Source organism: Heloderma suspectum, chromosome 3, assembly GCF_057233095.1.
Source record: "Heloderma suspectum isolate Gila_16-S chromosome 3, 16-S_ref, whole genome shotgun sequence".
NCBI classification, from domain to species: Eukaryota; Metazoa; Chordata; class Lepidosauria; order Squamata; family Helodermatidae; genus Heloderma; species Heloderma suspectum.
Window position 1 is genome coordinate 108176938 of NC_139460.1, and position 221558 is coordinate 108398495.

At 42.5% G+C, this 221558-nt stretch overlaps 2 protein-coding genes and 1 non-coding gene across 5 annotated transcripts; 2 read left to right on the top strand and 1 right to left on the bottom strand.

Moving 5' to 3' along the window:
- The first annotated feature begins 9218 nt into the window (after nucleotides 1–9218).
- On the top strand, nucleotides 9219–9291 carry TRNAV-UAC (transfer RNA valine (anticodon UAC)). The gene has a single exon. It is a non-coding gene; the product is annotated as a tRNA-Val (tRNA).
- A 1573-nt stretch (nucleotides 9292–10864) lies between these two features.
- RS1 (retinoschisin 1) lies at nucleotides 10865–45581 on the top strand. Its single transcript, XM_084844079.1, has 9 exons — nucleotides 10865–10996; nucleotides 18723–18783; nucleotides 19968–20072; nucleotides 34920–34945; nucleotides 36419–36524; nucleotides 38765–38906; nucleotides 40010–40205; nucleotides 42393–44479; nucleotides 44597–45581. Exons 3-8 carry the CDS (start codon nucleotides 20021–20023, stop codon nucleotides 42543–42545), a joined length of 675 nt encoding a protein of 224 aa, XP_084700205.1. The 5' UTR covers nucleotides 10865–10996; nucleotides 18723–18783; nucleotides 19968–20020; the 3' UTR covers nucleotides 42546–44479; nucleotides 44597–45581.
- Nucleotides 45582–60927: 15346 nt separating this feature from the next.
- Nucleotides 60928–166821, bottom strand: CDKL5 (cyclin dependent kinase like 5). 3 transcript variants are annotated; one of them, XM_084844080.1, is made up of 18 exons: nucleotides 166586–166821; nucleotides 140768–140983; nucleotides 138851–138885; nucleotides 123140–123185; nucleotides 117650–117786; nucleotides 106804–106924; nucleotides 105344–105403; nucleotides 101491–101581; nucleotides 97791–97980; nucleotides 95151–95231; nucleotides 93693–93844; nucleotides 91625–92651; nucleotides 88506–88611; nucleotides 86376–86499; nucleotides 82495–82591; nucleotides 77668–77790; nucleotides 76403–76522; nucleotides 60928–65078 (listed from the first exon to the last, which is right to left on the bottom strand). In XM_084844080.1, the coding sequence occupies exons 2-18, from the start codon at nucleotides 140829–140831 to the stop codon at nucleotides 64692–64694; spliced, it is 2961 nt and encodes a 986-aa protein (XP_084700206.1). In that variant the 5' UTR covers nucleotides 140832–140983; nucleotides 166586–166821; the 3' UTR covers nucleotides 60928–64691. The 3 variants fall into 3 exon arrangements, with proteins under 3 accessions (XP_084700206.1, XP_084700208.1, XP_084700207.1); XM_084844081.1 differs by lacking the exon at nucleotides 60928–65078 and adding an exon at nucleotides 66750–67534; XM_084844082.1 differs by lacking the exon at nucleotides 77668–77790.
- Between the last annotated feature and the right edge of the window lie 54737 nt (nucleotides 166822–221558).

Below are 221558 nucleotides of genomic sequence, written 5' to 3' on the forward strand. Positions count from 1 at the left end.
CTATCCCCCAAAACACACATACAAATTACCTGCTTTCTTCCAATGCATCAGCAAAAAGGTTTATGGTAAGTGTTGTAAACAAGCCTTCTTCCTGGACAGAGTGTATAGAATTCAAGAAATCAATAGACACTCAAGCTGTCTTCACAGTAGGTCATATTTATACCCTTTGTGTATTTATATAGTTAGATTTCCCAAACACCTCTCTTTAGCAATGAACGGATTCAACAAACAGCTCCTTTCCCTCATTCAGCCTGAAAGAAAAGCTCTGTACTACAGATATGAACAGCAGCGCAGGCAGCCAGTCGCAGTGATGTATTGGACCTCTGTTATTACCACTCTCTCTGAATCTCAGGCAGAGAAGCAGATAATAGAAGTTACCTGTTTCATATCAAGAACCGCATGGTCTCTTTTTCCTCCGCAACAGCCATTGTTGTAATGACGAAGCACAAAGTGGCACGAGGACAGCCAAAACTGGCATTATAATCAGCTAAATCTGATGTGAGGCTTAGGTATGGGAAGAGACATTAATGTCAGTAAAGGAGAGAAATAGAGAGGCTGCAATTTCCAGAGGGGTAGCTGTGTTAAGTCTGTTGCAGCAAAAACAATAAAGTTTATGGCACAAACTTTCATGGATTACAATCCACTTCAGCAAATGCATGAAGTGTTATCCTGACCTGACTTTCAGGTATATGTACACACGGATGCGGTGGGCTGGGTGAGTGGTAAAAGTGAAGTCAGAGGGAAATGAAATGCAGGAGGTACAGACGGTGATTTAGATTGTAACTTAGTTTGTAACTTATTAATATTTTCAGAAGCACTTTAACTCAGAGTACGAGGAACTGGGGACAAATAACAGACAATAGGGTATACCCTGGCCATCTCCATTATGTCCTCCTCATGAGCTTCAAAGGAACATTTAGCTTGCCAATGGTTGGAAACACAATAGTGGAACAGGTGAGCCAAAATTAAGTTTGTTTTAATTAGGCAGGACAATACCACTATATCACAAAGACTTTAATTTTCAAAAGCACCAAAATTTTGGAAAATGTATCTATAAACACAGTAATGCTTATAGATAAAATACGGTTAAAATGGTGGTTATATTTGAACAAACCTCAGGACATAACTTAGCAGGTTTTCCTCAGTCAAGTATTTATCTGACTGTCTCTGGACTAATCTATACTTATTACTCTGTCTTTGTGGAGGGCTACTGGCAATAATAGGAACAAGAAAAAGGTGAAGACTTGAGCTACATCTCAAGTTGCTTACAAAGGAGATCATGATAACGTGCAACCTGATGAAACAGAAGTGAGTTTAGTTTCCAAGTTAGCTCTCTCTTTGTTGACATCAAACGTTACCTTCTACCCTATGAGACAGAGCATGTGGTCGATGTCAGAGTTCACAAGAAATTACACAGGTAACTTATTGCTGACCGCGTAGTAGTAACATATCCTTTTAAGCCAATGAATGCAAAAATATTACATACTGTTAATAGCTTTCACCTACTGAAAACAAAACGTACATTAAAACAGAATATGCTGGTGGTTTTATTTGTAACAAGAAAAGTTTGTTATACATGTTGAGCATCTCTTTTCAGTGTATTTGCTGATTTTGTCCAAATGAATGCACATTATAAATTCCAAAAAGTTATGGATTATTATACCGTTAAGCCAAGTACTGTCTGCATACATCATACCAAGTTCAGCCTTGTGGTCTGAAACACTCTTAACCTGTCAAAGCAATTTACACTGTGCGTTAAGATGAAGACACTTGTTTATTGAGCAAAAATCCTGTTATCAACAGGTGAAGTTTTTCCCCACCATGAGTGAAATGTATTGATGTAGATATAGTGATGGGAAACCTGTTGTATTGATGGATGTTCCTCCTGGCTCTATTAAAGGCACAGAATCTCTATTTATTAAAAGGTAGCAACCAATTTTACATAAGAAATATTGCTCCAGATCATAGACATGGTACTTTGAAATGGTTCCCACTCGACCATAATATTTCAAAAGCATTCATATTTTATTATTATTTACATTTCTATACCGCCCCATAGCCAAAGCTCTCTGGGTGGTTTACAAAAGTTAATACATTAAAATACAATATACAAAGTTTAAAAACATTTACATACAAACATATGGACAATATACACAAACAACATGTAACTAAGATCAACTTTGGACTAAAAACATTTTTTTAAAAAAAATCCAACAATAAAACACAGCTTAAAACAACACTGCTTAAAAATAGTATACAAAAGTCAGCAAAAGGAACAAAAAAGGGAAGGCCTGCTGGAAGAATAGTTTTTAATGCCTGTTTAAAAACCTTCAACGAGGTCAGCAGGCGCATTTCAACTGGCAGGTCATTCCACAATTGAGGGGTGTCAAAGGAAAAGGTTCTCATGCATGTGGCTGCCACATTAGACAGCCGCAGCAGATAGCCTGCAGAGGACCTTAAATGGCGGACTGGGATGTAGGTGAGAAGGCACTCCCTAACGTACCTTGGACCTAGACCATGTAAGGCTTTAAAGGTAAAAACCAGCACTTTATATTTCACTTGGAAACAAATTGGCAGCAAGTGTACAGATTTTAAAACCTGTGTGATATGGTCTCCACAGGATTTCCCAGAGACCAACCTGGCTGCCATATTTTGTACCAGCTGAAGTTTCCGAACTAAATATAAATGCCGCCCCAAGTAAAGCGCATTACAGAAATCAAGCCTAGAGGTTACCAGCGTGTGCACCACCGTTACCAGGTCCACATATTCCAGGAATGGGCATAGCTGGTGTATCAGCCAAAGTTGATAACAGGCACTTCTCACCATTGCCTCCACCTGGGATGCCAGGAGCAGGGCTGGGTCAAGAAGCACCTCCAATCTATGAACTTGCTCCTTCAGGGGGAGTGCAACCCCATCCAGAACTGGTTGACATACCTCAATACCTGAATTAGGACTCTTCATGATGAGCACATCTGTCTTGCCTGATTCAGCTTCAGCTTGGGGCTTCATCACACAAGGCTAAAAATCCTGCAATTTACCGGGGCTTCTACTTCCAGAATCTTTGTGCAGGTCCTTTACACGTGGCTTAAAAAAAAACCCTAAAGTTCTGTGTGTTTCATTACAAAGCCACTAGGTGTTGTTGTTTTACTTGCAATAAAAGCAACTTTAAACAGTATACCCTCATTTATATCGACTCCATGGTGGGAAGAGGGAAAATGCCGGACTTTCATTGTCATGGAAAGCAACGCAGTAGAGCTTGCGAAGTGCGGGAGGTTCCCTGGAGGAGGGCTGCGTCATGTACAGGAACCGCAAACTTCTGTGAATAAACAATCTCCATAGCAGGATAAAAGCCCTGTCTGAAGGAGCCCTTGTTCTCCCTCATCCAGCCCATTACTGACTTCAGGCAGTCATTCAGAGGAGTCATACCTTCCTTGGATAAAGATGTTACGGAGAAATAGATTTGGGTGTCATCAACATACTGATAACACTCAGCCCCAAACCTCCTGATCGTATCTCCCAGTGGTTTCATGTGGATATTAAATAACATTGGGGTTAGAATGGAGCCGTGAGGGACTCCACATAATAGTTACTTTTTCGAGAAACAACTATCCCCAAGCGACACCATCTGGAACCGTCCTGAGAAAAAGGAGCGGAACCACTGCAGAGCAGTGCTCCCAATTCCCAACTCCCTCAGGCGATCTAGAAGGATACCATGGTCGATGGTATCGAGAGATCCAAAAGAATCAACAGGGATGCACTCCCCCTATCGATTCCCAGGTGAAGATCATCCATGAAGGTGACCATGGCAGTCTCAGCTCCATATCCCGCTCTGAAGCTGGTTTGAAATGGGTCCAGATAATCAGTTTCATCCAAGACTGCTTGGAGTTGGACACTGCCTTCTTGATTACCTTGCCCCCAAATGGTAAATTACTTACTGGCCTAAAACTATTGAAGTCTAGGGGGTCAAGGGAAGGCTTCTTCAGAAGTGGTCTAACAATTGATTCTTTTAGACATGATCGAAAATTACCTTCCCTTAGGAAGGCATTAATAATATTCAGCAAAAGTTGCTTTACTATCCCCTCCCTGGACTACAAGCTAGGATGGGCAGGGATCGAGAGGGCAAGTTGTCTTTTTGACCAAACCAAGTTGTCCACATCATCAGGAGTCACAAGCTGAAAATGATCCAGTTTAATCATGCAAGCAGAGTTGCTGGACACCCCACTGTTGATTTCTGTCCCCACAACAATGTCCAAGTCAGCTCGTATCCGGGAGATTTTATCCATGAAAATCTCATTATGGGCGTTACAGCGAGCTACCGAAGCCTCTAAGATCAGATTCAGTGTGTGTGTGTGTGTGGGGGGGGGCTGACTCTGCTCCCTAACCACCCTGAACAGCTTAGCTGGGCGCGAGTTTGTGGATGCGATACGTATAGAGTAGAAAGCTCTCTTCGCTGCACGTATCACCACCTCATAGGTCTTCAAATGATCTGACGTGTCTTGTGGGATTCAAGCTGGGTTTTCTGCCATCAGCGCTCTAGTCATCGTCCTTGCCGCTTCAGCTCCCTCAGTTCTTCTGTAAACCATGGAGCTTGTTTGGAAGTGGGTAGGAGACAACATTTAGGAGCGACCATGTCAATAACCCTGATCAGATCTTCATTCCATACAAAGACCAGGGATTCAACAGGGTCGGTGGCGGCACCAGCCAAGAAACCCCCGAAAGCACTTTGGAATCGCAGTGGATCCATCACCCTTTGGGGGCATACCATATGAATTGGTCCTCCACCCCTGCGGAGGCGAGTAGTAGCTGTGATACTAGCCCTGACCAGAGAATGATCTGTGCATGACAATGTGGAGTCAGATAGAACCTCCACCCACAGATCATTCTCCTGATTGGAGCAGAAGATCAAATCAAGCATGTGACCAGCTTCATGTGTTAGCCCCTTGACCACCTGGGGCAGGCCCATGGTTGTCATGCTCGCCATGAACTCCTGGGCTGCGCCTGGCAAGCTGGACCCAAGGGGGATGTTGAATTTATTTAACATTATTTGCTAAACCTTCTGAACTTCCTTATTCTCATTGCAGATAAATTTATTGAGGTCTCTGTTTCCAGGATCATTTCTGTAAGCTGCAGACATATTTATTTTTTAACGCAGTAATGAGCCAAGAGAGAGAAAACAAATATAGCAATGCTATGTTTGCATGACTATTATTTTCTTGTCTTGTGCAGAATTTCAGTTTTTGAATTAATTCACTCCCTGTGGGTTGGGCAGTAGCAGTCGGGTTGTGTGTTTTTAAGTTTTAAATGTCAAAAACATTGTACTTTTGATGAGCAGCAATTTGGAAGCTTCTGGTTGTCACGTCAGCATGAAAAATGAACCAAAAGTAGGCAAATGTGAACTGGCAGATCAGGGAAGTTGTCAGATGAAGGCCATACAGGGTTGGCCTTAGAACTAGGCAAATGTAGACAATTGCCTAGAGTGGCATGTAGCAAAGTGTGTGCGGTGTTGTGGCAGGGTTGGCATCCAGGGTAGGCATGATTGGGCGTGTGCCAAGGGCCCACACTCCAGCAGGGGCCCACTGATAAGAGCCCCCTGGACTTGCTCCTCATCTTCACCGTTCCAGCAGTTTCTTCACCTGCTTTTCATTCTGGCCTAGACAACATTGGTAGCGAGGAGGATGAGGAGCGGTGACAAGTTGACTCAGTGAGGGAGGGGGCCCATCGAGGGTGCTTTGCCCAATGGTCTCCAAAAACCTGGAGCCGGCCCTGCGATGTGGGATGGTGTACATGGCCACTACCATTACTGCCATTGCTAGTGGTCATCATAATTTCCACTGCTTCTGGAGCCCTTCCCATGCATGAGGGAACATAAGCATTGGCTACCACAGCATACCATCCTTCTTGTGGACACACAGCAGTTTTATATATATGCGCATATTTGATTTTTACACATAAGCAACACCTATGTAGAAGTGTGGTAGTGGTGGTTCAGGGTTTATTTTAAGAATGCAAAACTTTGGCATGCTGGTGTGCACAGGTGGTGTGGCCAGGCAGAATCTCATATATCAAGTTTTTAGAGTAAGGTGAGCACATACAGTAATGAATGGTTACTCCACTCTCAGTGAGCACTGACAGCCCTCTGCTGACAAAACAACATACGCTGCTTCGAAGGTGCAGTGGAGCAAAATAACAGAGCCTTGTGGCACCTTAAAGATGACCAAATTTATTCTGGTATATGTTGTACTCCATGAAAATGTATGCCAGAATAAATTTGTTCATCTTTAAGGTGTCACAAGACGCTTTGTTACTTTTGCTGCTACAGACTAACATGGCTACTGTAATGAAACCTCTAGAAATTGGAGCAAAATAGTATTTCAACAGATCTTGCCCTACTATGTATTTTTTTAAACCTTCAAACAAATTACTTGCAGTAAGGTACAAATATTCATCTGGGCTAAGGTAAAAAACTTACATGACTTGCATGTACAGATTTTACAGCACTTTTACCACACAGGTGGATACCACAGATATTATTTCAGAATAATTGCCATTAAATTTAATTTTATCTTTTTTTATTCAGCAGTTTGCGTAAAGTCATTATTTGATGCTTATGGTTATGAAGAAGAATTAGAAGTCTACTCTGTAAACTGCTGGGATACATCTTCCCACTGTATTAATGTATTGTGAACTAAGAAAAAGCTTTAGGGCACAATCTTATGCATGTTTAGACAGAAAAAGTCCTACAGCACCCAGCATGGCTGGCTGGGGAATGCTGAGAGTTGCAGGTCTTTTTTCTGTCTAAACATGCATAGAATTGCGGCCTTAGATTGTTTTTAAAGAATTAATAGATACAATTCACCACTGTTATTGTGCAGTTCCTAATAACTGCCAGAGGGAAAATACTCTGATGAAACATGTCCATCCAGGCCTCATCACCACAGGCTTTTAAGAAAGCCCTGAAAACTTCCTATTTCCCCTGGCTTTCCCCTGATTATGCATTATCAGACTGGGTTGTAGCTGCAGTCGTACTGCAGCTGTAAGTTTTATTTTATGCTGGTGTTTTATTTTTTTAAAGAATGTTTGCTGCTGTTGCTGTTTTATTGTGTTTCGACTATTTTTGTGTTTGTACGGTTTTATTATGTTTTATTGCTTTACACCACCTTGCAAGGGCTCCTGCCCTGAAAGGTGGCCAAGAATTGTTTTAAATAATAATAAAATACAGGTTCTGCTAAAAGTCAGTTTTGAAGCTTATTTTATCAAGCAAAGGAAAGTCATTAATATTTTACTGCAGGTCAGATTTTTTTTTCTTTGCAAATTTATTATGTTCATATAATGCATGTAGGTTACATTGTAGCCACACTGGGCCCAATATTTATAAACTATCTAAGGTGCTTAACATGGACAGGCCCCAAATTCAAATTCTGTTTCTTATATTCAAAAGTAGTTTTTAACAGAAGCAGGGTCCAAAAAGTCTTCAATGGTAGGGAGAAGAATGCAGTATATCTATATGTACTTTTGTGCTGCTTACTGCAGACTAAAATATTTCTTCACTTAGACCCCGTTAATGGGCCTTTACATGAATTTAAAATTAAAAGTCTACCATTGCAGTGTGGACAACCTATTCTGCATCTCCACTCCAGGCTTTCTGTGTGATCCAAGCACTTGGCTGTGTACCAACACTTATTTCTGCAGTGTAGAGCAACTGCACTGATTCCCTCCTTACCACTAGGTGGCGCAAGTGTCCATTCTGCTTCAATGGGGTGATAAACTTGCAAATGGGCTTTGCATCAGATGGGATAGCCCTGCTGCTGGAATGGTGAAAATAATGGTCACCCGTTCCCATTACTTCACAGACTAACATAAAAAATAATAATCTTCCAGACAGTTTCATATTTCATCGATCCACAAACAAGTAGTTCCTTGTGACCATCAGATCAAAGTTTGTCGCACTTTTGAGAACTCCTTTTGGCTTTTTGTAATGCTGTAGGAATTGGAAAAGTGCTATGAAAGCTTGCAAAACTCTGCAGATGAGACTGAATAACTTAAGCAATAATGGCTCTTCCAAGGCTCTGAAAAGCTTTCAACACACACTCCCATCAGAATTCTGAAAATCTGCGCTTCGTTGTCAGATAAGTAGGTTTCTAGTCCTCACTGTTGAGTAAATATGGCTGAAAATATAATCGCAAAAATGTCAGCTGTACTCTCAAACACAGTGTTGTCCCCGTTTGCTTATACTGATTTCGCCCTTTGCCCACATCCAGAGATAAGTGCAGGATGGTTTCTTCCCGTTCACTGCGTGCAGAATGTCCCACCATCGAGAGGGCTGGCACCTTTTGGCCTCCTCTTGCTATAATAAATAGAATGATTCCTCAACCCACCGCGGTGCGCTTACGGAAAGGAGCAGGAGCCTCCGTCGGTTTCATTAGGGCTGGTGCTGCACTGGACCTTTATTTTCTAATTGGTGGTGCAATTAGTGGAATTGGTGGAAGCTAATTTCCTAGATCTCTCCGAAACTATCCTTGCCTTAAAAATGCCAGCATGCGGACTTTCTGGCTGGGAAAGGGGTTGGGTAACTTATTCACTGTTTTGCTTTTGCTCGTAACACGATGCAAACAGAAATAACAAGATGATATTAAGATGATGGTTAGCAGCTCTTCTTTCTCTGGTAATTATATGAATATCCATGGAATCATGGGCAATAGTTGCATTTCATATTCCGGTTGGGATAACTGGAATTTTCTGTCCAATTCGAAATGCAAGCAGATGTCTTTGCAGACACACAGAGAGACAAGATCTTGGGGGGAGGGGGGCAGTTGTGTAAGGAAAGGAAGTAACGTGTCATTGTTGTTGTTCAGTGGTTCAGTCGTGTCCCGACTCTTCGTGACCCCATGGACCACAGCACGCCAGGCCTTCCTGTCCTGCGCTCTCTCCCGGAGCGTGCTCAAGTCCATATTCATTGCATCAGTGATGCTATCTAGCCATCTCATCCTCTGCCGTCCCCTTCTCCTTCTGCCTTCAGTCTTTCGAGAAATTACAGCGTGAAACTGAACATTTTTTTTTATTGTCGTGGAAATGTTTCCTTGTCCCCATCCTTGCGTTTCATCTAGCCGGCGTCTCTGTACCGAAAATGGCCGGAGCGCGTGACACGCCCGGAAGCATCAAACCAGGAAGCGCTTGGCTGGCAAGAGAAGAAGGCTGGTCGAAGCGAAAACTGTCGCGGCGGTTCCATAGTGTAGTGGTTATCACGTCTGCTTTACACGCAGAAGGTCCTGGGTTCGAGCCCCAGTGGAACCACTTGCTTATTTTCCCGTCACTCCGCTCTAGCCTAATTCTGACGATAAGGGTTGCGGCCAGGGAGTGGTGGAAATTTTACCTCGTTTCCCCGTCTCCGTTTGAGTGAATCAATCGCAAAGCCGATGGGAATAAGAAAAAGGCGTAATAAATACAGCCGCCGTTTTAATGTAGCAGATCACCGAACATTCAAAACTCCATCCATCGGGATAAAAGTTGTTGGTGCTTTTAAATCGCCCCACGTGTGTTAATGAGCTTACCCCGATGTTCGTGCTATATCAGCAACTGTTTCGCGAATGGCCACTTTAACGGTACGACTCTTCTGCTCTTTTAGCTGCGACAGACTAACACGGCTGGAAATGCTCCCGAGACAGCGTCGCGTTTGCGTTCCTTGATCATTTGCATCAAAGCAGCGGATGACTGCTAAGCTAAATAAGGCTCAAGAAAACGCCTAGCCGGAAGCCCACCTCGCCAGAAAGCTGTGTATCCCGGGTTCCGGAATGCAGCGAAGCCTGGCCGGGTCTGCTGGAAATGGCACCGGCAAGGCACTCTGCACACGCTCGGGGGCACGCCTGGCTGCCGCTGGTGCGCATGTTTCAGGCGCGACCCCGTGGAAATCCAGGCTCGGGGGCCGAGTCCTGACCCAAACGACAGCTGCCCAGCCTCTTACTCTCAGGGAGGCCCTCCTTGCACTCCCAGCAGCGAAGAGGAGAGACCTCTTCACCAGAAGCCCTGAGCTACCGCTGCTTCCCCAAATTCCACCTCGCGCCATGGCGCAGAAATTCAGCCGCCATCGAAGCGGCGAACAGGGGAATAATGCCTGCTCTGGATTTCACAGTAACGCCGGAGGAATTAAGTCGGTGGGCGGGGAGCCACTTCTGCCCTGAAGAGCACGCGCCCCTCTCCGCTTCCCGGCGGGACTTACGCGTCCGACGGCGCGACACGCAAATGGCGTGGCAGCCGTAACGTGTGAAACTGTAACGCGGCCGGCTTTTAGGCGGCTCCTGCTGTCTGTGCGCGGCGGTGTAATAATAGCGCAGACTGTAACTTTCGGGTTGGAAGGGATCGCTCATGCAATGTCTGTTGCGTAGGATCTCTCTTGCCAAGAGAATTGCAGAAACGGTCTCCTGAGAGACCGACGGCGCGTTGGGTGCAGACGAGAGCAGGCAACGCGGGGAGACTCTCGGGGCTCGTCTTCCGCGCGGGTTGCCAAGGCGATCATTCTCACAGGAGACACCGAGTCAGGAAATGGGGGGTGGGGGGGTCCGTAGTGGCGGGTGCCTCCTATTTCAGTGGGGCTGCGGCTCCGCTCTGGGTTTCAGCCCGAACTCTGAAGGAGCTATCCGAGGTGCTGCACCCACTTTGGGGGTAGGGTTCGGGGCTTTGGGTGGCTCCTGTAGAGTTCTGGCTGGTTCGGGCTGAAACCCGGAATGGATGCACAGCCCCATCGAAATCGGAGCCACCAGCGCCCGCTGGAGGTGTCGGCGCGGCCGAGGCTCGCACGCCGGCTGCGAGAATAATCGCCTCGCGGCGCCTCCCGCCGCCGCCGCCGCCGCCGCCGCCGCCCACGCGCCCCGGCGCTGTGCGGCAGGAGACGCGGAGCGGTGGGCCGGCGGGATGTCGCCGCCTCTCAAGCGCAGCAGGCCTACGCGTGTGCGGCGCCAGGGCGGGGCTTCTCCGCGTGTGCCCCCTTTCATAAGATTCCTGGGTAAGGGGGACGATGTTCCACAGATGGCCCGCCGACGGCCTTGCCCGTGGGGAGGGACTATGTATTTTGGAAGAGAGGAGGCGACGATCCTCAACGCCCACTTCCAAAGAGTAACCCCTGTTGTACACAGTGCGAGTTATTTCCGAATAAACATGCATAGGATTGCTCGGCAAACATGCTTTGGATCAGTGTGTCTTTTAATGCCACCAGACTTCTCTCTTTGAAATGTTTACAGCACAGTCTTATCCGTGTCTACTCAGAAGCAAGGTCCACTGAGATCAGTGGGGCTTACTCCTAGTTAACTGTGTCTAGAATTGCAGCCTTAAGCTTACCTGGAAGTCCTGAAGTACCTGGAAGTCAATTGGGTAGTAGACATGCATAGGGTTGCACTGTTTTGTGTAATATTCTTACACAGTTTGTGTAATATTCCACTTGGCCTCCACCACACCAACAAACACCTTGGGTGCTTCCAGACAGAGAGGTATTTGGGCCTTCTGCAACTCTTCTGTCTTTTTCTCAATGGATTTTCTGCAGTAAGGAAAAAGATGGAAGAAGTGGCAGGAAAGCATGGGCGGGTTACCCATGGAAGATGACATCTGGACGTACCCTTCCCCTCCCGCCCTAAAAATTCAGTGAATGAGACAAGACAATGGCACAATAAAAGCCTCAGCTGGAAGCACCCCATGTTGGAGAAGGTGGTGTGGCTGTGTTTTCTAATGAAAATTCTTACGATTTTTTTGTAAATGAATGTATAATACATAGGGTCTGAAGTTTTCCTAAATCAGATTAGCTAGTAACCTGTGCCTGTTTGTATCTGCAAAATGCATAAATGTGTGAAATGCAGTTATGAACCGTGGTCATACTTACAGAGAGTTTAAAGAAAGACACAAGAAAGAAGGCAGTGAGGGGCAAGCTGTGTGTTAGAGATGCAGGTTGTTTTCAGCTGGACTGTCAGTGACAAAATGGCGCATCGGGCACTATCACAGCGTTAGTGTTATATAATGCCAATGCTATTTAAGGGTGCAATCCTATGCGTGTTTAGACAGAGAAAAGGCCTACAACTCCCAGCATTCCCAGACAGCATTGCTTCTAGGCCTTTTCTGTGTCTAAACATACATAGGATTGCGCCCTTAATATAGTTTGTGCTGAACATTTACTCTTTTCTGACATAAGCACAGTAGTCTAGAGACGTAAGAACAGAGGGTAGTATCCAGTGCTAGTGCCACCAGTGCTAATGACATCGCACTAGCATAAACCGATGTTAGCACAGTATCATTAGGTGGTGATTTGCCCCTGGATTGCAGCAGCAAGTCTCCACTTTTTCACTTTGCCAGCAAAGGGATAATGACTTTGCACTGGCGCTTTGACAGCATTGGGTAATGCCCATTGTGGCTATATTTGATCATAATTAATATATGCTTTTAAAAAAGAAGAAGATACAAGGTACTCTGTTACTTCAGAATCAGGAACTATATGTAATTAAGCCAGGGCTCTGTGCCTTTGGAATAAAGACCAAGTAAGCAAAGGTCTTGCAAAATTTCGGCTGAAATTGAAGAACGTCGGGAAAACCACTAAACCGTTCAGGTATGACCTAAATCATATCCCTGATGAATATACAGTGGAGGTGAGGAATAGATTTCAGGGATTAGACCTGATAGACAGAGTGCCTGAGGAACTATGGACGGAGGTCCGTAACATTGTTCAGGAGGCAGCAACGAAATCCGTCCCAAAGAAAAAGAAATGCAAGAAAGCCAAGTGGCTGTCTGATGAGGCTTTACAAGTAGCTCACGAAAGAAGGGAAGCGAAAAGCAAGGGAGAAAGGGGAAGATATACCCAACTGAATGCAGAGTTCCAGAGAATAGCCAGGAGAGACAAGAAGGCCTTCTTCAATGAACAATGCAAAGAAATCGAGGAAAACAATAGAATGGGAAAGAGTAGAGATCTCTTCAAGAAAATTGGAGATCTCAAGGGAACGTTTTGTGCAAAGACGGGCATGATAAAGGACTAAGAAGGCAGGGACCTAACAGAAGCAGATGAGATTAAGAAGAGGTGGCAAGAATACACAGAAGAACTATACAGGAAAGATTTGAATGTCCCTGATAGCCATGATAGTGCGGTCACTGAACTTGAGCCGGACATCCTCGAGAGTGAAGTCAAGTGGGCCTTAGGAAGCATTAGTAACAACAAAGCTAGCGGAGATGACAGTATTCCAGCCGAGCTATTTAAAATCCTAAAATATGATGCTGTTAAAGTGCTGCATTCAATATGCCAACAAATCTGGAACACTCAACAGTGGCCACAAGACTGGAAAAGGTCAGTTTACATTCCAATTCCAAAGAAGGGCAACGCCAAAGAGTGTTCAAACTATCGCACAATTGTGCTCATTTCACATGCCAGCAAGGTGATGCTCAAAATCCTACAAGCTAGGTTTCAGCAGTATGCAAACCGAGAACTACCGGAAGTACAAGCTGGGTTTAGAAGAGGCAGAGGAACTAGAGATCAAATCTCCAACATTCGCTGGATCATGGAGAAAGCAAGAGAATTCCAGAAAAACGTCTATTTCTGCTTCATTGACTATGCTAAAGCCTTTGATTGTGTGGATCACAACAAACTGTGGCAAATTCTTAAAGTGATGGGAGTACCAGACCACCTTACCTGTCTCCTGAGAAACCTGTACGAGGGTCAAGAAGCAACAGTAAGAACCAGAGATGGAACAACCGATTGGTTCAAAATTGGGAAAGGAGTACGACAAGGCTGCATATTGTCACTCTGCTTATTTAACTTATATGCAGAGTACATCATGAGAAATGCCGGGTTGGATGAATCAGAGATCGGAATTAAGATTGCCGGGAGAATTATCAACAACCTCCGATATGCAGACGATACCACCCTAATGGCAGAAAGCGAAGAGGATCTCAAGAGCCTCTTGTTGAGGGTGAAAGAGGAGAGTGCAAAAGCTGGTTTGAAACTCAACATTAAAAAAACGAAGATCATGGCATCTGGCCCTATCACTTCCTGGCATATAGAAGGGGAAGAAATGTGACAGATTTTACTTTCTTGGGCTCCAAGATCACCGCAGACGGTGACTGTAGCCATGAAATTAAAAGACGCTTGCTCCTTGGGAGGAAAGCTATGGCCAACCTAGACAGCATAGTAAGAAGCAGAGACATCACCTTGCCGACAAAGGTCCGTCTAATCAAAACTATGGTTTTCCCAGTAGTAATGTATGGCTGTGAGAGCTGGACTATAAGGAAGGCTGAGCGCCGAAGAATTGATGCTTTCGAACTGTGGTGCTGGAGAAGACTCTCACGAGTCCCCTGGACTGCAAGGAGGTCAAATCAGTCCATCCTAAAGGAAATCAACCCAGACTGCTCATTGGAAGGACAGATAATGAAGCTGAAGCTCCAATATTTTGGCCACCTAATGCGAAGAGAAAACTCCCTGGAAAAGACCCTGATGCTGGGAAAGACTGAAGGCAAAAGGAGAAGGGGACGGCAGAGGATGAGATGGCTAGATAGCATCACGGATGCAATGAATGTGAACTTGAGCACGCTCCGGGAGAGAGCGCAGGACAGGAAGGCCTGGCGTGCTATGGTCCGTGGGGTCACGAAGAGTCGGACACGACTGAACGACTGAACAACAACAAGCAAAGGTCACAAATAACGAATCAGAAAACCCTTTCATAGATAGAGGTCTTGGCGTACTGTGCCGCCGTTAACCAGGGTGGACATATGTGTGGAAATTATCAAGGGGCTGGAGCAACTCCCCTATGAGGAAAGGTTACAATGTTTGGGGCTTTTGGCATAGAAGATTAGTGAGTAAGGGGGAACATACAGTCAGGGCCAGAAATATTGGAACAAGGGTAACTGTTTTGGCAGTTGGCCTATGTACACCACCACATTGAAATTGAAAGGAAACACACCCAGATGGGAGCGAAGTCAGGACTTTCAGCTGTCATTCAAGGGGTTTGACAAAAGTGGGGCACTAACCATTCAGGAAGGACAGCCAGTGGCATACACACACACCCATAGTTGGTTGGTTAATGGAACAAACCAACATCATTTCAAATGTAAGGATCGCCTTTAATACCTGGATGAAAATCCTTTGCAGTCAATGACTGCCTGACTGTCTGGAACCTATGGGATAGGGATGTACAAAAATCACTTACCTTTCGGGGATTATGCTGATGGTGCGGGGAGAGGCGTTCTGTCCCTCCCGCCGGAATCCTCGCCGGGGGGGGGAGGTGCTCCGTTCCTCCCCCCCCCTGGAATCCTGGCCGGCTGGCTGTGCTCCGCAACTATTCTGCGGAGCCGCCGGCCAGCTCTGCCAGCAGCCAGACATCCAGCCACTGGCTAGAATCATAGAATCATAGAATAGTAGGGTTGGAAGGGGCCTACAAGGCCATCGAGTCCAACCCCCTGCTCAATGCAGGAATCCAAGTCAGAGCATCAAGGCTAGCAGGGACGCAAATGGCGACGGCCGTAGCCGCTGCCGTTTGCGTCCCGGCAGTAAGCCGTGATAGGCTACGTAAATCTTTACGTAGCCTATCATGGCTGATTAAAAAAAAACAAAAAAACGCGCATACGCAAATGGCGGCGCCCATGGCCGCCACCACTTGCGTTCCTTATTTTGGCACGTCTTAGTCTATGTAAACATTTACGTAGACTAAGACGGCGAAAATAAGGGGAATGCAAATAGCGTAGCGTCCACGCAAATAGCGTAGCGAATAGCATAGCAGATAGCGTAGCATAGCGTTTTTTTTAAAAAAAACACCTGGAAATGGTGGCGTCGGCAGCCGGTCGGAAGACCGGCCGCCGCCGAACCGCCGCTGCCAGGAAGATCCGCCCCAGGTAAGTCCCGTCCCAGGGGGGTAGCGGGCTGTTCCACCACCGATTTCGGGGAGCCGAATGCGCTGGCATTTGGCCTCCCCGAGATCCATGGCGGAACTTTCATATATCCCTACCATGGGAATGACCAAATGCTGAGTTTCCTCCCTCAAGATGCTTTGCCAGGCCTTTACTGCAGCTGCCCTCAGCTGCTGCTTGTTTGTGGGTCTTTCTGCCTTCAGTCTTGTCTCCAGGAAGTGAAAAGCATGCTCTATTGGGTTGAGATCAGGTGATATCCATCTGCAATATGAAGTGGCATCCTATCAAGTTTGGCAGCATTCGGCTGAATCTGAGCAGAAAGTCTAGCCCTATACACTTCAGAATTCATTCTGCTGCTTTTATCAGCAGTCAGGTCATCAGTAAACACCACTGACCCGGTTCCATTGGCAGCCATGCATGCCCATGTCATAACACTGCCTTCACCATGTTTGACAGATGATGTGGTATGCTTTGGATCATGAGCTGTTCCTTTCCTTCTCCATACTTTTCTCTTCCCATCATTCTGGTACAGGGTAATCTTGGTTTCATCAGTCCAAAGAATCTTATTCCAGAACTGGGCAGGCTTTTTTAGGTGTTTGCTGGCAAAGGCTAATCTGGCCTGTCTGTACTTGAGCGTTACCAGTGGTTTGCACCTTGTTGTGAAGCCTCTGTATTTACATTCATAAAGCCGTCTCCCGACCGTAGATGTTGACCATGACATGCCTACCTCCACAAGAACATTCTTGACCTGGCTAGATGTTGTGAAAGTTCTCATGTTCTGCTCACCATGAGCAGAATTCTGCGGTCATCCACTTTAGTTGTCTTCTGTGGTCTTCCAGGCCTTTTTCTGTAGCTGAGCTCGCCAGTTAATTCTTTCTTTTTCAGGATGTTCCAAACTGTTGCATTGGCCACTCCCACTGTTTTTGCTATCTCTCTGATGGGTTTATTTTGTTTCCTCAGCCTAATGATGGCCTTTTTCACTCGCATGGACACCACTTTGGACCTCATGTTGGGAGTTCCAGTGAACAGCTACCAAATGCAAATGTAACACTCAGAGCCACCTCCAGGCCTTTTATCTGTGTGATTGGTCATGGGGTACCCAGGAAACAGGCCACACCTGGCCACACAGCTGCTTGTCAGCCATTCCTTCCATTACTTATGAGCCACCAACGATGCGTGTGTGTGTATGCCACTGGCTGTCCTTCCCGAATGGTTAGTGCCCCACTTTCGTCAAACCCCTTGAATGACAGCTGAAAGTCCTGACTTGGCTCCCATCTGGGTGTGTTTCCTTTCAACATCAATGTGGTAGTGTACATAGGCCAACTGCCAAAACAGTTATCCTTGTTCCAGTATTTCTGGCCCTGACCATATATCGGTGTATAAGATTTTCATGGTGTGGATCAAGTGGACAGAGACAAGTTTCTCTCCTTCAGTCATAACACTCAAACTTCAAAATCCTATGAAGCTGACTGGAGGGAGGACAGATTAAAGGAAGTACTTCTTCACACAGCACTTAAACTATGGACTTCACTACCATAAGATGTAGTGATGGTCCCCACTTGGAAGGTTTTAAAAGGGGAGTAGACAAATTAATGGAGGATAGGTCTATCAATGGCTAATAGTTATGATGACTATATATTAATTCCAGTATCAGATGCAGGGCTTGCCCTCCCATGATACAGGATGAATCCCCTGCTCAGGCAGTGGATTGGGAGGGACAGCAGATTGTGCCCCCCCCCCACCACAATGCCACAGTGGGTGAACGACAAGCATGGCTCCCTGGAGGAGCAGCCATTCCCCCCCCCCCATCTCTAACTTTGAGGCCTCTCTGAGAGACCAGGTGGGTGGGTTCTCCAGAGAGGTCACCTGCCCAGTCTCTCGCTATGAGAGAGTCCCCTGAACAAGAGATTGGGTGGGCGAGTGGCCTCTCCAGACAGCTGCATCAGCCATACAAAGAGGCAGATGTACCTTTCCGGAAGGGCTGCACACCTGATCTCTCCCAGAGGCATTGTGAGGTGGCCCTGGAGATTGCCTGTACAGTCCAGGGGTGGGGGGAGGTGGTGGCTGCTGCAGTAGTGTGGTGGCAGCATCTCTTGAGCTGCCGCTGATCAGAGGCAGCATGCCTCTGTAAGCCAGTTGCTGGGGAACATAACCAGGAGGATGCTATTCCGCTTATGATCTGCTTGTGGGCTTCCTATTGGCATTGTTTGGGCCACCGTGGGAACAAAATGCTGAACTAGTTCTTTATTTCTATAATAAGAACTTCTATAATAATTATTATTTCTGTGTACTACATTTGTATCTCTATGTATCCTTGACGAATATGGCCTGTGGGGCTACCACACCTGGCAGAGCCTTTTCAATGGTGGCACCCCAGCTTTGGAACTCCCATCTGGTAGAGATTCAGCTGTCGATTCTGTTGTCATTTAGGCAACTTATTTGTGCAGGCTTTGTGGTATAGGCAAGTACTCTGTTTTTGTTTTCCTTGCTTGCTTGTGTTGAGAGTTTATTGTATTTTAGTGTGTGTGTGTGTGTGTGTGTGTGTTTTGAGTCATTATTTTAATGTTGTTTGTGTGATGTACTGCATTTTATATAGGTTTTTAGTCACCCTGGGATCTTTGTGAGGATATAAATCTTTTCTGCCCACTTGTCCTTGTTCATTTTTTTATAAGATTATTTGGTGGATATGTGAAATTCCAATATACAAGCTGGGTGTTGGTACACTCATCAAGGAGAAATATTTTTAAGTTGCAGTTCGTAGCAAGGCTTCTTTTGCACATACCCCTCCTCTATCCTTTTAATGTGTGATCCTTTAAAGTTTTCTTTTTCAGTACTTTGAAGATTTCTCCTGTCCTTTTCAGAAGCACATATCCAGCTGGCCTAACCAGAAGCACGACTACTCTCCTTCTCCCAGCAGCACAGGTATTGACACATTTCCATTACATACGCTTTGGGTAATGTTGGGTAACATTATGCTGCTGGCATGGATGGGGATTTCTCAGAATTTCATGGAAACGATGAAATGTGTTTGTACGCTTTATCTTACAACATGGGAAGGAACTGTAATACATAATAGGAGAGTAAATCAGAATGGGCGTGGGTGGAGAGAATCCAATATGTTTTAAGGCACAGCCCTATGCATGTTTGTAGAACTTTTTTTTTCTGTCTAACTTTTTTTTTTCTGTCTAAACATGCATAGGATTGCGCCCCTAATCTGCAAATCATATTCTAATATTTGACTGTTGGATTAGTATCCAGATTTTAATTTACTCTCATGTGAATCAATTAGGTTTCTCACCTGAGTGCATGTTAATTTAAGTTCTTGGGTATATCATCAGCAGAGCAATATTTGCTTGTTAAGGAAAAGCCCTGAAGTGAAAGAAAGTTAAAAAATCTAGGCTTTTTGCAGTCTGTATATACAAATATATACATATATTTATATGTAGTAGTAAACTATGTAACTATGTACTACATATGTACTACATACGTACTATGTAGTAGTAACCCCGTAGTAACCTATGGCTGCGAGAGCTGGACCATAAGGAAGGCTGAGTGAAGGAAGATAGATGCTTTTGAACTGTGCTGCTGGAGGAACATTTTGAGAGTGCCTTGGACTGCAAGGAGATCAAACCAGTCCATACTCCAGGAAATAAAGCCGGACTGCTCACTTGAGGGAATGATATTAAAGGCAAAACTGAAGTACTTTGGCCACATCATGAGAAGACAGGATACCCTGGAGAAGATGCTGATGCTAGGGAAAGTGGAAGGCAAAAGGAAGAGGGGCCAACCAAGGGCAAGATGGATGGATGATATTCTGGAGGTGACGGACTCGACCTTGGGGGAGCTAGGGGTGGCGACGGCCGACAGGAAGCTCTGGCGTGAGCTGGTCCATGAAGGCAGGAAGAGTCGGAAGCGACTGAACAAATAAACAACAAATATACAAATATGTATGTTTCTTTTCAGTCAGGTTACCCTTGGTATTTCCTTCAAAACTGAACTTAGCTTACTATAGTAAATTAGTGGCTGTCTTAGGTAACCCCCCTAAGAGCTAAGGAGAGTAAGGTGCTTAATGAGACTATGCTTAAATTAATCTTATCCCTTTACAGAAAGCTGTACCACACACTAAGTAGCCATTGCTGAAAGGTAAAGGAAAGTAAAGATGCATTTCAAGCCAGGAAGTATGTTTCTATGTCTACTTTTCTGGTTTAAAGGTAAGCGCTTACCCTTCGTGCTGGTGGAAATTGTAATTTGTCTTTTCTGCTACCATACTTAGTTTCTGGTGACCAGGTGGATTTTCTTTAGATTAGATCCAGACACTCGCAGTTTATGTTGCCAGAGGAAGGCTTATTTGTAATTCTTGGGATGCCAATTATCTCATGTGTTTTACAAAATACCTGCATGTAAAGGCAAATAATGCTTTAACCCTTCAGTTATTAACATTTCAAAAATTCGGGTTTTGAAGGGAACACAAGAACGTTACCGGCAAGGGCAGTGATCCAAAGAGCTGCCGAGCCTCGAACAAGAAGCTTACAATTGTTGTTGTTGTTGTTCAGTCGTTCAGTCGTGTCCGACTCTTCGTGACCCCATGGACCATAGCACGTCAGGCCTTCCTGTCCTGCGCTCTCTCCTGGAGCGTGCTCAAGTTCATATTCATGGCATCGGTGATGCTATCTAGCCATCTCATCCTCTGCCGTCCCCTTCTCCTTTTGCCTTACAACAGCCCAGTGCAATTTTTGACATTTTTTCTTTGAAAAAACTTCTTTTACTTGCAAAGAAGTTGCTATATAACTCCTTTTAGTTTGCCATGATATGTAAGCCTGAAGATCCTTTGGCTCGTGGTACTAGTTCTACAGTTCTTTAGTCCTTAGCCAAGTTCTAAGAAAATAACTACTCATATTAAGGTGATCTGTATGCAGGATTATATGAATGATCAGACTTAATCATAAACCAAAGCTGGTTGTCATTCCTGGCAGCAAGCACACTCTGTTCTGTGTTATTTTCCAGAAGATGTTTTCAGACTTATCCAGGACATGAAAATCATAAATTGAATGATAAAAACACTCCTTCCCAAAGGACTAACTTTAATATCTGCTGACATTAAAAGAAATGGATTTGGGGTCCCTCCAGGCCTTAATTCACCCCTTTGTGCTGGAATGACCTCCACACTGGCTCTTAGTACAGACTTCTATAGATCTTGTCCCAAGTGTACATAAGTTGACACAGGCTGTCCACTTCACCTGGACTATGGCAGCAGGTGTGCTCCAGAGATCAAGCATTTAGCCTTCGTGTAGTTGGATTATCAGTCTCTGCTTTTCGTAGCATGTTTAACCCATAAACAGCAGTGTTATTTAGTGCACATAACTTCTGTATACAGAAAAATCTCTTGTATCCAGTCTCTATCTTTCATTACTCTGAACATTCTGTTCCTTAATTATCTGACATCTTAACGTTCTTTGCATCCTTTATTAGGAAAGCCTTTTTTCTGTGATCAGATGTCATGGTCTTTCAAAGAATTTGGATGTGGAATTTTCCTGTGCTTATTCTGATGTTTTCTCTATATCAATGTGACTTTGGCATTGCTGCATTTGGTTATCTGCATTTCTGACTGTTCTGGAGAATGCATGAATGACTATTCTGTGCACGTATCCCCAGTCATGCCTTCACCCATATTTCTTATTCCATCGTCCATGGCTAAAGTACCCTCTACCTTACACTTTCCCTAGCATGGTAGTTCTCTATTATAGTTATTTAACATTCTTTAGAATTCTCATCCGTACCGTTTTGTAAAGATAATCACTTTAATTTAGCATCCCAAGAGGTACTGCCAGGTCATTCACATAAGCTGGGGGCAATTATCTTGTTCTTTATAGTAACCTGCTTATAAGTTCTTTATAAGCTGGCGGCAGCTCAGAGAGGAACCCTTTCCCGGCTTTCCTCTTCTGTTTAATCTTTTTCTTTATGGTGCTTTATTAATACCTTACATGATATCAATAATAATATGTGCTGTATAAAGATTATTTGTGTTCTTACTGGTACATGAGGAAAATTTGGTATGAATAGATTATGTGCCAGGGCCAAATTAAAAGCCTGTGTGTGTGTGTGTGTGTGTGTGTAATACCACGTACTGTTGGGGACATGAAAGCCGCAGTCCTACACACCCATACATGGAACTACCCCCACTGAATACAGTGGGATTCAATCCCTTCCAAGGAAGTAGATGGAAGAATGAGATGGGCTGGCTTGGGGCAAGGATATGTGAGGAGGATGCAGCTAAAATATGTTGCTTATGCAGTTTGGGGTTTACCTAAAGTTAAATAGGTAAATGGAGTAGGAAGATGAGAAAATAGATGTGTTCTTTTCTGACACCAGGAACCTTAGTGCACTATGAACATTGGCCTGAATATTTACCCATATCAATTAATGGAATGAATGATAAAATCTCCAGCCCCAAGTCTTGAAAAGGCTGATTATTGCAAAATTCAAGGTGGAGGGGAATGAGGAAAACACAGTTCTGAATAGGAATCCACACTCCTTTGTGTAGGGCTTGGTGATGCAAATAAGCTTTTGACACAATTCACAGAAATGTAAATAGACTGGATATTGTAGTATTATATATATCCCCCACAGCTTCAACATTGCCAGGGTGGAAAGGCTGAAATAGTGGAGGAATGTGCAATGCAGTAGTGAGACACGATGCTTTACCTATTCTGTGTTTATAAAAGAATGAGCAAAATACATGGCCTAGTCCTTTATAAGATTTTCCTGTGCAATCAAGGCCTAGGTGCAATAACATTATGATCTGCCATTTCATCAACCTTTCATTAGGGATTGACAAAGTAAAATGCTACATGAATACATCCCAGTCAGATCCCTTTCACAGGTTCAGCACTGTTTGAGATGCAGGGATGGGGAGAACTAGGGTGTCTGGAAGGTAAGAGTTAAAGCAAGAGGAGAGATTGGCACCTCTTCCCTTCATCCCATTCTATATATTATCTAGTACGAAAATTGCATTCTGCATAAGGTGATGAAATGTAATTGTATAAGCAGCCCCATTGGGTCAGTTGAGACTTTTCATTTGCTGTGTATATGTGCCAAAGGCTTTCTTGGATCAAGGTGTATATTGAATACAGTACTGGATGAACTGCATTCTAAGGATTAATCACTGAGGAATCTGACACTGGTGCTGTGAGCACTTAAAAAAATGGATATTTTGCAGTGGAGCTTATTTTAGTTTGGATTTACCAGACATTTGAAGTATCCACTATATCATAGTCTCTTTATAGCATACAAGTATACTAGAGGCATTTGATTACTAGAGGCATCTGATTACATTAGACAGAAATTGGTTGCTGTATGTTCCACATCTCAAATACGGTGGCTACTGTCTCTATTGGTCATACTTTAGTGCTGGAACTTAGAGACAGGTAGGGCCAAAACATTTCGTTCTGGCTACTAGCTGCAAATCACCATCTGGAAGTTGCATAGGTATGGAAGTTTGCAAATTGCTCAGGAGACACTGTCTCACAAATGGTGTGTATGAGACATTTTCCAAAATAGAGCCAGGATTTGGGACAACCTTGTACGTGGCACCCCCTGTACGCCCTCCTAACCTGCAAGAGGTGGTACATGCAAACTGGCAATTCTCTTAGGCTGCACCTCTTGAATGCCCTGTGTAAACTGGAAGTGGTATTTTATTTTTATTTATTTATTTAATTTCTATACCGCCCAATAGCCGAAGCTCGAAGTGGTAGCGCTGTTAGCTGCCATTCGCAATGTTAGCAATGGTCCTGGAGGACCAGCAAATGCATAACTCTTCCACCCTGGTTAAGCAAAAGTGAGGTGGAAGCTTCTGAACTCCTCCCCTTGGTCACCTGGGAGGAGGAGAGGGGAGGGCCACGTGTGACCCTGAGGCTTGCTGTGACGTAGTCCTGCTTGTTCACATGTACAACTATTGATCTGGTTTGCACGATGAAACAACACACCATTTGTTAATCATGGGTTGTTTGGGAGCAAGGGAGGGTGCTGGCTCCCAACTGCTTGACTGGTTCCATTGCCTGTCAGCATACCTATTTTGTCCCTATTTTGGCTTTTGGAGGATGCCTTGATTTAGTTATTTCTTTATTTCAATACCGCCCAATAGCTGAAGCTCTGTGGGCGGTTCACAAAAATTAAAACCACAAAGTTCAGCATAAAGGAATATAAAATATGAAAGCTTAAAACCACAAAATAACAGTACAACCAGAATAAAACCTAGCAGCAATGCAGAGATTTAAAATACAGAATTAAAACACCACAGCTAAAAGACTAGGAAACTAAAATGCTAAAATAATGGGAGAATAAAAAAGGCCTTCACCTGGCACCGGAAGGAGTACAACATAGGCGCCAGGGAAACATCTCTAGGGAGCTTATTCCACAGCCGGGGTGCCACAGCAGAAAAGGCCCTCTTCCTGGTAGCCAACTGCCTCACTTCCTTTGGCAGGGGCTCATGGAGAAGGACCCCAGAAGATGATCTTAGATTCTAGGCAGGCACATATGGGGGGAGGCAATCCTTCAGATAACCTGGCCCCAAGCCATTAAGAGCTTTGAATGTTAATACCAGCATTTTGAATTGGGCCCAGAGATTGACTGGCAGCCAGCGCAGCTGGAAAAGTACTGGCATGATGTGATCGCATTGGCCAGTCCCTGTTAACAATCTTGCTGCCCTGTTTTGGACTAGCTGAAGTTTCCAAAGGCTGCCTCACATATAATGCATTGCAGTAATCCAGACTAAAGGTCATTAGAGCATGGATAACTGTAGCTAGGCTATCTCTGTCCAGTTAAGGGCGTAGTTGGTATACCAGCCTAAGCTGATGAAAAGTGCTCTGGATAAAACTTTGTTCATGTCAGCAGTGCCATTTCTCAGAGTTAAGTATCAGGTGCCTGGGTTGTTGGGGGAGAAGCAAACCAGTTATAATCCAAGAACAAACCATGGATTATAACTGCTCCATTGCACACAGGAGAAATCTCTTCTGTCTGACCCCTGTCCTTGGTAAATCAACATGCCTATTTTGGCTTTTAGGGGGTGCCTGGATAAAACTTTGTTCATGTGAGTTGTTAGCACTGACTTTCCTCAGGGTTGAGCTTGCTCCTCAACATCTCTAAAAGTAAAATTTCCGAATGGAGGGATGGCTGCATCTTGTAAGCAAACATCTGTGCCTAATCGCTAATACGGAGCTTGCCTTTTCACATGCTCAGGTATGTTTTGAACTGTTGATAATACATCAGAAAATTATGTGTTTCTAGTATACCTTACCACCACAGTCTGGACTATCAGTGTGCCACAAGCACAAAGCAAAAACTAAGAGTGCACACACAGCAGAGAACTCAAGCAGGTGAGCCAGATGGCCTTCCAGCCTCTGCTTAAATACAGTCAGGGCCAGAAATATTGGAACAAGGGTAACTGTTTTGGCAGTTGGCCTCTGTACACCACCACATTGAAGTTGAAAGGAAACACACCCAGATGGGAGCGAAGTCAGGACTTTCGGCTGTCATTCAAGGGGTTTGACAAAAGTGGGGCACTAACCATTCGGGAAGGACAGCCAGTGGCATACACACACCCCCATGGTTGGTGGCTCATAAGTAATGGAACAATGGATCTTAATTACGCATTCAAGACCAAGCTGCCACCACCCTGCCCCCGAAGTACTTTGTATTACAACAGGGATAGCTCACACCAATATATTGTTGCTGGGAAAATCCATTTCCCCCCAGCCACTGTGAGGATTGCAGCTAAGCTCTGGAAGGACAGGAGAGCCTGAAGGGGGTGGCAGATGACGCCAGCCATTGTCCCTTCCACCCTGTGAGCCCTGGCTTCACTCCTCCCTGCTCACACGCAGATAATGTTTGAGGAAGGGGAAAGGAACCAGCCTGGTCAGAGTTAAGACCAGCTCCTTCTAGAGCCCCACCTCCACTGCTTGGGTTGGCTTACTTGTTCAGCTTTTGGCCTGCCTCCAGCTTGAAGTTATTTGTATTGGTTTCCTCCTATTTAAGCGGTTAGTTGTGTGTATCTTCTGTTTTCTCTGTTTAAATTGTTTTTATTATTGATGTTAGTAGCTATGAATGCTCCATTTGAATTGGAAAGGTGGGATATTAGAAATTTCCAAATAAATAATGTAGTTTTATGATTATGTGCAGTCTAATTTGCACCCTTTCCAGTAAGCAACAATAATGACATTTCTCTTCTATTCTTCTGCTTTTTTCCTAGAATCTAAATCACTGTAGCAGACTATAAGTGGCATTTATCAAAAATAGTTGTTAACCAAAAAGTGTTGTGTGATATTTTGGTAGGCTATGATTACTTGCCAATATGCAGCATACTCCCTTTTGTCCATGAAAACACACAGAAAACCTTCATTTATTTTTATATTTTTCTCATACACACATAATTTAAAACAAACATATTCAAGGGTTTACATGCTTTAAAAAAAATCAGTTTCTTCCTTTCCCTGTAGTTGGACACCTCCCCCCCCCCATTTTAAATAGGAAAAACAGTTAATTATACTTGCAGTAGACCCACTGATTTCCATGGGGCTTACATTAGTCATGACTATCTTATGTTCCGTTGATTTCAATGGGTCTGCCTTAAGCATGACTAAATCTGGGTCCAACCCACTTTTTCTAAAGATACATATACAAAGTTAACAGTCTTTTAATTAATCTGGTATACTATCCTCAGTTCTCTCATCATGGTCTTAAGCAAAAGTTAGAAACTGCATTCCACAATTTCCCAGCTGTACAGAAGAGTGGATACAGTGCATGAAAGGGTAAGAATCTTGACCCATATCTAAAAATAAAGTAGACCCTCTTAAAAAGGAAAGCATTTTCGTGTGATGTGAGATTATTACAATTGAATCAAGGTTCAGGCTTCAGATTGCAAGCATAACTTTGTCATTGTATCTCTGTAGGGAAACGTCTGAACCAGCTGTCTTTCTCAGGAACAGTTGATATACTCAGAACTGTATATTCAGGGCACTGCTTCTCCGTTTTATTACTGGGAAGAGAGTACCCATAACCTCATTAATGAATATGAACTTCCTTGAAATTATTCTCATAACGCTTGACAGGAAGTGCTTTTGCTGTGATGCTGAATTTATTCTGCTCTGTTTAGAGCTGCTAAAATGTCCATAGCACCAAAATGGAAATGTAATATTGTTTTATTACATAGTACTTGTCGTTTATGAATTTTATAATTGCATAAATATTTGAAATACATCAATGAAGAATAATGTAGATAGTCATGAAACTTGATAGAAAACTGGCCATTGGTTATGCAGTACTGGAATAGCCGCCTTAATACAATGTTTACCCATCTGAAAAGTTTTCTTCAATTTAATTTGCTAGAATATTTATGGTTTGTGAGTATATTTAACCTTATGTTCTCATTATTTCACACTAGTGACATTGGGCTGGATCCAGACTTAGTTACACTTTGAGTAGACCCATTGAAGTCAATAGGATTTAAGTTAGATATGACTGACATTCCCATTGATTTCAGTGGGTCTACTTGAGTGTAACTAAATCTGGATTCTGGAGTTGGAGATTTGTTAGTAATTATGACAGTGGTGTTTTGTTTTGGTTTTTTTAAGGGTAAGGGAATGTGTGGGTTAGAATTGTTACCTGCGATTTAAGTAAAAATCAAATTTCTGTAGCATTGGGTTTCAATGCATGCATATTTGTTAGTTAATTGGTGTCAGGGCCTAGAGGTCAGAAGACAGGGGGCATTTAAGACCACTTCCCCATAGGGATGTACTGTGCGATGGAGGCAATTATAAACTACTCAGGCTCAAACATCTGACCTATATTTCATAATCTAATTTAGGCACATCCTCTAGATTTTAAACTGACAGGGCTGTCAATGCTAAGCACATAACCGTACAACACCAGATTGGCCACTCTTCAAGTCCTGACCCCCTTTTATCAGACTCTGGAATAACTTTAGCGTTTATTCTGGCTGGGCTTGTCTCTCTGTGCGCATTTTTGTTCTTTGCATGGAAAAGCAGCCAGCCAAAGGAAACAGAATTGACTGAGAAAGTGTCGATTTGCCTGCGGTCTGCTTCCCTTGCTAATTAGCATGACATGTGATTGGAACATGCATTTGGCTCTGCTGCTGGGTGTAACTAATTTATACCACCAAACTGGGATCAGTTTTGATCAGACAGACGGTACATGGTGTAACTTCCTTCACTGAAGCAAGTTTCATCACAAGATTGTTCCCCTCAAGAGGGGTGGGGGGTGGGGATCCATTCTGTAAGCCTTCATGTGAGCACTCTGCCCCCACTCAGGCTTCCCAGCTCTGGCTCTGAGGACAGCTGCCCTTGTTCAAACAGGAAAATATACACCCTGAGAGATTACCACAGTGCTTCTGCAACTGTGGTTTTCAGGAGCTGAAAGGGGACATGCATGAGATGTCTCTCCTTTTGATCCCACAGAGGCTTGTCTTGGGTTCAATAGATGAACAACTCAAATGTCATAGAAGACTCGGACACAGCAGTCATGAAGCTAGACAAGAACTTTATTGTCTCTCTTTATCAGGAACAGAGCAGCAGCAGGAAACTCCTAACTCCACCCAGATAACAACTAAGTCAGGTGCCACCTAGTGACTAAACTATATAATGACACTATCCACACACCATGAGCTGAAGATGCTCAACCCGAAGTCAGGGCATAGAGCTGAGGAGGATGGAAAGCATTTGCTCTGTTTCCCATTCTTCCCCTGCTGTCCTTTAAACTAAGAGGGAGACCTTCCCTTTGAAGTTCAAAATAGCCTTGGGCAGGGGTGGAGAAGTGTATTGCCCCAGCTGTAGGCTTTGAACTCTTAATTTAGAGGTGCCAAGATAGTGATAAATCAGATCCAGGTTTACTTAGAAGGAGTACTTTATTGAGTAACTTACAGCACACAGGCATACCCAATGGTTGGATCAGACAGCTTCTCTGAACCCCGAGCCATGGGGTACAATGGGTGTTATACCATACATGTTAACAGTAAGGCAGCATAACAGCAGCAAGCACCACCTAGCGTTCATTCCCAGCATAGACTAGAAGTGTTTGGTTCTCAGCACAGCCACCTGCAGCTTTAAGACAAACAAACTTCGCCTCCCAGGCACATCTTGATATCAGCCTTTGACTCATCTCAACATGCTCAGAGGCCTACTAGCAAGGGAATTGCAGCAGTAATGAACTTAAGCAAGCATTATGGATCTCAAGGCCCCTCTAACACTACAGGTGTTATGCTTCTGGGGCCAATACAGGGAGTCACATTGAGAGCAGTTCTCCCCATGTCTAACCCCAGGGCAACCTAAAGTCTGAATCAGCCCCCTGTCAGTAGACAGGGATGTAGACAGAACATACTTGAGTGGTGGATTAAGAACAGACTTTTACTGGGCACATAACAAACTTACATATCAGGGTAAGTTGGCTAAGGTTAGCCCCGTGGTCAGCATCCCTTGCAGGAGGGAGAAAGATGGAGATGGGAAAGTAGAGGGAGGAGACCAGGAAAAGGCAGAACGACCTCCCAGAGATCCCCTCCCATGTCTCTCAGGTACATATTAACCCTTCAAGTTCAGGTTAAGTGACTCATGGCCCTTGTCTCTCCAACACCCCTCCTCGAGGGCAATGGGTCACTGAACTAATCCCATGCCCATCAGGTGGCGCTGGTGCAGTTCCCCTGGCAAAGACTTTGTCAGCATATCTGCCACCATTTCTTAAGTCGGACAGTACTTCAGTTCAATCACCTCTTGCTCTACTAAGTCCCTTATCAGGTGATTCCTCACATCAGTGTGCTTTGTCTTTGGTCTCAGCTTCCCACTCAATGCCAGCTTTAGCCACTCCTGTTTGCCTTCATGTAGCACCGTGGCTTGAGTGTTCTCCAGTCCCCTGTCAGTGAATAATTGTCTAAGCCAAATCACTTCCTGACATGCACTGGCTGCTGCCACGTATTCTGCTTTTGTGGAAGACATGGCCACTACTGCCTGCTTCTTACTGGCCCAACTGATGGCCCCACCATTGTACATGAACAGGCTTCCTGATGTGGACTTGCGGTCTGACTCATCGCCTGCCCAGTCTGTATCCACGAGCCCGATCAGCCCCGTTGTGTGTGCTGCTGGGCGGTTTGAGCTTTGTATGGGTGGTACCTCTCAAGTAGCTCATCGCACCCTTCGCTCCGTTCCAGTCGTGTTGAGATGGCTGGGCCACTTTCCTGCTCAGGATGCCCTCGGCTGCAGCTATGTCTGGCCTGGTAACTGTCACGATGAACAGCAGCTCACCAGTGGCCCTTCGATACTGCTGATTATCCAGCAGTGGGACGTCATCATCTCGCCCCTTCAAGTGATCTGTGGTCATGGGAGTCTTGACCCCTTTTGCCTCCGCCGTTCCGAACTCCAGCAGCATCTCCTTGATCTTTTGTCTTTGACTAAGGAGGAAGCTTCCGTCGTCCCCCTTCTCAACCTGTATACTCAAATAGTGTGCTATTGGACCCAGGCCCTTGATTTCAAAGTTCTGCTTCAGTCTGAGCAAAATTTCCATACCATCGCTTTCCCACTCATAGCACAGGACCAGATTTTCCACATACACCAGTATGTATGCCCACCTGCCCACCCCCCTTCTGCCTGGTATAGAGGCAAGGGGCTGCTTTCCCCTTGGTGAAGCCCAGATTTACTAGGACTCCATAAATTTTCTCGTTCCAGGCCCTGGCAGTGTGCTTAAGTCCATAAATGCTTTTGTGCAGTTTGCACACTTTCCTTGCCCCTCCTGGATCTACAAACCTGGCGGTTGCATCATGTACAGGTCTTCCTCTATTTTGCCATACAGGAGTGCTGTTTTAATGTCTAGATGCCTAACTTGCATCTCCCTGCTGACTGCTACGCTCAGCATTGCTCTAATGGTGGTGTGCTTTACCACCAGGGCAAAAGTTTTGTCATAGACCTCCCTATACTTTTGAGAATATCCCTTTGCTACTTACCTGGACAGCCATCTGTCAGGGATGCTCTGACTTGGATTCCTGCATTGAGCAGGGGGTTGGTCTCGATGGCCTTGTAGGCCCCTTCCAACCCTGCTATTCTATGATTCTATACCTGGCTTTGTAGCGTTCTACTTCACTGTCTGTGTTGCACTTCACTTTGAAGGTCCACTTGCAGCCAATTGCCTTGCGATTGGGGGGAAGTTCAGTCAGGGTCCAGGTCCCATTTTGGTGTAATGAGTCCATCTCTTCCTGTGCTGCCTTCTTCCACCTGTCTGCCTCATCCTTGGGCAAGGAGGCAATGTCCTCCCAGCTTGCCGGCTATTGGATCCACTGCGCCCTGGCTGCAAAGTAATAGTCCCTGTACCTGGCTGGCAGCACGCCTTTGGTGGCCCTCTCTGACCTCCTGGGTTCCTGCTGCTGTGCTGTCCTCAGCTTGGGCTCCCCAGTGTTGCTGGCCTCACTGTCAGAATTAGGTGTGTTGGCTTCCCGCTCGTCTTCCTCAGGTGCTGTGGGCTCCCTCCTCCATTCTCAGGTGTGCTCAGGTCCACCTCTGTCAGCTCAATCATCATGGGCCTTGCAGTCTCACCGAATTGCACACTTTGGATAAGGATGCTGCTGCAGTCTTGGGGCTTGCAGTTGACTCCGCCTTGCCTTTCATTGCTCTTTGGCTCCCTCTTGTGACCATTTTCGGGACAGTGTCTCTTGAGATGTGTCCTGGCCCCACACTTGTAGCATTCTCTTGTCTTTGCCTTAAGGGCTTGTTCTGATTCCCTCATGGCCTTTGTCTCTGGCTTAGCCTTTGTCCTCTTACATGAGGCATCGGCCATGTTTTCCATCCTGTGATTCCGCTCGCTAGTCAGCCTGGCCTTTACATAGTCCAATTTTAGCACTGCTTCAGAACGCAGTGCTGTTATGTGGTCATAGGAGTCATCTAGGCTGCACAAAATGATGGCCACAGCATCCTCCTCTGGGGTCTCTGAGCTAGTTGCCCACAGCTCCTCAACAACTTGAAGGACTGCATTTATGTGGTCTGGCAAGCTGGCTCCTTTCTTGAGCCTCATTTTAAACAGCTTCCTCTTCAAGAAGAACTTCGTATTTATGCTGGTAGGCTGACTCACTTTCTGCAGAGCCTCCCACATTCCCTTAGCTGTTTTCTCATTTCTGATATGAAGCAAGTGGTCATTTTCAACGGTTGCCCTTGCTTTTCTGTCCCTTTTGTCCCAATTCTGGGGGTTTTCTGTGGGGCGAGCTGATTCCAAAACCTCCCACAAGTCCTCTTTCAATAGCACCATTTCCATCTTGAACTTCTATATCTGGTAGTTCCCAGTGCCTAGTTTTTCCATGGCTGCATGTATATTTCCTTCAGCCATAATTCCACCTTCCAAGATTTTTTTCTCCCTTTTCTATCCGATGGGCTGTGTGATTCCTTGCAAACGCCTTTTTCTTCTTTATTGGCTACTGGGCCAAATAACCTGAAGTCTGAATCAGCCCCCTGTCAGTAATCACAGATGTAGACAGAACACGCTCGAGTGGTGGGTTAAGAACAGACTTTTACTGGAGATATAACAGACTTAAGGGTAAGTTGGCTGAGATCAGCCCCATGGTCAGCATCCCTTGTAGGAGGAAGAAGGAAGGAGACAGGAAACTAGAGGGAGGAGACCAGGAAAAGGCAGAACAACCTCCCAGAGATCCCCTCCCACCTCTCTCAGGTAAGTATTAGCCCTTCAAGTTCAAGTTAAGTGATTCATGGCCCTTGTCCCTCCAACACAACCATGTGGGAGTTCTGTGTGTGCCACCATGAGTTCCATGCTGGAAGAATGGTGAAATATACATGTAAATAACCCTTCCCCTGCTCACCTTCTCTCCCTCCTCCCCTCCCTATCTTCCCTATTGACCTTTTTTTCTTCAGTCTCTCCAGGCTTCTTTCTTCTCACTTGCACATCTCCTCCTGTCAGAACTGTCTGACCACGAAATGTTGCTACCTTTTTAAAATCAGTTTTCTATTAGAAAGCATGGAAGATGTGGATTGAAAGCATTTCTTCCTCCTGACTTCCATTACTAAAAAGTTCAGTTCACTTCAGATTATTCAGATGGTGCCCTTAAAGTATATTTAAGATGTTCATTCATCTTAGTGAATGTTGAATCCCCAGTAAGATTGCCACTGATAACAGCTGGACGTGATACTTAAGATTCATTTGTACTTTGGAAACCTTTGCAGTGACTGACCCCCATGCATTACTACAATTGTAAATGTAAATTGTAAATTCTTCTGCCCAACTCCACCATCCACTTTTTGAATATCATGGAAAAAATAATGCCATATGACTCAAGGTTGGCGAAATTGAAGACACCAGAAACTCTAAATTCTTTCTGAGTTCATGTCCTCCAGTTCCTGTCCTCCAGCACAAAGATATAGGTGCGTGCGTGTGTGCTTAAAAAGCAATCCAGCTTGTATTATATAAATTCATTTATAGTTCATGAAAGGGAAAGAAAAAATCCATGATTTCAGCATTAAAACCACAGTTGCATAACATATATTTTGTCACTAACTTTAAAATGTATTCAGATTTGTAAGATACTAACAAAAATCAGGCTATAGAATAACATTGTCTTCCCCCAACCCGGTGCCCTCCAGATGTTTTGGACTACAACTTCCATCTACCCCAGCTAGCATGGCCAATGGTCAAGGATAATGGGAGTTGTGGTCTAAAACATCTGGTACCAGGTTGGGAAAGGGCAGGCCTATGTCTTTTCATTTAATTTGTAAAATATTGCATCAGTGGAAATTCTGGTTTCTTCTAGAGAGTGTGATTGATCTCAAAATAGGATCTTCCGGTCATAGTTGAAACTTCCATCAGTGGAACCCCCTACACACACACACACACACACACACACACACAGGGTTCATTGATATAAATGTGGAAGCCCTACTTTCCATCAAGGGAACCCTGTGTGCGCATTGGAGGAGCTCCGGTGTCCCCAAGGAATTGCTGGATCAGGGCCTCCAGTTTGGAAAGAGAGAGGTAAGAAAATTAAGCTAAGAAATGACAAAGACAGAAATGTTCACAATTCAGATTTGCTGAATACTGGGAAGTTTGGACTGCACCTACTGTAGCAACTTGTGGCCCTCCATGTGTTTTGGCCTACAACTTCCATCAGCCCTATGCAGTGGTATGGGATAATGGTAATTGTAGGCAAAGACATCTGCAGGGCCACAAGTTGCTCACTTCTGTTCTGTAGAGTACAGCTGCTTCTTATTCTCTTGCTGGAAACAGCTTATGAAAGCTCTGAGTGGCTTTCGATACCATCGACCATAATATGGATCGTTTATCTGGATTGGGCTGGGGAGGCACAGTTTTAAAGTGGTTCCAGTCCTTTCTGGAGGAGCAGTCTCAGAAGGTGGCAGCAGGGGATTTCTGTTCCACCCCATGGTTATGCAGTATCAGAAAGAGAGGCCCTTCTCATTTTCCCACCTCTGAGAGCAGTCAAGTGAGTGAACAGAGGGCCTTCTCTGCAGTGGCCCCACATCTTTGGAACAAGCTGCCATCATAGGTCCGCCATGCTCCGTCATTGCAGACTTTTAAGAAGGCCTTGCAAACATACTATTTTACCTTGGCCTTCTGTTGATATGACTGCTACTGTTGCTGCTGTTAACGTCATTGTTGGTTGTATTGTTGGTTTTAATTGTTGGCTTTTATTGTTTTTATGTTTTTATCACTTTTAATATTTTAACTGTTTTTATGTATTGTATTGTTGTAAGCTGCCTTGGGAGGGCTTCTGCCCTGAAAGGCGGCTAAGAAATATTTTAAATTAAATTAATTAATTAGATAGATAGATAGATAGATAGATAGATAGATAAATAAATTATGTGGAAAACCTCTTGTTCACTGTTTTGGTTTATGCCCAGAGTTGGACATCCAACACATTGCAGAAGTTGGTGCTGGGTGACCCTAGGATTCATTTTCACCCCTTTCAGCATTCATTTCAATACCTTGAAAGTCATTGCTTTACCTGTCATTTCTTTCTTATTTCTTCCCCATGCTGCATTCTCTCTCCTGAACAGCCACGCTGGCACTGTCTCCTACAGAGGTAGGCCCTTTACATTTCTTTTGTATGCTGTCCAAATACCTTTTGAGCTTTATCTTGTGCTGACTTTTCCAGTGCCCTCTGAAGAGTGTGTAGCATTGGTATTTATGCTTCCAGCTTGTTCCATCTGTGGGAGATTCCTGGTCAATATTTAACAACGCATCCTACCAATGTTAGCACAGTTTCAGGATAAACCCTATCACCAAAGAAACAATATTGTGAACTTGCTTTAAAGCAACCTTCCACCAACCTGGTGCCCTCCAGATGTGTTGGACTGCCCTTCCCAGCCAGCCATTGTTCTGCAGTGTCAACACAGCACCATTGTGTGAACTGATGGAGACACTGTACCAATTGGATCACGCATCTGTGGTTGTGTAATCCAGAGTGGCATGATCCATCCCCATCCCCATATCCAACCATGCACATTTTTCTCAGCTTGCCTTCAGGAGATTCCTCTGTTCTCGTCTTACATGTTCAAGAAACAGTTTGTGGACGGGTGAAACAGCTTTTTGAAATGCTACCAGTATGTGAGCTACTTCTCTCCAGTTTTCCCTCTAGATTTTGATCTTGGTTTGTATCCTTCATAACTGTAGTTCCACAAATTTGCATATTCATTGCTTGTAGCCATCAAGGGGTTACAATGTTCTGATTTATTTATCTTGTTCAGGCTTACGATAGCTTATCTAAAAATATTTGTCTTTCTGATGCCCAGGGGTAAGAAACCTGGTGCCCTCCAGATGTTTTGGACTACAGCTCCAACATCCTTGACCATTGGCCATGCTGGCTGGGGCGGATGGGAGTTATAATTCAAAACACTTGGTGGTCACTAGCTTGCCTGTATCTTTGCAGAGTGCATTTGACACCCCCCCCCCCCGGGTATTCTATGCTGTCTGCAAAATGTATGTCATCACTTAAATGATAGGTCCGGTGGTTACTTTGCAATGAGGGTGTCTCATGTGGCCTGTTGCCCCTTCTGTACTTCTCTTAAGCCCTATTCAGTTGTTCTCCTCTTGTGTAAGCTATATATGCACAGAGAGGGAGCAGGAAGGAGTGAACTATCTGTGGACACTTTCCTTGAGATCTAAGAATCCCAATTTTCCAGGGTTCAAAAATCTCAGGGAGAGCCTCCACCGAAACAGGAGGCTCTTCACTGCAGATAGTCACACACACACACACACACACACACACCCGCTCCATGTGTAGAGGGCAATGAGACTGGCAAGGGGGGTGGAGCCCACTCTCCCATGCCCACCTCCTCACGTTAGAGCTTACACACAAGAACAACTGAATAGATGCCATCAGAGTAGAATTGCTGACTCAGTAAGACTAATTTCTATAACGGGTTGTTTCATGCTCTACTTTCATGTTTTGGTCTTCACCTTGCTTTCAGAAGTTGCTGACACAGAAACAAAACTTACACCAGTTTACTGTATGCATGTATCAAGTTGATGATAACTTTCTTCTCTATTCTGTTAGGATGACAGGCTGGAGCATTGGCACAGTAAAGCCTGCAAATGTGATTGTCAGGGAAGTCCCAACTCAGTATGGTCCACTGGAACAAACAATCTTGAATGCATGCCAGGTAAGGATCTTTCTTTCTTTCTTTCTTTCTTTCTTTCTTTCTTTCTTTCTTTCTTTCTTTCTTTCTTTCTTTCTTTCTTTCTTTCCTTCCTTCCTTCCTTCCTTCCTTCCTTCCTTCCTTCCTTCCTTCCTTCCTTCTTTCTTTCTTTCTTTCTTTCTTTCTTTCTTTCTGCTTATAGCCCAGCCATTTTGTTGACTTAAAACTCTTAAAACAACCCAGAGTACCGGGTTTGCATTTCATGACAACAACCCAGGAACTGGGTGTTCCTGGGTTGCTTATAAAGCCAGATGTAAAGTGGAAGCAGCGAGAGCGAGGGAGGTAGCATGCTCGATTGCTCTGTCATGACCATGGCTAACTATGGATTGTTTAACCTACAGTAAGCTGTTATGTGCGAATCAGGACAATGACAGTTACTTGCCTCCAATATTTGCAGAGTTTTTCTTATATTAAATGTAGCAGGATTTTTTTTTAATACCGACTATGGAATTTTTGCCTGCTTGCAAAATAATTAAAACCAGCTAGTAACAGTAGCAAGAAACAATTTTCACCTTCAGATGCCAGGAGATCTATATTACGGAGAAAAGATATATGTTTGTAACAAGCTTATCTAGAGGGGAAAGCCATTCTAATGCCCAGTACACATGTATACTTTTAAGGTCAATGGTAACAGCATTAAATAATTTAACTGACTTGTCTAACAGTTCCCAGACATCTGTTTGGTAATTCCTTTCCAAATGACAGTTTTCTCGAACAGAAGGTTACCTCTTAAGTGCATTATGACTAAAGATTAGAGTTGCTAAAAATGAAACTCTCATTTCTAGTCATGTCACCGCCTGCCACGCTGGAGGTGACTGAGACCGTTCTTACTCTTCGCTGTTCTAACGCTTCTGCTCAGGCAATTGCTGCAATTTCCAGGATTTGGTGGTGTCAAAATATGCCTTCAGCAAAGAAACTGCAGCCCTAGTGTGAAGCATCCAGACAGAAGTGCTTCTTTGCACCAGAGGCAGCTCCATGTGGGCGCGGGCAGCCACAAGGGGCCTCCCTCATTCTGGAGGCAATTGTGCATACCTTTTTGTAGAATCCTTTAGGCCGGTTAAATGATACAAGGATTACACTTTAAACAGAAAAGCAAAGCAGAGTACTGCAGTGTGAAATCAGAGACAAAAGTGCTCTGGGAAGGGGAAGGAATGGGTAGTAGTTGCACTTGGGTTCTACCTTTATTATTTATTGAGTATTTACAAGGAGCAGTATTGATGGGCTTCCATTGTTTGTGTATGTTTGTGTAAGTACAGACATACCCAAGCAACGGAAGTGTATGTATAACCCGGAGACTTGTCTTGCATGGTGCTTGACCATTTGTGCTTGACAAACAAACCTAGGATATGCATAACTACAACAGTCTGCTATACTCTGTCCTTTTAAAAGGACCCCCCACAAGCGTACGAAACAAGAACCCTGAAACCCACAAAAAACCCTAAAGAAACAAATCTTCTGTCCTTCCCCAGAATGCTTTATCATATTAGTAAAATGAAGTCTGTGTAGCTCCCTCTATAAGGGAGGCTTTGGGTCAAACTACATATTACGTTAACTGTGTAGTGTATAGCAGAGCCTCTTTTTTAAACTCAGGAGTAAGTGCATGCTGCTCTGATTTGGATCGAGACCAGCAAGCACCAGGAGAAGAGGATTATACTTCCACCTCCCCCAATTTGCTCTCTGAAATTCTGCCTCCCACCCCCATCCCCACCCCACCCCGTGCGGGGATTAAAAAAAGAAAAAGTCTCCATTGATAGAGTCTCCATTGATGGATAGGGTTAGGGTTTTAAATCCCTGTGCTGGGTGGGAGTGGGGAGGGCAGAATTTCAGGAAGCAAACAGGGGAAGATTTAACCCTCTTCTCCCAGTGTGCACTGGTCCTGATCCAAATTGGGGCTGCACACATTTACTCTTGAATAAACAAAATAGACTCAGCTACATGCTACACAGTTACTGTGATATGTAATTTGACCCGTAAGAGTGTAGACCAGGGATGGGGAATGTATGGCCCCCCAGATGTTGGACTACAGCTCCCATAATCCCTCTCCTTTGGCTATGCTAGCTAAGGCTAATGGGAGTTGCAGTCCCCCAATCTCTGGAGGGCCACATGTTCCCCAACCTTGCTGCAAATGTATCCAAAAAGCTCAACCTCTATCTCATAAAATGTGTCCTTTTTAAAAAAAACATCTGGCTTGTTTTTTGTTATAGAATGTCCCTATCACAAGCCACTTGGTTTTGAGTCGGGAGCTGTTACTTCAGACCAGATAAGCTGCTCCAGTCCAGAGCAGTACACTGGGTGGTATACTTCATGGACTGCAAACAAGGCCCGGCTCAATGGGCAAGGCTTTGGGTAAGCTGCACACTGTCCTAGCATTGCTGCCAACAAAGGACCAGCCAAAAGTTATATAAAACAAACTCTTTCTTTTATTACTGCTCAACCACCTCTAGTCCTATCTCCTGTCTGCTGTTTTTCTCAGTTGGTTGCTGTTCCCCTCAATCTATGTCTTCCCCTCTCTCTGTCATGGTATTATTCCTTCTGTTTGCTGTCCTAATGTTCTTTCTTTACCTCCGTTAGGGATGGGGAAACGTTTTCAACTTGAGGGCCAAATTCAATTTCAGAGAAACTCTCAGTGGCCGCATTCCAAACCCACCAAAAATATCAGCATATTTTAGCATAAAGAGTTTACTGCAGTAACTAAGCCTTTGGAGAGGCATCGCAACCTTTTGGAATGGGGAAATAGCCACACAAAAGTCAAGGGCTTCTTCACAGGGAGCTGATACCCTGAGATCAAGATTGGTTACTCACGGAAGTTTTGCGGGTCTTTTAAACGACTCTGTCAACATTCAGGGCGCCTCCTGCAGTTTATGACATCCTGCAATTGAAAAGCATGGAGCAAGTCCGACTTTTCTCTAGGAAGCACTTATGACTTGCTGTGTACTTCCGTAATGGCGCTAAAATCAGCAGTGCCATCTAGTGACTGTAAAATTATACATATAACTCCCCGAGAATTTATCAAGAAAAACAAACGAAGATGAGCAGCCTGTGTCAGCCTGTGTGAGGAGTCAATCATGATCTCACAAAGAATCAGGAAGCAGAAGCCCCGAGGGTCTGGTGTGGTGAAGCTCCAGGAAACCACCAAACTGTGGTTGGGGGAAAGGGGGAAAGGGCATTGCCATTTGGGGAACCCCAGAAGGCCGCATTTGGACCACAGGCCTGAGTTTTCACACCCCTAACCTACATTGATCCACCTAGGGTTCTATATGTAAATCAGACATTGCCCCTTAGCTCCATATTTTGCAGTCATGATGTTAATCATGCCACTGCCAAGGTGCCCCAAATAGATTGAGTTATTGTAGCATCCTTGAGTTAGCCCCACCTGGGTAGCTCAACTCATCCACCTACGAATGTTTGCCTTATACAAGACATGCCCATGACTCTATATGCCTTTACAGGTGTGCCTGGCTGTCAAAGTACCAAGACATTAACCAGTGGCTACAAATTGACCTGAAGGAACTCAGAGTTATTTCAGGGATACTCACGCAGGGACGGTGTGATGCAGATGAATGGATGACAAAATACAGTGTACAGTACAGGACTGATGAGAACCTGAACTGGGTCTATTACAAAGACCAGACAGGAAACAACAGGGTCAGTATGAGATGCATTTTTGTGAAATTGCCACAACATGATATCTATTCTCAATGGAATGAAATTCAGCGTCAAGATGAATAGCACTATTCAGTTAATTACTGACTCCGTTGCAAAACTGGTAATCAAATTTGAGTCCACAATCATGATACCATTTTGTTAAATTGACCAAGCAAGGGCTGTACATACATGGGAGCAGCCTTCTGACCTTGTTTTTGTAAATCACCCTGGAAGTTCTACGGAAGGGTGGTATATAAACCTTTTAAATACAAAATGCATAAAGTCTGTAGGTGTGGTCAGGTCTTCCCCAACATGGCACCCTCCAGATGTTTTGAATTTCAACTCTCAGCATTCCTGACCTTTGGCCATGACCGCTGGGTCTGATGGGAGTTGAAGTCCAAAACATCTGGAGGTCACCAGGTTGGGGGAGGCTGGTGAAGCCAGTGGGGATGCAGATGTGTTTCTGCATGTGTACATCTCCAGCCACATCACAATCTAAGCCCCGATTGAACTGGCTTTGTGTGTCTTTTGATGGGGATGTGCATTCCCATCTAGAAGTATGAATTGCTACATGCAACTAACTTCCTAAACTAGAACTGATCAGAGCCATGGGTTTCTTGAGCACTGTAAGTACTTCAGTAGCAGGAAGAAAAACAATGGTTTGTTGTTGGGTTGTGAACTCTGGGTTGTTTGTGGTTAACAAACCAGAGTTAAACCATAGTGCTTGATTCACACATAACCACCACCCACAATTCAGCGACAACTTACACTCAACCCATACTCTGGGGTTGTCATTAGGTCAGAACCAGTGTCATGATGATTATCATAGAATAGTAGGGTTGGAAGGAGCCTACAAGGCCATTGAGTCCAATCCCCAGTTGGACTCCCCCTAGACATTATGAATATGTCTAGCCAGATGGATTTTCATACAATCCACTACAGATAATTACACAAGAAGGTGGCACAGTCTATATTAAATACCATGTTATGCTATTAATTTTTTCCACCAAAAGTTCTGATTTGGGGAGTTCAGCATATGAGTTTTCCTTGTTTGGGACTTCTGGGCTAATTACCAGGTGATCCAAACTGTCTGATTCTGGCAATTTATTTAGCCAATACTGCACTAAGCGGACCAATGGTCTCTTTCAGTAGATAGGTTAGCATGTCATATAACCTTCTTCCTAGACATATTGGTAGTTCAGAGGATAGTCGATAGGATAAAAGCATTTGAGTTTGCATTGATTTGATTATACTGGAGCAAAATTTGCATGCGATCATAATGGTGAAAACTGACAAGAATAACAAAGGAAATTTTTTCACTTGTAAATATTTTTTTACTATTGCAGGGCCAATACATGTATGACATTTAGGGAGCAATCCTATGGCCGCTAGTCAGCGGCTAGACAGCCACAGGATATCTGCTTTTCCGGGAACCAATCTCGGAGCCTGCGCTCCAAGGTTGGTTCCCGAAAAACTGACCTTCCCCCACTTCCACGCTGCCTCACAGGCAGCACGGAAAAGCCCCATGTTCCACGCTCGCAAGAGGAGTGTGGAGTGGCCAAAATGGGGCGTTCCCAGGGGTGTTCCAGGGCGAGGAGGGCAGAAATGCCTGTACGACACATCCAATGTGTCATACGGCAGCCTCCTCCCCCGCTCTGCCCTACCGCAGCTAGACAGCCTCAGTTGGCTGTCCAGCTGAAAATGCAGAGCAGGAGACGCGCACAGGGAATGATCCCCTCCATGCTTCTCCTGCCCTGCATTGGATAGGCGGTCACGTCCAAGTTCGGAGGCAGCCGCCTATCTGCATACTCCTTATTTATATTAGCAGGTGCATCATATGTTTGACTAGCCATACTACATGCAGGGATGAGATTATATGCCCCAGCAATACTGCTACTGTATAAACATAATTTAGCTATGGAGAGATAGGTTTATCTCCCTGAGCTGAATTTAGGAACATGCACCATGTAATTGGAAGTAATTTGCTTCCAGTGACAGAAACCATCAGTAGCATTGCTTGGCAAATTAGTACACAAAGTCATTTAAGTCAGTAAGTTTGTTTCCAACTTACTGACAGCAAAATGAAAGGAAGGTTAAGACCAAGTCCCAGGTCCTTTCACCTATGCTCTTGTATGATGAAGCCTCTCTTTTTTTTCTCCCTCTGCTCCCTCCTTTGGTTTTCTTCAGGTTTTCTATGGAAATTCAGACAGAACATCCTCTGTGCAGAACCTCTTGCGCCCACCCATTGTCTCCCGCTACATTCGATTAATACCACTTGGCTGGCACGTGCGCATTGCCATCAGGATGGAGCTGCTGGAGTGCATGAATAGGTGTGCTTGATACTAAACCGCAGCCCCACAATGCAAGGGAAGAAATGGGAGGCATTAGAAAGATGTAGAAGTTCAATGAATATAATGATTAGTTCTTCATGTACATAGGGTAGGATCTTACTGTACTATAAAAATTATGAGCCTTTTCTAACCACCCTCTGCTGTGACTTGGACCCTTTGCAACTCTGGTTTAATGCAATTCTGCATAAAAAAATAAAACAAACAAAACCCCAAACTGAGATGGAATGTAGGCCTAGATAACTTTTCTGACTCTACAGTCGATGCTGCATTAAATTTTCCCTTCCCTTTAACTCCTTTTGGACACGGGGGTAAAAGGTGTTCAACTGGCTTTTCCCCCCCACAAGCTTTCATGAAAGCAGATGATGTGTGCAAAAAGGGGAAATATGTATTTCTTACTACCTTGTGGGGGGAAAAGTTTCTCATTGTATCCTATCAGCGTTTGCTGACGCTAATAGAACTTCAAATAGCAAAAGAAAATACTTTTGCTATTTGAAGTCGTCTGATAGTTGTCTCCCAATAGATTGGGAATAGTTGAAATCTCCCAATAGATCAGGTAGTGTCCTGATGGTTGTAGGGTTCCTGGAACCCTACAATGCTTCCAAAAGGTATAGGACAACAAAAAGAACACAGGAAGCAAGCCATCATTCTACTCCTATTTCAGCACACTCTGCCCCATTACGAAGCACAGTAGTGTTACTGCTTTTTGCAGGAGAAAAGATACAGCACTGGGAAAGATATGTGTATCGGTAGAGGTTGCTGCCGTCCTATATTGCTGTCTTCCCCAACTTGGTGCCCTCCAGATGTGTTGAAGTACAACTCCTAACATGCTGGCTGGGGGATGCTGGGAGCTGTACTTCAGCACCAGGTTGGGGAAGATTGCTCTAGTGGTACTACAGGCTCAAGAGGCTTACTTGTCCAGTTGGATGGACCAATCCCAAGCCTTTAGATTGGGTCAAACTATATGTGACTGACTTGTGTTAATCTTGCGCCTGTTAATGTTTTGGATTTCATTTTGTTTTGTTGAGTTAGCCAAAGCAGTTGTAGGATGCACATCCTTCCCAGCTCTGGCCATTTTTCTTATCAAAATCGTCCACTGAAGCTGCTTTTCAACTTGTGAAGGAAAAGTTACAAGTAAAGAACTCAGAAGACACGTGGTATGGTTTGCTTTAACTTCCAGAGGAGCAGCTGAGTTAGTCTGCGGCAGCAAAAACTGGGGCCAGCCCTATCATTACGCACAGTGAGGCAGATGCCTCAGCCAGTGGATGCTGAGGGACAGAAAGCATCAGTGAGGTGTTAGAGGACAGTGTTTGGTGTGCCACATGGCCTTCCCTGTACTCCGTAAGCTAGTCTCCTGCCCTCAGGCAAGCTGTCTGTTTGCCAATGTTGAAGTAAGATTGAACTGCCAGTCTGATCGGCTGCTGTATATGGAATGGGGGGTGGGGCGGGGCATCATCTTGATCTTTGCCTCAGGCAGCAGAATGTCTTAGGCTGGCCCTGACAAAAACAATGTGTTAGTCTTTAAGGTGCTACAAGTCTCATGGCTATAGCAATATCCTGAGATTTCAAAAACAACTTTTATGTAGTTACGATTTATTTATTTGTGATAGTTCTATACCACAGTATAATGAAAACCCTAAGCAGCTGAGATATCGATATTAAAATCACATTTAAAATACAATATTAAAACAATTACAATAACAGCACAGAGCAATACAAGGAGCAGTGAGATGTGGCAGCATGATTAATTTTATTGATGATCTAGTCCATGGCATACAGCTCTGCATGCCAGAGTTTGGTGGGATAAAGAATTCTCTTACATGTGTAATGGGCACGAGAGAATACAGATTCAGAGAGTGACTGGGTCGTCTTCACAGTCTTAATCTTTCAAAACCAGTCTTATGTTTTCAAAGTCTTAACACAGGGGTGAGCACTTGTGGCCCTCCAGATGTTTTGGCCTACAACTCCCATCATGCCCTACCATTGGCTGTGGTGGCTAGGACTGATGGGAGGTGTAGGCAAAAACATTTGGAGGGCCACAAGTTGCCCACCTCTGTCCTAACATTTGCATTACCAAATGTACCAAAAGGTGTTAGATTTCTCAAATTTAGTTTAGATTTACAATATTTATTAAACATCATCATCAAGGGGTTGATCCAGATGTGTGATCACTGGAGTTCCATTCACACTGACTGAGGGGGGAAATGTAATTTTTGTCAATTGCTCCTCCCTACAGCATCCCTCTAAAATCTTCTCTGGAGCATCAGAGGTGGATAGGGGGGAAAGGGAATCATGTCCTCCATCCACCTTCCCCAGTGGGAAGCTTCTGCTGGATCTCAGTTCTTCCATGAATGGAAGGAACCTTCTGTTCACAGAAGGGCAAATCTGGATCAAACTCTTTAAAAAAATTCAAAAGATATACAAAAGATCAATCAAATTATAAGGAAAATGCATGTGGCTTAATATTGTCCAGGAACTGCTGAAAAACAGCAAACTTTTAACCATCTTCATGTAACTTTATTCTGCATCCTGCCTTTTCAGACTTGAATATATTATCTTAATTTCAACATGATCACAATGTCCCAGATTCTGTACCACCAGTCCGACACAGGTGGAGCCATGGGTTTCTTCCAACAGTAGGCAGTAAACATCTTGGCTGCTGTTCACGAATTATTACACTATTCTGATATCATCCAGTTCAGCCACTCCATATAGGTAATCTAAGAGGTGCTAGAATGTTCTGATCTCTCTTTTTTACAGTTTTAAAGATACTCCCATTTTATAAAATAAAAAAAATAGAAATCTTAATGTGTGTTTTCTTAGCTGATTCAGTGGGTATCCAAGTAATTATACAGAAAATAATTACTGTAGTTTGGGTGAAATTTAAATGTCATGTACACATATAGAAGTGTGTAAATAATGAAAATCCTTTATTATATACATGTTAATCATAGATTATTCATCTTTTAAATGTAAGGTCTTTTGATTTAAAACTACACTCAAAAATAAAGCCAAAACTATTTTGATGATTTACTGAGTTGCTTTCCTTTTTCATGCTGGATTAGCACCATAAACCGGGCCTTTTCTTATAACCCACTGTAGGCACAACCCAACATAGCACTTAATCCCAACTATTTCAATGTTGGGTCAGAACCTAGAGCTGTTATTTTACTTGAAAAAAAAGCCTCTATGTGGTCAGTCACCTGACTTCAGTTAACAACATTATTAGCTATGAACTTTGTTTAGAACTTGTGTATCGGCCAACCCACCCCAGCTGGAATCCTCATCTGCACTGGGCAGAATTGGTAAGCCATTCCGTTACCAATGTCTGCTCTAGGACATGGGAAGACGGGGAGGGGAAGGCTGGAAGCTTGGTTGTACTTAAAGGGACAGTGCATGGTTAATTCATTCAAAAGCAAAGATGCTGCATTAGCCAAAAGAAAAATTTCCAAAAGAAGAATGCTAACATCAATATTAGTGTGATACCTTTATTTTGTGACTCAAAGGTTGCAAAATACTGTGGAAGCTTTTGTGTTCTTCAGACTCTTCATCAGGCAAGATAGTGAACAAAGCAAAAAGTGAGTCAGACGAGGAAAAATAGCTGATGTTAAAGCTGTGGAGTCTGCATTTGGTCACAGTCTTAAGACTGAGAGTGGGAGGGGGCTGCAGACATTCAGATTAAGCTCTCCTGGGTACGGAGATGCCTTCAGTTACACCTGGGATTCCAGGCTTGCTGGGAAGAAGAAACAAATGGTAGATACCCCGTTTTTGACAATATAAAAGCCAGCTGTTTACTTTAAACTGTTCAATTATCCGTGAAGAAATCCTTATCCACCTTACTTGATGAGAACTGGATTTATGGCAACAGATGGCTTTATGGCCCAACATGATTTAGGCAAGCCTGAGCTAGGTGGGCCATGTGTTCTCTTTTACAGAGGACAGTCCTCTCTTTGAAGGGCTGCATTGTCCAATGCTAGCTCAAAAATAACCATCAGAAGTGTTGCCCATCAATAGTTGGCACCTGGAGAGGAGGCCCACAGGTCACTTGGTCATAGTCTTCCACGTTATGGTGAAATGTACTGTTATTTCTATTTAAATCATGCTTTCTAAATTTGCATATATACATATAAATTAGCATATGCAAATCACTGGTCTCTTTTGCTCCCTTTTTTTTGGTTGCATTTCCTCTCTTTTTTTGGCAATTCATAAGTGGCCACCCTAAGCCTGACTTCTGAGGATGATGAAGCTCACATTGGCCTTGTAATAAAGGCACCCTTCTTATGACACAGCTCTAGACGTTTGGGATAGGATTAGAAAACATAACCCAAAGTGTGTACACTGTATCTATTTGAAAGAGAACTTCTGCAAATTACTCTTTAGATGGTACTCACCACCACTCAGGATTAGTAAAATCTGTAGGCAAGTAGAGGATAAGTGTTGGAGATGTGGTTCCAGTGGAGCAAATCTACACCAGTTTGGGGGGGGGGGCTGCCCCCAAATAGTACATTTGTGGAGGATGGTAAAGGATGAAATTATGAACATTGTAGGTGTTGAACCCTTTGAACCCATTGATATATTTATTTAGATATGTTAAAGATATAGTCCCAACTGATGATGTGGAAATGACGATTCACTTACTGATAGCTACCCATATGGCAAAAAGCTCTAGTTGGAAGAGACTTAATCCTCCAACAACTGATGATTGGTGTATGAGGGTTTGGGAGATGGCCTCTTTGTCTGTCATTCACAGGTTGGTAAAGACATCTTTATTCTGGCAGGCTTTTACCTTCTAAATACCTGCTGTTTTATGTAAAGTTTATGTTATCTGTAAGCTTTGCTTTTGTTATATTTTTATTGCTGCATTTTTGATATTGTGATTTCAAACTGTGTAAATCACCCTGACTATGGCATAGGCACTCAAAGGGCGGATAAAAAATTCTCTATAAATAAATGATATAAATAAATTGTGCCAAGTGGTCTTATCCCCGAGAACAAGGCTACAAAAACAAACAAAAAAGACACAGCTCTAGGTGTCCTTCCAGTAATGTGCCAGCAGAAAGTCACCTCAAAAAGTTGCAGTGAAAGCAATTAGCGTAAGGAAGCAGTTGCCTCAATAGTGTGGCTTAGCTTTTGCCCTCCTGTCCCATACGTAGGTGACACAGTTTAGGGCAGGAGGAGCTGCACAGGCTCAGAAAGACTTTGGCCTGCATGGCAAACTACCTTTTGAAACTTAGAATTTGAAAAGCACTTTGCAATTCAGAGATGTTCAGATTTTTAAGGCAGCCAAAGTTGTGTTGCCATGCTTTGGATTTCCCCATGCAGCATTCTCTAAAGTGTTGCCATTTCTGTATTTGGGATTGTATCTTGCTTATGTAATGCAATTTGGGCTGTGCAATGTGGAGCTTAAAGCAGCAAAAAAACAAAACACCCCCCCCCCCCGCAACCATTTCACTTTTAATGGAGGTGGCTGAAGCAAATTACTTGAAGGGTACGCTCTCTCTGGCATTAAAGGTAATTAATAATGAATCTGATTCCTGGATTAGGCACTAATTTTTTAAGCTCCAGTTAGTGCAGTTTCCCTCAATATGCAATTTGAATGTTAGTGTGCCACTCGTTATACCTTCTTTTTAGTGCTTTGATGTACTTACTAGCAATGTTGGGAAAGTAATTATATATAAATTACCGAAAGACTATTCCTTTTGCTACGAAAATTCGACACTGAGCAATCCTCCATTTAAGCCAAGTGTCGCTGCTACTAATGACAGTGTTTGCTGTATTTTTGTCTAGACTTTGACATTGCCCTCTTATTTGCTAGCACATGGTAACCTTGACTGCGTAGTAGTGGAGGCTCTCCTGATATTTCACGTAGCTGGTCCTTGGCCTAATTGAACCATGGTGCCAGGCATGCAAGAAAATCTTACTCAGGCATCATTCAAATGGTTTCACACTTAAACTGGGTCCTCAGGCACTTTTCCTTAGCATGCCAGCACAGCCCCCTCCTGGGACACAGATCCCAAGTATGCCATCACTGGGGTGTTTTCAAAGGAATAGCCACACAGGCAAAGCTTTTTACATGGCTCCCATCATGTCCAAATTAGTCCTAAATGTCCATTAATCATTATTCAAATAGGCAGCATTGTTCTCCCCCCAGGAAATTTCGCTACTGAAGGACATGGGTTTCCTACAACACCAGCAACCTTTTTCAGATGTTCCTCAGGGCAAAACTACATGCTACATAAAATGTGTAGCATGTAGCTGATCCTAACTTGTTTTACTGTAGTGTAGGACCACTACAGGCAGCTGTGGGTGGTGGTTCATACTTCCCTCTCAGGTGTTCCCAAATCACCCCACTCAGGGGTAAAAGAAAGAGAAACCTCCAATTTGGCACCAATGGAGGTTCCCCCCCTCTTTAGACCCCTTGCAGGAGGGGGGGGGATTTAGGGGGATGTGCCTGGATGGGAAGGTTTATATCTCTTTTATCCGCACGTGGTGGTGCCACACTTATGCTAAAGTTAGGATCAGCTACATGCTATGCTTTTAATGTAGAGCGTAGTTCAGTTCTAAAGTTATCTTCAACTGATTGGGAAGAAAGTACAATGGATAGTAATAAAAGCAGGTGCTGCTGATTTCTAAAGAGAAGCGTACGTATTCATACCAGAAACATACACACACAGCCTTATTCCCAACAGAGTTGGAATTTGGGTATCCAAACATAGAATGTTGCTGTAGGTAACCAATCATGCTTTATTAATCTGGGCCAGAACAGAAGAGGTTGGTTTTGTCTCATTTGAAGTTAATACACTGTTTAAGAGAACTTCTCTTTTGGCAAGGCAGTGGGATTTTTGCTCATTATATAATAACAGGTTGACAGCAGCAGTTTTGCTAATGGTAACCATATATGGTGTTTTTTTGACACAATCTCCCTTGCTATCTTTTTAAATATATATACATTTAAAAAATCACCAGCATCCCCCACCCCTGCACCACCACCTCAACACCACTTCTTTAATATATTGAGAAGTCTTCTCCACACTAACATATCTCTGTGATATGACGTGCTCTGCATTATAAACTAGATATTCAGTCCTGTATGTGTCTTGGTTAATCATCTTATTTAGAGCTTTCAGCAACTTTCAGGGCTTATGTGCAGATATTTGCACCAAGGTAGGCTCTTCTTTTACAATCAATCTATTGTCCGTTCCTCTAGGAGGGTGGTTGGTGTGTATGGTGGATTGCCCAGGCAGGGCCTACACGTGTGCTAATGTATTTGCACAAACTGTGGTTCACATTCAAGTCATAGCTGGGGTGGTGCCCAGACCCAAAGTGTGACCCTGTGCCATACTGCACATAGCAAGGTTGAGGGAACTCTTCCAGCCTGAGGTCTACATTCAATTTCAGAGAAACTTTTGGGGGCATTCCAGCAGGGGGTGGGATCAAAAATACAAAATATACCAACATATTTTAGCTTAAAGCTCTTACTGTCAGTAACTATGCCTTAGCAGAGGTATTTCACCCTTTAGAATGGGGAAAAAACTGCACAAACCCAGGAAACTACCAAGCAACTGGGGGAAGTGGTGCTAGGGATGGAACCATCTGGGGAACTCCAAAGAGCTAGATTGGGACTTCTGTTGGGCTGGATTTGGCCCCCAAACCAAATGTATAGAATGTACACAGTGGGACGTTTGAGAAACAGTTCCTGTCAATTTGGCTTGTATTGGATATGATCTATTTGGGCTGGCATATCTCCAAGTATATAATAAAGTTTTTTTTTTTAAATTGAGTCCTATGTGTTTTCAACTGAGTTCTTTCCCAGGAGCAATTGATGCCTTCCCAGTTCTTTTCTTGCTCATGAACTAATGTTGCTCCCATAAGAAGTTTGTAGATTCATGTTGTGCTCTTCTATGTTTTTTGTCAAATGTATGCAGCTGCCTGTGGTAAGATGGCTGTTGTATAAGTGGCGTGCGCTGTCTGTACCAGAAACAGCAGAGAGCCTCATATGGCAATTATCTCAAAATGTCTACTCTTTCTCAAAATACCAACTGCTTCCCCACAAACCTATGCTTACTGATACCAAGTAATACATCCTCACCTTCTGAGCATCACCCTATAAGCACAAATGCCTTTCTTGATTCAAAAGAAAATGCTGCTTTATGGAGAATGAGAAAGGAGACTAAAATAGCTGGCAGACTGTAATGCTCCAAAACAGCATATGTGTGAGGAAATCTAGGAACAGAACACAGCTTGCAGAAAATGTCAAAAAGTGGTGCTGGAAAATTGATGACGAAGTGTATTTTCATGCTGGTATCAAGAGGCGCTTACTCCAGTGAGGTGCCATGCAAAACGTATTTATCATATACCATGGAAGCAGATTAAGAAGTGGTTACAGTCATCTTAGAAAAAGTGTAAGAAGGAGCTGGAAAGAAAAGGTAGTATAGAACAAGGTAAAAATCTTCTGTAGGTATGGCTATTAAAAAAGACTTCCAGGAAAACTTGTTTTCTTTGTTTGACAAAGAGCATTGTTTCCCCTAGAAGAAATAATGTCAAGATAAATGAGAACCAGCTATTTTACTTTAAAATGTAGGTTCTACTGTCAAAAACAAATAAAGGGTGTAATCCTATGCATGTTTAGACAGCAAAACATCCTACAAGGGCATGCTGGGAGTTGTAGGACGTTTTGCTGTCTAAACACGCATAGGATTGCACCCTAAGAAAATAAATATCTAGTGAAACAGAGTTTCACGCTAGGAGGAGAAACTGGCTAAAACATCTCAGTCATATAGCTATAGATTCCAATGTCCACAGTTGAACAATACCTGTATTAGGATCAACCAAAATGCCACAAAAGAGCAAGTAAGCTTTCAAGTTCTACAGAACTCTTGATCAGGCTGGATATTAAAGTTGGTTGGGGAGAGAAGAGAAAAACTGCCTTGATGGTCTAGCCACAAAGTCTGCATTTGGTGACAGCCCTAAAATGGAGTGTAGGAGGAGATAGCAGACTTAAGGTGCAATCCTATGCATGTTTAGACAGAAAAAGGGACACAACTCCCAGCTGGGAGTTGTAGGACTTTTTTCCGTCTAAACATGCATCGGATTGCACCCTTAATTGGTGCACATCAGCTAGATGCTATTCAGGTTTCAGGTTGGACCAGGACCATCAGTTACACAGTTAGGTAGAGCACAGAAGAAAAAATGGTAGTTTTCAAATTAGCAAAGGTGGAGATTCATTTTAGTTGGTGTACTAGGTTAAAAAAAAAGATCAATAGAAGTCAAATTGGATAACCTATAGCAGCCTTCCCTAGCCTGGTGCCTCCCAGATGTTTTGGATTACAACTCCCAACATTGCTGACCCTTGCCCTTGCTGGTTGAGGCTGTTGGGTATTGAAATCCAATGTCTGCAGGGCACCAGGCTGGGGAAGGCTGGTCTGGAGATAGACTGATAGTGGTAGCTGTAAGCAACATGGATCAGCTTGCATCAACACTCTGTTGCACCTTGTTGCAGTTTCATCTCCAATGACATCTGAAGCCACTTGTCCAAATATTAAGCACAGCATTAGCCGATCCTTAGGATAGTGTTGCTAGTCTACATCCCTATCACACACCCCTCTGCTGTTCAGTAGCTTTGCATGTCACCGCAGTTTAATTTTTGTGAACTGCCCAGAGAACTTCGGCTATGGGGCAATATAGAAATATAATGAATGAATGAATGAATGAATGAATGAATGAATGGACTGCTGCCTTTGGCAATGATAGCATAGTGGCACTCTGTGCGAATAGTGGGCTGGCTTGGACTATCCATTCAGCGGGATAGGTGACATTGCTCTGTATCCTGTATTACCTTCAGAATCTATAGTTGTTTCCTCCAGGCACTTCTCACTTCTTTGCTCCATGTCTTGCGGGGGTGGCGGCGAGGGGAGGCTTCTATAGCTGCAATAATTCCCTAGTGAATGATGCTGGTAGCTGGAGAAATAGCCAGTTTTATTTTATTATTTTTTTAAGCAGCTTGGGGTTGTTGTTGTTGTTTGGTCTGTAAGGCTCGTCTAAACTTGCTTGGTTGTTTCTCCTGAACTTTGGCCAGTATTAATTAACAGTTTTCATTAAGTTAAATGATTGCATGACTTAAGATTGTTTATACATTAATTATTGAGTCATTGCAGTCAGTATAAGAAACCCTTGCGTTGCTCACTTGGGATGCAATGACTTATATGGAGACATGCATGTCTCGTGCAAGAGACACTGAGGCACACTTGTAGATTTGGGATTCATAATTTAGCCAGAGTCCCTAGCAGTAAGGCAAAAACGGGCTGGGAAAAACATGTGAATGGCTGCTTTACTATGTAATATGCAACTGAATGAAAAATGGGCTGGGAGAACATATTGATACCCTAATCCAACAAGGGAAATCCCAGAAGCACATCAGGGTGCATATCTATCACAAAGCTATGCTTATCTAGGCCTGTTGAACTGGCTGGCTAAGTCTTTTGATATGCATTTGCATCAGCGATGCTCCTCCTGGCTCCATTAAAGTGGGTGGAAGAGTTTTTAGAGGCAGATGTCTATCTCCTTCTAGTGACACTAATTCTATGCATCTAGAGATGCCTCAAGGCATTTCTACATAGCTCTATTATGAAACATCTACTGCAGCCCTCCCTTCTCATAAGCTGGGGAAATTGCCCTCATCTCTCCCTAAATTTAGTTCAATATTGCCATTCTACGAGGCACATAATTGTAGGTCAGAACAATTAGCTAAAATACAATGGTAAAAATCTTTCCCCCAAACCTCACATTCCTGTTATTTATTTGCATATCATTGTCATTCTAATCCACCAGTACAAATCATTGGCTACTATAAATCAAAAAGAACCAAGTAGTGTCTTGATGAAAAAGGGATAATGAAAAAGAGAGTGCCATTGGATAGTGAATTACGGGATTATTCAGTATAAGCAACACATTTCAATTTGACTTTCAACAAGAGTGCAGAAATTTGAGTGCACCATTAATAATGGGATGAGTTTTTAGTTTGGACTAACATTAAGAGTTGAGCAGGAATTATACCCCCTTCATGGATCACTGCCTTGTTGTGGCGAAGGGGCTTGCGTAACTCAGTGAAGCCATAAGCTATGCCGTGCAGGGCCACCCAAGACGGACAGGTCATGGCAGAGAGTTCTGACAAAATGTGGTCCACTGGAGAAGGAAATGGCAACCCACTCCAGTATTCTTGCCAAGAAAACCCCATGGAACGTATCACAAGGCTAAAAGAGATGACGCCAGAAGATGAGCCCCTCAGGTCGGAAGGTGTCCAATATGCTACTGGGGAAGAGCAGAGGGTATTTCCAAGTAGCGCCAGAAAGAGTGAAGTGGCTGGGCCAAACCCGAAAGGACACTCAGCTGTGGATGTGTCTGGTGGTGAAAAGAAAATCCGATGCTGTAAAGAACAATATTGTTTAGGAACCTGGAATGTCAGATCAATGAATCAAGGTAAGCTGGAGGTGGTCAAACATGAGATGGCAAGATTGAACGTCGACATCTTGGGAATCAGCGAACTAAAATGGACAGGCATGGGCGAATTTAATTCAGGTGACCATCATATCTACTATTGTGGGCAAGAATCCCTTAGAAGAAATGGAGTAGCACTCATAGTCAACAAAAGGGTGGGAAAAGCAGTACTGGGGTACAATCTTAAAAATGATAGAATGATCTCAGTACGAATCCAAGGCAAACCATTCAACATCACAGTAATTCAAGTCTATGCCCCAACCACTGAGGCCGAAGAAGCTGAGGTTGATCGGTTCTATGAAGACCTACAACACCTTCTAGAATTAACACCAAAAAAAGATGTCCTCTTCATCATAGGGGATTGGAATGCTAAAGTAGGAAGTCAAGAAATCACCGGGATAACAGGCAGGCATGGCCTTGGTGTACAAAATGAAGCAGGACAAAAGCTAACAGAGTTTTGCCAAGAGAACATGCTGATCATAGCAAACACTCTTTTCCAACAGCACAAGAGGCGACTCTACACATGGAAATCACCAGATGGTCAATATCGAAATCAGATTGATTATGTCCTTTGCAGCCAAAGATGGAGAAGCTCCATACAGTCAGTCAAAACAAGACCTGGAGCTGACTGTGGCTCAGATCATGAGCTGCTTCTTGCAAAATTTCGGCTTAAATTGAAGAACGTAGGGAAAACCACTAAACCGTTCAGGTATGACCTAAATCATATCCCTGATGAATATACAGTGGAGGTGAGGAATAGATTTCAGGGATTAGATCTGATAGACAGAGTGCCTGAGGAACTATGGACGGAGGTCCGTAACATTGTTCAGGAGGCAGCAACTCGATCCATCCCAAAGAAAAAGAAATGCAAGAAAGCCAAGTGGCTGTCTGAGGAGGCTTTACAAGTAGCTGAGGAAAGAAGGGAAGAGAAAAGCAAGGGAGAAAGGGGAAGATATATCCAACTGAATGCAGAGTTCCAGAGAATAGCAAGGAGAGACAAGAAGGCCTTCTTAAATGAACAATGCAAAGAAATCGAGGAAAACAACAGAATGGGAAAGACTAGAGATCTCTTCAAGAAAATTGGAGATCTCAAGGGAACATTTTGTGCAAAGACGGGCATGATAAAGGACAAAGAAGGCAGGGACCTAACAGAAGCAGATGAGATTAAGAAGAGGTGGCAAGAATACACAGAAGAACTATACAGGAAAGATCTTAATGTCCCTGATAGCCATGATAGTGCGGTCACTGAACTTGAGCCGGACATCCTCGAGAGTGAAGTCAAGTGGGCCTTAGGAAGCATTAGTAACAACAAAGCTAGCGGAGATGACAGTATTCCAGCCGAGCTATTTAAAATCCTAAAATATGATGCTGTTAAAGTGCTGCATTCAATATGCCAACAAATCTGGAACACTCAACAGTGGCCACAAGACTGGAAAAGGTCAGTTTACATTCCAATTCCAAAGAAGGGCAACGCCAAAGAGTGTTCAAACTACCGCACAATTGCGCTCATTTCACATGCCAGCAAGGTGATGCTCAAAATCCTACAAGCTAGGCTTCAGCAGTATGCGAACCGAGAACTACCGGAAGTACAAGCTGGGTTTCGAAGAGGCAGAGGAACTAGAGGTCAAATCGCCAACATTCGCTGCATCATGGAGAAAGCAAGAGAATTCCAGAAAAACATCTATTTCTGCTTCATTGACTACGCTAAAGCCTTTGATTGTGTGGATCACAACAAACTGTGGCAAATTCTTAAAGGGATGGGAGTACCAGACCACCTTACCTGTCTCCTGAGAAACCTGTACGAGGGTCAAGAAGCAACAGTAAGAACCAGAGATGGAACAACCGATTGGTTCAAAATTGGGAAAGGAGTACGACAAGGCTGCATATTGTCACCCTGCTTATTTAACTTATATGCAGAGTACATCATGAGAAATGCCGGGTTGGATGAATCACAGGTTGGAATTAAGATTGCTGGGAGAATTATCAACAACCTCCGATATGCAGACGATACCACCCTAATGGCAGAAAGCGAAGAGGATCTCAAGAGCCTCTTGTTGAGGGTGAAAGAGGAGAGTGCAAAAGCTGGTTTGAAACTCAACATTAAAAAAACGAAGATCATGGCATCTGGCCCTATCACTTCCTGGCATATTGAAGGGGAAGAAATGGAAGCAGTGACAGATTTTACTTTCTTGGGCTCCAAGATCACCGCAGACGGGGACTGTAGCCATGAAATTAAAAGACGCTTGCTCCTTGGGAGGAAAGCTCTGGCAAACCTAGACAGCATAGTAAGAAGCAGAGACATCACCTTGCCGACAAAGGTCCGTCTAATCAAAGCTATGGTTTTCCCAGTAGTAATGTATGGCTGTGAGAGCTGGACTATCAGGAAGGCTGAGCGCCGAAGAATTGATGCTTTCGAACTGTGGTGCTGGAGAAGACTCTTACGAGTCCCCTGGACTGCAAGGAGGTCAAATCAGTCCATCCTAAAGGAAATCAACCCTGAGTGCTCATTGGAAGGACAGATAATGAAGCTGAAGCTCCAATATTTTGGCCACCTAATGCGAAGAGAAAACTCACTGGAAAAGACCCTGATGCTGGGAAAGACTGAAGGCAAAAGGAGAAGGAGACGGCAGAGGATGAGATGGCTAGATAGCATCACGGATGCAATGAATATGAACTTGAGCATGCTCCGGGAGAGAGCGCAGGACAGGAAGGCCTGGCGTGCTATGGTCCATGGGGTCACGAAGAGTCGGACACGACTGAACGACTGAACAACAACAACAAGGAATTATACATAGTAAACCTGCTGAGATGCCAAAGAGCTTGAGAGTTTCGTATACAACGCTGTATTGGCAACATATAGGCAAGTAACTTGCTCATCCACAAAGAGTTACAGCCCATAAAAGATTTATTTTCCAGGGAAATTGGTGAGTAGGCATGCATCAACAACTGTTTCCAACCCAATATTAGGGTAGCAGTATGACACCATTTCTCACATAGACAGAGGAAGGAGGAGGCAATGAAGGGAGAAAAAATTGAGGTATGAAGAGCACAGAGCTTTCACAGATACTAAACTGAAATTGTGAACACTATGATGAAGGCTGAGCTATTATTAAAAGACAAAACAAAACAAAACCCCACAACCCAGTCATGAGAAGCTCTTTATCAACACAGTACTTAACATTTCCTCTTTTTATTCACACAGCCACCTGTGAGGTACTTTGGGCTACAGGTTAAAGCTCTATTAACGTGTGCTTCACATGCACAGTGAACTTACGGAGGGGAACAGGACCATTTTGACTTGCTGAAGTGTTTCACGGGAAGGTCTAGCCCCGTCATGAAGGAAGATGAAGGAGTCCCTTCAAGCAGGAAGGACATGATTCTCTTGATGCTAAAATCCATCTGTGAACTACTTATGCTCCTGACGCTGCTTGGGAAAACGGTAAGACACCAATGAAAATAAATAATAAACATTCCATAATGAAGGTCACGTTGTAGATGCAAACCCTCTTGTCTGTTCTGGAATGAGGTGGAAAGAACATGGATATTTTTTTCAGGATGGACCCTCCTAGTGTTCTCTGTTGCTCAAGGTTCAGAATGATGAAAATGTAAACGCAACAGTGGCATACTGTGCCACCTATGCTGCTTAAGGACGTTCAGAGGCAAACTACTATCCATTTTGAAATAAAATTGCTATTATCTAAACTCAATGTATGTAATTTATGTAACTGCTATTATTCAGATGTTTCAGAGAAGTCACAGCCAGTGGAGGCTGGTGGCTCTGATGTCAGTGGGGTGGTGAATCTGCTTTGGGTTCCAGTCAGAACTCTAGCTAACAGAGTTCCTTTAGTGTTCTGACTGGTTCTGACTGAAACTCAGAGCAGATTCACTACCCCCACTGGCATTGGATCATCAGCCTGCACTGGTCACAGCATTTCTTAGCAAGCCCATTTATGTAGTTCAGTGGTTAGATTCAAAATGGCTCAGAGCAAAAAGGTACAGAAAACATAAAATCAGCAAGGTAGAAGAAAACATAATATGGATGCATGAAATGCTTTGAGGACAGCAGCGATGACAATCTCAGTTTTCTAGTGCAAAACCTGCATTTTTATTAAAGACATATTTTGTAAGGCCCATTCAAAAATACATTGTGCTCAGTAGAAATGAATAATTCCCATGCTGATAATTAAAGTTTAACACAGGATCAATTTATCCTCCCCCCCCCACCTCCCCTCTCTCATATTATTTACATAAATGCTAAACATTATACAGGAGTTAAGAATGGAATACATGCCTGAAAACAATCTGATACGGGTATAACCATAACATGTTAAGAAGAGTTTGTTAAAGACTTTACAGATGGTTTATTAACTTGGAATAAAACCTTCAAATACTCAATATATTTGCAAAGTCAGTCTTAATTCAAAGATTTATACAACATCTCTTCCAACAATAGAAAGCAGCGTCCATTTTGAATTTGTGCATCTGAGAATTCCAAAATGGGGATAGTGGAAATGGGTAATTTTACCCATAACATTTCAAAAGCCTGGAAAGCTGCCTTCATAATTGGATCATTTTGCATTACTTTGGATTACTTTGTCTCTCATAAAGCTATGAAGTTCTTTAAAAAAAAAATCTCCCTCATTTTTAATCAATAATTCTTATTCAATATTTTGACAATGGAGATCTAAGCAGTTCCAAATATATTAACACCCATTTTTCCCTGCAGATCTCTGCTTAGCATTCCCCCACCATCTAAATTTATAGAGCGAAATGCACTGCTACTAAATTAGTCATGTCCTCCACCATAATTCTTCTAAAAAAAACTGTGAGGTACAAAAAGAAGGGGAAAGTGAGAGATTTACAACCAGCCAAGAACCCTTATTACAAAGCCCTCTCTACTAAAGCTCATTAATGTAATGTATACTCTGTGATTAACACACATTTCAGGTGATCCTGTTGTTTAGGAATGCAGTTGTTATGTTCCATATTTTTAAAGCCATCTTGAATTCCATTGGCTCTTCTACCCCCCCCCCCATTACATCCTGTAAACTATGTGTGTTGCAAAACAACAATGCCTTTTCAGATAGTGATTCAGCTGGAATATGAAGTAAGATTTCTCTCTTGGATAAATAAGTGAACAAGTAAACTTACTGACCAAGTCTAACAATGGTTGTTTCGGTGTGGGACAGTAAATATATCTCCCTGATTATTTTCTCAGCAGAAATGAACAAGGCAGCCTAATAGCTGCAACTTCATGGAGATACATGTAAAGCAAATAAAGGAAGGCCTTAAAGCAGTGTAAGGATGCATTTGAGCTGAGCTGGGTTTAGAATTAATTGGAAGCACTATCAAAAACCTGGAACAAACACCTAATATTCATACATAGGTTTACTATTACTAGCTCTTAGATCAAAAAAAGAACAAAGTAATCATCAAGTGTAAATGTCTAGGATTGGTGGCCAACCAAGAGAGGTAACTGAAAGATCCTCTGCCCGGCAACTTCCTAGCGAGTAACAATTGTGTAGAACCATTTAGTTATATTTAGTAATCATCATCTAACACTCCTTCCACCCAATATTACTGTATCACAAACTGTTAGTTTAAACCATTATGTGGCTATATGAACTTGATTTACGTTTTTCAGGAGCAGCAATCCAGCGCATTAATTCAATGGTATAGTTCATAAAAGGTTATGCCAGTCTTTCACAAGACTACTTTGAAGGAAGGAGCTTCAATGTTTATTCATTGCCTTTTAAAAGAAATGAAAGTGCATATAGCTAAAGCTGAATCACCATACAGTATAAGTAACTATAACTAGGGTCAGACAAATTATACTCCCTTGTATCAGTTTTTAGTATAGAAGTTATGTGAAATGCTTACATTGATAAACAAAGTGAGCATTGGTTTTATGGGACTTTTATTCTACCATTTCACACTGATAGGTGCATCAGGCCCGGAAGAGACTCTTACACCAGTGTTACAATAGCTGAATGAAGAGAATACACTGGGAAATAACGAGCCATCATCATATTAACTTGCCCTGGAGGCGACTATGTTGTATTAAAAGTCCTTGAGTATCAGCTAGATTATATCAGAGACTAGAAAAAAATGGCTTTTGTCCTAATTTGCTACAAATTCTAGTGTATAGGCTGGTCAGCATTATGACAAAGAACAGAGGAGAATGAATTTGGATGAGGAAAGAACCTTTTTCTAGAATATCATGGTTTAAAAGAGTGTTAAAAGAGGTGATAAAAAATGTTGCCTGAAGACTATTGTGCACTTCTGTCACTACACATACCAAGCCTATCTCAACTGTACTATAGAAATTTGGCACAATGAACCAAAGTATACTTCTAGGGATGCATGCCATTTGTCCAGAGCCTGAAGAGACTTTCATTAACACACACACACAGAAAATTTTATCACAGCATTATGTTTATACAAAAAAACACTCAGACTACACATTCACATTCTCAGCTGAGAATGTTTTAGGCAAAAGTCTGAGTTTCATCATTCTGTCTCAGAGCATCACTAACGCGTACTAGTCGAGACTCAAATAAGAACTGTGACAGACACATACTTGTCCTCTGCCAATTCAACATTTGTTCACAATCTTAGATCAAATCAGTATTTAAACAAGAGGCTAAAACAAATTGATTCTGTTTTTTCCCCCTTCTCTGTTAGTTATTTAGAATATTCTGAAAAAAATCACAGTAGTGTCTTCAGTTTTAGCTGAATCACCATACAGTATAAAAATAAAGGTTGAATCCATTTAAGGCAACTGGAAATGTTGAGTTACCAATGTAGTTTACTCATACATTGGGGGGGGGGGATGGGAGAAAAGAAGAAGCAAGAACATTTAGAAAGAAAAGGATTTTCTATTTAGCCCCCCCCCCCCCGCCCAAATTCTTAAAACTCCATCAAGTTATATCTATACATCTCTTCTAGTACATAGCTTAGCTTTGGCTTTCAAAATGTCTACCTGATCCCAAAAGTATCTGAGAATTTAGAAGCATAGAATTGGGAAACCTTCTGATATATGACGTTAAAAACATGTTGAACACCTGAAAACCATACATCCAGAACTTGGGTTAAGTGTCTGTAATGGATGCATTACGCATGCCAAGTCCAAGGAACAAGGACTGTCAGTCAATATTTTTCTCCCAAACTCTACAATCTTGTCTGTTGTTAATAGCGTTAATGAGCTCAGGAAATGAAAAAGGGTCCTCTAAAAATAATTTTTGTTAATAGAAAATAGTTAAACAAGACTTCTCAGTAACACATATAAGATTCAGAAACCAATGTTCTTTCAAGAAGCTGTTTAGGCAGGTTTCAATCAATATCATTGGAATATTGGTAGTTTTGCAAAATTGTCCAGTTACGCAATAACATATTTTAAAGTATCAGACTTTTCTTTCATAGATAATTTCAAATATATCAAAGCTTTCTTTTTCCCATTAACAATACCCCTAAACCCAGTTTTAAATGGTCTGCTATTTTAGAGATATGCATGATCCAAACTAATTTTTTGATACTAGCAATAGCATTAGAAAGCAAAAAAATATATAACTAAGCTTAGCTACTCTATCTTGGCAAAGCTACAGAGAGTACAGCACATTACTCTTCTAATCTCAATAAAGAGAAAACTCATACCTGAATAAAAGTGAAATGTGTAATAGGCTTTGCTCTTATAATGCTAGCAAATCTCCATTAGCCTAATAAGATTTTTTTGGTCGTCTTAGCATATTTACAGGACTAACATATTACAAGTTGGATACATAAAGCAAATTGAGTGCAAGATCTTTGAAATAAGACTTCCTCTACTAATATATTGAATACATACAGTTTTCAAGCATACTAAAAAGGAATCATTTTCTTTCTGGACTTCCTCCCCAAAAGCCACATATTTGATGTATTGCTTAAAAATAGCAATACTCATTTTAAACATCTAAAAGTACATTTAATAATTCTCTAATATACTTCATTTGATGCCTGTGTTTTCAATCAGAGGCTTCTGTAAATCAAGAGAGGTATAAGCAGATTTATAAATAAATTGTGTGAATTACCACCAAGGTAAGAAATATTAATAGAATATAGAGCCAACTAAAAAACTACAACTTGTGACATTTAAACAGTACTGCTTAGAGGCCCAATTAAAACAAAATCAATTTTTTTCAGCCGGGGGGGGGGGGGGTTAGATATGCAGCCAGGAATATTGGGGTTGTACATAGGAGACTGTCATCTAGAAAAGCACAAAAGACACCCTAAGAATGAAATAGACATATTGCATCCAGGCAGTTGCTAAAGGAACTCCACTATGCCATCTCATATTCTCTAATTTGCTTCCCACATTATTTTATGTATTGATCTAATACCTATTTTCTAAATAGGAAAATAGATATATGCACAATTCTTGCAACTGATTTTTTAAATTTTTTATAATGGAAGAAATATTGCATTCCTGCTATGAAGTCTGCTAGTGTTTTTTAATGACATGTGTTATAACTTTACTGTACTGTGAATCGAGATTAGATCCCTTCTATTGATCTGTGCTACTAAATAGTTAAGTATCACCAGCAACACACTGTGCTTTCCACTTAATTTTTTGGAGGAGAAGACACTCACTGCTAGGGGAAAATAAGCTGACTAAATAATGCTGTCAAGTGTTGTGTAAGTTTGATGAGTTAAAATGTATTGTTTTGATGCTACTGTCCTCATCCTTTTTTCTTTTATATCACCTCCATGTGGAGTAACAATATTTTTCAAATATTTTTTCTCCTGAATAGTAATTGTGAGCAAATGCAATACTAGGCTCCACATATACTATATTCTAAGTCCAGTTTTAAAAGCTATTGTAATACTATTATATAGGAAATTAGAAAACATCCAGCTCTCTGAAGTGAGTGAAGCTGCAATGTCCACAGAAATATTCTTATAAGGGAAACCTTAAGCTTCAGCAGAAAACTGTTTCTTTCCATATTCAAATTATCAATGTTACTTTTTATTAAATCCTAGAAACAAAATGGAAGTGCCACAGCCTCTCTTACATTTAAATACAGTATTTTACTTTCTGGTTAGTACAATTTCAAACAAAGTGCAAAGAATATACATAGGTGTAAAACCTTATACCATGATTTACAGTGCCGTGTCATGCCAACTTTGGCTTGCCACTTGCAACTCATGCTGTGGCTCTTTGGTCTTCACCCCATATATTGAATGGAAGAGTATCTGCTTTAGCTTCTTGTTATGGGTCAGTTTTACCTGGATGAAAGATAGTAAGCAGTACTAGGATTCTGCCACCAGAATGCAGATACTCATCTCCCATTAACAGCAATGGGGAAAGCTAAGCACACACCAAGGGGAAAAGATACCACTTTTTATGAGACTGTGGTTTCATAGCTCAATACATTTAAGCTATTACTTCCAGGAAAAGGCCTATAACAAAGTATTAGAAACACTGTAGTATGTTGTTTGTTACCAGTGGATTGAATCCAGTGGGATTCTCAGCTGACAGAAGGCTATTTGATCCAGCAAAAGCTTTCGTCAGTGGAATGGGGAGGGAGGTGATTTTTACGGATCCCCACTCCCACCTGCAATCTCCTGTGCCAACCATCCATGCTGTTCCAAAGGGTCCCGCAACACTCTGGAGCAGATTTGGGGGAGAGGGGGCCAAAGGGCCAATTCTGCTGACAGAAGCCTCCACTGGATCAAAGAGCCATCCATCAGGGAGGGACACTATTGGAAAAAATCCAATGTTACTGTATCTAGTAGTGGAGCAAAATTCATATTGTTACAGTCATACTTTGATCCACATTCATTTCCCTTTTATTAGAAGTATAATACTGCACTTTATATCACAAATGTATAAAAATATGGCAGATAGTGTCATAACAATACTTTTCTTTTAAATGAGTGTATTTTTTAAAAAAGACAATTATTTACCATATATATATTCACATATATATATATATATATATATATATTCATATATATTCATTCATATATATATATATGTATATAATAAAATACTCCTGATGCAATATATGTTAGTTTTTATAGAAACTATTGTAGCTGTTGCACTGCATCACAATGTTTCAAACAGCTCAAAATAACTTTACGTTGCAACATAAGATATGATTATAACAATACGATATTAGATCATAAATAAATATTACAAATCCTATCAAATATGGAAGTTTAAAAAACAAATAAAGACATACAACTGAACTTTAAACCCTTATTAGGGATACAAATGTATCACATAAACCCCACTTAAATTTATTTTTTTAAATCTAGGCAGCAAAAATTTTCATAAGGGCATAGGTCTAAAGACATTACTTTTAAATCCCAAAAGTGCTCATACAGCTTTCAGACAGATGTACACTAAGCTGGAATGTAAAATGAGAGAAAGGGGTAAACGGTTCATTCTCCCTGAAGTGCACATTCTTTTGTCATGAGATTAGATGAATGGCAATTAATAAAGTTCATGTCACTATAAGATCCCTATCGATGTGGTACTGAACAGCAGATCCGCATATTCCATATTGCACACCTTTTATAAAGCTGAGAATTCCGTCACTATCATGACCACCAGTACCACCATACCCCTAGATAAATCCCTTCAAAAGCATTTCCCGGAGTATTATTACAAAGCTGTCTCTTTTAAATCATTTAGGTTTGGCATTCGAGATCGGTTTGTTCGGTTATAAGTATGCCCATTTTGCCCACTCTTAGAAGGCATCTGATCGGAATATGAAGTCCCATCACTGGCACTCCTGTTCGCTGGGGGAACATGCCAACTTGGCTCCATCTGGCCCGGGATCTGGAGTGTTCTGCCTTTTGCCTGGGACTCTTGCCTCATGTTGCTGCTGCTAGTGGTGGAAACTTGACTTATAGGGTGAATTCGAACATCAGAAAAAGAATTTTTAGCTGGCTGACTTGGTAAGGGTTGGAATCGGGGTTCAGAAGGAATTGAATGATTTGAGGAGGAGGAAAGGTGCAACAGCTTGCGGAGGGATTTTAAAGGCTGGCTCTAAAAGACAAAGAAGGAGAAAGGGACAGTGCATTAGTTCATGAGCCTTTTACATGTATTATTTATTTCTACTCCACTTTTCTGTTACACACACCCCAAAGTTGCAATTGTTCAATAATGCTTTGGGTTCTAATAAATTATTAACATTGCTATTTTTATATCCACCTTCTGGTTTTCAAGCAAGGAAGTGTAATCTTTGTTGTTCAGTCGTTAAGTCGTGTCCGACTCTTTGTGACCCCATGGACCATAGCACGCCAGGCCTTCCTGTCCTCCGCTCTCTCCCGGAGCGTGCTCAAGTTCATATTCATTGCATCAGTGATGCTATCTAGCCATCTCATGCCGCCCCCTTCTCCTTTGCCTTCAGTCTTTCTCAGCATCAGGGTCTTTTCCAGGGAGTTTTCTCTTCGCATTACGTGGCCAAAATATTTGAGCTTCAGCTTCAGGATCTGTCCTTCCAATGAGCACTCAGGGTTGATTTCCTTTAGGATTGACTGATTAGGATCCTTGCAGTCCAGGGGACTCGTAAGAGTCTTCTCCAGCACCACAGTTCGAAGGCATCGATTCTTCAGCACTCAGCCTTCCTTATAGTCCAGCTCTCACAGCCATACATTACTACTGGGAAAACCATAGCTTTGATTAGAAGGACCTTTGTCGGCAAGGTGATGTCTCTGCTTCTTACGATGCTGTCTAGGTTGGCCATAGCTTTCCTCCCAAGGAGCAAGCGTCTTTTAATTTCATGGCAACAGTCACCGTCTGCGGTGATCTTGGAGCCCAAGAAAATAAAATCTGTCACTGCTTCCATTTCTTCCCCTTCTATATGCCAGGAAGTGATAGGGCCAGATGCCATGATCTTCGTTTTTTTAATGTTGAGTTTCAAACCAGCTTTTGCACTCTCCTCTTTTACCCTCAACAAGAGGCTCTTGAGATCCTCTTCGCTTTCTGCCATTAGGGTGGTATCGTCTGCGTATCTGAGGTTGTTGATAATTCTCCCAGCAATCTTAATTCCGACCTGTGATTCATCCAACCCAGCGTTTCTCATGATGTACTCTGCATATAAGTTAAATAAGCAGGGTGACAATATGCAGCCTTGTCGTACTCCTTTCCCAATTTTGAACCACTCGGTTGTTCCATGTCTGGTTCTTACTGTTGCTTCTTGACCCTCGTACAGGTTTCCCAGGAGACAGGTAAGGTGGTCTGGTACTCCCATCTCTTAAAGAATTTGCCAGAGTTTGTTGTGATCCACACAATCAAAGGCTTTAGCGTAGTCAATGAAGTAGAAATAGACGTTTTTCTGGAATTCTCTTGCTTTCTCCATGATGCAGCGAATGTTGGCGATTTGATCTCTAGTTCCTCTGCCTCTTTGAAACCCAGCTTGTACTTCTGGTAGTTCTCGGTTCACATGCTGCTGAAGCCTAGCTTGTAGGATTTTGAGCATCACCTTGCTGGCATGTGAAATGAGCGCAATTGTACGGTAGTTTGAACACTCTTTGGCATTGCCCTTCTTTGGAATTGGAATGTAAACTGACTTTTTCCAGTCTTGTGGCCACTGTTGAGTGTTCCAAATTTGTTGGCATATTGACTGCAGCACTTTAACAGCATCATCTTTTAGAATTTTAAATAGCTCAGCTGGAATACTGTCATCTCCGCTAGCTTTGTTGTTACTAATGCTTCCTAAGGCCCACTTGACTTCACTCTCTAGGATGTTCAAATTCCGTGACCGCACTATCATGGCTATCAGGAACATTCAGATCTTTCCTGTATAGTTCTTCTGTGTATTCTTTCCACCTCTTCTTAATCGCATCTGCTTCTGTTAGGTCCCTGCCTTCTTTGTCCTTTATCATGCCCGTCTTTGCACAAAACGTTCCCTTGAGATCTCCGATTTTCTTGAAAAGATCTCTAGTCTTTCCCATTCTATTGTTTTCCTCGATTTCTTTGCATTGTTCATTTAAGAAGGCCTTCTTGTCTCTCCTTGCTATTCTCTGGAATTCTGCATTCAGTTGAGTATATCTTCCCCTTCCTCCCTTGCTTTTCGCTTCCCTTCTTTCCTCAGCTATTTGTAAAGCCTCATCAGACAGTCACTTGGCTTTCTTGCATTTCTTTTTCTTTGGGATGGACTGAGTTGCTGCCTCCTGAACAATGTTACGGACCTCCGTCCATAGTTCCTCAGGCACTCTGTCTATCAGGTCTAATCCCTTAAATCTATTCCTCACCTCCACTGTATATTCATAAGGGATATGATTTAGGTCATACCTGAATGGTTTAGTACTTTTCCCTACGTTCTTCAATTTAAGCTGAAATTTTGCAACAAGAAGCTCATGATCTGAGCCACAGTCAGCTCCAGGTCTTGTTTTTACTGACTGTATAAAGCTTCTCCATCTTTGGCTGCAAAGGACATAATCAATCTGATTTCGATACTGACCATCTGGTGATGTCCATGTGTAGAGTCGCCTCTTGTGCTGTTGGAAAAGAGTGTTTGCTATGATTAGCGTGTTCTCTTGGCAAAACTCTATTAGCCTTTGTCCTGCTTCATTTTGTGCACCAAGGCCATGCTTGCCTGTTATCCTGGTTCTTTCTTGACTTCCTACTTTGGCATTCCAATCCCCTATGATGAAGAGGACATCTTTTTTTGGTGTTAGTTCTAGAAGGTGTTGTAGGTCTTCATAGAACCGATCAACCTCAGCTTCTTCGGCCTCAGTGGTTGGGGCATAGACTTGAATTACTGTGATGTTGAATGGTTTGCCTTGGATTCATACTGAGATCATTGTATCGTTTTTGAGATTGTACCCCAGTACTGCTTTTCCCACCCTTTTGTTGACTATGAGTGCTACTCCATTTCTTCTAAGGGATTCTTGCCCACAGTACTAAAAATCTTAGAATCATAGAACAGTAGGGTTGGAAGGGGCCTACAAGGCCATCAAGTCCAACCCCCTGATCAATGTAGGAATCCAAGTCAGAGCATCCCTGACAAATGGCTGTCCAGCCTCGTCTTGAAGGCCTCCAGTGTGGGAGAGCCCACCACCTCCTCAGGTAATTGGTTCCATTGTCGTATTGCTCTTACAGTCAGGAAGTTTTTCCTGATGTTCAGTCGGAATCTGGCTTCCTGTCACTTGAGCCCATTATTCCGTGTCCTGCACTCTGGGATGATGGAGAAGAGATCCTGGCCTTCCTCTCTGTGACAACCTTTCAAGTACTTGAAGAGCGCTATCATATCTCCCCTCAGTCTTCTCTTCTCAAGGCTAAACATGCCCAGTTCTTTCAGTCTCTCTTCATAGGGCTTTGTTTCCAGTCCCCTGATCATCTTTGTTGCCCTCCTCTGAACCCTCTCCAGTTTGTCTGCATCCTTCTTAAAGTGTGGTGCCCAGAACTGGACACAGTACTCCAGATGAGGCCTAACCAGTGCTGAGTAGAGGGGAACTAGTACTTCCCGGGATTTGGAAGCTATGCTTCTATTAATGCAGCCCAAAATAGCATTTGCCTTTTTTGCAGCCACATCACATTGTTGGCTCCTATTCAGCTTGTGATCGACAACAATTCCAAGATCCTTCTCGCTTGTAGTGTGGTTGAGCCACGTATCCCCCATCTTGTAACTGTGCATTTGGTTTCTTTTTCCTAGGTGCAGAACTTGGCATTTATCCCTGTTAAATGTCATTCTGTTGTTTTCTGCCCAGTGCTCCAGTCTATCCAGATCACTTTGAATTTTGTTTCTGTCTTCCAAAGTATTAGCTATGCCGCCCAATTTGGTGTCATCTGCAATTTGATCAGCATTCCCTGCACCTCCTCCTCCAAGTCATTAATCAAAATGTTGAAGAGCACTGGGCCCAGGACTGAGCCCTGCAGTACCCCACTCGTTACCTCTCCCCAGTTTGAGAAGGTCCCATTGATAAGCACTCTTTGAGTCCGATTCTGTAGCCAACTGTGGATCCACCAGATCGTTGTTTCATCTAGCCCACTTTGAGCTAGTTTGCTCATCAGGATATCGTGGGGCACTTTGTCGAAAGCTTTACTAAGTCGAGGTATATGATGTCTACAGCATTCCCACGGTCTACAAGGGAGGTTACTTGATCAAAAAATGAGATCAGATTTGTCTGGCAGGACTTGTTTTTGACAAATCCATGTTGGCTTCGAGTAATCACGGCATTGTTGTCAAGGTGCTTCCAGATGGATTGCTTTATCATCTGCTCCAGAATTTTCCCAGGGATTGATGTCAGACTGACTGGTCTGTAGTTCCCAGGATCCTCCTTTTTACCCTTTTTGAACATAGGGACAACGTTAGCCCTCCTCCAGTCATCTGGCACTTCCCCCGTCCTCCATGATTTCTCAAAGAGAATAGACAGCAGTTCTGAGAGTTCTTCTGCCAGTTCCTTTATGACTCTAGGATGCTCTAGTTCATCTGGCCCTGGAGATTTGAACTCATTCAAAGTAATTAGGTGTTCCTTGACCATATGCCTATCGATCTCAAGCTGCAATCCTTTCCCTTCAGCCTGTACTTCGCCTTTGCCAGGGGGGTCATAGACCCTCTTTTAGGAGACGACTGAGCCAAAGTAGGAATTGAGCACCTCTGCCTTTTCTTTGTCATCTGTTATTGTTTTGCCATCCTTATTTAATAGCTGAACCACCATTTCTTTCCTCTGCCTTTTACTATGCACGTAGCTGATGAAAGCCTTTTTGTTGTTTTTAGCATCCCTTGCTAACCTCAGCTCATTCTCAGCTTTAGCCTTCCTGACGCCATCCCTGCAATTCTGTGCTATCTGCCTGTACTCTTCCTTTGTTACTTGGCCTTCTCTCCACTTCCTATATGTGCACTTTTTTGTTTTCAGGTCATCCCTAAGCTTTTTGTGAAGCCACATTGGCTTCTTCTGTTGTCTTCCACCTTTTCTTCTTGTTGGAATTGTTTGTGATTGTGCCTTGAGAATTTCCTTTTTTAAAAGCTCCCACCCATCTTGGACTCCTTTTCTTGTTAGCGTCGCTTGCCATGGGACCTTACTGATCACTGTTCTGAGTTTATTAAAATCAGCTTTCCTAAAATCCAGGGTACGTGTTTGACTACACTCAGCTTTTGCTTCCCTTAGAACCAAGAACTCGAGTACAACATGGTCGCTTTCCCCCAGAGTTCCTGTAACTGCTACTTTATCCACTAAGTCATCTCTGTTGGTTAGGATCAAGTCAAGGATAGCCGATCCTCTAGTTCCTTCCTCTACTTTCTGTAGGAGGAAGTTATCCGCCACACAAGTCAGGAATTTCCTGGAGGGGCCATGTTTTGCAGAATATAATGGTCACCTGAATTAAATTCACCCATGCTTGTCCATTTTAGTTCATTGATTCCCAAGATGTCAATGTTCAATCTTGCCATCTCATGTTTGACCACCTCCAGCTTACTTTGATTCATTGATCTGACATTCCAGGTTCCTAAACAATATTGTTCTTTACAGCATCGGATTTTCTTTTCACCATCAGACACATCCACAGCTGAGTGTCCTTTTGGCTTTGGCCCAGCCGCTTCACTCTTTCTGGCACTACTTGGAAATTCCCTCTGCTCTTCCCCAGTAGTATATCGGACACCTTCCAACCTGAGGGGCTCATCTTCCGGCATCATATCTTTTAGCCTTGTGATACGTTCCATGGGGTTTTCTTGGCAAGAATACTGGAGTGGGTTGCCATTTCCTTCTCCAGTGGACCACATTTTGTCAGAACTCTCTGCCATGACCGGTCCATCTTGGGTGGCCCTGCACGGCATAGCTTATGGCTTCACTGAGTTATGCAAGCCCCTTCGCCACAACAAGGCAGTGATCCACGAAGGGGAAAGTGTAATCTAGAAATTCATAAATACCCCAACGTCCTATCATATTATATAACAGAGAAAGATTTGATTTTTTTGTTTCTTTACTGAAGATGTTGTACTTTCAACAAAATAACACAAATTTACATATTGGCTTTTGATATAAATTATACAGGTTTTCCTTCACTCTTTCAGCTTGATTTTATAATTTCTTTAACTATGTTTCAGATTTCTTCTAATTCAACATTCAATTTTTTTAAAAAAATCCTTATTTCAATAGTCACTTGTGCAACTTCTACAAATAATTCAATTGATGCTTTTTTAAAAATATAAAACTACAAGAATCAGTACAGTGATATCAGACACAAGATCCCCAGACAACCATCTATCTTGAATAACCAATTTCTACAAGATACTTATAGATCATATACTTTGATCTAGTACAATATATGGGACAATACCATAGAGGCAATGCATTGTGCTTACTGGGAGCAATGACATACCAGTACCTCCTAGTCCTGGGGTAAAGGGGTATGCTTTTACCATTTGATCTCTCCTCCTCTCCTGGGGCCAATTTAGAATTGCTGGACAGAACAGGATACATATGACAGATGTATCTAACCAAGCAGAAGACAGGAAGTCCTGTGTGCCTGGCTCCTTCCTGTCAGCTCCACATTTCACATATGAAACTGGAGATTCATCTACTTTCCCATATAGTCTAGGGCAGTACTGACATTTCTGAGCAGAAGTATATAATTGCTCACTGCTCTATAATATGGCAAATAATTGAAGCATAGATGAATTATTTGCCATATCGTAGAGCTGTGAGCAAAGAGGAGGTGAAGCAGCCATTTAGTTCTATACTTATCTTCTAGTAGAATTGTAGTAGTAATGGGGGACTTCAATTTCCCCGATAATTGTTGGGAGACAAATTCTGGAAAACATGGCCCCTCCAGGAAATTCCTGACTTGTGTGGCAGATAACTTCCTCCTACAGAAAGTAGAGGAAGGAACTAGAGGATCGGCTATCCTTGACTTGATCCTAACCAACAGAGATGACTTAGTGGATAAAGTAGCAGTTACAGGAACTCTGGGGGAAAGCGACTATGTTGTACTTGAGTTCTTGGTTCTAAGGGAAGCAAAAGCCAAGTGCAGTCAAATGCATACCCTGGATTTTAGGAAAGCTGATTTTAATAAACTCAGAACAGTGATCAGTAAGGTCCCATGGCAAGCGACGCTAATGAGAAAAGGAGTCCAAGATGGGTGGGAGCTTTTAAAAAAGGAAATTCTCAAGGCACAATCACAAACAATTCCAACAAGAAGAAAAGGTGGAAGACAACGGAAGAAGCCAATGTGGCTTCACAAAAAGCTTAGGGATTACCTGAAAACAAAAAAGTGCACATATAGGAAGTGGAGAGAAGGCCAAGTAACAAAGGAAGAGTACAGGCAGGTAGCACAGAATTGCAGGGACGGCGTCAGGAAGGCTAAAGCTGAGAATGAGCTGAGGTTAGCGAGGGATGCTAAAAACAACAAAAAGGCTTTCTTCAGATACGTTCATAGTAAAAGGCAGAGGAAAGAAATGGTTGTTCAGCTATTAAATAAGGATGGCAAAACGGTAACAGATGACAAAGAAAAGGCAGAGGTGCTCAATTCCTACTTTGGCTCAGTCTTCTCCCAAAAGAGGGTCTATGACCCCCCTGGCAAAGGCGAAGTACAGGCTGAAGGGAAAGGATTGCAGCTTGAGATCGATAGGCATATGGTCAAGGAACACCTAATTACTTTGAATGAGTTCAGATCTCCAGGGCCAGATGAACTAGAGCATCCTAGAGTCATAAAGGAACTGGGAGAAGAACTCTCAGAACCGCTGTCTATTCTCTTTGAGAAATCATGGAGGACGGGGGAAGTGCCAGATGACTGGAGGAGGGGTAACGTTGTCCCTATCTTCAAAAAGGGTAAAAAGGAGGATCCTGGGAACTACAGACCAGTCAGTCTGACATCAATCCCTGGGAAAATTCTGGAGCAGATGATAAAGCAATCCATCTGGAAGCACCTTGACAACAATGCCGTGATTACTCGAAGCCAACATGGATTTGTCAAAAACAAGTCCTGCCAAACAAATCTGATCTCATTTTTTGATCAAGTAACCTCCCTTGTAGACCGTGGGAATGCTGTAGACATCATATACCTCGACTTAGTAAAGCTTTCGACAAAGTGCCCCATGATATCCTGATGAGCAAACTAGCTCAAAGTGGGCTAGATGAAACAACGATCTGGTGGATCCACAGTTGGCTACAGAATCGGACTCAAAGAGTGCTTATCAATAGGACCTTCTCAAACTGGGGAGAGGTAACGAGTGGGGTACTGCAGGGCTCAGTCCTGGGCCCAGTGCTCTTCAACATTTTGATTAATGACTTGGAGGAGGAGGTACAGGGAATGCTGATCAAATTTGCAGATGACACCAAATTGGGCGGCATAGCTAATACTTTGGAAGACAGAAACAAAATTCAATGTGATCTGGATAGACTGGAGCGCTGGGCAGAAAACAACAGAATGACATTTAACAGGGATAAATGCCAAGTTCTGCACCTAGGAAAAAGAAACCAAATGCACAGTTACAAGATGGGGGATACGTGGCTCAACAACACTACAAGCGAGACAGATCTTGGAATTGTTGTCGATCACAAGCTGAATAGGAGCCAACAATGTGATGTGGCTACAAAAAAGGCCAATGCTCTATTGGGCTGCATTAATAGAAGCACAGGTTCCAATCCCAGGAAGTACTAGTTCCCCTCTACTCAGCACTGGTTAGGCCTCATCTGGAGTACTGAGTCCAGTTCTGGGCACCACACTTTAAGAAGGATGCAGACAAACTGGAGAGGGTTCAGAGGAAGGCAACAAAGATGATCAGGGGACTGCAAACAAAGCCCTATGAAGAGAGACTGAAAGAACTGGGCATGTTTAGCCTTGAGAAGAGAAGACTGAGGGGAGATATGATAGCGCTCTTCAAGTACTTGAAAGGTTGTCACAGAGAGGAAGGCCAGGATCTCTTCTCCATCATCCCAGAGTGCAGGACACGGAATAATGGGCTCAGTGACAGGAAGCTAGATTCTGGCTGATCAGGAAAAACTTCCTGACTGTTAGAACAATACGACAATGGAACCAATTACCTAGGGAGGTGGTGGGCTCTCCCACACTGGAGGCGTTCAAGACGAGGCTAGACAGCCATCTGTCAGGGATGCTCTGACTTGGATTCCTGCATTGAACAGGGGATTGGACTCGATGGCCTTGTAGGCCCCTTCCAACCCTACTATTCTATGATTCTATGATTCTACATCCCGGGGGTAAAAGTACAACCAAGTCATGGGTCTGAGTTATGGAAGGGGCAATTATTAGGAAAGCCATCAGAAACCTGAAAACCATTTCCCCCTTGAAGCTGCCAATGTGCTCAGCAAGGCACAAGGGCCAGAGGCAGTACTTGGCTGCTGCCGCATAGCGGCCAAGAGGAAGTGTCTTACTTGAGAGAGCCATGATACGACAGTCCAAGCAGGGGTAGCTCTGTCAACACCAACACCAACAAGTATGTGATGGATGGATGACCAGCAGCACGCCAAGAAACTTGCTGATATCAGCAACCTGCACAAGGAACTGCTGACCATTCATCTAATCAAGCTTCTCTCCTCACTTCACCCTGCCTGAGCTGCTGCCTTACATCTTCTTTCAGTAGGAGACCTGCAAACCTCTTAAGTGCTGTTGAGCCAAGTACTACCTTCTGCCCCTCATCTTGCTTCTACTACCTTATCTGCCCCTTATCAGTGGCAATAAAGAGAAAATGGTTCTCTGGGTTGTCTGTTTGGCCACCCTAATTATTTTAGGTTGATTCTGAAGCCAAGAGACAACCACGGGGGGTCTCCACGAGCGACTTACTGTGAGGTGGCTGTGTTTGGACGTCGTTAGGGATACATTACGTCATGGCCATCTCACAGCCACTCCAGAGTTGCTTGCTGAAAACTCAGTTTTTCTGAGACTATTTTTAGTTCTATTGTTTTCCTTAATCTGGCTTGAATGTGCTTCTGTTGTGATGTGCACCACCCTCCGCGTTTATTCCAGGAGGACAGCCCTGCCCAGGGGTGTGTCTTTCACCTCACTGACCCCAGTCAAGGGGTGTTTCCCCAGTGTTTTCCCTGCCTGTGTTTCCCCGCTGTTTCCGCCATTTCAGGGCTGGCTGTTAGAGTTCTGCGCTACCTTATGGCATTTACTTCACCTTGCTTACCCCTAAACTCAGGTGGCAAAGTATAGGTGTGCTCTGGGCAGCCTCTAATTTCTTTTAAAATGTTAAAGTGTTAAACCAAAATAGCACTTTTGTCGGCAATACCTACACCTCCCCCCATCTCGCTATCTCACTATCTCTCATTTTTCCAGCAGCACCTATATCCCCTATCTTGCTACCTCACTATGCCACTATTCGGAGTCATAACTATTGCTGGACTAATGCATGATAGTGACCTAGTAACATTGAAAACCCTTTTGTAGGTGTGATTTTTTTTTAACTTCTTCCTTTCTGGATGGGTGATTTCTTTCATGTCTCTATCCCTTTACCATGCATTTGTTTTATCATGCAAGTGCTCTATTGCTCTATTGTGCAATTGAGCGATAGAGCACTTGTGTGATAGAGCAAAAGCATGATAGAGGCACCGAGACATAAAAGAAATCACCCATCCAGAAAGGAAGTTAAAAAAATCACACCTACAAAGGAGTTTTCAATGTCATTAAGTCACTATCACGCATTTGTCTAGCAATAGCTATGCTCCGTATCTCTCACTATGTCACTACTGCACATTAGCACTATCGCGTGATAGTGACAAAGTAAGATGGTTTTAGAGGGGAAGAAATAAAAAACAACTAGCAGGCATAGCTTGGGGAAGGGGTCTCCTTAGAAGTAACTCCCATTGTGGTCAAGCTTCCATCCATCACTTTACCGGAGTATCAGGGGAAGGAAAAAGGACAGCCTGGACAGGGGCGGGGAGGCTTTTTTATTGGGTAAGCAGCCCCTGCCAGTTTGATGACGTTTACTCCAATCCCCACACCCCACCCAGAAGTATGTTGTGTGAAGTGACTTTCACTAGAGCGGTGCACTCGCTCGTGGAGACCTGCATGGACCAAAGTGCACCAAAGCTGATTCTTTGAAAAAATCTGAGTAAGCCTCCCTTCACTTCTCCTTCCGTTGTCATGGAGACAAGGTCCACATCTTCTCCCATCTGCTTTTCTCTGGTCCTTTCATCTTTGCATCCCCTGCTGTTTGGTGTACCTACCATCTTACTTACTAGAGCAAGAGGAACAAGGAGTGGACTAAAGAACAGTGTGTGTGTGTGTGTGTGTGTGTGTGTTGGGGGGGCGGAATGGGCAAGAGCAGCTGTGTCTACCTCATCTCCCAATTCAGTAACTGATTTAAAGCTATATGGATACTCTGGGTTGTAACCTGGCAGCTCTATCTACCGATGAACCACCTGCCAAATGACCTCAAAACAGAATGAAACAATAACTGTACTTACATGACTTTGGATTTCTGTCATCTTGTCAGAATGCCAATCCTTCTGCCTGCTGGCTGGGTGATTAGATGAGTGAATAGCCTTCTGTAACGCCAAAAGATCTTGACTGTCACTTCCAGGCATCTGCAAAACAGAAAAATATTGTGTGCTGATAAATTCCAGGGAAACAGATATTTTAATCTGCCCCCCTTCTCCCTGCCACCCAGATCAAAGCAATGCAGGTGAAGCCCATTATTGCAATTCCTTTTAGTATCTCCATGGTAATAATTATATTTGTAGATGCCATGCATATTTGTTATAACCTCCACCCTTAAGGCATTCACATGCTGTTAGTCAAATCACTGTAAGAGAGAAAGAGCAGTTAAATAAGTGCATTGCTCTGCTTCATCCTCATTTCCATAGCATTCCATACTGTATTTAAGATCATGAGCCACCTCCACAAAAAACATGTGTTCTCTAGGGAAGAAAGATCAGTTTGTGAATTTAGTTCAGACCATTACTTTTGCATTACATGTATAAGGAAGCAAAGTATGCCCCACAAACCTAAAAGGAAGGAAGCTTTATTCTAAAAGCAATGCAACAAGCTAGTTGCTGGGGAATTTTTCAGTTGAACCTATCTCCTGGACAGTTCAAATATTAGACAACTTACTTGTGGAGGATGGGTATGGGGTGGGGGGAAGAGATGTCTCTTCTCAACAAATGAAGTTTAGGATTAAAAAAACTGTTAAGCCTTAAATGAAGGGGGCTTAGCCTTTATTCTCCCAATTGAAAGTAATAAGGCAGGTGGGCACCACAAAACATAGGGAAAATAAACGCTCTTAAGAACCAGTCACTAAAGAGTTCTATAGCAAACCAAATTAAAAATGCATTTTTAAGGGAGCCTACTCTTTTTACTTAAACAAAAGGATACAAATGGCAAACCATATAAACAAGATTCCACTGAACAATGTAAACTTGTCTCCAACACAAAGGATAATTCACCCTTCAGTTGCACGTGACTGATTTCAGAAGATGTTGTCTTTAATGGTTGATTACAAACATGTATTCCTATCTTCCAAAAATACAGTCATGCTACACTTCTGTGAAGTTCTGAAAAAATAAACATTTTAACCCTAAATCCTTCAAATTTGTGGAACTGGCTCAAGATTCTTTACTTGCATGAAGAGACCCCGTGACTCATGGGAAAAAAATACATGCTGCTGTGGTCAGTAAAACAGATTTACTGGAGTGTTTTTTTATTCAATGCTACCATTCTTAAAGGTTAATACCATAGGTAGAGTGACTACAGGAATCTTTTTCAAAGAAGAACTATGCTTTAAGTGATTCTTTGAATTAAAAAGAGGAAAGAGAGATTTCTTGATGCTTGGATTCTCCGCCTTGGTGGATTCTGTCTGCAATATAAGATACAAAAACTAATTGCATAAATAACTCTATAATTTCGGAGAGCTACCCATGTCCCTTATCTGTACATATATAAACACTTTAATAAGTTAGCTATTTCTCATGTTGAATCTGCCTTTTCATAATTGTGCCAAGATAAGATTAATTGCTCTGCTAAATAAGAACATGCCTATGGAAGAGACATTTAAAGATTCTCTGCCTACCCAGTGCATTTCAAGAATGAGCCTGACATTAAATACAGCAATGCATGTATTTAATAAGTTTAGAATAATTTACTTTTACTAGGCTTTTGAATCTAGCATGTGAACTATGGCCATGATTATTACTAGACTCATTACTAGCCAATTTTGCATGCAATCGAGGTAAACTAAATGCAAGTGTATCAGTTCACTTCCACAATGGAGAGTTTTATATTATTTTTAAGAGCATTCGGTCCATATGCAGCAAGTTGTTAAGAGAAGTTAGAGAAAGATTTGCTTGCATGCAAATCCAACTGATACTTAGCACATAATTAACTAAATCAAACTCCAACTTGAAAGTTAATTAAGCTATACAACTGTAAGAGAAAAATCATTCTTACATGGAAATGTATGCCTAAGGCTGTAATCCTAAACACACTTACTAGGAAGTAAGCTTCAATCAACACAGTAGAACATGCAATATGAGGCATATTCACAGTAGGATTGCCCTGTGAATATACCTCATAGCTGCTATAGGTATTTCAGTAGGAATTTATATGAGTCAGTAGAAATGCATATGGGTGAAACGGTAGACATTATCAAGGACCAACTAGAATATCTGCAGATGATGAAAAGCTTAGATGCACTACATGACTACATGGCTGAGATGCAATTCTTCATTGAAGCTCAGCAGTTTTAAATAAAATGGCTCAGAATTCTAAATAGCAGTACTATTCTTCTGAGTACTGCAGTACACCCACTGCCTGGATACCTTGGAGGAAATCTAATTGACATAGTAGTAGGATGTCTAAAACAAAGAAACATAAACATTTTCATGCATGTATATGTACAGTTCGATTATCTTGTGACAGCCAGCTAAGGGCAGCCTGGTAGTCTTGATTTTTGATATCTAGAAGATAGAAGTAAATGCCTTATTATTGTTACGACCATCAAATACATAAGGAACCGCAGTTCCTAGCTGGTAGGGTCTCTGTGGAAAAGAAAAAAATAAATAGCTGGCAAGCAGAGTTCAAAGATAGCATGTTGCTGCAATAAAGCAATTCTTCGTCATTAAGAAAGGTCCCTGCATTTGGAGTGGCTACCTGTTCTACAATTTTATTAGGTGAACAGGAATAAGCACTGGATGGATGATCCAACTTTTCTGCAATCTTCTTTTCATACCAATAAAAAGGAACCCAAGAGAAATTGTGGTGAAAATCTGGTTTTTGTTGCTGTTTTGTTGTTCTTTTATTTGGCCTGCAAATATATATCCCATACTTCAATGTCCCCTTTTCACAGTGTTAAAGATGGTTGACACTCTAGGTAGCTTCCAAAACTTGTGCAGCAAGATGCTGATAATTTGCAAGAAATACTGTATACCTGTGCTATCTCCCAAATTTTATCTTCACAATAACCATGTGAAGTAAGTTAGGTTGAGAGTGACTGACCCAACTTCATCAAGGGAGCTTGATGGCTGAGTGGAAGTTTGGACTTAGTTCTCCCTAATGCTAATCCAACACGCTAATCGCTACATAACTCTGCCTCTGTTTATTCACCTCTGTTTCAGAAAGAACCCAGTGAGAAATATGCTGAACGTAACAGCACCAAGTTAGCTTGTAAGAGGCTAGGACAGAATATCTACATTCATTAGAAATTGGTGAAAGTGCAGCACTCACTGCAAGCTAATCCTTGCACCAGTGTAGCTACAGCAGCACTCCAGATACAGCTATATTGTCTATTCGCTGCTAGTTACATTGAAATGATTTACTACAATGGTCACGTATACTGGTTTGTGCTAAGTATCTGTCTCCATGGTGGTGAAACGTCCTATAGATTAGGACAGAAAATGTTTCAGATCCTATGTCTGCCCCATTAACTCTTTTCTAATTTCTGTGCAATATGACAGCTATACATGCTGAATAAGCCAAGACAGATAGTACCACTGATCCACCCTTGTGTCTGTTACTACATCTTGGACTGAGTCATGATGATCCTGGCCCAAGGTAACTGCCACAGCAGACTATGTTGTAAGAGAGCTTTGGCTATTGGGCAATATAGCAATGTAATAAAATAAACTACATGTTCCTGCACTGCTACAATAAATTGCTTTGCCATTGGAGCAGCTCATGATGTCAGGACCATTATGTAACAAAATCTACAATTCCCTTTCAATTCATTTTCTGACCTCCCAAATCAGCAATTTCCGAGGAAAAGGCAATACCTTTCTTTCAGTACTTTCTATTATTTAAGTCACTTAAAAGCTCCCAATGCTTATCTGCAAACATTTTAGTCATGGCTGCACTGCACTATGGGTTTGTATTCTAATAACAGTACATGCCAATGAGAATGATTTGGCATAAAATAGCAAAAATTGTCATGAGAATGCAGATAGTTTAACAGAAAAAGGTTTAATAGTGTAAGAATGGAGACTTGGACTCGATATAAATATGACTTGTAAGTATGTTAATCAAAAGCATGGTGGATTTTAGAATGGCTAGCAAATTAGGATTTTAAAAATTATGAAGCCATAATATTCAACCTGTAATCTGTGCTACCTAAACTTCAGCAGCAGTATGCAATAACTAATATTCAATTAGAAAAAAAGAAATTCAACTGAATTTCAACATAATCATGTTCGGGGTGTGTTTCCTAAGTAGAATCCAGTCTGCGAAAGTTGGTAAAAAAAATAAAAACGTTTTTATAATCAGGAAAATAACCATCTGAGATCTACTAGATTATAAAACATATGGTTTTAAACTTTATCTTGTGCTTCAGCTATTAGGCAGTATAGAAATGTAATAAGTAAATAAAATATTTTCAGACTTGCAGGAAAAAAATAAAATCTGTTCTTATTGCTATAAGTTAAATATAGTTTTGTTTATCAGTGAATAAGAATTTCAGCTACATGCTTTCAACATTCTAATTCTCTGAGAATATTCTTTTGAAGTCTATAGTATAGTTTCATAGTTCTTTGGATCTTTGGCTCGTGTTGTTAGTTATATAATGATATTTGTGAACACAAAAAGTGTAAGAGTATTTCTGTGAAAATAAAAAAATAAAAACAGCATATATGCATGCCAACCAAACACAAGCTTTGTAACATCAGAATTAATTTGGCCCATCACTTATTACTGGGTTTTAGATGGGCCAGCCTTCAAACATGCTGCACTAGCATGCAATTATTTCTTACAGTGGGAAATAATTGCTACACTTTAACAGTATCCCAGATCTTGATAACATGCTGGAAAGATTTAAACACCTCATAGGCAGTTAGCACGAAGTTCTAGTTCATCCTGGAACACTGCAGTATTGGACAACGGTTACTTTAAGCAGATGTGATGATGATGGCCTATAAATGAGATTTTGCATACTTCTTAATTTTATATATAGGGTCTGTAATCTTCCCATTTTCACAAGGCTCTGCAGGTTTACACAAAAAAAATATTCAAACGATTGAGCAGTTAAATTGGAACGGAATGAGGCAGGTAGATATTTAAGAAATTTATTAGGTACGTTTTACTGGATAAGGCATTGAGAATTTAGTTTCACTGCGGAGCAACCCAATTAACAAAGCATATTAATGAGAATGGGTGTGTATGTCTGCATGCACGCATATATGCTGTTTTTATTTTCACAGAAGTACTCTTACACTTTTATTGTTCACAAATATCATTATATAACTAACAACACGAGCCAAAGATCCAAAGAACTGTGAAACTAGTTCCTTGAGCTTGAGGAGGTTTTAGTATGTTTTTCCTATAACAGCAGCACCCCTCTCCCTTGGCCTTATGGTAAATTGCTTAAAGCTACAAGGAGTTTCAAAAGCAGCTTGTAATGTTGATAAGGAAAAGTAAAAGAATCCACTAGCTACCACAAGCCCCTTACATGAGCCTAAGTAGCTCTTTAGATGCCAGTCTAAGGCCCAGTTCACACATAACAGTGAGTGCTTGATTGCTCCTGCTTGACTCCATCTGCCATTGGGAACAGTTAAATGAGCCAGGGATTCCGGGCTCCGTCCTTGGCTTGGTTAGCATTACATCCAAACCAAATCTCTGGCTTGTCTTTCACTCACCAAGCCAGAGATGTAACCCAACAACAAACCCTGGGTTACAACCTTAGTTATCAGGGGACAGACAACCCAGAGTTCTCAGTTCTGACATAACACTAACCAAGCCAGGGATAAATGTTACTAGCTTGTTTAGACACTCCCATTGGCATGAGGAGACAAGTGGGAGTGATTGAGCATGTGCACTAGCACACTGGCTCACTCATGGTAACCCAGGGTTTAAAAAAACACTGGGCAGCTGTTACATGCAAACTAGGCCAAAACGTTTTTCTGCAATTATGGGTAAATATCCAAACAGGAAAACTGATAAACATAATAGCTTTACTCGATTAAACTAAAAACAAACTAAAACAAATATAGTGGCACAACAAAAATACAACTAAAGTTGTAGACCAAAACAATATGAAAAAAAATAACACTATTATTTAGGAAACACAGAAGTTACTTACAGATTGAGATTTCTTTTTTTTCTTTTTTATTGCCCTGAAAAAGCCTTGCTTTTCTTTTTCCTTTAGCTGTTCAGAATGGGCATTTTCAGGACTTTTCCTTAACATGGAGGGAAAAAACACACAAACCACAAAACCAACTTAGCATTATGCATTACACAATCTTACAAAATCATCATTTTTACAGGAATACATATGAAGGATCTACTCCACCCTCAAGGTCCTAACACTAATAGGCCTGCATCTGAATTCTGATCCAGACCGAATTCATGCTAGATTTTGAAGTCCTGTGGTGAGCAGAAAAGGGTACATTTTCAGGGTGGGAGATTTATCAGAATCCATAGTGAGTTCTCACAGGTCACCCCAATGGATTTTCTAGGCTTTGGCAGTGAACTCTAGGCATCATTACCGATTGATTACTTCAGTGCAGACTAGCACACCAGGCTCGGCACCAGGGATTGGCAAAGGCAGGCAGCTGCCAAGGGCCCAGAGGCTCAAAAGGGCCCATCCCTGCACCCCTCCTCCTGCAGCTGTCAGACTGCTGCTGCTGTGGTGGCGGCAGCTCCTCCTCCTCTCTCCGTCTCTTCACCCAGGCAGCTTCGTTGGCAAAAGGAAGCACTGTAGCAGCGAGCCAGAGCTGCAAGCCCCATGGTGTGCCATTTTAAAACCAAACTTTTTTTTAACCTTACATTTTGAGTGGCAGTGATGTGAACCAATCAGACACTGCCTTGGGGGGGGGCAATGAAGGCACAGGAGCAGCAAAAAGATTGCTGCTCCTGTTGCCTCATTGCCCCCCAACCCAAAGGCAGCATGTGATTGAGTCAGATTGCTGCTACTCAAAAAGGAAGGTAAAAAAAGCTTTGTTTTAAAATGGTGCACCACAGGGCTCGCAGCTCGGTTGGCTGGCCGTCGCAGCATTCCTTTTGCCAGCGGGGCCAGCCAGGACAGGAGAAGGAGGACAGAGGAGAACGACGAGCTCTGCCACTGCCGCTGCCAAATTTTAAAAAAAGGAGGGATCGCCAGGACATTTTTGTGCTGACTGATGCTATTAGCTGTACTTTGTCTAGAGGCCTAGCATTCAGAAATATGACTTACAATGAGAGTCTACCCAGCCCATCAGTGGATTTAAGGAACAACTAGCTGAGGGCCAAGCAATTTCCCAGAAATCTGGCATGCACGCTCAGTCAACATGGAAGCATTATCCACAGAATTCCTCCTGCATCTTGGCTCTGTCCATAAACATACTGACCTGGCTTAGATGTTGTAGCCAAATTGTGTTTTGCCACTGTGGACAGCTTGCACGCTCCCTTATGACCTCCAATTACTTCCCTCACTTCCGGTTTCATGGTAACTATAGCCTGCTGTGATGTCTGAATTGGGCAAACTAGGAAAGCATTAGAAACAATAGCTTGCCTTAAAACAGAACTGGAGTGAATGATAGTTTGAACTGGGTTTCCAACTGTGTTTTGGAGGCAAACAGGGTAACCTTAGTTTGCTTGATTCAGATGTCACAGCAAACTATATTTACTGTGAGTCACCAAGCACAGAAGGGGTCCCCTGATAAGCAGGGACCTATACTTTTAGCAATGACTATCTTAAATTTAGATTTACATTCCCAGGGGCCAACATCCTCAGAGCCAAACGAAACATGTTATTTGTGTAATTTTGTGATTTAAAAAAGTAAACAGGTATAGAAATATAAAAAACAAACAAACAGTAGTTGGAACAGGGAATCCCAGTTGGCACTCTGATGGTGGCAAAGGATTAAAGATTCCCTTCCCAGTGGTTGCTATGTACTTTGTTTTTTTAAGTCATGCAATTACCAATTGCATGATTTATGGCCCACCTAGTTTGGCACTTAGATTTGGCCAAGTGATATATGAAAGAGGGCAGATAGGTTAAGAAGGACATTTGAGAACAAGTCCTTAGATTTTACTGTAGGTGGAAAACCTTATGAGACTGGTTTCAGCTCAATCAACCAGCTGACGAATCTGAGGACAAGAAACAAATGGCAGATAACAGCTAATAAATCTAGAGGTGACAGAAAGGGTGGAGATGGAATTAATAATGTTGGAATAAGAAGCGGGGGTCAAAGAGGGGCTTTGCCAGATATAGGTGATATAAACATAATTAAAAAGTGCAAAACCAGGAACGCCACTGGAGGAAGAGAAAAAGATCCAGTTCAGAAATAGGGAGAAAGATGATTCAAGATAGGGATGATGGAAGAGGGATAAGGGAAAACAGCCTCCTTTCTAGAGACTGTCCTCAACACATTTCTAAACCATCCTGCTCAGAGAAGCAAGAGCCAAGTTAAAACTTAATGCAGTTATTTTCATTGTTATGTTACTTACACATAGTCTACCTTCACTTCTTTTAGGTTTTTTTCTACTGTTTTAATTACTCATTTTTGCTGACTGCTGCTAAGAATATGAATTGCCCTCCTGGGCCAATTTGGAATGCCTGGAGATGAACATTCCTTAGGATCTAGAGCCTCCTTGTCATTTTGCTGTTGTGCCGCTCTACACCAGCCCCTATATATGTAATATATTGATGGACCCATTCTCTAAGAATTTGCCCCATAGTCTCTTTAAGCCAGGATGGGCAACATGTGGCCCAAATGTGGCTCTTGACACTTCCCATGCAGTTCCCTCTTCCCCCACTGCCACTGCTGCCATGCTGCTGAAATTCATGGCAGCAGCACACACACACACATACCAGTGAAATTTGTCCTTTTCAAACCTCCACAGCAGTCTGCAGCCAAAATTCAGCAGCAAACCACCATTTTTTTTTGCTGCCAACGAATTCAGAGGTGCGGTAACCACAGAAGTGTGGCCCATGGGGAGTTCCAAGGGGATCGAAAGTGGCCCCAGACCTCCCAAAGTTGCCTATCACTGTTTTAAGCCATCTAAACTAGCGGTCACTATCAACTTTTGTGGTAGTGAATTCCATTCATTAAATATGTACTGTGTGAAGTACTTTTGTCAGAACTAAACTTACTGCCAATCAACTATATTGCTGCTCCCTGAGTTGTAGTATTGTGAGGAAAAAAGGGAAAAACTTTTCTACCCAAGCTCTCACTATGTGCATGCCAATAAACATATTTATCACACAACAAAATGCTAATATATATGTAAACATGTATTTGATTTCTTTTTATTAGCCTGACACAGTTTTAGGAATCTACAAACAGAACTTCCATACAAGCTATTTTTCCAGCTTACCCACTCAAACAACACACATTTGTCAAACAGTAGCACTGCTAAAATACATATAGCGACAGAAGAAGTGGCCAAAATGAAGAGTTTTTTTAAAGTATTAACTGCACTTGTCTTGTCCCCAGATCATGTGCTTTCAACATTAATCCGCCAAGAGGATTAAAACTACCACATGTACCCTGCAATATAGGGTGCATAGTAGTATTTTCCTGTTTTATGAACCTAGTAGCTAAAAACCACTCTATTTTAGCAATCAGCAGTTGATAGAAGGGGGAATGTAGACCTATTGGTGTCAACAGACCCATTTACTTTTAGTATGAGAAAAACGGAAATTGTTTGGACCAAAACAAGATATGAGAAGTACAGATAGGAAGGATTATAAACAGGGGATCTGAATGTACTGAAAGAGGTCTAAGATTAATACCTGGAAAGGTCTATTGAAAATTTGGTAACACCCCACACTTGGACTTTGCCTTTGAAAGACTTAAAACTTTCAGTTCTGGAAACTATAAATGTTTCAACTTGAGTTCGAGACAGAGCTGTTAAGAATATAGGAATAACAAAGGCATGCGCAGAAGCCAATGTTTTAAGAATTTTGGAAGTCTTAAGTGAATACCTTTTCCATCATCTGCTCTATTTTTACAATACCTCATAAAGACACCAACTTACCAGGGATCAAAAGCAGTTTGTCTCTTTGAGTGGCTTGTTACACTACTGCTTTCTGCTGGTAGTGCAGGTATTCTATTTGAGGTGCTATTATCTAGGAATGTTCCTTCTGGACGTGGAGATGGGACTGCAAAAAGAAATATTAAGTTGCGATGTATCCATGGTCAGGTGAACATCTTCATTCACAACACAATAAAACAATAAATTCATATTCTTATTTATTTATGTTTGGCAGAACAAAATGCAGTTTCCCTAAGTGTGGCACTGATAGCTGCTTTTCACTCTTTCCTCCAATGTTACCTTTTGAAGCAAGACATACTAGCATGTGAGAAACTTAACTGACTTGGAAACGTTCTCAAAATTATATTCTTGGAAATATTCTAAAAAAAAAATAATCAAAATTTTTTCAGCATAGTTCTTAAGTAACTATTTAGGCAACTTCAGTTGCCAAATTCCATTTCAAGTTGTATCTCAATGAGATCCTAACATCGCAATCTTATATATATCTACTTTAAAGACTTCATTGAGATCTATCCCCTGGTAAGCATGTAGGATTGCAAATTAAATTTCTTCAGGCAATAGAGCCAGGTTTCACCAAAAACAGTTTCACCAAAAAACAGTCAAGACAAATTTACTTCTGAATGTAGCATTTCACCTATAAAATAAAACTAGTAGAAGTATTCATTAAGTACAGTGAATGTATAGGCATGTACAAGCAATTTGTATTTAATGATATAGATACAATGGGGGTTATGGGTGGGGATAATAAAAGCCATGTACAGATTCACACATTCCTACAATAATGAAGTTTTTTTGGAAGTTGGTAATGGTTATTGCTTTTAACTTTTACAATAATGACGTTTTTTTGAAAGTTGGTAATTACTGCTTTTAACTTTTACAAATGTACACAAAGCAAAAAAACAACCAAAAACTACTCAAGAGCCTTCAAGAAACTTTAAGCTAGATGATCCTCAGCACATTGAACCCCATTTTGTATAATAAATGTGTATATAATCCACTGGGCTGCAAATCACCGCTTTTCCCCTTTCCCCTAGTAATCCCTAGTTACATTGTGCAAGTATTGGTTTATACTAGCACAACATCGTTAAGGTTAGCATTGGGATATAGTTGGATCTTACCCAGACTTACATATTTAAAAATCCCACTGATTCCAATGGGAAATGCTGAACTTTCACACCGAAGTCAGTGGGAAACAGAAATACTAAACTGTGCCTGGATCATGCCTATGGTTTCTTGTTGCTGAAGTCTTGTGTGAAAGGACCAGGTAGTAGGGAGAACTTCACTGTCCAGAGCCTTGGTCAAGGGCAGTCCAGTCCATATAATGATGTTCTCTAAACTCCAAGACTAAGGCTCAGTTCAGATGATCCTTCAAACCACCATGAGTGAGCTATGGAGAGCCTCAAGTTCTTGCACTCTTTCCTACCTTTCCCCTTCCGCTTGTGAAGAGAATAGAAGATTCTGCTTCTAATCTGCTGCAAACCCTAGTTTGCCATTTTGTCCAAATGTGGAAAACTATGGTGCTTGTCAAGCCAATTAAAACCAGGATGTGTGAGATTGAGGCATGTTCTCATAATAATAAACAATGGTTTGTTGGGATGTCTGAATATAGCCAAAAACTTTAAAACTCTGCTGTATTATTTCTAGTCTACTCTGTTTTCAAAATGAGGCAACACAAAGCCACAGTAGAGGGAAAAAGCAACACCAAGGCCAGTCTTATGCTCACTTATAAGTAAGCCATGTTGAACACAGTGATACACACTTCTGAGTAAACATGCTTAGGATCAAGCTGTAAGGTGAGCTAAACATAGGCAAGCCTAACAGTGCTGCCAAACCCCACATATCAAGTTTGTTTTGCTTGCTTCTGCTTGAGAAACAAGTCTGCTCAAGCAGAAACAAAAACTGCAGAAGAGGGAGGAGGAACCTCTTCCAGAACAGAAGTATCACTAATCATCTTTAAGTCTTGCCTAATGTTCCAAGGACAGAAGACTCCTTCCATTTGTTCTAGATTTGTCTGCCTGGAGAAAGAGTGAGATCAGTTCTCCAGTTAAACCATAGTCATTTTTATTAGAACAATGGTAGAAATCTTGATCAAGTTCTATGAGAGAAAGATACCTCTATAAAAGCTACCAACTCTCCTAGGTACAGGATCATTATACAAAAGTCTATTTTCTTTTGTGGTTGCTCCATCATCTGGGTGCTGATCATGATACGTTCCGCCCTAAATTAAAAAAAAAAGCAATTAATTAAGCGAAAGAAATCGATCTGTTTTCCACTGTGCATAATATGTAACATGTGCATGTCCACTGTGCATGATATGTAACAGGACAGGGAAAAATCTGTTCACAGCCTGTGCATAACTTCACTCTAGTTTTATTAATATTTGTTAAAATGAAAGTTAACTCCACACAATAAATGAAAGGGCTGTGTGTTAACAGTATTTGTTCCAAAGTCATAATGTTAAGAATTGTGAAGTGATCCAGACCAAGTCATTTGTCTAAAGCTAAACATCTAAAAACTAAAAAGATTTAGTTTTGCATGAATTAAATAGAGCACTGTGACCTCCCGAGAGTTCTTGTATGATTCAGCTCTGGTCAAATCTGGGCAATTAGTGAGAACTGCTGGAAGAAAAACAATTATTTATACAAAATTTCTAATCTGTTCTATCCTGAAGGCTCAGTCACATATCAAAACAGACCAAACAGGAAATATATCCCACCTGAAAACCAAAAAGCAATAAACCAATTGGGATAAGCAGGGGAAGATAAATAAAAAAAAGTCTGATAATGTTGCTTTATCTATACAGGCTACAAATGTACGGTCATTAGGGAATAGAAGATAGTAAAATCAACCATTGGTCATTTCTGGTATTGCTTACTTCTGATAGTGAAGGATATTATCGCACAACTTGATTTTACTCTGTTCTGTTGCTTAACGACTGTACGTTTGTAGCCTGTATAGATAAAGTAACATTATCAGACGTTTTGGATATTATTTATTTTCACCAGTTTGCTTATCCCAATTGGTTTACTGCTTTTCATTCACATATCAATACATATCGAATACAATGAAATGCAGTAAAAACAGTGTTAAAATACCAACTCTCCATCATTGGCTTAATCCCCCAAACCCCAGCTCCAAATGCTAGCCCAAATAGAAAGGTCTTAGAACACCACTTGCAAATTATGCTCAAAGCTTTTGTTAGTAGCTTGAAGCAGAGAGTTCCAGACTAGCAGGGCAGGAAGGAGAATCTTATTAGGCAACCTGAGAAATCTTAGACTATAAGGCACTCCTTTGAATGACCTCATAAAGGTACATCGTTGAAACCCATGCCAGTTTGTGGAGAAATGTGTTCTGACACAGCAGATAAAATATGACACAATTTTAACAAGGCTTACCCAAATCAGACACCCCCAAGTGCCCTCACCTGAAATACCATCTGTTTATACCATGAGGTACATATTGTGTGGAAGCGTCCTAATATATAGAATACCATCAGATTTTATATTTGGGAAGTTTCCTCTAAAACAACACAAAAGAGCCATTGCTCACCTCATATGCAGATCCAAGCAATTTTCCTTCCTTCCCATTTCTATTCTTTCTGCATCCTCTCCTGTCATACTTCAATTTCCAGTGAACAGTGCTCACTGGAGCACTGTTTATTACAGGTGGTGCTATATCTAAGAATACCATGCATATGTAGTAAAGGTCTCTTTCTTTTTAACAGAGAACCAATTATTAGAACCACTACAAAATTTGGCAAAAAATGGCAGAAGGCTGGTAATGTAGTTGGTTCCCAGTGCCTACATAAGAGCAGCCTTTCTAGATCAGACCAAGGGTCCAGATAGTGAAGCATCCTGTTTCCAACAACTGCTAGACAAATTCTTCCATTGCCCTTTCCTGTTTATCTCCTAGCAACCGGTTATCAGAGGCACACTGGCTTGGGACATGGAGGTTCCATGAATTTATCCAATGCCCCTTTAAAGATATCTAAGCCAGTATCACCACATCTTGTGGCAGTGAATTCTGTAAGGGTATTTATTTGTTTGATCTTCCTTATTTTTCAAAAATACTTTTCATTTTCCAAGCACAAGTGTCTTTGGCCTAGTTCTCACAAACTGTTTTAGTCTATGCTACTTGTAGCCTAGTATTCTCTATGACATTCTAGTTTTCTACATGCAATGAAGGAGCACTGACGTAGGAACTTGAGACAGAACCGACATTTTCAATTCATTTTTGAATTTCATTTTCAATCAGCAAGTGAACAGCAGGTGATTTTCTGAAGGAATTTAAATAATCACTACACTTATCTCTTGACAATTATGACCAATGTGTGGGAACACATGGGGAGGAGGGAAAGTGCGATCTTGAAGTCCATGTGTGACAGCTAGTGGTTCGGCTGACTCTGAACAGGCCAAGAAATCAAATATTTTCTGTGCAAGTCCCAAAGAGTTCCCGTTTTCTGTGCAAGTCCCAAAGAGAAGGCCTGCATAACTTCTAGCCCACTAAGCTGAAAGGAGATCACAAGGTGCTTGATAAAGCTCTTATTTTTACTAATTCAATAAGCACTGCATAACAAAAACAAACACAAGACACAAAAGGTGAAGATCAAGCACCAGGCAAGCTACATTATATGGCTGATGGGCTCTGTTACACTTAGCGGGCCAGAAGTTGTGCATGCCTCCTGTGACAATAAATAGTTCTGTAGTGATTTTGAGTGCGATCAATGCTTCCTTTATGGAGTTTAACTCTAGTGGTAAAGTGTGCACCAGCTCTTGCTCTTCAAAATCATAAGAGCGGTGGAAGAAATAGCCAGAAAATAGCCTTGAATTTCTTCTACATAAAACTTGCCCTTCCTTACCCCAAGACCAAAATGAAACTGCGATTCAAAAACTATTCCAAAAAATGAAAGAAAGCTCTATCCCAAAATCTGGATAAGAATGTTATCAAGACAAAAATGATAGCTTTATGACACATAACATGCAGCATTATGAAGCTAATTTCAAACATACATACATGAACACACACTAGTTATCACTTATTTTATATAATAAAGTAGAGGTTCTCAGTGTATATCATAACTGGCTTCCCAGAAAAAAAAATCAGTTTGAGATCTTCAGGTTTCCTTAGACAAAAGGTAAAGGCTACATTTAACAACTTGGTTGTGCATTCACTCAGACAGACAAAAAAAGAGGAGAGGAGAGTCTTTCCAATAGTCAACAATTCAAACTAACCCTATTGGTATCTTCTGTACAGTCTTCACGTGAAGAGCCAACAGATCTTGTGAGCGACTTATGCTGCACCTGTGGAGATAACAGTTGCAGGCTGTTTGCTCTGGCTGCCATCCCTTGCCCTACGCTTAAGCCACCCTCTGAGCCCTTTGTCCTCACTCTGTCCCGGCTCACATACATAGAATGTCTATGAGGGCGCTGCTGTGAAGAAAAGGGACTTGTGTAACCTAGACCATAAGAAAAAGATTCATGAGGTGCAGATAATGAGTGTGAATGGCTTCCATCCAAATGATCTGGCAATTTCAACTCCTCCATGGTTTTGGAATGTCTTGTAGATGGTCTTCGTGATTCCAGAGTACCATCACTTCTGTTATTTCTTCCAGAAGGACTGAGCAAAGTTCTGTTGTCAGCATGGCGAGGAGGTGTTGGCGTGGTAGGAGAGTTCAAGTCCAAGCAGCTGGATGGAAAATACCTACTGTTGTTTGGGTCTGCAACTTGAACTCTGGCCTCAGATAGATTACTCACAGATTTGGAATCTGTCAGAGCCCCATGACTTTTTGACTTTGTTCGATATGAGGGGCTCTTCGAAGACTGAGGAATAGTATCAATATAGCTGTGACGGCTATGCCTTTCACCTGGTTGCAGCGTGCCAGTTTTGCTCTGAGAACTTTCCATAAATGAGTGACGGTTATGCTGAGATCTGGAATTTGACTTCAGGTATTTTGTACCTGGACCATCTGAAGCTTTGGGATCCGCATTAAAATCAAATTCAGTTTTTGCCTTTGCTTCTTTTGGACTGAGAAGATGTGGTATGTTATTATTAGCTAGATCCTTGCTTCCAGATCCAGGAGGATTGCTTGGCTTTTTTGAAAGCATTGGACTATGTGCAGTTACAGGAAGGTTTCCATTTAGAAAGCTTTCATTTGCTGGAAGAGCCTCTTCTCTTTGCAGTCCAACTCCCACATTCTGTATATCTTTGCTGTTTGATCTGTGGTGAGACTGTACAGCAGTACTTTTGCTAGCTTGAGATCTACATCATAAATACACAAAGAAAGCACAGGTTAATGTCTGCCTTTAAATACCAATTGCTTCTGTAAACTTGGTGCTTAGATCTGCTACACTGCAGCTAAGCACACACAGCACGAACTGGAACCTGTTGGCACTGAAACGTCTAAACTGTTTGTTCCAGGCACTTGGTAAGTTCACAATAAAAGGAGAATTCTCAAGTCAAGTTGTTTAAGGTAAAACATGCACAAAGCCAAAATGGGCAACAACAACAACAACAAAATGAAAAAGTAGAGTATTTTGCTCATTCCTGCTTTTAACACAGACACTGGGTGGTTCCAGACAAGGCTTTCATCATGCAGTTGCCCTGCCTCATTCATGGAATTTGAGAGGGTATGTTTGTGTGTGTGTTTTCTGTTCAGACAATGATGTCTTCCACCTGTAACCCACCTGTGTTTTCCCACTGCTTGTTCTGGCTTTCCACAAAAAAAAATATGTTAAGGAGGAAATGAAGCAACAACTGCACAATGTCTTTTGATGGATGGTGCTAGCAGTCCTCCATCTGGAAGCACCCACGGTAGGAACAGCAGATTCAAAACACAAATAGAGATCACCTGGCATAAAAAATTCTGCTTTGCTCCACAATATTATTCTAATAGTACAGACCTATGGACTACTACACTGAAGAAGGGGCTCTAATGTTAGCTACAGGAATGCCCAAAACAACCTAATCCCATTTCAACGATGCAGAACAGCAACTGCCATCAACCCAAGCCACCGTGCCCAAGGAGCAACCAATTCCACTGAGAACTGTGCCAAGTGGAGAAGTAGGTCCCTGGGACAAGATTGAGTCTTATCATTGGAAATGCAGACTAGTTTGAGTGCTAACTCCAGTTTACAGTGTTCTTTATTAGCTAGTCTATTGAACATATAGAAATAAAGATATGTTTAACAATGGCATCACTGCACTGGAACTACTATTCCTTTTCTTCTTCCTCTGCCTTCTTAACAGGCTGAAGTATATAAGATAACTAGAGCACTGATGTAATTACTTACAGTCATTTACCTGTTGGATAAGGTGTTGCTTTCTCCATGATAAGGTTTTCTTTTAGTTGACCGTGAAGGTGAACGATCTAAGAGCCTCTGAGTTTGAAATGAGGGGTGGTTCAGGCACTGCTCTGTTAGGTATCTGTCAGCTGGATCCAGTTTTAGCAAGTTCTTTTGAACAGAAATTCAAGTTTAAGAAACAAAGTTGAGTTGTATGCAATTAAAAAGCAGAAGTATTTGATCAATTAATATTTACAATATGATATTTACCAAATATTATGTGCAACTGAAAACAAGTTGAAACTATTTATTCAGTGTTTTTTCCCCAACATTTTATGTAAAATGTTGACTCTAAATACCTATTTTTAAAACCTGCCCACTACAAACAGATATAGTTGTAAGCTATATATTTATATTCAGACTGCAAAAACCCTGGGGCACAGTAGCCATTGGCTCAGCCTGATGATGGGCATCTAGTTGCAGCACAGGCCAGCAACCAGGTTTACCTTCCTACCTGACTCCAAGAAAATCTCACTGGATCCTAAGTTTCACAAACGCTTTTGCACCCCTGTTTATTCACTTGTTTTAAGAAGCTGGAAAATACACTTATTAAAATAAACAAGATTATTGCATATACATTACCACTAGTAAGAATGTGTTAACAAATGACTTCAATTAGTAAGGTTTAAAAATGAATTAAATTCCTTCTATACCCTGCAAATTGCTCTCCATTGTTGTAAATATGCAAAATTATGTTGCTTTCAGAGAAAATTGACAAAAATAAGATGATGAACTGGAATGTTTTCTAAAAACAAGGGTCCCAGGGCATAGTCTGAAAGCACATGAGGCAGCCACCTTGCTGAAGCTAAGCAGGTTTGGGTCTGGTCAGTACTTGGAAGGGAGACCACCAGGGAACCACATGTAGCCACCTTGAGTTCCATGATGGAAGAAAGGTGGGATATAAATAAAGAAACAAACAAACAAATAAACAAGTAGAAAATACCCAAAAGAAGACACACTTTCCCTGAACTATCCCTGGTACCATCTCAAATGTTTGAAGCATATATATTCTTTGATCTTAAGAAACAGGGACACACAGATTTAGTACTAACATCTGCACAGCGAAATTACAGGGGCAGTTAGAAATAGAGGGCAGGTTCACGTGACTGGGGAAGGAAAATAAGGCACCGTAGCTTATTTCCCACCCCACATGTGCTGGTTGTGCTCCGCCTGATTACCATAATTATCCTTGCTGGTAAGAACAAGCCATAGGTTCCAGGGTGGTTTGTAAACTCACCCGCCCTCACTGGGTTCGGACAACATGAAAAGCTGTGCCTGGCGAGGATAATTAAGGTAATTAGGCAGCACACGACCAGCACGCACGGGGAGGGAAAATAAACTATGCTGGCTTATTTTCCTTCCGCGATTGTGCAAACCTGGTCAGAAACTATAATACATAGAACAATAACATCCCTACCTTCATAAGGTCAAGTAAAACACCACTTAAGATTCCTAAGTATCTCCTTTCCAAAGACTGTGGATGGTTGACGGCAGGGAACTGTATAAAAATAATTTATATATAATATACACTCATAACTGCAATGTTTACAAAAATCATCAGAATATTGTCTGCCTGGAATACCCAGAACACTCGCTGATCTCATGAAATAATCTCTCACACGGTAACACGACAATTACTTTATTACAGCTTAACTAGATATGACATTGGCAATCCATGATCAGAATGTGTATTTCAAAAAACAGTTAATTAATAGTTGTTGCATGTTGGGGTGGGGAAAAGAGGAGGGAGGAAATCAGACCAGGTTTATGGTGCTAGGAGAAGAGGGGCTTACCCATACCACTTTCCCAATTAAAAGTCCCTAGGAACCTACTAATTTGTGGAAAACATACAGGTACTATAATGTTTTCTCTCATGGAACAATAGGGAGGGGGGATTTAGAGGAGATTACTATGGGCTGAATTTAATCCCCACCACCACCTTTTAACTTTTTTTTTTTTTTTAATGGAGTGACGCAGATCATTGAGCTCTCATGTCATACGTAGTCACTCCTCTAGAAATACAGAATTCCACACATATACATGAGAGAGAGAGAGAGAGAGAGAGAGAGAGAGACTAGTAATGCTTAAAGAGGGCATTAAACAAATAAAAGTAGCATTAGTTTCAAAATATAGTTTTTATATATATGGTTTCAATGAATTCAAATAAAATTGAAAGGAAACTTCCGCATATCCCAAGGGCCTGCTGATGGTATTCAGTTCAAGCGCTGCATAGCTGAACAATCCTGTCTACTTGCCATTAGTACTAAAAGCAAACTTGTTTGCTACATCATCTTCCTAGCACAAGATTGCATCAATCTAACAGCTCTTCACATGAAATGTAAAGGCTGATGCCATCCCCACTCCACTTCATGAACTGAAAAAGGCCCTTGTAAAACGTGCCTGCACTGCTCAGAGGCCCTGCAGCAGTTCCAAGGCACCATAATTTATTGTTAATTGTTTTTAACTGTTTCAATTGCTTTAATTTTTTTGTATGGTAAAGGTTTTCTATTATGTTTTATCCTGTCATCTGCCCAGAGAGCTTTGGCTATTGGGTAGTATAGAAATTATTATTTGTTATAATTTCTCATCACATTCTCCTACACTTTGCAACCTTTGCAATGTGGAGGACAGGATGGGCCCTTGGAAATCACAAAGGAACTAGGGAAAAGCCAACGCCCCCACCCAAGCTATAAAGTATGGGCATTATTACCATATTCCACTACTTAGAAAAGTTTGAGGATGCTATCTGCAGGTTTTGTTTTTTATTGACAAGAACAGAAGAAAAACAACTATGATATGTCAATAGCAACAACTCACACATTCTCACATGTTTCTGATCTCTCTAGAGTTTTATCAACCAAGAGTTTTTGAACTTCTAATTTGTTTGCTTGTAAAGGTGTCTTGTACATGTAATATCCTTTGGCAAACTGCCAGATTTAAAAGTAGGTTATATAAGTTGTATGTGAATTTAACAGTGAGAATCAGGTTCCCTAAATATAGGTTCTTTAATGGCATAACTTTCAGCAGCACGTAACAACCCAGACTGCTTGTCTCCATTTATTAAAAAATGTTGAAAGCTGGCGGAGAGTTGCTCTAACAAGGCATAATGGAAAGGGAGTGATCATATAACTGACATAGTAAGACTTCAGTAAACTTCAAAGGGTGAAGCACTTGTTCTCTTGTCCTACTGCACCCTTCCTTTAAATTATAGGAAACTGTTGCAACGCAGTATCTAACTGCAATTAATTTTACAAGTTGCCCAAGAGTGACTATGCTACTACAGACTACTTTAATATTTAAATATGTAGCATGTCTCAGAACATTTTAAAGATTTTATTAACAAATGGTCTCTTCTGGCTGTTCAATTAAAATATCTTGAGAATGGAGTCTTTTGAGATAAGGAAGATGGTTCCAATATATATCATACACACTATGGGCTATTTGCACAAGAATGGTTGTCCCAAACAACGTATGGTTAATTCTGCCATCCACCTAGTATCACAAGTCCTGGGGTTCAAATGGGTACAAATCCCTATGAGCAAGTTGACTTTTGCCACTGGCACCTGCACCAAAATCAAATACTTAGTATACTAGATAGCAGAGTCTAATAGGTTAAACATTGGTTTACACACAGTGTTGACACTTCTGAGAGCTAATCTCATCTATAAACACAGCAGAGCACAAGCAATATTTTCCAAATATTAATTTTATCCTTTTAATGTAAAATAATATACAGATTAGGTCTGCTGGAAAAATAATTACTATACAGTAACTATACCAAATGTTCCAATCTGAAACTTTCAAAGTTCTTATAGGAGGCTGGGGACAAGGGACTGAGAAAGCAATTTCCATCCAGTTCTAGAGCATGACATTATCCTCATGAATCATAATTTAACACCTGTAGTACTAGTAGAAAATAGAAATAGGAACACGCATTTATGCATATCTACCTCACTACAAAAGTATTGTCAAATAGGGATATTGTTTCGGTAGGCACATTTTGAACAATCACTGCACAACTTGAAAATATGCGTGGAACATTTAATCCAAGAATTACCCGCAGCCCATGGAAACGGGGATTGCTGTAGAAAAGTTTCATCTGCTCTGCAGGAAGTGGTCCTAGCACCTTCTGAATTGTAAAAAGTTGGTCAATTTCACTTTCTCCTGGAAACAATGGCTGTCCATCACTAAGTTCTCCAAGAATACAGCCTACCGACCACATATCTACAGACTTGCCATAAGGGGCTCTGAAAAGAAAACACATGGATGCTATTGCTACTTGCCAGATTAATAATACATTAAAAATAGCCAATCAGTATTTTACTATATTCTTTGTGTACTGATATAAAGGAGGAAAATCAGTATCCAAGATCTTTCATCCTTTAGAATGAAAGCTCTCATTTCCTCCCGCACCTCCAGATTGCATTTTAAGGCCATTAATTTAATAAATATGTGATACAGGGAGATGGTAATTATACATTCTTCCATTGAAAAATTTGCTGTTACAGTGCAGTTTATGGAGTTGGACCAACCCTGCCAGTCTTCACAGGGTTGTGAATAGAAATTCACAAAAGAAAGAATGTTTTCATTTGTTGTTCAGTAATTCATCCTAGAATTACTAGGTTTCTTGTTGATTTTCCCTTCTAAGGGACTTACTGCTGAACCAAACCAAATGTCTTTGGTACATCAGACATGTATGTCAGGATGTTAGTCACAGATATTCTATTACTTAAGCAATAAGAACCTACAGTTATATTTTATCAGCCATGAACTCCTTGATAATGTGTTAAAAACTAAAATGAACATTAAAAATGTCTAACATTTCTTTCAACAGAAAGGTATTGCATCAAGCCTTACACATCTGAAAAGTAAGTCAGTGGATGGGACCACAACAGATGCTGTTAAGTACATGGGGGAATTCTCGATCAAGAAAATTCTTTTTGATCTGTTCCTCATATTTCCTATAGATATTTTTCATAAGTGATGCTAAGAAAACCTCATAGGCTGGAATGTGTCCCTAGGAATATTGTTTATAAGGTACCGAAATCAGAAGAGATCTATTTTAAGTTAAATATACATTCTAGTATATTCAATTTTCTGAGGCCTTAAACATAAAAATATGCAGACCTCATTTGTGGGAAAGTCAATGATCTCAGATTCTGTCTTAGAAGTGGGCAGGACTGTAGCTCAGTGCTTGGCTTGCAGAAGGTTCCAGGTTCAACCCCTGGCATCTCCAGGTAGAGCTGCTTTTTTAAAGCTTATTTTCCTTTTTTTTTTAAATTGCATTTATATACTGCCTTTTTTCCTCTTGCAAGGAACCCAAGGTGGCTTACATTACCCCAAACAGCATTCTTCTATTTCCCAGACTATTTGGCATTGTTAACCAACTGCTAGGAACTGCTGCCTTCCAGTTCAACATAAGGTAATGTGCAAGTATGCTGGAGCAGCCATAGACTGATCTTTCAAAATCTAATGCCTTTTAGATTGATCAATAGATGATAGATAGATAGATGATAGACAGACAGACAATTGTTTTCAATGGAAAGAATCCACACTTTGAGTCAAAACAGGGGTCATGTGTATATTTCCTTCCCCTGATACTGTAGTACACTAGTTCCCTGTTGTTGACAGCTTATTCCCCCACCCTGCATTATGCAATTGTTTTCTTCACATTAATCACACATAGACAATGGTGTATTAAAGCTAAAGCAAAGAAAGTTCTTATGATTTGTTCTCACAGTTACAGACTGCAAAAGCACATCTAAATATGCACGAAAGCCCAGGAAGTGGCTCCTGCTGACATCAAAGTTAAAGTTGAAGCTAGATCAAGCAACTCCTTTGAAAGTACTCCCCTCTGAGAATATTATCTGTGGAGATGCCCTGTTTGACCAGCAATGGTAGAAATTAGCTTAAGAGTAAGCGTTTTCTCCCAAAGTATAAGAAAGAAGGCATTCTGCATAGTTCTTGTAGCAAAAATGTTACAATTCTTGCAAGTTAAAGACAATTATAGGTCTTTAGAGTGGGAAAAGAGATAAAATATTCTGGAGCGTGATTAGCTATTCTTCAGGTTTCCCTGTCCTCTATCAGGCTTGTTAAATAATGTTAAAAAACCCTTAAGCTAAATGGGACTGTTGCATACAAAATATTCCAAACACCAATGTCTTTTCACCTCAGAATTAAAAGAAAAAAGGTAAGCTAATGGGAAAAGCACAGAGATTTACCCATGTAACTATAGCCACACAAGAGGAATGCAATATGAAGACTATTCACGGTCTACAGATGAAAGGAGCAGCTATTTGTCCCTTTGCAACAGAAAATGTTCTACTATGGAGGCACAAAACCCAAATGAATTAAATTTAATCAAAAATATCTTAATGTGCACTGCGCCATACGTAAATCTGTGTCACTTTAACCTTCATTCAAATTAGTTTAAAAATTATACAGAAGTTTCATTACCTTGCCCATAGAATTTAATTCTGGGGGGATAAGATAATGGATTGTGACATTTTCTGAGAGCTTTTGCACAACTAAAGTGCTAGGGCAAAAAAGAGAGGACCTAGTATCAATAACATTGCATAACTGGAGAGGAGATTAATAATTAAAATCCTCTAATCCATTTTCGGCAAGAGAAGTCCAGAACAGAGATGGTCATCTGGGTTCTCAAATTTGTCTGCTGCCCCAAATAAAATGTTTTATGAATTTTCAAATGGATATTTTCCTTGAACTATACACACTCAAAGTGGAGTTAGTTCTATGATGCAGGAGACTCACTGTACTACCAATATATATCAAGGAAAGCAAATTTGCAGAAGAAGGATCTGGCATAACAGACTGGTATTTTCGAGACTTTGCTCATCTCTGTCGCATGAATTATTGTGCTGCCCATATTCTCCAAGATCAGAACTAGTTTGCTAATCCTGTTCAGTTGAGTATGCAGTAAACATGAACTTGGGGTCAAGCTACACACCTCTTTGCATTTAATGCAGATATTTAAAAATGCAAATAGCATCAGCTGAGGGAGGTGTTGATGGAGATTACAGCAGGTGTGAAGAGGGGATCTAACACTTCCCTCCCCTGCTGCAGTCCTCTGAAGATGGTACTTGGCTCCAATGGGGGATTTCTCAATATAAACAGCACTTTCAGAGGAAGGATTTTCCTCAGAACCCTAGCAGGGGAAGAAAGGGTTAAACACACAAGCATTTAAGTTGCATTTAACAGCAGGTCTAGTTTGAAATGTTTGGGGTATGTGTGTGTACATGTTCACACTTGTAAGACTAAGAGTGAGTCACAGATGAAAAAAAAATAACCAGGATTTTAACTAAAATGTTAGGAGACTGAGCTTAAACCTTCCAAGAAACCAGTGACTGGGGCTGCATGTGATTATTTGGTGGTAAGGAAAAGGCTCTTCACAGATACCATCCTGTTCATGACTGAATGAATGGGTCCCTGTGCTAATGGATGCTAAAGCATGCAATTGGGATGCCTATATATTTCTTCAGAAACTAAGCTTGTCAAGATTTAAACAAAATCTTGTAAATGATAAAATTGCTAAATTAAAGTTCAAAGGGAAAAAAGCCCCACATACACACACTCAACTTAGTGCTGACCATCAGATCTAGCCAATGGTCATAAACAGCCAAAATAATAATTAGATGTATTCATTATACTAAGTTAAAACCCACAATAGAATAAATATACATTAATTAATAAATTCTAAGAAATGGTAGCAGTTACGTATAGATTCTAAGTTTACTTACCCAAGCAAAAGTTCAGGTGAACGGTACCACCTGGTGGCCACATATTCTGTGTAGTTAGCATTGCTTCCTTCTGACAAATTCCGTGCAAAACCTGCATCGAGGTAATTTGAAAATGACCTTAATAAGAATTTACATTTTCTTTTACATTTAAAGTTAAAATGTGTTTTAAAAAGGAAATGCATGTGTCATTTACATTGGATGGTCAGTTCTTCTATATTTAACATACTGATTCCACATGAAAGCTGTGTTGCTGCTACTCCATTAAACTCTAAATCAGCAGTCCTCAAATTTTTGTGCTGTAGGTGCTTCTTTTTTAATTAAGTGAAGTGCTGATGTTTATTCCATGCCCAGTAATGGCACATTCAGTAACACAAAAGTACGTATACAGGGAACCACTTGCACACTACAAAGAAGTAATGTGAAAGGAAACAGGACTTGTACTTCACTCCCTGCTTCCACGTCTCGTGAGAAAGAGGAGAGGCAGCAAATAAGCTCACTTCCCCTTTTATAACAGACCTGGAAGCATTGGGAAAGGCAGCTCAAGTCATTCTGCTTCTTCTCCCACTGCTTCTGTAGAAAGTGTGAAGTGGCCCATTCAGTAGGACCAGAGCACCTTCTATTCGGGATTTTGCTCTCACCTTCTGGCAGCCGACTTATCAGCAAGCATCTCAAACTGTGTGGAAAGGAAGCTGCTTCTCTTAAAAACCATGTCTACAAAGTACTGAGTTCTAGTCCAAATATGTTTCTGCTGTAGGAGAGAGGCTGTTGTTGTTTGCAAGACAACATATTGTTTTTACTACCAAGATTCATCCATGTTCCATTTAGTCCGCAGAGTAGAAGAACAGCTTTCAGCAGGGAACAGCCTTTCAACTGACAGCAGATCATACTCTAACCAACTTATTAACTGTAGATAATATAAGGAGGTGGAATATCCCTAGAAATGGAAGAATTATAATAACCCCTTACGTGGATACTTTCATAAGTACATTAGTACAAAATTATCTGAATGAGAACCTTATCAACCTGGAGGCTCTGTTGGCACAAGCATAAAGTCAGGTTTTGGACATGCAACTGAATTATTTGTTCTGGGCTGTGCACTGACGTATTTCATACACATTCAATGCACTTGGATGTTTCAATGGACTAAGCGAAACATTACATATTTTTATATGAACATTCAAATGAATAGTTCTAAAGTAGTGGGAGGAAAACTGTCTCAAATACAGCAGATGTATTGGAGCATGAAACACCAAGGCAGAACAGCCAAGTGCATCTGTCACAATTAGTCTATGCTTAGTACTCTTCCTTCTACATTCTTACTAGCAAGAAACCACACCCACACAACGTGTGTTTAAGCAGCTACTGCACATTTTACATGTACAAAGCACAGCACAGCCAAAATACAGCAGATGTACAAGGCCTGCAACCTTTAAGGGCACTTACGTGTAGCCCATGGACTGAAAAAACACAATAAACTACTCATTTCCAGTGTGATCTTCCAGATATTTACTGAGCTCAGTGAGATGTATTCCCTAGTAAGTGTGTTTAAGGCTTTAGCCTTCATTTTAAAGAAGTTTCTATTGTGAAAATAGAATCACGTGTTCTGTATAGTGTTCTGCCTTCAAGGATCCTTTTCCATGATAACTCATCTGCCAAAGAACTTTCGCGCATGATTGCAGAAGATTCTGGAGTGCACATTAGGGTCTACGTAAGGCACTGGCCAGGCTTATTAACTGTCAAGGATGCCCCACTTACACTATAAGTGTTATCTAGAACATTCTGCAGTTGCGTACTGCAGTAAAAATAATTATTTGAATAACTAAACTCAGTAGGTGCTGCATAAAAACAGACTTAAATAATAAGACTTTCAGAGAAGTATACTGGCCATTATTGATTGTTTTACTAAAGAACTCTGACAAACTTCCAAGGAATACCAAGATATTCTGAATCAGATTGAAAACCACTATGGTAGAAGAAAGCCGGAAAAACACATAGGGGGCGTTGGGACGATCGCATAGAGAGAAGCCTTGGGCCTTCTAACCCTGCCCCCATGCGTGCACGCAACCACCATTTACATAATTACCCATGCTGCTGCATGGGTTGGCATGTCATCTGAACTCAGCGCATGGTGCGGCAGCTTCCTTGCTACCCTACAACCTCTACTGCACATCGTGGACGACAGGCCAACCTAAACTGCAGCATGGGTAATTATGTAAATAGAGGTTGCATGTGCAGTGTGTGCAGGATCAGGGGGAGAAGCCGTGATGGCTTCTTCCCCCTACGTGATCGTCCAAACCCAGTCATATACATGGGTTCCACCTAACACAAGGGTGGTTAATAAGCCACGGTGGCTTGTTAACCACCACACAAGTGCCTGCTGCATGCCTGATTTACCTAATTGTGCCTGATTTAACTCATTACCCTCGACAGGTACAGCTTGTCGTGACATCCAAACCTGGCAAGGGTGGCTGGCTGGGGCAGTTAAAAACCACCCAGAACCCATGGCCTGTTCTAGGATTGCTGGGTGGTTTGTTAACCACCTCAGCCACCCACCTTTGCTGGGTTTGGACGTCACAACAAGCCGTGCCTGGCGAGGGTAATTAGGTAAATCAGTCAGCATACAACTGGCATGTGCAGAGTTGGTTAACAAGCCACCGTGGATTATTAACTACCCTTGTGTCATGCAAACTGGGCCACTGTGTTCTAAATGGGCAACACCAGAAATAAAATATATTTTGTTTTCAAATTCAGTTATTCTTGTGTCTGATGGTGGACATGATATAAAATAGCATTTATTGGCAATGATATAATTATTTTTCATCCCAACTGTCTAGGATACTTAGGGTGCAATCCTATGCATGTTTAGACCAAAATAAATCCTACATTTCCCAGCATCCCCCAGACAGCATGGCTGCCTGGGGGATGCTGGGAGTCGTAGGATGTTTTTCTATCTAAACATGCATGGGATTGCACTCTCAGCTAGGGATTGCAACCCTTATTGGATTTTTTTCATGAGAAGTAAACTATATACAGAACACAGAATCAAAGATGCGAGTCAGTGCTGTACTTTCTGTAAGTCTAAATAATAATATCATTAAAAATGTTTGAAAGTAGGCAAATAAAATTAGGGCTACCTGCCAATTAAAGGCTCTTTAATTGATCATGAAAAGGCCATTGTTAATATTTATATCTTTATCCCCTACTATAGCAATAAACCAGAACTCAAAGAGTCTGAAAAATATTAACTCCTAATCTGAGCTGTGGCAACCAAGGCTTTCATTGATTAATTAAACTTTAGTTAGTAGTTTAATGAAAACTATTAAAATCAAGACAATATAAAGTCCAATACACATAACTTTTATTTGTTTTAAAAGCAGATTTCTTTTAATTCCTCTGCTGTACCACTACCTGCTTTGGACCTATTTGAAGAGCTATTGTTTGCCCAGTAACTGTACATGCAGATCTGGGGCATATGCTGTTATAGAGCACAGCTTTAATCTATATTTAGGCATTTTAGAAAAACTTACAGAATTCTGCCATAGTAGTACAACATAATTAGTAATTTCCTATTTAGTGTGCATGCATTTATTTTTCTATTAAACTGCTTGTTATAAGGCCATTTAAAGAATGTTAGCAAAATAGAAAAAATATATAGAAAAATAAATAGAAAAAATAGATATTTTTATCATAGAAGCTAATTAAGTTACAAAACAGGTTCAAAACAAAGATTAGGGATTTTTACAATTAAAAAGATGAAGTTACACTTGTAATTCAAATTATGAATTAAGAACTACAATATACAAAAAAGACACCCCCTGAAAATATGCAAGTTTAAAAAAAGACAACCACTTACCAAAGTCACACAATTTCAAAATATCATTGTGGCTTATTAAAAGATTCTCTGGCTTGATATCTGAAATATTAAATGCATAGGAAAAAGTTCAACAAAATCACAGTATTTACCTTATTCTGCATTATTAGTTGGTTTAACAGAATTGGAGATATTCTTGATACAAATTTATTTGAAATACAGGAAAATTATATCCAGTTATGCCCCCCCAGTGCTAGCACTAATGCCATTTTGCTAGTGTAAACTAACACTTGCACAATGTAACTTGCTTTTGTTAGGGCAATGGGGATTTGCTGCTGAATTTCAGTGGCAACTTGGCACTTTTCCCCATTCCCCTAGCGAGTGCTAGTTACACTGTGCAAGCATTGGTTTACACTAGTGAAACAATATTCGCGCTAGTGCTGGGGCACAATTAGATACTACCCTAAGGCATGATACAGCAAAAAATTAAGCAATCATGAAATACCAGTGATTTCAATGGGAGATACTTAAGCATGTCATGCCCCTAGTTTTCTATATTTTTTTCTAAATTTGGACACAGACAAAAAAGACAGATGTCATATAATTATAATTATAATTATAATTATAATTATAATTATAATTATACAGTATCGGCAATCTATAGAAAGTTTATTTCAATAGCTCAATTCCAATATCACACCAAGCTGTGGTTAAGGAAGCTTAAAAATGGTTTGGTGTGATGGGTGAATTGACAAACCATAGTTATATAACCAATCATTGCTCCACCTCCAGAGGCTGCTGAACTACGGCTATGAGAGAACCTATGAAACTGCATATTGATAAGATGCAAAACAAAAGTAGATAAATAACTATAGTTTCAGTTCTAAACTATAATTAGCACAAATTAATGTTTGGCATAATGACCAAATTGAACCACAGGGAACGAAAGCTGGTTTAATACTGTTGTCCTCCTAGGTTACTTTAGGGTTGAGAAAATAATGCTAATTTTATCTGTTGGGCCTCACACAGTTTTTCACACTGCAAGTAACAAATTACCTTAATTTCATGCTAATTAAATTTTAATTAGATGTCATTTGAATTCTACATGAATAATTTTTATTGAAGCAATCCATTAAATATTTCAAAGGAATCATATACCAGATCAAGTAAGCAACAAAGCTTACGTACATAAATATGATAATGCTAAAGATATATGAGCACAAGCAAAATGATTTCCTCCTTCCTAATATTATAATGATTAACAACTCCACACCAAAAATATTGTCTAGATCCATTAAAATCAGTGTAAGTATCTCAACTAATTCCTACAGGACATTAAATTGACTTTAGGGGTACAAATATAGAGTATAGTAAGACTAAGTGTGTAAATTCTCTGCACTTTTTCTAATATTCTTTCTTAAGTTAACCAATTTTAAATGAAATCCTCCGTGCAATCACCCTGCCTTCTGAAATCTTAAAGATTTCAATGGTCATTTACTTACCTCTATGAACAATATCATTTTTATGACACCAATGAATTGCTTTAATTAGCTGGTAAATATAGCTTTTTACTTTTTCAGGTGGGACTCCATTTGGCATTTCTTCTAGCAATTCAAGCATGTTCTAGGAATTAAACATAATTATATTAGAGAGTAAAAGAACGCTGCCCCCAAACAATTTGCAATAACACAATGATTCAGTTTGCTTTTTTGCTTGATCTTTTCTTTCTCCTTTTGCTTTTACTTGCTGTTGAATTATTTTAATGTATTATCTCTCTAATTAACCAGAAAATTGCACTTAAGTTAAAATTTCTGGTTCTCTTACAAGGCAGTAATCAGTTATTGTTTCACAAAACTTATAACATTGTTACAAACAACGTAAACATACATTAAATAGTATGAGTGGAGTAATTTACAGTATGACAGAACTAAGTGGTAATTTTATAAATAATAGCCGACATCACAATTAGTCAGCAGTACTTGACTCTGGTCATCTGTATGAACTACAAATGTGATCCTGTGCATACTTACTTGCAAGTAAGTTCTATTAAATTGAGCCGTATTATACCCATGGTGAGATCAAGAGTGAACCTCAGTTCACTGTTTTGAGAAGGTTCTCATCACCTTGAAGGGGCTCTACCCTTAAAGGGAGCCTAAAAATAATTTTAAATAAATGAAAAGTCCTTCCTGAAAGTAATGAGTACAGGATCTCTCCGAACCTGAAAGGCAGACACCAACGAAGTGTGTACTCTCTCTCTCAAGGTCAAAGCAACTCAAACAAACACTGAACTGTGGGTCTGGATGTATCATATATTTGCCTGAAATTCGTATTACATTTTACATTAAAGACCTATGATTGCCAGACTTCACTCAGAAGTTTCTGTTTTTGTTTGCTGAAAGGCTAAAGAGATGCTGGAAGCCTGTCACATAAGATTTGCTGTCCATCATAATATAGCTTGCTTTAAGTAAATAAGATCTCTCCTAAGCAGACAGTAAGAATATAATAGCTGTTCTGGCAAAACCTACTATCTTATTCACAGGTGATAAAACTCCTGGTTGAGAAACAGACCTCCACTGAACCTGGAATTTGCTACTGATAGGATTAATTAGGGCTGTATAAAAGGATGCTTCTAAACTTATGAACAGTAGCTTAGTTCAAGGATGGCTTGATCAACATGGAATGCTCACTCATGTATATGTATGCTGCTGACTAATCATTTGCTTATTCCCTGCAAGCATGCTGTGAAGGTTTGAGGCCTACAGAGGCAAGGAAAAGAAAAAGGTCAGGCTAAGTTTTTTGTTGGCAGGAGTAGCTTCATTTCCCTGGTTAAGTTTCAGTTTCTTTCCCCCAGGTATGTTTCATTTCTTCATGAATGTTTCAGGTTTGAAACAGCACTTTTGGTTTTAAGGAAGGAGGGTATATAAAAAGAGCGAGAGAGCCAGTAGAATCAGGGAGACCAGAGCCTGAAAAGGGAGCAGGAAGAAGCAGCCTGGAAAAATCTAAGTACAGCAAGGGTAAAGGAATTTGCATTTTGCAGCCTTTATTTTCTCTTAACGCTCTTAACTCTATTGTGTAAATACCTTTAGTTGTGATTTGCTTGCTTTAATTTACTAGTAAACTGTTGTGGTTAAACCCTGTCTCTACAGTGTTGATCATCCCACGTCTCCAGCCTAACCCCCACATTACTGGAAAAGGGAAGATAAAAGGAGGAAGGTGGGAATCTTAAGGAGGCAAGAGATCCTTAAGGAGTTTCACAGGAGGTCCAGGTCATAAGGGGAACCCTGACACATGCATATGTAATTCTAATATTACATACTACATTGATATTGCGTTAAAATCAGCAGACCCCCTCTCCGGGAGACCAAGGTTGCTGAGTGCATGTACTGGAGGTTGGCCCCGAAGGGCAGTCTGGGGATTCTGCATGTGTACCACCCACCCCGCTGCACAACTGACTCCCTGGCCGAGGTGCTTGAGGTGGTCTCTGATGTGTGTGTACAGTCATTGGTGTTGTGGGACTTCAATGTACATTCAGAGGCCATCCTCAGGGGGGCACCTCAGGACTTCATGGAGACCATGGCTTCCTGGGAGCTGCGCCCTATTCCAACTGGGCCCACCCATGTAGCTGGTCATGCGCTAGACCTTGTGTTTGTTTCTGGAGAAGCAGGGAGTGATCTGGAAGTCGGGGGTATATCCACCACCCCCTTGTCATGGTCAGATCACTATCTAGTGACGTTGGACTTCTCGGTTCCACAACCCCTCTGCAGGGGTGGAGGACCTATTAAAATGGTCCTCCCCAGGCGTCTTATGGATCTGAATGGATTCCTGAACGTGCTTGAGGATTCTCTGGAGCACGCAAATGGCCACTCGGTCAAGAGCATGGTGGGTAGGTGGAATGCCGCAATCACTGGGGCATTACATCGAAATGCCCTCTCCCCCTGAACAGAGCTTGGACTGCACCATGGTTCAATCCGCAGTTACGAGCTCTGAAACAGGAGGTGAGATGGCTACAGCGCCAGTGGCGGAAGTCTCGCTCCGAAGACGATCAGACACAGGCTAGAGCTGTATCTTCAGCCTATCACGTGGCGGTGAAGGCAGCAAAAAAGGAATATTATGCTGCCTCCATCGTGTCTGCAGAGTGCTGTCCCAGGAGGCTGTTCCAAGTGGTCTGGAGCCTGGTCGGTCCAGTTGCTCCGGAACCGCTGGAGCATTCTAAGGCCTCCTGTGAGGCCTTGGCAAGGCACTTTGTGGATACAATTTATCGGATTAGGAGTGTTATTCCGTGTGCCATAGATACAGTTAGCGAGCAAGAGGCAGTTTGTGGCAAACCGGTTTTGTGGGATTGGTTCCAGCTTCTTCCTTCTGATGGAGTGGACAAGGTGCTTTCATCTGTAAGGCCAACCACCTGCTTACTTGATCCTTGCCCATCTTGGCTCATTATGAGCTGCAGAGAGAGGCTGGGTGAGGGGATCAGGGTGGTGGTGAACGCCTCCCTTGAGGAGTGATGCTATCAGCTCTCAAGGAGGCAGTGATAAGACCGCTTTTAAAAAAGCCCTCCTTGGATCCCCAAGTTCTGAACAACTTTTGCCCAGTCTCGGATTTGCCATTTTTCGGCAAGGTGATCGAGCAGGTGGTGGTGATGCAGTTGAAGGGCACACCTGGAAGAAGCCGATTATCTAGATCCATTTCAATCAGGCTTCAGGTGTGGGCATGGGACAGAGATGGCCTTGGTCACCTTGGTGGATGATATGAGGAGGGCTTTGGATACGGGCGAATGTCCTTCCTTGTTCTTCTCGACCTCTCAGCGGCTTTTGATACTGTTGACCACGGTATCCTTCTGGACCACCTGGAAGGGTTGGGCATTGGAGACACCATATTGCGGTGGTTCTGTTCCTTCCTCTCCGGCAGGTACCAGAGAGTAGCACTGGAGAGGAGGTGTCGGACCCACTTGTGGGTGCCACAGGGTTCCATCCTCTCCCTGATGCTATTTAACATCTATGTGAAGCTGCTGGGGGCTATTATCAGGAGGTTTGGGGTGCAGTGTCATCAATATGCGGATGACATGCAGCTCTACCTCTCGTTCAAATCTTCACCAAGGTTGGCCGTAGAATCCCTGTCCAAATGTCTGGAGACGGTGAGTGGCTGGGTGGGGAGGAATAAACTGAACCCTGACAAGACCGAGGTACTTTTGGTGGGAGACAAGAGGAGGTTGGGGGATGTTGACCTGGTGTTGAATGGGGTATGGCTAACCTTGAAAGAGAGCCAGTGTGGTGTAGTGGCAAGAGTGTTGGACTAGGAGCTGGGAGATCCGGGTTCTAGTCCCCACTCGGCCATGGAATCACACTGGGTGACTTTGGGCCAGCCACAGACTCTCAGCCCAACCCACCTCACAGGGTTGTTGTTGTGAGGATAAAATGGAGAGGAGGATAATGTAAGCCTCCTTGGGTTCCTTGCAAGAGGAAAAAAGGTGAGGTATAAATGCAATAAATAAATAAATTGAAAGACCAGGTCCGCAGCCTGAGGGTCATTTTGGACTCCCAGCTGTCCATGGAGGCTCAGGTGTCAGCTGTGAGCCGGACAGCGTTGTACCAACTCCAACTGATACGGTGGCTGCGCCCCTACCTTCCCAACCATCTGCTCCCATCGGTAGTACATGCCTTGGTCTCCTCTCGTCTAGACTACTGCAATGCACTTTATGTAGGGTTACCCTTGAAGACGGTTCAAAAGCTGCAGCTGGTACAGAATGCGGCGGCTTGCCTGATTAAAGGCAGCCACCGGCGTGATCACATCACTCCAGTGCTGAAGGAGTTGCACTGGCTACCAGTTGTTTTCCGGGCCAAATTCAAGGTGTTGGTTTTGACCTTTAAAACCCTATAGGGTTCTGGCCCAGCCTATCTTAAGGAGCGCCTCCAGCAACACCAGACAGGCCACTCAACAAGATCAGCTTTGGATGGCCTTCTCTTTGTCCCATCAGCCAGGACAGCTAGGCTGGTGAGGACGAGGGAGAGGACCTTCTCTGTGGTGGCCCCCACTCTGTGGAACTCCCTCCCTAGGGAACTCCGCCATGTCCCCTCTTTAATGAGTTTCCACCACGCATTGAAAACTTGGATGTTCAGGCAGGCATTTGGGGTGGGCTAGGGTAATTTTAGAAAATGATGTTTTGATGTGTAATTTTATTGTTTTTAAACTATTTGTATTATTGTACATTGCCCAGAGTGGCTGGGTGACCGGCCAGAAGGGTGATTAAGAAATTTAATTAATAAATAACACCATCCAGGATTTAATCCTAGATGAGGGCACCAACTTGGTTTATGTTACAAACATCTGATTGCATGAGGGGAGGCAGTGACCTCTCGCAACTATGTCCAGTGAGTACAGCACCAGCTAGGAGTCAAGTTGTAGAATGGTGTCACTATAGCTTACTGGGATACCATATCCCTCCCAGTCCATCAGACTGCCAATTTCAAGTGCCTGTTTGTAGTGCTTGGCTCTTGAAATAGAGTGGGAATTCTGTTGGTGTACCGTTCCACCCTGCAGACAAGTCTCCCTACCTGAGATGATGGAGGTGGACTTGATGTTGAAGAGCCCTAGGTTTCGGTCTTGAGAAATATCAGCATCCATGAAGAGGTGTCTTTGACATGAGCACCTCAGGTCTTCATGGCTGCCATGACAACCATGGGTCTATTCCAGACCCTCTTGAGCTCCAGACATTGAAGGTCAAGCACGGAATCTTCTTTCCCAGACAAGATGACTTGTGGGGTGGGAGACTTCAATTCTGCCTTTGCTATTGGCAGATTGCCAGATATGCTTTAGGCTGTTGGTGGCTTCTAACCTCTGCAGGGGTAGAAATCGTCTTTAGTTGGTGCTTTACCGGTGCCTGATTAAATTCTCTTTCAGATGGCCCTGGAGGAATATCTTCTTGATATGTCTGGCAGTCCTATCAACAACCTAATCTCTGGAATTTATAACTAGTCAGACAATTGATAGTTACTTGTGTCTTCTCTCACCAAGGACAGATCAGCTTACCTAGGGAACTTTGAGAGCAAAAAGTGGTCAAGGAGATGGCTACAAAACGAATAGAGCGAATCCCCTCTGAAAATGTGGGTTTGCCTTTGAAACGTGTTGAGAAACTGCATTTGGTGCAGAATGCTGCAATCAGACTGCTGGAGGGCAAATTATATGACAAAGTTACTCCATTGTTCCTGCCTGTTGAGATCATCCAATGAGGTCTTGTTTCAGGCCCTGCCGCAATCAGAGGTACAGCTGGTGATGACCCATGAAAGAAACGTCACTGTAGCAGTGCCTGATAATGGAATTCTCTCCCCTCAAGGTTCACCCAGACTCCATGGTGCAGTAGTTTTAACAACCTTTTCCCGGTTGTTAAAACTGCTGTTTTGTCAGGCTTTTGAGTTGACTTGACTGTTGTTGCCCTGGATTTTTTTCCTTTATTGATCTGTTTTTTGCTGCTTCTGCATTCCTTTCTTTTTTTAAACTGTATTTTAATTGTTTAGATCAGCCTTCCCTAATGTGGTGCCTTCCAGATGTGTTGGACTGCAACTCCCATAGTGGGGTTATGGGAAATGTAGTCCAACACATCTGGAAGGTGGCACATTGGGAAAGGCTGGTTTAGATTGTAGTTTGATATGTTAGAATCTCGGATGCCTTTGGATAAAAAGGGAGCCTGCACATTTTAAAATGAATAGAACCCATTTGAATGCCTCTTTGGTGGTGGTGCTAACAGTGAAGGTTTACTTTTCTGTTGCTTCTGTGCAGCACCATCCAGCAGATCTTTTCCAAATAGTGAAAGGTCTTCTTGGAAGCTTGCTGGGATTGTTTTGCTAATCACTTTGCAGACAAATTCACTCACATTTGCTCCACCTTAGACTCCAGTTTTGATACAGTAAAGATACAAGACATTACAAGAGCTAGAGGATGACTAGAGATGCATGGATGAATTTCCATTGTTACAGCCTGAGGATTCGGACAGGGTGCTTGGGCAGGTTCAGCCTGCCACCTGTCTCTTTGACCCTTGCTCATCAAGGCTGATAACGTCTATCCAAGAATGAGCAGCCAGGTAGGCCTCGGCTATGATTAATGTTTCGCTGAAAGAGTGCATTGTCCTAGCCAACTTGAAATAGGCTGTTATGAGGGCTTTCCTAAAGAAACCCTCCCATCTAGATGCATTTTAATCTGGCTTTCCACCTTGCTTTGGGACAGAAACTGATTTAGCACCCTTTGGATGGTTTGTGTTGGAAAAGCATGATCCTGCTAATTCTTCTGGATCTCTTAGGGAGCAATCCTATGGCCGCTAGACAGCGGCTAGACGGCCATAGGATATGCTGTTTTCTGGGAACCGACCTCGGAGCACCCGCTCTGAGGTCAGTTCCCAGAAAACTGACCTCTCCACACTTCCGTGCTGCCTTTGAGGCAGCGTGGAGAAGCCCTGTCCTCCCCACTCAGAAGAGGAGCATGGAGCAGCTGAAAAGGGGCGTGGCTGGGGGTGTTCCAGGGTGGGGAGAGCGGAACTGTGCGTATGACAAATCCTATGTGTTGTACAGCAGCCTTCTGTCCCGCTCAGCACCCCTGAGACTATACACCCACAATCGGCTGTCTAGGAGAAAAAGCAGGGGAGGAGAGGTGCGGAGGGAACGATCCCCCTGTGCTTCTCCTGCCTTGCTTTGGATAGGCGGTCGCTTCCAAGTTCGGAGGCGGATGCCTATCTAGATAGGATTGAACCCTTAGTAGCTTTTGATACATTGATCATGGTATCCTTCTGGACTGCCTATCTGGAATGGCAATCAGGGTGACTGAGCTTAAGTGGTTCTGCACGTACCTAGGTGGTGTGTTCCAGAAGGTATGCTGGGGGAGGAGTCTGTAGTTTGGTACCATGGTACTTGTGCTACTGCAGTTGGTGAGAAACTTATGGTCTGGTAGCTGCATGCACCCATCCCACACCTTTACTACATCCCCACAAGGATGGCCTGATCCACACACAGAGCCCCCAATTTCCCTACTGCCTATACTCTCCACTCTTTCCCCCAGAGATCCTCATACAGATTGATCTTTTCCCAGTGCTGTTCACAGTGAGGAAAGAGCCATCTGTATCAGGAATGCGCGCGCGCGCGTGTGTGTGTGTCCACGACTCCCAAGTCAGCATCACACATGTCCCTTGGGGCTAAAAAAGGTTGCTCATGCCTGTGCCACAGTGTTCCAGAAGCTTCTGTCCTACCCCGTACATATTCAATATCTATGCAAGATTGCTGGGAGAAATTGTCTGGAATTTTGAAATTCAGTCCTATCAATATGTAGAGGACACCCAGCTCTCTTTCCTTTTCACCAGATCCAGGATTAGCTGTGGACAACCTGGGCAGTTGCTGGAGTCAGTATGAGAACTAATAAACTGAAGCTTGAACAAGAAAAAGAGATGCTGCTGGTTTATTCACCCAGGTTAAGAGGTATTGGATCTGTTCTTGATGGGGTTGCATTTCCCCTTAAAGATCATGACTGCAGCTTAGAGATACTCTTACATGCCCAGGTGGCATGTGTAGTACATACTGCTTTTCACTAGCTTTGGCTGGTGTGCTAGCTACATCCCTTCTTGAAGAGGGATAATCTGGCCATAGTTATCCACATTCTAATAACAACCAGGCTAGATTACTACAATGTGTTATACATGAAGAGAACAACAAGCTAAGGAACACTCAAGCCTGCTCCCAACATGTCCATGGGTAAATGCTGATGCCAATGAACAAGTGAACAATGCTAGTAAGTGTTTGAGAACACATTTAACTTACATGATTATCACAGGAGATCAGATTATCATTGCGGCTGAGGCCTACAACTGTTCATAGCAGCCCAGTATTCACTCCCCCCAAAAGTCAGGCACATCAACTGCTCCTGTTGAGCACCTCAAACTCGGGGGGGGGGGGATTATCTTCAAGCATCCAAAATAAATATTTAAAAGGACCCAATTACCTCTTCCACTTGCAATACCATTTCCCACTCTGGGGGTGGGGGGAGATAATCACCCTTAGGAAAGGAGGTCAAAGTAACAGGTGGGAGAGGCCTGTGGGAGAGACCTGTGGAGCCTTAATTCTTTCCCAGCCAGTATAAAAACCCTGTGCTAGAAACACAAGTGTCAGGGGTGGATCTGAGCCCATACAGTCCCAAAGCAGCTCTGATTCTGAGGAGGAGATACAATCCGTGGGAGAGGAACTCTCTCAGGTTTCAGAGGCGCAGCTGGAGGGGGAGCCCCCCCTGCTCATATTCCTGGGAGTGACAGTGACCCTGGCATGGAAAGGGAGGGACAACTTGAGCTTTTAGACACAAGGCACAGGCACAAGCGAGAGGTTGCGGGAGCCGAGCTTAGGCACTCAGCCCGATTGGCTCAACATCAACAGCTGCGCCCCGAGGCCCCACGGGAGAGGGGGAGACCTTCCCCTCCTACTCCTCAAGTTCAGAGAGTTGCCGTGCTTTTCCCCAAACGACCAACTGATGTCCTAACTCTTAGAAACCCCTAGTGGGCTGTTCCTTTATATTTCCCCTGAGTCTCAGGCAATTAGCCTCTGTAACGTTCATTAGGCTGAATGAAATTAAAGCCTTGGAAAGCAGCCCTTTTGTCTGAGTGTCGATTCTGGCTATTGGAGGATTCAGAAGGCAACAGGGGCATTCCTGACAACAAGGATGTGGCAATGTTGTTTTCCTCCATGGGATCATGGTGGCTTTAGGTTCAACCCACAAAAGAAGAAGGATGCTAGCATTGTCCCTAGGCTGCCAGCATGGTTTTTTTTTTGTTTTTGTTTTTAATGCAGGCCCCTCCACTGCCTGCTACTTCAACCATCTTTTCCAAGGGGAATTTCTTCCCATTTGGAGGAAGGAAGACTGATTAGGAAATAGTGGAAGGAATCAGTGTTTCAGCAGAATCACATGGGAGGGTCTCCTTATAGCAAGCTGTGCCCACCCACAAGAATTCAAGGATTTTCACATGGTTGAATTATCATCCTAACTACTGGCTTCATAAAACTACTACAATCACAGCTGTGTGGCCAGCAGTTCCTGGAGAATCAGGTACTGGTATGACAATGTAGATCTGCAAATTATAGAAGTATTTGTAGATGCTAATAAAGGACTTTATATAGATATTTACCACATCAGGTTTCTATATGAAAGAATACTAGGGCTATTTTTACACAATTTATGAACATAAGCAAATAATAATCCTGCTCTTATACTAAAAGAACCCAGAACGGCATACAACGTAATTATAGAACCATGTCATATAATCAGTGCAAAAGGCAAATAAAAACAAGTTCTACAAGCAACAAAATACAACCAATGCTTTGACCAAAGACCAACACAAATCTAGTGGCAGCAAGAGTCAAAGAAAAAGAAAAGCTAACAATAAAACTAGTTACACGTTATTAGCCTGTCAGTCAACTATAAGGCAATTTGATAAACTATAAGGCAATATCTATATTCTTTCCAAACATAAAAGTAAGAATGGTATGATGATATAAGAAATAAAGCCTCTGGATTATATTCTATTCTCATTTCTTGTATTTCACTGTCCAAGTGTTTGTTGATCATGAGGAACATAGTAAAACTAAAATTACTATGAATCTGTAGTAATAGTTCTGTAAGGGTTGACTTCAGATTCAGGCACATGCAACTTGGCTGGCAGAAGTGGATGTCCCCAGCCTCTCCCCCCTACAGCAGCTCATCCAGACCCCTGAAAATACTACACAGAGACTGGGTTTGCCAAATCACAGAGGGGGAAATAGGCCACGGTGGCTTATTTCCTCCATCGTGCGGGCCGGGGGGGATAATTACTGTTGCATAATTATTCTCGCCAGCATGACCTGCAGTGTCATGACAACCCTGGTAAGGGTAGCTTGTTGCCCTGGTTAACTAGCTACTACAAATCCATGGACTGTTTCATGGTTGTTGGGTGGCTTGTTAACCATGCCAACAAGCTACCCTTGCCAGAATCACATGACATGGCAAGCCATACTGGTGAGGGTAATTATGCAAATCCCCTCGGCACGTGACTGGCATACTCAGGGAAGGGAAATAAGCTACTGTGGCTTATTTCTCCCTCTGTGATTGTGTGAACAGGCCAAGATGGTCAGAAGTCCCTGCTGAACAGGGTGAGCTGTGGTATGTGTATGTATGGGGGGCGAGGGAGAACCCTGAAAATCAGGCAGTGGCACTTTCTGTGAGCAGAGCCTTGCATGCACATAGGACAGATCATGGATCCAACCCAGTAACTCATGTTTTGTTTTGCTGTATATCTTCATTTTTAAAGTTTAGTCATCTGTGTTTAGTATCTGAACTTTCTTCTAAATAACTTACTTTTTCTACATACTCAAATACCAAGTATAGTTTTCCTCTTCTTCTGAAAGCTTCTTTTAATTCCACTATATTTTCTTGTTTCAAAGTACGAAGCATTTTAAGTTCTCGTAAAGTGGTTTCTTTGACCTCTTCATTTTCTAAAAATTAAAGAAAGGTTGGTAAAGTATATTGATTTTTTAAAAACTTTTTTTTAAACATTTAACTTGAACTTCCTTTGCCACTTGGCTGGCTTTGGACAGAAGTGTAAAAATGCTCCAGTAACTATAACAGTGTTCACTGTTTATTTATTTTCATTTCACTGCTGGCATGTGACTATTAGCTAGACTCTTGATAGAAAAGTAACTTTAAAAATCTTTAAGAATATTGCAGCACTTTATCCAATACCATTCTCGTACTGCACATGATTAACAAATCTTGTAGATAGTGTATAACAATGATGGGGCTGTTCTCATGTAATGACAGCCCACTGGTTTAAAAACCGATAGGCTGTTGTGCACAAGTGGGCATGCTGCCTGTAGTGTGTCTGCCTCTTCCACTTTACAGCACAACCCATGCTCAACTGCTTTGGAGGCTGTGCAGCGTGATGTGTGGATCCAGACTGCTGGGTTGCTTAGGGGCTAAACTCTCTTTAACAACAACATTTGGAAGAGTGTTTTTGAACCAGGGTAGGGGTGTTTAGCCATTCTTGAATCTACTGCCCCCACCCCAATTCTCTTTGCCATCTCCTTTTATCTTGCCAGTGATCTAGACCCATGCTTGATAGATAAAAGTCCAGAAAACCGACAGGGATAAAGGCAGCTTGGGAAGAAGAGGGGGCGTTGTTTTGTTTTGTATTTTGGGAAAGCAGATTAGAGAAAGGGTTAAGTACCCATGATCTGCTGCAAAAAAAAACAAAACACCTCTCCCAGGGATGCTCTGTAATGGAGAAAAGACTATTGGGCTATTGCTTTGCCCTAAGCTACAATACTGAACATACTTATTATAGCAAGTGGTAGCAGCAACTCAAGTCTGTGGGAATTACTTCTGAGTAAAACATGCCTTGTATCAGGCCGAAAGACTATGAGGATAAACTCAGTTATCAGTGTTAATATACGATGCTTCTATGGACAGAAAAAAGAACTAAGCCACATAGAAGTAAAGGAAAATTAAGAATAAGGGTTAAACTAGACGTGATGTTAGTTGTGTAGATGCAGTTCATGTGTATGATTTTTGTAATGTAAATGGCAGGTGGGGGAGGAGGGGAAACAACTTGCTTCAGAACCATGAGAAAGGGGAGAGGGAGTTAACTAACCAACCTACCTCCAAAGCTGCTATTTATATTGGGGAAAAGCATCCCCTGGCACCAAATGTGTAAACTGTAAATATCTGGTTTACAACAGAATGGCATCTATGACACATGGCAAGGATAGGGTTTGGGAAAGAGAAGGAGTATCCTTGCTGCTGTTGGCTGCCTTAGAAAAACATATATTGATAAACATGCCACAGTTAGAGTTGTTCAGTAGAGGAACACGTCACCTAAAAATTAATAAGAAGATGCAAACAATAAAGGTTCACTAAAGTGGTGTAGGCATATTAAAGAAGCGTTCCATCACTCATCACTTAAATGACCTGGTTCGCACAACACAACAACCCACCATGGGTGTCAGTTTTTTTCTTTTTTAACCATTCCACCCCTGGCAGGGGGATTTCGACATGAAAACAGGAGCAGGGAAAGCTTAAATCCCCCGCTCCCAAATCGCCATGGTTCTGAACTGGAGGCACATGAGCTTACCCAGAGGTAAGTCGATCATACATAGCTGAGCTAGGAGGAGGACAGGCTGTGAGGAGCAGCTAAGGAGGCTTTTTTTCAGTGTTAAAGAAAATAAACTGTCAGCCACCTAATCCTAAAAAGTAAGCTAAGTCCTCCCCACCCAATCCACACTGAAAATACGGTATATGTAGGTCAACGCAGGTGTTTTGCAATGCAAGAAAGGGGAGTGGGAGAGAATTTCATCACAACACGAGTACAGAGGAGTTGCACAGGAAGCAGGTAATGGAATAAGTTGGAAACAAGCTGCGACAAGCCTTAGAGAGGCTGATTGTCATTGGCAAAATCATGGTTTAGAGATCGAATAACCAACCCATGATGGCTTGTTTTCAGGATGGCTTATCGTGACGTGCAAACCATCTCATTAAGTCACAAAACCAGATGACACTTGCATACATAGCTATATTTCAGGCACAGTAGCAATTAATGCACTACCTGGGGAAGTACTGCATTCCCCTTCTCCCACTACAAAAATATTGCCCTATGCATGCTTGGAAAATGCAATGTCCCTGCAATGAAGCACAACCTTGAAGACAAGTTTGCAATATGTGGAACAAGTGTGCATTATAGTGCACTATCACAGGCCTTTATCATCTTGACACATTAGGTGTTGCCTTGACTAGATAAGGAGTTTTCCTAGTCTGAACCAGGTCAAAAGGCAATTGTTTCCCTTATATTTGTGGGCTAGGGTGGGGTTTATGTAGTCTGGAGATTAAAAAGCCTCCTACGTCACCGCCCCAAGTCTCTTACTTCATGTAGGAGGCAAGAGAAAAAGAGCACTTGGCACCAAAAGGGGTAGACCCTTGTTCAGAACATCTAATTATGAAACCAGGAATAGGGCATGCCTATTTTGCTAGATGATATTGCTTCTGTGAATGCAGGAGTATCCATAGTTCAGCTACATGCTGGGCTAGCCTGCTTTTCTCTGAATTATATTTGAGCTGGAAAGTGTGGGACAGAGAGTGAGTCATATGGCCAAGGTCAGCCCGTGACATTGTGCTGCCTGAAACAGACCAGCAAATGGCACCCCCCATCCACTAGGTCAAGATGCATGATACCCAAAGCCAGCCAAGTTATTTTGGCATAGGAGGCAGAAAATCGCACAAACATTTCTCCCTGTCCCTGGCAATAAAAATACGGTAATAACATGACTAAACAACTGAACAACAACAACAAATAACAAAGTAACAATTTGCTGCCCTTTCATGGTGCCCAAAATCTGCTGCCTGAGGCAGTTGCTCTCTCTGACCTGGTTCACACAACATGACAACCCACCATGGTGATCACCTATGGTGGGTTGTGGTGACATTTGGATCCAGTGCAGTTTCTGCAGGGTGGCTTATTTTTCATGAAAAAGCAACCCTGAAAACCCATGGCTTGTTGTTGGGTTGTTCAGGGTAGCTTGTTGTGACGTCCGAACCTGGCAGGGCATCTTCATCATGGGTTGTTGGGAAAGGCTAGAAAGCTGCCAGACAAGAGCAGCAACCCCCACTGACACTACTAGCAATCTTGCTAGTGCCACTGCCATCCTCCCTCATCCCTTGTCAGTGCTTTCTCCTCCTAAAAAACATCAAGAAGAACATGTCTGAAACCTTTAAAAGAATTATTTTAAAATTTTTGGTCTTGTGCAAGTGCGCAGATGCACAAGTCTACCACTATGAAATTTGTGCAATTTCCCCCTCAGCTTTACTGCTCCGCCATGCAATTTGCATATATTTACCAATGTATATCAGACAGCTAACAGTGGAGACCAGTGGAGGGAAGCGACAAGCACCAAGGCAGGGTCAGGGAGCCAAAAGCAGGTGGTAGGTGCAGAAGAAGGATCTTTTGGGGTGGGTGTGCTTACTTCGGTAATAGGTGAAGCAGCCTTTTAAAAAAAGGTGTTTGCAAGCAAGGGAAGTGTGGAAGAGGAAAAATGAAATTGACAAGGACATTGACAAGAGGGGCATATACCTATACTTGGCTAAATAACAGACAGGCAGTCTTGTAAAAAATGGCAAAAATGTTATTCTGTTTGTAAGGGCTCAGAAAATTAATTCCATTTGGCAAACTGCTGTGGAGGGGGGGGTAGTTTCCCTTGTGAGTTGGCAACCCCAGTGGACCAAGTGCAGAAAGGGTGCTGATGTAGGGACCAAGAAAACAGGAAGTTATGCTGCAAAGGCTCCTGGGATACATGCCAGGAGCAGGCAGGAGGACTGAAGGGGGCTGAAGAGGCAAACAAGCTATGGCAAGCTGCAGAGCACCCGATCATCTGTCAGGTTAGCAAGTGAACAACCAACCCATGGTAGTTTATTCTCAGGATGATTTAGCATGATGTGCAAACTCACCCAATGACCTGTTTTGCATGTAACAGGAAAGCCACCATGAGGGAATTTCTCCGTCAGGCTTGTCACTGTGGTGGCAGCCGCCATTTTGAATATTCAAGCCATGGTGGGGGCATGTACCCAATGAGGGTGGGTTGCTGGGGTGCTTGACAAGCCAGCCAGAACCCATGGGCTCTTTTAGGGTTTCCAGTGGCTTGTCAAGCACCCCAACAACCCACCCTCACTGGGTTTGAATGCAACAACAAGCTACAGCGTCCCCCTGCCGTTGCTCAAATATTCAAAATGGCAGCTGCCACTGCAAAGAGAAATTCATCCACAGTGGCTTCTCATTATGTGCAATTCCGCCCTCTGTCTAATGGTAGGGACAGCCCTGCATGTAGCAGACCCAGCTTCCATGACAGAATCTGAATGGCCCTTTGACGCTATTTATAAGTGTTCTATAGTTTATATCCAGCATACAAAAACAGTGTACTCTGGCTAGAACAAGCTAGTACCACAGAAAATGCCATTTCAAAATGGATACCTCTGTATTCTTTAATAAAAAGTTCAAACATTGAAGCGTGAGACAGAAGTATCACTAATAACTTCAGAGTTTATTTCTGTATTAGACACAGAACCAAGTTTCTCAAGATTACAGAATCAAATGCATATGCATGTCTACATTAAGTTCTGCTGAATAAAACAGAATGGAGCATAACATTTTAAGCTATCTCTCTGAAAAGTTTAACTTCTTAGTCTAAAGATAGCTCTAAGTGGCAAAAAATAATAATAAATGAAAGAATCAGTCCATTATCTAGTAAGCTTACAGATTCACTACTACATAGTTAAGATTGTCCAGCGTCATTTCAGGAAGGTTTGAAATAGCACAGTGGTCTCTTCATGTCCCCTTTTTGACACAAAAGAGTATGGGGCAGTATCCAGTGATGGTGCAGCGCTAGCACTAATGATGTTGCACCAGCATATACCAATGCCACTGCAACATCATTAGCACTTGCTAGTACAAAGGGAAAAAGTGGCGAAATTTGGCGACTTGTTAGAGCAAAAGGAAAAGTGGCAAAATTTGGAGGCAAATCACCACCTTTTCTCTTTCCACTAGCAAGCACTAATGATACTGCGCTAACATCGGTTTATGGTAATGCAATGTCATTAGCACTGATGGTGGCACTAGCACTGGATACTACCCTCTGTTCTTCCGTCTCTAGACTATTGTGCTTAATTTCAGAAAAGAGTAAATGTTCAGCACACACTTCAATGAAATAGTATTAGCATTATACAACAATGGAAGGATTTTACCTTGGACACAAAAAGCTACTAAATTTCATTACAAATGTATTCACATATGCAAACAGAAAAAGTTACCTTCACTGTCTTTGAATTTCTTAATGGCCACAATTTCATGCGTCTCCTACAAAATATGACAGCAAAATGAGTAGTTTGTCAGGACAAGCAAAGATTCATAGACACATACTTTCAGCAAATATTTTGCCCTGTTTTGTGTTGCAGCTCTTGGCGAGGCTAAAAATGTTGCACATTTTTAAAAGCAGGGCTTTTAAAGAAGTTCCCAAGACTAGGAAATTATTGTTCCCCAGACGTTTGTGGGTCCTCCTCTTTATCTGGCTTTTAATAGAGAATGTAAGACCTATGTTTTTTGCTTGGTCTTTGATCTGTCTGGCTAGAGTTTTCTGATCAACTGAATGGACATTATCTTATTTTTGCTGTGGTTTTATATTGGCTTGAATGCAATGGAGCTGCTTGAGAAGAAGGCACTTCAGCCATTGCAAGGGAAGGGGTCCTCACTAACTTTTTAAACAATTCCTCCTTCTTGCTATAGCCACTGCACTTCATCCTATTCTGTCATGGAGGATTCCTCAACTCTCAGAAGTGGCTTTTTGGTGATGCAGGGGGTTGCAGTAGGAAAGGGACAGTGGGGAAACCCCCTTATGTGACTAGAACTCTGCTCACAGGAATTCGGATCTGTGTCTGTTTTATTTTATTTTGGGGGGAAGTCACCCTGAGCCCTAGAAAAATTGCACACAAATTATTTTAAATTAAAATTATGTATTTACAAAGGAATGCAGAGTAAAATAAACATGAAACAGGGAAAAAAATCTAATCACCACACCAAAGTATAATGCAAAACAGAGATACATGTAATATATTCACTATCTTTAAAATATTAAAATTACTACTTTATTTTATATAAGTAGTCATAAAATTAAAATGACTACTTACATAAAATAAATAATGCCTCTACAGCTTTGAGTCAGTTAAATAATTTATTTAAAATATTTCTAGGCCACTTTTCAGGGTGATTCCAAAAGATCCTGAAATCCTTCAACTGCGAAAATTAAAAGAATAATCCAAAAAGAGCTATCAAATGGAATTTTTAAAACTCCTACTGCAAACATATTCTACAACCTGTCATTCAGGGAAGAGTGTGTATAGAGTTTTCTAAAATTTCAGTAAAGTTTGTTTCAAATTGGAAAAGTCAATATACATATATGTATGTACCACATATCCAAAGCACCTTCAACATATCCTCCTACCATGTCTCCCAATAGTCAATTTCCCCTTTCATTCCAGATTCCTTGGGTATAGTTCATACCACTTTGGGAGGTTATTTTGTCTGTACATGGTTGTCTTACTTAGGGATGGGGGAGAAACTGGTTTGGTTTGAATTTTAATACAAGCCAACCTAATTTACACCACCCTAACTAATACACGAACCAGAACACAATTAGCCTCCGGTTTCACATTTCTCAGAATTAGTTCTCCAATTAAAAAATGCATACAGAAATCCATAGAGAAAATAGCATTCAAAAGGGCATATATTAGGGGCAAATTACTAGCAAAATTTCTGCATATTAGGGACAAATGCACACAAAATTGTGTATAAGTTTTTTTTGTGCACAATTTTGTGTGGACTTAAACAAATATTCATAAACTGATGTAGAAATGAGAGTGAACAACTTTGTTTTAAAAAATGTAAATGTTAGAGAACGCAAAACAGCCAGATTCAGCCATCCCTACTCCTACGGCATCATCCAAAGGATGATCCAGCTCATATTATCAGTAAAGCAGCTACTCATCTTTGCCACTTTTTACCATGGTGGATAATTAGGTTCTGAAAAGTGGGCCTTCTCTATCACACAGCTTGGAAGTAGAAAATAAGTTTGTCGGTTAAAAGCTGTGGACCTGTACTCATCCCATGTTGGCTGTGCAGTGCCAACATTGATTGAGAATCAAAATGCTCCCTCAAAGAATCAAAGTGTAACTGGTAAAAACATGGGAATTAAGAAGTATCTTGATGTCATTCCAATTACTACTCCTGCAAAAACTGAAATACAAAAACTGTACAGGAAATTAGTTTGTGTCTTGATTCTGATAAAGTAACAGCAATCTGCAGATGGCACTGCTTGTGAATTACTCTTTACATAAACATGGCACTGTTCCATATCTGCCATAAATGTTAATTGGTTTCAAGAAGAGAGCTTGGCACTTGGTTAAGATGCAAGTTATGAAAGCTGGTGGACTGGCAAGCAAACTACTGACTTTTTGATATTATCATCATCATATGATGATGATGCTTTCACAGATAAGGATTCATACAATCTAGGACTAGAAGAAACCAAATGCCAATCTTATCATCTATCCTTTAGGCATATGATAGGTGCCCTGGAATCTTTCAGGCTGAAGATTATGGGGGATATAAATAAAATAAATAAATGATAGGTCCAATCCTATACTGAAGATAGGTCATTATGTCAGCAGAACATAAGATATGCCGCCACCATGACAGATACACCAGCAGAACACCTCAGATATACCAACAGAACTGTTCTATCAGCAAAAATATGCCAGAAGAATGGCTAAACTAGGGCAGAGTCATGGGCGGCTGTAGGCAACACAGGGGGGAAGCACACTTATACTGTATCTTATACCCCTTCAATCCACAGCCACTGCCCTGTCAAAGGTGCAACTTTAGACCAGCTGCAGACTGGTGCAAAGGATTTTCCTCCCACTGATGTCAAGGAGAGGGGGGGAAAACAATAGCTGCACCCACATTAACTGCCCCATCCATGGCACCACAACAGAGCATAATATATGGTGCAACTCAGCACCAAATCATACACTACCATCACCAAAACAAAAGCCCATACAGGGACACCATAACTCAGATGATAAGGCTTGCTGCACGGGGCTATATCTCTCCACCTGGATGAAGCACATTTAGAGCTCAAAGGTGAACTTCAGTGACAAGAAACTATGGAAAAAGGGCACCTTGCACAGCCCATCCCCAGAAAGCACACACAAATTTGACCAAAATGTGAACAACGTCTCTGCCTAGACCCCAGCAGGTACCTCACCTCTTGAGACACAGATGTCCAGCATCAACTCTGTTCCAACAAGTGGGGTGCCAAGACAGAGCAATTCACACAGGTAAGCAAGGGAAGGGGGAATACTTGCTGCAAAGTATAACTGCTGAGACCATCTCCCATGTCTGCTCACACCCCTTTTGCCATATGTGAAAAGGTATGTGTTGCCATATTTCCAGCACATAAAACATAAGTTGATCTACCAGACCAGAGTTTCTGCTTTAGCCCTTGCACTCCTGGAGTTTATGACTAGGTGTTGGGGCAAGTAAGAGACAAATGGCTCAGAATATGTCGTATGCCTGTCTGCTGCTGTGGCTGAGTGATTAGGGAGCTGATCTGTGGAACTTCATGTGTGGGTTTAAGTCCCAGGAGCTCCCTCTCTGTTGCTTCTGACATTTTTATCATGCATGCAAAAGGTGTATAGGGCCAAATCCCCCCCTTCCCCCTAATGGAGCTTGAACCCACATCTCTTGCTTCCCAACCTCATTCCCTATGCCGCTAGCCACTGGAGGATGCTGCTGTCAATGTGTGTTTATGGCTCCCCTTGTTTCATTTCATGACCCCTCCCTTGGTAGCTTGGCAAAAAGATTTCACAGGGAGGGTTCAGTGTGCTCTCTGCAGGTCTTCTGCCCAGGAAGCTATCTGGGTGCTGTGATGTGTGGGCTCTGCTCCCCCTTCTTTGTGTACTGTACTCAAAAACACTCATTTGTGAGGAGCACAATGGGATTTGAACTCCTACCTATAAAGATGCCTTTTGTTGAGGGATGTTGTTGACTGTACCACTGAGCCTGATAGGGTGGGAGTGCTGTGGCATTGACCTAGTTTCAATATAACAATGAAGCATGGTTTAATTAACCATGGTTTGTTGAAATGTGGGTTGTTCTTACATGTGAACTTGGCATTATGGGTTAACTATGGGATATTAACTACAAATAACCCACAAAGAGAAACCATGTACCCAGCTCGCATGTAAATGGCAACAAATCTTGGCTTAATTAACTCATGATTTGCTGTGGCATGTGGCAGACATTCTGCAGCCATTTTGCATAATCAACCTCTGATCAGAAGTTTCTACGTGAAGGGCGAATCTGGTTAATCATGGGTTAAACAATCCACAGTGAACCTATAATTAGTAGTTAGGTTAACTGTGGGTTGTTTAACCCATGATTAACCTATAGTGTCTGAATTTAGGCATCATGTAGCAATCTCCAATCGGCTCGATCAGAGGTTGGATATGCAAAATGGCTGCAGAACTCTCCTGGAACATGCTTGTGGGGTTGTGAACTGTGACTGTTTAAATCATGGGCTTTTCAAACTATGGGCTGTTGTTACGTGAGAACCCAGAATGCGGGTTATTCATGAGTTGTTTCTCTGGGCTACAGTTCAGCAGGCAAGAACACTAAAAAACAAAACAAAAACCAGCCTCTTTACATGACAGTACTGCAGAAGTATTTGGGACAAAGGGAGGGAGCAGGCGAAGGAGGAGGGAAACAAACAACCCAGGGACTAAGAAAACAAACCAAAGTTTGCTCGATCACTTGCCAAACCATGGGTTAAATAAACTATGGATTAGTGTTATGTGCAAACCAGGCCATGATCTTGCATGCGTGTGGTGATGGAGGGATGTGTGTTGTAGGGGATGCTCCCATCATTGTAAGTTCATTGGGTCCCTTCATGTGTGAGTGGCCCTGATTGGTGGGAACTGGCAGATTAAATCTGGGGGGAGGAGCGGGTCTGTTTTCTTGCCATTTTTGTATTTTCTGGTTGTACATTTCTCTCTCTTCATCTGGCGTGACCACATATTTGATATAGTGGCTGTTTAAATAAAGTGACCATTCCAAAGCATATCTCCAGTCCTGGGGTAATGTGAGTATAGGGTTGTTCTGTTAAGACTGCAACCCAATTAACTTTTTAAACAAATCATACGAGTTTTGTTTTTATTGACTGACTAATAAATTTGCATATAGTGTTGCCCATATTTCTGAAGCAGGAAGCATACTTGCTTTGTTTTTAAATAATGCACAGGTGACATATCAGGCATCATCTTAGAAAAGGGATTCTCACCTATGAAGTATGAAAAGGGGGATGCCTCATTAAATTTGGTGCTTGCGATACGCAGTTTTTATAAGCACTTGTATTTTGAAAGAATGTAAGTCTGCTGCCTGATTAATGTCTCCAATTAATCAGGCAGCAGATTTACATTCTTTCAAAATACAAGTGCTTATAAAAACTGCGTATCGCAAGCACCAAATTTAATGAGGCATCCCCCTTTTCATACTTCATAGGTGAGAATCCCTTTTCTAAGATGATGCCTGATATGTCACCTGTGCATTATTTAAAAACAAAGCAAGTATGCTTCCTGCTTCAGAAATATGGGCAACACTATATGCAAATTTATTAGTCAGTCAATAAAAACAAAACTCGTATGATTTGTTTAAAAAGTTAATTGGGTTGCAGTCTTAACAGAACAACCCTATACTCACATTACCCCAGGACTGGAGATATGCTTTGGAATGGTCACTTTATTTAAACAGCCACTATATCAAATATGTGGTCACGCCAGATGAAGAGAGAGAAATGTACAACCAGAAAATACAAAAATGGCAAGAAAACAGACCCGCTCCTCCCCCCAGATTTAATCTGCCAGTTCCCACCAATCAGGGCCACTCACACATGAAGGGACCCAATGAACTTACAATGATGGGAGCATCCCCTACAACACACATCCCTCCATCACCACACGCATGCAAGATCATGGCCTGGTTTGCACATAACACTAATCCATAGTTTATTTAACCCATGGTTTGGCAAGTGATCGAGCAAACTTTGGTTTGTTTTCATGGATCACTGCCTTGTTGTGGCGAAGGGGCTTGCGTAACTCAGTAAAGCCATAAGCTATGCCGTGCAGGGCCACCCAAGACGGACAGGTCATGGCAGAGAGTTCTGACAAAATGTGGTCCACTGGAGAAGGAAATGGCAACCCACTCCAGTATTCTTGCCAAGAAAACCCCATGGAACGTATCACAAGGCTAAAAGAGATGACGCCGGAAGATGAGCCCCTCAGGTCGGAAGGTGTCCAATATGCTACTGGGGAAGAGCAGAGGGTATTTCCAAGTAGCGCCAGAAAGAGTGAAGCGGCTGGGCCAAACCCGAAAGGACACTCAGCTGTGGATGTGTCTGGTGGTGAAAAGAAAATCCGATGCTGTAAAGAACAATATTGTTTAGGAACCTGGAATGTCAGATCAATGAATCAAGGTAAGCTGGAGGTGGTCAAACATGAGATGGCAGGATTGAACATCGACATCTTGGGAATCAGCGAACTAAAATGGACAGGCATGGGCGAATTTAATTCAGGTGACCATCATATCTACTATTGTGGGCAAGAATCCCTTAGAAGAAATGGAGTAGCACTCATAGTCAACAAAAGGGTGGGAAAAGCAGTACTGGGGTACAATCTTAAAAATGATAGAATGATCTCAGTACGAATCCAAGGCAAACCATTTAACATCACAGTAATTCAAGTCTATGCCCCAACCACTGAGGCCGAAGAAGCTGAGGTTGATCGGTTCTATGAAGACCTACAACACCTTCTAGAACTAACACCAAAAAAAGATGTCCTCTTCATCATAGGGGATTGGAATGCTAAAGTAGGAAGTCAAGAAATCACCGGGATAACAGGCAGGCATGGCCTTGGTGTACAAAATGAAGCAGGACAAAAGCTAATAGAGTTTTGCCAAGAGAACATGCTGATCATAGCAAACACTCTTTTCCAACAGCACAAGAGGCGACTCTACACATGGACGTCACCAGATGGTCAATATCGAAATCAGATTGATTATGTCCTTTGCAGCCAAAGATGGAGAAGCTCCATACAGTCAGTCAAAACAAGACCTGGAGCTGACTGTGGCTCAGATCATGAGCTGCTTCTCGCAAAATTTCGGCTTAAATTGAAGAACGTCGGGAAAACCACTAAACCGTTCAGGTATGACCTAAATCATATCCCTTATGAATATACAGTGGAGGTGAGGAATAGATTTCAGGGATTAGACCTGATAGACAGAGTGCCTGAGGAACTATGGACGGAGGTCCGTAACATTGTTCAGGAGGCAGCAACTCAATCCATCCCAAAGAAAAAGAAATGCAAGAAAGCCAAGTGGCTGTCTGATGAGGCTTTACAAGTAGCTGAGGAAAGAAGGGAAGCGAAAAGCAAGGGAGAAAGGGGAAGATATACCCAACTGAATGCAGAGTTCCAGAGAATAGCAAGGAGAGACAAGAAGGCCTTCTTAAATGAACAATGCCAAGAAATCGAGGAAAACAACAGAATGGGAAAGACTAGAGATCTCTTCAAGAAAATTGGAGATCTCAAGGGAACGTTTTGTGCAAAGACGGGCATGATAAAGGACAAAGAAGGCAGGGACCTAACAGAAGCAGATGCGATTAAGAAGAGGTGGCAAGAATACACAGAAGAACTATACAGGAAAGATCTGAATGTCCCTGATAGCCATGATAGTGCGGTCACGGAACTTGAGCCGGACATCCTAGAGAGTGAAGTCAAGTGGGCCTTAGGAAGCATTAGTAACAACAAAGCTAGAGATGACAGTATTCCAGCCGAGCTATTTAAAATCCTAAAAGATGATGCTGTTAAAGTGCTGCATTCAATATGCCAACAAATCTGGAACACTCAACAGTGGCCACAAGACTGGAAAAGGTCAGTTTACATTCCAATTCCAAAGAAGGGCAACGCCAAAGAGTGTTCAAACTACCGCACAATTGCGCTCATTTCACATGCCAGCAAGGTGATGCTCAAAATCCTACAAGCTAGGCTTCAGCAGTATGCGAACCGAGAACTACCGGAAGTACAAGCTGGGTTCCGAAGAGGCAGAGGAACTAGAGATGAAATCACCGACATTCGCTGGATCGTGGAGAAAGCAAGAGAATTCCAGAAAAACGTCTATTTCTGCTTCATTGACTACGCTAAAGCCTTTGATTGTGTGGATCACAACAAACTCTGGCAAATTCTTAAAGGGATGGGAGTACCAGACCACCTTACCTGTCTCCTGAGAAACCTGTACGAGGGTCAAGAAGCAACAGTAAGAACCAGACATGGAACAACCGATTGGTTCAAAATTGGGAAAGGAGTACGACAAGGCTGCATATTGTCACCCTACTTATTTAACTTATATGCAGAGTACATCATGAGAAATGCCGGGTTGGATGAATCAGAGGTCGGAATTAAGATTGCTGGGAGAATTATCAACAACCTCCGATATGCAGACGATACCACCCTAATGGCAGAAAACAAGAGGATCTAAAGAGCCTCTTGTTGAGGGTGAAAGAGGAGAGTGCAAAAGCTGGTCTGAAACTCAACATTAAAAAAACGAAGATCATGGCATCTGGCCCCATCACTTCCTGGCATATAGAAGGGGAAGAAATGGAAGCAGTGACAGATTTTACTTTCTTGGGCTCCAAGATCACCGCAGACGGTGACTGTAGCCATGAAATTAAAAGACGCTTGCTCCTTGGGAGGAAAGCTATGGCAAACCTAGACAGCATCGTAAGAAGCAGAGACATCACCTTGCCGACAAAGGTCCGTCTAATCAAAGCTATGGTTTTCCCAGTAGTAATGTATGGCTGTGAGAGCTGGACTATAAGGAAGGCTGAGCGCCGAAGAATTGATGCTTTCGAACTGTGGTGCTGGAGAAGACTCTTACGAGTGCCCTGGACTGCAAGGAGGTCAAATCAGTCCATCCTAAAGGAAATCAACCCTGAGTGCTCATTGGAAGGACAGATAATGAAGCTGAAGCTCCAATATTTTGGCCACCTAATGCGAAGAGAAAACTCCCTGGAAAAGACCCTGATGCTGGGAAAGACTGAAGGCCAAAGGAGAAGGGGACGGCAGAGGATGAGATGGCTAGATAGCATCACCGATGCAATGAATATGAACTTGAGCATGCTCCGGGAAAGAGCGCAGGACAGGAAGGCCTGGCGTGCTATGGTCCATGGGGTCACGAAGAGTCGGACACGACTGAACGACTGAACAGCAACAACAACAACTGGTTAAACACTGTAGCCCTAACATGCATAACTAAGCCTCCCTCCACAAACCACAATGACTCAAGATCCAATTACTGCAACCTCAGAGTTTACCACAACGATTGTCCTTGAGGGTATCTCTAGAAGCATGCAGAATAGAAACCCTATTATCTTCCAAAGAGTTGTCATTGTTTCTTCTTTCACTCCTTTTAAGTTGAAGACCTATGGCTTGCTGATGGATCTTAGTCCGAAGTTCCCCACCGACCCACCCACTGTCAAAAATGAGGGTTTATCTAGAGTCTTGAGAGACAGGGAACAAGCCTGGAAACAGCATAATCTGGGTGATGATTAGAGTTCTCCATGCCTTCTGAAAAGTAGAAGGTAGAAAACCATTTTTGCTTCTGGCAGATTGAACAAATTCCATCACTGAGATCAACAGGATTTCCTCAATTCTCTTATATTGGTTAACCAAAGCAAATATTCTGCCTTTAACTCTCATGGAGGGGAGGCCGGAGGAGACTTCTCTTCCCCATTTTTCTATGCATATCAAAGAGCCTTTCCTGGAACCATCTGATATTCTCCTATCTTGCTTCTATCTGTGCAGAGTGCTTGGAATGGAACCCATGCCTGCCTTCTTCAGACAATAGAGCAGAGAAGCTCAACATTAAAATTGCTAATTAGCTAAGCCACTGAAATTTCATCTTAAAATAGAAGGCTATTTTAAACATTTTCCCTGTGATCACTTATAAATCAGGAAAGGTCACTAAACCTGATTTTATTGTCTTGGTTTCCACTGCATTTTTCAAACTTTCTGGACAATATGTTTGTCTGGAATATTTCATGTAGAGTCTTGTGTGTATTTAATTTTTTTCTTTAAATATACAAAAGGTTAGGGTTAGGAGTGACAATGCTACATCTGATTGATAATTAAAAGCAAACAAAACCAGCTGATAAACTTAGGCTTCTCATCAAATGCTTAAGAGACTCCCACATCAAGGCCAGCCCTCTCACGAGGCAGAGTGAAGTCCCACCTCAGATGGTGAAGCAGCGAATTGCATCACTCCCCCCTCCCACCAGGAGGGTCCAACACTGCTGCCTCCAGTGCATGTTCTAGATGGCCCTGCCACCTGCTCTCCTGCCGTGGCATTTGCTGCAGCGAGAGACTGGCTGACAGGGCTCTCCAGCCGCCTCTGGAGAGCTGTGCCATCTGAGGAAGCATCTGGTGTGGCTCTTCAGAAAACTGGCCAGGACAAAATGCCTGGCTGTGAGGGGGTCCTTCCTCAGAGTCAGGCATGGGAGGGGTACCATAGGAGTTCGCCAGGCAAATGGAATGGCGGCAATCTTCTGCAGCAGCACATGCTGGGAGTGTTCCGCAGCCATTTTGCATATTCGACCTTAGGCTGATTGGAGGTTGCTATGTGATGTCCAAACTAGAGGCTAATAATGGGTTAATTGTAGGGTAACTAATTGTAGGTTAACTGTGGATTGTTTAACCCATGATTAACCGATAGTGCCCTCTGGCTCTGCTGCTTGGTGGTAAGTGGTAAGGGGCAGTGTGACACAGTAACAGGAAGGGGTAGGGAGGTACGATGCAACAGCAATAAGGGGAAGGGGAGTAGTGGCAATAAAGGGAAGGGGAGACATGCTGCAGGAAGGTGTAGAGGATGCAATGCAGTGAAGGGAAGGTGTGGGGGGCACGATGTGGCGGCAGTAATCAGAGGGGAGGATGCAATGCAGGAAGGGAAGGGGTGCAAAGCAGTAAACAGAAGGGGAAGGAGGTGGGGGCACAATGCAGTGGTGGCAAGGAGGTGGGGGATGTGATGCAGTAAAGGGAAGGGGAGGGGGTAGCTGTGATGCTGTGGTGGGGAGGGGGTACTATTTGTTTGTATATTTCATTGCTATACCACCCAATAGCTGAAGCTATCTGGGCAGTTCACAAAAATGCGGTAAAGGGAAGGGGATGAGGGAGCAACATGGTAAAGGGAAGCGGTGGGAGTGTGTGACACAGCAGTGCAGGTGCTCTCTTGCCTCAGGCAGCAGCAGCGCTTTTTCTGGGGCTGTCCATTATTATTAGCAAAATGCATTAATTCAGAAAGGAGAAATAAGCATAGAACCTGCTGAAAGGATTCAGTCAATTATTGTTAACTTTCAAGGAATTGTATGGTCCAATACCCTCCATATTTGGAATAAGACAAGGACACAGTGAAAAATCTTCAAAATCTATACAGAAGCTTAAAAAAATATTCATCCAACTAAATGGTTCTTGGGAGTGGGGGAGTTGGATTAGAGTGCCTATCAATGTGGTGATTGCCAATTTAGATGATTGGCAGAGCAGCCATCTTTTAAAAACAACAACAACAACAACAACCATTTGCTCTCATTTAAATTAGGTTTTAGGATCTAATATCTCACTCAACCTCTTCTTTTTCATTTAAAAAGATAAAAAGATTCCAGAAGTGCCTTTACATGCAAAAAACCATTCAAATGTGTCTTTATACAAGAATTTCAAATAATTAAAACGAGAATCCTAATATATCCCAAGACTAAACATGTTGTACACAGCTTTCTATGAACAGGCTAAACAAGTTCTCTCTCTTCTGCTTGCCTTCTTGGGCAAGGTACTCGAGCAGGTGGTGGCTGAGCAACTCCAGGTGCTCTTGGATGAAACTGGTTATCTGAACTCATTTCCATGTGGTTTCAGGTCTTGTTTGGTACAGATACTACCTTGGTCACCCTGACTTATGCCAAGAAAAAAAGAGTGCAACCTTACTAATTCTCCTGACCGATCTGCAGCTTTTGATACCATCAGCTATGCTATGCTTCTGGACAAGCTCTCTGGGTTGGGTGCTAGAGGCATGGTTATACAGTGCTTTCACTCCTACCTGAGGGCCAAATTTAGGAGGTAGTGCTTGAGGGTCGATATTGTTCCTCACGCTTTTTAACACTTACATGAAACTGCTGGGAGAGGTCATTTAGGGATTTGGAGGAAGGTGCCATCAGTATGTTGATAACACCAACTTCTCTCACTTTCTCATCAGAATCAGACGAAGCAGTGGAAGTGCTGAACCAGTGCACGAAATCAGTAATAGGCTGGATGAGGGCCAATAACCTCTAGCTCAATCCTGACAATATGGTGGTACTGTAAGAAGGTGTTTTGTTTGTTCAGGGAGATGGTGTTCAACCTGTTCTAGATGGGGTTGCACTTCCCCTAAAAGATCAAGTTTGGAGTCTGGGAAACTCCTGCATACAGAATTGTCACTGGACGCCCAGGTAGCCTCTGTGGCAAAGAGTGCTTTTCAATATCTTAGGCTAGTGCATCAGCCGCACCATTTCCTGAATAGAAATAGCATGGTCTCAGTTATCCATGCTTCAGTAATATCTAGGACCAACTAGTAGAATACGTTGTTTGTGTGGCTGCCCTTGAAGACTATTCAGAAACTTCAGTTAGTTCAAAATACAGCCACCAACCAGACTGTTGACGGGGACTGGTCAGTCGTAACACATCTGGCCTCTAGTCCGTTTCTGAGCACAATTTGAAGTGCTGGTGCTTACTTTTAAAGCTCTACGCAGCTAAGGATAGACATACCTGAAGCAATACCTGCACCCATACAAATATGCCTGTGCATTGAAGTCTCTTCAGAGATTCTCTTCAAGGTGCCCCACCATCTGAGGTAACGCGGGTGGCAACCAGAAATAAAATATTTTCATTGGAGGCCCCGTGTGTGTGGAATTCCCTTCTCAGAGAGGCTCTTCTGGCACCAGCATTATTATCCTTTTGGTGCCAACCGCAGACATTTGTATTGTCCCAGACGTTTTAATATATCTTGTTAAAAATATAATGTTTATTATATTTTATTAATTTATTATTTTTATGTAAACTCCACTGAAGGGCATTATATAACTCTGTAAAATGAAGCACACTTTATAAGCAGCTTATAGTGATCTCTGAAACTAATGTTTACACCTGAAATTTTGTCTTTTCCAAACAGTGAATTGTCAAAGAGCTTCTTGTGCTGTTTTAAATCCTAACCACCTCCACTGCCCTTTCCTGTGCCTTCTCTGGTTCTTCTATATTTTTAGAACATGGTAACTAGCACTGTACACAATAAATGAGGTTGTATCATAAGCAGTATAACATATTTGTTTTTTAACTACTTCCTAATAACACCTTACATAAAATATTCGCTTTTTGCCTCTTAACTGGAATAGAACTTGGGATGATAGGCTTTTGGATTCATGGATCCTTTAAAAAAGTGTTATATTGCTACATTGTCAGATAAGGAGGCCGATTTTAGTTATTTCTGTTAATTCTACAATTTTACATTCAGTTCCTTAGAACACTGGGACGAATGTCAGTGGGCTTCTATTTAGCTTGCTAATTCGTTCTAAATATTAATCTTTTGCCATCTCTATTATACAATTCTTCAAACTGAAACATCCCTCAAAAGGTTGGAAATGGAGTACCTCTCACACACTGAAAAGCATTTATTTAAATTACAAATAAACTCATCTGCATTTCTGTACAATTCTTCCAATTCTGTGAGTGCTACATTTATATTTCTGTATTCCACCATCCTTTGTGCCTCTCTGGTCAATTTTCTGCTCTTCATGTTCTTAAAATAAATTTTTATTCCTACTCCTCATATTGCTCTTCAAATTCCTTATTGGCCTATTTTACTGTAACCGTAACATTTAATTTGCTAGTGTTTGCACTCTTTTCTATTTACTTCATTCAGAAAGAGAAGACTGACCAGCATCATATTAGAGAACAAAATGCTGGAGTATATAGAAATACTGATTAAATGTTTAAAGGTGCAGATAAGTGCTAATCACAGCATTTCATTTCCTTGTCGAAATACTATTCTCAACATTTTAGAACAGAGATTAAAGCCTCATTCAGATCTATTACAGTCTACAATTAGTAACACTTCAGATATTACATGCAGTACCAGTCACGCTTATGAAAATGTTTTCACACATCTGTTCACAGCAATCCTGTTCACATTTATTTAGAAAGACTTACTTTGGAGAATTTTAAATCAGTGAGATCTCCTTTTAAAATAAATACATTGAGGATCCAGATATAAACTACGAGAAGTGGTGTTTCTCAATTTTTCTGGTCACATTCCCAGATAACATCACAGGATACAATTCAGAAGCCTCTGAACTAGATTTCGGAGGGCGGCAACAAGTATTCTTTGCAAGAAAATATTTGTTTCAGCAGGGAATGGGCATTAGATACGTAGTGGGTTCGGTGTCTGACTGGTTTGAGCAGTTTTTGTATCAGATGCCATTTTTCATAGCACTGCAGTTACTCTTTTAAGTAATTTAAATGCTAGGCAATAAGAAGACTTGAAAAATATTGTATGTGGCAACTCAGACTACATACATCAAAAAGACTATAAATGAACATCAAAAGACTTATGCTTATATTCCCTTTTCCATAATGAGAAAAGAATATATATAGAGAGAGATATGAGTATAAATGAAAACAAGGTTTACTTCACTGTCTACAAAACCTATGATGCAGAGTGCCCCTTTTCACTATGACTCTATTTGGGCACTGAACGTACTGGGTAAGTGAACACATGAGCTGGGCCAGCCTGTATAGCCCCACACCTGATGTCACATGTGTCATGTGATCCCTCCTGCTGCCATCCATGCACAGATGAACATCTGAAGAGAGGGGGACTCTGTATATACAACTGTACACACAGAGGCCTCCACACAAGGTGGAACTCACAACAGTACAGGCTTCCAGTTCACATGGAGGCATCAGCATGAGCAGCTGTACACACAGAGGCCTAGTCTCTGCAGATGTTCAACACTCAGTGTGTAGATGCAAGGGGAAAAGGCTACTTGGCATGATCCTGCTCCTTTCTCATGTGATCAGCTACCCAATAAGTTAAACGCTCAAATGGGGCTAATTGCTTGCATACATGTAGTAGAGCTACTCACTTTGTTTTAAAGTAGATTCATCATCCTAAATCAGAAACTTTCAAGAGAAGCTTATTGAATGACTTTTGGGACTTTGTTAGGAGATAATGTTCTCTGAAATTAAATAGCATGCAAGGACCTTACCATGCAGTTTTCTGGAGGACAATGGGCTGGTTCAGTTACAAACCAAAGCAATGGTTTGTTATGATAAGACCTTCAAAGAGCACCCTCTTCCCTTCCCACAATGTAAACCCCTCCCCTTCCTGTGAGGCAAACCAGTTTGCTAATTTAGATAAAACAGTAGACAATGGTTTGTGTTTGCCCTGCAAAACAAGATCAAACCTTGGTTTCTTATGCTGGTTCACAGGACAAGCACAAAACACTGTTTCCCATTTTGTGTGGAAAATGAAACCCTGGTTTGCCTCAAACCAGGAAGAAGAGGGAGACAACAGTCATGTGTAAGGAAAGAAAGGAGTGCACACGCCCCAGGCACCTTGAAGGCACGAGGCACGAAACTATGATTTGTTGTTATACCTGAATCAGCCCAGTATGTTAGTAACTAATTAATAAAGATTCAAGTTTTTATTTATAGAGTACACTTCAGCTAATGAGCAGTAAAGAAATGAAAATGAAATACATACATACATACATATACTTTCAGCATGAAAATTGAGATTTGGTCCACATAACAATCTTTCACACAACTTAAAAGCATTGTACTTACCTTGTGTCTGCACTTAAGTACAACTCCATAGGCTCCTAGACCACCATCACAAAGGAGGAAAAACCCAGATTAGCTACTAGAATTCAGGAAAACAACTTTCAGCATGAATATACACATTATATGAGTCATTATTTAGGACAAATGTTGTTAAAATTACATTTCAAATCTTATCATATGAGCAAATATTGAATATTGGCTAGTGGATTTTTCAAGTATTTATATATTCCTTTATCACTGAATTTAACTATTCCATGTAAATTCAAAGTGTATTTGTTTGCATTTTTTCATATAAAGCAAAATTTAAAAAGGAGTAATATACATACATATGCATACAAACATACTAAAATTAACCACCTTTTCAAGAAAATGACTAATTCTGAATGATTGCAGAATAACATTATGGAAGTGATACAACACAGCACTAGCTGCCGCCGCCGCTCTTCTTGTTGTTCTGTGTCTTTAATTGTAGTTGTACATCCAATGTTTTATAATACTGTAAGGCACCTTGTGAGGGCAATGCAGGGCCTGCCCTCCCAAGAGGCAGGAAGAATTCTCTGCTCAGGTGGCAAATCAGGAGGGGTGAGAGACTGCGCTTCCCGCACACTGCCAAGAAGGCCCCTGCAGGCACTGTCTCCACCGCCACACCAGCCCCACAGCAAATGCCACAGTGGGAGAACAGCAAACATGCAGGGAGGAGGAGGAGCTCCTCCATGTCTCTTGCTCTGAGCCCTCTCCCAAAGCAAGATGTTGAGCAGGCTCTCTGAAGAGGCCATGTGCTTTCATGCCAGATATCTCTTTTTGAGGACTCTCTGGAGAGCCGCTTCAGCTGCACAAAGCAGCTGACATGCCTCTCTGGAGAGGCTGCCTGCCTGATGTCTCATTCGGGGACTCTCCCAGAGCAAGAGATCAGGTGGACAGACAGCCTCTCAAGACAGCCACCTGATTTGATTTATTACATTTATATCTGGCCTTTTTTCCTCCTTAAGGAACCCAAGGCGGCATACATGATCTTCTTCCTCTCCATTTTAGCCTCACAACAACAACCCTGTGAGGTAGGTTGGGCTAAGAGTCTGTGACTGGCCCAAAGTCACCCAGTGAGCTTCCATGGCCGAGTGGGGACTAGAACTTGGATCTCCTGACTCCCAGTCCAACACTCTAGCCCCTACCTCTCTGGAGAGATGCCCAGGCCCAAATGCCATGCATTGAGGGGTCCTTCCTCAAATTGCAGCATTGTTAGGTGGCTTTGGAGACTGCTTGTCCAATCTTTTGTTCGGGAGGAGTGGGTGGGGTGCGGTGTGCGATGACACATTTTGTGCTGCCGCTGGGGCAGTATGCCCAGAAAGGTGAGTTAAAAATCTTTTTATTAATAAAATAATAATAATGGGTAAAATTAATGGAAACAGTAAACTCAATTGTTTAAAAAAAGTATTTTCCTAACAATCCTAAGGAATTTTCCTAAGTATTTCCCTCCAATCTTAAATTCACTACTGAAGCCATCCCATCATACACTACTACAATACACTACCACAAATACCACCACATGGGTCTCACTGATTACAGGCAAACATTTTTTCAGAGACTTGAAAGCTATATGAAAGCTAATGCTGTCCACAGTGGACATTCATTTATTTTCTCCCACTACACTTTCTGGTCAAACAAATGTTGCATTTTTTGTAGTGCTTCAAAAATCCTCCAATTTTATCAGGCACTGTAGAGGGAGAAAAATATGCGTATACCATGTGCACCACCAGCTCTCTAAAAAATTATCTGTCTCCAGCCAGATCTAATTTTACCTCAGTAGGAGATCCAGAACAACTTCCTACAGACATTGTCTTACTCGCATTTTCTTCCTCATTGTGCCCATGTCTCTTCATTCATGCAGTCCCTAATTCAATTCAATTAAGGATATGTACTTACCTTCACCTACAACCCCAAGGATCTCAAATTTATTCATCACATTACCAATGCTAGGAAACTTCATGAAGACAAATTCCTCATGGGACAACAGTCACACAACATGGCATAGAGAAGACCTGAAGGCGTTGCAGCAGACGAAGGAAGTTTTTGATAGAAGGAATCTATATTGGTTGACTGTATACTCTTACATTCATGTATTAACTTTGTAAGAGATTCCTGCGAAGAAAGAAAATATATAGCTGACATTAGCTAAGCTTCCCTCACAACATTTATTAAAATATGAACAATGGCACAATAACTATATATGCAATAGCTCAATAATTACCTTGCATTCTATAAGTTATGTGGTCAAGCCCATCATCAACAGACATTAAGAGAAAAATAGTCCCAGATATGGTATATGATAGCAATAAAGCTTCAGTGCCATTGACGGCAAGGTTATACATAAATAGTGCATAAACAGAAGCACAACATTCTTTCTTTTATTAGCTCAAATAGTTGAAAGCCAGAGAGCTCCTTTGAGATTTACCATATTATGCTCCTCTACTACTTTGCTGGGCCACCTTGTGTTTTGGTGGCAGCTTGTCAGAAAGCACACAGAGCTACTTTTGAAAACAGAAAGTCCAAGGTCCCATGACAGGTACAAAGCATGCAAGCCCTGGAAGCTTGGGTCCAGGCTAAGTATTTCAATGTTAAAACACAGTTCTACTGAAACCATGAGAGAGTTCATTTTAATGGTTTAGGGCACAATCCGAACTCAGAGGTGGCCGACTATCCAATGCAGGGTGGGTGGAGCGCTCCGGCCACCCTGCATTTGCAGCTAGACAGCCAATTTTGGATGTCTAGCTGGGGGCTTCAGAGTGGGGGGGGAGGCTGGACAATGCAGAGGAAACGTTGTAACGACGCTTCCATGGTCTCCTCCTCTCCCCCAGGAACGCCCCCTTTTTGCCTGCTCTGCGCTGCAGTTCCGAGCATGGAGACGGGGAGAATGGTGACATCTACAAGGTGGCAGGAGAGGGGGCGGGGAGTGTGGTTTCTGGGATCTGAGCTTGGAGCCCTGGCTCTAAGCTCGGTTCCCAGAAACAGAAAAATCCTATGGCTGACTACATACTGTCTAGTGGCCATAAAAAGGTAAAGGTGTCCCCAACCAGTCGTGTCCGACTCTAGGGTGCGGTGCTCATCCCCGTTTCTAAGCCGAAGAGCCAGCGCTGTCCGAAGACGCTTCCGTGGTCATGTGGCCGGCATGACTGAACACCGAGGTGCACGGAACGCTGTCACCTTTCCCGCCGAGGCGGTACCTATTTATCTACTTGCAATTTCTTGCTTTCGAACTGCTAGGTTGGCAGAAGCTGGGACTGAAGACGGGAGCTCACTCCGTCACGCAGCACTCGGGTCTCGAACTGCTGACCTGCCGACCTTCCAGTCTGCAGTTCAGCGTCTTAACCACTAAGCCACCGCGGCCCTTGGCCATAGGATTGCTCTTATTTTATTTTACTTTTGAGAAATACATATTTAGATATAAACGTAATGTCAAGGCTTATTGGAACATCCTTCCAATAAAGAATTTCTCATAATACTATTAACATGGTTTCAGCTGAAGAAATAATAATACAAATTTAAAGTTTCTAAATACCAAAGATGAGAATATCAGAAAATGCACACTTTCACCCATGAAACCAAAAGTTTCAAAAGAACGGTGAAATCTGTATGAAGAGCAAAGCAAGAAATCAACTAAGTTAACTGGAGAAATGGAGTCACATCTCAGTGTGCTGGGAACAGAGCTGCTCATGGGAAACAAGAATTCAGGGTAGGAATGAATCTAAATCATTAAATAAGCACATGGGTATAGATGAATGAACCTGTCTGCTGGACTATGCAACCCTAGAAACATGACACTGCATGTCAAGGCAACCCTAGAAACGTGACATCACTATTTGTAGTGTTCCCAAATGCTATTGTAGGGATATCTGTTGCTAATCATCCAAGTATAAATAGGTCAAGTTAAATGATGGAAAGCATCATTTTAAACTTTGGTTTTAAGGAAAAGCTACACTTTATTGATTAATTAATTTAATAAAAATATAATTTTCAAAAAGTTATTTTAGAAGCATTTCCTCTCCATTTAGGCTTAGTTAGAAAGATACCTTGTCCACCTCCATATCATTAACAAGAATCTCTTTGGAACTCCTGACTCCCTAGAAGCAACTTAATTTTTAAAATTAAAAAGAATGTTCATAATCAGTTACATTAGCAGACTACATAAATTCAAAACAAGATCAGGGATGAGGAATCTCTTTCGGCCTGAGGGCCAAATTAAATTTTGGAGAATCTCTTGGGGGCTGCATTCCAGTGGTGGGTTGAAGGCCAAAGGATATTGTAGCTTTATGCTCTTACTGTCAGTAACTAAGCCTTAGGAAAGGCATTACAACCATTTTGAATGTGGAAAAAACTGCACAAAAGCCAGGACCACAACGATTGGTGGATCGGGGGAAATGGTGTGTGTGTCAAGAAATAAGGCCATGTGTGGAACCTTGGGAGGCTCCCTACCCTTCAACTAGACAATAAGCCAATTTTTCCTGGTTTGTTTAGGTGTGTCCATTGGCAGGAGGTGCCAAGCGGTATCACTCAAGACGCATCTAAAGAATTCTTGATTATTGTTACGCCCAAATCAGCCCTACATTTAAACATTATTCAAAAGTATGCCATGGACCAAGAGACATAATAATTTATTGGACCAACTGCTGTATGTGTAAAAATGTACAAACAGAACCAAAGATGCTCATTGATAAGAGGTCACTTCTCTACTTGGAATTTGTAACTGTACATTTCAATTGTGGCAGGCAATTCTGTTGAAGCCCAGGTCGATCTCTGACATGGAAAAACGGCTTGGGTGGTTGACATGATCAATCCTTAGCGTCCTCTCCCACAGAGTGGAACCAAACAAACCCCTCTGGTTTTCTAGGGCACTGTGGGCAACTCAACGAGTGGGACATCAACTACAGTGAAGTTGGTGGAAAACTCAAAACAAGCCTGAAAGAACACAGGCTAGAGCTCACTTTAAAGCCTAGTATAGTATAAATCCTAGGATAACTGCAACTGCAGTTATGCACTACTGTTGCAGCTGTACAAAGTCACCCAGCAGCTTTTTTGGGTGGTCAGAGGCCTAATACAATGTAGGTGCTCCTGGTTAGTCAAAACGCAGATGAGGAATAGGGTTTCTTCCTGTGCTGGATGGGGTTATACTCCCCCTGAAGACTTAGGCTCGCAGGTTGGGTGTACTCCTGGACTTACCCTTGAACTGGGCTGCCCAGGTTTCAGCAGTGGCTAGGAGCATTTTTGCACAGCTGAGGCTAGTGTGTCAACTGTGCCTGTTCCCAGAGGTGTCTAGTCTAGCCACACATGCTTTAGTTACATCCTGTTTGGACTACTGTAACACGGTCTATGTGGGGCTGCCACAAAAAAACTGTTCAGAAATTTCTGCTGGTCCAGAACACTGTGGACAGACTGCTGACCAGGGCCAGTTACAGGGAGCATCTGACTCCCTTGTTACAACAGCTTCACTGACTACCAGTCTATTTCTGGGCAGAATTCAAAGTGATGGTTATGATCTATAAAGTGCTATACAGCTTGGGACCAGGCTACCTGAAAGAACTTCTTCTCCCATATAAGCCTACCCGAGTCTTAAGATCTTTCGAAGCGGCCCTTCTTTCGAGATGCGTTTGGTGGCAACCTGAAAGAGGGCCTTCTTGGTGGCCGCTCCCAGGCTGTGGAACTCCCTGCCAAGGGAGGCTAGGTTTGCTCCTTCTCTGATATGCTTCCGCTGGCAGGCAAAGACCTTTTTATTCAAGCAGGCTTTTGACAGGTAAGCAGATTTGTTGGGTTAGATGCAGTTTTTATTCTGTTGTTGGTATGTTTTTAATTGTGTTTTATTGTATTTGTTTTTATTATTGTTTTAATCACGTCTTATTTGTGATTGTAAGCCACCTTGAGCGCCATTTTTCTTAGTAGAAAGGTAGGGTACAAATCAAAAAAATAAACAATTAAACAAATGATGGAATGGAATCAGTATAAGTACAGGAACACCTTCATCGCACCTTGATGTGGTAGAGTAAGCAAAATTATTCCCCATGGATAGACTATTTTTAAATCACTTTGGATACTATCCCCAAACTGAAAACCAAGTAGAACTGTTAGCTACATAATGAAAACTTTAAATCCATGGAAACCAGACTAATTCAGCCACAATGATATTGCACAAACTGGTGCCAACAATGCTTACACCTGCAAACAGCAAGGAATAATTCCCATGATCTTCTCTACAGGCTGGGATACAGAAGCTATTCAAATATCTGCATGGGAAGCACTGGATAAAAAAGCCTCTCCAGAACTGGCACTCTTGCTGAAATGGGAGGGAAGCATTTGTGCTAATACTCTTACTGGGTTTTAACATTTGTTTTTACTGCCATTGCAAAACAACTGAGATGACAGGCTGAATGCAATTTGAGCAGCAGCACATGGTTTGGTGTTCCATGTGCAATTCGCCCTCCCAAAATAATGATATTGCTAGGAAAACTGCTTTACTTTCATTAGACCAAATAAAAACATTAGTGATATAACCTTTTCAAAGGAGTTAAAACATTTTGGAAATTACTGTCAGAAGAAAGGATTTAATTATATTATCTATGCGCCTAAACAGATTATCTGAATTTCAAAAGTGCTTAGTAATTAAAAGCTCACTAAATCATGTTTGTTGCAAGCAGTGAAGTTAGTAAGAAGCAGAGACAATCCCTACAGCAAGTGGGGGACAGGATGGTATTAACCAACCCTTTCACCTCTCTTTGCAAGTGGTATCTCAGTGATTAGTTTATACCAGGGGAAAATTTATACTAGTATATGGATGGGAAATTAGCAAGTGTTTGGCCACACACACCACTATCGTGTACTTATTCATACACATTAAGAACATGGGTTAACAGCAAAGAGGTAAGTAAGGCACATATGTGTGAAGTAGTCACAGTAGCTCAGTGTATTTCCAACTCCCCACATCCCCAGTGACTGCTAGCATGCTAATAAATTCAGCAGTTTGGCTGCATGAAGTGGAGGAAGAGGATGTCAGGGTGGAAACTGAGCAGATAGAACCCCAGAGCAGTTCTGATTCTGAGGAGGATCAGCAATCCGTGGGAAAGGAGCCAGCTCATCCCTCACAGGCACAGCAGCTGGCAGAGATTCCTCCTGCTGGTATTCCTGAGATAGTGATCCTAGCAGTGAGAAAGTGCGGGAACGAAGCTTGCTAGATGCTCAATGCAGATGCAGGGAGCGACGAGCGATGGAGGGCGCGGAAAGGAGGCGTAGTGTCCGTTTGGCATGCAAGCAACAGCCGCCTCCCATGGACCCAAGGGAAAGAGGGAGGATCTCTCCCTAGCCCATAAGTTCAGGGTCTTCAAGTGACTCTCTTTCAAACGGGGATCAACTGCCTACTCCCTACTCGGGGCATAGGCCACTCTGCTGTCGCTGGTGATTAGCATCTGAAAGAGTCATTAAGTTGTAACAGGAATAAAGCCTTGAAAAGAATCCTTTCTTCTGTGTCCTGAGTTGGCTATTGGAGTCTACTGAAAGAGGCCGCTAGGGTGCTCCTGACAGAGGAATAACTAGTCCTCCTAGGAAAATAATCAGCAGGTTCTGGCACTCATTATACTGAACTGATAAGGGAGGAGCTCGATAGGATGAAGGGTGCTGGGCAAGCTCCTGTAATTTCTATTCTCCCTTGTCCATATGGCTCCTTTCCCTCTGACTGCAAAAAGCTTTTTTCCCTCACACAGACACCAATACAACTGTGTTGCGGGCAGTGTTACAAGTATGATCTGTGTGGCATCTTTGGCCTCCAAGCAGCCCTTGAACCCCTCTATGATCATTTTCTGGATTCTAGATCCTGATGGACAACTGACTATAATCTATTCCTGGAGAGAGTGACCATGTGTGTGGAGAAACAATGTGAGTGAATGTATGTATATATACTGGTTACGAGGATGCCACTGTGACATTCTTGCTACCACCACATGTTGATTGGTGCAAACATTAGCAACATTCAGCCTCTCATTCCATTGCCCACTGGTTGAATTTAGGAAAATGTTTGAAGAAATGATACATTTAGCATCTCAGATTCACCTATTTGCTGTTGGCTAATTTGGTCCTGTAAAGGCCAAAATTCGACCGAGGCAAGGAAGTGAAAGTGGTTGTAAAGACACAAATTGGGTGCAAGCTATACTGTACAGCTGTATTGAAATAAGCATTTCAATAACGCTGGCGTGTGTGTTTTCCATCAGAATGCAAAGCTCAAGGTAAAGCAACCTCTGTAGTGTAAACACTACAGTCTTTAACCAACATTTCCTTTAATTAAGCTTTTGCTTAAATGTGAAACTGACATTGCCTTTTTTGCATCAAAAACACAGTGAGACATTAAAGGAACGTGACTGTTTAAATGTTTTTCATTTTCAAGGCAATCTGAAATTTGAGCCAATGGTAGCTAAATCAATAAAAGGATATAATAATGCAAGCATCCAATGAAAGATTTCTTTCTTTCTTTCTTTCTTTCTTTCTTTCTTTCTTTCTTTCTTTCTTTCTTTTTACTAAGTCAATCTCCTCCCCTCCCCAATATGAAACAGCCTTACATTTTCTGGGTTTGAGAGGGTTTTTTAGAACAAAATATTTTTGCATGCAGATATCTAGCTTTTGACCTCAGCACATGGATTAAGGAAATCCTACATTTCCTCCCAGCTACTGATGTAAGCAACAAACATGCATGGGTCAACTCACAGGATACCTCTATAAATACAGTAAGAAAACAATCCTATGGTCCCCTGAGAGCCTCCCAGGGACCATAGGGTATTTCCCCCTCCCAAGGCTGTAGATGCTCCTATGACTTCAGGAGGGGGAATCCAACACTGGATCTCTCCCTCCTCCCCCTCACAGCTGTTGTGAAAAGAATTGCACCTCTAGTAGGAGTGCAATTCATCGGACAACATGAGCATCTCCCAAGCATTCCTAGAGAATTAAAATTTCCAGACATTATGAGGGCCTGGAGAAAAAAAGCCCTGGTTTTTATTGTTCAGAAAAAAACAGATGGGGGAGGGGGGAGACAGAAAAATATGCAATACATTTTAGCACTCATTACAAGTCCAAAGAGTACAGACCTGAACTTTAGGAACATAGTTGGTTTGCTATAAAATCATCATTAAAATGAAACGTATTTACAAGTATACTCATTTGTAATTATAGTTTGAATAAACTATACTTTTAAATGCAATACACTAAACATGATAATTTTATGAGGAAACCAAGTTGTATAATATATTTTAGGTTCCTATTTTATGTCTGACCAAAAGGATCTTCAGTATGTAGTCCATGAAAAGTCTGAATCATCTTAGAAGCAGGAAGAGCTGGATGCAGAGGAAGACTGCTCCAGCATCTTTTCTTGTCTGTGAGGATTGATTCGGGTGGGGTTTAAGGAAATATGGTCTGCAGGAAAAGCTATTTAGAACTTATTTGGCTGTGGTACACTCTTACCTATTGGGAATGGTAACTAAGCATATTTAATTTAAGAACTTTTAAGCAATCTTTTTTTTTTTTTTTTAAAGAAGCATAGGTGGGAGAAACTGCATATTGTTCTGTTGCTTGTAGAAGCAGTGCGTTATCTCACATGTGGGTTTCAGAACTACATTCATTGACTTGCTACAACATCTAACCAAAACAAGCCCAGAAATACTGGACTCAGTAGAACAAAATGCAAACAGTCAAGAATGCACATTTTCTTCACATTATAATCTGGTGACACCAATTATATGTTGGGAAACTGAGTATGACTTGGAGCACCTCTAAAAGTATCAGTAAAAAACCCATCAGATCAGTAAGTTTAAGAATAATTTCAGTAAGGAATGGAAGAAATAGCTCTATTCAGAGTGTTAGAGAGGATTTTTAAAAACAACTCTCCATGTCTTCAGAATTTCCAGAAATTTTACATCTCTAGTCTTCCTATAAAAAAAGTCTGCCCATTACGTAGTTTTTAGAAATCATTTCTGGGGAGTAATGGCGGAAAGACTATAGCCTGAAGCCACAAATGACATATGGGACACTGACTTTCTCATACTGATGAAAACTAAAGAACCAAATCTTTGACTTCAGGTCAATAATATAAAAGTAATTAAAAACCAATGTACTAGACAGTTATTGCAAATATGGAATACCTACATGCACATGCTGGGTTCAAATATTCAACTAACATCAACCTTCTCCTAAAAGCATGGACCAGAGAACAAGCTGATATGAATACATGGGTTAAATTAAGCATCTAACATGAGCAGTGTGTTAGACACGGCCCTAAAAACAGGGCTTCAAAAAAATAAGGTATGAGGTCTCCATAAATGTTAAAAAGGTTACTCAGAACAGTGTTCACAATAGAAAATTGCAAAATTCAGAACACTACTTATGAACCAGAATACGCAGAACTGGCAATAGGTACTTTATTTTAAAAGGTAGCAATATTAATAGCTTCTCAATAATTTTGTTAACAAACTTTGAACTTGGTTCAGCCAGTGCATTCTATTGAGAAGCAGTGACTGACAGCAGAATAAACCACTTTTCCCTCACATGCCAACACATCCTTCTCTCTTTCCTTCTGCAGCATGAAGAACCCTATTTTGGGAGGAAGGAGAGTCCCGAACACATGACACTGTTGCCTAGTGACACACAAGCTGTTTTTATTGCTCTATTGATCATACATAGATATCTTAGCAGCTAATGCTGCTCGGAGCCCCCAGAGATCTTTCCAATAGCAAGAAGCAACAGCCAAATTGGAAATGGGGGCAGTGGTGCTGCTAGTCACAAGTCACCAGGCAGAGGTATATGGCCCAGCTGCCACCCAGAGGGCTGCAAACCAGAGAGGTGGCACTGGTAAACCATGAGACTGCATCTATATACCATTTTTATTTAAATCCTTCCCCCACTCCCCTGAGCAAGAGTGGCTGCAAACTCAGTGAACCCCAAAGGGTGGCATCTGATTGGTAGAACTTACTGCTCCTCTCACTTGAGGGTGAGGGGATTATTTTCATTAACATTGTGTACAGCTGCAGACTGCTATATTTTTCAGTGCATGCCAGTCAACTGGCAAGCAAACCTATCCATTCCACCAACCCAGGAAAGGGAACAGAGCTACACCTAAGGGTAAAAAGAAAACAGTGGGGCAGCAGTGGCAGGGAGGGAACGAAAACAGCAGCTCTGCCACCCAAAGAAAGGTTTAAAAAGCAGTGCTGCCATGGTAGTGGGTGCCCTTCAAACCTGGCAATGCCTCTGAATGGGGGCAAGAGGAGCAGGGCTGAGACACTGAAGTTATGGCATGGTATAAATAAGGAAAGAAATATGCTCACATTTTGCCTGTTGCTAGTAGCAGTGTTTGGAGTATGTACAATTGCAAATTTTACTAATTATGTATTTAAATAAAGATGTTCGTTCTGTACATTGGTATTAGTCAGTAATCTGATGAAATACTCCAATGGAACAAAAAACCTGCAACAATTCATGAATATCAAATATAAATTTAAAAATCTACATTTGATTACATGCATTCATTAACATTTGGAGTCAAGGCAACCAAAGTACAAAATCATTGCTCCTGCTGATTTGAATGAGCCTACTTATCCAGGCTTGTCATTAACATGTTGCCTGGTCATCACTGAAAAACAGAAATTGCCCCCAGGTGACCAAGTGGTGGCTCAAGAGCCCTGATTTGTAAGACATTTTCCAATACAAGTCTAGCCCTTTAAATATAAGTTTTAAAAAATCTATTTGATATGCTCAGTTCGGTGTTTATTGAACTCTGATAATAACCAAGCCAACACTTTCACACCAGAAGCCTTATGCTTTGTTTTGCAAAGAGCTCACCTAATAAATTAAAGTAACTCATTAAGAGCCAGCAGACTTACTGTGCTAGGTGACGGTTTGTTCTCTCTACCTTTTCCTTGCCATAACACCAAGTCATGAGGTAAGGTGTGGATGTACTCTTCATTAATCACAAATTTGCTGCTTTGGGAGCTTTACGGCTGAAAAGTGGCTTATAAATAAACATGGATACTAATAATTTGTAGCAGCAAAAGATGCAGTTGCTTTGAAATAAAATAGCCTGGAAGACTACTTATGGTTATTTGGGAAGTTAAAAAAGGCACTTGACTAATTCTCAGAGATAGATGCCACATATATTTCCAAGCTGATTTCTTGTAGGAAAGCCAAGTTCTGTCCAAACATTGCAGGTTAAAAAATGTGACTGTTCTGGGATTAAAACTTTTTTTTTTTTTTTAAGAAAAATGAATTCTCAGAACAGCTGAGTTGTTTTTTTAACCTGTCCTTTTGAAGATCCTAGGGTCAAAACAGACATTACTTCAAAGCTAGCCTTTTTTCATTTTTATCCTAGAGTAGGCACAGGGGACCCACTGCAGATAATGACCCTAGTTTTGTTGGGGGGGGGGTTAAAGCCCCCTACACCCCAATCCAGATCAGATCCCTGCATAAAAACAGAGATACATATGCCCCTTAGATTCCCCCCTCCCCTCATATACACTTCAGAAAAAGTAGCTTTCAAATACATATCAGAAGGGAAGGTTTGGGTTTTTTTTTTCAGACTAGGAATAACTGCTTCTTGCAAAGTTGTGCTTATCAAAATAAATCAAATTTGAATTCTTGCTTGAAGCATTTATGTAACAATGTTGTTGACGCTTGCTTATTCCCTAGGAGTTTTCCTGTGGGGTCCCTCAGTGGTTAATTTTGTTTTTTAAATATTATAATTAACGGCAAGTTCCATAATATAATAGAGGCAGACAAAAACATGATAAAAATAGGACAGCAATGATTCTTTTGAGAATACAAATCCAAGGTTGTACTTTCATTTAGCTAACTCTATGACCTTAGGTAAGGGATCCTTCCAAAAATGTTTATGGGAAGCTGGAGGCCCAGTATTACATACACCTCAAACAACAAGTCCTGTTTAGCTGTTCCTCTGATACGCATACATCCACATGATCATCTGGTTTATGGAGTATAGTGTCATCAATACACCCAATTCCATTTCTACTTTTCACATGTTTCAAGGGAGGCAGTGCTGTCCCTGAACTCCGAGTGCCGTGATGGACTGGATGAGGGTGAACCAGACAATTGTGGAAGACTTAGTACACTGGTTGGAAAGGGAAAGTCCATTTCTAGATGAGGTTATACTCTTCCTGAAAGATCAGGCTCCCAGGTTGGGGAAACTTTTGGGTCTGCCCTTGCTCAGAGATTTTCCGGCGATGGTTTTTGGACCAAAATGTCTTCCACCACCTACAGCTACAGTACCAAAGACAACTTCTGTCAGAAGAGACCTGACCACTGTCATCTATACCTTGGTCATATCTATATTAGACTACTGTGATGCACTCTACATGGGGCTGCCCATGAAACTAGCTTAGAAACTACAACTGGTTCAGAATATCACCACCTGACTGGTGTCAGGGGCAAATCAACATATTACACCTATATAATTGATTTAGCATTGGTTACAAGAGAATATTCAGGCCCAGTTTAAAGTGTTTGCTTTGATCCTAGATTTGACATGGATACTAAGAGGCCACTGATTCCATCATATACGGAGGTCAGATTAACTTTCACTGGAAGCAGGGCCTTCCAGTGCTGCCCCAGAGCTATGGAACATCCTCCTATACCATTTACTTTCCGGGCAGTCTGTAAACGGGTTAAGACACTCCTGTTTGAACATGCCTTCATTAGTGTTCTGTTTTGCTGCTGACGTTGTTTTACCGGATCATTTCAAAATGTTGTTTGGATTCACTTATTGTTTAACTACTTTGAAACCACTGGTGAAATACAGTTTAAGTATTGTAAATAAATGAAGTAACAGAATCTGAATTTAATTCAGATGGACATGTTACATTCTGTATTCTTTTAAGCGTAAATTCATTACCCTCAGAAACAGAATTGTGGCCTGCTTTTCTATATAATAAAAAAGAAAATGGGGAAAAGTATTTTACTTCTGAGATCAAGCAATATAAACATAACTTGTAGCAGTAACAATAATATGTATGAATAGAAAACAGTATGGGCATTAACCATCTATCTCCTGGAGAATTTTACTCATTAAATAGCCTTGCTTCTGAAAAAGTTCTGGGCACTTACTGTACTGGATCATGGCTCTTGTCTTTAAGTGATTTTGCTTTGACTCATTGTCTATTTAAGGTCACAAACAGAAATCCATTACTTGTAATGGATACATTAAATCCATTGTTTCTCTTGTCTCTAAGCAGATATAATTCTACAAGTTGAACAAACATAGGTTTTGGATTATGTTCCTAGGAATAAGGCTGCAAATTGGTATTTTTTTTGTATCATCCAATTCATATGTACTCATATGCATGGATTACAGAAATCGGAAACTTGATTTAAGCCAATCTTTATTAAATCAGTGGTTTAATGTTAGTTAAATAAAAACAGAACACAATTATTTAAACTGTCACAAAAAAACAAGTCAACTCATCCTCAATTTAAGGCTGGTGCTGAGATAATTCTTTGTTGTTGTTATTCAGTCGTTCAGTCGTGTAGTGCCATGTGCTCCCTCTCTCCACCAGCCAACTCCCTTCATGCCTGTCTGTAACAATACTTCAAAGTTACAACTACACCAAAATTAGCCATGGTTATTTTTTAATCTGCATGGGCTCCTACCTCAGCATTTGACTGAAACCAGCTATGGTTAATTAGGCTCAACCCTACTTTCTACCAGCCATCCCAAGGTTCAACCAAGAATGGAATACATATTCTGATGTATTTAAAATACAAATGTTGAGTACATTAGTAGGACTCAATAATAATTTTCTATATCCCTCCTCCAGAATGTTCAATCCAGAGAAGGTACATTTATTTTAGTCATATAACATAATTGACAATCAACAGGCATACTTTAAAGAATGTGGATAAAAATGCTGTTCAAGATTGCTGCATATACTCTCCTTGATTCTGCATGCCATATTTGTTTTACAGTCAATTAGCAAGCCAGTTTTATGGGACTGCCAATACAGCTGATCACATTCCTTATATACATGGGGGGAGGGAAGTTGCAAGAGACAAATGAAGGAGAAAAATTGAATATTTATATTTAACCTTACTGTTAAAAGGATAGCCATATATTATAAACAATATCTCTCATTATTCAGTGGCACTAGTCAACATAATAGAGTTGTGCACTGAATGTTGAGCATTTCATGTTCTTAATAGTTTTTATACCAACCTATTCCAAAACAGACCTACTATGCATTTCCTGCCGCTAGTTTCTACCAATGCTTGCTGGCAAGGGTATGGGACCCCATTTTTACTATCTCGTGCGTTGGTAAGGCATACACTTCATATGTTAAATCTTTCCATTTCAGTCTCTAGCAACTCCAGTTAAAATACCTCAGGTGAGGTTGCTAGCAAAGACCTCAGGTTCAGATCCTAGACAGACACAGTCAAGACAGGGGATGCAATATTGGACTAGATGAGCCATCAGTCTGCCTCTGTAAAAAGTTTGTTTTTGAGAAACATTCTTATGAGCCACTGATGGTATTTCACACTCACACAAGGATAAATACAATCTAATGTGTTTAACAAAAGTTCTTTGTACTGGCGGTGACACTGTACAACAGAACAGTAAACAAAGACTACTTTAAAGATAAAGGCATTGTTTATAAAGACCAAAGTACATGGCTTCACAAGACAGCAAAAGTGCTATTTTCTATATTATTGCACAGTTAAAAACCAATCAAAAAACAAAACAAAAACAAAGATACCCTCAGAAGTTTAACTTTATTGAGTTAGTCTTGTAGACTCTTGTCCTTATTTATTTATGTGAAATGGCTTTTAAAAATAACCCAGATAAAGCTAAATCTAAGGGCCATTTTATATATAATAGAATTTGTATAAGTGAGCAGCATTCACTAGTACCGAAGTTCAGTCTATGGATGTCTAGAGTACCTTCTAGCCCAAAGTTAAGTGCTGAATTTCAGTTTGCAGCCAGAGGCATGGACAAAGTGCTTGGAGGAGAGTGGCCTACCACGTACTTCCTTGATCCTTGACCTTCTTGGCTTACATTACAACATTTTGTGGTTTTAAGCTTTCATATTTTATATTGTTTTATGCTGTGCTTTGTGGTTTTAATTTTTGTGAATCACCCAGAGAGCTTCAGCTATTGGGCAGTATAGAAATGAAATGAAACGAAACAAACAAATAAATAAATAAATTATCTAGCAGAATGGGATTGACTGGTGGTGTCAACAAGATAAACTGTATCTCAATACAAGAGGAAGCAGTCCCACCTGCCTTGAAGGAGATAGTTGTGATATTCCTCCTGAAGAACCCCCCTTTGGACCTGGAAAACTGTAAAAACCATTAATTGCAAATATCCCATTTTTGGCAAGATGCTTTAGCAGATGGTTGCTGTGCAACTCTAAGCACTCTTGGATGATCACCTGGATTTCAGTCTGATTTTGGCAGGGAGGAAGACTGGGGAAATGTGACCCTGTTCATTCACTTGGATCTCTTAGCTTTCAACCATGTTGATAGTGGTAACTTTCTGGATAGGCTGACTTAGGAGTCAGGGGCACAGCATCTTGGTAGTTCCACTCCTGCTTAGAGGTCTAATTCTAGAAGATGGTAATCGAGAATTTCTGTTCAACCCAATGGCATGCTATGAGGGCTCAGATGGCTCCATCCTGTCCCCTATGCTTTTCAATATCCATATGAAACCTTTGAGCACAAGGGGGTTGGTATGCCAATACCAATATGCCAATAACACTCAACTCTTTCTCTCACATGCCATCCTTCCTTTATGTTGGATCCAAGTGAGGTGGTGGAAGTGCTGAATTGTTGCCTGGTGGAAGTGACGGAATGGGTGACAGCTACAAAACTGAAGCTCGATCATGAGAAGATCATGGGTGGTTCATCGTCTAGGAAGGTGGTTTCAGATTGTTCTGGAAGGAGTTCAACTCCCCATGAAATATCAGCTTTGCAGTGTTTGCTATTCCAGCTCTAGCTGCTGGAGGCCCAAGTGGTTTCAGTAACACAAAGAGCCTTTCATCAGCTAAAGCGTGCTATCTGACCCATCCTGGATAGAGAAAACCACTTCAATTCCAAGTACTGGTGTTTACCTTTAAAGCCCTACATAGCTTGTGACCCAATCCTTGACATAATGTGTTCTACAACATCAATCTTCCCATATACCAAGATCTTCCTCAGAGGCCCCACCAAACAAAGCAAGGTATAATTCTCTTCACAAGGAGGCTCAGCTGGTCCCTAAGTTAAAAACTTTAGGTGCTAGGCCAGGACCTTTTTATTTTCCCATAAAGTAATGATACATTACTTCTGCTATAATTGCTTTTAGAGCTGCCTTTTACTGTTGAAAACTGATTGCCATTTTGTTGGGTTGCATCCACAGCAGAGATGTGAAACTTCCATAAATTTTGAAAACATGGGAAAAATCTGGTTTCTCTTGGAGGTTTTTTAAAAAATAGAAATTATGGAGAAAATAGAAAAATATGCAATACTGTTTTTAGTGCTTTTTACAGATATATAAAAGCACTTTGGTCAGCAGCCAGTCCCACTGATTCTGTTGCACAAATGGCCCCCACATAATGGCAATTTAGTGCTTCAGGGGAGCAATCTAAAATGAGTGGAAATGCTCATTTCTGGAAGGGGGCGGGCCAACAGAGCTTGTATAAGGGAGCTCCACCAACCTGTCCCCTTACAGAGACAAGCATTTCTGCTTGTTTCGGGGCTTGCACATGGAACCGTTAATTCACAGTTGCACAAGTGGTGGGGGCCACCTGAGCAATGGAATTGGCAGGGCTGGCCTAGTGCAGAACACAGGTGGCAGGGGCCCCCATGCATAGACAGGCAGGATTGGATACTGCCCTTTGTCTTTATGATATAATATGTAGTATGTATAACTTCATTTGCTCATAAAATTATTGCTAAAATTAAAAATATTTAAAAGTAAACTTAATACATGTGTAATTATTGTGCAAAAGAACTATACTTTTAAAATTTAATATACCAAACATAATTTTATGAGCAAATCAAGTTATACATAATACAGGTTAGATTCCTGTTTTATGTCTGACCAGAGGGAATTTCTACAAGTCGTCCCTGAAACAAGTGAATCATTCTAGAAGCAGGAAAAGTGGAGGCAGAGGAAGACTGGTGTATAGCACCTGTTCCTGTTTGTGAGGAATTGGGTGGGGTTTCAGGAAATCTGGTCTGAAGAAAAAGCCATTGAGAGCTTATTTATCTGGGGAAGACTCTCTTCCCTATTATAAGGGATAACCAAGCATATTCCATTTACAAATGTTTAAGCAATCTCAACCTATTATTTGAAGAATGACATTTCATTCCCTCTTGTAAATAATTCCCCTTAATAAACAGCTTAATTTTTGTTCATTTGGAAATGGTGTCTCTCGTGGTAATCGTGATTGTCTTGGTAGTTGTATCCTAGTGGTGATAGGAACCAGGCTACTGAGTATCATTAAGATAGAGAGGGTTCATTTTGGTGGCAGCGATTAAAAGGTTTTATATAGCTAAGGCAGCATTCCCTAACAGTAAGGGCTAATTAGAACTTACTGCTACAACTTTATTAAAATTTGTATTTCATAAAAAATTGTAGCAGTGAGTTCTTTGAAAAAAAGAACATAGGGATAACCCACACGTTGCTCTGTTGCACGTAGTGGCAGTCATAACCTATAGTGTTTCTCTCACATGTGGGTTTTGGAACCACATTGAGTGCTACAGCTTCTAACCAAAACAAGCTCAGAAACACAGGACTCTATAGAACAAAACTCCAAATGCACATTTTCTGCACATATGATATGGTGACTCTAGTTATATGTTGGGGAAATGACCATGACTTGGAGCATCCCTAAATTTCTGTAAGTAAACAATACATTAGATCAATAATTTTAATAAAGAATGGAAGAAATAACTATGCTGGGAATTTTACAGAGATAATTTTAAAGAACTTCTTCCCATAGCTTCAAAATTTCCAGACATTTTACATTTTTCAGTCTTCCTATAAAAATCCTCCTATTACATAGTTTTTACAAATCATTTGGGGGTAGTAAAGCCCAGGCAGCCATGTATGAACATCTTGTCTTAAATAATTTCTTCAATCTTAAAAAAAAAAAACATAATCTAAAATTGTTCAGTTTTTCCATGTTTTCAGAAAAAAACAAAAAAGGTCATTGAAGAAAAACGGGAAAACTCACTTATCTGAATTTTTCCAGTCCCCCGCATCCCCAGGCCTCCACATATCTAATCCATAGAAATGTGCACATTAGTCCCATAATTGAGACTGATGTATCAATCAGATTTAGAACATGCTAAATTTGCACAGATTCAGCAGTGCAGCTAATCCCATAATACATCAACTTGTCAAAATGTCCATCAATGCCAAGACATTTGGTTTATATTGATCCCAGAACTTCAAAAATAAAGTAAAATTTCTTTTAAAAGTTTGTAATCTTCCTTCTGAAAGATTATTACAAGCTGTGATTTTGTTCATCAGCATCATATTCCAAATTCTCCTCCACTGAACCGAAATCAGAATGTGATTTCCATGCTTTTTCCAACAATATACAAGGACTATTAATAGGTACACCACCAGTACCATATGCTTTTTTCATGACTAGCTTAAATCCCATTGATTTCAATGGGACTAAAACATGCCTAAACCCTGGGGTCCACCCATTGTGTTTTATAAGCTATCGCAAACCAGCCTGGACATTATTAACTGAAGGGTGGTGTAGGCAGTGGTCTTGAGGACCAATCTAAGAACTGTAGTTGACAGCCCTCCTTCTCTCTGAACAAGCCTTGTACCCTTTCCCTATTTGAGGCTTTGAGTACCTTAAACCAGCAGAGCCCAACAGCCCCCCTAAGGGAAGGGTGGATGGGTAGAGGGACTAGTTAACTGCTGCTGCTTGAAGGCAGTAGTAAGACCTTACCTCACTTGCCAATGGATTACTTATTTAGCCTTGTGTAGCCAAGGGTCTCCAGGTGCCTCGCCCATGAAGCTGCTACACAGCCACCAGCCCTCCTCCCAGTTTTGGAGCTGGGGACATGACATGTACTGCCATGCAACTTCTGAGACAACCTCTGCTCAACTCTGCAGCTTCAAGGCTGGAAGGGACATAACAAGAAGAGCCATGCTGGCTCAGACCAAAAGTCTATCTAGTCCAGTATTTTGTCCACACAGTGGCCACCAGCTGCCTGTGGGAAACCACAAGTAGGATATGAGTACAATAGCACCCTCCCTAGTGTTCACCAGCAACTAGTGTACATGGGCATACTACCTCTGATGCTGGATATAGTATTGATATCCTTATCACCCATGAATTTGTCTAACCCCCTTTTAAAGCCATCCAAATTGGTGGCCATCACTATATCTTGTGGTGGCAGATTCCATAGTTTATTTATGTGCTATGTGAAAAAGTACTTCCTTTTATCTGTCCTGAATCTCCCACCAATCATCTTCATGAGATGACCCCATGTTCTAAGGAAGGCTGGTCATTCACCATGCCTATCTGAGATCAGTGCCATACTCACCATGACAAGCAGAATTGTTGCAGCCAGGGTATAGCAATGTATTAAATAATGTAGGAATGTGTGGATGATAAATATACAGGTGTGAAGTTTTAGTTTGTATATACAACCAAGTTTTCAAGTATTTCTTTCTTGATTGTTAACTACAATATAATTTAGCTTCAAATGTAAGATAAGAGATAGATCTTTCTCCCATCACCATGGGAGCCAGGCTCTGCAGCAAGAGGAGCCCAAACCTGGAGCGATAGGCATAGGCAAGCCTGGAGAAGGAGGTGCATGGGCTTGCCTCTGTGCCTGAGGTGCACTCAGAATGCACATCAAGTGCAGAGGCAGAGCATCTGCCTCCCCCCCACCTCCAGTTCTGAACTATTGCGGGAGCAGTGGCTTATTTTCTCTCCCGCACCCCTTCCAACCTCCTGGTTAAAATGCTGGAGAGAGGAACAGGAGGTTTTCCCTGGACCTGGTATGGCATTTCAGTATAAAAACACAAAGTACAAAACAAAAATCACATCGCTTGGGCAGCAATCTTAATAAAGCCAATTAAAATTATTTCCTGGTTAATTAGGAATGCCCAGCCCGTGTCCTTCTATGGGTTTTGGGTACCTAGCTAGGCACACATTTGCAGCTCTTTCAGCTACTTGCTTCAGTGAGCAACACCAGTACTGACAAGTGCTGGTACCACTGTTCTAGGGGGACACATTCTAGGTGGGCATGAAAGGGATGAACCAGGGCCACATCAGCCCTGATTTATCCATTATTGCCATATCTATTATCAGGAACACATAATTTTCAATTATCCATTATCAGGGCCATATTAGCAGCTCCTGCTCCTGTTCTGGCTCCTCCACCACTGCCCCTTTTACTGTCGATAGATCCGCCTTGGCTGCAAAGCTAAACTGCCAAAGGCCTCCCGCACTCAGGCTTTCTCATGATATTCTGGTGAGTATGACGAGCCCTAGCCTTCTTCCAATCCTGGAGCTGCAGAGAAGGGCAGGGGGTTGTCCTGGCAATTGAGAGGATGAGGATCATCTTATCCCCAGCTCCAAGGTTGGCAGGAAGGCTAGGGAGTGTTTGACCACTGCATTCCGATGAAGACCAGCATGCCTTGGGTGCAGAGCAACCAAGTCAGAAAGTCCTGATCACCGTCTCCAGCTCCAGAGCAGAAGAGTGTGTGTATACATACACACACCTTGGCCACTCTGTGGGAGTGCTTCGTCTCCATAGCATCCAAGCCAGCAAAGTCCCCCATCCCTTCCAGCTCCAAAAGTGGAGCTAGGGGGCAAACAAGGGAATAGTCCTGGACCTCGTGCAGAGGTGCAGCATGAGACTGACCAAAGGTCAAGGTCCTGGCAACCATAATATTTGCATTGGGTACTAAGGCAACCCAAAAATTGTTGACCCCTGCTCCTACCCTCAAACCAGTGGGGTGGGAAGAAAGGAAGAAGAGAGATGGCATCTTTTTTCCACTTCCCATCCATTTCAGCGAATGAAGGTTATTTGGCAGCTTGACTTTGATAGAGCTGCATGGAATCTGCCAGCAAAGGAGATGGAACAGTTTTAAGAAATAGTAATCACAACCCTCCCCAACAAATATCTCTCTGTGGACAGAGGGTATTTAGTAGCTTGCCTCTGAGGCAGCTGCTAGGACTCAACTCATGGGATAAGTGGGGTGGGGAGGGCTCAGTTCCCACTTAATTTGAGGAACGTTGCTGTAAAAGAAGTTTTATTACACTAATAAAAGCTGTTACCTAGTTGATCTTAATGCTTTCATTAGAAGAGTGTTGTAAGCCACTGGCTACCTTCCATCTAAAATGGAGATGGTCATGAAACAATGTGGGTGTAACCCCCACTCTAGTCTGTAATATGTAGATATTAACAGTAGACTACATTGTATGGTTGTTTTAACCCACTATCTCTCAGCCTAAATCAGACTGGCAATATAGGGATGTTAACAAAGTACTACATTACAAGGTTCTAATGATTTTCATCAGAGATGCAGTATTTATTCATATGCAAATTTCGTAAACTGACAGCTATGCATAACAAAATAAAATACATCCCCAAATAATTTAAGAACATTCATAGAAGGAATGATTCCAGTCTCGCGCCAAGTCATCTGCAACTTCCGAAAAGCTTCCCTAGAAGGTTGGAGAAACAACGTAGGGTTGGGCAGGGAAAGGAAAACTTTTTTCCCCTTAATTTCACTTATCTTAGAATCCCAGCCAATATTTATGAACATCAACAAAAACCACCGAAAATGAAACCAGCAGATAAAACAGTAAAAGCAGCACAGAAAAGGTTCTTAAATACAATTTAAAAGTATAACAGGAGTTTGCTTAACAAGAGCAGTGACAGCATCATACACTCATGTGCCAAAGAAGACAGCATCTTAATTTGGATGCCACCACAAAGAAGGTCTTCTGACCAGCTGCCATCAAGCTATAGTCCAGGGGCAGGGAGGAAACAGTGAAGGGCTTCTTAATATTACAAAACTTGAGGGAAATGTTCATATAATGTCTACCAGCTGAACAGGGTAACAAAGGATAAAGTGTCTATGAACTGGCCTTCAAATATTACAGAATATGTCTCATAATGTTAATCCATGAATATTTCCACTATGAATTACTATCAAGGAACATCTGCTATATTTTGTGAAGGTCATTTCATAGACATTTTATCCTACTCTTTGAAAAATGAACAATTAGTGTTCTCCATCCAACTAGGCTGTTCTTCGTTTTGGATTTTTTTAAAAAAACTTTAGGTTTACTGCCTTCTCATCCCGCCTACCTACCCAGCTGCCTTGTCTTTGTCCATGCATTAACAGAAATAACTAATAGTCACACTGTGTTGCTGATAGTTGACAAATGGTGTTAAAATCTAAGAGACGATTACATACCAACTCAGAGCCATAAGCTCTGCCTCAGTAGTGCCAATTCATAGAAATTAAATTAACAGCCTAGGATAAACTACTTGACCAGCCAGCATTTCTTTCTACAGACCACAGTCCTAATCACACTTTTTTGGGAGTAAGAACCACTGATTAAAGTGGCTAAATGTTCACAGGATCAGATTGCACAAAAACCTAATAATGATGTATGGTACACACTTTTTGTTATCAACAAATCATGTTTAACTTGAAGCAATGCAACCCCCCCCCCCCCCAGGCTGCCTACAATCCTTTGCACACTTGCTTGGGAGCAAGTCTCACTGAACGTATCTGGTCAACATGCATAAAAGTTGGCTGCACAGTCATCTATTCAATGCATAAAAATAAAAACTTAGTGATGAATACAAAACTGCCTCCAAATATATGAACATATCTGATGTAAAGCTATACATAAAACACTTAAGGTATCTCAGTAGTATTTTAACTTCGTAACATCATGCTATAAATAGGGATTGGGGCAAAATTTGTATGGTGCACATTTTAATACAAACCAACCTAATTCACACTTCTCAAAACAAATACACGAACCAGAATGCTATTATCCCTCAGTTTTTGCACTGCTCTGAATTCTGCAATGTAGCTCTCCAATCAAAAATATATACATTGGGGAAACTGTATAAAAAGGCATACATTAGGGGAAAGTGCTTGCAGAATGTGTAAGGGGAAATTGCATTCAGAAATGCATATGTAATGCATATGAATTATGTAGATTTTTAAAAAGCATTAGTAAACTGATACAGAAATGGAATGAAATGAACTTGTGCGTGAATAAGTGCAATGTTATACAAAGTGAAACAGATTTGTCCATCCCTAGTCATAAATTGCAATGTTAACAGACCACCTTACTTTTTGTACAAACAGAGAAAGTTTATCATTAACACCCCAAACTTACAGTACTGATGGAGCACACAGAAGTTGAAGAGATATCGTCAATATAAGAGCCCTTAATTATCACAAGCATAATTAAATGCTTCCACCTTTTTAAAGTAAGAAAACAAAAAAACGAAAAGTTCTATGCAAAATGGTAAGGTTTGTAACATTCATGAAAGTGTTTATTTTAAAAATCAAAATTTCTCACTTTCTCTTCCCGAAAAATGCAAGTCTAGGGTTGAGTTTTCAAGTGATAAGACAACTAGTTTGCCTCTTTAGAATAGGACATATGTTTTAAAGCTCCTAGAATACTCAGTAAATTATGGTAGTAAAAAATCAGACCTTTACTACAAAAATTAAAATCCTAATAAAAAGACTAAAGAATCTCTGGAACAAACAACCAATCTGATAAGGTACGTTAGAATGAGGTCACCATAGGTTTGCATCATAAACTGTTTCAATGTTAGTATTTAAAATACAGTGTGAATCTGAAATATCATACTAGCTGCAATCTGCCAACAATGGGGACTTAATTGTGCAATGTTGGAGACTGGCTTGCACTCAGTACAGTGGATTCCTGCACTGGGCAGGGGGTTGGACTCGATGGTCTTGTAGGCCCCTTCCAACCCCACTATTCTATGATTAAGCAGAGTTTGAGGACAAAAACTCTCCAAATCCTAAAGACAGCATTCAAGACTACTACAAATGCATACTTTACTACCCAAGACAGCTAATGCAGGGCAGTGACTAAGGCCAGAATCCTATGCAGGTGCTGGCTGGGGAATGCTAGGAGCTGTAGGACATTTTTCTGTCTAAACCTGCATAGAATTCCCCCCTAAGAATCTGAGCCAGGAGATCTTATTTCAGTTCTACCCACATGACTTCTCAGAATGGGGGCCAGAAATACTGACCTACCTTACAAGTTAGGATCGAGAGAAATAGATGTGAAATACTTTCAATGCTATTTATTCAAAAATACTATATATCCATTTAGATATACATATTAAGTATTATCAATTTTATAAGAAGCCATAGATAATCAGCACCTAAATTTTCTGTATTAATTTTGAGGACTTTATGGAAGGTCTAATTTTTTGGCACTGCAATCATATGTTTACTCAGAAGTTTACTGGTTTCAGTTGCAGTTACTTCCTTCCCAGGTGTGAAGAGGATTGCAACCTATGACTGTTTAGACACACCTTCAAGCTTTGCCGCCACCATTCATCCAAAACATTACAATATAGCATCTCATCAAGAACAATATCACATCCATACTGGGGGGACAAATCCAGATAACAGTTTTCTCATATAATAATGCAACTATTGTGGGAGAAATCATATTTAAAAATTATTCCCATCACATAATCAAAGTGCGGGAGAAGAAAAAAAGAGAACAGAAAATAATCTTCTACCAAAAGAAAAGAGTAAGACCTTTGAGTGTTACCTATATTTTGCCCTACCCCAAGGAGTTTACATAACCATTGCTGATTTTATTCTAAGTGCCTCATTTTGAGTTAATCTTGGAAAACTGCCAGCAACTATTGAGCGAGACAGAGAGAGAGAGAGAGAGAGAGAGAGTGTGTGTGTGTGTGTGTGTATGTGTGTGCATGTAACACTACATATTATATAAAACATATATTATAGATATATGTAGGGAAAGCAAGCCATAGGTCCTGAAAGATACTCAGTATGAGGGAGAAGACATGAGAAATGGTAAACATTCCATTCAGTCCTGCTCTTTTTTCTTCTAAGCCTTCAGATTTAATTTGCAGTAAGACTGTCATGTAATTAAAGGGTTGTTAACTTGTTTGTTTTTTAGTCCATTGAACTTCTGCTTTTAATAGATTAAAGCAAATGATTACAATATTTCAGTCATGGGTGTGTAGGTTGAGAATGTTTAGCAAGGATAATGGCTTCTCTTGACTAAATACATACAATGATGCTTTAGAAAATTTCAAACACATTGCCCAAGCCAAGCAATGTACATATACTGCATTGTTATAAAAATCAGCATTTTCACAAGAAATAGCTCCACAGACAGAGAACACACATTTTTAAATCCCTAAGAACACAATGGAGCAATCAATAATACTTTCAATTCTACTGTATTCATTGATTGACTACAGTGTGATGGACATTAAAACTGCACTACAGAGCAAAGTCAAGTGACGGCACCATGAGGGGAATCCCAGAGCCTATCTTTCAGAAGAAAATTGGGAACAGAGCTTTGCCCCAGGGTGTTTCCAAGATTTTGCCATTAGCTTCCATCTAAAGCTGTATGTACTATTCTCCGCATGGCAACACCTGGCATCTTCTAAAAAAATCTAACACAAAAATGCACCAGAAAGGGGGTGGGGGGACGACGACGACTGAAGCCAGCCTGTAATCTGTATGAATTAACATTCCCCCCACATGTATAGATATTCCTACAGAGAACCAGTGGAAAGATGCACTACACCTTATATGTCAAGCACCCAGAGAAAATGCAGTAAAGTATGGCATAGAATAAATTTAGCTGATGCAAACCCACCAGCCCAAGTTACCACCGTTTTAATGGATACGGCAGGCAAGGAAAAGCCAAGGCAGAGACAGAATACAAGTCTGCGGCACCATTGCATACATAACATTACTCATGCCTAACTCATGGTGGGGGGCAGGGGGTTGAAAAAAAGAGAGATCTCCCGGAGAACACATGTATGACATACCACCAGAACACAAACAGGCGACCAGGAAGAAGGGATGCCTGGGGTGGGTCCTCTTGCCTTAATCCTAAAACCACAGCAACATCACCACTCGTAGTGCCATTTATTAATGGGTGCAGGATTTGACTAGCCCTTGAGCTTGTCGTCGCTGCTCCTGCTGCGGGTTGAGGTGGGGGCCGCGCCTGTGGGTGGTGACGCTGGTGATAGCAAAAAAACAACAACCCCAAAGCCACCCAACCCTAAAAGGTCCTTGGGGAAACGGATGGCACGAGTGTGCGGGGGAGGGGGCAACGGAGACACTGCCCCCACGGCTCGTGCCGCCAAGACACTCGCGCTCGGAGTGGGAGGCGGCGCGGCGGGGCAGCGAAGGCGATGAGGGAAATGGGGAGCAACAGCCACGGCTGGCAGATGGAAGCGTCGGGTGGGGGAAGGCGCCGAGGAAGTAGGCGGCATCCTCGGTGGCTCCGGCGTGCGCGCGACAGCGGGCGGCTGGCGTGGTGGGATTTGAAAGAGGAGGGGGCAGTTATGGGAAGAGGAGGAGGGGGGAGAAGGATGACCGGAAAGGGGAGAAGGCTGAAGGGAAGGTGCATCGATAGGAGAGCGGGCGACAGGTGGGGCAGGTCCGTCCACCCACACACTCCCCCGGCTCACCGGGCCTCGCAGCCCCTCCGCGCTGCTGCCGTCGCCTCTTTTGCCGCCGCCGCCGCCGCCGCCGCCTCCTAATGCTGCTGCCTTCGTTATGCCCGCCTGCCCGCGACGCTCCTATCAGCGCGCGCCTCGCGCTCTCGCCTTCAGCCGCCTCACAGCTCGCTCGGCTTCGCTCTCACCCAACCCCGCTACCTGCTTGCAAGGTTTTGAGGGAGGTGTTGCTGAGCTTGGGTGGCAGAGTTTCGGTGGGTCCCACTGACACGCACTCCCGCCAATTGGAAAAGGGCATAGGGAGGAAGAGGCCCCGCCTTTGTCGAAAGAGAACCAATCGGGGCAGGCATTCCCTCCTTGCGCCACGGCGGGCCGGAGAGGGGCGGGCATCTTCTTCTTCGCTGCCGCCGCCAGGTCCCTCGCCCGCCCGCCTGTTACGCGGAGTTTGGCCCCGCCCACCGCGCGCCCAGGCTCGGTTGACTTGACAGTTCCCGAGCAACCAAGGGGCTCGGTGAGGGAGAAGGCGGTGGCGGGTGTCGCTGCTGCTTCTCCTGCCTCCGTCTCTGCGGGGGGCGGGCTCAGGGGAGTCGTGACTGGGAAGCAGCAGCCGCCGCCAGAGGGGTGAGGGAGGACTGGATGCTCGTGCACGGTGGCATCAGCAGCATCAGCAACTGTTGCTGTCATGACTAAGCAGCGAATGTGATACAGGCAGACACAGGTGGGGGCTCAGAATGGGGGGGAGGGGCGAGAGAGTAGCAATACTGTTTGGGGGAGGGCTCAGCATCCATCTCATATTCGTGCGGAGGGGGGGTGTCTCTGTGTACCACGGATCTTCCTCTGCGGAAGATGCTGCTTCCTCTGCTCCTTCCTTTTCCCATTTTTCTCCCAGCTTTGTGGCAACTGTTGCACATGCCAAAGCCCTTGGCCCTAGGAGGTGCATCCCCAACCCCCGCAAAAGGCGCTGCGGAGGAGGCAACATGCAGGGCAATCCTATGCACGATTACAACTTGAGCTTTCCGCCTTAACGTATGCTTTCTTCCTGGATTTTTCTGTCCATTAAAAACATTTAGGCTGCAATCCTATACACGCTTTCCTGGTGGTAAGCTCCATTGAACACAGTGGGGTTTACTTCTGAATTACTCAGTAACTGAATAAGTGGGACTTACTTCTGAGCAGACACACATAGGATTGCATTGTTAATACTTCATACAACAATACATTGTAAACCCATCTACTAGGAAGCAAATCACAAGGATTTCAGAAACGGGAATGTAGTTTCAGAGACCTAACTCCCCTATTTCAAAACAATAGGAGTTTTGCTATTGACTTCAGTAGAAGTAAGATTGGTCCTAAAGGCGTTAATCCTATATGCACACATACTTCTTTGAACTCAGTACTTGGAATGATGCTGAAATCCTCAAAGCACCCTTCCTTGGGAGTAAGAGTACTTTCAGATGGAGAGCCTAGTGCTACTTTTCAGAAGGCATCATGCAGCAGTAGCATCTATTTTTTCCTTAATAGAAAAAATAGGGGCGAAGGGGCTTGCGTAACTCAGTGAAGCCATAAGCTATGCCGTGCAGGGCCACCCAAGACCGACAGGTCATGGTGGAGAGTTCTGACAAAATGTGGTCCACTGGAGAAGGAAATGGCAAACCACTCCAGTATTCTTGCCAAGAAAACCCCATGGAACATATCACAAGGCTAAAGAGATGATGCCGGAAGATGAGCTCCTCAGGTCGGAAGGTGTCCAATATACTACTGGGGAAGAGCAGAGGGAATTTCCAAGTAGCGCCAGAAAGAGTGAAGCGGCTGGGCCAAAGCTGAAAGGACACTCAGCTATGGCTGTGTCTGGTGGTGAAAACAAAATCCGATGCTGTAAAGAACAATACTGTTTAGGAACCTGGAATGTAAGATCAATGAATCAAGGTAAGCTGGAGGTGGTCAAACATGAGATGGCAAGATTGAACATCAACATCTTGGGAATCAGCGAACTAAAATGGACAAGCATGGGCGAATTTAATTCAGGTGACCATCATATCTACTATTGTGGGCAAGAATCCCTTAGAAGAAATGGAGTAGCATTCATAGTCAACAAAAGGGTGGGAAAAGCAGTACTGGGATACAATCTTAAAAACGATAGAATGATCTCAGTACGAATCCAAGGCAAACTATTCAACATCACAGTAATTCAAGTCTATGCCCCAACCACTGAGGCCGAAGAAGCTGAGGTTGATCGGTTCTGTGAAGACCTACAACACTTTCTAGAACTAACACCAAAAAAAGATGTCCTCTTCATCATAGGAGATTGGAATGCTAAAGCAGGAAGTCAAGAAATCACCGGGATAACAGGCAAGCATGGCCTTGGTGTACAAAATGAAGCAGGACAAAACCTAATAGAGTTTTGCCAAGAGAACACGCTGATCATAGCAAACACTCTTTTCCAACAGCACAAGAGGCGACTCTACACATGGACATCACCAGATGGTCTATATCGAAATCAGATTGATTATGTCCTTTGCAGCCAAAGATGGAGAAGCTCCATACAGTCAGTCAAAACAAGACCTGGAGCTGACTGTGGCTCAGATCATGAGCTTCTTGTTGCAACGTTTTGGCTTAAATTGAAGAACGTAGGGGAAACCACTAAACCATTCAGGTATGACCTAAATCATATCCCTTATGAATATACAGTGGAGGTGAGGAATAGATTTCAGGGATTAGACCTGATAGACAAGTGCCTGAGGAACTATGGACGGAGGTCCGTAACATTGTTCAGGAGGCAGCAACTCAATCCATCCCAAAGAAAAAGAAATGCAAGAAAGCCAAGTGGCTGTCTGAGGAGGCTTTACAAGTAGCTGAGGAAAGAAGGGAAGCGAAAAGCAAGGGAGAAAGGGGAAGATATACCCAACTGAATGCAGAGTTCCAGAGAATAGCAAGGAGAGACAAGAAGGCCTTCTTAAATTAACAATGCCAAGAAATCGAGGAGAACAATAGAATGGGGAAGACTAGAGATCTCTTCAAGAAAATCAGAGATCTCAAGGGAACGTTTTGTGCAAAGACGGGCATGATAAAGGACAAAGAAGGCAGGGACCTAACAGAAGCAGATGAGATTAAGAAGAGGTGGAAAGAATACATAGAAGAACTATACAGGAAAGATCTGAATGTCCCTGATAGCCATGATAGTGCGGTCACTGAACTTGAGCCCGACATCCTAGAGAGTGAAGTCAAGTGGGCCTTAGGAAGCATTACTAACAACAAAGCTAGCGGAGATGACAGTATTCCAGCTGAGCTATTTAAGATCGTAAAAGTTGATGCAGTTAAAGTGCTACACTCAATATGCCAACACATTTGGAACACTCAACAGTGGCCACAAGACTGGAAAAGGTCAGTTTACATTCCAGTTCCAAAGAAGGGCAATGCCAAAGAGTGTTCAAACTACCGTACAATTGCGCTCATTTCGCATGCCAGCAAGGTGATGCTCAAAATCCTACAAGCTAGGCTTCAGCAGTATGCGAACCGAGAACTACCAGAAGTACAAGCTGGGTTTCGAAGAGGCAGAGGAACTAGAGATCAAATCGCCAACATTCGCTGCATCATGGAGAAAGCAAGAGAATTCCAGAAAAATGTCTATTTCTGCTTCATTGACTATGCTAAAGCCTTTGATTGTGTGGCTCACAACAAACTGTGGCAAATTCTTAAAGAGATGGGGGTACCAGACCACCTTACCTGTCTCCTAAGAAACCTGTACGAGGGTCAAGAAGCAACAGTAAGAACCAGACATTGAACAACTGATTGGTTCAAAATTGGGAAAGGAGTACAACAAGGCTGCATATTGTTGCCCTGCTTATTTAACTTATATGCAGAGTACATCATGAGAAACGCTGGGTTGGATGAATCAGAGGTCGGAATTAAGAGTGCTGGGAGAATTATCAACAACCTCAGATACACAGATGATACCACCCTAATGGCAGAAAGCGAAGAGGATCTAAAGAGCCTCTTGTTGAGGGTGAAAGAGGAGAGTGCAAAAGCTGGTTTGAAACTCAACATTAAAAAAACGAAGATCATGGCATCTGGCCCCATCACTTCCTGGCATATGGAAGGGGAAGAAATGGAAGCAGTGACAGATTTTATTTTCTTGGGCTCCAAGATCACCATAGACGGTGACTGTAGCCATGAAATTAAATGACGCTTGCTCCTTGGGAGGAAAGCTATGGCAAACCTAGACAGCATCGTAAGAAGCAGAGACATCACCTTGCTGACAAAGGTCCGTCTAATCAAAGCTATGGTTTTCCCAGTAGTAATGTATGGCTGTGAGAGCTGGACTATAAGGAAGGCTGAGCGCCGAAGAATTGATGCTTTCGAACTGTGGTGCTGGAGAAGACTCTTACGAGTCCCCTGGACTGCAAGGAGGTCAAATCAGTCAGTCCTAAAGGAAATCAACCCTGACTGCTCATTGGAAGGACAGATACTGAAGCTGAAGCTCAAATATTTTGGCCACCTAATGCAAAGAGAAAACTCTCTGGAAAAGACCCTGATGCTGGGAAAGACTGAAGGCAAAAGGAGAAGGGGATGGCAGAGGATGAGATGGCTAGATAGCATCACTGATGCAATGAGTATGGACTTGAGCACGCTCTGGGAGAAAGCACAGGACAGGAAGGCCTGGTGTGCTATGGTCCATGGGGTCACGAAGAGTCGGACATGACTGAACGACTGAACAACTACAACAATCCCATGACAGCTAAGTTTATTCGGGAGTTTTGGTGAGGGACTTTGTCAAAAACATTTTGAAAGTTCAAGTCCACAATGTTTACCAAATTGGCTCTATCCACATGCTTGTTGACACTCAAAAAAGTCTAAGAGCACAATCCTATGCATGTTTAGACAGAAAAAAAGTCCTACGACTTCCAGTACTTGTAGGGAGTTGTAGGACTTTTGTCTGTCTAAACATGCATAGGATTGCAGCCATAAATGGTCAATGACCAAGGACTTGCCTTTGCGGATACCATGTTGATTCTTATTCAGCAAGGAGTCCTATATGCTTGGTAATGTTATTTTTAATAATGCTTTCCACAAATTCATCCAGAAATGTCATTAAGCTAACTGGTCTGTAATTTCCTGGGTTGCTCCCGATCCCTTTTTAAAAATTGGTGTTGCATTGGCCACTTTCCAGTCTTCTGGTAAGTAGGCCAATCTTAGGGAAAAGTTAAATATTTTTGTTAGAAGATTTGTAATTTCATATTTGGAGCTGCATCCTTAGAGCAAGAGGATATTAGATCACCCCCACCCCCCAGGAATGGGTCCCTTTTTCCTCAGAATGACACCCTCCTTCCCTGAGACCCCCTCTCGCCTTAACCAAACTATAATACTGTTCAAGAAAATTCTCTGATACTCCTATGTACATAGGAAGGAAGAAGGCATTTCTTGTTATTGAAAAGTCAGTTAGCAGTTATCGAAACTGCTCTTTTTGATGCTTGTGGATGTTGATCACAGCCATGGATATTAAATATGTTTCTAACAATGCAATCCTATAATGTCTACTCAGAAGTTTACTTAGTTCAATAGGACTTATTCCTGGGCAAGCAAGTATAGGATTGCATCCAAAAAGCCTTAAACACAATCCACTTTGGGTATATCAACTGTCAGCAGACCTATAAAATGCTCTTCATAATTTCAGTGCAGGTTCTATGTGTTTCCGAAGGGTTGCAAGATGTGTAAAATTAATGGCATTCTGATCTTAGACTGGATGGGAGTGTAGGATCAGATGCACATTTCCATGTGCTTTAACATTCAGTGCAACATGTAGTACATTTTTATTTCAATCATACTTTAATAGGATGCTTTCTTGAAAGAAAAATAATGCATGTTCCTCTCTTGTTTGGATTATTTTTGAATTTATTAAAATGTATTACATGGTACCACTGTAATTTTTTTAAATTAAGTAATAGACTAATTAAATATAGCTCTTTAATTCAAAATATGTGATGGTTGTTCTGTGATTGAGATGTGTATTATTGGGGGTTGGGTCATCTCAGCTACAATCTTCTGTTTGTGCATGTGTGTGTGTGTGTGGTCTTTCCTACGGTAGAAAACTGTATTGGTAGTATAATTAACCGTGCAATATGTTTATACAGAAAAAAGTCCTACAGCTCCCAGTTGGCTGGGGAATGCTGGGAGTTGTAGGACTTTTTTCTGTATAAACATGCATAGGATTGCACCCTAAGAATGTTAAAATGCTAACATTTAACATGCATAAAATGGATTAGTGACATGTCTTCGAAGAGCCACAGGAACAACACAGGAAATTTAAGCATCACCTCTCAAACTGCCTGGAGTTGTCTTCAATTTTTAATAGAGTATTTTCCCTTATATGGTTTCTGTAATCTAAAATGGGCAAACATCATCATTAGCATCTTTCAAGTATCACTTGAGAACTGAAAATCAAGGTAAGTTCTTTTTGCTCATCCATAATTTTTGTTATACAAATCTTGGAAATGTACCTGAACAATGTCACTGTCACTGGGCAAACTAAGTAGAATCTAGCTCATTTCTTCATAGCAATACTGTCTCTGTAATGCTAACCAGAGAAATCTTTTTTAAAAATAAGAATTTAAGTCCACAGTGTGCTTAAAAAAAAAATTACATGGCCTCATTGAGATCAATTTGACCAACTTACAGAGAGTGATCTAAGGACTCTACCAATCAATGGAAGCTTAACAACAAGATTAAGCAAAGTCAGAATTAAGTTTTACAAGGTAATCCTGGACTGGGAACCAGGAGATCAGGGTTCTAGTCCTCGCTCGGCCATGGAAGGTCACTGGGTGACTTTGGGCCAGTCACAGACTCTCAGCCCAACCTACCTCGCAGGGTTGTTGTTGTGAGGATAAAATGGAGTGGAGGATGAGGATAATGTAAGCCGCCTTGGGTTCCTTGCAAGAGGAAAAAAGGCGGGATATAAATGCAATAAATAAATAAATAAATCTATGTAAAGAGGCATACTTAAGCCAGTGTAAGCCATAGGCATGAAACAGAGAAGAAACAGTGATGTTGCTGAAGTTTGTATTTACCTGTTAAAGACCCGAGGAGGGGCTGACTTTCCCTATTGGTGAACCTCCCTTTTTTTTAAAGAAAGTTTCTTGAAAAAAGAATTATTAATAGGCTGCCACCGGCCAGGATGAACCTCCTGACATGCCCTAGTCTGTCCAGCTGCTTGTGGAGTTTCTGAGCTTTATTGCCAAGGACCCCGCTGTTCAGCCCAGCCCTAGGAAAAAAATGAAAGGCACTTTAGATTTCTTGACCCAAACACAGAACTTAACCAAACCTTATGAAAATCCTAAGAATACATGTGGTAATTTTGTAACCATGTGGTTCTTCATGTGGGGAAGAGGTTTTAGTGCAAATTTACTTTTAAGACAACACAGCCAAATGTCCAAACATAAAAAGGAATTTATTTGGGTGAAAAGAGGAGAAAATAAGGCAATAATCATACAATTCCAAATAAAATTAAAAAGTCAGTCTAACCTATCTAGTTATATATTACCTACTTGAGTAGATTCTTGGGTTCCATAGGATATGCAGAGTCAATTGCAGAGCGGATGGTCTAAGAGCATCTTGGCCTCCAGTTAGATGTTATATAGGAGGCTCAGTAGGAGTTATTAACTCTTACTTTTATGGAAATCTGAGTTCAGTAAAAGCCAGCCTCTTAGCAGAGACTGGTCATTGTTTTGTCCAGTCATGCAATACCCTCCATTTCTGATGTCAGTGGTTTAGCCTTAGCCTTTAACATCAGCAAGTTACTTAGTGGCTGGATCCTCTTTCCTCACAACCCTAAACTTACACCCCCAAAGACCCAGCTACTTCTAATAAGTTTATTGTAAAAAAGGGCTTACATTTTTGGATGAACAAAAAGGTGAGACGAGCCTATTTAGATGTCCCAGCATGGTGCTAACTTACCAGATGTTCTAGTGGACACTGTTGAGCTCATCGTAATATAAGGCTTTGTCACAATACATGATTTGGAATATGAATAGGTTTAGCTGATAATGTTTGACTGCATTACTGATGTTTGACTGTTGAACACCATACTCTTGAAAATACCTTTTCCAGCTTGACATGTAAAATAAGATTTTTTTTTCATGTGCAGTCAGCATTCAGCAGACCAGGCAAGCAAAGCTAGCTTCTTTGTATTTTTTAACATTACTCCTTTACTGTCAATGACATTCTTGTGATTGCTTTGTATTACATGACCAGATCACCTAACCAAACAATCTGACTTTGTTTATATTCTCTGGGTCACTTCTCTTCATTTATTTATTGGAAACATTTTATATAGTTGCTGTTCCCATCCAGATTTTAAAAATTGCTCTTGGTCCTGGGTATCTCTGTTTGGAAGGGGTTGCAGTTGAATTCCAAGTGGTTCTCTGCCATGTCTGGTGCTGGGAACGATAATTCCCAGTCATCAACAATATAAGGCACATGCATGCAGCTCACATTAATATTACAAGCCAACAGAGGTCTCTTGGGAAATGGACATTTTTTTCCCTGAATGCTCACAAAGAAAATGTATAATTATCAAGCTGATTCTGAATCAAACTGTGGGTGTTTGCCCATTACAAGTTGAAAGTGGTTAGTCAATGCTTACCTTCAGAACTATAGGATTGTCAAGGCTCAAGGCACTTGTAAGACATATGTTCTGATGTATAGGTTGTGTACCACTTTGTATCTAGCCAGTAATGAAGAAGAAAAACTGCACATTTTCACGGGCACCCTTTTCTTTATCTTTCACATCTTTCAAAACTGAGCTCTGGTATAGAAAATGAGTTCCAGTGTTAAACCCAGGGCACTACTGGTTCAAGTTAAACCCTGTAAGGTGAATTGTAACACCAGACATGGCAGAGAACCACTTGGAATTCAACTGCAACCCCTTCCAAACAGATACCCAGGACCAAGAGCAATTTTTAAAATCTGGATGGCAACAGAAACTGGGAACTATTCAAATAATTTACTGTATCAATAAATTTATACCAATAGGACACTGAATTACACATTGAGAGCTAGCCTAAAGAACATCTAGTTCAACATTCAGTGAAGGGCTTTCATACCAATATTAAAAAATTAACACCCAAGATTTTTATGATATTGCGGATATGCAAAAGCCAATAAATTCTATCATATGCCATTTCTGTTACTCCATGTAAACAGTCTACCAGGTCACTCTGCATAATTCTATTATTTTTATTTGTACTCCCATCTGCAAATTTGTTCAGTATGTTTTTACTTCCATCATCCACATCTCTACTTAAAATCTTGAATAAAAGATGTTGTAAAACACATCTTGGAGAAACTCTGCTGGGCACTACCTTTCAACTTGACCATTTGTCTTTCAGCCCAATCCTTTGTTGTCTTAATTATACTTGAAACAAGAGCCACCATAATCTTGACCTGGCTTCTTAAATCAATCACTCTTGACAACAGATGCTTTTGCACCACTTTACTGGCAATAGTTATATGAAGGTTTGAGGCCTACAGAGGCAAAGGGAAAAAAGATCAGGCTTAGAGGCTTGGGATTTTTGTTGGGAGAAGGTATCCCTGAGAGGACTAGTTTAATTTTCCCGGTTAAGTTTCAGTTTCATTTCCCTGGTTAAGTTTCATTTCTTCAGGTTTGAAGCAGTACTTTCAGTTTTGGGGGAGGAGGGTATAAAATGAGAGAGACCAGAGTAGTAAGAGCAGAGTCAGGAAGAGCAGAGCACGAAGAGGGAGCAGGAAGAAGCAGCCTGAAGAAGTCTAAGTGCAGCTATGGTAGAGGTATTTGCATTTTTGCAACTTTCATTTTCTCTTAATGCCTTTTGTATCACTGTATTGTGTAAATTACTTTAGTTGTGATTTGCTTGCTTTAATTTACCAGTAAAGTGTTGTGGTTAAACCCTGTGTCTAGAGTGTCAATCACCCACGCCTACAGTTACCTTCCCCTTTTCATGTTATTGGAAAGGAGAAGGTAAAAGAAGGAAGGTGGGACTCTTAAGGAGGCAAGAGATCCTGAAGGAGTTGCTCAGGAGGTCCAGGTCATGAGAGGAACCTTGACAAGTTAATAAAAACAATGGGATGTAACTTCCATTGTACAGAAAGCAAGGCCAATAAAATACAATCCCAACTTGGTGAGCAAGTGAGATAGAGTGTGGTGAAATTAGAGCCAGGCCTGTGAGGCTGGGGGACACCAACCCCAGATGCTATGTCATCCCACGGTGCGTGGATGGTGTCATTATATAGCTTAGGGCGCAATCCTATGGGGATTGTCGGCCACCTCCAAACTCGGAGGTGAACACCTATCCAATGCTGTGTGGGCAGAGCATGGAGGGGATCCTCTCCTCTGTGCTCTGGCTGCCCTGCATTTGTGGCTAGACAGACGATTTCAGCTGTCTAGCTGGGGCACATCAGAGCGGGGCGGTGTGGGGGAGGCCAGACAGCACATAGGAAGCATCACAGCAATGGTTCTGCGGTCTCATCCCTGCCCCCGGGAACGCCCCCTTTTCGCCCACTCCACGCTGCTCTTACAAGCGCAGAGATGGGGATGGACCATGCCGCCTATGTGGCAGCAGGGGAGGGGGCAGGGAGTAAGGTTTCTGGGAACCAAGAAACCAAAAAATCCGGTTGCAAGAAACCAAAAAATCCTATGGCCATCTAGACACTGTCTAGCAGCCATAGGATTGCGCCCTTAGTCACTAGGTAGCATAGGACTTAGTTGTATCTTCAACAGGACCTTCCTGTTGCTGTTTTGTTCTTGTTGGAGACAGACAATAACATTCTCCTCTAGCTTCCTGGTGGGTGTGGCCTTCCATGTGTGCCTTCCAGTAAACTATAGTCCTGGATAGGCCTTGTGTGAGAGAAACCTCACACATATATATTCTAGCTTATTTTCTTCTTTTTGCTATATTATGCTCCTGAACTCAAAGTGAGAGTTGTGAGATCATAAGATGATGAAGTAAAACATAACATCAGCCCCAGATATGGCTTTATCTACTTTTAAAGAAGTCCTGGGGCACTGTATACTGTTTGCCAGGTTAAGCACTACTAATTTTTAATACTGCCCCCCCCCCCCCGTGATTTCCCAGTAATGGCCAATATTCAGCTGAAAATAGTGACTGGGTTTGGATGATCAGTGGGGGAAATAATGCAGTATTGATTGTTTTCCCCACCCCTGTGTATGCTAGTCTCATGACCGGGATTACCCATGCCACATCGCAAGTTGCTATGTTATCTGAACCCAGCGCACGGCACAGCCATGTTGACTTTTCACCCATGCTACAACCCATGGCTTGCATTAGGGGCTGTAGGGTGGGTGAGAAATCACCATGGCCACACCATGCACTGGGTTTGGATGACACAGCAACACACAGCATGGGTGATTAGGGTAATCCTGGTTGTGCAACTGGCATGCACGAGGGTGGGGAAAACAACCAATGTTGTGTTGCTTCCTCTGCTGATTGTCTGAACACTCCACGTCTTACACTCATACATAGAGTCTTATTCTTCCTCTCAATTCTCAGGTTAACAAAGAAATTGAACTGACATCACTACAGTAATGCTGGGGTGGGGGTGGAGATCTCTACACTAGGCCATAATCTTGGAGTCCACTCTCCTATGACATTTTACATTTTATTTTCGGGATTTATACTCCAACATTCTAACAATATTTAAATTGGATTACAATCAAAATAAAAGCAACACACAGTGATAAAATATATCAGTTGATTGGATCCAGACTTAGACATACTTGGAGTAGACCCATTGAAATTGATGGGATTTAAGTTAGTCATGTTTTTTTGACTCATTCAAAAAATCATTGATTTTAACAATTTTATTTAATTATTTATACCACGTCTTTCTACCGAACAATTACACTCAAGGTGGCATACAGAATAATTAACACTGATTAAAACAATACATTAAGATGCAATAAAAACATAACAATTACAGGGAAATTATTAAAAACAGCACCCAACCCACCAGACCCACTTACAGGTTAAAGGCCTTCTTAAATAAAACAGTCTTTGCCTGATTTAATTAGGTCTACTCTTAAGTATTACTACATCTGGATCCAATCCAATAAAATTAATGACAGTTTTAATGTTTTTATTGCAAGCTGCCTTGAAGTTGTTGTGAAACGTGGGGTACAAATATCTTGAATTAAGGTGCAGACAGAATATATGTGCACACAGCCATTCAGAGCAATAAGGAAAGATCCATTATTTAGGGCACAATCCTATGCAGGTTTAGTCAGGAAAAAAACCTAAAACTTCCAGCATGCCCCAGCCAGCCTATTATTCTAATTTCCCATGTCGTCCACTATATATAAATACTGTCATTCTTCTTGTCATACAGGGCAAGCTGCAAGTATTTTAAGCAACTTTATTATATAGCTGGAATCATGACCATGTTATAAGGAAACAGCAACTATCTATTAAGTTGTGATACTAACAGGGGAAATAGAGCAAGCTTATTCTGCAGTCCAGTCATTCTTAGCCCTGGTTTGTACATTTGCCCATTACGAAAGTATCACATGGAAGGAAACCTCTAAGTGATGACAGTGGCTTCTAGTCTCTAAAACAGCTGTTCCATCAGATTCCCCCTTCCAGCTCCTTTTGAAGGATGGAGAATGCCGTCTCTCCTCACTGCTCCCATGAGACAGTTCCGTTCTGTGTTCTCCTAGAGCAGCTATTCTCAAGCTAGTAGTCCAAAACTTCTGGAGGGCACAACTCCCAGAATTCTTTACCATTGCCCATATTAGGGGAGGCTGATGGGATTGATGTAGTCCATATTAGTGGAGGCTGATACTGTTTTGATGTAGTCCAAAACATCTGGAGGACACCAGGTTGGGGAAGGCTGTCTTAGAGGGAGCAACAAAATCTAGATATCCTTGTTTTCATCATCATCACCATTACCATAATCATTTATTGTATGGTCGCAGACCCATTAAATTTCCTTGTTTTCTGAAGCCAAACATTGCAAGGCACCACACTGCCAGGAGGATGAGTGAGTAGCAGTTCACCTCTTGCCTGAAGGACAGGGCAAAGAGATGATCTGAGGTGCTATTTTAGGACATAGCTGCTTTGAGAACTGGGAGTTGTTATGGCTACCAGTGGCTTCTTTTATAGAATCATAGAATCATAGAATAGTAGGGTTGGAAGGGGCCTACAAGGCCATCAAGTCCAACCCCCTGGTCAATGCAGGAATCCAAGTCAGAGCATCCCTGACAGATGGCTGTCCAGCCTCGTCTTGAACGCCTCCGGTGTGGGAGAGTCCACCACCTCCCTAGGTAATTGGTTCCATTGGCCATTTATATAAAGGGTGGGAAACTTGTGGCCCTCCAATTGTTTGACCTACAAGTTCTAACATCCCAGACCATTGCCTTTGCTGGCTAGGGCTGATAGGAGTTGTACGCCAAACCATCTGGAGGACTACAAGTTAAGAGGAAAAGGGATGAAGTGGGAATATGGCTGTATCTTGGCTGGACCTCTTCTGCTCTATAGCATTTATGGCATAATGGTCAATTTTTTACAGTTTTTCACATTTGTGTGTGCATGTGCACATAAGCTGAGAGAGAGCACCATAGCATTACGGAAATACTTTAATCAAAGAACTCAATTTAGGTATCTCATTTGCACGGGTGTGAAATAATTATGTAAGATGCGGCATTTTGAGGATCACAGCTATTGCATCTTATAAAATCATTCTTAAAGGCATGAAATCAATGGGAGTTTTGTCTGAATAAAAACAGCAGCCTTGGAATGAAAGCAGCACAAAACTATTAATTATTCGTTCTTGCTGTGACATTTCATTTAATACAAAGAGAGTGAAAAATATGCAAACATTGATAAGGGTTTCTTTTTCGTCTTGATACCTCACAATTAAACAAAAAGCAACTGGGCAGCTTTTATTTTCTGTGGACTAGAGTTCCTTACTTTCCAAGGTTATGGCTTTGAGAATTGGTGTTATTAAAATGGTACACCTTTTAAAGAAAAAGGAATAAAAGCTGTACTACATTTATATTTTTACTACATATATGTATGCTATGCTCTGAAGATTAAGATGATTCCTAAAACCTGGAAATAAACCAACAATGTTGAACTAAATACAATTAAGTTACAACATATATATATATATATGTATGTATGTATATATATATATATATATATATATATAATATTTCTTCAAAATTTGAATTGTTTTTATGCATTGTTCCTAAACTAGTTCACTTCGCTTTGATGATACCGCAGTATTGTGTTGTATGTGGCTGAATACTTACTTTTATGTAGAAAGATTTTATCTTGCTGTTAAGACAAAAAGTGCCTAGTACTTGACCTGACTTGTATGTATATCATCACATAACCTATACCACATGAAGCAGGCCATGCCTCCTATTCTCACAGTAATACTGGCTAGGAAGTGCAGTCAAAACTCCACACAGTCTGCAGAGAATAGTGGGGAAACACTCATGTGGAGAATTTAGAGCTCAAATGAGACTGTGCAAATATTCAAAGTTAAGCATTTTTCCCAGATCTACTAAATTCTGAATTGACCACAGCTTTAATGTGATTTTATTTGTATAATAAATAACTTCTATAACTCTTGATATCCTAAGATCTCTAAGGAGCAAACATAAAAATACATATAATACAATATAAAAACCAATATAAAATAATTAATATATTAAAAACATTACAACAAAAATGGTAAAAAAGAGCAAAGCCATGGTCAATTAAAGTAAAGGAAACCCTGAGTGACAGGATTTTTTTACCATTTAAAAGTTTGGATTCTTCAGACTAATTGGCATTTCCTGACTTTTTAAATTTCAAATACCCTCAGATATTAATTTGATAATATATAATATTATCAAATATAGTATTTGATAATATTATATTATAATATAATATAATTCGATAATATTATATTATCGAATTGATGCTGTCAGATGCCATTATTTTTTTATTTAAAATATTTTGATCCTGCTCTTCAGCCAAAAAAGGCTCCCGGGGTACCTTACAATCTATCAGTAAACAAGACAGTCCCTGTATGCAAGCTTACCATCTAAAAAAGGTATGACATACCAGGAAACAGGGGTGGGGAGAGAAGAGCGGGGGAAATTAAGGGCACAGTCCTATTTGGATAGCCGTAAGCCTCCGAACATGGAGGTTTACCACCATCTTATGCAGAGTGGGAAGAGTGGCGGAGACGATCTTCCTCTCCCTGCTCCTCCCACTCTGTATTTTAGCTACACAGGCGTTTTCATTAGACAGGAGGGAGAGGGAAGAATGCTTTGGAGGCCTCTGAATACGGCCTCCCCAGGCTCTCCCCACCTATCGGCACGCCCCTTTTCCCTTCCCTTCAAGGTCATCTTTGCGACTTAGGAGAGGCAGCTGGCACAGTTCTCTCCACACCAGCTGCGATGGGGAGGGGACAGGGAACTCTGACTCCTGGATCCGAGGTCGGAGCGCTGTCTCTGACCTTGGATTCAAGAATCCAAACTATCCTATGGTCCCCCAAACCCAGTCTAGGGGCCATAGGATTGCTCTCTAAGTAGACTTTCAGCAGAGATACTAAACACAATTGAATGTTGTCAATTATCAAAGACTTTCTTGTAACAAATATACTGCCTGCCAGGCATCTCATACTGTAAAAAACTAATATATCAGCAGCTTTCAAACTATCTTCCAGAGGACTCTAGTTTCTTTAAAAGCTTATCAGGTATTCCTCAATGAGTAATATAATGATACGTTTTAATTGATCCTGGATTGTCTTATAGTTATGGTTGTTTGCTTGCGATTGCTTGTTTGAAGTTGTTTAAGATATATGTTTATATTGTGCATATTGTCTGTTTGTGTTTTTTTATGTAAATGGCTTTTAATCTCTGCATACTGTATTTCTAATGTTTTTAATCTTTGTAAACTGCTCAGAGAGCTTTGGCTATTGGGCGGTATAGAAATGTTAATAATAATAATAATAATAATAATATAGAACTATACAGGAAAGATCTGAATGTCCCTGATAGCCATGATAGTGCGGTCACTGAACTTGAGCCGGACATCCTAGAGAGTGAAGTCAAGTGGGCCTTAGGAAGCATTAGTAACAACAAAGCTAGCGGAGATGACAGTATTCCAGCCGAGCTATTTAAAATCCTAAAAGATGATGCTGTTAAAGTGCTGCATTCAATATGCCAACAAATCTGGAACACTCAACAGTGGCCACAAGACTGGAAAAGATCAGTTTACATTCCAATTCCAAAGAAGGGCAACGCCAAAGAGTGTTCAAACTATCGCACAATTGCGCTCATTTCACATGCCAGCAAGGTGATGCTCAAAATCCTACAAGCTAGGCTTCAGCAGTATGCGAACCGAGAACTACCGGAAGTACAAGCTTGGTTTAGAAGAGGCAGAGGAACTAGAGATCAAATCGCCAACATTCGCTGCATCATGGAGAAAGCAAGAGAATTCCAGAAAAACGTCTATTTCTGCTTCATTGACTACGCTAAAGCCTTTGATTGTGTGGATCACAACAAACTGTGGCAAATTCTTAAAGTGATGGGAGTACCAGACCACCTTACCTGTCTCCTGAGAAACCTGTACGAGGGTCAAGAAGCAACAGTAAGAACCAGACATGGAACAACCGATTGGTTCAAAATTGGGAAAGGAGTACGACAAGGCTGCATATTGTCACCCTGCTTATTTAACTTATATGCAGAGTACATCATGAGAAATGCCGGGTTGGATGAATCAGAGGTCGGAATTAAGATTGCTGGGAGAATTATCAACAACCTCAGATATGCAGACAATACCACCCTAATGGCAGAAAGCGAAGAGGATCTAAAGAGCCTCTTGTTGAGGGTGAAAGAGGAGAGTGCAAAAGCTGGTTTGAAACTCAACATAAAAAAAACTAAGATCATGGCATCTGGCCCCATCACTTCCTGGCATATGGAAGGGGAAGAAATGGAAGCAGTGACAGATTTTACTTTCTTGGGCTCCAAGATCACCGCAGACGGTGACTGTAGCCATGAAATTAAAAGACGCTTGCTCCTTGGGAGGAAAGCTATGGCCAACCTAGACAGCATAGTAAGAAGCAGAGACATCACCTTGCCGACAAAGGTCCGTCTAATCAAAGCTATAGTTTTCCCAGTAGTAATGTATGGCTGTGAGAGCTGGACTATAAGGAAGGCTGAGCGCCGAAGAATTGATGCTTTCAACTGTGGTGCTGGAGAAGACTCTTACGAGTGCCCTGGACTGCAAGGAGGTCAAATCAGTCAGTCCTAAAGGAAATCAACCCTGAGTGCTCATTGGAAGGACAGATAATGAAGCTGAAGCTCCAATATTTTGGCCACGTAATGCGAAGAGAAAACTCCCTGGAAAAGACCCTGATGCTGGGAAAGACTGAAGGCAAAAGGAGAAGGGGACGGCAGAGGATGAGATGGCTAGATAGCATCACGGATGCAATGAATATGAACTTGAGCACGCTCCGGGAGAGAGCGCAGGACAGGAAGGCCTGGCGTGCTATGGTCCATGGGGTCACGAAGAGTCGGACACGACTGAACGACTGAACAACAACAACAACAAGACGTGTTTAATTGCCACTATTTATCTTCTTTTGTAATGTACAGAAAACAGGAAAAAGGTGGGTGTGTTCCAGGTTTACAATGATAATGAGCATAGATAGTCAAGAAAGCAGGATATCAATCCACAATTTGATCTTGATTTGATATTCTGGTTTGTGAACTATGGTTTGTACAAGCCACTGTTTCCTATTTTTGGATGAAACAGGAAACTGCAGTTTGTTAAAAATTGTGTTGAGAGACATTTCTTCTCAGATACAAAGGAGGGGGAAAGGGGGAGGGGGAACCATGTGAAGCTGAGGCTTGCCACAGCTTGTGCACTTAATGCTAAACCATGGTTCAGATGACACCTGGATTGGGCCTTAAGCCTTATGAATTTTCATAAGCACGATGCAGCATACAGCCATTGTGATCAAGTCTTGAAATAAGACTTAAAACTTTTCTCTTGGCTTGTAAGCGATTTGTATATAAAGACAGACATTCAACCTCATACAGGATTTGAAAAGGCTTTTTAATGCATAATATCTATTTGCTTAGTCAACCTCCTTCTCTCCAAACAGTTTTACAGGCCTGGCCTGTATTACAGTGCTATAGTGACATCTGCTGAATAAGAACAGAAGATGCAATTTAAGTGACTTAATGAAAGTGCTGATTACATATTTGTGAAAATAATAAATGCATCATAGGGCGCAATACTATGCATGTTTAGACAGAAAAATGTCCTGCAACTCCCAGCATTCCCCACCCATGCTGGCTGGGGAATGCTGGGAGTTGTAGGACTTTTTTCTGGTTAAACATGCATAGGATTACACCCATAGTGACATAAATGCCACATTTTTACATTTCTCCAAACTTGGTGAATGGGCAACAAAATAGCAAATGCTGTTTAGTGTAAGCAAATATAAAGTGGTCACACTGGAGCAAAATTCCTAACTTCACATATACACTTGTACCTTGTACTTTGGTTCTTGGGCAAGTAATTTTTCTTTGCCTTCTGGGAAATCAGTGTTTTGTGACTGGCTATGCCTACCATGGCAGCCATTTGATGAGAGCCCTCACAACGCTCTCTCAAAATTCCAAATGTTCCGATCAACCCAAAAAGGTTGGGGACCGTAGGATATAGTGTAACTCAGCACACTACCACCAATACATGAAATTCATACATGGAGACTGTAATTCAGATTAGGGCACAAAAAATGGGGCTATATCTCTCTGGCATCAGGTTGTGCACACCTAGGGCCAAAACAGACATTATTTTAAATCTGTACTCTAGAGTAGGCGCAGGAGTCCTCTGGATGTTAAAAGCCCATCACGAGCATTTGTCTTGCAGGATGACAGGCCAAACACATGGGGCATAGCAAGCTGTAACACTCACCCCCAAGCTATACCTGCTGAAATTCATTCTTCTACACAACTATGGAAAAAGCAGGAACTCTGTCCTCTTTTACATCCAGCCACCCTAGATTGGTGGCAGGAAGGGTGGTACAAAAAGAAGAAACATCTGATAAAATAGCTCAGATCCGTTCTGACTTGGATGCTGTAGTTGATGCAGATCCTGTGGATGTCACTTTGGCTCCTGCTGGTTCAGTGTTGATGGATTCTTTTCAGTTTGTTCCGGCCGAGGATGTGGACAAGATCCTTGAAGCGGTGAGAGCCACCACATGTATGCTGGATCCTTGCCCCTCCTGGCTTATTAATGAGGGCAGAGGAAGACTGGCTGAGTGGACAATGGGAGTGGTTAATGCCTCTCTGGAACAAAGCATTGTTCCATTATGCTTAAAAGTGGTGGTTGTGAGACCTCTGTTGAAGAAGCCTTCCCTGAATCCCACCATACTAGATAACTATTGTCCAGTCTCTAACGTACCATTTTTGGGCAAGGTATTAGAGCGTGTGGTGGCCTCCCAGCTCCAGGGGTTCCTGGATGAAATGGATTGTCTTGATCCATTTCAATCTGGGGCCGATCTACACTTACAGGTTTTTTCACTTCCAATGAGGTTTCACCGCCTGTCTTTCACACTACGCAGTACCCGCCTCAAATTGAAACAATGAGACTAAGTTTTACCCCCTTCTATCCCCCACATCGGATTTAAAAAAAAAATTAAGGCGTTATCTTTGAAGAAGTGTGGCTTCTCCGTGATTTTTTCCCCCTAATTCAGGCATGATCTTCAAAGATTCTTCAAATCTTCAAATTTTTGAATCTTCGAAGATCATGCCTGAATTTTTAAAAAAAATCATGGAGAAGCCACAATTCTTCGAAGCTAACACCTCAATTTTATTTAAAAAAGCTGAAGCAGTGGATAGAAGGGGGTAAAACTTAGTCTCATTTGAAGGGATAGAACAAGCCCCTGCTCAGTGCAGGAAGCCTGATTCCCAGGTGGTCGTCCATCCCGCTACTGACCGGGGCTGACCCTGCTTAGCTTCTGAGATCAGACAAGTGCACGCACATCCAGCCCTTTGCTTGTTGCTGAGGAAACATTGAGTGCTGAGGAAGCTATGTGATCAGTAGCCAGAAGACGACATGGGGCCATTGAGAGCTGTGACTGGACGGGAGGGAAATACAAACACCGCCATATATGGATAGGCAGAGGAGGGGACTACGAACAGATACAGTAGCAAAGGTGGAAAATCAGAGCACATTAAGGGGAAATACTGAGATATCAGGGTATTGAAAGTGGGAGCACAGAAGCGGGAAATTCAGGTTCCAATATGAGGTGGGTACTGCGTAGTGTGAAAGATGGGCAGAGAAACCTCATTGGAAGCTAAAAAACCCATAAGTGTAGATCGGCCCATGGATGGAACCGGGGCGTAAGCTAATAAAATGCTGTTTTAAAATGCTGTTTTAATGTTTTAATATAAGTTTAATTGTATTGTTGTTTAATTATATTTTAACTTTTGTATATTTTCATATGGTTTAATTGTATATGTTTTAATTTTTGTAAGTCGCCTTGTGTCCCAATACTGGGGGAAAGGCGGGGTAATAATAATAATAACAATAACAACAACAACTTCTGTGTAACAAATTCAAAATACAACTTTAAGAATGCTCTCAGATGGAGGACTCATGCTAGCAACCAGGGGCCCATCTACATGGGAGGTTTTTTCTGTAGTGCTGCTGTGGCTAAAAGTCCTTAGGAATGAATGACATTGTGTCCACTCTGTAGCAAAGCCACCGTTTCCTGCCTGAAACCTGGGGAGTATCTACATGAGGCTTTTACTTTGGTTCTATTCCACTCCCAAGTCAATCGTGTCAGATGATGCACGTAGCTCGTGCAGCGTTTCTTGCGCTAAATTGGGTTTTTTTCATACGCATTTTGTGATGGTTTTTTCCATCACAGCAGCTTCAGTGCAATTTGGCAGTCTGTGTGGCTGCGGGCTGGTGGGAACAGCGCTGACTGGCGGAAGGGAAAGTTGCATGGAACGAGGATGTGGGGAGAGCGGAAGGCTAAATGTCTACCTGGAAGTAACTCATTTCCTTCAATTGCACGTTGCCTACAGGAGCAGAGGGGGCAGGACAATTCCTTTGCCAGCCCTTTTTCTTAAAACTGCTCAATCACTGCCTCTCCCTTTAAATATTCATTAATTGAGCACTGGGTAATCATGCTTACCTAGAAGTAGGGATGGGCAAACTGAGCCTTACTTTACCAGGGCTTAGGGGGGCTGCCACAGCAGTGTCTGTTATTATTAGTAGTAGTAGTACTGCTGCAGACTCCCCCTGCTAAGTACTTGGCAGGGCAGCCGCCGCCGCCGCCGCCACCGCCACTTCTGCTTCCCCTGCCCCAAACTCTTGTTTCCTCCTCTCCCCACACACACAAGCAGGAAAATCACACACACAACAGCGGTAACTGGCCAGTATTTCTGGATGGAAAAGGTTAATGCGCTCTGTTGAAGGGGCGAAACACCGCCATTGTGGGGTGTGGATGAAGGAACTAGGGGTGTGATTGTGAGTGACTTAATCAAAGGCTAGTATTTATGAATGAAAAAGGCTAACTGATGCGGTCTAGAGAAGGGGAGAAAAAGTGGAGAAGGAAGCCTGCATCCAAAGGCACCCTGAATGTGTTTACTTGGAAGTAAGTTCCACTCCCTTGTAAGGAGTAAGTCTCAGAGAGTCTCCATGAAACTCCCTCCCCCTTCCTGTGCAGGTTAACTCAGAAAGTTCTGCTCCCCAGTATTTCTTATTTACCAGTAAGAAGTAAATCTAGCTCCTGTGCTGTCTCAAGCAGGGGATTTATAAAGTTCAGCTGGATCCCATCTTTCCCAATGGATATTTACTTGGAAGTAAATGTCACAGGGGACAGTGGGACTTACTCCCATGTAACTATTATGTTAAGGATTGGGACTGAGAAGGATGGACCGAGGTTTGCTTTTTCTTGAGGATACAAGATGGGGATTCACCCCAATGCTGGATGAGAGCAGAGAGGTGTGGGGTAAACTACAGGGGCTTAATGCTGCACTTCCCTGAGCAGGGGAGTGTTGACAGGGATGGGGAACAACTCTCTTATTTGTTGAGCAGCACCCAAGGGGTTGATGATGTTTTTCATGATGAAATTGGCTTTGGCCCATGAGCGGCACATGAAGCAAGAAAAGCTGTGGTTTAGATAGTGCATCCTTGGCTTTTCTTGCTTCGTTTGGCAGTGACAGACCAAAGTGACAGACAGTGACAGGCCAATTTCAGGAAAAAGCAGAGAAAAGCTGAAAATGCTTCTCTATGTGCTTCTGTGGAGATTGGCTCCGGGAATTTTTTCAGAGGTTTTGTGTTGCATTTTCCCTTTAAGCTGGTTTCTATCTGCTTGCAGTGCAGTGTGCCCCATATCCCCAAATTAAATGTGGCTTCTTATGTGTGTTTTGTTGGTGTGTTCTGCTAACGCATCATCGTTGGTGGGTGTTTTTGGTTTTTCCCTGCACTACATCCCTGCTTTGTGAACTGTTGGCTTGAGCAAAGAGCAGAACTCTCGCCAAACAGTAAACAGAAGCTCAGCATCCCTACTCAGAAGTAAGGGAACAGCTGATTGCCCCAGTTGAATTTTAAATTAATTTGTTTCACGTCAATTTTCCCCCGACAGTGCCAGGTTGGGGAAGTAGCTGGTTGTCTCCTCACATATCACTGAGCGCAGCAAGGGGGCTGCAGAGGGAAGCAAGCCTGTTATTCTCAATGGGCGCTCATGTCCTATCATTCTGTGCTGTTTTTCTAAGCGTTTTACTGCGCTGTTTCGGGGCTTTGTTTCCCATTGCTTAACTTGCCTGCCTTTCTTGTTCATTAAAGCAACACTGCTCTGTTTTGGGGCTTCAGGGGTTTCCCTATTGCTTCCTTCCACAGGCAGAGTAACTAGTCTGCTTCCTTGTTCATAAAGGTGTTGTTTTGGAGCTTCGAGGGAACCAGCCCTTCTCTCCCATTCCTAAAAGTGTGGGCAGGAGGAAGAGGCTTAGTTTGGGTTCAGGAAGTGGAGGCAGCAGCCACAGTCCTGCGGGTGGCTTAGGGAAAATGACCAGATTACTTCTCCATGAAACTTCCCTGAGCAGAGGAGCATGGAGAGGGGTGGGAAGCAAGCCTTTCTCATCGGCTAAGCAGCATCAGTAGGGTTGATGACTTTCACTTCTACTACAAACTCTGCCCACTTTACCCTAAAGTAAGGTAATTTCAGCAGCAGTTTGACCTTTGCAAAGTGGGTTTTTAGGTCCTGTTTACTCTGCTTTTCTTGCTTCTTGTACCAATGATGGACCTAAGCCAAGTTCATGAAAATCCAGATTGTACCCCAACGTGATTCTCATTCCGTTCTCATGTAGACATCCCCCAGGAAGTATTGTGCAGCTGTTCTGCCTTCTTCCCCTTTTTCTGCAGTAAGCAAAAATATGGAAGAAGCAGTGGGGAAACATGGATGGCTTACGGGTGGAAGACAACCCTCTCCAAACTTCTGTGAATGGAATAGAATCAATAGAATCATAAAAGCCTCTCCTGGAAGCATCCTAAGAGAATGTATGAGTGCAATTTTATGCAAGTCTACTCCCAAGTAAGCCCCATTGCGTTCAATGAGACTTACTCCCAACTAAATATGTATAAGATTGCAGCCTTAGTCTAATATCAAATCTGGGGATGGCAAGGGAATAATCAGTAACATATTTCTTTGAAATAACTTGAATGTAAAATCAAGTGCTCATTTAAAATCACTTGGGTATGTCTAATAAAAGTGCATGTTAGAGAACCAGTTTGAAATCAGATACTCCTCTGAAACAAGCAAAGTCTCTCTTTTTTTGCTACACTTTTATGTCAGTTTTCAACTCAACTCAAGATAGATTTGTCTGCAGAGTGTTTCAGTATTCCCCTTGTAGAGGGGGAAATTCTTTGAGAATTATTTTATTTCTTTTGCCCAGCTACACAAAGGTATTCTAGGACTATGGATATACGAAAGTCACTTACCTTTTCACGGATTGTGTTCCTGGTGGGCGGGGAGGCGCTCCGTCCCTCCCCCTGGAATCCTCGACGGGGGGGGGGAGGCGATCCGGTCCTCCCCCCCGAGAATCCTGCCTGGCCAGCTCCGCTCCGCAGCCAGCCAGGCCTGTCCGCAGCCGGACTTCCGGCTGCGGACGGCCTGCTGCGGATGCAAATGGCGGCCGCCATTTGCGTCCAGCCAGGCAGCCATGATAGGCTATGTAAGTATTTACGTAGCCTATCACGGCTGGGCAAAACCAACAACAACAGCGTACGCAAATGGCGGCGGCTATGGCGGCCACCATTTGCATTCCCTATTTTTCGCCATTTTAGCCTACGTAAATATTTACGTAGGCTATTACGGTGAAAAAAAGGGGAACGCAAATAGCGTAGTGGGCGCTATTTGCGTTCCTTTTTTTTCGCCGTAAGAGCTCACGTAAATATTTATGTCTGCTAAAACGGCGGGGGGAAAAGGAATGCAAATAGCGCCCACTACGCTATTTGCGTTCCCCCTTTTTTTTCCATAATAACCTACATAAATATTTACATAGACTAAAACGGCGAAAAATAGGGAATGCAAATGGCAGCTGCCATAGCCGCCGCCATTTGCATACGCTGTTGTTTTTGGTTTTTTTGCTTGGCTTGTTGTGATAGGCTACGTAAATACTTACGTAGCCTATCACGGCAAAGACCAGGATGACAATGGTGGCCGCGGCAACCAGTCAAAAGACCAGCCGCCGCCGGACCCACCGCCATCCGGAACATCCGCCCCAGGTAAGTCTCGTCCCGGGGGGAATCCATGGGGGGGGGGCAGGCCGTTCCGCCATGGATTTCGGGGGCCGAATGCCAGTGCATTCGGCCTCACTGCGGAATTCTCTGCCATCCCTATCTAGGACAAAGAAGTAATTTACAAACTCACGTTGAAAATATAAACAGGTAGTCAGGGAAATAATGTACGTAGCAGTCTTTGTATATTTGAAACATGCTATAGTATAGTAGCAGAAAAAACATCTACTTCCCTCCTCTTAAATGTTTTCTTCCTTTGAAATATGTCACCTGAGGAAAAAATTTATGTAATATAAAAGTTCAAAGATTGCCTTCTGAATACTTATTAGTCCTTCTGATTAAACATTATAATTGCAATCCTATATCCACTTACCTGGGAGTAGCTTCCATTAAATTCAGTGGGTCGATGTCAGGGTGGAAACTGAGCCCATAGAGCCCCGGAGCAGTTCTGATTCTGAGGAAGAGCAACAACCCATGGGAGAGGAGCTTGCTCATCACTCACAGGCACAGCGGCAGGGAGAGATTCCTCCTGCCTGCATTCCTGAGACAGTGACCCTGGCAGCAAGAGAGTGGGGGAGGGGGCCTTGCTGGATGCTCGGCGCAGACGCAGGGAGCGGTGCCAGATGGAGGGCGCTGAGAGGAGGTGCTCTGCCCGCCTGGCGCTAATACAACGGTCACATCCCGAGAACCCACAGGTAAGAGGGAGGACCTCTCCATAGCCCATAGGTTCAGAGGTTTCCTGCTCTTCTCCTTCAAACGGGGACCAACTGCCTTATCTGGAGCTTAGGCTACTCTGCTAACTACCCCAGTGCAGTTCCTGGCTTAGTCGCTGGTGATTAGCATCTGAAAGAGTCATTAAGTTGTAAAGGAATAAAGCCTTGGAAAGAATCCTCTTTGTCTGTGTCTTGAGTTGGCTATTGGAGGGGACTGTGTTGTTGTTCAGTCGTGTCCGACTCTTCGTGACCCCATGGACATTGCACGCCAGGCCTTCCTGTCCTGCGCTCAGGTTCATATTCATTGCATCGGTGATGCTATCTAGCCATCTCATCCTCTGCCATCCCCTTCTCCTTTTGCCTTCAGTCTTTCCCAGCATCAGGGTCTTTTCCAGAGAGTTTTCTCTTCGCATTAGGTGGCCAAAATATTTGGGCTTCAGCTTCAGTATCTGTCCTTCCAATAAGCACTCAGGGTTGATTTCCTTTAGGATTGACTGATTTGACCTCCTTGCAGTCCAGGGCACTCGTAAGAGTCTTCTCCAGCACCACAGTTCGAAAGCATCAGTTCTTCGGCGCTCAGCCTTCCTTATAGTCCAGCTCTCACAGCCATACATTACTACTGGGAAAACCATAGCTTTGATTATACGGACCTTTGTCGGCAAGGTGATGTCTCTGCTTCTTACGATGCTGTCTAGGTTTGCCATAGCTTTCTTCCAAGGAGCAAGCGTCTTTTAATTTCATGGCTACAGTCACCGTCTGCGGTGATCTTGGAGCCCAAGAAAGTAAAATCTGTCACTGCTTCCATTTCTTCCCCTTCCATTTCATCACTTCCCTTGCCAGGAAGTGATGGGGCCAGATGCCATGATCTTAGTTTTTTTTATGTTGAGTTTCAAACCAGCTTTTGCACTCTCCTCTTTCACCCTCAACAAGAGGCTCTTTAGATCCTCTTCGCTTTCTGCCATTAGGGTGGTATCGTCTGCATATCGGAGGTTGTTGATAATTCTCCCAGCAATCTTAATTCCGACCTCTGATTCATCCAACCCAGCATTGCTCATGATGTACTCTGCATATAAGTTAAATAAGCAGGGTGACAATATGCAGCCTTGTCATACTCCTTTCCCAATTTTGAACCACTCGGTTGTTCCATGTCTGGTTCTTACTGTTGCTTCTTGACCTTCGTACAGGTTTCTCAGGAAACAGGTAAGGTGATCTGGTACTCCCATCACATTAAGAATTTGCCACAGTTTGTTGTGATCCACACAATCAAAGGCTTTAGCGTAATCAATGAAGCAGAAATAGACGTTTTTCTGGAATTCTCGTGCTTTCTCCACGATGCAGCGAATGTTGGCGATTTGATCTCTAGTTCCTCTGCCTCTTCGAAACCAGCTTGTACTTCCGGTAGTTCTCGGTTCGCATACTGCTGAAGCCTAGCTTGTAGGATTTTGAGCATCACCTTGCTGGCATGTGTAATGAGCGCAATTGTGCGGTAGTTTGAACACTCTTTGGCATTGCCCTTCTTTGGAATTGGAATGTAAACTGACCTTTTCCAGTCTTGTGGCCATTGTTGGGTGTTCCAAATTTGTTGGCATATTGAATGCAGCACTTTAACAGCATCATCTTTTAGGATTTTAAATAGCTCAGCTGGAATACTGTCATCTCCACTAGCTTTGTTGTTAGTAATGCTTCCTAAGGCCCACTTGACTTCACTCTCTAGGATGTTTGGCTCAAGTTCAGTGAGCGCACTATCATGGCTATCAGGGACATTCAGATCTTTCCTGTATAGTTCTTCTGTGTATTCTTTCCACCTCTTCTTAATCTCATCTGCATCTGTTAGGTCCCTGCCTTCTTTGTCCTTTATCATGCCCGTCTTTGCACAAAACGTTCCCTTGAGATCTCCGATTTTCTTGAAGAGATCTCTAGTCTTTCCCATTCTGTTGCTTTCCTCGATTTCTTTGCATTGTTCATTTAAGAAGGCCTTCTTGTCCCTCCTTGCTATTTTCTGGAAGTCTGCATTCAGTTGGATATATCTTCCCCTTTCTCCCTTGCTTTTCGCTTCCCTTCTTTCCTCAGCTACTTGTAAAGCCTCCTCAGACAGCCACTTGGCTTTCTTGCATTTCTTTTTCTTTGGGATGGATCGAGTTGCTGCCTCCTGAACAATGTTACGGACCTCCGTCCATAGTTCCTCAGGCACTCTGTCTATCAGGTCTAATCCCTGAAATCTATTCCTCACCTCCACTGTATATTCATCAGGGATATGATTTAGGTCATACCTGAATGGTTTAGTGGTTTTCCCTACGTTCTTCAATTTAAGCCGAATTTTTGCAGGAAGCAGCTCATGATCTGAGCCACAGTCAGCTCCAGGTCTTGTTTTGACTGACTGTACAGAGCTTCTCCATCTTTGGCTGCAAAGGACATAATCAATCTGATTTCGATATAGACCATCTGGTGATGTCCATGTGTAGAGTCGTCTCTTGTGCTGTTGGAAAAGAGTGTTGGCTATGATCAGCATGTTCTCTTGGCAAAACTCTATTAGCCTTTGTCCTGCTTCATTTTGTACACCAAGGCCATGCTTGCCTGTTATCCTGGTGATTTCTTGACTTCCTACTTCAGCATTCCAATCCCCTATGATGAAGAGGACATCTTTTTTTGGTGTTAGTTCTAGAAGGTGTTGTAGGTCTTTATAGAACTGATCAACCTCAGCTTCTTCGGCCTCAGTGGTTGGGGCATAGACTTGAATTACTGTGATGTTGAACGGTTTGCCTTGGATTCGTACTGAGATCATTCTATCATTTTTGAGATTGTACCCCAGTACTGCTTTTCCCACCCTTTTGTTGACTATGAGTGCTACTCCATTTCTTCTAAGGGATTCTTGCCCACAGTAGTAGATACGATGGTCACCTGAATTAAATTTGCCCATGCTTGTCCATTTTAGTTCGCTGATTCCCAAGATGTCGATGTTCAATCTTGCCATCTCATGTTTGACCACCCCCAGCTTACCTTGATTCATTGATCTGACATTCCAGGTTCCTAAACAATATTGTTCTTTACAGCATCGGATTTTCTTTTCACCACCAGACACATCCACAGCTGAGTGTCCTTTCGGCTTTGGCCCAGCCACTTCACTCTTTCTGGCGCTACTTGGAAATACCCTCTGCTCTTCCCCAGTAGTATATTGGACACCTTCCGACCTGAGGGGCTCATCTTCCGGCGTCATATCTTTTAGCCTTGTGATACGCATGGGGTTTTCTTGGCAAGAATACTGGAGTGGGTTGCCATTTCCTTCTCCAGTGGACCACATTTTGTCAGAACTCTCTGCCATGACCTGTCCATCTTGGGTGGCCCTGCACGGCATAGCTTATGGCTTCACCGAGTTACGCAAGCCCCTTCGCCACAACAAGGCAGTGATCCATGAAGGGGGGAGGGGACTGTAAGAGGCAGCTAAGGTGCACCTGATAGTCACTTCTGAGTAGACATCTGCAGGATTGCACTGTTTATTACCCTGTGAAATTTTGGTTAGAATGGACCTTGATATTTAATAGATTCATAGGAGCCTTACAGAGAAGGTGACAGATCTTAGTTGTATTTAGCAATCTGGAATAGCTACTTCCTTCTGATTTGTACTCACAGTCGTTATTACAGAATTCCTGTGTTACCCATAGCCATGCACAATAGCATGTGGAGAAAATATACAGGGAGGGTGGGGACCTTTTTTTTTGTCAAGAGATGGATTCTCTGTCATACTGCCTGCAGTGGGCAGATCCAGAGCCAAATGTGGGCTCCCTCTCACTTTCTGCCACGCCATTTCCTCTCTCTCCCTCTCCCTTCCCAACCCAGTGGGCTGCCAGAGAAGGACAGATCACGCTTGCCAAAGGTCTGATCTGATCACTTGCAAGGGGCTTTGGAAATTAGGCAGAGGGTCACAAGTTGCTCACTCTTCCTAAACAATCTTCCAATATAATGGGAGAGGAGGAAACCATGTATTCTCTCTCAATCTCCTTAGAGAAAAGTGGTGGTGGTGGTGGTGGAGGAATTAAATAAATACATTTAAATAAATTCTCTGTCTTCACAATACTGGATCAGGATCACAGAGAAGGCAATAAACTCCTGTCTACAAGTTTGCAATGTGCATGTACTCAGTGTTAGAACAACACCTGATTAACTTCTATTAACTCAAACATCGAGCCCTAATGCCCACAGCATTCTGTGGTTCTGATAAAATGAAAGTACCCAATGTGGAAGAACAGGGACATGGGAAATATGACCAGTTGAAGCCATTCCTCAGTGTAACGCCTAAAGATGCTGGTAAAATGTTTTATGATTTCTTGCTAATGCAATTTAGGTAAAAATCTCCCAGAATTCCCAATGTATAGCCTATGATTAAAAGAGACAGCTGCAATTTAAATTCTCATTGTGGCAGTCTATCAAGCCTTTTATTCATTGCTAGCACCTAACACACTTTCTAACATTTCTTATTCGAATATAATTTTAATCCACAGTTCTTTGCCCATCCTGTTTTTTCTAAAATCTTCTATATTTTGAAAGCTAGCAAGTAGTTGATATGTCTTTTATCAGTTACAAAGGTCTTCCTTAATGGTAGCATCACTTACATGCAAGTTATATACTTATTAATTTTTTTTAACTCAAAATCTAATTTTTTTATCATAATACATTGCATTCCTATGGGTTGGCAGGGCAGTCTGAAGAACTAAGAAGATCTTCTCATACACTTATGGGCCACAAACTAGTGCACCATTATGTATGTTTACATCCTACTAAATTCAGTGAGCTTTGAGGGCCAAGCAGACATTACTTTAAATCTGTATCTAGTAGCTGCACCTTTTATTTTTATTTTTTTACCTTAGAATAGGTGTAGGGCCTCCAATACAGATCCGGTCTCTAGCACAGAAGGTAGAGGTCTTTTAAGAACTGGACTGGAGCCCCTGTGCCTACTCTACAGTAAAAATGAAAGCAGATGTAGCTGCTAGATATGGATTTAAAATAATGTCTGTCTTGGCCCTAAGGATGTCTAAATCTAGACTGATTTTTAGCCATGAAACAAATATTTATTTGATGAAATGTGCAGCATGATCCTAAGCATGCTCACTTAGAAGTCAGCCCCATCAAGTTCTATGGGGTTTACTCCTAAGTAAGTGTGCATAAGATTGAAGAAGCACTAGATATTAGCTTGAGTTTGCTCCTGTAGATGTTGCAGGAGAGGCAGTGGAAGACAATACAGCAGCTACAATGGCATCCAACATGCGGCAAACAGGGCAGAACTTTCTCCAAAAAAAGTCAACGGTAGCGTTGCCACAGCTCCCAGCCAGCACATGAGGTCCCCCAACATTATTCTGGATACTTCTGGAATATAAATCAATTTGGGGTGCCCTTTACTTCTTGCAGTGAGGGCTGCTGATGCTTTAGTGTAGGGGTGGGGTCAGCTGCAAGCACCCAAATATGAGTGTCTCCTGATTCCAACCAATGCTCTAAGCAGGAGAGCATAGGATCAGGGCCATAGGGTGGTTCAACATACTATCTTTAAATAAGGTAAAAAGCTTTTTAAACGTTGTGTCAGACACACAGTGTGCCTACATGGGCAGTACTTTTCAGTGGTCTCTAAATGGCCACCACTACATTTAAGTCAGTGCATAGGCACCATGGATGTGCAGGCGTGGCTTCTCATACAAACTACATCTTCCGAAAATCCTTCTTTTTTGCTATGAAATTTTCTTTTGAAAGTAAGTTAACAAAATACAGGCAACAAAAGGAAGAAAAAGAACATAATAACAAATCACGATCACTAAAGAAACAGCAAAGGAATTCATGAATTACAATTCTTAGGGCGCAATCCTATGCCCGCTAGTCAGCAGCTAGACAACCATAGGATAGGTCGGTTCCCTGAGAACCGACCTCCACCCCCTCCAGCGCTGCCTCACAGGCAGTGCGGAATGGCCCCGTGCTCTGCACTCGTAAGAGGAGCACGGAGCAGTGAAAACGGGGTGTTCCTGGGGGCAGGCCAGGGTGGGTGGAAGTGCCTTTCTGATGCTTCCTATGTGTCATCCAGCGTCTGCTTCCCCCCCCCCCCGGTTCCTACTTCCTGCTGCTAGACAGCCAAAACCGTCTGTCTAGCCGTGAATGCAGGGCGGCTGGAGTGCTGAGGGGACGATTCCCTCTGCGCTGCTCCTGCCCTGCATTGCATAGGTGGTCGCCTCCGAGTTCAGAGGCAGCTGCCTATCCTGATAGTATTATGCCCTTAGTCAATAACCAGTTCCTTCTGTGTAACTGTGAAAGGGGCAGGAACCCGGTCCTCTTTTTCACCTGGCCACCTAGTGAGCAGGTACATATGAAAGAGGTTTTCCTCAGACCTATTATATTGACTTTTTTTAGTCAATGCATCTGAATTCTTTTAGCAAGTGATTATCCAGCAATATATATTGCTGTGTGTGGAAAGTATTATTCCCCTGTCTCATTGTATTTCCTTCATCTGGTAAGAAAATAGGGCAAATTTAAATTTTCTCACTGTAAGTATGAGCTGAGAATAACAGTTCTTAAATTAGTTCTGAGGAGGTGGCATGATGCAAGCAGTTTACAGCAGTCTAGCACTGAAATGCAGAAATATCTTGACATGCAAATGAAGTGGGATATCATAGAGAAATTGCCTTCTGATCAAGAAATCTTCTTTTGAAATATTCATGCATTTGGCTAGCCAATCCAAAGCATGTATGACTTCTCTGCAGCAAAGATGTCAAACTTCATGATATAAACACAAGAACTGCTTTGCTAAGATCAGACCAAGGTCTACCCAGGCCAGCTTTTTGTCCCCCACAGTAACTTGTGAGATTAGGAAACTTCCAAGCAAGACAAGATAGAAATAGCCACCACTTGTTCTTGGTCCCTTATATCTGCTCACCAGAAGTATGTTGCTTTTGAACATTGAGATTCAATTTGCTCTCATTGCCATTGATAGGTTCATCTTCCATGAACTGGTATAATACATTTTAAACACCAAAGCTAGTAGACATCAGCACATATGGTACAATCAATATACCATGGGATGGGACCCTGTGGCCCTCCAGATATTGTTGGACTCCAGCCAAAGACATCAGACATTCCAGCAGACTGCAGGAGAGGGCGATGAGATGGGAAGCAGGGCCACTTCTCTGGCCCTGCTGAAAGACCACTTGCTTTTTCCTCCTCCCTCCCCATCCTTTTTCCTTTTGTGTCATGTATTTTTAGACTGTAAGCCTGTGGGCAGTGACTGTCTTATTTTCATTGGTGGTTTGTAAGTCACTCTGTTAGCCTTTTTGTCTGAGGAGTGAGATAAACGTGTTTTAAATAACAAAATAACCCCCCATCAGACCCAGCCAGCATATCTAGTGATCAAGGACAATGGGGGTTGTAGTCCAACATCTGGAGGGCCACAGGTTTACAACCGCTGGAAAATACCAGCATTTTGGGGGATGTATGTGAATTAGTGCAAAGTAAGGAAAGTAAATTGACCTCTTTGCCCCACCATCTGTTCCCTCCCAACATTCTGTTCTCCGCTTACTGCTGAAAAGATGGGCGACAATAATTATTGTTTTAAAAATAATATCAGTCTAGTGGCAGAATGCTTAAGGAAATTATAGAGAAAACAGCATGTCAGCTTGAAATACACTACTGTGGATGTTTACTCTGAACTCCCACTGTGTTCAATGGACCTCCCTAGTAGCGTTCAATTTGCTCCCTGCCTGTGTGCTTAAGATTACAGCCATACAGTGTAAGCTGGCACCAATCTATTCAAAACTAAGCCCCATTACGTTCAGTAGGATTTCCTTCCTAGTAAGTGTTATAGGATTCCAGCCAAAAATTAGTACGGTAGCAACAGATATATACTAATAGCAAACTGAAGTGCTGAGTTATGACTGTTACGTAGCCAAGACAGGGCTACCAAAAAACAAGAGGAAGATATCAGCATGATTGGGATAACCCCAAAGTTTGCAGAAGTAGATAAAATGTTTAGGGTAAAAAATCTCTAAGAGTTCAATGCTACCCCCCCACCCCCAATGAAGACTGAACATGCTCAGTGGCCAAACATGGTGAGTGTTTGTTGGATGTGGGATGGAATGGACTATACTTAAAGACTAGCTGGGACCTCGAATAGGACCATTCCACACATCATTTTGTTGCAGGTCTTGTTTGATGGTAACCTGGAATATATGGAAATTAATACTGCCTGTTGTTGTTTTTAATTCTGTAGATAATGTTCTACAAAAAGTACCACCAGTTCTTGGCTAAATAGCACATCCTACTTATGGGTACTTTACATAATAATGACACAATTTGAACCTTTGGCCCACTTCACAGAGTCATCATAATTTAAATGGTGAAAGCTGCATGGAAACAGATTTCCATTGCATGCTGTTCATCTATGTGCACATTTGCATCAAGTCGCATTTGGGCCCATGGAGTTGGCTAGATGCATCTTTGAAAGCAGATTGGTATTTGCATCCCTGCCAAAAGATCCTAATTGTTGTACATAACTAGTCACACATAATTAGAGTTGGAGGAGAACCTATCACTTTTTTGGACATGGAAAAAAGTGCATACACCATGACATGTACAACACTTCTGTTCTACTCCAAGTACACAGGGACTGAGAAGCCAATAAAGACTCCCTGATGCAGCCTTCCCCAACTTGGTGCCCTCCAGATGTGTTGGAGGATAACTTCCAGCCTCCCCTGCCTGCCTGTGCTGGAAGTTGTCGTCCAACACCTAGAGAGCCCCAGGTTGGGGAAGGCTCTTCTAATGCATGTACCAAAGTGAAACACAGACGTCTTCTTCACTATTCAAAATCTACAATGCAGCCAGAAGAGATTGCTGAGTAACTGAATGACTGCTTCCCCTGGTTGGTGCCTGCCAGCCCTGAGTCTTGTTCCTCCTCTCTTCCTGAGAGAAGGAGCTGGAAGCCAGGGCTGTATCAACTGCCAGTGTGACCAGAGCCCTTATGTCAAGAGAGGTCCCCCCACCTTTTTTTGACCCGATGGCCACATTCCCTTGTGTCTAATCTTCTGGGAGGGGAGACTCATGCCAAAGGTGAGTATCCCCTGCAGTAAGTGGGTAAAGTGGGCAGGGCAACCCCTCTCAGTCACTCTCTCACACACACTTATATACATCTACACACACACACACACACACACACGCATGTATCCACACAAATATCCCCCTGCCCACATGATGCAATTCGACCTGGAGAAAAGCCTTTCATTGGCTCTGGTTCATAAATTATACATTCCTTTTGCATATTCTAGCCTTTCCATTTGTCCTCCCTGCCCCTTCCCTCTTGTGCATCATCGATACTCAAGACTGTGAGCCTTTGTGAAGGAACATGTCTTTCTCTAATTCTGTGAGAAGTGCTTCATTAATTTTAAGCACTTTGCTAATGAAATAATAATTGCAATGTATGCTTTCTTAGACATGAGCATTACTACTCCTATGTCTGAAAAAGCAATATGTGGAGTGTCACTCTGTTCCACTGTCTTACTAAAAGGGCTAATGAGGCCAGGCTTGTCATAAAGTCTCGGTACTAGAAAGGTTCGGAAAGTCATCTTGTACAAATTGAGCACTGAAACAGGATCATCCATGCTAAAATATTGTTAACCCAAATCATGCCAACTTTCAGTCTTTTAAATGGGCAGAGATTATACATGGCTATGTAATATTCAATTAGTAATTGTTACATCTCTCATGTCTGGAATAATTATTTATAGTGCTGGCTCTAGACGTTGGAGGGCCCTCAATGGGTCTCCTCCCTCACTCAGTCTACCGTCTCACCAACATTGTCACCAGCTGCTCTTGCTGCTCATCTTCCTTCTCATCATTGACACCACTTGCTTGCCTGACAGGCAGAAAGCCAGGCAGCAAATGGGCAGCGGCAGCTACTGCTCCTCCTTCTCACCACTGTTGTCTGGGCCAGAGTGAAAGGCCGGTGAACAAGGCAGGTTGCAATGGTGAACAGGAGCAACTTCAGCGGGTTCTTGACAGTGGTGTCCTGCTGGGGTGTGGGCGCTTGGCAGGTACACAAACATGCCTATTCTTGAAGCTGACCCTGATTATTTGGTTTTTTTTTTAATGTCTGAGATTTGAGATAAAAATATGCCCAATTTGATTAGAATTGTCTTGCAGATTCACATTCAGTAATGTTGGGCTCCTCATTAAAATGCAGATAAACATCAGCTGGATTACTTACTACCAATTGGTGAAAAAAAATCAATTTTTTCTTCCTGCTTCATAGTAACTGAAGCTGGAAATAACTCTGTGTAACATGTGAAAATCTGTTGAAGATCAGTAATAATCAGAGAGAGCAATCCTATGGCCTGCTAGACACTGTCATAGGATATGGTCATTTCCATAGGATATGCTTATTTCTGGGAACTGACCTTGGAGCTCGTGCTCTGAGGTCAGTTCCTGGAAAACTGACTGCCCCTCTCGTCCACACAGCCTCAAAGGCAGCATGGAGAAGCCCCATCCTCTGCACTCACAAGAGTGAGTGACCATGGAGCGACTGAAAAGGGGTGAGGCAGGGGGTGTTCCAGGGCGGGGAGAGCGGAGCTGTACACACGACACATCCAATGTGTTGTACGGCAGCTTCCTCTCCCGGTTGGCCCCCCTGCTGCTAGACAGCCGAAAATGGCTGTCTGGCGAAAAATAGCAAGGCAGTAAAAGCATGGACGGAACGATCCCCCTGTGCCTTTCCTGCCTTGCTTTGGATAGGCGGTCGCCTCCAAGGTCAGAGGCGGCCGTCTATCTAGTTAGGATTGCACCTTTAATCTACTAAGTGTTTTTTGCTTTTCAATGTTTCCCCTGTATTTCAACTGTGATTGAACTTTTAACTATACTAAGTTTTGTTTTCCTAGTATGCTTTGAAGATGTTTAAATTTAGGCACATTGTTAATCTCCTCTGTAAGTACACTAATATTTTATTTTAAAAGCGTATACATTACCTTTCTACTAATGCTTTGAAGGCAGCTTACATACAAAAACTAGAATAAAAGGATTAAATATTACATAAAATAACCTAAAGGTAACAATAAAAACAGAATCAAGCATTAATAATAGATTAAAAAAACCCGAACATTTCCATAATTATTTCCTGCTAAAAGCTTGGGAGAACAGGACAGCTGTTATCTTGTGCCTAAAGAATAATAGGGTATGTGCCAGATGGCAGGATAACCTGGTCCCAGGTTTAGGGCTTTATACAACCAGCACTTCAAATCGTGCAAAGAATCAAACCAGAAGGGAGTGAATGTTTTAAATTCTGGCAAAACACAGCAACGTCCAGTTAATAACTTGGCTGAAGTGATTTGAGCCACATGAAGTTTGTGGACATCTTTCATAGGCACTGCCACATATAATGCATTACTATGCATATACATGTACAGAAAATCTTTGTGTAACTATTGTATGGTGACGTTCATTTCTCATTTAAATGGGGAGAGATTGTTGCCCTGCTCCAGCAAAGATGTATGAAACAGCCCTGTGTATGGACTGAGTTTCTGGATCTGACTTTGTGCACACAAAAGGGTAATGAGGAGAGTGGGCTACACCTAGGCTGACCATACATACTGTTTTAAATGGGACAGTACTGTTTTTTTTTTCATATTTCCCGACCGTCCCGTCGTTTTAATATAAATGTAAATTTTGTCCCGTTTTTAATTTTTTGTAAAAACTTGAACGCGTTTATCATAAGGCTGTATGCTAATCGATGCGTGCAGTAAAACTACTAGTGTGACGAAAGAGGAAGTTCCATTTGCTTTATCCAGTCAGGGCCAGGCTTTTGAGCTAGCGACGATCAGGCGCCGCCCCCTTGCTTGTCGGCAGTGGCGGGGAATTCAAGAGGCGGTCGCTAAGCCCCATTCAGCGTGTGGGAGCCAGGAGGGTGAGTCTTACTGTTATTTCTACCATCTTTCCGCCCATAGAGATTCTTTCTGCCTTACATTCAATTTGATTCGGACTTTTCAGACTCATATTTCGGTTCAACAGGCTGTTAGCTATTTTTTTATTACAGCGGAACTCTCCGGTGGGACATTAGCATATACCGGCTTGTGATAGCAGCCGGGGTGTTCATTCCTTTTTTCTTTTCTTTTTGGTGTATGTTTATGATTTTTTGCAGTCTGGCCACTGCAGTCCTGCATTGGAGTGTTCAGTGTGGTATTCCATACAGATTTGTTTACTGCTCATGTGATATTTTATAAGTATTTTATATATGTATATTTATGAGTGTGTTTTTTTGTGTATATGCAATAAATTAGTGTTATTCATTTGCGCCCCTTCCCATGTTCTTTTGCAGTGAGTTTAGGTTGCTTTTCACGAATACGGAATATTGCATAACCCCGTCCCGTTTTTGTCATCCCAATATCCTGTTTTTGTCTCAAGAAAATATGACCAGCCTAGCTACACCACATCCTCTACTGCACAGGTAGTACCTCAGCATACATAGGTATGTACACACATCACTAAACAGATTATCAGCACTTTACCAGGGAAGGGGGTTATCAAATCCAGATCACCCCCTTCCCTGGTAGCCCAGTTCAGCTGTTCCATGGTGGCAGATCCTCATATACAGCTTGGAAGGCTACTTATGAATTGCCAAAAAAGAAGTAACACATCATCCAAAAAAAGAGGACACTGATTCGCATAACATGTGCATACACTAATGTAGATGCAAATTTAGATATAATAATAATAAAAATAGAAATACACTACATCTCACCATAGTGTGGAAGACCGTCAGTAGGACGCATGTGTCCCTGCCTGTTCAGTGTGCTGTCCAGGTGCTAACGTGGATGGGCAACAGTTTTTATGTCCTTTTTTATCTTTAAACTGGAATTGGGCAGCAGAGCCCTTCAAATAGAGAATGCCTTCAAACAGAGGGCAGCCCTCTGTAGAAGAAAATGCGTGGCCACCAACTGCAGGAGTGGTGCTCATCCTGCTGTTGAGGATTTTAGGATCAGTGCCTCTGTCTTTCTCTACTGAGCGGCACTGTTCACTATAATTTGAAATGAGATTGCAAAAACAACCGTGCACCCATGATGGTGCTTAGCTGGCAAGGAAAATAAATCATTTGGATTTTATTTAAATCAGTGGAAATTATTTAATGTATGCTGTGGAATTGAGGAAAATATGATATTGGCACATCTCTTGCTTTCTACTGTATGTTCTTCCTTTGATAATTTGTTTCTTTTGACAACGTGGGGTTTTGTTTTACTCTTGTGGACAGTTTAACACTGCAGAGCTCAGACAAGTCTCTGAATAACACTCAATTATAGAATATTCAAAATAGTCAGTTCAATGCATAAATAATTGATTTCCAAATACATTGAAATGATCATGGATCAACAGATGAGATGGAGACAACCCTGATTGTCTTTCATGGGGCATGCTGTGGTGCATTATTTTATTTATTTATTTATTTATTTATTTCATTTCTATACCGCCCAATAGCCGAAGCTCTCTGGGCGGTTCACAAAAAATTATCATCATCATCATCATTATTATTATTATATTTATACCACTTTTATACCCAGTACTTTTTCCCAGTACTGGGACACAAGGCAGCTTACAAAAATTAAAACATATACAATTAAGCCATATGAAAATATACAAAAGTTAAAATATAAATTAAACAACAATATAATTAAAATTATATTAACACGTTAAGACAGCATTTTAAAACAGCATTTTAGCAGCTTACCCTCAGGTTCCAACTATGTCCCAAAGGCCTGCTGGAAGAAGAATGTTTTAGTCTGCCTCTGGAAACACATCAAGGAGGGAGGAAGGGTGTTCCAAAGCTGTGGGGCAGCCACTGAGAAGGCCTTCTCCTGGGTTCCCACCAAACGTGCCAGTGACAGTGGTGGGACTGAGAGAAGGGCCTCCCCAGAAGATCTCAGAAGAGTCAGAACACAGGCAGGTTCATAAGGGAGGATACAGTCTTTCAGATAACCTGGACTGGAGCCGTAGAGGGCTTTATAGGTCAAAGCCAGCCCTTTGAATTGTGCCTGGAAACAGAGTGGAAGCCAGTGAAGCTGTTTTAACAAGGAAGTTGTATGCTCCCTGTAGCCCAGTTAAGCCCAGTCAACAGTCTGGCAGCAGCTCTTTGAGCCAACTGCAGTTTCCGAACACTCTTCATAGGCAGCCCCATGTAGAGCACATTGCAGTAATCCAAATGGGATGTAACTAAGGCATGTGTCACCGTGGCCAGATCAGACATCTCCAGGAATGGGCACAGTTGGCACACTAGTTTTAACTGTGCAAAAGCAGTCCCGGCTGCTGCTGAAACCTGAGCATCTAGGCTTAGGGCTGAATCCAGGAGCATGCCCAAACTGCGAACCTGAGTCTTCAGGTGGAGTGCAACCCCATCCAACATAGGCTGAATCCCTATTCCCTGATCTGCCTTTCGACTGACCAGGAGCACCTCTGTCTTGTCTGGATTAAGTTTCAATTTGTTCTCCCTCATCCAGTCGATTGCTGATGCCAAACACTGGTTAAGGACAGAAACAGCTTCCTTGGAATTGGGTAGAAAGGAGTAGTAGAGCTGGGTGTCATGAGCATATTGGTGGCACCAAACTCCAAAACTCCGGACAAGCTCTCCCAGCAGTTTCCTGTACAGTAGATATTAAATAGCATGGGGGACAGAACAGAACCCTGAGGGACCCTGCAAGCTAATGGCCACGGAGTTGAACAGGCATCCCCCCACCTTCTGAGTTCGCCCCGCTAGGAAGGAATGGAGCCATGGTAAAACAGTACCCCCACGTCCCATCGCAGTGAGGCGTCCCAGGAGAATACCATGGTCAATGGTATCGAATGCCGCTGAGAGGTCCAGCAGAACTAACAGGGACACACTCACCTTGTCCAGTTCCTAGCGTAGGTCATCCACCAAGGCGACCAAAGCTGTCTCCGTCCCATACCCAGGCCTGAAACCAGACTGAAATGGATCAAGATAATCCATTTCATTCAGGAACCCCTGGAGCTAGGAGGTCACCACACGCTATAATACCTTGCCCAAAAATGGTACGTTAGAGACTGGGTGATAGTTATCTAGTATGGTGGAATTCAGGGAAGGCTTCTTCAACAGAGGTCTCACAACTGCCTCTTTTAAGCATAATGGAACAATGCCTTGTTCCAGAGAGGCATTAATCACTCCTGTTATCCACTCAGCCAGTCCTCCTCTGGCCTCTTTAATAAGCCAGGAGGGGCAAGGATCCAGCATACATGTGGTGGCTCTCACCGCTCCAAGGATCCTGTCCACATCCTCGGGCAGCACAAATTGAAAAGAATCCATCAACACTGAACAAGCAGGAGCCAAGGTGACATCCACAGGATCTGCATCAATTACAGCATCCAAGTCAGAACAGATCTGAACAATTTTATCAGCAAAGTGCTGAGCAAATTGTTCACAGCGGGCTGTCGAGCGGTCAGAATTTTCATCACATGGGCCAGGACGTAGAAGGCCCCTGGCCATGCGAAACAGCTCTGCTGGCCAGCTCCCTGCAGATGCAGTCGTGGCAGAAAAGAAAGACTTCTTTGCTGCCCTCACTGCCACGGAGTAGGCCTTTAGGTAAGCTCTAGCCCGTGTTCAGTTGGACTCATACCGAGTTTTCCACCAACGTCGCTCTAGTCTCCATCTCATTCGCTTCATCGCCGCCAGTTCCCCAGAGAACCAGGGGGCTGGTCTGGCTCCACTCCGTGAGAGGGGCACTCAGGAGCGATTGTGTCCACTGTAGGGATGTCAGAGAATTCCGCGACGGATCTCGGTGAGGCCGAATGCCAGTGCATTCAGCTCCCCGAAATCCATCGCGGAATGGCCTGCCACCCCCCCGCCCCCCACGGATCCCCCCCGGGACGAGACTTACCTGGGGCAGATGTTTCGGACGGCGGCGGCTCCAGTGGCGGCTTTGGCGCCAGCGGCGGCGCCAGCTGGTCTTCCGAACGGCTGCCGCCGCCGCCATTTGCAGTGTGTTGTTTTTTCTCCCCCCCCCCTAGATGTGATAGGCTACGTAAAGACTTACGTAGCCTATCATGTCTGGGTAAAAAAAAAAAAAAACGCGTACGCAAATGGCGGCGGCTATGGCCGCCACCATTTGTATTCCTTATTTTTCGCCGTCTTAGTCTACGTAAATATTTATGTAGACTAAGATGGCGAAAAATAAGGAACGCAAATGGCGACAGCCATAGCCGCCATTTGCGTACAGGTTTTTTTTTTTTTTTACCCAGACATGATAGGCTACGTAAGTCTTGCATGATGCAAGCAGTTTACAGCAGTCTAGCACCGAAATGCAGAAATATCTTGACATGCAAATGAAGTGGGATATCATAGAGAAATTGCCTTCTGATCAAGAAATCTTCTTTTGAAATATTCATGCATTTGGCTAGCCAATCCAAAGCATGTATGACTTCTCTGCAGCAAAGATGTCAAACTTCATGATATAAACACAAGAACTGCTTTGCTAAGATCAGACCAAGGTCTACCCAGGCCAGCTTTCTGTCCTCCACAGTGACTTGTGAGATTAGGAAACTTCCAAGCAAGACAAGATAGAAATAGCCACCACTTGTTCTTGGTCCCTTATATCTGCTCACCAGAAGTATGTTGCTTTTGAACATTGAGATTCAATTTGCTCTCATTGCCATTGATAGGTTCATCTTCCATGAACTGGTATAATACATTTTAAACACCCAAGCTAGTAGACATCAGCACATATGGTACAATCAATATATCATGGGATGGGACCCTGTGGCCCTCCAGATATTGTTGGACTCCAGCCAAAGACATCAGACATTCCAGCAGGCTGCAGCAGAGGGCGATGAGATGGGAAGCACGGCCACTTCTCTGGCCCTGCTGAAAGACCACTTGCTTTTTCCTCCTCCCTCCCCATCCTTATTTTTCGCCGTTTTAGTCTACATAAATATTTAGATAGACTAAGACGGCGAAAAACGGCGAAAAATAAGGAACGCAAATGGCGGCGGCCATAGCCACCGCCATTTGCGTACGCGTTTTTTTTTTTTACCCAGAGCCCTTCGCGGCTGCAAATCTGCCACGGAGTTGCCGCGGAGCACAGCTGGCCATCAAGGATTCCGGGGGGGGGAGGACCAGATCGCCTCCCCCCCCCGTCGAGGATTCCAGGGGGAGGGACAGAATGCCTCCCCCCCCCATGAACAGAATCCGCGAAAAGGTAAGTGACTTTCGTCCATCCCTAGTCCACTGCCCTAGCCATTTCCGTATTCCAGAGATCAGCCAAGGCTTCGACAGAATCGCCTGCCGAGGCAGCAGGAAAATCCCCAAAAGCCATCAGGAAACCATTTGGATCCATCAGCCTCCTGGGGCAGGCCAGCTTAATCAGTCCCCCACCCCTGCATAGGCAGGCACTGAGTTCCAGTGAGCCTAAACCCCACCAGGTATGTTCCGTTCATGACAACAGAACAACAGAAAGTTCCTCCACACCCAGCTCACCATCATCCTGCTCAGCATAGAAAACTAGGTCTAGAATGTCACCTGCTGTATGAATGGGGCCAGAAACCACTTGGGACAGACCCATGGTCATCATGGAGGACATGAAGTCCTCAGCCACTCCCAACAGGGCAGCCTCAGCATGGATGTTGAAGTCTCCCAGCAGAACAAGCTGAGGGGACTCCATCACCGCCGCTGAGATCACCCCGGCTAGCTCAGGAAAGGACACTGTTGGGCAATGGGGTGGGCGGTACACCAACAGAATCCCTATTCTGTTCCGAGCACCCACTTTTAAGTAAACACACTCAAACCCAGTAGACTGTGGGCCAGGGCACCTGGTGAGGGGGATAGTATCATGATAAACCAGGGCAACTCTGCCGCCCCCCAGGTCTAGCCTGCTGTACTACAGAAAACCCTGGGAGACAAAGCTGAGATAGATTAACACCCCCAGCTTCATCCAACCAGGTCTCTGTAATACATGCCAGGTCAGCATGCTCATCCAGGATTAAGTCCTGGATGGCAGCTGTCTTACCATTCACCAACCTGGCATTCACCAACAGTATTTTCAACCCAGGGGACTGGTGCCAAGGTTATCCAGGTTATTTGTATTGGGGGACCGCTTGGGGACAACCAGGACCCTGTTATGGTCCCTGCTCCCTGCTTTTTTGCACTTTTATTAGAATCTCAGGAGATGTTCCTTCATAACAACAACAAAAATCACAGTATTTTAATAAAAGCACACTTGAATGCAATCCAACAGGGCTGGTCAGACTTCAGGCTTGCAGGATCTACTTTGGTTTTTTTTTTTTTTACTAGAACCCTGAAATCCACTAATGACAGGTTGTTGTAAAACAGAGGCTCAGGCAGGCAGACACGTGCTAAGAATTAAGTAATTTTAAGCACATGCTCTGGCCAGAACTGTGTGGTCAGTACCAGAACCAAGCTCACAAGTCCTTGTATCTTCAGCCTATCATGTGGCGGTGAAGGCAGCAAAAAAGGAATATTATGCTGCCTCTATCGCGTCTGCAAAGTGCTGTCCCAGGAGGCTGTTCCAAGTGGTCCAGAGCGTAGTCTGTCCTGTGGCTCCAGAACCACTGGAGCATTCTAAGGCCTCCTGTGAGGCCTTGGCAAGGCACTTTGCAGATAAAATTGATTGGATTAGGAGTGTTACTCCACACGCTGTGGATACAGTTAGTGAGCAAGAGGTGGCACGTGGCAAACCGGTTTTGTGGGATCGGTTCCAGCTTCTTCCTTCTGATGGAGTGGACAAGGTGCTTTCATCTGTAAGGCCGACCACCTGCTTACTTGATCCTTGCCCATCTTGGCTCATTATGGGCTGCAGAGAGACTGGGTGAGGGGATCAGGGTGGTGGTAAACGCCTCTCCTGAAGTTCTGAGCAACTTTTGCCCAGTCTCAAATCTGCCATTTTGGGGCAAGATATCTCAAGGAGTGCCTCCAGCAACACCAGATAGGCTGCTCAACAAGATCAGCCTTGGATAGCCTTCTCTCTGTCCCACCTAGGCTGGTGGAGACGAGGGAGAGGGCCTTTTCTGTGGTGGCCCCCACTCTGTGGAACTCCCTCCCTAAGGAACTCCGTCATGCCCCCTCTTTAATGAGCTTCCGCCATGCATTAAAAATGTGGCTGTTCAGGGAGGCATTTGGGGTGGGTTAGGGTATTTTAGAAAATGTTTTTATTGTAGAATTTTATTGTTTTAAACTGTTTTATTATATGTTGTACATCGCCCAGAGTGGCTAGGTGACCAGCCAGATGGGCAATTAATAAATTTAATAAATAAATAAATTGCACATGAAAATCCACTTCTGGTCTCCCCCACCCCCACCCCCAGTGTTCTTTTCCAGCAACTTCAGGCACAATCATATGGGGATAAGCAGCTGCTTCTGAACTCAGAGGTGACTGCCTATCCAATTGCAGGGCAGGAAAAGCATGGAGGGGATAATTCCCTCCGCGCTTCTTCTGCCCTGCATTTGTGGCTAGACAGCTGGTTTTGGCTGTCTAGCCGTGGGAAGGCAGATGGGGAGAAGATGCTGCCAGAAGACACACAGGATGTGTCATGCGAGCATTTCCGTTTTCCCCACCCTGGAGTGCCCCCCAGAACGCCCTGCTTTGGCCTCTCCATGTTCCTCTTCCGAGCATGGGGGTCGTTCTGCGCTGCCTGCGAGACAGCGCGGAAGGGCGGGGAGGCTGGTTCTCTGGGAATTGACCTTGGAGTGCGGGCTCCGAGTTCAGTTCCCAGAAAACCACATATTCTATGGCTGTCTAACTGCTGACTAGCGGTCATACGATTGCTCCCTTAATTTGGTGGTGATGGGGGTGGGTTGGGTTGCTTATAATCATTATTGCTATAATTGGAAATCAGAAACCTTTGAAAATCATCCAGAGATCTACCAGTAGAGAGAGAGAAAAAGGGGTGGCGGAGAGAGAGAGAGAGAGAGAGAGAAGGGGATGGCAGAGAGGGATAGAGAGACAAAAGGGGATGGCAGAGAGAGAGAAAAGGGTTGACCCACTCACTTTTGGCTCTGACCCTAACCACTGCTGGCTTCAGCCCTGACCATCCCTGACATGCAGCCCCCAACAGATTACTTACGTGGGAATGTAGCCCTCGAAAGAAAAAAGTTGCCCACCCTTGTTCTTAACAGAGTGCTAACCTCCAAAAACTTAATGAATGCAGGTCTGGAGAGCAGCTGCAGTGCAGGCTCTTCCTTTTACAGAGGACAGGCCTCTATTTGAAGGGCTGCCAGAGGACTGTCTTCTATTTTGAGGGTATCCTCTATTTGAAGGGCTTCCAGTCCAAGTCCAGTTTAAAGATAAAGAACCATCAGAGGGAAGAACTGGGCCATGAAGTTGTCTGTCAACAGCACCTGAACAGCAGATTGAACAAGGCACACAGGTTACCTGGTCACAGTCTTCCACACTATAAGATGTACAGTATTTCTATTTATGAAATATATGCCTGCCCGAGAACTGAGTTGGAGGGGCCCTCCTCTGCATCCCACCAGTATGAGACATACACTATGGTGGGACATGGGAGAGGGCCTTCTCTGCTGTGGCAACCTGGTTGTGGAGTGCCCTCCCCTTGGAGGCCCAATTGGCACAAACATTGGTCTCGTTTTGACGCCAAGTAAAACATGGCTTTTTACCAAAGCCTTTGAGGGCTAAATGCATTCCCTAGCACATTGTTTTAACTGTTTTATTGTTTTAGATTTTAACTGTTTTTAGCTCGTTTAATAGTTTAATATGTTTTTAGGTGTTTAAAGTATTTGTTTTATAATGATTAAATTGATTTTATCTGTATGCCGCCCTAAGATCTTAATGATATAGGGTGGATAGAAATGTTTTAAACAAACAAACAATAAATAATAAATGTTCACATTATAAGAATTTTATTTATTTATTTTATTAAATTTATTAATTGCCCATCTGGCTGGTCACCCAGCCACTCATGTACAACAATAAAAACAGTTCATACAATAAAATTCAACATTAAAAACATCACATTTCTAAAATTACCCTAGCCCACCCCAAATGCCTGCCTGAACATCCACGTTTTTAATGCATGGTGGAAGCTCATTAAAGAGGGGGCATGGCGGAGTTCCCTAGGGAGGGAGTTCCACACAGTGGGGGCCACCACAGAGAAGGCCCTCTTCCTCATCCTCACCAGCCTAGCTGTCCTGGCTGATGGGACAGAGAGAAGGCTATCCAAGGCTGATCTTGTTGAGCAGCCTATCTGGTGTTGCTGGAGGCACTCCTTGAGATAGGCTGGGCCAGAACCCTATAGGGTTTTAAAGGTCAAAACCAACACCTTGAATTTGGCCCGGAAAACAACTGGTAGCCAGTGCAGCTCCTTCAGCACTGGAGTGATGTGATCTTGCCGGTGTCTGCCTTTAATCAGGCGAGCCGCCGCATTCTGTACCAGCTGCAGCTTCCAAACAGTCTTCAAAGGTAACCCCACGTAGAGCGCATTACAGTAGTCTAGATGAGAGGAGACCAGGGCATGTACTACCGATGGGAGCAGATGGTCGGGAAGGTAGGGGCGCAGCCGCCGTGTCAGATGGAGTTGGTACAGCACTGTCCGGCTCACAGCTGACGCCTGAGCCTCCATGGACAGCTGGGAGTCTAATATGACCCCCTGACAGCGGACCTGGTCTTTCAAGGGTAACCATACCCCATTCAACACCAGGTCAACATCCCCCAGCCTCTTCTTGTCTCCCACCAAAAGTACCTTGGTCTTGTCAGGGTTCAGCTTGTTCCTCCCCATCCAGCCACTCACCGTCTCCAGACATTTGGACAGGGATTCTATGGCCAACCTTGGTGAAGATTTGAACGAGAGGTAGAGCTGCGTGTCATCTGCATACTGATGACACCGCACCCCAAACCTCCTGATGATAGCCCCCAGCAGCTTCACATAGATGTTAAATAGCATGGGGGAGAGGATGGAACCCTGTGGCACCCCACAAGTGAGCGGCCACGGTCCGAAACCTCATCTCCCAGTGCTACCCTCTGGTACCTGCCGGAGAGGAAGGACCGGAACCACCATATTACAGTGTCTTCAATGCCCAACCCTTCCAGGCGGTCCAGGAGGATACTGTGGTCAATGGTATCAAAAGCCACTGAGAGGTCAAGGAAAACAAGGAAGGACATTCGCCCCTATCCAGAGCCCTCCTCATATCATCCACCAAGGTGACCAAGGCCGTTTCTGTCCCATGCCCAGGCCTGAAGCCCAACTGAAATGGATCTAGATAATCGGCTTCTTCCAGGTGTGCTTTCAACTACATCACCACCACCTGCTCAATCACCTTGCCCAAAAATGGCAGATTCGAGACTGGGTGAAAGGTGTTCAGAACTTGGGGATCCAAGGAGGGCTTTTTAAAAAGCGGTCTTATCACTGCCTCCTTGAGGGCTGATGGCATCACTCCCTCCTCAAGGGAGGTGTTCACCACCACCCTGATCCCCTCACCCAGCCTCTCTCTGCAGCTCATAATGAGCCAAGATGGGCAAGGATCAAGTAAGCAGGTGGTCAACCTTACAGATGAAAGCACCTTGTCCACTCCATCAGAAGGAAGAAGCTGGAACCGATCCCACAAAACTGGTGTGCCACAGACCGCCTCCTGCTCACTAACTGTATCTACAGCGCACGGAATAACACTCCTAATCTGCTCAATTTTATCTGCAAAGTGCCTTGGCAAGGCCTCAAAGGAGGCCTTAGAATGCTGCAGCGGTTCTGGAGCAACTGGACCGACCAGGCTCCAGACCACTTGGAACAGCCTCCTGGGACAGCACTCTGCAGACGCAATAGAGGCAGCATAGTATTTCTTTTTTGCTGCCTTCACCGCCACGTGATAGGCTGAAGATATAGCTCTAGCCCGTGTCTGATTGTCTTTGGAGAAAGACTTCCGCTACCAGCGCTCTAGCCATCTCACCTCCTGTTTCAGAGCTCGTAACTGCAGATTGAACCATGGTGCAGTCTCAGCCCTGTTCAGGGGGAGATGGCGTTTCGGAGCCACCCGATCTAATGCCCCAGTGATTGCGGCATTCCACCCACCCACCCGGGTCTTGTCCGAGTGGCTATTGGCATGCTCCAGAGAATCCCCAAGTGTGCTCAGGAATCCATTCGGATCCATAAGACGCCTGGGGAGGACCATTTTAATGGGTCCTCCACCCCTGCGGAGGGGTTGTGGAACTGAGAAGTCCAACGTCACCAGATAGTGATCTGACCATGACAAGGGGGTGGTGGATATACCCCTGACTTCCAGATCACTCCCTGTTTCTCCAGAAACAAACACAAGGCCTAGCGCATGACCAGCTACATGGGTGGGCCCACTTGGAATAGGGCGCAGTTCCCAGGAAGCCATGGTCTCCATGAAGTCCTGAGGTGCTCCTGTGAGGACGGCCCCTGAATGTACGTTGACATCCCTCAACACCAATAAGCTAGGGGATTGCACATGCACATCAGAGACTACCTCAAGCACCTCGGCCAGGGAGTCAGTCATGCAGCGGGGTGGATGGTACAGGAGCAGAATCCCCAGACTGCCCTTCAGACCCAACCTCCAATACATGCACTCAGCAACCCTGGTCTCCTGGAGACGGGGTCTGGTGAAGACCAAGGACTCTGAATAGATAACAGCCACTCCCCCTCCCCAATCCCCAACCCTCGGCTGCTGTGCGTACGAAAATCCAGCTGGACACATGGCCGCAAGAGTTGGAGCAGCGGCCTCAGCCAGCTAGGTCTGCGTAATACATGCCAGGTCTGCACCCTCATCCAGAATCATGTCATGGATGAGGGAGGTTTTCTGGGTAACAGACCTGGCATTGCAGAGCAGCAAACGAAGGCCAGAAGATGGGGTCACGCCTCCCCCAGCCATCCTTTGGCTCTGGACAGGCCCAGAGCAGGGGACAGATATTACACATCTCTCCCTTGTTCCCCTTACCTGGCATGGCCTGCCCCTAGCGCTCCGCCAGCACCTGCCACCCAGCCTCTGAATAGTCTGGCCCCAAACACTCCCCCCACTGCCTCCATCAGGTGGACACATGCCCCCTTGCTTCCGCCTATCAGGCAGGCTACCCACCCCTAAAAACACAACAGACTCCACACAAAATTTAAAAACAATTTAAAACTCCCCTTTAAAAATACTGCCAGGCAGGAGTCCACAGTGGTGGTGGTGGCGGCGGCGGCGGCGGCGGCGGCGGCGGCGGCGGCGGCAGCAGCAGCAGCAGCAGCAGCAGCAGCAGCAGCAGCAGCAGCAGCAGCAGGCACACCTCTTCCCCGGTGGTGATGGTGGCTTCTCCTGCAGGCCCTGGCTCTCCCAGGCCACCTCAACCAGCCAGCTTATGTAGCCCCTCCAGGAAGGGGCAGGTGGAACAGTCAGCACAGCTGGCTCAGTACCTGGGGACCTGGTCCTGCAGGGACTAGCGGTCCACCAGGCAGAAGTCCACGGGGAGGACTGGTGTTGGTGATGGCGGCAGCAGCAGGCACGGCAGCAGCAGGCACGCCTCTTCCCCAGTGGTGATGGTGGCTTCTCCTGCAGGCCCTGGCTCTCTTCTTTCTAAATTTGCCTCTATGCATGTAAATTAGCATATGCAACTTTTATGTAAATAGCTGTCCTCTTTTTTTTGTGATACAGATCCTCTTTTCTGGCAATTCATAAGTGGCCACCCTACTTCCTGCATGGTTCCCAGGCTTCTCACATTACCCCAGTGATGTGGGAGGTGGCACTTTGGTAGCTCCCACACTACCAAATTAAGGGAAGAACATTTCTTTACTGCTCCCTGTCATAAATTACCAAGCAAAATTTCTGCTTAAATTGAAGAACGTAGGGAAAACCACGAAACCATTCAGGTATGACCTAAATCATATCCCTTATGAATATACAGTGGAAGTGAGGAATAGATTTAAGGGATTAGACAGAGTGCCTGAGGAATTATGGATGGAGGTCCGTAACATTGTTCAGGAGGCAGCAACTCAATCCATCCCAAAGAAAAAGAAATGCAAGAAAGCAAAGTGGCTGTCTGATGAGGCTTTACAAGTAGCTGAGGAAAGAAGGGAAGCGAAAAGCAAGGGAGAAAGGGGAAGATATACCCAACTGAATGCAGAGTTCCAGAGAATAGCAAGGAGAGACAAGAAGGCCTTCTTAAATGAACAATGCAAAGAAATCGAGGAAAACAACAGAATGGGAAAGACTAGAGATCTCTTCAAGAAAATTGGAGATCTCAAGGGAACGTTTTGTGCAAAGATGGGCATGATAAAGGACAAAGAAGGCAGGGACCTAACAGAAGCAGATGACATTAAGAAGGGGTGGAAAGAATACACAGAAGAACTATACAGGAAAGATCTGAATGTCCCTGATAGCCATGATAGTGCGCTCACTGAACTTGAGCCAAACATCCTAGAGAGTGAAGTCAAGTGGGCCTTAGGAAACATTACTAACAACAAAGCCAGCGGAGATCACAGTATTCCAGCTGAGCTATTTAAGATCCTAAAAGATGATGCTGTTAAAGTGCTGCACTCAATATGCCAACAAATTTGGAACACTTAGCAGTGGCCACAAGTCTGGAAAAGGTCAGTTTACATTCCAATTCCAAAGAAGGGCAACGCCAAAGAGTGTTCAAACTACCGTACAATTGCGCTCATTTCACATGCCAGCAAGGTTATGCTCAAAATCCTACAAGCTAGGCTTCAGCAGCATGTGAACCGAGAACTACTGGAAGTACAAGCTGAGTTTTGAAGAGGCAGAGGAACTAGAGATCAAATTGCCAACATTTGCTGGATCATGGAGAAAGCAAGAGAATTCCAGAAAAATGTCTATTTCTGCTTAATTGACTACGCTAAAGCCTTTGATTGTGTGGATCACAACAAACTGTGGCAAATTCTTAAAGAGATGGGAGTACCAGACCACATTACCTGTCTCCTGAGAAACCTGTACAAGGGACAAGAAGCAACAGTAAGAACCAGACATGGAACAACCGATTGGTTCAAAATTGGGAAAGGAGTACGACAAGGCTGTATATTGTCACCCTGCTTATTTAATTTATATGCAGAGTACATCATGAGAAACATTGGGTTGGATGAATCACAGGTCGGAATTAAGATTGCCGGGAGAATTATCAACAACCTCAGATACGCAGACGATACCACCCTAATGGCAGAAAGCGAAGAGGATCTAAAGAGCCTCTTGTTGAGGGTGAAAGTGGAGAGTGCAACAGCTGGTTTGAAACTCAACATTAAAAAAGCTAAGATCATGGCATCTGGCCCTATCACTTCCTAGCATATAGAAGGGGAAGAAATGGAAGCAGTGACAGATTTTACTTTCTTGGGCTCCAAGATCACCGCAGATGGTGACTGTAGCCTTGAAATTAAAAGACGCTTGCTCCTTGAGAGGAAAGCTATGGCACACCTAGACAGCATAGTAAGAAGCAGAGACATCACCTTGCCGACAAAGGTTCGTATAATCAAAGCTATGGTTTTCCCAGTAGTAATGTATGGCTGTGAGAGCTGGACTACAAGGAAGGCTGACTGCCGAAGAATGGATGCTTTCGAACTGTGGTGCTGGAGAAGACTCTTACGAGTCCCCTGGACTGCAAGTAGGTCAGATCAGTCAATCCTAAAGGAAATCGCCCCTGAGTGCTCATTGGAAGGACAGATACTGAAGCTGAAGCTCAAATATTTTGGCCACCTAATGCAAAGAGAAAAGTCACTGGAAAAGATCCTGATGCTGGGAAAGATTGATGGCAAAAGGAGAAGGGGACAGCAGAGGATGAGATGGCTAGATAGCATCACCAATGCAATGAATATGAATTTGAGCACACTCCAGGAGAGAGCGGAGGACAGGAAGGCCTGGCGTGCTATGGTCTATGGGGTCACGAAGACTCGGACACGACTTAACAACTGAACAACAACAACAACAAGGTTCTTATGTTACCTTGATGGTATAAGAGCCATTACAGTGTTTCTCCTTACTATGGGAGGAACAAGATAAATATAAAAGGCTAAGGTGGAAAATTGTAAAAAGGTAGTATTTAATTTAGATAAACTGTCATTTATATTATGTTATATTATGTGGTTCATTAACGTTATTTATTGCTTGTTGCTACTGGTAGCCTTGGTTCATTTAAATTAAATGCCACCTTCTAACACTCACCCCTTCTTAATTTGTTTATCTTGTTTGTACTTTTGGTTAAGGTGAGACCACCTTGTGTTTTGCAAATGTGGGAGGAACCCACACTGAAGCTCTTCCCCTCACAAGGACCCCATATCATCCCTGTGGGCTCCTCAAGCTTCTCATGCCACAGCAATGTGGAATGCAGCAGTGCTACAGCAATTTCCATACCAGTGAGGTAATGTAAGAATCCTTTTGTAGTAATTTATTGTAGCCCTAAAAACAAGTCTAGATGCATTTTCTTTACTTCCTATTTATTCATATATGCAAAAATTCAGCATTACTGACCTAAACTGGCAATACAACAAGAGGTGTATGCTTGTTTTCTAGGGCTGCAATCCTATGCACACTTGCTTTGTATTGTCCCAGTAAATTCACTGGGACTTGCTTTCGAGTAATCTTGCATAGGATTACAGTGCATGTAAAAAAAATGCATGCTAGGGCTGCTCACATTTGCCAGCTGTAAAAACGATTCCTGCCTTTTCTTTTGAAGCTGCATATATTTATTCCAGGAAGCAGGAGATGGAATTTCTCATGTTTCAGGCAAAACATAGAAGCGTAATGAAAAATACATTATTAAAAACATAAGTCAGTGTCACACACTGGTGCCTTGGAGGATATCTGAAACTAAGTTATGCAGTTTCTGCAGAATTCAACTTGATTTCTGGTCTCTATGTCTCTTCTCAAAGGAGGTTCAGATGTTTTCCTTTAATGTACACAAGCAGATTCACATTGTCAGGGGTAGAGTTCAACTTAAGGAATCACCCTGACCTTTTAAATTCAGTGGGTGTTTGGCCATTGATTTCAATGGACATAGACTTCCCCTTGGGTGCATGTGAACTATAACTCTGTTTGCATTTTGACAATATTGTTGTCAATCATATAAGTGTTTTAAGGTGCAATCCTATGCATCTTTAGACAGAAAAAAGTCCTACAACTCCCAGCATTCCCCAGCCAGCATGCTGGGAGTTGTAGGACTTTTTTTCTGTCTAAACATGCATAGGATTACACCCTTATAGTATTATTTATTTGTAATACTTTTATATTGCTTCATATATTAAAACCCATAAGCAGATCACATTAAAATACAATATAACAATATAGATAAAAATAATAGTTTAAAACATTTTTAGGGTGCAATCTTAGCAGCTAGACGGCCATAGGATAGGTCAGTTCTTGGGAACCGACCTCAGAGCCTGTGCTCCTAGGTAGGTTCCCTGAGAACCAACCTTCACCTCTTCCCGTGCTGCCTTGTAGGCAGCGCAGAACAGCCCTGCGCTCAGAAGAGGAGTGCGGAGCAGCAAAAACGGGGCATTCCTGGAGGCCTGCTGGGGCAGGGAAGTCAGACACATCCAATGTGTCATTCGGCTGCCACTTCCCCTGCTCCGCCTTCCTGCAGCTAGACAGCCGAAATCGGCTGTCTAGCTGCAAATGCAGGGTGACTGAAGTGCAGAGGGGACAATCTCCTCTGTGCTTCTCCTGCCCTGCATTGGATAGGCGGTCGCCTCCGAGTTCAGAGGCGGTCGCCTATCCAGTAGGATTGCTCCCTTAAAGTACTCTCACAAAAGAATCTCACTTAATGAGAAGTGGCATGAAGGCAATTGTAAAGTCCAGTTTGTTTGTTTTTTAATGAACTAAGGGCACAATCCTACACATGTTTAGACAGAAAAAAGTCCTACAGCTCCCAGCTTTCCCCAGCCAGAAATCACCACAAACCATGCAGTTTCTTCCATAGCAGGTAGAATGTGTGATAATTATTTATTCATTTAAGCTGCTTCTATATTGCTTGACATTCCAGGATCTTCAAGTGGTTTACATAAAAACACATACAATATAAAAAACAATATAAAAACAGTACAAAACAATAAATACCTTAAAAGCATTACAACAAAAGCAGTAAAACAGAGCAGTGTCATGATCAAGTACAAGTCAGGGAAACCCTGCGTGAGCAAATGTGTTTTCAAGAGGCATTTGAAACTAATTTCCGCCTCTTGAATCATACATGGGAGAGTGCTCCAGAGGGTCGGTACCACTACCAAGAAGGCCCACTGACATGCTGTTACTTGATGAAACACTGTTGGTTGTAGAACAACCAATAAGGCTGCCTCAGAGGATCTCAGGAGTCGATCTGGTGTATATAAGGAAAGGCAGTCAGCTAGGTAGTACTAATAATGCTTAGCATTTGTATAGTGCTTCTGATTGTTCAACAAACCTAAAATACATTATCTTCTTGTAGCCCGCACAACAATGCTGTAACAGTATTCACTTGACTGTCATCCCCATGATGTAGGGAGTATGAGGCTGAGAGTCGCTTGCAAAAG

Bases quoted from the DNA above. Each gene is read 5' to 3' on its own strand.
- RS1 (XM_084844079.1), top strand. From the start codon at position 20,021: ATGCATTTCAAGCCAGGAAGTATGTTTCTATGTCTACTTTTCTGGTTT. The intron at 20,073-34,919 runs GTAAGCGCTTAC...TCTCCTGAACAG, and splicing joins TCTACTTTTCTGGTTTAAAG to CCACGCTGGCACTGTCTCCT. The intron at 36,525-38,764 runs GTAAGGATCTTT...TTTTTGTTATAG, and splicing joins CAATCTTGAATGCATGCCAG to AATGTCCCTATCACAAGCCA.
- CDKL5 (XM_084844080.1), bottom strand. From the start codon at position 140,831: ATGAAGTTTCCTAGCATTGGTAATGTGATGAATAAATTTGAGATCCTT. The intron at 117,787-123,139 runs GTAACTTTTTCT...TTTAATTTTTAG, and splicing joins GAAATTCAAAGACAGTGAAG to AAAATGAAGAGGTCAAAGAA. The intron at 95,232-97,790 runs GTAATTCTTGGA...ATTTTTATACAG, and splicing joins CCCGTTTCCATGGGCTGCGG to TTCCCTGCCGTCAACCATCC.